General features: G+C 42.3%; 3 protein-coding genes and 1 long non-coding RNA gene across 5 annotated transcripts; 2 read left to right on the plus strand and 2 right to left on the minus strand.

Moving 5' to 3' along the window:
* Positions 1-23,245: 23,245 nt before the first annotated feature.
* On the minus strand, positions 23,246-194,355 carry BRF1 (BRF1 general transcription factor IIIB subunit). Its single transcript, XM_021554502.3, has 18 exons — positions 194,086-194,355; positions 180,674-180,754; positions 151,734-151,907; positions 126,241-126,272; positions 117,441-117,513; positions 108,288-108,437; positions 106,626-106,719; positions 96,951-97,077; positions 95,958-95,997; positions 95,775-95,867; positions 94,810-95,088; positions 70,969-71,030; positions 68,752-68,833; positions 68,598-68,653; positions 66,521-66,777; positions 32,243-32,294; positions 29,050-29,218; positions 23,246-26,915 (listed from the first exon to the last, which is right to left on the minus strand). The coding sequence occupies exons 1-18, from the start codon at positions 194,270-194,272 to the stop codon at positions 26,878-26,880; spliced, it is 2,046 nt and encodes a 681-aa protein (XP_021410177.1). The 5' UTR covers positions 194,273-194,355; the 3' UTR covers positions 23,246-26,877.
* BTBD6 (BTB domain containing 6) lies at positions 112,153-115,582 on the plus strand. 2 transcript variants are annotated; one of them, XM_021554504.4, is made up of 5 exons: positions 112,156-112,726; positions 112,976-113,273; positions 113,471-113,561; positions 113,838-113,956; positions 114,192-115,582. In XM_021554504.4, the coding sequence occupies exons 2-5, from the start codon at positions 113,065-113,067 to the stop codon at positions 115,222-115,224; spliced, it is 1,452 nt and encodes a 483-aa protein (XP_021410179.1). In that variant the 5' UTR covers positions 112,156-112,726; positions 112,976-113,064; the 3' UTR covers positions 115,225-115,582. The 2 variants fall into 2 exon arrangements, with proteins under 2 accessions (XP_021410178.1, XP_021410179.1); XM_021554503.4 differs by having other exon boundaries at positions 112,153-113,273.
* A 15,859-nt stretch (positions 194,356-210,214) lies between the features above and the next one.
* Positions 210,215-211,437, plus strand: LOC146767422 (uncharacterized). Its single transcript, XR_014955795.1, has 3 exons — positions 210,215-210,326; positions 210,454-210,515; positions 210,689-211,437. It is a non-coding gene; the product is annotated as an uncharacterized LOC146767422 (long non-coding RNA).
* A 28,078-nt stretch (positions 211,438-239,515) lies between these two features.
* On the minus strand, positions 239,516-241,936 carry HSPA2 (heat shock protein family A (Hsp70) member 2). Its single transcript, XM_021554461.4, has one exon. The coding sequence runs from the start codon at positions 241,801-241,803 to the stop codon at positions 239,899-239,901; it is 1,905 nt and encodes a 634-aa protein (XP_021410136.1). The 5' UTR covers positions 241,804-241,936; the 3' UTR covers positions 239,516-239,898.
* Positions 241,937-243,949: the final 2,013 nt, after the last annotated feature.

Raw genomic sequence — 243,949 nt, forward strand, 5'->3', positions numbered from 1 at the left:
ACTGGCTCCATCTCCAGCTGCACACTCAAAGGAAAAACAGCATCGAGTGCTTAGACAGTGGTTTTCACTTTCCACCACTTTCTAATCAGCGACTAATTAATTCTCAATGCCCCAGTGAGGTAAATATATCTGTTTCATGCATTAATACATATATATATTATGTTTGATCTTTCCTTAACAAGTCCCAGTAGCCCTGGAAATCCACACTGAAAACGGAGAGAGGGGGGTAAAAACAGCACCAGCTTTGAAATCCAAAAGATCTTCATTTGTATGTGAGATTGAAAGTAAAAAGAAAATAGTTATTTGGCAGGTCTGTTTCCACTGAGGGATTGGTTTGCCTCAATTTGTATTTAATAAGTGTACCACCAAAAAGTATTTAATGCATAATGTATAATATAATACAACTAGCACTACACTAAATAATATCCTCTGACTTTAAACATTAATGACTGTGTGCGACTATTTCTTTTGAATTTCAAACTACACAGAAAATATTTGTCAGCAGTAAAAATAAGCTTGTGATAGATAAATAAAATATTGGCGCAATAAACCCGAGCCATGATGTGCCTATTTAAATGCATATATACCTCTATTTAATGCAGAACAGTGAATGCTGGTTTGGGATAACATTCTACTAATGTGTACACTACAATATAGTAATATTCAACATCTTTTTCCCTTCAGCTGCAGAAGAATTGCCAATTCAGTACAACACTTGCTGCTGAAGGATATGTTTATATCTTCTCATTTTTATAACTTCTTAGTTTTATGCAGAGATGAAAGAAATTGTTTCACCCACATACAGACAGGAGATTTCACACCAAAGAGTATTTAGATGACATAAATCCAGTCATTGCCATTTTATTTAACGGTGGTTTTTACATTTCTGGACTCTACACTAGGCTCATTCTCTTTACCCAGGGAGGCAGTAGCTTTCATGGGAACCTTTGGGACAGCAACAAACTGAGCTCTGGAAAACACATGAGCATTTTTAGGGCCATGCTTAGATCCAGTTTAAGTACATTCCTATGGCTGGGAACACATTTATGTGCTGTCCTAGCTTGGGCTGAGTTGATTCAACTTCACAACTGTTATCTGAGATGAGACTTGAGCTCTTCTATTTTTATTTTTATTTTTATTTTTATTTTTATTTTTTCCAATTGGATCTGATATGATACTTGGCTGGCAAAATAAGATGCAGTACTACAGCAACAGACAGGCTTGTCACTATGATGGTTATGTAGATCAGAGCCTAAAAGTTTGTCCCTCCCAACATTTTTTAGTCCTTCTGTTGTTCAGAAAATTCCTCATCTCTGGAAAGCTGCCCTGAGTTGTCACAGGAGACCATCCTGAAGGACCCGATGCTCTTCAAGCCACAGTCACACTTGACAACACAAATGTCATTTCACCCACAGCTTTCACATGGGGCCTGGTGCCAGAGGCAAGACTTGGGGGCATAAGATTGGGAGCTCCACACAGGAAAACCAGCCAGAAATATTAAGGTGCAAAAATATATATTTTTCTTTTAAATGAAGTTCTCAAGATGGCCAGATTTTATTAGCATGGACTGAACTTCTTGGGTATGTTCCAAATTAAAAAAAAAAAAAGAGGGGAGTGGAATTCTTGGAAATTCAGGCATGAAATATATGGCTTTGTTTCAAGCTTCATAATGAAAAAATAACAAAGTCAAGTACCAGAACAGTCAGACTTTATGTTCTCAGTAAAACAAAATATTTTGCTTAATATTTCACCTTGCAAAAATACTTTTAAAAATCTACTTTGAACTGATCTAACCTGGGCTTCACATTTTGGCCAAAAAATGAAAAATAGAAATCCAGCAGTTGCACAGTTCCCTTGTGTTCATGTGTGCATCCTATTTTGTTCTGACCCAAAAAAGTTCTTTCAGTCCTATGGTACTTGGTGAAAGGGAGCACCTGTGCCTCCCACCTTGCTCTGCTCAGGATATGGAAGCTGAGCACAGGCAAGTCTCAAATGCCTTTAAAAGCCACTAGAAATTCTGTTTCCAAAGAAAAGTTAAAAGTGTGGAACAACACAGGTGACGCAGAAATATTTCCTTGAGTGTGCTGAGAGCCTGGAACAAAGATCTGTGGGGTGCCTCTCTCAGGTGATGGAGAGATGGTTCTTTCTCCAGCTCTTCAAGGCAGCATAGGAAAAAATAACTAAAAGTATAATCTGGCAATCTCCGTAAATAGCAATAGGTCAAGGACGTGCTCATTTTGGTACAAGGAGGTCTTTACAAGGCACTCAAATGATGAATGCTGTGAAAGTGCTGAGTTAACCTATCTGCTGGTAAGTGCAATTTTAAGCCAGGGTGCAGGCATTCTTGTGGCACACAGTTGTCAGGGTGGGGTCAGAGTCAGGAAAAGATGGTTTCTGAGGCATTCAGGTCTCTGCCACTGCTTTATTACATGAGAACCAGTGATAGCTCTGAAGTATGGGCCACATGCTGCTCTCTGTTATACTGGATTAAATCTGCAACCCATAGGGTGCTAAATCTGGGTTTACACTTGCTTTGAAAATGCAGAGTCTGGTCTCTGCCCCTGCAGAGCATCAGGAGGTGCAAACACTCGAGGCAGTCGCTGCAGCATCCCCGGACTGCGCTGAATGCAGCATCCTCTGCAACCCAATCCTCACTCATGAGCACCCAGCCAGTTTTCCAACCAGCCTAGCAGAGAAAAATGGCCACAGAAGAGCAGAAGTATTCCCAAACCATGAACCACTCCATGTTTTCATATGCTGCTCGGTTGATTTTAATGAGGTTTCTTCAAAGAGCTGCAGTGGACACTCCGTGCTTTCGCAAAGAGCCGTGCAACCTCCGTCACCTGAACTTCAATTATCCAATTTCCCTGGTACCTGGAAAGGCAGTGCATGGTAATTACACTGAAAGTTATTTTAGTAACTCAATCAAATTTCGCCAAGCTTCTCATAAATCCAGCGAAGCCAAGGTTATGCTATAGACATGGGCGTATTCACATGTCAGCTTTAGGTATCTAAAAAATTAAAGACTTGGCAGCAATTTAGAAAATGGGTTGCTGGGTTTTTTCAAACACCAAGGAGATCAAAGGACCGATGCAATTTGGGGAGATGCTGTAATCGTTAACTATTTCAGAAGGGATCTCCCAGCCAAGTGTTCAGCTTGAGGAATTGTTTGGAAATGTACAGGATAGCTCTGCATCTCCCAGCCTCAGAACCAGCCCAGAAATATGCATGGGATTTACTGTGGCGGGGAAAAAACCCTCCTCATTTGGAATTGGGCTAATCTCAGAGCAGGACAGCTGAGGCAGGAAAAGCCATTTAAGTAATGTCATGTTTAAAAGGCCTGGTCTGACCTTCATCTCTGCTTTCTTGCAGGGCTGGCTCTGAAGTGCTGTACAGCACAAATAGCATCTGCCCTGGGATTTTAGCCTGAGCTTAGCAGAAATGGCTCTGGTGGCTGTGATGCACCCTCTCACAGTGATTAGTCACTGAAGTTTTCCAGTTCTTCTGCCATTTGGGGCATATGTTACACTTCTATTTATCCAGACATGATTGGGGAGGCTGCTGATTAGTAGTGACTGAGGGCACTCTTACTCAGCAAACCTGTGTGCCAGATAAAAATAGCAGAGAGCACATAAAAGGGGAGGCTGAGAACTGGCCCAGCAGAGAAGGCAGCTTTAGGACACAAAGTTTTCCTTCAGCCTCCAAGTCTATTGGAATTAAATTTGTCTCCAGAGTCCTGTGATCAGAGTGGCAGGGACTGCAAGGACTTTCTTGCCCTCTCTGTAGGGCAGCTTCCTGGGGTGAGTTACACAAGAAATTGCTGTTGCAGGGACTTCAGCATTGCTGATTTGCTCAACCTCCTCTGCCCCTTTTCTGATGCATTTACACTTCTTAAAAAAAAAAAAAAAAAAAGTCTTGGGTCATACAGGGTGTCAAGAAGTTTCTGTAACCTATGGCAGGGTTTTATATGGCTGCTCAAGGTGACTGCTGGGTTCAGGATGAGGTCAGAAGTGGGATCCCTACAAACTTTTGTGCACAGCTCAGCCTGCAGCTGCTGCAGTTTTAATAATGCTTCTCCTCAGCTCACCGCCTCCCGTCTGATCACGCTGGCAGCATCGTCCGTTCTCAGGTCTCTGAATGATGTGGTCACTGACTGGAGCTGGGAACAGCAGGGATGATGCTCACTCTTCCCTTGCACTGCACAGAATGTCCTGCAGCCAGGAAGGCAGGGGGGACCGTGGTGGAGAGAGGGAGGGAGGCAGGGAGGGATGCACAGCCCCCCACGGGATGCCCACATGGAGGACGGGGCTTGGTGCAGACACAGGAGCAGGGACCAGTCTGCAGGAGCACAAAGGGAGGCTGATAAAACATCAAACCCTAACTGAAAGCAGAGCATAAAACAAACCTAGTGCCAGGCACATGGATGTCCTTATTGGCTTTAACAATGTTATTCATTCATTTAAAAGCAAGCACACACACACTTTCCAGCCAAGGACCTCGGAGGGGCTGGCAGGCAGCTACAGAGACTTCTTGGACAGGGCCTGAAACCAGAAGAGCCGATCTAATTCCAGCAAAGATTTTGGGACAAGTATTTCACGACATTTCCAAGCTTTGTCTGACCTTCTGGGAACCTCACAAAGTTTTTCAGAGCACTGGCAAGGACAGACTATATATTAAAGGCCTCTTAAAAGCCCAGAAATTCATCCAGCAAGCTGCCAGAACCTGATGGAGCAGAATCAACAGTCCTGACTGGACAGTGAAATCACTCAGAAACATTCAGCCTCAGGCACTCACTTGTAACAGCAATCTGGGCACTGAATGATTCGAGCATCTCTTCTCACCACATCTCACATGTTGTACAGGAAAAAAAAAAACAAACCACCAAACCATGAGACATCTTAGTGCAAATCTAACCTGCCAGGCTCCTAACCCAGAGCTCTGGATAGCCAAGGACATCATTTCTCCATAGGGTTATCTAATACACCAGGGGGTGGGGTGATCCCACATGTATCCTCTGGGAAATCTTGGGATCCCCATTAGCTATTTGTAAATTCCTGCTTGAGGTTTCTCTTATAGTTCCTGCCTGGACACAGCAGTGCTTCTAAATGCTCCACACAAGTCCACAGGCCCCTCCTATGATACCTCACCCAGTCCCCTGGGTTTACAGTCTCCATCACCCAGACAATGAAGGAGGGGTGAGGAAAATTGCAGAAGTGAAGACTGAGTGAAGATCAAGAAGCCCCCAGTTCTGAAATCCAGTTTCCAAAGTTCCTGCTTCCATTGGACCCCGCAGCTCCAGTTGCAAACAGGGCCACTGAAGTGACCCCAGGTCTGATCTGGTTTTAACCTAGGGTTAAAAGAACATGTATCCAAAAAGGATATCTTTAACCTGGCTCAGGTCAGAGACTCAGTGCTCATTGTCAGGGCAGAGCAGGGCATTGTGATCTGACCCTGACATGTCCCTGTTTCTGTCACATCCAGACCTGGCTAGCTGAGCCCCTGGAGACCCTGGAGAAACCACTGGTCCCACAAATGCACCTGGTGAGCAGAAGGAGTTTGCAGAGCTAGCAGAGATGCTGAGGAGCATGCAAGCATTTTGAGTTTCCCTAAAAAGCAAAAAAAAACTGCTCTGGTGAGAACAGAGGTTTGGTTGCTTCCTTCTGCCAAGATGGAAGTTCACATCCCTCTCTAGAAAGACCTGGAGCAACGTGTGCTTCATCCAAAGTCAACTGGCATGGATGGGAGCTGGGTATTAACAACTTCCAAGGCCAAAACTTCCAGTCCTTAAACAAACAGAATATGAAATACAGACAGAAAGCGCTCACCATTTCCAGCATTTTTTCAAGGAGCAGCGTTCACTCCCTGAGATTGAGGAGAAATCTCACTAAGACAACAGGAAGAAGTTAATAAAGTTTTTCCATGTGATGTTTATTTGGTGTCAAATATCAGCCAGTTTGCCCATCTGGGATATTAATAATGCAAATAGTGCTAAAGGTTGCTTTGCTCAGAAAAAGCCACAGGAACTTATAGAGTTCATTAGACTCACATATTTCCTCTCCTCCCTTTTAAATAAAGAGACGGGACGCCATGCCGTTTCCTTTCACACAAAAGTGTTGGGCTTTGGCAAGGTTTTTACATTATTTAATTAGCCCACTCAAATTTCACTGAATTGGGAATATTCTAGTGACAATAATGTCCCTCTCCTGCTGAGTGTCAGAAGGTGGAAAATGAAAAGCTCTGTCATGCAAATGCAGCCTCAGCAAAGTGCCTAAGGTGGTTGGAAAATATCGTTTAGTCCAATTATTCTTCCTGCGATTCTTGTGAATTTGGGGAAATGAAAATGAGCCAGAGATGTTCCCCTCTGAGAAACCTGCTGCTGCCTCACCCCATGAAAAAGCCACTCCACAGCTCAGCCTTGCCCACTGTTGGTGCAGTGCAAACACACCTGGCAGTCACCAAAAAGAAAATCAACCAACACAACACGACCCAAAATGTGATTAGCAGACAAAAGCCTGATCCAGAGCCTAATGTAAAATATCCTCCTGCCGTTCATGGGAGTTAGCAAGCAGACAGATGACTCACTGATTGATATATTATCCTGCCCTGCCAACACATCTGGGTACATGGCAAAGTGGAAAACAGTGCATTAATCTCTGTCAGAGGGAAATCAATGGGAATCAGGCACCTAATTCCCTTAGCTGCTTTGGGAAGTCCCGCCCTTTCTCCACTTACCATAAATCAAATTTAAAAGAAAATCTTTCTCTGCCTGTGAACATACTGCATCTGCCCAGCCATGATCTCTTCCCTCTGAAATTCATCCCTCAGCATCTGCTTCTGGGGCCTGAGGACCAGGTGCCTCCATGGCTCTTTCCAAGGCCCATGGATGATGCTGCATGGTTGTGGTTTTGTTCCCTGAGTGAGAGTCACCTCCTCTGTACCCAGTTATCCCCGAGCTGGTAGGTACAGGGGAAAGCAAAATGAAGGTGACACCTTAAATAAATATAGAACTGAGAATCAATCATTAATTTTGCAGTCATGCACCTGCTGGCTGAGCTATTCTTCTCCTCAAAGCACTGGAGCTTCTGCCTGCGGTAGGAGCATCAGTCAAAATCACTTTTGTTATTGGGTTGGTATCAGTTCAGTAATTTAGATACATATCTATGAGCAATCACTTCCTCATTCCTGGCTTGCCATGTTCTGGGCAGGATTTTCCTAGAAAAAGCTGATTAATCACAGGAATTTGAGGGTAACAGAAGGGCTGAGCAAAATGAACACCAGGTGGATTTGTCTTCTGCACAATATGGAGCTGGGTCCACAGAGTGGCAAAACGCATTCCCTGCTGCCAGGCTGCTGAAGTTCACTCCCAAATCTGTGTGTGGTGAGCTGAGCACATGCCCCTGCATTTCCCACAGAGGGAAGAGTTACACTGGAGGAGTTTTCCTGAAGAAGAGGTGGTGCTGCCTTCAGACAAAGAGGAAAGAGACAACCACCTGTCCACCCCCCTTTTCCACACCTCTAGAAATCATCTCAAACCAAACTATGAAACTACAGGGCAGCCAGTCTGGGGCCAAGTGGGCCTTACACCTGGCTCAGCCATGCCTACATACAGAACCCCTCCAGCCCTGCTGCTGCTCAGACCCCTCCACCAGAGAAGATGTGGGGGTCACTTCCAGCCTGGGCAGAGAAAACATCAGTCTCCAGTATCCACTGCTGAGCAGCAGTACTACCACCGTGCTAAAAGCAAACACTTTTTTTTTTTTTTTTTTTTGGTCCTCAGGTGGTGTGTTTTGTTGTGGTGGATTTTTTTTTCATCTTCAAAAGACATTGATTCATGTTAAATTGTATAGAAATAATTCTCCTTTCACAGCACCGCCTAAGTCCCTTTCTGTCACAAAGTCCCACCTCCATAAAGCTGTTGGCTCCCTGCCTATTAATTTTCTCCTTCAGAAATCAGGAGATTTCTGAATCAGGAGGACAGGCAGAAGTTATCCCTGCAGAGATGTGAGCTCAGCCAGGAGCAGGGAGCTCTGTAAGGCCCCAGCTGCACCCCAAAAACACAAGTGCTTCAATACAGAACAGTGATTTTTTAAATTTTACACTCTGATATTGCTGCTGCACCAAAGGAGTGATGCAAAAACTTCCCAGACAAGAAAAGGCAGGAGAGGAGCAGGGGCATCTGGCTGGGGGCAGAGGATGCAGAGCAGCTTTCTCCAATACAGGAAGGAAATGCTTTGTTCAGAGCTTATGCAATTGAAAATGCAGATTCAGATGGACCCAAAGAGTTCACAGATGCATGTCAGGCGGTTAAAGCAAAAGAGAACTGGAAGGGTTGGCTGACAAACGGAAGTTTGACTACAGTATTAACAAAATTTTTTAATTAACTTTTCTTTGTGAAGCAGTGTTTCAAAAGTTTACATATTATCCCTTACTATAAATACTAGAGCAAGTGTGTACTAAATGTAACTTACATTTCAGGTGTGTGTGTGTGTGTGTAGTAAATATTTAAAAATACACAGTTTCTCTGAAGTGAAATCAGATATCTGGACTGAGATCAAACGAAATGTTTAGAACAGCTTTTTTTTTTTTCCCCTTCAGTGTTTTAGCTCAGCTGGCAAATGTGAACATCCATCACTGCCCTGCTTATTCTTCCATCCTGTCTGATAATGCATCTCCACATGGGCATCAGAAGCTGTGACTTCCCATAAAGCCCATCTTCCAAAAGCACAAGTGAATCAGCCTCAACAAGCCCCACAAGAGCTGCCAAGGAGCAGAAAAAACACACACATGAAAATGAACTAGATCAAATCAGGAGCTGTGCATTCGTCTGACAGGTTGTGTCCTCTGTAGTTAAAATAAACCTACTGTACCAGGGATGTTTTCACTGTAGTGCACAAACATCAAGTGCTAAGAGCATTTCAGTTTATTGCAAAGAATCTGTTTCCCAGCAGCTGCTCCAAATCCAATTGCATTTTTCTCTGATCTTGCTATTTTTGCATCTATCAGAGACTTTAGTCTCCTGCCACTTCTACAGGATCTTAAACCCAATTCTGACAGGCTTCAGAAAGCAGGACAGCCCTGAGAAACCCCTGGCAGAGCAGGCTCTCCTCTCGCAAGCTGCTTTAGTTTGTTCCTGCTGTTGCTGCGTTAATGAGGGTTTGCAGGCACATAAAAAAAGGGCATCATAGAACCAGAGAATCACAGATTGCTTTGTGTTGGAAGGGAACTTAAAAAATTCTTCTTGTGCCAACCCCCCTGCTGTGTGCATGGACATCTTCCACCAGACCAGGTTGCTCAGGGTCACTTCCAGCCTGGCCCTGAACACTGCCAGGGATGCAGCATCCACAGCTCTTCTGGGCAACCTGTTCCACAGTCTCACCACCCTCACAGTAGAGAATTTCTCCCTGCTATCCAATCTAAACTTATCCTCTCTCAGTTTGAAGCCATTCCCCCTTGTTCTGTCACTCCATGCCCTTGTAAAAAGTCCCCCTGCAGCTCTCCTTATTTAGGTACTGGGAGGTGCTATAGGAGCTCTCCAAAGCCTTCTCTCCTCCAGGCTGAACGATCCCAACCCTCTCAGCCTTTCCTCACGGGAATGGTGCTCACAAAGCAGTGTCCTGAGGGGCTCCCAGCTCATCCACACCTCATCCTCATGGCAGAGCTGATAGCCCCCCCATCTCCACAGCCTTCCCTGAGTGTGCAGTTAATAAATACAGGGGAAAACATGAAATCTACCCCTGTTTTGTTTCCTCGAGCCTCTGTGCTGGCCCAGCCCCAGGCCAGTCCTGTCCCATTGCTGGCAGCACAGCATCATAGCAAAAGAAGGATAAAATGCTTCCCCCCAGCCAGCTGAGCCTTCTCTGGCTGCTTTCCTGGGGGTAAAGGGATGAGCTCCATCGGAATAACAGTGCTGCCTGCATATCCTACAGCAGGAGTAAACATTCAGGCTGAGCTGCTTTGCAGGCACAAACTGAGCTGGCACAGCAGGAAGATGCTACCCCAGTGCACCAAGACTGTGGGTGGCAAGGCTTATCCCCAACAACCTGAGCTCCTACAAAAGGAAGATAACCTCATTTAGGGTGGAGGATCTTAATGCAAGTTGGGAAACTCCTGTTTCATTCATTCCAGCAAAGCCCCTTTGCCCTCATCCCTTGCAGTGCCCAGGGAGGGAGAGAGCTGGCTGGGATATCACTGCTGGCAGGGTTTGAGCCAAAGCTGGGGACACAGCTGCAAAATCAGATGGTGGCTTGGCAAACAGAATTAGCTGAGTGTTATCACCTTCCTGGCCTCAGAGTAGCTTCCACAGCACATTAGGATTTCTGAGTTTTATCCTTGCCCATCCACAGCACCTTACCTTGCCTTTTTTTGCCAGCTCTGCTGCCATGGCACCCTGGCACACCCCTGGAAATGTCATCATAACTGAGGAAGCAAGGCAAAGTTTTTGCTTGAAAAGGAAATAAATGCAAAATAGGTCAAGTTCTTTTTAGGGAGACTTTTGCCCAGGCCCCACCAGTGGGTTCTTTCACCGAGTAATCAGTGTGACGCCGCAATATGATGTGTGCTAGGAAGTGGTAGGTGGGAAAAGAGCTGGCAGGGAAAAAGCCAAGAGCTATAAAGGTGCAGGGGAAAAAAAAGAGGTGAGATTTCAGCTGTTAACACACAGATTCATGTGTGCAAGCAGCACTTGGCACCCGCGGCGTGAGGGGCGGGAGTCGTGCTCATTGCTTTCACAGGTCACCCCGCCAGCCCTGCCCCTCCACTGGGCCCACAAACAAGGCAAAGCTCATGTGCAACCCATGCATTGGGTGCTGCAGGGGATCTGCATGCCAGAGACCTCCATCTCCCAGGGGCTGGGGCCACCTGGGGTCCCACTCACTGGTGTATGGGCCCAGCAGGGACTGCATGCTGCTCCACAGAAGGCTGAGAAACCTGTACCCACCACAGACCAAAAACAGTATTTGAGCTAATTAATGCCAAGAGTGATCATGAAAATCAGGGCAATCGCATCCCTCTTCTCATGACATTGCTGCATCCACTTTAATTGGCTTTTCTGTTGGCCCAGCATCTCTTGGTTTCTAAACAGGAGAGGTTTTGCATCAGCAGTGCTTGACCCTATTGAAGACGCTTCCAGGAGTCAGCCCCAGGCAGCCCTGGAGGTGGGATGAAGGATGGTGATGCCTATCAGGGGTGCAGGGCAGGGCTCAGGATCATTCATAAGCACATTCATTTTATGTTGCTGCCAGAAGCAATCAGCAGCAGGACAGTCAGAGATGTTGGCATGAACATGTTGGTCATTACATTCCAGACTCATCCTCTGGGATTCAGAGACAGCAGCCTTTATATCCTTCTCCTGAATAAACAGAACATAAAACCAGGAGAAACTCCCCAGAATACCAACAAACCTTCCAGTTTTCAGCCTGGATTACTTCATGGTTAATTTATTCTTATTTATTCTTATGCAACCTTGGGGTTTTTTTGCTTTCTATTTTCCCTGGTGCCTACCCCTTTGAAGTATTTTTAGATTGAACTCAGATCCCCTCTTTGCCTTTGCTGGGTAAGACAAGGCACACTCTTCTGAGTCTCTCCTAAGATAAATGGTCTGTTTTCCTACCAATCTGCACCCATTTACAGCCACATCACAGGAGTGACCAGGACATGAGATCTGGTAGTCCAGGGTCAGGCTCACACAACCAACTCCTTCTCTTTGGGGCTGCACTTCATGGTGACTCTCCCTTGCTCAGCATCCCATGGGCCAGACATCCCTTCTGCAAATGGCTCCCAGGCACTGGAGTGAGAATAAGGACACAATTCCTGTTGTGCAAGGTGGTCTTGTCACAGAATCATAGCATGGTTTGGACTGGGACAATAAAGATCATTTAGTTCCAAACCCCCTGCCATAGACAGGGACACCTTCCACCTGTCCAGGTTGCTCCAAGCCCTGCCCAACCTGGCCAAGAACACTTGCAGGGATGGGGCCACAGCTTCTGTGGTCACCCTGTGCCAGGGCCTCATCACCCCCACAGTAAAGAATTTCTTCCCAATATTTGGTCTAAATCTGTCCTCTCTCACTTTAAATCCATTCCCTCTCATGCTATCAAGATGCCTTTATAAAAGGTCCCTCTCCAGTTCTCCTGTAGCCCCTTTAGGGTGCTGTAGGGTCAGCTCAGTGCCTTCTCTTCTGCAGGCTGAACAGTCCCACTTCTCCCAGCCTGTCTCCATCAGCAGAGATGCCTCAGCCCTCTGAGCATCTTTGTGCCCTCCTCTGGACTTGCTCCAGCAGCTCCATGTCCTCCTTGTGCTGGGGCACTCCAGAGCTGGACACGGTGCTGCAGGTGGGATCTCACCAGAGCAGAGCAGAGGGGCAGAACCACCCCCCTCACCCTGCTGCCCACACTGCTCCTGATCCAGCCCGGTTTGTGCTTGTTCTTCTGGGCTGGGAACACACATTGCTGGGTCACAGTGAGCTTTGTGTCAACCATGACCCTTCTCCTCAGGGCTGTTCCCTATCCATTCTCTGCCCACACTGAATTTGTCCCTGTGTGGGAATCCAGGGCTTCCCTCTGGCTGCCATGGAAGGTCTGGGACCCTGGCAGGGGTCAGGAACCCCCCTGGACAGAGCCCCCAGAGACACTGTCTGTGATCTCTGGCCATGGAAAAGAGTTTTCAATCTTACAGGATGAATTACAAGCTCTGAGTGTTAGATATGAGTAATAATTGTGTGGCACAGGTGCAAAAGTAAAATTTTAGGATTCTAGATTAGGGGTCCAAATGGGACAAGATGGAAGAAATTGGGTGTGCCTTGTCCTTTTTCTCCTTCTTCACACCCTCCATGTTTCACTGTGGTGTTGGCATTTTTCTGTTGGTTCAGGCTGGGGACACACTGTCCAACGTAGGTGACAGATATTGGCACGTTATTGTAAATCCAGCCCAGGGAGTTTCTGGTATTTAATGTTTGTAACATCCCACTGAGGGCAGAGCCCCACACGCTGCCCTGCAGGACAGAGCTGGGCAGGGCAGCAGAACATGTGAGAGATAAACAGAATAAACAACCTGGAAACCAGCACAGACCAATTATGGCTTCTGCTTTGGCAGCGGGGCAGAAAGACAGAGACTTTCTACAATCTCAGAATCATCAATGCCACGGATTCCGACATCCCTGGGATTGTCCTGACCCATGTGCAGAACCTTGCACTTGGCCTTGCTGAACTGTCCCCACAGCCCAGCAGGTGACTGGGAGCTCCTAAACCAACACCAAAAGTGAGGAAAAGATGCACAAGATCCAGGGATGCAAACAGGAACACCCAGCCCTCCTTTCTGCCAGCTGCTGTGCCTCCATCCACGCTGTGAGAATCAGTGGTGGATGTCACCAAATGCCCTCTTGCTGCCACTCAGGCTCCTGTCCCTCCCAGCAGGATGCCCCAGGGCTTGCAAAAAGCTCCTGACCTGGGACTTTTTAGTGGCTGCCCTGCTCACACCCCAGCTGCTCTCAGCTCTGTGGTCCTGCCCCCGCACATCTCAACTTCTCCTCTCTGTCAGGAGCATTTTTGGCGATTTCATAGAGAGGCAGCTCCACGGTGCTCAACAGTGTTTTCCTGGGAAACAGCAAGCAGCAGAAGTGGTCTAAATACTTTCAGGCTTCTGGCAGTTCACAGAGCAATACCCCAGGCAAAGAAAAAGATATCTTGATTAGAATAATTATAATTGTCTTTTCCTTCGTTCTTTCTACAGAAATTCCAGTCTAAATTATCATCTAATTTCAGAGAGCTCCATGACCAAGATTATCTATGAGTCATTTGTAATTATGTGCCAGATTGTATTAAAGCATGAAAATACAAAGGTTTCTCATCAAACACTAAGGGGGTTGGGGGAAGAGAATCAAATTACATTGGAGCAAGATAACTGTTCCAGCCACTTTCTGATTCATGGCATCCAGCAAATGCAAAGGAAAAAAAATGGAGAAATTTCTCGTTTAATAATTGTATAATTGTGAAAACCGACAAATTACAGGAAATCTCCGTTTAAGGCTGACATACCATCCCCTTCCAGTGCTGCTCTAGAAAGCACTGTAAGGAGCTCTAAGACTCTCCCATTCTGACTCTGCACTGGTTCCCATGGGAATTTCTACAGCAGCTTTGCCCTGGGCCTGAGTTTAGTGTTAAAAAGTGGATAAAAACTGCCCGTTTAGAAATGTAGTCTGTATCTACCCAAACAGCTTTAGCTGGGGGCAGCAAACACAGCAGCTGTCTGTCTGCACAAAAGAGAACACTCCAGCAGCAGAAAACATCCTGGGACTTCTGCATCTCTCTCTGGCAGCTTCCCCAGCCCGACTCTCCCAGGACAGGAGCTGCACTGGAAAACTGGGACTCCTCTCCCACGGCAGCACATCCATGGCCCAGCTCTGCAGCATCCGTGAGGAGCCCCAGGGTCAACCCAGGCATGCTGGATGCTGCATTTGAAACAGCCAGAAGGAAGCGAAGGAGAAAATGTTCTCCATGTGGAAGTGTAGGGAGGAAAGGAAGGAGGAGAGGGGATATTGGAATGAGGGTCATTGGCTGCAGGGGCAAAGCTGGGGGCTGCGTGCCAAGGGAGACCCAGATGACAGCCTTGACAAGGCTCTAATGTGTTCACTTCATAAACAAATGCACACATGAATTATAAAAGAAATACTAACCTAATGCAGAACTTGGATGGGACCAATTGTCCTTCCTGAGAGAACTGAGTCCTGTTTTCCCCATATAACTGAGCAGTCCTAAACAGCAGGGAAAAGTCTCTAACCCCAACGGCCATGTAAAAACAAAGCACAAGATGATGAGTAATACAAAGATGTGGGATGAATCTCCCCAGAGATTTTCACACATTTGGTTACCTTGGATGCTGCCCATCCAGCCAGAGCCAGGGCTCCTGCACCTCCCTGCCACTTTCCAGGGCAGCTCACACCTTCCTCTGCTCTCCACAGTCACAGGCACAGTTCTTCCAGAGTTGTTTTGGGAGGCAATTAACTTATTTTGTTTTCCTTGACTTTGCCGATGGCCTCTCACAAACCTGCAGGCAGAGCTCTGCCACAACCCACAGGAATTCCCCATTACCCTGGGAAGGTGTTGCACTGGGTTTGTCCAGCTCCAGGGAGAGATCAGCTATAGGGTTACACAGGTGCCTTCAACCATCCTTGGCTCACACAAGCCAGGTGAAGCAAAATGCCAATAACAGGACTTAGGTACTCAAGCAGCGCCATCATAAATCTGTTTAGAAAATCCAGGGAGCAATTAAATAAAAAAAATATTGAAATATAGCATTCCTAGCTTGCCACGGGAACCATCTCCCTCATTCCTGGGAGTTACCCTTAAGCCACCACTGCCAGCTGACCCCATGACACACCTCACTGTGGAAAGGAGAACCCTTCACATGTGCCCATAGCACAGCTTTGAAACCTTCCAGGGGACATGAAAACTTCTCTTTGACTCAGAAACTCAGTCCCTTCCTGCTGCCAGGAGATATCCCGTTGTTTTACCCCACTGAAGTGAGGACAGTTTGTTCTCCATGGGATGCAAGTGTTTCCTGGAGCCTCGTGCATCTGCCCTGCCCTTAGTGACCCCCTGCCCCAGGGAAGGACAATAACTCCCCTTTTCCTTCCCCATCACACTGGTGTGCCTGGAATCAATGAGATCCTTCAGGTGAAGCATTATTTAAAAGAGTTCCCGAGGCAGATGGAGCAGTCACTCTGGAGGGATCAGAGCATCCTGAGAATCTCCCTGGAGGGTTTCTGAGGAGTCCAAGCCGCAGCACAGGGACAAGGACAGCACAGCAGTGAGCCAAGGGACAGGAGGAGACCCACAGCATTCAGGATGTGGCTTAACTTGGCACACATGAACTTCAGATTTCACTGATGGAGCCCACATTAAACAAGCACAGGCTCCAGGATGTGACACAACTTAAGTAATAAAAGCTTCAGTGTGGGAACTGCCAGAGAAAGAAGCTAGCAGCAGCATCAATAAATGTGCAGGGCAAACAGGCCAGCTGCAATTTATTCTGCATGTGCTTCAGACATTTCACATTGTCTTCATTCCTCACAAAGTTTTTGTGATGCCTGTCGCATGAGCATGTTCTGAACGCCAAATTTAGCTGCAACGAGCATTGCTTAGCAGCCTCACAAATGCTCCCTCTGCCTATTGTGGAGGGGAAAATAAACAAATTATTAATCTGAGATATTTATGGTGCAACATTTTACGATGACTAGTCAGCCTGACTATACATTAAAAGCTCTTTTGTTTTGTTTTGTGGCATGCTATGGCTGGTTAATAGTAGAAGGGAGGTACTCCAACCTTTCCTCTCCTCTGAAGAATTAGGACTATAAAGGAAAGGTGAGACAGGTGGGAATGGGATTTCCTCACCTCATTCCTGGTGCCTACAAGATTGACACTCTGTCGCAACAACTCACCAGCAGTTCCTTTGCATTCAGTGGAGAGCAAGAGGCAGCCCAGAGAGTCACCAAGCTAAGGCTTTAAATGAAGGAAAATGTTCCTAGAGAGTAGACTGCCATATGTATATCTGTGGGTGTGGCTGGCACTGCCGCACCTGAGAGCACAGAATGGTGAATTTGGAAGCCAGTGAGATAGATAGGCCACATCAAAGGTGCACAGTCAAAACAAAGCAAGAACGTGAGTCCCTGTATGATTTTTTGTGACCACGGAGACACAGGTCTGCTTCTTCCCAGAACACGCTGGCATGGAAACCTTCCCAAGTGCAAAGGTGTTTCTTCACCCCCTGAAATGCAGGGCTCCTTCCTGCCCCTTTGTCCCCTCGGCCACCACACAAGCCAGCACTGCAATTTGAGAGTTGGAAACTGCAACCTCTGCAGTGCCAAGCCTGGCAGAGCTGTCAGGAGTGGGTTGACTGGAATTCTGCAGGAATGACAGAGCTGTGGGTGGCAATTTGCTGCTCATCAGCCCTGTGGCCACTTGAAGGCTGTATGCCAAGGCTCATCACGTAGGCCATCTACTGCAGGGAGCAGAGATGCTGCTTGTCTGTCCCTGGCAAAGGGTGGGATTGTGTTTCTCTTGGCAAGTGACCCTTCTTTCAGGACAGGGCTCCACAGAAATACCCACTGCTGGACAGAGGAAGCAGCAGAACATGACAAGGGTCTGTGTTACCAAAGAGCTGCTCAGGAGCTAATGGGGATGACTGCAGGGATGGTGACAAAATGACAGAGGATGCTCCCTATTTGATATTAATATCACAAAGCAGGGGAGAAGATGAAGAGCTGGTGCTTCCCTCAATACATCCCTTCACTACTGGGATCCTGAAGGGCAGCTCACCCTGATCTCCTCTTCCCAAGCTCCTCCTGAGCAGCTGGCAGGGAATTGCTGCTTTTTGAGGAAAGAAACTTCACGACAAGTCTTTGAAGCTCACAGGGCTTTTTCCAACTGTGATTTCCTCAGGGCTCATAAGTAGAGAAATTCTACTCTGCTGAGTGTTAATATCCCAGCAAACTGTCCCATTTCCCCTTCTACATATTGGTCAGGGCATCTCTAACAAGTCTATCACTAGAGCTCCCACACACATTAGTTATTTCTTGCTGGTGTGTAGCTGGTGCTACACACTCTATCTGGAGAGAAAGGGGAAGGATTTCCTTGAGGACCTGTGCTTAGCTGTGAGGCTCTTCCAAATCTGAAAAAAAAGCTTTTGAGATTGGATCAGCCGGATCTAAAAAAAACCTGAAGGACAAAGGCCCCCAGCAGTGCAAAAAGCTGACACTGAAGCTTGGCCAGGCGTAACATGGTCAGCAGTCCAGAGGAGGAACAAAGAGTTGGACAGCCTAAGGAGGTAGCCAGGCAATTACTCATTTAGGAGGCATTTTTTTATTGCTTTTGTGAAGGATGATTCATCTCTCAGTATGGGCATGGAGAGCCGATCCTCTGGCTGTGCAAATGAATCAGCACACGCTCCCCTCTCCCTGCTCCCATGAGGCTGAGACCCTGCACAGCCAGAACCAACCCTTGGAGGAAGCTGGTCTGAGAGTTCAGCAGCTGCTCACAACACCACAAACAAGAATTCACATGTTTAAAGGGATATAAACAACTCTTGTCAAGGACTGGGAGTTGTGGATGTGAACATATTCCTGTAAGGCAGCTCGCACCTCCTAAGAACGTGCACTGGTTACTCCAGAGAGAAATATGGAACTGGAAGAACCGTCAAGGCCTGGAAAGGGTTTTTTTGTCCACCATGTTCCTGCCTGCTTCCAGCACAAGCACCTTATGTCTCAGGAAATTTAGTAAGAGTTGGGTAAGGACAGGTTTTCACATGGACAGGGTGTCAGTGCTCTCCAGCCTCGTTTATCTCATCCCCACGTGCTGCTGATGCTGACATCCAGAGATGTCCAGAAGGAGCTGGCACACTGCTGCACTGCCTGTCAGGGGGCTGCCTCTAAGCTTCCTAAAAAATGCCTTGACTGCAGCAAGGGAATGAGGTGAATACACAAGAATTGTACCATTTCTCCTGAATTGCATCAAGTTAATGATATTTTCCTCCCCCCTTGCACCTCTGTAAATCAGCACGTGACTGTGGGGCTCAACAACGTTACACTGATGTAGAACCACACTTGGGAGGGAACTGGTTTGTGCAAATCATCCCTTTCTATTTCCTAGTACATAATCTAGTGCCAAGTTCTGTCAAAAACATGGAGAAAACATTCACTAGATTTTTCCAATGGCAATAGTCTGTCTAAACACAACTTCAAATGTCTGCCATTAAGGTTTTCTTCATCTCATTAAAGCAACTTGCAAAACCATCTGCTAGCTAATGAAGAGTTTTTAAAGATTTAATATTTTATTTTATAGTGAAATATACAAGGGGGAAAACAGGACAGGTATTTAAAAAGACAATGGCAACAATCTGCTGTTCTTCCACAGAAAGCTAATGATGTTCACTCCCATGGCTAATTAAAGTGACTGAACGCTTCAGCCCCCTTGAATATTCCTTGTACAAATATTACAATTCCTATTCTCAGGATATTTGCCTAACACACAGCAACTGAAAGCAACACTTCCAGGAACTATTTCTCAGCATCCTTGTCTTCCAAAAATACCAGTGACTGGTACATTACAGAGAAGGGCAGACAACATTCCTGTTAAGGGTCTACGTGCACTTGCCAAAATCCCTTGGTGGTTCTAGATTCCCTCAGCCTTCACATTCACTTCCTTGAGTTACTCAGAAATTAAACAAGAGACGAGAAATCATGGTGAGATCATCAAGGACAGTGATCAGCCAGACTCGGAGCAAAGGCTTGGGCAAAACCCCAAGTGACAGCACTGCTCTTTCCAGGAAAAGGAGCCGTTGCCATTACATCCCAATCCCTTTTCCTGTGGAGTCAGAGCTGGGCAGGGTCTGGCTGTGATCTGGCTGTGATCAGCAGCAGGAGGAGAACAAACTGGGTTCATGCCCCTGTGAGCAATTAGTGGCAAAGGGTAAGGGATGTCATGGGGAGCCATCTGAGATGGTTCCACCACCCCTCTCAGCAGTTATGAGGGAACAGAGCCCATCTCAGAGCTGAGATGAAGAGGAATTTCAGGTCACAGCTTACCACCAGACCAGGTCTGCTCCACTTGCTGCTCGCTTCTTCACCTCTGATGTGGGACATCCCTGGTTCTGATACCTGGACCAACTGATACTTTCCCACTCCATGTTTCACCATCATTCTCCTTGCTGCTATCCCTTGCTTTTTGTCTCATTTAACATCTCTGCTCCTCAGTAGTGATTGCTTACTCCTGCTGAGTACCGAGGAGTCTGCTCAGAAGGGAAGCTGCAATCCTGAGCACAGTCCTTGCAAGATATGGCAATAGAGAGAGTAACTTAAAAAACCACACACATCCCAGCCCAAAACCCCCCAGAGCACTTTCTTGGATAGCAAGCCACCCTATGGCCCTATTAACCTAAGATATAACCAAGAATTTAATGACAGCTAAGCCTGACTGTGAAAGTAGGCTTGACATTAACTGGCAGAGCTACAGCTGCCTTTCAAAGCTCTGCTAAGTCCTGTAATGGCTGTGTCTTCATCCTGCCTACTGCTGATCTTCACTTGAGGTGTCACAGATGGCCTTAATTGCTTATCTCCTTCTGAGCTTCATACCTGCTGTGGCAGTTTAACAGATGGGACTGATCAATGGGCTGAACGCAGCCCCTGGGACCCCTAAACCACCTCTCTGCAGTGTGATGAGTGCAATGGCTCTCCCCACTCACATAAAATTTGTAATCTTCTAACTGATGTACTGTCACATCTCACCTTTGGTGCAGCCCCCCGCGCTCTGTGCTACATCCACAGGCAGTGCCAGTACCTGGGGTGTGTGCTGGGCAGCTTTACAGGGCTGGCACCACCTCTGCTGCCAGAGACCTTCTGCCCACCAAGAGGCCAGGGGAGATCACAAAGTCCACGCTTGCACGTGTGCCAAGAGCACTGGCCAAAAGTGTTTCCGATGGCATCTTGTTCATGCAGTGCAGCCAGCAACTCTGAAGCAACATAAATTATACTGGGAAGATGAACAAGATGAAAGATCCTTCATCTTACCACAGGCAGAAAATACACTCAGACTCTGTCTCGTGGTGCCTGATGGCCCAGAAGGAAAACACAATGATTCACACCGTGCTGATTTGCTGTTGGAGACCTCAGAGCTTATGCTAGGTCCTACTGATTTAATACACCATGCAGCAGTAACTAACAATTTCTCAGTAGCCTTGCGTAAGAGTTTGCTTGAAAGCAGTGAGTAGAGTTTTGAAAACATTTGCTTTAGCTGTATTTTATGCCGTGTCAACCCATGAATCTTACCTGAATGGTGCTGGTGTGTGTTGGACTCTCCTCTGTTGAGCTCCCAGAGCATGGGCAGGAATCTCAGCTGATACAAGGATTAATCTGTGTCCCAGACACAATGCTGTGTTGAAGAACTGTTATTCAATTACAAACACATCCACCTCAGAGAAAGGCTGTGACCACCTAGAAAGTCCTGACAACTTCAGCCATCCACATTTGTACTAAAAGCAGCAGAATAGGTAACTCTAGATAACTCCTCTTTGCTGTTTAATTAGACATTGCTTGACAGAATAAGAAGGGGACTCAGCACAGTATCTGGTTTTACACCAGGACTGGTTTTACACCAGGACTGGTTTTACCCACAGCACTCTGTTTTACCCCAGAGCACTTCTATCCCTTCCTTCACTACTGCTACCACCTCTAGAGACTGTTGGTAAGAGCACAGACCCTTGAGTGATGTAAACCAGCAAAGCTCTTCCTGCCTCATGCTCACTGCTTTTTGCACAGTCCAGTGCACATCATTACAAGGAATATTCCTTCATCTTTCTGGTTTTAATGCAGCTTTGCTCCTTAATATCAAACTACAACCCTTAAACTTACTCTAAATAATTAATTTTTTTTTCACTTGAGAAACAATGATAGCTCACCATCTCTTCTTCCTCATCTGGCTTGGTGTCCTACCTCTTTCAATACCCTCCAGTGGACTGCTCAGGCTATAAATGATGAATATAATGCAGGATATACCAAGAAACAGAAGAGTCTGTAACTCGTGTGGAAAATGAACAACACTGCCTCACCTCTGCTGCTGCCAAGATGCAGCTTTTGCCCCTTTTAGTCTCTGTATACAAATCCCTTTTACTTTTCCCACAGAAGAAAAATCACCTGGAAATCAGACTGCTGGTACTGTTTCTTTTCATTGCTCTGTTCAAATTCCTTTCATTTGCTGTATTTTTCTGCTTTTGAAGAATTGAGGAACTTTACTAGGAGCACTGAGAAAGCATTCTTGCTGCAATTTGGCAATGGAAACGGGTAACACAGTGATTGCCATCCCCATGCCCAGTACTGTGTGACTTGCTGCCCTCCCACACAATAACAAATGTACAGTTCAGGCTACAAGTTGTTAAATCCTGTGCTCCTGGAGTCCCATGGCAAGAAGGGAATTTTATTTTGCATTTTTATGAGTTGTATGTGCCTCCCTAATTTCCATGAGAATGCACAACAGGTCCTGTAAGAAAAAAATAATTACAATAAAGCAACTCATGAAGTAAATTTGTTATGCCCTAAGTCCTGAATTCTCACTGAGCTTCCTTTCTCATGTATTTAATTCCTTTTGTTAAACAACCACCACTCACCAAGATCACTGCGAGGTATCAGGGTGGGCAAAAAAAAACCTGAATAATGTGCTGTAACTCTTCTTATAGAAGAGACAGGTATAGAAAACTGCAACAGCCTCTTCTGCATTACAAAACACAAACATAAGAACAAACCTGCCATGACCTACTGGTGACAAATGAAGGTAATATAAAGCCTTGTAAAATTTCAGCTTTATTAGCATTATTTAACTTCTGAGACCATTAAAGGAGGCATATTTGATGAATGCAGCTGTGGAGACAGAATGGTTTTTGTTATGAAAGTCTGGTGTGGCACAGAAGAGAAAAATTAGAGGACAAAGCCAAGAGCTGTACAGCTTGGGAAGAGCAGAAAAGATGAGGCCAAGGCAGTCAGTACTTTTTAACAGCTCAGATGTTAGCAGGGAGAGGGCATCTGTGATGGACATCCTGGAGAAGTTCCCAACTCCCAGGGGAAATGGCTGGAACAGCTGAAGAGAAATTCAGATAAAAACATCCCAATGTCAACGAGAGCAGAAGTGTGCCTTGATCACACTATGGGAACACAATGAAATGCTGGAATGACACATACTGCCTTATCAAATCTACTGTTCATCATCCTTTTATAGGCTAAAACTTTGCAGGAGACACTCCTGAGGATCCAGTAGTGCCTTGTTTTCCAGCAGAAACTGAAAGGAGCAAACACCCATCTGTACAAAGGGCAGATGTGGATTTTTGTCTCCAAACTGTGGCAGCCAGATGTTGATAAAATAACATGATTTTTAACTCAGCACACACCTTATTTATCAAGACACAACTTTCAGAAACAAGCACTGGAACAGTTCCACTAAATACACACGCCATATATTGTTCCCACAGTCAGTTAATTATACAGCTTAGTGGAAAAGCCTCATTAATGTTATGCACTTTACAGAAAGTATCTACATATATTAGTGGAACAGTATCTTGTAAAAAACACTTTCCTGATTGCTGTGTCTTCTCTTTTAGAGACAAAAAATGACAAATTTTGGCCACGACCAACCAATCATGCAGCAATCAAAACGGAACAGTTTTAAGAACTAAGAAAAATCAAAAATCATCAGGAGAGCATCATAGTAACATATGGGCTATGTAAAGGTTTTATTTTTTATTTACAGCAAATATATTACAGTAAAAAAGGTTAACATGACTCGTGGTTGTGGGAGGATGGTACATATGCATACATCAAGAAGGTTTCATTTCCTTGGCACTAACTGAACCAAATACAAAGATTCAACACAAAAATAAGAAACAGAACATTTATTAGGCAAACTCTATCTGTACACATCTGCAACTGGGATTTCAATGCAATCCAAAGAACACAAACAAGTCATCAGGATGGCAAGGACTTTTTCGATGAACATGTTTAACTCTCAAGACAAGGCTGTCTGGCACCATTTAAAAGTTGCTGTACTGAACACACTGATTTTAAAGAAATGTCACAGATTATTAAGACACTGAAAATGCACTCAGCACAGTGAAGAAGCCCATTATTTTCTTTATTTCTTTTTTTACTCCCACAATACCAGAGTGTTAAAAGGCTGCATGGCAGACAAGCTGGATGCAACAGCTGGAGAATTTTGCCTGTCAAGCAAAGTGACTTGCAGCAAGAGATGTGCTTTGTGCAACAAACCCAATGATACACAGCTTGTGTGGCTTCAAGGAAGATGATCTAAGAATAACAAATGTTGAAGCCTTATAAGCTCTTTACATCATAATCAGAATCCTGAGAAAAGCAGGATCCAAATTACTCCAAGTGAATTCAGGCTTACTTATACCCAACAAAATTGTCCAGATATACCAACAGTAGTAAACAGAGTTAATGCAGTGTTAATCCTTTTACATTTTAATGACTATCTATAAAAACAGAAACTAGCATATTCAAATCTGTTTACATTTCCTGAGCTTAGTTAAAAGAAGAAGGAATGAACGTTACAAAAATCCCAGTAAGTCACCAATAAATTAAAAATGTACATAACCACTATAGCTTAAGAAGCTCAGAGTGAAGTCTGCCTATCAAATATCCTTTCTTTAGGAACCCTGTACAGAAACCATGCCATTAACTTCACCAGCAATACTGAGATGCTATGGAATTGTAGGTCTTTTTTTTTTTTTCCCTGCTCTTCCAGCAGATTGCCTGATGGCCTTTCCTAATCAAATCATATGAGAGCATTCAAAAACTGCAACCCTCTACTTGCAGCGCACAAAACAATGTTCTCAGCAACACAATGTACTACTGAAATTCAAATTTCCTAGCTGTAGTTTTTTGTGTGGGCTCTCAGCTCTCACACACAATACCACCACCCTGGCAGCAGGTTTGGTATTTTGTGGGGGAACAAACCAGGAGACTGTACCCCCTCAGCAATATCCATCTTAGCCCATCTCAGAGGTTTCTTTAAGAGCCAACATCTTGCATTTGAGAAAAGCACTCGACCTACATGAGTCATACACATGTTTATTTATGCATGTTTATTTCCTGCATAGAGAATACTGTGTACCTTGGAATAAAACCCAAGCCTTGAGAATATACTGAGAGTATATTTGTAGCAGTGCTACGGAAGATTAATTCAAACCCAAACAATCAAACTCAACAGTCTCAAAGACTTGCAGAGCACAAACTTTGATAAAACAAACTACTTTTTAGCAAACTGTCTGCTTATAGCATACTTCTATTTTATGGTGCACATAAAAGAGAGGTAGAAAGGTTTATCTCCTCAATATCAGTTTCTGTGCAGTATTTATAAAATGTCAGAAAAAAAATCTATAGCTTTTTGGTGAAAATGCCAGCTTTTCTCCTAAGAATTATAAGGAATCTCTTCTTTCCACTTAAGTGCTGTAAACTAAGTAACTGGAATCTGGTTCAGAAGAGCTATCTTTCCAGTAGCCTTACCACACCAATTTTGTTACCAAGTTCTGCTTCTAGTAAGTCATTACAGAAATACTCCTATACAGGGCTCAAAAATTCCTCACAGATACAACCCACCAAACCATATTTACCAGCCAAACAGTACCAAGTCTGCCCTTAAAAAAAACACTCACTCTTGCTCGACATGCATGATCCATCTTATGCAAGCTACCAAGAGGGATAGGGAAGAATGGAAGTGTGGAAGGCCCTGTGGGTCCTTCTTCTCTTTGGTGATGACCTCAGATGTCAGCACCATCATCACCCTGTCTGGCAGAGCATCCTGAAGCAGCTTCTCTTCCTGCCACGATCCAATCTCTGCAGCAGGAGGATGGATGGTGCTTTAGTAATAAGCACTCCTCAAAAAAGGTAGGAAGAAAGACCCGACCAGGAGACACAGCTGAACAGAAACATGCTGGTAAGATAATATCCATCTTTCCCTGGTGTTAAGAGAAGCCTGCAGCAGTACAGTTTTCATGATTGTCACCAGATAAGGGAGAGAGATGGAAAGGTCAGCTGCAGCCATCAGGAGTGTGATCCCGAGTGCAGTGCTTTTCCCACGGAGCTGAGAGCCTCGGGCCAGGGGAAGGCAGGTCAGTGGCACCAGGGTGGGATCTGCCCACAGGGGCTCCACTCCTGACCCCTGATCTCATGGCACTGCCAGAACTGATCCATCTGTGACAGAGGACCTGCCTGCTGACATTTCGGGGCACACAGGGCCGGAGCTCCAGCTTTATTCACATAGCAACGACTGTTCAAGGGTGGGATTTGAGCCATGAAAGTCAGGCTGCTGCATGGTGACCTTTAATTTACCCAGTGAATGCTAAGCAAATTACATTAAATTAAATTCAGTCAAAGCAGATGCTAGCTTATTTATTAAAAAGCTCAGCTTTCTCTTTCTTTCAACTGGTTTTAGAGACCAGCAGCTCTTGGGAGCAGACCTTCCCTCTAACTTAGTCAGGCAAGAGCAGCTCCACAGAGATAGCCAGAGTGACTCTCCTGCAGCAACAACAGCCTAAAGAAGACCTGGCTTTCCCTAAGGATGCCCAGCAACAGCTCATGAGCACAGCATCTTTGCCTCCTTGCTCCCTGCACTTCCTACCCAACCCAGGTGCTCTCCCTCCTTCCACAAAAACCACACCAGACTCAGAGTGGAAGGCAGTTCTTCATTGCCTTCTACTGTCAGATATTTTGAGAAATCTATGAATTTACTAATATAAAGAAGGATTTACTCTGTTTCAGAAAACCAGTGCTGCTCTGCAAATATAGAACTTGTCATTAACTTTACAGGGGTGGGTAAGGGAACTCGTATACAGTAACATGGTCACATTCACAATCCAGGCTGGAAACCTTTCTTTCTGTCAGTTGTAGTATGATGAGACTGAATAATGCTCCTGTGCTCAAATAATCAACAGGCCCTGTCCTTTGGCATGCTCCCTTTCAGCAGTATGCCCAAAAGCAGTCACATAAATAAGAGATGTGCTGCCTTCAGCAACACAGGCTTCATAGACAGTCTGTTTTGCCTTTTTTCTTCTGTTCTCTGAAAACATTACTCTCATTAATTTAATTCTCCAACTATGATCCACCAAAATAAAAATAAATTCAAGTAGGAAATCCAAACTGGTTATTGCTGGGTTATGGGTCAATATAAACTGACCAGACCCAATGCCAACCTTGAATTCACTTTACAAAAGTAAGGATTGTTCGATTACATTTGCTGACCATAGACAGCGTCTTTCACTATTCATACAGTTTGAAGACCAAAGATTTGCTGAGAACAAGACACAGTCCATGTCCCCTGGAAGTAAATGGAGCTAATAGCCATCATCTTCATCCATATCACAGCCATAATCTGAAACACACAAAGACAAGGGCATATAAAAATGCAAATATTCTGGCTTAGAAGTATTGCTTCTTTAAGGTTGTTTTCTTGCTATATAACTACAAGATAAGTTTTGCCTTAGGCAAGCATTTTAAAAATCATATATCTTCTCAGGCCTAAATAAGTACTTCCCTCAATGAAATAAAATTATTTTTAAGCATGTATGTGTAAATATCTCTTCTCACTTGTCATTATACCCTCGTTTAGGAATACTTGGCACATGTATAAGTGAAATACTTGATTTAATTTAGAAGTTAAGGTGATCAAGCCTGATTGTCACAAGTGACTTGGCACACAGTGGCTGATAAGCAACAGCATTACATTTACAAGGAGGCACATTTTTCACCAGATATAGGCACCAAGGAAAAAGCTGGTTTGTTTATATTATTCATGGATTTATGAGCTGAAATTGCAAGGGTTCAGAGATAGCTCAGAGTTCCCATCAGCATCAAAAGAGTCCTGGAATGAATCCTGACCAATGCATCTGACTCAGATCTCCCCTATCTTCTTACTTCTAGACTTAAAATCTTTGCCCAGATTTTATAATCTCGTTTTGTTTTCTTAAACAATACTGAGTGCAAAGACTGCTGTGTGTCAGAAGGCAAGTCTGTATGTTTCTAATGCACCAGTTTCTGTTCTGTGTGCTTCTGAATGCACTGACACAGATATTTTCTGCTGTGCAGATGAACCTATGGATAATTATTACATATGAGGAAAGTTAAACTTTATATTCTAAATCCAATACAGGGCAACATCTCACGCAAAGAGACAAGCAAATGCTCAGAAGCAGAATTAAATGTAATCTATAATGATTTGTGTAGAATGGGTGAAGTTCACCATCTGTAATTCATGTAGTTATTTCAAGCAGACAGGTCTAAAATCCACAGAGAAAGCAGCTAGGAAAGAGTTATTTGCTGTTCTGAGCAGCTCTGTACACCTGCATTCGAATTCTGGGAATACTCCTTTTCTTTTCCTCTTTATTTTTTAACTCAAATTTTTCAGCTGTTGTCCAGACCAGACAGGGAGTAGTGGAATGTTCTCAGAATGGTTCAAAATTAGTAACATTTACAAAGAAAAAAAAAAACTCAGTGACCTTTATTCTATTTTTGTGGGGGGTTTATTAATAAACATAGACCCACCCTCCCCCATATGGATGCCTTTTCTTGGGAACGTTATTCTAATAATAAATGCAGGCAACAAACTGTTTTTCCTACAGTTCAGCAATTATTTTCCAGCAGAGATATCAATTTAAAAGCAACAGACACTTTTGTGAAATGTATACATATTGTCCATGAAAGCTAAATGAATAGTGATGGGAAGATTTTTGCAGTAAATAACATTTCAGTGGGAAACTTATTCCCATCTTGAGCCTTCACAACCCATAATTAGCAGCTCCCATTTTAAAAATAATTTTGTGTTATTTTCAAAGCTTAACTTCTAAAGGGAAGTTTTTAATAAAGGATAAATATGGATGTGTCCAGCTAGGAAAAACCACAGTGGAGAGGAAACTGCCTTTTCCTGCCAGCTAAGAAATCTAATTAAACCAGTGGCTTTGCTGGGTAACCCAAAGAAATTAGCACAAATCTGTGTACCATACATGCACCACCAATGCCATTACTGCACTTGGGGAAAATGCTTCCTCTTAGCACCTTCCCCAGAAGCAGAGTGTAATGTTTTGTTCTGTTTTGAGCTGGACAGACACGTCCCCAGGGCCCATGGACAACCTGGACATCCCTGCAGCCTCCACTGAGGAGGCACAAGGAGCAGGGAGGGGAGGCTCAGGGGGCTCCAGGCACAGCCAGTGGAGGGGTTACTGACCCCCTAACTCCTCAGATCCACCTCAATAAAACTAATTCTGGAAAACACTTCACACTTCAGTTTGTTCTTGAGAAGTCCTCTTAGCCTAAAGCTCGAGATGCAGTTTTCTCAGGAGGAGTCTCTAAGGTCAGCTTTCAGACAAGGGCGATTCCAGGCTTCCCACAGGAATGGGCAATGCTGAAAAGGCAGCAGGAGCTCCAGGACAGGGACAAGCAGGAGAATCCTGTGTGTCCCCACCCCTGCAAGGACAAAGCCCACAGCACCAGAGATGGTAGCCCCAGCTCACCATTTCCTCCCATTAACTGCAAGGCGCTCATGCAGTGATCTTCATCTTCTTCTACCTCTTCCTCTTCCACCTCTTCATCAGGGTTGTAAGCTACTGGGCCACTCTCCACAAGCACAGCTGCTGGTTTTTCTACATCAGAGGCTTCAGCTTGTGCATTTGGAAAGGTAACCTGCATAAAAGAAGAGAGAACAGTAGAGCAGCTCTTCCTTTGGTCCAATATTTGCACAGAACTTTAACAGCTTCCAAACAATAGGGAGAGATGGAAGCTCATGTCCAGTGCTACAGGTTCAGCTGTTCTAATGGAAGACTGAATGAAAGTCAGGCAAAACCACCCAGTTTTCACTTAGTCCAGAACCAGGCAACTGAAATATCCTGTAATGGTAACAGCAGAACAAGGATTCTCTGGCAAGCACAAGGGGAGGAAAAATTTGGGAGCTAAGGCGCCTCTGTAGAGCTCTGTGGGAAAACTTACAAACCTCTCCCACAGTGTGCTCAACTCACATCAGGCCTATTACAAAATAACAACGTTATTGACAATTTAATGATAGCAAAAACGTACCCTTCAAATCAGAAAAAGCCCAACATGTATTAGTTTTGACAGCTCTGGTTGGATTTATTTGGCGGCGCAATGAGCTGTGGAACAAATAGCACTCTGTAGACAGCACTTAATGTGATGGCAGAACACTCAGCTGATAATACACACTGGCACCTGTACCATTACCTATGGAATTCAGCAGAATAATGATCTCCAAACACTAACTTGGGAATCAATCATTGACAGGACCTGTTCTGTACATGGTCCTCCCCAGCTGCTCCAAGGTTAGGCAGGACACAGCACGGAGGGAGAGAAAGGGCAACCCCACAAGGGAATAGAGGTGAATTTGGAGTAGGTAATGCTGTCTTTGGTTCACTAAGGAGACATCTGGGAACAGGGCAGGAAGCAGCAACAAAGCCTGTGCTAGCATAGCCCAGGCTCAGGTCTTTCTGCTCTTTCTGCTCTTTCTGCTCATTTCCATGGTGTGCTCAGTCCGGAGCCTCCACCTCCTGCTCTCATCCAGGGAAGAAACATCACAGGAGCTTTACCTCCATCAGCTCTGTAATAGGGTATTTTCCACACCCATCCTGTAGTTGGACTGTTTGGGGTTTGTACACTAAAGTCCATGGCACACAAAACCAGATAATTAGTAGCAATTTGAAGAACCTTAATGATTAACCATGAAAGCTGTGTTGTCATGTAAAGAATTTTGGGAAGGGAATATTGACCTGTCACCAGTCAGCTGTTACCAGCACCAAGTCATCTTCCCTAGTAAGATGGAAAATACTGGGACCTCTTCTTTGGAAGGACCAGTGGTGAAGTGTTTCTAAAATGAATGGTCCAGAGGAGACAAAAAAACCCCAATTCCTCTGGTCCATACCATGAGAAAAGTGCCACAGTACTCTAGTTTTTAAATTGCAGTACACAGCTATGTACTGCTGCATATTCTCCAATTCCATTGGCAGCAAGCTCTGATAAAATGCTGCAGTTTATTTTTATTTATTTATTTATAAATGTATTTACTTGGGATGCAGTAGCTCCCAGAATCCCTGTAACTCCAGGCACTTCAGAGATACACTGTAAGAGAAAATCCCTGTACCAGAAAGTTGATAGTCTAATTATTCAAACATCAAAGCTGTTCCTGAACTTGTCATATACCATGACAGTCAACCTAAAGAATTTGCCTGAGTTTTTCAAAGTCACCTCAGGGTTTGCTCCAATAGCTCATTAACAGGGCAAAGACATCCATTAATTTTAATAGAAAATCAAGTATTTAGATATTTGGATCAGTCAAAGACAGGTTTTCATTATTTTTTAATACTCAAATTAATCATATTATTTAGAGGAACTTCCCTCCAGTTTATATTTCCTACCACTGCTTTTGCCTCTAGAGTGATCAAATTGAGTCCATCTTGGTATAAGCAGAAATAGACACAAGAGTTTGAAACAAATCAGCATCATAATATACATCAATTTATCTGTTTAAAAGTACCCATCTGCTCTGAAAAAGTGGGTGAATATAAAGGAGCTACGATTGAGTCATTATTTTTTAAAATTGCTCCATGCTAATTAAAATGTGACCTTCTTCTAATTATCATGTCCACTTCCAGACTGCTGTACTTCTAAAAATGTGCAGAGTTTTCTAATGAGCACAGAATAAGAAGTGAAAATGTATTTCCCTAGGCAGGATATCAAACTGTTTCTGAAAATCAATGACTTTTAGTCATGTTAAAAAATAAGGCAGTCAAACAACACCTTTAAATAGAACTTCCTGAATTCACTTCCAGACATCCTGGACTGGAGTTTGGCACTTAGCTTTATTTATGGACGGGCAATTGTCAAAGGTGTTAAACTACCCAAGGGAAATGGCTCACTTTCAGAAGGGAGTTAGTGTCATGCATTCATGGGCAAGAGGGACAAATACCTTTGGTACACTGAATTTTTAGATATGCAGTTGACAGTTTGTTGTACACAAAATGCCTGTGAATATTCTGTACAGTGTGAAAATAATAGTGAAAGAAAGTAGCTATCATTGTTACCTGGTTTCACTGTCTGAAAATAATCCTGATCCCTCTGGGAGGTGCACAAAGCCACCCAAGGAGGGCTTCTGGAGTGGCCACTTACCAGCACTAACTTTTCTGTGGCACTGCTCCATTTTCAAACTAGACAAACAAAGCAGAGTAAGCCAGGCTGTACAGAGTTAGCTCTGTCCACACTGGTCTGTGACACAAACCCAGCCCATCCCTGGGGTCAGCTCTGGCTGCACAAAAGTGGAGTTTGCAAAGTCCTTCTTCTCTGTGAGGACAGTGCAAGTGCTGAGAAACAGGCACGAGCTCTGCCCTCTCCTACTCCTCCTGACCATTTATTTACAAGGAGCTTTTTAGATGCTTGCAGGGAGTTTCCTCTTTTTTGCTGTCCAATGAAGCATCATGAGGCTGTGCTGATGTTCCTGATGGATGAGTAAGGCAAGTCTGGGTTAGACAACAGCCAAGCTCAGCTTTGCAGTGCTCACAGTAACCAATTCCTGGCCTGATCAGACAAACAAGACTCATTTCTTTTACCCTTATCTACCACATGACCACAGCCAGGCTGAAAATAGCTTGTGGGAATTTCCAAACTCAACCTGTTGCACCAGGAGAAGTGCTGGACTTTTCATACCTCTTCAGTGGCAGCCTTCTTAGCAAACTGGGTTGAAATCAAGGGTCTTAATCTGCAAAGAAAGAAAGAAAAAATGCTGAACATCAGAAAAGTTGCACAAGAGTTTGCCACAGAGTATTCATTCTCCAAACAGTGAAAGCACTTTGCTAGTGTGATGTTGTGCAATTACTTTTTTAATGATTTAAGATAAAGAGCAGAGAGCCACAAATGCCACAATAATTAACACACACATTCCCTTGGAAGTATCTGTCCCAAATCAAGGTAATAATAAAAGATGCCAGCAGAGTAGCAAAACCTCATCTCAAACTGCAGCCCCAGCTTCTCCCCAAGGTCTTTGAAATAGCTGCATTCATATTTTACAAAAATCAAAACAAAACTGATTTTTGGAAGAATGCAGACATGGCAAGACTGGGCCACACTCTGATTACCTAGCACTGGTCTGCAACTGCTTCTCTGCATCTGATGATACACAGAGGATAGCAGTAAGATTATGCATGCAGGATACCATCATCATCACAGGCAAGAATTTAACATCCAGCTACAGAAATCATCAAAAAAAACCCACCAGGGACCCTGAACACTTTGAATGAGAAATGACAGAGGTTGAACATAAACATTTTTCGAAACTCTGCATCAAATGTGAAAGAGACCTGCATATTTGGGGGAGAAGAGCTGGATCAGTATAATTTTACAGCTAAGTGTTAAATATTATTACTTCTGAAAAACATTTCATAGTCTGTTGTTTCCTTACTGCCAAGAAGGCTGTTCTCAATCCATCATTTAGTGTTACTTTCTGGTCTCTCCTGCTCATCTAGATGTCTCTAGTCACGAAGAGGATGACTTGCTTTCTACAGAAACACTGCTCAGACAGCTCCTCAAGCACGTCTTTTAACGAAGTCTAGGCAAACAACTTAATGAATACCAATTTATGCCTCCAGAGATACAGTCTTTTATGATAAGCAGTATTTTACTCTCATTTTTCTCTTAGTCATTCCTCCTTGTTAACACACAGAAACTCCTTGTTTTCCTACTTATTTATTTATTTCAAATAATCAGCAGGAGGAAATAAAACCCCAGAGAATGCGCAGGGGAGACTCAGATCATTATCTCTGATGGTGGAGACAATATTAAAATACAAGATATTAGCAAGCTCCAGAAAGGTTCAAAAACTGGCCATCTCTGAAATGCTTTGCAGGACCCAAAAGGCATTTCAGCAACTCCAGTAATCAAAGGTGCCTCCCCCCAGCAGGTGAAAACAAAAAAAAGCTAAGGGAATGTTTCAGGAGCAGTGCCACTGAAGAATCCAGAACACATTATTCTGCTACAAATACTTCTTTTCATACGATATAATTACAAAAAATTTCAAGAAAGTGATTCACTTGACCTACATAAATATCTATTACTTACAAATCCTGGTCGACTTCTGGGCTCAGAGAGATTATATTTGAAGTCATGACACACTCCTCCCTATGTGCTCAACCTTCCCTTTCCATTATCTAACCCCAATTGTAGAGTTTTCACCTTTAAATGTTGTCAAGTCCAACCTGCTGCAAGGAGCAGGGGTATCTTCAACCTGACCAGCTTGCTCAGAGTCCTGTCCAACCTGACCCTGAATGTTTCCAGGGGCAGAGAATCCCCCACCTCTCTGGGCCTGTGCCATTGCCTCACCAGCCTCATAACAAAAAAAAATTCTTCCTTAATTCCCCAGATTTGAGAGTACCTATCTACTTTCAATCACTGTTTTCAAAAAAAATCACCCTGTTTAGATGCTTATAAACATATGGATGCAGCAAAGCCAAAAGGTTGCATAGCTGAAGGATTCTAATTACTAAACAGGTTGTGTTTCATTGATGCGACTGAAAAACACCCAACACTGCTAAGAAATAAAGGACTTTTATTTTAAATTCATAGTCATGATTAGTGCAATTAACATTGTACCAAAGATAGCACCTTTTCCCTCCTGCTACCCAAAAACATCAGACCTCCCTGGAGCACCCTGAAAATATTTCCTCCCCCCAATTAAAATCAAGCTGTTGAGTAAGACTCACAAGGTAATCAGAAACTGCTGACATTTCTTTTAGAGCAAATTATACATGTGCTCACACAGTGAAGAAAACAATCACAGCTACAGGAAGCAGAGTAAACATTCCAGTTTCATTTTAATTAAAATGGTCCCCTAATGAAAATAAAAAGATTCACGTTTATGAAAAGCCTATTTGCAAAAACTTTAGTGCTACATCCAAGAGCCCTTCTATACCATTTCTCAGCAGCAAGGGACTCTCACACCCAAACTGAAATTAAAGCTGTATTTCTGTTCCACAAGAGCCACTCACAATATGCATATCTTCACTTCCTTATTACAAATACAGCACTGCCATCTGATCTGGGCAATACAGTTTCTCCCTCAGCATAGTATAAAATGCATCCAAAAGCAGTGGGGTGGGTCCTGCTCCTGCCATGGATGGTCAGCACCTGCTGCAGGCCAGATCCAAGGTTGGTCTCATCACCTGGGTGGAATGGCCTGGCCCCTCCATACTATCTGCTTCCTAAAACACTACCCATGACACTGGAAAAAGGTAAAACCATCACAAAAACTTATTTCCCCGCTGCTTTGATTCAAACTACAGCTATAAAAACTGTAAATATATAACCCCCTTGGCTCTCCTTATGCCTAGGGAGAACCCTACTATTACTGTACAAAACCATTTAAGAAGGTTTTATTTGGGATGTTGTTTTGTTCCTTGAATGCCCCAATGTCCCGACCTCCTTAGACCAGAGCAGCTGCTGCCACACCAGCCATATGGAGCCATAAATTGCTGGCTGCCATGGCTACAGATACAGGCTCCTTCTGCTGTCTGGCTGCACCTCAGAGGGTGGAAAAATTTGTCCTCATGGAAAAGCATGACCACTTTTGAGGCTGGGACAGGTCTGAGCATCAATGATCAAAAAAGCACCTTGAAAAAATCCATAATTGAAGTATCTTATCCAGCTTTCACTGGGCATGACTCAACCTTATCTGTAGAAGGTTACCAAGGGACACACATGCACATATCCACTACAGAAGAAAGATCCTGATCATCAAAGTCCAGACTGAATTAGAGGTTCAGAAGCTCAATAAATAATATCAGCCTACATTAAGGTACAATTCCATACATACTGAAGTGACAACAGGATCCATTTAAAATGTAATGTTGTGACTGGGAAATAACAGGGCTCCTGGTCTTCCAAAGTGTGTCAGCTGTTGTTCACTATTTATGATGACTTCTAGTTTGGGACATTTTCCTTTTGAACTTTGCAAATTAACACAATACCTTGTGGGAGGGAAAAACAGAAACAGGCAACTTTCTGAACAGCAATGTAATCCGTAAAAGGGGATAAAAAAGATTTCACACAGCCCCAAGTGTGTTACATCCACACTTCAAACTACTTCAAAAATTATGCAGATCTACTAATGCTCATGTCAGCCAACACACATAACACTGGAAGCAGATTATCTTGACATGTTTGTGACAAAAAATGGCATGGTACAAGGCATCAGAGGCTGCTCCCTGCCGAATCTGCTCCGCTCTCAGCTGAGATGTGCACGATAACATCTGGGTTTGTCCTCCAGCTTAACAATTTAAAAGAAGATTCAATATAATAGCTCCTGACAGGGCTGAAGATCACACAGACTGAACTTTCAAAGTGTTTTTCTCTGCAAAACAAGCTGGCTGTGACAAACAACGGTTTTTATTTTGCTTATTATTTAATAACAAAACATTACACAGCATAGTACATAAAAAAGAAAGAGCACTGAAAGGTAATAAACCCACCTCACTTCCACCAGACTGTTCATCCACCACAAAGTTTGACAATACCATAAAAATCTCCTCAGTGCAATCCTACAAGTAATTTGGAAACTCACCCAAAGCTCTTTCCTTACTGAATTTTAATTTAATACACCCATGTAGGGAACATCTTATTGCTGCTTACCGCCCATACTAATTTTATACACGGATGGTCCCAGAATATGCAATGGGAAGCAGAGATTGAGCAGAGCCCACAGCCACAAGCCTACAGTGTAATTATGCAGGTCATCCAAGACAACTGCCCATGAAACCTATATATCCATGCACAGGCCTTTCATGTGCAGGGACAGAAAAAACTATTGAGAAATGACTCAACAAGAGACAGGTCAGGTTGCTCACACTGGCCGAGATCCCCCTCCCACCTGAGGCCAGATGGTTTTGCCTCAGGCGGTCAGTTTACTAGACATCTGTGTGAGAAGGAAATTAATATAAATGTTTATACAGGATAGGAGTGCCCTTTAATTAGGTACTGCCAATGTTATCCTTACCAGAAAGCTGCTCTGCAAGGATTGAAATCTCTTCTTGGAAACACATCAGCATCAGGAGATCCTGCCTGCTGTCCTGCCATTGGGTCAGGACAAAGGGGTCCCCCTCCCGGACTTGGATGACTGCTGCTTTCCAGAGGGCAAAACAAAGGCTGCAATGACAACCATAACCCTGGAGCACTTCGGGGTTTGCACATCCAGCTGTGGATCCCACCATCTTCCACATCTGCTTCTGCCTGAGAGCCAGATGTTCACGGGAGCCGCTCCCTCCGCTCCAGAGGAAGTGGAGGCAAACAGCCAAGGCCAGGGCTGGCCATGACACCCATGAACAGCAGCATGATGCCCTGAAGACAGGCTAGGAGTCAGGGTGTTACTGCACCACCTCAAAAGCCCAGATACAACCACAGACACCATCATGCTCTGCAGAATGACAAAGCACCTGTGATGCTCGCACCTTGAAACCGCGTGTGCCTGAACGTGAGGTAGGCAGGTGGTTTTGGCTGTCTCAAACAAACTCTTCACCCTGTCCAGCTCACCATCACTTTGAAAGCTCCGAGGAGTTTCCTTGAATCGCTCCCCCATGTGCCAGGGCTGCAGAGACCCCAGCTAAGGCAGAAAGACTCCAAGTACGAGCATGTCCAAACTGCAATGAGCTCAGCTCCCACACAGGGAGGTTAGGAGGTGGCTCAGCGCTGCCAGCCGTACAGATGTGACAGCAGGCAGGATATGAACCCTCCTGGATACTAACACACAGCTGTGCCAGTTCCTGCCAACTCTGCTCCAACATCCCTGTGTGAACTCCACCAGCAGTCAGTGCTTTCGTCCTGTTTCCGAGCAAGCAACACTACGGAAAGAACCATTTCAAGCAGGAAAAAAGCAAACTGAAGTTGACAACAAAAACTAAAGCAAAATGAGGAATTTTTCCCACTTCTGATTTCCACTCAGCCCTCTTTCATGCTGGATCAGAGGAGCTTGGCTTTCATCAGTGCAGCACCAGACAAGGCACTGAGAACATCTTCAGTGCTAATGAGAGCAGCCTCTCCCGGCAAGTGCCTGGAGCTGAGCACTGACGGACCAAAACTCACAGGAGGAAACTGGAAGGAAGTAAGAACCTCTATCATTCACTAAGGAATAGATTTACCACTGAGGAACTAAGCATCTACATCACTCACCAACAGGTTTTTGAAAAGCAGGAGCTTTGCTAGTGTGTCGTGAGTTGAACACCTATTCCAGGCTTTTCAGAGAGGGGCAGGGGCTGTAACATCTGTCTTCAATAACCCAGCTCAGAGTGGGCAATATTTTTCTGCATAGCTGCAACACTTTTTCCTCAATTAGATGCTGGAAAATAGCAACTTGCTGTTCTTCCCACTGACTAAACCAACAGATTTTCAACAGCAAAAATGAAAAGAATGACATCTAAGGCCAACTCATTGGGACCAAATGAAATTATACTCCTGCAGCAGATCCCAAACAATATCTCCACATGTCTGCTTCTGAAGGAAATTGCTGCAGACCATGGGAAATTACAATTGCTTTAGGACAAGACAGGCTGACTGATCTAATATTTCTGGTTGACACACCTTCTTCCTGAGTTTGTCAATAAAGACACTGATGAGCTCATCTCTCCACAGGTCAGGAAAGTATTAGTTGAAAATATGTTATTCCTTTCACCATGGAAATTTTTCCAGATGAAATGATGGCAGCAAGGCAAATCTGCACCTTGCTGAGAAAAGCTACTTAAAATAAGGAAGCTATGAAGCATTTTAATGAAGGTAAATGAGTAATCATAATGGTCTCAGTTAAGCAAGTCTAATGGCAGTGTCACTTTTAAAACACGGGTGTGAGACAACTCATGTGGTGACAATCCATATGCCTTAACTATCATGTAGGGCCATCTTTCAAATGGTAACAGCACAGAATGCAACTACCATGGCAGAAAAAGCCATTATTAGCAGATAAGGCAAATAAAAATAAATGTAAAATGGTGTTTGAAACTATAGTAACAAGAAGTGAAATTTTAAAAGTTAAATGAACACATTATCATCTCAACAGAAGGATTATGCTATTGAAAAATTCTCAGCAGTAGTACTGTCGTCTGTTTCTGGTGCAAATGTATTTTTCTAGACTCAAGCAAGGAGGATTACAGATATTTGCTTTTGGACAAGTGTTTTGATCAATCTTAACCTCATGAAAGCTTCAAATGAAGCAAAAGATAAAAAGAAAACACCTTAGTAACCTGCAGTCTCTGGGAACAATTAATTGAAGTTGTTATACCCAAAGGTGATGCCAGATCGATCGCTGGATCTTCCCTGTTGACATTACAAGGACAAAAATCATGCCAGACAAAAGAGGAACTCACTTCTTCCACACCTCTAGCAGCCTATACTACTGGGCAAATTCAGTTTCTCTCATCCAATTATGCAGGCAAAACTAATATTTCAGAATTCAGGCAACTATAGATTCATACAAGTAATCCATCAAGGAATAAAGATGGATGACTGATTTTTTTTTTTTTCCTTGTGTCTGGTCTATTATCCATTAAAGAACAATTTCACTGGCAGCCATCTGGAAATCAATGTATTCCAAGCTTTATTTTATGATTACCAACATTCCCCTTCGTAACTCATTTCTAATTATAAGTAATAAATCATTCCTTCTTGCTTGTAATTTATAACAGCCAATTATGGCAAACCTCTTATTTAAATAGCAAATCTCACTGTAAAACATCACATATTTTGAGGTATGCACAGAACATCTAATCAGGCAGCTGAATGGTAGAACGACGATTTAATGTGAGTTTTGCAGTCACCAAGAAGACACAAGTGGAAGAATCCACCCTCCCCTGTGGCCTGTACAAACCAGAACTTTTCAAAACTGAAAGCACAGTCTCATCTGCCTGACTTGATGTAGAGGAGAATGACATGCAGCAATAAGAGAGCCAGGACACTACTCGGGGAAGGCTGGTGTCAAGAATTCCCTTTACTGTGTCAGGAAATGAATAAAGAAGCTGTGGCAGAAGAAGCTGTAGGTTGGTTAACTAAGAACTTCTGGGTAATGTCTAGTTTCATTTTAGGAACTAACAGGGAAAGAACACAGATCTAAATTTACTATTAAAAAAAAACCTGACTCAAGTAGCTTTTCCCATGTCTGGATTTGTGTTTGAAGTGGGCTGCCCTCCTCCCCCCAAGCCAAAGGACTCCCCCATGCACTGCCCAGGTGCTCAACATCACACCTGCTCCCTGTTACACAGGTTTTGTAGGTGTTAGCATAGAGTATGAGCAAGACACTCACTCAAATCACTTCTCCCCATCCCTCCCAGCCAGGAGAGGATCAGGCAGAACAAAGCAATGAAACAGTCAGCAGAGAAAAAGTGTCACCAAATAAATCCAAATTCTTCCTTTGCGGAGAAGCCTTCAATGGTGGTTTGCTATGGCAACCCTTACCAACAGCACACCAGCAAAGAAATGTAGTGGAGGATGTCAGATAAGACCAAACAGAGTCAGCCCAAAAGCACAGGCAAGGACACAGAAAAAATTTGAGTTATATTTGTTCTTCAGTGTAGGTCTGAGTAACAGGCATGTGAGTGCAAACACAAGAGAGAGGCTTCTTATAAATAGCTCTTCTGGGATTTGTCCGTTAGGAAAAAAACCTCACTCTTGTCAGAAAAGTATTTGATACAATTCTGGATACAGAATTTATTACATGAGAAACTGATCTCAGGAACGTGGAAGTGGTTCCCACTGAGATTTTATTCGGTCATCACACAGCTCGAGTCTGTTCCAGCTTCACATTGTGTCATCTGGTAAGCGTTTACAGTAGGAATCTAGGGAACTGGATTTGGAAAAAATCCATCACAACTGACCTAAATCTAATCTGACCTGAATAATCAAACTCAATATCAAATTAAAAAATGGCTAGACAAGAGAGAGGAGCGGGAATTCTTCAGCTGCAGGAGATATCTCATGCTCTCCTCAGCCATACATTGAGTTAGGCACCACTCTCTTCTTTTCCCAAACAGCCGTGGTGATGGAGGCTATGGGAATATCCCCTTGTTCCAAAGGTGTCAAAGACCAATGCACAAGTGCTGCAGGCTCCACTGTGCTCCCTTTCCTTTTGAGATACCATTCACTCATCAGAGAAGGTGGTAGTGCATTCCTCCCTGCCAGGCTGCACTATGATCTAAGCAAAGCACCTGGAAATGGGGAATGGAAGAGAGCAAGTGAGTAAGAAAATCCAAAGAGAATGCTTTGGAAGGGCACTGGTGACCATGTCAGTACCATCTGGCTGTGTCTTTGCCACAGAGTCACCCCAGAGAGTGGCCTTGGCTGCAACAACTACTGTGAAATGTTTTGCTAGAGCCACGGGCACACCAGCCCACCCTACAGCCACATGTCAAAGTCACAACCTGCCCTGTCACCAAGCCATGCCCATACTGCTGCTCCAGGGGGTTACACTGCCAGCACTGCTTTATTGCTAGACACTGAGCTGAAGATGTACAGGTGCAGCACCACCCAAGCAACACACAGCAACTCTCCATAGGTGCATCATTATTTACAGAGATCTTGTAGTGATGTATTCAACAAAAAGTTTCACTGCTTTCAAGATTCCTTATCTTCTTTTTATGAGAGATCTAAGTATTATTTATTAGTCTTCTCCACACACAAAGCTCAAAGGCATTTTAACATCTGGTTTACTCTCTCAGCAGTGAGAACAAAAACACTCTGAAGAAAACTAAAAAATCACTGGCTTGACGTTGGTGAAACTTGGGTAGTATTTCTGGCAAAAACTTTGAACAAGGATGCAAAAAACAGCCTGTAGAAAACTAAAGGGAGGGAGAAACAGACACCAAAGCCTATAAATTTCATTTTGAAAATAAGGCGTCATTCTTATTATGCCTGTGGATGTGTATCTTCCCCATAAAAAGTTTGAAAAGCTTTATATAAACTACACTTCTAAGCAAGCTTGTAATTAGCTAGGGGCAGGCTTGGCTTTAATTACAGCTTGAAGAGGCACATTATGGAAATACTTAGCTAATAACCACAGTGATGCTTTGTTGATGGCTGAGGTCAGGCCAGCATGTGATTGCCATGCAACCACCTGAGTACTTTCTGTCCTGTGTAAACTGGGCTCCCTAATGAAGGAGCAGGACGGGTCTGTCAGGTCTTCCTCCCTGCTCTGGCAGACAGGCTAAGCCAGGCTTTGCCTGTATGGCAGTGCTGAGATCTCCCAAGTGCCTGCATCTGGCCTCCCTGCTCCTTACAAGAATGCTGCAGGATATTTGTTCTCACCTCACCTGGAGATGCTGTGCAAAAGGAACCTGACAGAGAGAGATGAAACTGCACCATTTCAGCATCAGGCAAGAACAGCCTGCACTCAGTGCATGAAGTGGTCAGATATCAGCATACACTGTGAATATATACACCTTAACCTGTACAGCTTTTTTCCAAGTTAATATGAGGTTGATCCCACATCCCATCCCAAAAAACCCAACAGGATAGTCAACAGCAAGAATACACCCCCAATAAAAAATTCCTGCAGCTTCACACAGCTCTCTCACAATTTTGGATCCAACCATTACTGGCATGAGAAAGGACCAGAAAGTAAACTGTTCTTTATTCCAACCTGAGAAACTGCTTGCCTGGCACTCTCTACTTGGGTATAAATATGCATGGTTAATGAAGTGCAAAACCAGTACAAATCACTGGGAAAATGGCTATTTACCATTGAATATGACACAAGCTTAAAATATGCATTGCTACACACTGTGGGTGCTTGCTCATACACCCTGTTATGAACCAATGAATTGCTGAACTGGGTCACAGAAGTCCTTCATGATCTAGAAGTCCTGCCTCCTTCACAATGCATTTGGTACAGATAAAGAGATGAGTATAAAAATGCAGTCACATTTTTTTAAAGAAAGAAAATTCCAAATGGAAATGTTATGAAGGAAAACAATACTAACTGCTGTTATAAAATCTGTGTGCAATACGTGCAACTGCTTCTGAGGGATGAGAATGCTGCTGATGTGGGGAGCAGACAGCACCATCTTCTCTGGCGTAAGGTTGCACATCTGTGGTGAAGTCAGGTGAGCTTTGCAGTGGATCCTATGGGTAAAACAGACTTACTTGATAGTGTTTTGCTTTAATACAGCTTAATACTAGCATTAACAGATATAATTATCCAATAGAAAGCTCACTCTAACTGCAGAGGAGATGCCTCTCACAGCCGCTCACACTGGTTTAACTGGATCAACTGGAAAACCTGTCCAGATGAAGACAGCAATGCCCACAGTCAGCTGCATGTGGCTGGTGAACAGGGGGCACCTCTGGGCCACCAGTCCCTAATCTGGCTCAGTCAAAACAAGCCAGGTCAGCCTGAGGAGACCTCTGCTAACTATAACCTTTGAGATTGCTGGAGTTTTCACAATCAGTTGAAGAGCACTTGCATAAGCAGGTCAGGCAGCAGATCTGAGCACAGAGAAGCTGAGTTCAGCTGGGAAGATGTTTTCCTGACCTTGGCTTACACCCAAGGCTCCCAACACCTCCTTCCACCTGGAGAGGTGGAAGGCTGACCCCAATTTCCAACACTCAGATGGCCAAAATTTCTGTAACTGGAAATCAGCCACTCCCCATCAAAGCAAAACATGACAAAACCCATGTGACAAGATCTGTTTAAAACCTCAGTTTTTCACTCAACCCTTCCAAGAAACTGTGGCCCCTGCTGCGTAGTTCTTCCGCCAACAAAAATCTAGCTTCTGAGAAGTGCCAATGTAAAAGCCAGGCAAGCAATTCCTCCTGCTGAACATCCTCTCCTCCACCTCACTGTAGCAATGGAAGATGCATTAAAAATGTAAAATTACTGCAGCTACAAGGCTCCATTCAAAAACTGCTCATGCATATCCTCAGCTCTGTGTACACAGCAATACTGAAGGGCTGGAGTTGTCCTTCAGCATTGTGCTGCTCCATCTGAGAGGGAGTCACATAAATGCAGTGTAAGCTACACTCCTACCACAATTACTAAGATATGGGCTGTGAACAGTAAAAGAAGTTCAACTGACCATGAAATGTGCAAATAATACAATAAATAGATATTTAGACACTGTCTTATTTATACAGATTTCATCCTTTCCATCCAATCACACATATTTTGTCACCGTATTGTGTCTAGTTTTTCAGACAATTTTGGACATAAAACAGATTTTAGTACAACTCTAGTGACAATGTGTAAAATCTTAAACAAATGCTATCCATCTCAAGTAAATCCCTGCTTTTTCCTTTGTACTTAGCAGTGCTTGCTCTCCAACCCTGTCATGAAATAATTGTATTGAACAGAGAAGCCAGCAAATTTCCACTGTAGTTCAAATCCCTCTAAATACTATCCTATATTTGAAGACCGATTAAAAAAAAAAAAATGTACTTTCAGGTTAACCTTCTGCCTTTTTTTTTTCTTTTTTTTTTAAATATTTCGAACTTCAACTCCTCCCAATAAAAATTCCCAGCAAAGAAACTGATTTTCCTGCAAGACCTGAGCTGCTTGAAGTGAAGTGCTCAGCAGCATTGTGGGGCTGGGTGTGCACAGCCCCTTTCCAGGCTTTGTGCCGCACGCACCCTCTCCAAAGGCAAGGGCTCCCCGCTGCACACAAAGACCAGGCTGTTCGGCCCCAAGTCACAGCTTCAAAGACCAGCAGCACAGAATTTGCCAACTCGCTTGGCCATTCAAGCAAATGTCAACTGAAACAAAAGCACACCCAGGAAAAGTTGTTACCGAACGCCACGCTGGGAAAATAATGCAAATTTGTATCAATGATCAACGTAGCTTTAACTGAGCCTAATGAGCAAGCTGCTTATGTTCTTTTTTTTTTTAACATCACCACACTAATTTTGCTCTCTGAAGGCATTTCTGAAGCATCAGTTTTGGAAAAAAATTGATAAAAAAACCCAAAAAAACAGTGACACCCTCCCCTGCTTTTTAAAGAAACTTCAATGCATAAAGTTTAAATCTCCTACATTCTGTACTTGGTCAAAATATGCAGCAAATGCTGAAGAAGTGCTTGGCCCCAGGGAGACAAAAGTCTGCACAGGCTCACTGGTAACACTCGCCCGCCTTTCAGCTGTTTAATCTCCATACACTGTATTTCCTTTATCAGCACCACAGCATCGCTACATTTTGCCTTATTTTTTTGTGTCTACAAAGTATCGTGAGAACATCAATACTTGGCAAGCTAACACTTGGGCTTTTACCATGACATCACAGATCTCTGGGTTACTTTGCTCCCTTGGTTAGTAAAATGTTACAGCAAATAAATAGTCGTATAAAAGAGGGCTTTTTGTTGTGTGGGGTTTTTTTAAATGCAGTTTAAGTGCTATATTGCAACATAAACACTTTTTACTGTGCATGTTTTTATAGAAAAAGTTTTACAGAGTAAACTGCGTTAAAGAAACTGAATCAAATTTAACACACACAATAGACTTACATTAGAAATTAATTTGGTAGCAATTTATGATCCTTTGGTGTGAATTTTCACAGTCATTCTTAGAGCAAGAATGTATAAGTTCAGAAGTGTTATGTTTTGCCTGGCCTCAATGGGGAAATTACAGTTCTAAGGTTCTTGTTACCTCTGGGCTTCTGAGTATTAATAATTTATTTGAAAATCTTAATACAAGAGAACAAGAAAGCAGTCTAATCTCTTAAACAAAATACATGTTTCTACCATAAACACACTTCACACAAAGGTGCTAAAAACCAATTGCCAACACTGGCAAAAGTTGATCAATCCAATACTGAATTAATTTACTGCCTCTACGTCTTCCCACTGAATTCTGATGCCCATGCAAGCAGTCCTAACCTTCAAATCCCCCATCCATCTCACAGGATAAATATGAAAAAATACACTTCAGAGACGGCATATGAGTGATGTGGTGCTTGCACCAAATGGCAGCACCACGCAGGGAGCCCGGGAGCAGACTTCTCTCATCTCTCAACAAAAGCAGTCTGGGGAGGTGCTGTCGCTGCAGTCGTGCCCTGGGCTCCTGGCCCAGCTGGCAGCACGAGGAGGGTGTTTGGCAAAGCCACACTGGAGCGGCTCCCCTCGCCCGCCGTGTGCCGATCCCTGCGGTCCCCGCGGCCCCCAGGAATGGCTGCTGGTGTTCAGGGCACTTCAGTTCAAAAATTCCAGCTCCCAAGAGGCTCAGGGCACAGGCTTGGGAGCCTGGGATCACCAATTGCTCTCCTTTAAACATCACCTGAACAAATCCTCCAGGATGATGCAGGAGAGGCCAGGCTGGTGCTGATGCTGATGCTGATGCTGACCCACCAAACCCATCTCTGCCCTCCTCCCATTTCCCAGTTTTCAGAAGGGGACTCCATCAGATTCACCCCAGCATCAGCAACAGCATCTCAGACCCAACCAAACCCCACTGCTCCCAAATGCTGGTATCCACCTTGGCCAGCAAGCAAGTCCAGCTGTGTGTCCTCGTACACAACCAGCATTTTTGCAGCCTGGCTTTTGCTTTCCTTTCCCTCACACATTTCAACATCACGGTTCAGATAAGAAGATGTGAAAGCCCCTTACAGTTTTTTAAAGATAACAACACCCCGAGTAGGTATCTTTAGCAGCAAGAGCTAAAAAGTGAAGACTCTGCATGTCAAACTGCAACTCAGAGTTGGCTTTAGTTCTGACGTGAACAGCGTGCCAGCTTCATATTTATTAAAAACAGATGAAACAAGTCCCAATTCTTTTTGAATAGCAAAACTACTGACGAGGCCTGGTGGAGTTTAGCACAGTGGGAGGTTTAGTTGTCTATCACCATACGTTTAAACACTTGAGGTCTCTGCAATAAATGTTGAATTGAATTCACCATCAAAAGACAAAATCCATGTTCTATCTGCCAAAATCTTTAGCAGCCTAAACAGAAAATGTCACAATTGATTTTCAGCAAGGGTATAGAAATAAAAACCAACTAGTTTTCTAGTCTTTAGGGGACAGATAGACAGATAAACAGCATGACAGACAGATGAATTTATTACTACAGGTAATTTTTTATTCCTCCTAAGCAAAAATTAGACTTTAAATGGATTGTTACAGCTAAACAGATTAAGAAAAAAAACGCAACTAATGAGTAATTTTATAGTCAAATTTACTGGTCTGTCACAACCATCAGCCTAGAGGTATAAAGCAAGCAGATTTTCTAAAACACTACTGTTTTATTTGCATGAAGGTTAAAAAGCTTCCACTCTCCTTGACTGGTGTCAGATATAATAAAATACAAACATTTGAAAGGAGAAAAAAAAAACAAAAAAAAACCAACAAAACAGCCTGGAGAGATTAAAAGTGCTGCTTTGGAAGCTCTTTTCCTCCCTCTGCACTTCTCTGACAAATTCATGAACTACCTTTGGGCTCACTTCACACCACAGAGCTGCTGCTGGGGTTTGTCTGCAGAGCCCTCCAAAATCCCATCCACCTCACCCCCCTGGCCAGCTCCAGCTCTCACTGGCAGGAGATGCATTGCTGGCCATGCAATTCCAGCACTTGGAATTCCCTCTTCTCTCTAAATTTAGCAGGGGTTTAAAACTCCTGATTTAAAGAGTGCAGTGAAATACAGAGAAAGGAAAGGCAAGCCAGTGTCTGTGAACTCTCAAGGCTGACTCCCAGCATTTACTGAGCACACGATGCTGCAGTGGCTGCTGAGCTGATAAGCTCTCTGCTCTGCTCACAGCCAGGCTCCCACGTCTGAGAGGACTGTGAAATAAGCAACTTCATACACTGCTGTAAGGGAATTAATGCCAATATTAGAAAAACTCATTTGAATAATCAGACTCTGCAAAATGCAGGCCTACTAAGCAGCAAGCTGGACCACTTTCAAAGCTACCACGTAACCTGTTTTCATACAACCCTTTCAACATGAAAAACTGACCTGCACCCAGCATCAGATTTTAGTTTGCCCCTTCTGTTTGCTACACTAAAAAACCCAAAGAAACAAACAAAAAAAAAGCAGCTGCTCCTACTTGAAATGGTAAAACATCTGTGAGAAAGGTCAGCAGAGTGGGGAAATAATTAGCTGATGATTTGTTTCTCCAGGACTAAACCCACTTTAACAGGGTCAACAGGAGCAATGGTGGAGAGAGGTCAAGACAGCTCCACTTCACACCAGCACAGGCTGCAGGCAGGAGCTTTGGCTGCCCCCATTCCAAGGAGCATCTGACAGCCCCACTCATGCAGGAGAAACAAACCAGCCCTGGTGATTTACAAACTCCTTTTAAGATATTTTCAAACCCTTTTGCACTTCTACTTGTGTGAGTAGCCAGAAAAAAGAAACTTCTCAGGTGCTGACTTGAATGAAGGGAGATGAAACCAGCCCAGCCTGGCATCCTCATCCTGCCCCCTCACCCTTTAGTGACTGGGACATGCAGCATCCTCTGCACACAGTGATGGTTCACCTCCAGCTACAAAGGATCCTTGGAAGTGACCAAATGCTTCACCATCACCATTTATCTTTCTTCCAGTTCATGAGTGCACTAAGGAATAAATTTGGACTTCATCTAATCAGATACAGCTCCAAAAGGAGACAAGGATCTTAATTCCCTTCAGTATTTGGCCTCCAACCTGTATTTTGACTATGCTGTTTTCCAACACAGCATCCAACCATACCACCACTGAGACTCTTGCTGTCCCAGCCTTTTCCTCAGCTGTATCCCAGCTCTATCATGCCATGTGCTGCTGTTTCCATCATCTACACCCCAAAAGCTTTCACACTTCCTTGTTTGTGGGCTCCTCACTCCACACTCTGAATGGGACTTCAGCATTTTCTCCAGATCAACACTATTTTTTCTCCTGCTGAAACTACACTAATGTCTCCAATTCTCTAATTTGCAGAGGCAAATGGTTCTCCAAGACAGACCTAATGCCTCCCTAATCTGTCACATGCTGTTCCTCCAATGAGTGGCCCAAATTGGTCTTTTTGTAGAGCTTCATATCTAATTTGCAGTCCACTATCTCTTTATCTTTTTCAGCCTTATGGCTTTTACAGCTTCGGCTCCCATGTTCCTCTGCATTTCAGATTGTATTTCTTTGGATGCATTAGCCTGGATGTTTTCCAAGATGCTCTTTTTTTATTTCCTACTCTTGGTAATATTTTTTTTTTTCTTAGCAGCACTACTTCGCACAGCCATTTTCAGTCGACTTTGCTGTATGACTCACTTTATTGTCTCCTGCAGATTTCATTAGTGCAGTTCTCCAAGTCATTATGGGGTAGGACTGAATTTCATGCATTGTTCAAGCTTTCCACAAAACATCTTCTTGCAAGTTAGCACCCTCCTTGCTGTTCACTTTGGCAGCTGTGGAACTGCTTCTCAAAAGGAAAGATCTTGGGGTAAGAGAATCTGCCTAAACAGAGCAAGTTTCCTAAAGTGCTGGGAGGAAAATGCTAACAGAGAACCCGGGTGTGTTATCATCAGCAGCTCCTGGAAGACTTTGGTTTTTCCCATGACCTGTTTTGTTAGGTATTTGAAGGTAACTCCTTGCCAGGAACAGATGGTGTTCAAGCAGACAACTGGCAAAGGATCCAGAAGAGTGCACTGAGATGGTGGTGTGTGAAAGCCTGGCCCGTTATCCAAAACAACGGTATGAATACAACAGGAGCTGCCAAAAGGCATTGTTTTGGAAAGAAAATGCAGTAAGTAGGACAAAAAAAACCTGTAGGTGATGAAATTTAAGAAACTTTCTGATACAAGGATGGTGCCTTGGCTATTAGCTCAATTTTTGAATTTGTATCAAATAGTCTACAGATGGTTGGAAGTGAGTAATGCTTTGACACGTGCCCGCATAAAAGAATATGATAATGATCTTCCACAGATGTGATGGCACAATTAAAATAGCGGACAAGAGAAGCACTTTTTGAGAAACACTTAAAACCAAACAAATCTTAATGCTCCACCAAATGCCTTCAAGTGGTTGAATAAATTTCCTCACCATTTTTACTCCAATATTACCTTACTTCAGACCAAAAAAAGAGTAACACAGGAGACCTTCAAAAGAATTACACTATACATTATGTATGGGTTTCAGATAATCCCTGCTAACTCAAAAACATTTCATTTTCAGAAATTGCATACTCCCCCAGCATAAACATTTCTAATAATGCAAAATAGAATCAGAAGGGATCCATCCCCTTTCTAATGCTAAATATTGCACAAATAACTACCATCTTTGTAATCTTAATGCTGCATCAACACAATATCCAAAATAGAATACAAAATTGAGAATAAATTGTTAGGAGATTACTCTTCAAGAAAACTATTGCCAGTAAGCTCCTAATAAGACCTGTCACTTTGACCTTCATGCATATTTTTTAACACCTTCACTTGCTGCAATGTTTGTGTGACTCTAAGTGCAATGAAGAGCCCATTTAGGGAGCAGTCCCTTGGGCATTATGCCTCAGCAAGCCACAACCTTGAAATACCCATGGAACCATTTAAAATATTTACAGCCCCCAAGGTCAAGCTCTGGAGTGCCTGGACAGAAATCTATCACACTCTGAGAAATGGAAACATTTCTGCCAAACCTCACTCCCTGAAAAAAGTATGGTTAACAATAATGTCAAAGAATTGTTTTAAGCAAAGCCAGCAGATACAAGGAAACTCACATTTTTTTCCTCATAACCCACCTCTCTTCAAAACACAGATAACATTAGTCTTTAGAATGCCCCCTATAAAATTAGGAGGGAAGCCTGACCACGGATTTCATGCCTTTATTTTGAATGACTGTATTTCTGGGGAGCAGGGGATGCTCCAGGTGGGAAGCCAGAGCCAGCATTGCAACTCCAAGTGACAACCACAGCAGCAGCAAAGCCCCATAAAGCTGTTTACCAAAGACTGCCCTGCCACTCTATTACTCATCAGGGGCAGTGGGGCCAGAGCAGCTGCTGCATTTCAGGTTGTGATGTAACCCACTGTTTTGCTGCAGAGCCTCCCTGAATGCCCTGAGGTGTCATCACCCGTTCATGCCAGCCCCATATTTCTCTCATATCAGTGCATGTATCTACCATGTAATGGACATACAGGCAACTCCACAGCTTTGCAACATCACAATCCATTTAGAATTCACTTTTTGCCCCTTAAAGCATCCCTCCCTGCACATCATCTGTAAATTCTTTTGATTAGGGCATCTGAAGTACAGTCAAATGATTTTGATTATGATATGATGTTCTCATAATTGAGCAATTCAGGGAAAGTTCTAGTTTTATTTTGAAAGAAGTTGTTCTCTCTGTTCCTCCCACTTAAACAGCAAGTTGATCTTTCTCATCCTAACCAACAACTGAAGGCTACTGAAGAGCTACAAAGCCCACAAAATGATACTTGCATAACCATTAACTGAATGTTTGCTGCAATCAAGACAATAATTAAAAGCCATTAAAAACAAGCCACAGGCTGACCCAGCATCAGTCTCAACCCTTTCAGGCAATGAGAACTGTCACTAGAAGTGACAACTTTCTGGCTCATCAGGACACTGGCAAAAAAAAAGGCCCCAAGAAATCTTGTAATTTTTTTAACAAGATCCTAGTCTATCTCACAAGTGAGGTTTTCCACTGCCAGATGGTCGATAGGAATGCTAATGGAAAGAGTTGAAGCTGAAATAAATCTGCCACTTTTAATCAATCACAGACAACCATGTCATCAATAAGGGACTCGTGTTATGACAAACTCCCTTTGGTTCTCTACAAGTGAAGTTGATAAAATGCATCACATCTATGTATTCATTACCAATACTGGGCAACTCGAACACAGATGTTTTTGAGGGTTAAAGGTAATTTTTGAGGTGATTCCTCCCCTAGCAGTGTGGTGATTTTGGATTCATCTTGATAAAAACAACAGTTACTAAATGTTAGAAGATATTTAGATAAGAAATCAACTGGGAAAAAAAAAAAAAACAAAAAAACTACCAAAACCAAACCCCACACCACTATAAGCTCAGAAAGCCCCATTAATTTATAGGATCATAAAACAATTTGGGTTGGAAGTGACCTTTAAAGGCCACCTAGTCCAAACCCCCCAACCTAAAATAAATTCACTCCTGATTTCCAAGTTTTTGCCTACACAAACAGGGTGCATTCTCCACTTTTCAGAAAAGATAATTATGAAAAGATAACTTTGCAATACCCTGACACTCCATTTGTGTATCTTACACTCCACTCTAACCCCTCCAAACATCTGATGACCACAAGAAATTATAAAGGCAGAAGTCACCAAGATAAACAAGCTCCTTTGTGAAAACTGGAAGTACAAAGTGGAGATTCAACAGAATTACCCCATCAAAGGGGAAGGAATCAACCACATGCCACACAGGCATCAGCTGTAGAACTGGGGATCATGCTTCAGGAATGGAAGGGAATGACCAAAGTAAACAGATGGCAACCAGTAAAAAATTAGACTTTGCTACTTCCATTGCTTACTGTTTGTTTTCCAAACATATTTCTAAGAGAGACTTCCAAATTCAGCCTCAGTACTGATCATATCTTTTTGCTTTCACTGACAATTGTCCATCACTGTTCCAAAATGTAATTGCAAAACCAAGACTCCAGTATTAGGTGAAGGAAATCTAATATTTTCCCAGGTTAGAGGCAATATGGGATTCAGTTGCTTGAAAGAAAAAATAATAAATTATCAAAGTTACTATAGCACAAGAGCAAACAAGTCATTTCAAATCCATTTACAGAGACACAGGAAATTATAATTAGCCCAAACTTCATAACTTGCCTATCAGTACAGCAATAAATACATCACTAAAGATGCTTCTGCCTCCTCAACCAATTACAAACTCACAGTATCTAACAAACAAAGACCGTAAGTCAACAGAAAAAAAATTTCAAGGAGGATTAGCAGCTCTCACTGGGAAAAATCAGGCTGCCACAGACACTCCTTTGCCTTCCCTTCATCAGCCAACTGAGAGATGACATCTTTGCAATGATGAGCAGCAGAAACGAAGCAGTCACAGTTTGCTTGGGTTTCTTGGGTTTTTTTACATCCCCATCCAAGAGTAACTGGGCTGGACAGGATCACTGGAACAGCATGATCATCCTTCAGTATAATTTTGAAGGAATATCGAACTGTGTCTGCACACAGAGAACACTGTGGATCCATTTTATGAAATAATGAATGCCAGGATGAGTATCCTGATATCTCCGAAATTTAAACCCAACAATTTTTATTCCAGTAATAATACTCTGAAAGATAATATGTTGGACTTATTATAGACTCCTGCAGCATTATAGATTAGTTTCACAGTATTGATTCTCAGGAGACCAAAATGGCAGATACGTGAATGTTCCCTACAGTTAAATCAGTGAGCCCCTTTCAGCCTTTCTGAATTATTTTTCTCTATTTTTCTATTTAATTTTTTTATGCCTTTGAAGTCCTAAGGGAAAGAAAAATACAGCTATTTTCTCCTCTTCATGCAAAATGAAAGGTTCTTTTTCTAGATTTTGAGAGAACTGCAGTCAAAAAAACATGTTAGGAGCCTGTTAGACAGAAAAATAATAAATCACATTGAGATATACTTGGTAAGAGCTGAATAAAGATCATTAAAAACAAGGATAATGCCCATCCAAAAACGTCCCCCAAAATAAGAAAGGAAAATATTAGCATCAATAGAATAGACAGCATCTACAGTAACTTAATTATCTGAGAAAGCTGCAGCATAAATTGGCAAAAATTCAGATGTTTTAAAGTACATTGTTTCACCATTTTGTCCCAAAAGCATGCACAATGCCTGAGTACATCCATTTAGTCAAAGGGCTGCCTTGTAAAGCATTTTCTGTGGTGCCTGTATACATACCAAAAAATCCAATATACATACCAAAATACACATTGCTCAGGTGTGAGAGCATGAACCAAAGTCCACCAAGGTCAGTGAGACAAACTGCAGGCCCAGGTAAGTACAGAAAATCTTCAGGTGATCCATTAACAGAAGATTTGGGAGATTGGCATCACGAATCACTTACCTAAAACATTCCTTATCTCATCTTATGACATTTTAAAAGCAGCTACATCTAAATAATCTAAATACCTCCTCAAAAATTCTCTTGCATATCAGTGCTTCTGCAGCTCCTGGTTTAGACCCCTTGGTTATGTGGTAAATTGAGAGTGTTTAAATCATTTCAAATTCACCCTATTAAGTGAATTTAAACTGGAAGCTGGCCAGAAATCTCTGGAGCAGTGATGTGGAGCAGAGTGCACAGGCGAGAGGAGCTCTGCTGCTCAGAGTGCTTTAGGAAAAGATAAGTCTTCCAATAAAAGCCTGAAAATCTTCATCAACTTTGAAAATTACTTGGAAGTAGAGCCTGAAGTGGGTCACCTCTGCTCCACTATGTCTCCCACAGAATATGCCAACACCCTGCCCAGCACAGGCAACCACAGCACAAACATCAACTCCTAACACTGTGGTCTGTGGAGAGGTAGGGTATTAAAGGTCTTGATTACAGTGCTAGAAAAACCCTTAACTATTTCATTTGGCTTAAAATGGGTTTTAAAATGAAATCAGCAGATACTGAAATTGAAAAGAGAAGGAAAGTAATTTAGACAAAAATGCATCTGTTCCTGTGGTTGGCCTCTTACAAACACCCTGCAAAAGCCATCTGAAGTCTGGACTTCCCTCAGTTGCAAATCCTATCAGCAAATGCTGAACCATAAACTTGAGTTTTCCAGTGTCTGGACTTCACCAGAAAGTTAATATAATGCTGTGCTTAATACCTGTGAGCTACTGAAGTAGCAACAAAATAATGAATATATCCTATACTGCAAACTCACTCAGTGCCTTGGATCTCAGGATTTCCTACTGCTTCATAATTTAAGACTTCCTTAAGCTTTAAGGAGTAATTTTAAATTGTGACCCAAAGCTAACAGAAAACTACAGCCTAGTAATCATCGGATCTCAGAAATTTTGTCAATTCTCCCCACGAGATGGAAATAAATGCATGAAACCTGCATTTTTCCTCCAACAACTATCTTAAGAAATTTTTCTGTAAAACTTGTGTGTGTAGATATATATATAACTGCATGTGTAAGTATATATATATATCTATAATTTCTTTAAAAATCCAGACTCTGGGGATTACTGTGTTGAAAGGCAAACTCTCAATGTGATGCAATTACGCCGCTGAACATCAGAGTTATTTATCCACTCCTGGATAAAACACAGGAAGCACCTGAAAAACGTTGGCTCAACAAACCCAGCCAATCTTCCAAACAAGTTTGGGCAAATGAATGCCGGAGTCGGGTTTCCCATCCATCATGTCAAGAGCCGTGGGTTGTTTTTCCAAGGGTGGCCAGGCTGACCTGCAGCCAGGGCTGCATTGTTGGTGCCAGCGGGGGAAGGCTCCGGAGCAGGGGCTGGCTGCTGCTTCCTGAGAAATCCCTCCTGAGCACAATGGGGCTCCGCGACACAATAGTGTCTCCAGCTCCTTTTGATGGTTTTGGAGTTCCAATCTCTTCAGGTTAGATTAAGAGAGAGGCAGCCAGGGTCGGCAAAGGTCAGCGAGATGAGGTTTATTTTTATTCCCTTCCATCCAAGATCTCTCGAGCTACTCAGTCATTTGCTATGAAGCTATTTTGCATTATACAGAATTCATGATTCCTTACAGCTTACACCCACCACATCTTGCATTCGACTCACTTCACTGGTTGCAAAAATGTCCAAACCTCAGTGGCTTTAAATCCTTAATTAGCCCTTTTTCTTTGTCTTTCTGCCCTTCATGGCTTCCCCGCCTCCTTATTTTTTTTTAACAGAACAGAAGCAACTATTGTTATCTCATGCTTTTAGATTTGCTGAATTGATATGACATTAGGTTTATTTTCATGACATGCATGACAAGGTCTATCTGAGCCATGCAAGATCAATGTATGAAATCCAGTTAAACCAAATTATTTTATTACCCTAATGCTTTGCTCTTGAAAAGGAACAAGAATATTCAAGAAATAACAGGAAAATGAAAATAACAATTGTAGAAAGTATCTCTATTCCTACAAGGATTTATGGAAATTTAAGGTATATATATACTCTGGACTTTTCTCATTATGAGACTAAACTTTCTCAGCAAGCTTCTCTGTTGTACTTTTGGAGTATTTCTGCTCTGACTTGAAGAATAAATTACATGTAATCTGATGGTAAGGTCCAATAATGTTTTATATTCCAGATTTCCCAGGGGTCAAAATCACATGTGGACCAGACCAGGTTGTAGGCAAAGCAAGCTCTCAACTCACCAATGCATTTAGTTGGTTTTAGAGGAGGGGGAACAAATGAACATGTTGGCAAACAGCAATTTTTTTGCACTGTCACATCACTGAGAGCCACTGATGATCCTGATCTCCTGGACACTGTCCAGAGGTGGAGGAGAAAGCTCAGAAGGTACAGCCTGACTTGAGAACACCCAGACAAAGCCCAGTAGGCACCATTAGTGATGTGAGCAACCCAAGCTGCCCTCCCAGACATCTTGTTCCACAAACAATCCACACAAAGGACTTCACTGTTCTGCTGCTCTGTTGCCATCATATTTCTCTGTAATATTTCAACAGGTACGAATAAAGTGCAAACATGTCTAAGATCTGCTGTATTTGCATATCAAATTTTAAGCCAGTATTGCTTGCACACGGTTTATCTTGCAGGAAAAAGAACAAGCTTCCAAACCACCTCCAGTTAAGGAGCACCTTCAGGCACAGAATTAACCCTTCCATTGACTTACTAAGGCCAGACTGGACAGTCCCACCTCTGCCTCCAGGAACAAGGCAGCAAGTGACACTGCCTTGTAATAACCTGTTTTAAACTTCCCTGATTTCTGTCTTGCTTCTCTTCATCTAATAGTTTGATTCATTGTTGACTTTCATCTCTGTTCTTAATTCTTCAGGTGACTGATTGATTCAACTACAGCTTTAATCTGATTATTATCTCACTCAACTTCAGCAACAGCTTTAGTCAGGATTCCAAATTATTTTGTTTCTTTACTGCTCCATGATAAAATCCATGCAGAAGTGTGCAAAGCCATTTTTCTCTTAAAACTACTATGTTACCCCTCTAGACAGGCAAAGATAACCTTACAAGATAAATATGCCAGCCACTTCATTCCATTTCCAAATCTGTATGCGTGTCCTTCATACTTCAGATTAAATATCTCAAACCACTCAGATTAAATATGTTGATAACTTTTTAAAAGAACACTATGCTGTAACAGCATGTATTTCTTTCACATAAATACCACGTCTAAAACCATTTCAGAATAAAGAGGTGACAGACTACTGAATACACGTCTGAATACTTCTGTTCTGGATGTGGCCTCTCAATGTCTAACATCTTTCAGTGCTCCAATTTAGCAGGAAGGTTACACTCAACTCTGAGTATAAATAAAGATTTAAAATCTATGGCACCATGTCATGCTGTGGGCTGTTACAGCCTCACTGTATCCTTTAAATTGTCTGGGTTTTGACAGCTGCTGAGCCAAGCAATGCCTGGGAAGAGCTCTCAGGGCCAGAGGTTCTCCACAGCAAGTCCCAAGGTCCACATATTCTGTGCTCTACTCTGTGTCTTCCCATCTGACCTCTGTGACAGCACAAGTGTTCTGTTCATGAGCAAAACTTTGGGGGAGAGCAAAAGACCTACAAAAAGTTGGTGGTTTCCCTCCATCATACTTTGTAGGTCACAAAGAAGGGCCCTGTATGAGAAAGAAGGAGATGAGCTGCTCTAGAGCAGGCCAGGAAGTGTCCTTGGTTCTGCATATCCTGAACACAGCAATGGGTTTGCTCAATCCATGGTCTTGCAGCACTGGAGGAAAGGGAAAATGCTGGGCAGAGATTTCAGACTCACAATAAATTGGAAATCCAACAACAGAAGAAAAAGTTAAATTTGCTGCATGTATCTTCCAAGACCACATGTAGAAGTTATCTCAGAATGTTTCAACCTATATTTAGCAACAACTGCAGCCAAGGTAAAATTGAACTCAGCGAGTGCACCAGCAGTATCACTGGGTAATGGAACAGCACTTACATAAATGACTAAGTTACAGCACACTAGCTGATTTAAAACAAATTATGTGGATGCTGTTGAATATTACGTGAGCAAATAGTACTTCAAGTTTTTAACAAACTGCTGCAACTTTCCAAGCCTTTACCCTGCCATGGTGAAAGAGCTGCACTCCTAACCACAGAATGGCTGCCAGCCATCCCATCTGGAAATGCCTGCACACAGCAAGGAACACAAAGCTTCATGTGACTGCTTCCCTAACTTGGGTATTGGCCTTGGTAAAATAATGTATGCCATACTGCAGTGAGGGCAAGTTAATATTTTGTTTGGTTGGCTCCTTTCCCTTCAAGATTTTACAAATACTCACTGAAGACTCAACTTCACTGACACATCTAAAACACATCAGACACACACTTCCTGTGGTTTAAATGGGAAAAATGAGCAGACACACACTGTAAAGATCAACAAGCAGACCCTGCTGGAAAAGGGGTCAAAGAAAAATCAATTCAGAAACGAATCATTTTCCACCCATGAAAAAACTATAGGAAAAAGAAATCAGAAAAATCTACAGACTGAGAACAAGCATTTCACAGTGCTGAAGCCCTCTCAGCCACAGGACATGCATCTCCAGGGTTTGATAACAAGACACATAACACTTCCAATTTTTTGTTCCTTCCCACTCTCCTCATCCCTGCACGACATATAACCATATAACTATTTTTGCTAATACGCTATAAAGTTCAAGACACTGCACATACATATTTATATTGTCTCCCATTAAACCCACTGAGTGTAATTTGGAAGAAAAAACTCGTAGAGTCTTTTCTTATAACCAACCTGAAAATGAGAACATAGACAAACAAGGCACTCGCAATCCAACTGTCACACAAAATTATCTTCTGGGCTGAAATTGCTCCTATTTGGTTTTAAAATGCAAGAAGAAATTATTTCAGACAGTCACCAAAAACCCCTCTGCATTTTTGTACTGCCCAACCACCCCCCTCCAAAATCCAACAGAGGGATGACTTTCTTGAGTGGGAGGCAGAAAAGAAATATCCAATTTATATTAAACAAACAAAAAGGCTGCTGTAAAAATAAGGAGACTTGACCTGGGTCTGGGCCACAAGGTCAAGCTGGATCAATGCCTTTTTAGTTTTAAATTGAAGGCATTCTAATAATTTGGGATAAATGGAATAGAGCACTGGATTTGGCAGATTCTTCTTATTCCTGAACCACTCACACAAGTCTAGATGTGTCCTCACCCAATCTTGAAGGCTTTATATATGTATATTTCTCAAAAGTTCTCATAACTGCCAGTAAATGACAGCTCAGGAATACTCCTCTGCAGCCCCAGCAGACAATGCTCCCTTATCCTTACACTAAACCACATTCTGACAGCATTAAAGGTCTGTACTATGGAATTTGAAAGCTCTTAATGAATGATGTACAACTAGGGATGGATGATTTGCAGCATCACTGAACTTAAATAAATTGGTACAGGTCACATCAAGGAGGCTTATTTACATTATTTCCCCTATCACTAAGCTATTTTTTCTCCAACTGTATTTTACTGAGTGAGGATACAGGAGAGTTAATTGCCATACTGAAATTCTGGCATTTTATTCCAGAATTCAGAAACTAATGAACCCCAAACTGGGATTTTTAACAATACCCATTTTACTAATATAACAGGCTAGAAAATATTTTAAGTTGGTTTCTCTTGACTCACTGACAGAACAGGCATGAAAGGGGAAATGATTCACCTCCTACAGAAGGAAGGAAAGAACTAAAGGATGAAGGAATGAGATTTTTGCTAACCTCACCCTAAGAAATGTGACAAGAAGTTCAGAGATGCTGGAATGAGCAGGGAATGACTGCCAGCAGCAGCTCCTGCATCAGGCTGGGCACACAAGCCATGCCAGGCAATGGCAGGGTGGGAGCTCCCTTCCCAGGGGTGCAGAGCACAACCAGTGTAACACTCCCCATACATGCTTCAGAGCTTAATGCAGCTTTATTTGGAGAGGTATTGAGCCTGACAGATGTGAAATAAAAATGCTATTGTATCAGGGGGATTGATCTTCACAACAGTCTGAATAATAAGCATCAATTCCTGACAAACACCTGACAGCTTCTGTAAGGACAGGTTTGGGAGAGTTGTGGGGTTGGGGGAGGGTTTGGGGGATTGCTTTGTTGAGGTATTTTTGTTTTGTTTTGGGGATTTTTTAAAAGAAAAAATTATTCTTTCCTTATCTTTCTGTTCTAGCTCAGTGTCAAGAAAAGTGAATTTCAGGGTAAAGTAATAACCTGCAGCATAGTTGCCTGGACCCCAAGCTGGCTCCTGCCTCCCAGTCTCTCAGTGGCATTTCCTCAACTCTGCATCCTCTCAGAGAGTGGTGTTACATGCAGAAGATGATGCCTTTTTCCTCCTGTGTCCTCACTGACTGAAGAAGGAAAGACTGCTGGTCATCACATTTCAGCACTCTCCTTTAAAACAAGTTGGGTCAGATCCATTTCTCTCCCTTTCTTGCCTCTGCTTCATCTCTTTATTACAAAAGGCTGCTTAGCTCACAGGAGCAGCAGTAACCTGCAGCATTAGCCAGGTCACAACACTACAGGCTTGAGCAGATCCACTCCTCAAATCAACTGTGAACAAGCAAACTCCAGTGTCAGCTCCTTTCAAGGTCATTCAGGAGGCTCTCCCCCAAAGAGCTAACTTTAATAAGGAGATGCATGACTTAAAAGGCAAAACCCTGGAAGACTTGAATTCATTTTATTCCTTGGCTTAGCTTTTTGTAAATAAAATACTAAACATAATTGGTATAAGCTTGTCCCTCTAAAAGTTACAAGATTGGAAAATACTGGTAGGATTTATTTAAAGTGGAGGTACTTATCAAATGTCACCGTTTTCCTGTTCAAAATGAGTAATCATTTTGATTAACCTTTGATTTAAATGATTATATACCACAGCAAAGCAGAAACACACATGAAAATACACTCTAAAGAAACTCTCAAAGCGCAGATCACATAAGAAAACAGTTATGTCCAAGTGGTTAGAGAATTTATTCACCATGTACACAATATTCAAATGAAAAACTGACTCCACACACTCCCACCACGTGTACCCAGGAATCACAGTGCAGCCTGAACCCTGCAGCCAACATGAGACTGCTCCCATACAAAACACTAAATAATACCTAATAACAACTAAACTATAGAAAAAACTCCTAACACCATCTCAGCAAGGAATCACAGTATCTCCTGTAAGAAATTTTATTCTAGGTGGGAAATCAGTGTTACCCCTTTAGTCACATATAAAAAGAAGGCCTAAAGTAGCACAAGAAAAGAAATAAAATTTAATATCTCACTTTGAGTAAATACACATGAATTCCAAACCCTGTAACAGAATTCAAAGCAGACAGAGAAAAACAGGATATAAAAGTAAATTATACAAAGAGTCTGAATCTGAAAAATAAAAATATATGGTAGAAAATTAAAGCATAGTAAGATCTCATCTGAAAGAGCCCATTTGTAGAGAGAATGATCACCAAAGCCAGCATGGAAAAGACTTTCAAAAGCTTCATATCCACCAAACATAGGGATCTATCCCTCTTCAGGAGCTTTGCTTCATCACCAATTGCCAACCTGTAGGCACTGGTTGCAGACACCCACCAGACTCCACTGCACCACTTGCAGACAAAGAACCTTTAAGATACCCATTCTCAAACTTTTAAACTATTACTGTAATGTCATTTTTCTTAACAAAAAAGGTTCTGAACCAACAACTCTCTTCTTGACTCAGTGAATCAAAAGTGCTCTAGCTTTTATAATCACCTAATAACTAATACAAAGGTTAACTAATACAAAGGTTTTAAGATGCTCAGGAATCCCTTAGATTATTCAAACTGAGCCTTGTTTCATGCTGGTTTGGATTGGCCTCGGTCATTTGGGAAACATGAGCTGATGCTCCTCCCCTCCACAAATACCAGTCTCATAACGTAGAACTAAAAATATTGTACATGGAAAAACACATTTCCTTTGGGTTTATGAAAATCAGTGACAAGCCATGGCCAGTGTAGAATAAGCATTCATAGAATCATGGCATCATAGAGTAGTTTGGCTTGGAAAGCCAAATAGCTTTCAAAGGTCACCCAGTCCAGCCCAAGGGACAGCTTTCACTAGACCAGGCTGTTCAAAGCCCCATCCAACCTGGCCTTGAAGACTTCCAGGGATGGGGCATCCACAGCTGCTCTGGGCAAGATCCAGACCTGCAGCTGAGTTTGGAGCCTTGCAGAGCAATAACCCCATCCTGGGTACCAAACAGGGACAGCCACAAGCAAGGGTGGGGGCTGAGGGAGGCAGCTGAGGGCCTCTCATTGTTTCCCCAGGCTCCCTTGGCAGTGTGGCATTGCAGGCCCCTCCAAAGCATCAAAATTAGGCTTCTGCCCATATTTACTCTCCAGGGAAAAATGTTTCCAATTAGAGACAAGAAAGCATCCAGCAATTTATCAGGGTAAACAAGATGTCGCATGCTAGGCTGCAGAAAAGCATCACATACATTCTCCCTAATCAAGAAGATTTTTCTGGAGTTGTGACACCAATTGAAAGCCTAACAAAAATTTAGCTGGAGCAGATGCTAACGGGAGCAGGAATTTGAGCAGCAGAACAAGTCCCTGGTACTCGGGCACAATTCTCAATACCAAAATTCCAAAGCACAGGTGGAGCCATGCACCAAGCTGTACTGGCAATATGGATAGTCAGCAAACACAAGGGAGACCGTGGAGAGAATTTGGAGGTGGATTTTCAAATCTAATCAGATCTGAGATCACTAGCAAGGGTTTTTGTCATACTCATAGCAGGCATGATTTGGTTTGCTATTATATATTCATATGGTCTCATTCAGAACAACCTTGTTTCATTACAACAGATTCCACTGTGCTTCACAGTCCTGCTTCATTTCTTCCAAGGCAAATTCTTCAGGAGATTAACCTGACACATTTACTCCCCTGATAATGGATCCTGTCTTTTCTGATATCATTACCAACTTCAGGCACATAGCAAGAAATAGGCATAAAATTTTTTAAAAGTAGTGACTTGAAAGCTTTCTTGTTTCCACATTTTCTTGGTACAACACATTTCACTTTACAAGTAATGTTGTAAAATTCAGCTCAAGTAAATATAAAATAAATTATTAAGCCTCTAACCAAATACTTCCAGTCCTAAAAACCCTCTTTATTGAACTTGAAGTGCTCCAGTGCATGGTACAGCTCTAACTACAGTTCAAATTTTAAGAAGCTTGAAGTAGCAATTGTTCTTTTCTTGGAGTTCAACATATTATTCTTATGTTTCATATGCAAAGAAGACATTAGTGAAGATAAACTGTGCAACTGGTAATTGAAATTAGAGTTGCAACATCTATTATGGTAGCATCCACTGTGCCACATCTTCAACATACTGGGAATGAAAAGGTTTTTGCATATGAAGCCCCAGTCTTGATACTCACTGGAACAAAAATGCAATAAGAAATGGAATGAAATACATTTATATGACATAAAGCTTCCTAAAATTACTTACATTGTCATTACTAGTCTTCTACCATCTTGACAGATAAATTAAGTAAACCCCCAGTACAATTCTGGGAGATGTGTCTGAGGAAAGTCAGGCTTTTTCTAAAGCCAGTTTCCTTCTGAAAATGCAGATGTATATAATATCTGCCCACCTAACAAGGAGAAACCTGCGTGATCTTTAGAAGAACTCTTTGAATTACCTTCCTATCAAAATTGTAGAATTTACCAAACATTTCTGAGATTCCAAAATTAGGATTTTTGATAAAATAAATCATAGATAAAATTATATTGTCTTTGAAATCCAGGTAACCTTTAAGTGATTATAGTATCAAGAAAGCTCTAATAAAAGGGCCACCAACTGAAAGACTATCCACTTCAAACATATTCCTGGGACCTGCTTAGCATTTCAGCTCTTTAAGAATTTCTCCCAAATCAACAACTTTTTACAAGACTGTAAAATTTGCCTATCATTAACACATCAGGAAACAAAAGCTTTTCTGTATTTTAACTGATTAACACAGTAACTGCTACCTTATGTGATATTAAAAAAAAGAAAAAATATCCAGACATTGCACCCTCTCTGGTTGGGGTACCCATTCTTTAGGGATAACCTAAAGCTCTCTGTGTGGAAATAACAGCACAGACTATTTTAGAGCAAGAAGCAATTAGAAAGATGGAAATTAATATCAACTTCCTATTTCCTATTTCAGACTGTATATGAAGATGATTTCTAAGACATATGACAAACTTGGCTACATCATCTGTCCAAATCTGATGTGGTAAGTAACATGACTTAAAAGGAAAGCAAGAAACATATTTATCTATATATATTAAAAAAATTTCCATTTTTATACTGTTACAGGACCACTGCTTTAATCACCAAGAATGACTACTGTAACTTGGCACCTGTAACTTGGTACTCCCTGTACTGGCATCTTTTAATTGGGATCAGGACTAAAGAAATAACTCTTTAAAATCTTACTAGAACTCCAGTGAACTAAAGGACTGGATGAAAGCCTGGTTATCCATGGTGATAATGCAGTCAGATGCAGCTTAATAAATATTTAAAATACATAAGATAAATATGCAGACCTGTAAATCACTACAAACCAAAACAATAGATGATCTTTAAGGTCCTTTCCAACCCAAACCACATGATCCCATTTCTTCAAATGCCTCCTGGAAAAAGACAGATTATCTGCTTCATTCATTTTCTAATGAACAATGTTCAGGAGTTTTATTATTATTAATTGCATATAAATTATCATGATTTTTGTATCCCTGGGAAAGTATTTAGCCATTCACCTCTCAAAGGAACAGTGCTGAACAAAAGGCAATGAATGCAAGGCATATAAGAACAATGCAGAACACAGAAATTTATGCATGCCATTTAAAAGGCATGGCATTTAAAAAAAATCAAAAGTATGTTATAAATCTTTAATTATAAGGAAAAAAAAAAAAAGCCCAACTAATGTTTGTCAAGTTCTTGATAATATTTAAGCAAGAGCACTGCCTACTTCAGGAGTGCAAAATCTTCTCAGCTCACTTATCTGCATGTATCCTCAACCTCCTCTGAAGTGTTCTGCTGCAAAATTCATTGTATCTGAGATCTGCTAATCATCATCAGGAAACTCTGTTATGCATCCTAAGGATGCACTTTAGGCTCTCAAGAGGAAAAATAAATACATTTTATTAGCTGCTTTTGGAAAATACTGATTTGTATTTATTTAGAAACCTTTTCAAGTTGCACCACTGTTAAATTAAATATTTATGGCATGATTTTCCAAAGAGTTTAACACCTGTTCAGAGTTTTACACGCCGACTTCAACAGCAGTTCCAAGGGCCCAGCATTTCTGCAAACCTCAGCAGTGACAAGGCTGGGATGTGGCGAAGGAGCTTGAGCTTGGATGTCACTGCTTGAGCTCTGAAATGCAACCAGGATCCTGCCCAGCCCCTACTTCCCACCCAGCAATGCATTTCAGACAACTGAATTGGTCCTACTTTACTGGAAATACCAGAAATATGACTCATTAACACCTCTTAACTGCAAATAAAGCATAAGCTAAATGCTGTTAAATTAATCCTCAATGCATCTTCCCAGTCCTTTGGGAAAGTTATGTGAACTTACAGGGGAGCCTGAAATCCCCAGTGAGTCAACAGCTGGAAAGCAAAGCTTTTGATACTGAGAATGAAAGGTTGAATGAGGATGAAGCAAAAATATAGAATAAAGAAGAAAATATGTCTGATACACTGTAAAAATCAGTATCTGGTGACAATGACTTTGGCATTTGGCTTCTCAGCTCAAACTGTAGCCTGTGCCTCTGGCCTCACTGTCAAATGAAGTTAAAATAAGGGATTAGGTTTTGCTATCCTTATTCTCCTCAGCTTCTGAGGGATTTGCACTTCCTATCCTTCCCAGCATCATGTTTTCAGGTACCCCATGTATCCTGCTCTTTCACAAACAGATGTTTTTTCACATTGTGTAGGTGGCTGCCCTCCTGCCCTCCCAGGTCCCTTACACAGTTTCAACACATGCCTAAATCTGAGCAACTGTGCAAATATAACATTCTATATTTCAAAATTAAATACCGATATTTCCTTGTTACACTTGGCCTATAATTCTGGCAGTAAATAAATAGGCAATAAATAAATAAATAACATCTAAATAAGAAATCACTATATGTCAAATATTCAAATTATGATCCAACATGACTTCATAAACCACAGACAGATAAAACAGTTGAATACTGCAGATTGGACACATCAATCTCCTTATACATTTTACTGCACACTACAAATCTGCCCAGCAAGTTGAGAATTTCTCTCATTAAAATAGGAGCTTTCATCACACTATAAAACATTCTCAAATGCAGACCAGAAAACCGACAAGCATATTTACTGTAAAGCTTTGTATTTGTGTCATCAATTAACAACAAAAGTTTGGAACAAAACTAAAATAAAAGCTAATCAAAGCAGCTAGCTGTCAAAACAGATGGGAACTATAGTTTTCGAATCAAGCAAAAAGGAAAAGCTTTCAAACATTTAGTGTCACGTCAGCCCATAAACACAACTTAAAGGAAGGACAGCAAATGTCAGGATTTTATGAAGAAAACGTGTCCCTGACTGATAGATTCACATTTATGAATTTCCACTGATTTTGTGGGCTTTTTGGCTTCAGGACAATTAACTCACACCAAAGCAGACCTATGAAATGTGAACTGTAAATAAGGTGTCGCCACAACAGTGCAGGCAAAATAAATAAAAACAGAGCCTCAACATTATTTTAGCCTGAAACAAATGCTTCAGTCCCTACATTGTCTGGCTCAGAAAGATACATAGACAGTCTCACAGACAGAGATATAAATGAACAATTGCAGTACCTTTTTCCCACACTGTTTACAGGGTTGGCTATATTCCTACTGGCAATAGATTTTCTTCTTGACAGCTTCTTGGTGTTGGTGCTGTCATCAGTGCTGTCATCCTCTTTCTTTGGTGTGTTACTTCCTTTGCTGTTCAGGTCCCTTAGCACATTATAATTAATTTTACTTGAGATTTTCTTCTGTTCTAACATCTTTTCAATTGCCTCTCCTGCTGTGCTGGCTTGAATTGGCTCCCGCTTCTTTGCAGATTTCTTTGGCTTAATTAAAATATAAAATTAGTGATATAGATACAAGCAAAGTTTCCATGAAGCAAAAGGGCAAGCTGCAGTGCAGCAGTCCTGGCCCAGGTGCTCCTGATGTGGGGGATGCAGGTGATTGTGCCCAGGCTCAGCCAGTGCTCCATCTCCTGCCACTCAATGGGATCAAAGGGTCTCTTTTCTCCAAGAGATGAATGTTTGCTTTTCTGCCAAATGCCCAGAGAGTTTATTAGAAATTCTTTACTTATTAAAGAGAGAGAAGAAGGATGGGCTATTTTTCACATATAAAAAAAAAAAGGGGGGGGAGTGAACTCCTGTTACAGGAATAGGGCCCTCACAGCATCACCCAGCACGGAAATAAAGAATCTCCCCTGCTAAAACTGCCTTTAAAGCCAGAGTGAAGCTGGGCCACACTCCCCGGAGCACTGACAACAACACGGAACTGCAGCCGCGTTTCTGATCAGATCTGAAGGCAGCGTGGGAAAGGCTCTGCCCAGCTCCTCCTCCAGGCTGAAAAGGGCCCAGAGCAGAGCAGCAGCAGCTCCCCAAGCCTGGGCTGGCATGGGACAGGCAGCAGGAGCTGCAGGCACGGGAGCTCTGTCACCTGCAGCTGCCTTCCCCTGGCACGGGCTGCGAGCTCAGCTGATGCTGTGCAGAGCCAGGCAAGCAGGAATGACACCACAGAACATTTCCAGCCGTGGCCCGTGCCTGGGTAGGTACGGAAAAGAAAAGGAAACAACTCAGAACCTCTGTTTCTCATTTGGCATTTTCCTATTCAAAGGAAGGTTTTAACACCAAGCTCTGCAGGAGATTTATTTTTTAATGGATAATAGCCCCTCTGTTTACCTACATGGGTCAAGTGCTACCTTGAAATTGGAAAGCACCATATTAATCAAGTTCTACTCGAGCTGTCAGAAACAATAAAAGGTTAGAGAAAAACTCCTGCGCTGTCCGAACAAAAAAGTGGGTGTTTGGGCTACTTGGCAGTGCCAATGAGTTATACAATTTTGCAAATTGCTGGTAGACTGCCACGTCTGCATAAACGCAGGATGAATGAGAAACTCTGAAGTATAAAACAGTGTTTCATTGTCTGGTTTTGTTTTTATTGTTGAAATACCTAGGGGAAGCAGGAAACTCTGCCTTTCGCATTAGTTGGAAAAAAAGATAGAGGATATACACTGTAAAAACTAACATGGTTTTAGCTGCATGTGGAAGATTTGAGTTGTCACTTGCTCAATTACACAAAATACTAATGCAGTAAATCGTGAATATATGGCCAATTAGGCTGCTTTAAACTGCTAAACATGGAGACAGGACATGCCATTTGTTAACATAACCGTTGCATTCTTTATGAAAGGTAGAACAAAATACCCCTTCAAGTGACTATAACAAGGATCTGTTCAGTTCTTCATAAAGAAATCATTATTGTAAGAGCAAAGAAAGCTACTGAAGTTATAGCAAGTACAAACAAATCCCCATGCACACGTTAAAAAAAAAATCAGACATCTTAAAACCTGTATTTTAATAAGCAAGCAATTAGAACAGCAATCATAAATGCAAAAAGCTAGCTCTGACTTTGACATGCACAGAATTTGCTCATAATAGCAATTTAAAACAAAAGTTTGGGCAAGGAAGTGTTTTACTCACCACCTAAAAAAATATAGCCTTGCAATTCAGTAACAGCTAGATGTACTGCAGCTTTTGCTCCTTTAGTGGTGACCTGTGCCATTATACCCATACATCTACATGGAGCTGATCAGCAGATATAATGAATTTCCAGGACATTTTCAAACAGACACAATTAAGACTTAATTTAATACCTTGTGCTCCTTATAAATGCCAAGTTCTTTCTCTTTTGCTATTCTTGCTTCCTTTTCTGAAAGATGACAAAAGGGTAACCAGCATGAAAATTACACAAGACTGCATATTTTGGCAACACCAGCCAAAAGGCAAATTTCAGTCCTACATATTTACCTTTTTGTTCCTTCAAATAATCTGCATTTTCTTTCATCCACAGCTCTGCTTTTATCTGAGCTTCAGCTTCATTAAGTATATACTAAAAGAGAAAACAAATTTATCTACTTTCAGAAATCAAATTGAAAACCACAGAGCAAAACTGAACTCAAAACTAATGACAAGGTCATTCCATATCTCATTTTTAAATATACATTAAAAGAAAACATGAGTGACATAAGATAATCAGAGGGTATTCCTAGCAACATCTGAAGCTGACAGAAGCAATAACCTGTTTTCAAAAAAGAGTGCTTGGTTTCCAAACTATGATGAAGTGACCAAAAACCACCCAGGACTCATTATACACGGTCTGTTAATTAAACAAAAATGATCCTGGGTTTATGATCTTTTTCAGATGATACAAGAGGTTATCATGACAACGTGGTTGTCTGAAAGTAATTCTGTGTGTTGATGGTGGTCTGTAATTCAAAACAGGACGGGAACCATTGCCCTGTGCAACCAAAACAAAAACATATGTCTTCTGGGTAGGTTTCTGTGAAGCTTTACACAAAATTGCTGAGATTATTAGTTCAATGGCCACATCTGTGTGAAGGAAACCAGCTCAGATTGCTGGAGCTTTAGCTCTCTAGATTTCAGAGAGCTGGGCTCAGTAACCACATGTAGATGTTTTGCAGTTAACTACACCTAGTCTCTGTAACCTCTTTAGTGGGACTGGAGCTGTAAAATCTATCTAGGACTATTCAGATGAATCACAGAAATAAATAGAGAGATAGGTAGCAATTACTTAATTGTAGATGACCTAAATGTAAAAATTAACCCAGTGTTTAGCACAATTGCCAATGAAACAAAAGTTCTCTACAGATGATGCTGTTTGGGAGTGAGAAACAGCAGAATGTAGAAGACAAATGAGGCCATCCATCATGAACAAGACACTTCAGTTTTAAGCAGTGCACCTGAGACTTGCAAAATTATGTTTAAGTGCAAGAAAAGCAATCTGAGGTTTCTCCATCTTTTGGGTCTGAGCATTCAAGATTTTCTCCAAAGTAAGATGTACATCTAGGATTTCATAAGAAAAATAATTCCAGTCAAGTGAAACTAATGCAGGGAGGAGTCCTTTCTCCAAGGGCTAAGCAGGAGAGCAAATGGTTGTGCAAGTCCTGGTTGATCAGACCAATATTTTCACTCTTTCATCTGCTTCTATTAAAAGTGGGCCATAACAGTAAAATCTACTTTTCCCTATCTCAGTTATTCATCTCTCTTAGGCTTCTAGAGATTTCATAATCTTGGACTTACAATATTACAGTCTATTGCCACAGAAATGAACATGAAGTCATAAAAGCAGAGTTATGACCTCATCACAGAGCCTAGGAAGAGCAGAAAATGTGTTCTTCCCCTGTGGTTGTTTTAATTATGGACTGGCTGTGGTGAAAAACCTCAGCCTTCCTGCTCCCTCCATTCAATGTCTGCTCAGATCATGAGACCCTAATGCCCAGCCTAGCAAATCCCACCTCAGAGCTATGTTTTGGAGATCACTAATTCCTGCGCAACCTCATCAGTCTCAGTGATTTTGTACCCCAAAATGAGTTTTTAGCACTGGCATTATCTGCTCAAATGACACTGCAAAGCAGCGTGACAGCTGGAGAGGGCATCAGGCTCAGAGGGCTGGAGTGTGGCGTGTCCAAGTGCTGACCAGCTGTGTGGTCTCCAACGAGCCCTTTTCCACAGCCATGGGTCTGTCCCACTCAGTCTATATGTTAAATGGGATTTTTTGCTGTCACACAAATAAAAATAAATCCAGAAAACATCACAGAAATCTTTGGAAATACATAAGAGCTACACATACTGGTTTTACAGTTTGGTTTCCATGGCAGCCTCCTATGTTGAATCTATCTTAATTAAATAATGAATGTAGAACTCCACCAAACTTTTTAAAGTTCTCCTTTGGAATAAAAGACATTCTAAAACATAATTATTCCAGCATGTTAAAAGCAAGCAGCAGTAGCAGCCTCATAAATATATATGTAACTTGGGCAAGGAACACCAAATTCACGTTTGCATGAACATTAGATTTCAGATCACTGAAATTGCTCAAACCTCTCCATAGATCAGAGAGAAGAGGCAGTTGCAGAGAGGATGAAGCAGGTAAAAACCATTTTGCTGTTCTCAGATATCCAGACAACCAGGATAAGAGACACCAGGGACAACAAGGCACCTTACCCGATCTATTTCACTGTCGTCGATTCCACTCAGATCTAATTCTCCATCCCCTGTATTCTCACCTAGAGGAAAGAACACATTTTACTCAGCCCATATGTTTGTCCAATACCTATTGCAACTTAAGTTCTACAGTAATGTAACACTTCAGGACTGTCCTTCAGAGATTTGCATCCTTCTGCCTTCATCTGGGTGGTTTAATGTGTTGCTGAGTATTTTCAATACAGAACTTCACACACAGAAATTCACCACATTGGATTAATTTACAATTCAGGAGCCATTAATTTAAAATTCAGTCTTCATCAGTACTAAAAATCTGCCAGAGACTTCCAGTCGCCTTTTGTTCCACCCATTTTAATTCACAGCCACAAATGTTCAGCAGGAAGCTGGGGAAATTATTTCAAAAAGATGACCACTTTTCTTTCATCATAACAAAAATTTCTCTGTTAGAGCATATAGGTCAGTAATTTATCTGTAAATTATGACTTAGAAAATATTTTCTATTTTCAGGGAAGCAGCACAGACCACTGCTGACAGCTACACCACGGCTTTCTTCTTGACTTTCTGTAATTACAATTTCACTTCAATTTTTCTAGTTTTGATAGTTATTAAGACTTCTGAAAACAAACTTTCAAATATTCCATCCATAAAAAAGCATAACAGCACAGAACTGAGGCTTAATTTGGGACTGGAACAGCGTACAGCTGCAAAACCTGATTTTCCACATCACATTAAAGAACTATAGTAATACACTATTAATGTAGTCCAGGTAGAGAAGAAAACAATTATTTAACAAAGACTTATGCTGGGGAATGAAGCAATCATCTTGGTCATCTCCATTACATCTAATAAAGATCAAACAAGAGATGACCTCACTAGTTCACTTGCAGAAAAATATAAACAAATTAAGTTTCAACAATCAACAATAACAAATTAAAACCAAAGTGGTGCAGAACAGCTTGGCATGTTCACAGCTCCCACTCCCCAGTACTGGGGATGTGCCTCCCCACAAACCAAGATATTTGAATGGATTGACTCCCCAGCCTGGTGCTCCTGCACAGTGGTGGACCAGCAGAGGGTGATGCCAGGATCCAATGGCAGATCATGGCAACCAAACAGTAAAGTCAAGCAAAGCTTGGAATTAAGAGCATTCCCAGAAGATAAAACAACGATCTGCTTGGCAAAAGTCAGGGGTTTAAACCAGTTGCCTGAAGTATGTGAGATCACAGGGCTGGGAAGCCAACCCAAAAACCTGGTTATGAATAAAGTCTGAACTTCCTAAGGGGGTGCAAAGGGTTATGGCTGCTCAACTCAACAGACATTCCCTGGGATCAGCCACTGAGCACTCACAAATGTCTTTTCCAAATCCACCTTAAACATCCAGATTTATATTTTCCACCCCAAGCCACAAGCAAAATGAGTTTTAACCCCCCAAAAATGTCCCGTCACAAAGAACAGCATGGAACCACAGAATGGTTTGAGTTGGAAGGGACTCTAAAGATCATCCTGTTCCAACTCACAGCCATGGGCAGGGACACCTTCCACCAGACCAGGTTGCTCAAAGCCCCATCCAACCTGGCCTTGAACACTTCCAGGGATGGGGCATCCACAGTTTCTCCAGGCAACATATTCCAGTGTCTCACCATCCTCACAGTAAACAATTTCTTTTTAGTATCCAGTCTAAACCTTCTATCAGTTTGAAGCCATTCCCCACTGTCCAGTCACTCCATGCCCTTGTAACAGGTCTCTCTCCAGCTCTTTTGTAGCTCTTTAAGGTACTGAAAGGCTGGAGATGGGCCACCCTGAAGCCTTCTCCAGGCTCAACAATTTCAGTTTTCTCAGCTCCTCCTCATAGCAGAGGTTCTCCAGTCCTCCATAACACTATGATTTGATTTTTTTTCCCTGAGATTGTCTTATAAAAGTAGTAATCAGGTTTACCATTTCAGATAACGCGGTGCTAATTTGACCAAAAAGGCTTTAAAGAACATTTTTCACTGTCACTACATTTATAAAGTAATTGCATTAGTCTCAGGCACCAGATTTACTTTACAACCCTTTTTCCTCAAAATACTTTAGAAGTGCAGAAGATTTTATAATAACTACATAATTGATCAGTACATATGTTTTTCTTCTGGTCTGATCTCTGCAGAGTGCAGTAAGAGCAGAACTTTCTGCACCAGTGCCAGCAGCTCCTCATGCAGGAACACCCTGCTACCAGCCAGGACATGGCCAAGCACTCCCTGGCTTCAGGATGGGGAGGAAAAGCAAGGTGACTAAATACATAATGCAACTGACTGGCATTTTTTTAGCAAAGCAAAATCATTCAAAGCATGGAGAGGAATCACCCAAGGGAGTGCAGGTTGTTCTTCAAGACAGTACTGTACATCTCTCCTGCTGAAACTGAGACAGAAACTTCCAGTGAGCAAAATGGCTGAATTTTCACCAAGGAAAGGAGCAAATACTGAAGATGTCTGAGACACCTTCCCAGGAGCTGGTCTACCTGGGTCCAAGAATGTTCCATCACATAAAATAAAACAGCTCAACAGCAGAGTGCAAGGGGAGCCCAGACCAGGATAACCTGGCTCCTAGGCTGGAAGGAGTTCATACAGAACTGGAACTTGAACTGGGTCTCCCATATTCTGGGTAGCACTTTAACCACCAAGCTGTAGGACAGAAGGGGAGATGGCCTCCTAAATGCATTATCTACCCCTTGTTTCCTCAAGGGGAGGATAGTTTTTTTGGGAGAAAATCCCCGATTTTTCACTATGGTTTACCTGCAATGAAAAAATGATTTATTTTTCTTCACTATTCATTGTACCACATAAACTAAATTGGCCACTGTCGACACAGACTTGGAATTATCAACAGAGAAAGATGGAGCCAACCTTGAAATCACTAGTAAGTTCTGAAAATCATAGGTTAGAAAACCAAAACTTGGAAGTGGTGATGGACATACTCACACTGTTTAATTTTACATAAAATTGATCCCAGTATTAATTGTAGTAAAAATCGCCAAAGCATCCTAAAAAAAATAAAACTATCCCACTGAAATCAAGCTGTCACTGCTTTTCATCATTATACACCTTGCTCTTCCTATACCCCAATATATTTTTGGATCAGAGGTTTAAAATTTAATATGTCACAGTACAGTAGGTGCCTGTTTTCTTATACAGCCCTAACATGCCAGACTGAAAACGATGCAATTTCAGGCACCATGAACAATTTCACTTGTCATTTTAAATATAACTTGTTACTGAATTAGGTGCCAGTTTTTCTCATTGGATCAATTAGCAACAGGGACAGAAAACTCATTCTCCAACTGTTAAATTGCAGAGAAGAATCCAGAAGCAAGTTACATGTAATAAGCATTGCTTAGACCCCCATAACAGCAGCAGAGGGAGTAATTGCAGGATATCCCTCTGCCTGCAAATCTTCCTTTTTCCTGCCATGGAAATAGGCATTCATTAAATGAGTTTTTCAGAAGCAAAGGTGCCTTCAAATCCATAGTTTAATGCTTTCACTGAGAAAAAAAAAGTACACATTTCATTATAGAATGCCACTTCAAAATAAAACACATCCATTTTGGTATGAAAATTTCCATGGCTATAGTTTCCAACAGGAGTAGACCCTACCAGCCACAAATATTTGTCTGCCTGATGCTACACGGCTCACTGCAGGGCATGGAAACCAACCCATTGCTTTTTTATATACCAGAAAGATCTTCCTAGCTGCTAAACTTTTCAAAGTGATTTCTAAATTATCATTTTCTCTTTTAATAAAAGGGTTGAAATGAAACATTCGACAAAATAAAAACACAGATGTGGCCAACATCTGGTCCAGCCTCTTAAGAGCTTATTTAAAAGCAGTAGCATCACGTGGCACAGCTCTGAGACATCATGGATTTCTTCTGGTAAGAAAAACAGCCACTGTACTGCAGGGCACAGGCAAAAAATAAGTTGGGCATTAAGAACAACAACACTCCTCCCCTTCCCTCCAAATCCAGCTGTTAAATGAAAGGATCACCAGGAAGAGTTTAAAGCAAGGACCAGCCTACTCCATCTTCACCCAACACCTCTGTAGCAAGTGGAGGAGGATGGGCACTTCAACAGCTTTCCATCAAGGGACTGAATCAGCTACATTCATATTACCTAAAACCATCAATCATCCAGCAAGCTCCCCAAAAATTTAAAAATAAACTGCCCCCCAAAGCCCTCCCTTTACAGCCTTCTAACATCTTTTCAACCAATTCCAGTAGACATGAGGGCTACAATCAGACACTGGGGATTAGGTTTGTAAACCTGTAGGATTATTTACTGTTCTTGTCATTACTAAATACACACTAAATCATCTTCTAACACACCCTCTGCCCCTCTTCCTACCTCTGTGCAGCCAGTTAAATGTATACATAGTGCACTATTATGGGGATTTATTACAGAAGAATCATTCCACCCAATATATTTTAAACCCTACATTTTTAAAAATTGCCACGTGAAGAATATGTTTTTCTGTTTCTATTACAGGAGGCAGCACTATTTATTGCTCTGCCCAGATAAGAGGATTTCCTTACAGACAGAAATGGAGGCTGAACACTTCCCAGGAAATCCTCTAGAGCAGATATAATAGAAAGGCACTCGGTGCTCTGGTCCTATGCAGCAAATACATCCTTCACCATACCATTTTACAGCAAAGAGTTTAAACAAAGAACCTTTCCACCTATTTGGCACAACACCAGACACTAAGCACCTCCAGTATTCGAGAAATACTTTGGGGGTAGAGCACAACAAAATCTGAAAAGAGTTGGGAGATACATTTTCAGCTACAAAAATCCTTATGCAACAAACCAAACAACCTGAGCCCGGGGCAGCAGGAACACTGGGATTGATTGCTGCTCTCCAGGGAGGGATTAAATCCAATGGGAACCACAAAAAGCTCCCGCAGACCATCAGAGGGACCCAATGGGCAGAAATGCTTCAACATCTCAAATTGATGAGCGATGCCAGTGCCACTTAGGAGAGTGAGAAGGGAAGGCAGTGGCTTAGAGACAAAAAAGGTACTGCACAACCACACCAGGATATAATTGATTAGCTGATCAGAACCCATCTGGAGGGGGAGATAACTGATTTACCAGAGGGATGAAGGGAACAGGCATTAAGGGTGGGTAACCGGGAGAGGAGCAGAGCCAGGCAGACAAAGTGCCGTGGAGATGGTGCTGCAGGGACCAGGCAGGGAAGAGAAATGGATGTGAAAATGCTGCAGCAGCACAGGATGAAGTACAAGGATCAATGGGTGTGCAAACAACCACACCACACATCAAGGCACAGAGCAGAGTCTGTGGGGCCATGTGAGCAGAGTATACTGAGTTTCACTAATGCAGGGCAGGAGTTTCCCTCCAGAGCAGACTGGGAGGTAATCCTGGCTGTTTTAAGCTGTTGCCAGCCCCACTGCTCCAGGTAAAGTGCCTCTTTCTGCAATCCCAGCCTGCAAAACAAAACGTAAGGAGAGAGCAAAATTAATTGCACTTGCTGACGAAATAAGGTCAAAAAACACAATGTGCATGCTCATATTTAGGAGAAAATGTTTTTTTACTTTATTGTACCCGGAGCCACCTTGAAAATTACAGCCTACTCCTTCACAGTGCCAAATCAACACCAGGATTTAGGTCTGGCGGTGTACGGAGCACACGAGGCCACGCACACAGCATAAAGACAAATGAAGTCTGTCACTTTATTATTTCCTTCTGCCAAGGCGAGGTTAAGGGGTCCTCCCCAGCCAAAGCCAAGTTTCCAGCCTGCTCGTTCCTCAGAGAAAGCAAACACATCACAGCACACGGAGCGAGGCCCCATCTTCCCAGAAACATCCGTTCCTGCCAACGACGGGAAGCGCTGCCGGCTGGCACCGGCTGCCCGGCAGTGCCAGGGCACACAGCCCTGCCCCTGCAAGGTGCCCACTGGCCAGCTCCTCACACTGGGAGCCTAAGAACAGAGACCAAAATGGTGCAAATGAAGGGCAAAGAGGGGTAAGGCACAATTTAATTTAAAAAAAAAAGGAATTCCACATACTCTGCTATTGCAGCTGTGCAAGGTCAGCCTGTACAAAAGCTGGGATGTACAAGCTCATCAGCTATTTTCTCACTCCTGTCTACTGAAAATAGGACTTTCTCACAAAGCAAAACAGAGTAACAGGGGCAGCCCGGTCTGGTTTGCAGGAACTGCATTGGGCTCATCTGCTGTAGGCAGATTTTCCTACAACATTGAGCCTTAATGCAGCACAGAACTAGAAACCCATCTTTATTAAGTGCCTGCTTCCATTTCCCCACATTGAGACTCAAGGTGCAGATGCTCTGTCTGTCCTGCACAGCTGAGTGACACCCGACAGCCTTCCCCCATCAGCCCCCTTCCTACAGCGGTCTCAGAACCATTACCCCATCACAGGAACGGAATTTCAGATTCCTGTGCTGAATGATATATGGGAATAAATTATGAGAAAAGCTTTTGCCTGCAGTCAATCACTCTCACAGAACTTCTATTAGATAGTGAACATATTTTTTATAAATTAAATTTCAATTTTGAAAAAAAAGCACCTAATCAGCAACCCTGCTGCTTTCCTGAGAGCACATCCATACTGAAACAAATGCTATTGTTTCACCTCCATGGAGAACTAATGAAACCACATCCTCCTCATATTTTATATCCAGTTAGAGGTTATACCACTCATCTAACAGACATGGGAACTTGTTGACTTAAACTTAATGCTTCAGAGAAACAGTTAATCTCTCAATTCTATCCAGAAATCCTCCCTGCAATATATATTTTTTCAAAGCAAGTAGTACAAAACCAGTCCAGCAATACACAAAACCCTTCTGATTCTGAAGAATTTTCTTTGAAAAGGTAAGCTCATGTTCATTGAACTACATAGCAACATAAAAAGCCCTTAAGAAAAAAATCCTTTCAACCTCCCAAAATAAATACAGCTTAAAATTAGGCTTTTGAACAGAAGAACATCTTGACACTGTACTCAAAACCAGCAGCAGATGTTGTTCTTCTGGAATAACGTTCATGCTCCCCCAACACCTTTGGAAAACAATGAAAAAGAGCATGGCTTATACAACCTACTTGTTGCAACCTGTCGTTCTCTTCTGAGCTCACAACCCCGCTGCCATGACTGAGTGCTCAGAGAACGGCTGCTCTGAATGGTATCAAAAGAGTTATCTTTTGCTGATGGAACCAATAACCAATAATCAAACTGACCAATACTCACCCAGAAACATACTACCTAGCTACCACAAATGACATTTTTCAGTGCCAAACTTTGGAAACTGTAAGAGCTCCCATGCACAGACACAAGTCTTCTCCAGCCTGTAATTTCTGCACCCAGCAGAGCCAAGACTGACCAGGGCACTAGTGCCAAAAGTGCCACACTCACACCTCAGCCTACATTCATACATCCAACTCCTCCTGCCTGAAAAATTATGGATTTAAAACTTTTTAAAATTAAAACTGTAGAGACAGATTTCCCCTGCTTATTGTGCTTTTCCAGCCGATCACCAATTCCCTGCTGTATTTTCCTCCTTTGCCTCTTATGCTGTTCTTGGCATCTTTTCTCCCCTTTCCCTTCCCCCAGCCTCTGTTTTGGTTTTTTTTTTTTTTTGTGCCTTCTGGCCTGTATTTTCTGCATTTTTTAAAAATCTGTGCAGGGGGATCCAAGAGTAACAGTTTATACAAAGGGAGAGACCAAGGAGAAGAAGTGATCAGCATCTGAACCAGGTCCCCTCTCCAAACCCCACAAGGGCAGAGCGCTGCTGTTATCTCTGGCGGAGGGTGAGGGCAGTCCAACACCCTGGAGAGCCGACAGCAGAAGCAGCCAGGCTCAGATCCCACTCCAGCTCACTCTCCCCATCCTGACAGACCACTCTGTAAAACAGCAAGAGCACTTTACACCCGAGCCAGCCACGAAGGGAACAGCTGGCTTCATGTTTAAGTGCTGAAGCATCATTTCTGTAACTCACCAGGTCTTGCTGTGGGCACTAAATGCTCTGCTGTCCGTCCCTGCAAGTCCAGGATCCTTGTCTGGCCAGCACTCAACCACCCCAGCACATGTTTTATTGAGAAATAAATCTCCTCCTGTAACCCCCCAACATCAAGTAAAACACAATGGTGAGCTCTGCACTACAGAGAACATAAATGCAAATCCTAGATTTTTGTTTGGACTATTCTAGTTGTGTTTTTTTTTTTTAAATTGTGAATCAAATTCTGTTCCACCAGGAAAAAAAAATAAATGTATACAGCCATATAAGTATACAACATACACAACCTAATCTAGTGGGTGGCATCCCAGCCCATGGCAGGAAGTTGAACTAGATGATCTTTAAGGTCCCTTCCAACACAAACTGCACCAAAGAATTGCTCTGGGTCAAAAACAGCCTACAAAAATAACTTACCCTGATGAGCAAACAAGTGAAATGAGTAGAACTTAACACTTTTAACTTGTATCTAGTACCTGTTACCATCTCTTAGCAAAGGTGGGCTTATTTCTACCCCCTCCTTTGAGGTTCAGAGCTCATCTATAGTAGATCTTGCTGGTAGACCAGCCACTAGAAGCCACCCAGACCACAGAAATGCTTCAGCAGAAAATTATTAGCATTAAGACAACATCAAAACACAGAATATGAAATTATATACCCAAGTCTTTATTTAGAGGAAAAAAATCAGTTTCTGTCCAGGCCATTTACCACACTGTCCAGGCGGGCTGAATGGTGAGAAGCTGTTAACTGAAAGAAAATTATTAGGTAAGAAATTTCTCATTTTGTTACCCAGCTTCTTCCTTCCTTCATTGCTATGAGAAATAGCAAACAGGGAATTACAGAGATGGGGAGAAGAAAGAGAAGATAAAAAATTATTCTTATTATTAAATAGAACAACAGACAAGAGCAGAAGCCCTATCAAAAGCAAGGTGGGAACCTGGCCCACAGGAAATCCTCTGAGGTGGATGGGGGCTGGACTCAGAGCAGGTACCAGGCAGAGCTCCATGCTGCCAGGACCATCAGAGACATGGAGCAGAGAGAAAGGACACAAGATCTTGACTGGTTTGGTGATCAGGATCACCAGTTGGGGTTTACAAACATGGAGGTAGGAGATACTTGGTTTGAGTTCTTAAAAGTTGGCAGCTACAGAAATGCAGATCTGTGGTGACAGCATCGGCCATTATGCAGCAGAGACCTGCAGCCAGCACAGATCATGTTTTAAAATAAAAATTACAGCAGTTGCACTGTTTCTTGTTAGAAGAAGTGCTATCTTTTTGTCTCTGACTATGCCTAATGGCTGAGAAACACGTAGGTGATAAAGTACTTCTCTGCAGGAACTCCTGAGGAGGATGGGCTCCATCTCTCACCTCCTCCTCCTCTCCCCTGCAATGAACCTCTTTCCCAGTGCAGAGTAGACAGAGGAGAAGGATTTTAACATTTTGCCTGCAGCAGCTCTGAGGCCTTGGCATTTGGACAGACTGATCCATAAGCACAGCACAATTAGCATGTGTACTCCATATGCTTGAGATCCATCCATTACAGCGCTGCAATGCCCTCTGACACTGCAACTCTCCAAAAGGAGAAAGTTGTGGAGAAGTTCCTGGAGAATAATTTGTCTTATCCTCCAGGAACAGTGGGAAAAGGCACTTTTGTGCACTGAAGGTTGTGGTGGAGCTGGAGAAATAACCTTTTCCCACCAAAGCCCAGCAGCGTGATTCACCTCTAAAGCACGGAGCTGGTTTCAAAGCCAGCCTTTCAAGCTAATGGCTATCAGAAAGGCCAGCCATCTGCTTGTGCAACCTGTCCTTATGATTAATCTCAACATCTGACTTGTATATAAAGTTTATATACTAACAGGACTATGCTTCATATGTCATTTTAGCTATGTTCTGCATTGCTGATTACAGTTTCTCCTCAATCTGGCTATCCTCTCCAGGTTACAGGCACACAAAGGACCCTGCTTAAATGTTGATCAGATGCAAAGCAAAGCAAAGACTTTGGAAATATTTTACTAAGTCTTAAAAACCCAGTAAGCATTTCAAAGAGCTTACTGGAAAAGATAGGTCCCACATCCACATGTAATTAATTTTTTATTTAAATATATTAACTTGGTGTTGCAGAAAGTAACAAATTATGTCTCAGTCTGGAAGGGCTCATGGCTCTTTCTGCCATGCAGCCATTTTATTGTACAGCATATGGCATAGTATCAGAGTTGTTCTTTAATTAACTGAATAATGATACTTTCTGTGGAGGTCAATCCAGGTCCTCCAAAATACACAGTACTATAGCACCCATTTTCAGGAATGTGAGCACATGTCCACAGCCCACTGGGAAAGAGTGATGTTCTTTTCTTGTATGAGTTCATTTAAACACATTCAGTACCACAGGTAATTCTCATCTCTCTGAAATCAAGAAAGTTTATTTTGAATTAACAAAACCAGAGTTGTCTTTTGAAAATAAGTTCTGGATGACACTTTACTATTTCATTACAAAATCCTGACAGATAATGATTTCAAATTCAGATCTTCTATTCTTCTATGGAATAGACATTTATTTATGTATTATTTCTTTTATTTCTTTAAGTAAGAATAGATGGATTGTTCCTTATGCTAGTTTTAACTAGGCAAATTCTTTCCATTGCAACCTTTAGCATCATGAACTGTGTAGTGAAATGAGCCCAGGATAATGAGCTGACAGAAGGGACCAGTGAGGGAAGAGCTTGCAAGATGCACAGACAAAAACCCTGTCTCCTGAAGGAGTAAAATTTTAAATCTTGCTAGCAAGATAAAGCAGAGAATACTAAGTCCAGACAAAACACTCCCACGCAATTCCCTTCACGCCATCAAAACCAACATAAAAATCATTAAATGCTAAAATAAAGCCAAGCAAAGGAACATTTCTGTCAGCAACTGCCAACTGAAATGAATGACCTGGGTTGAAAGCGTTTGCTGACGTAGCTACAAGTTGCCACAAAGGCTTGAGAGCCGTGGCAGCAAACTGGTCTGTGGAGCAGCTCAAACCAAGACCGAGGGGATGAAGCTGGAGCTTTGACACTCCAGGATTTTTTGGGAGCAGGACCACCTGCATCCCTCCCTCCAAACCGTGAGCAACAGAGCCAACATCAGGCCAAGTCACTGCTTCAGGCAGCAATGGAAAATTGCCCAGGAGTTCTGGCCTTTGTCCAGAGGAGGTTTGCAGGTCGATGACAGCACCTTCTAGCTCTGGCAGCACTGACAGGCACCAGTGGGGCTGTGCCAGGATCTCGGTACCCCGGCATCACCCGGAAATCCAGCAAAGGAGCACCCAGAGGCTGTGCCAGGGGCTGCAGAGGCACGGATCCCAGCATCTACATCCACGAAAGTTTAATTCTCAAGGTGTTTCTCAGCTGCTACCAAGAGATAATTTCATCACCACAGTGACACTGCAATCAACCAGCTTGGCTGACCGAAATGAATATGTTATTCTGCATTTTGCCCAAAAGGAGAGGACAGATTTGAACAATACAAGTCATCTAATCATCTAAATCACAGCCTTAATTGTGCTGGCACTTTGAAAAAAAAAAAAAAAAAGGAAACAAGAACAACAATTTCAGGCTTTTGTGTTAATTTTAGATGCTACATTTTCCTTTACTGTAGTAAAATCAACATTAGAAATCTTTGGATGCAGCAAAGAAAGTGAGGAAACTTGCCAATTTTTGAAGAATCAACAATTAATATTATAGCAATTAATTCAGAAGCGCAACTACATGATATTGTAGGGTTCCCTGTGTGTTCTCTCCAAGTGCTTAAAAATTTTTTCCAGCAACAAAATGAAGTAAAAAATGTTCTGTTTATTTTTTTTTCTAAATTACTAGTATTTCAAACTCATGCTGGTATTTGAAAGTCAGTCTGGGCTCTTCTAGTTATACATCCTTATTATCATAAAGATTCTACAATTGGAAATTACTTTTCGTGACACTTAAGCCAAAAAGAAAATAGCTGTATTGCATCTGCAGAACCAAAAGTAGTAAATTGCAATAAACATTCATCTTTGTCAGTGGCTCTGCAAACCAATCTGTTCAGCACGAAGGTGCCATTTTTACACAGTTGCTTTATTACTACATAATTATTGATGGATCAGCCAAGTGCTCTCTCAAGGAAGACCAATCTTAAAAACGAGCTTGTTAAAAATTTAAGTGTAAACCTTGGGATAGAAACTAGCAGTTAGGTCTCATCTGATATAAACTTTTAAAGAGGAAAAAAAAAAATTGGAGGGACAATTTTGAAAAATGCTATGTTTGAGGCAGGCATGAAATTGAAGCAGACAAGAAACTTTAATGTGATAGAAAGAAAGAATTGGGGACATCTGTACTGAGAATAAGTTGTAAGAAGCAAGAGGAATTATCAATCTAGTGATGTGCCAGCTCTCTGCATTTCAATTGCTTCACAGGCCATACCATAAAAATTGTTTGCAATGAAAGAAGCATGAAGCATCCCTAGATTTTATTGCTCCCAGTGATATTTCCCCCCATTTATGTGTGTACACCAGTTGTAGCCTTTCAAGTACAACACTGTTTCGTATTAGTACCTGTTTAAATTACCTGCCCACAAACATCGTTCGGTGTTCAAAATGCCTCACTATTAAATTTTCTGTTTCAGTCAAAGTACTTCAAGAGTTTCTATCAAGCTTTCAAAGGCAAGGAAGTTTCATGCAGGTTTTCTGAAAGTCAAGATAAAGCAATAAACTTTGAATTTAAAAGGAGGCTTTTTCAGGAGAGAATTTGGCATACCTTTTTGAATTCCCTCCCCACCTTGTTAAACCAAACTTCTTCATTGCTCCCAGATTTCTAACTGTTGCATTTCAGGAGTTGAACTTCCCAGCATCAACCTTACTCTCTAAAAAGACCCTGCATGTAAAATGACCTTGGGCAAGAGCGTACCTGAAATTGCCAATTCCAAGTCACTGATAGATTGTATAATTTTTCCAGCACTGGAACCTCAGCACAAGCACAAAATGCCACTCTCAGCCTCCAAAATACACATTCTTTGCTGCTGCAAAGATAAGCTCTGAAATGCTTCTCTAGCCCCAACTGACTCAGCCCTGTTCCCCTTCCTTCCACTGCACCTGCCAAGGTGTCACTCCCTAACACACCTCCATCAAAATAACCCTGCCATTAAAAAATCCTGCACAAGCCTGTGACATTTTTGACAGACTTGGGTGATGGAGGCAACCACACATGCACTGATGCCAGCAGATAGGAGGGGGAAGAGCCAGCAGGGCAAGGAACTTCTTAACCTCAACCAACAGCACCCACAACATCCCAACAGATCTGCTGTTTTAGACTGGAGGCCAAATCCAAACAGTGCAGTATAAAAAAGGGAAAGAACCTGGGACAGGAGCTTTGAGGTAGTCTTGCAGCAGCTTACCAAGCCATGAGACAAAAAAGCAGTGCTCCCACTAAATGCAAAAAAGTCTGGGTTGAAGTGAGAAGAGAGACTTCATGGAAAAGCAACTTCTCACTGAAGTATGTTTTATTTAATGGAAGGCACTGCCAGAATATAATACTGCCACCAGTGACATCATTTCACATTCATAAGATGCTGCTGCATTTCAATACAGGACTTCAATAGTAGTGTGGATTTGCATTTTTCAATTTTAGCTGGAAATTAATAAGAACCATTAAGCATAACTCCCCCAAATCAGCCATTTGTCCTGATCCCATGCTATTGTTAAGGATTTGGTCACAGAGCACTCTTACTTCCTTCCTGTTTCTGAGCACACAGTGGCTTCCACACCATAACTAAATCAAACCTGGCATGTAAGTAGCAAATTTGCTGAAAAATGGTAACCCTCTGCCCCTGCACAGCTGTTTACTTCTAGCTTCTGTGCTTGTACCTGTCTCAAGAGCCTTGTTCCTTGCTCCAAATTTCTTTCCAGGTACTACTTAACAGCATTATTTACTCACTCTTATTTTATATTCATTCCTTATTCCTGCTACACAGCTGTAGATATGCAGGTCTTCCATAACAGAAAACAACTCCTACATTCTTATGCCCACATATGTGTTTCAATATGAGAGCTGAGCCTTACCTTAAAACTGCTAACTTCAAAAATAAAGTATCTTCTGCTTCCTTTCAGCAAAACTTGGCTGCAGCAACTCCCTAGAGGCAATTGTTTGCAATTTTCCCTTAATTTGCAGCTACCCCTCCCTTGGCAGCCTGCCAGGATCTCCTCCTCTGACCGCTGGGGACATTGGCCCAACACAGTCCACCCAAACCGAGATAACAGATCACAATTCTTGCTATTAATAACCAACCCAAAGTTGTTCTTATCTGCCCACTTCTTCGGCTCTGCACCACTGCCATTAATGAACACAGAAAACTCTACCCGTAATTTTTTCAGCCCTGCTGAATGCATTCTGGTGAGCGCCCATGAAATAAAATTAAATTGAAAAGCTGAAGAGTACAGTAGCCTCATGTTGACAGGTCACTCTGATTCCAGGTCAAAGCAGACTCTATATTGGGCTGCTTTGATTATAATTGCTTGCAGGATAAAAAATAAATAGCAATTATCTCATTGTCACACAAGGAAAAAAGACCTAATAAATGAACCAATCCTAAAGTAACATTGAAAAACAAATTATTTGAAAAGCAATCAGGAGAAGCAAAATTCAGTTTCCACGATTGTTTTTAATTGCCAACAGTGTCAACATTAATATTCTTCCTATTTGATAATAAATCCCTTTCAGTTATGAAAGCATTTAGCAAACTAAAAATGTCAAACTGCAATTATACAAGGCTAAATTCAGGGCTGTTTTCATCCTGAGTCCACAGTGCCACAGTTGAAATCCTGAATTACAGGGGTCATCTACACAAGTCACAGTCCAGTCCATGCATCTTGCCTGCTGTGACAGTCCCACAGATTTAAGACCAACAAACAAAACAAATGAAGTGTTTAGGGGTGTGATGAAATTAATCCTTAAGAGGATATAGGAATTAGTTTTTCAAACTAAATTCAAAGCTACTGAACAAAAGCAAGACAGCACAACTGCTGCACGAAACCATTAAAACTTGCAGAAGCAGCACTCCATTTAAAGGGTTTACTTCAGTGGATTTTCAGTTTCCAGGTACCACCTTTACCAGCTGAACCTGTACCACGAGAAAATAAAGTACTAAATGGAAGATTATTTTAGCTTTCTCAGACAAACCCAAGTGGCTGGGATCCACCACAGCACTGCACACAGATTTATCACCCACCGTGTTAAACCCAAAGGAACTAAGCCTTGCAAATCTCCCGGCGCTGTATTTCCCTCTTCCAAGGCCACGTTTTGTGGCTCCTTGACCTGGGTTAATAAGTCTTTATCCTCAATAACAACTGGGACCATGGAGACTCCCTGAACTGAACCCAGGCCTCCACTCCTGACATTTCAGATACTGTGATGAATTGCTGGGATAACATCCCCCTCAGCAGTCAGCTTTCCCTGCAAACTTAGTGTCCTTTCTGTAGCCACAACACATTTCACTTTCCACAGCTCTCTAAAGAAAAATTTTGGTTATCACTTGAGTTTTTTGACGAGTTTTCTTCCTTTTTGGCAGAAGGGCAGGGCAGAAGTCTGTTTCTTCTGCAAAGGGGGCACTCATCAAAATAACTGTGAGCATTACTGGGCTTCAGTTCTGGCAGGTGCAGAAAAGGATCAAGTAATTCTTATACCAGCAGGGAGTTCTTTTAGCCAGGTTTTCTGAGTGTCTGTGGGTATCTGAATCATCACCACCAAACATCACCTCCCCAGTCATGTTTCAGTCTGCAGTCTATGGGGCTGAGGGTGGTAAAACACTGGAACAGGTTGCCCTGGAAAGGGTGGTGGATGTCCCATACCTGGAAACATCCAAGGTCAGGTTGGATGGGACTCTGAGCAACCTGATCTTGTTGAAGATGTCCCTGCTCACTGCAGGGGGCTTGGACATTAGATGACCTTTAAAGGTTCCTCTCCAACCCAACCATTCTGTAACTCCATGATTCTATTTTAGCCACCATTCTGTAACTCTATTATTCTATTTTAACCAAAGTTTAAGAGCAGGATAGCAATTCTTTAGGTGGCTACACTTCCACACATTCCTTGAGAACTGAACCCCAGAAAGACAGGATAAATTATAAATGCCCCTGAAAGTATCTCCCATGCAGAGAACATGTAGAAAGCATCTTTTCAGATGCTTGGGAGTGCAGAGAGGAGAGAACCTTGAAAAAAAGCCCCAACAGAAATGCTGAGGCATGTAAGTCAGCCACAAAACACAACCCTCCTTTAGTATTTGGGGAACAACTCTTTATACAATTCTGTTATTTAGGTACAGAAAAAAAGTCCATTTCTAAAGGCCCAGCTGAGCTTCTCCTCCCTGCTTGCCCAGCTCTGGGCTCCTTAATCCTAAACCTAGAGCAGGTAACAGCAGACCTGGACTTACCATCAACACAATGGATAAAAAAAACCCGCTGGGGCTGGCTGCTTCTCCTTGCTCCACTAAAAAGCAGGATCAATGCCACAGCACACACACGTCAATTATCTCACATGGAACAACACCACAGAGCCCCTTTTCCACATGTCCAACCTCCCCAAGCCAGAGGCACAGCCCTGCTGCCACCTCCTTCCCCAAAGAGCCCGTGGCCAGCAGCCAGCCAAAGCAGCCAGAGGAAAGAGCAGCTTTTTGCCCTTTTTTCCTTTAAGCAAGGGAGGATGAGGCCTTGAGAGGCTGGTTAGGCTCATCAAAGAGCAATGTAAGGCTTTTATGCTACTCAAACTGAAAATAAAGCTCATTTTCCACCATGCTTTTATTAGAGAAATTCAAGACAGAAAAGACACTGCAGTCACAACACAGCAGGCAAAAAAAAAAAAAAAAAAAAAAAATCCAAGCCAATGTTAAAATCTTTCAGGATTTTAACATTCTCCATTCCAGACCAGAAAACAAACCAAAAAACAGGAAGGCAGGAAGGCAAGAAAGAAGGCAAAAAAGAAAGAGAAAGAGAGAGAGAAATAGAGAAAAAGGAAATAGAGAGAAAGGGAGAAAGAGAGAGGAAAGAAAGAAAGAAAGAAAGGGAGAAAGAAAGGGAGAAAGAAAGGGAGAAAGAGAGAGAAAGAGAGAGAAAGAGAGAGAGAAAGAGAGAGAGAAAGAGAGAGAGAAAGAGAGAGAGAGGGAAAGAGGGAAAGAGGGAAAGAGGGAAAGAGGGAAAGAGGGAAAGAGGGAAAGAGGGAAAGAGGGAAGGAAAGAAAGAAGGAAAGAAGGAAAGAAAGAAGGAAAGAAGGAAAGAAGGAAGGAAAGAAGGAAGGAAAGAAGGAAGGAAAGAAGGAAGGAAAGAAAGAAGGAAAGAAGGAAAGAAGGAAAGAAAGAAGGAAAGAAGGAAAGAAGGAAAGAAAGAAAGAAAGAAAGAAAGAAAGAAAGAAAGAAAGAAAGAAAGAAAGAAAGAAAGAAAGAAAGAAAGAAAGAAAGAAAGAAAGAAAGAAAGAAAGAAAGAAAGAAAGAAAGAAAGAAAGAAAGAAAGAAAGAAAGAAAGAAAGAAAGAAAGAAAGAGAGAGATCCTCTCCTGTAAAACAGTTGGGGTAGGAGGGGGATAACAGGACAGCCAGGCTGGTCAGCCAGGTGCTAAGGGCCTTTATCCACAGGCAACATAGCCAAGTAAGGTTTAACAGATGGGTCTTCTTCACTTGGCTCAAGAATCTGAATCCAAATTTCCAGTATTTTCCTGACCCCAGCACCCATTTACTCTGGGGCACTTCTTTTTGACCAAGACTTCTGACAAAAATGACACAAATTTTCCTATAGGGAGTGTCTGTATTGACAACCCAATCCTTTGGAAAATTCCTAAAACAGCCACAAATGCTATAAAAATGTATTCACATGATTCAGCTTATGCTTTCACTCAAATTTATCCCCTTGATGGCTCTAACAAACTGCAGGTCTCTCTCCAAAACCTCTCTCTAAATTTGTTTTAAAATCCTTCAGCCAAACTCTATGATTAGTTTTCATCCCTTAACCTTTCTAGCTACTCAAGGCATGAATATGGAATAAATTTATGGCATTCCTATCCCTTAATGAAATGCAAAGATCCTGCATGAAAAAGCACGCACATAGATTCTGGAGTGAGACATGCACACACAGTACTTGTGTGTGAGTGACATACATAGCCAAGTAAGAAAATCCTGTCATCTGTAATTCACACCCAAAACTTCAGGTATCAGAAAACTGCACTCAAAGCAGCTGGTGGTCTTGTATTACCGTGCTGGCTGCAGCAAGTTCTTCACATCTCATTAACGATGTAATGAAGGCTCAATCAGGGATAGAGCCTATCAAGACTGCCAAGCACAGGCACACAGAGGCCAGAAGAGAAAGATCAGCCTGTACCAGAGTTTTTATTGTTTGGATCTTGGAATTGGGGAAGAGCAAGTTCTGCCACAGAAAATATTTTCCAGTGAGCAAATGGTACACAGAGACCAAGATCAAACCCTCAAAGTGCTTGGAAGGCTGTGCACAAGGAAGGTGGCACCAAGCAGGCCATGCACAGGGCTCATTTCCACAGGTGGGGCATAAAACCACTGAAGCAATGCGGGTGCTGAAGCCAGAGATCAAAAGAGCAATCAGGACAGGGACACAGACCCTTGCACTGATGACCAAGTGTTCCTTTTAACACAATTAGCACTGAACTCAGCAGCTTTATTTCTCATGTATGCAGCAATTATTTGTAGTAGGGCTTCCTAATGTTCTCTCTACTCATTATATCATAGAATCAAAGAATAACAGGTTGGAAGATACGTAAAGGATCATCTGGGCCAACCTTTCATAATCTACACAAGATGGCCCAGCACTCTGTCCAGGCAAATCTTATCAGTGTCCTATTTTGTGGTATCCATCACTTCCCTGGAGAGATTAATCCAAAGGATGATCTCACCATGAAAAACTTTTCTGTCCAATCAAAATCTCACCCTTTACCCCTTGTCTTTCCCATTTGACTCCTTGCACAAAATGAATCGCCATCCTCTCTGTAATCACTCTTTAAATACTGGAACACGGTGATAAGCCTCTCCTAACACATCTGTTCTCAAGATTAAACAAAGACAGATCTTTTTGTATGTAACATATACATTTATATATTTCCAAACAGTTGGCACTGATGTGTTCAGACAAAATCCGAGGAAGAAAGGATCCTGGAAGAAGAAGTCAGTACAAAGAGGGATCCAACACTGATGGAGCAACAACAGCACCAGCAGTCAGCCTGCTGCTCGCCATCCTGCAGTCCATGCTGGGATCCCAGGTCAAAAACTCTCTTTGGCACATGCCTGCAAGACCCTCAAGCATCCTTCCATGGCAGCTCAGACCCTGCCAGAAATGCCACATTTCTGCAATCTCCCCTGCCCACAGCGCTTCTGGCACTGGTCATCTGCTGCTGTCAACAAAAGGAGGAGGGTAGAACACACATGTGTTCTTCCTTGCTGGGGAAGGGAGCTGAATCTGCTCACAGAAGGACTGTGAAACCCCAAGGCCAGGACAAAGTATGAGGTGGGAGCTGGCAGCTTCAGGAGATGAAATGCAGAAGACGAGTAAGACCAGGAGGATGAGCCCATTCCCACCTCAGACCAGATCACCTTTAGCCATTTTTCACATCCTCCTTGAATAAGAAGCTGAGCAGTGCTGGGACACAGGGACAAGGAGCAGGATCAATGAGCACTGCCTGCACGGGGTCTTTAACACCACAGGAATCAATGGCAATATCTCCCAGCCTCAGCCCCTGCCAGATCAAGCTTGCAGCAGTAATGGAGGCGGAAATACGAGTGGCAATAAAGGAGCAAACTGCTAATTGTGAAGCTTTCCCATGGATTCCCTGGGAAGCAGGAGTGAGTGCTGGGTGCCTGAGCAGCACAAGATGGTGCTTGCACAGCGATTGCTCACTGCTGAAGCCGCCTGCTTTCATGGGGACGTGCAGCAGCACGCTCCCACCCACCGCACACACAGCACTTGAAATTACTGCCCTTGATCACAGCAGGTGAATTTTGACTCAAAACAAAACCTAAATTGGGTCTCAAACCTTACCTGGATTATGAAGGGGAAGTTATAGAAAGTAATTAGGTAATTTACACCCTATATTTTACCTTTATCTCTGCTATTATCAGACCTTCCCCACTTTTTCTTCGTGTGGCAAGAGATGAACTGGCAGAGTACAGCCCAGTGTGGGAAGGACAAGGGACAGCCAGCAAACAGCAAAATGACAGAAACACCAAGAAAGATTATAAAATATCTGAAATGGTATAAAATAAAAAACAAATTGCAGAGAGAAATTTCACACCAAAGGATGTTATCTCTTGAGAACAAACTCCATAATATTTGAATGAGATAGTCTCCTAAAAGAAATGGTGCACTTTTTGTGGAGGAATTGAGAATCAGAAAGAGCATGTAGAATGTGGAGAGGATGCTGGGATGCTGCATGGCCAGGAAAATGGACAGACTGATGTACCCAGTCTCCATCTCTGAGATCTCACCATAAAGCACTTTTATCATGAAGAATAGGAGACAAATAGTTTGCAAAAACAGTTTTTTTCTCAAAGTCTCTGCAAATTAATACACTTTGTAGGAAAAACCAGTCAAATACAGTGTTTATTCTAGGCACTTTACTGCCTCAGACTCATTAACCTGGTACCTTACATGCTGTCTTTGTAATGCAAATTTGTTAAAATACTGTACTTTTCATAAAACATTCATACAGACAAGCTCAGACTGCACACATACCAATTGTAAGTGGAGCAAAAATACACTTATTTTTCCTAATATTTCAGGTCTGCACCTAAGTCTTATCTGCATAAGCAGTTTGTGAGAAACCTGCCGCTGCTGCTGCTGCTGCTACTGTAGCACAAAGGTGGAAGATTTCCCAAAGCAGCTGATGTAGACAATTATAAACTGAATTACCACATGCCAAAGCCAAATGAAAGGACTTTGTAGAAGGTACCTGCAGCAGAGGTTTTTTGAGGAAGACAGATCATTACAGAGGAGAGGAAAGACACCCTTCACTTAAGGCCAAACATTGCACATACTGCACCTGTTTACTGAGCTCCTATTTAGGAGCCACCTGCCCTGTCTGCAGCTCATCAGCACAGGAGTTTGCTGGGCATCCTCACCATGCAGCACCAGGCATGCTGCTTCCAGCTGCTGAACTGGCTGGACATGATTCACCCACCAACAACACGAGGAGCCCAGCAGGAGATACAAAATCACCTCCATAAGGTCTCCAGCCCAGCTTAACCCACACAATGAAAGATGACAGGGCTGGAGAGGGCTACAGGAAGGAAAGATTCCTGATTTAAACCTTACACAGCTGTAGAGAAGGACCAAAACATCACCTTCAGGGCTCAGTGTTACGACAGCACTCTCCCTCCTCCAGTGGACTTAGATCTTGGAACGTGGACTACCACAGCAAAGCCATGGCCAGCTGCAATTCACAATATAAACTTCACTAAACCAAATTCAAATACACAGGATAAACACAGGAAATTTTGTGAGATTTTCCTCCTCCCTCCACGCTTACCAACTACTTTTGTTTCAAGACAATCTACAACTGTGCTATCTCAATTTAAACTCTGAGCAACTGCTCTCATCCTGTATTTAGTCTTGGAAACTGTCATATTTTTTTTTCAGGCCAAAAAAAAGGGCCCACAAACCTGGAAAATATCTAAGTTTTATAACTATACCAGTTGGTTAGACAGAAGAAAATACTACCTTCCCAGACTTCCCAGACCTATGAGGCAGAACTCAACTACATTGCCTGAGGTGCCAGAATCATCTACTCTGGTTTTCATCAGGTTCAGAGCTACAACACAAAGGTAACCAACGTGAGGCATCTTAACAAGAGGTTTTCTTTACTCTGCATAATAACATGCCAACTGCAAGCCAGGTGTACTTCCCAACCTGTCGGCTAGACCTGGTTCCCACTCATGAGCACAGGTGACTTCCCAAAGGGAACCAGGTCCTCAGGGGGATGATGCACACACCACTGGGATGCACCCACACCACACAGGCAACACATGGCAAGGGCCTGGAGACTGGGAACTGCACCCAGATTCACTACCCTGCAGTACAGGCATAACCAAAGTGAATGGAACTTAACACAGAACTTCTAAATTGTTAAAACAAATTTACAGAGTCACAAAAACAAAGCAACAAAGAAATCCACACAAAACTCCCTCAAACACCCGCCTCACCACCCAAAGAAAGCCTTCAAATCCAACCAAGACTGGGGCAAGATCTATAATCAAAATAAAACCAAAACAGTAATTTTGCATATGTGCTTCATAACATGTTAAGAAAATAAGTACTTGTTCAAACACCTGCAATGATTTCTCAGATGCAGGAGAAGAGAGTGAACATACTGAAACCTGCTTGGTTTCGAAATTCAGTTCATTTGGCACATCCTCCACTTTTGCAAGAAAACAAACAGCAAATGCAGACAAGCCATGGCATGAGCAGCCCTGCACTCTCCTTCCTGAAGCCCAACTCAGAGGAACCTCCCTGGCTACACCAGCTTAGCTTCATCTTCACACTCAGTCCTCAGCCTGCCCATTAAAATGGTCAATAGCAATGCCAGCTGAGAAATGTCCATCACTGAGAACTCTTTTTACAGGTCACTGGCCAACCAGAAAACAACAGCTTCTAGCCATGACTGACCTCTCTGCGGCACAAACTGCTGATTTCCAGGAGAAAGACAAGCCATGAGCCATCCTTTTTCTTCATCGTAATTAAAACAAAACCAAAGCCACTCGACTGTTTCTATATGTATTTGTTTGTACAAAATAAAAACGTGCACTCATCCTGCTATGTTTCTGGACACTGAACACTAATGTAATAAGACTCTGAATGCATTCAGTTCATCTACTGTTGAACAGAAATCAGCATCACAACAGTTTGGATAAAAAAATGTTCTGCTGCACAGACCTCCAAGTAAGCTGTCAAAACAGATTCAGATGGGTGTGTCTTATGATGGAAAAATTAACTGTGATAAAGAGTAAAATGCCCCTTAGATATGTTGCTTTCAGAGTCATTAAGATGCAAAAGGAATTTTAAAAAAATGCCGTCTCCATAAAGTCCAAGCACATGTATAAAAAAGCAAACAAACCTGCCTGGATGACTGACTGTTTGCAATACTGGCTCTGGCAAAACTGGCTTCTTTAGTTGATCAGTCTTTCTCCCACTGTGCTATACAGAGCAGTATGATGCAAATAGATCTGTGGGTTTTAAGAAAAATGGAGCAAAACCAGCACGATACACACTGAAGTTCATATCAAAGAAAAAAGCATAACACCAGTTATTTCCTCTTGCAAACATTTTAAGTGTTTGCCATTTGCAGACATTCTCAATCAGAGACAGACTGCATCATGTCTGACTCCAGCAGAATGTCTCTTGAGAAAGCCTGCCTTGATCTAAGATTCTCATGGTTGGGTTTTAATTTTCAGTCATATTTACAGGAATCTGCTTCCTCCAATTTCCTAACTTGAGAGTGCATAGCTTGAAATATGCCCATCAGCTATCATATGACCGCAAATCAACTATCAACTTACCCAAGAGATACACATTCTCACGTTTCAGAAAATAATTAGGCACCCCAGATTCTCCTGCAGCTTCCAGAAGAGCAGATGTCAACAACCACATCAACAACCAAGACCACTGGTCCCATCCAGCCTCGCAGCTCCTCTACCCCGACATCTCAGTGATTCACGGAATTGCTACCACAATAACCAACAAGATACATGGAAATGACACAACAAACCCACAGCTGGCTGCCTGTGTCCAGCTTCTGCTCTGAGCTGAACTCCTACTCACCAGGCTCTTGGTCCTTCGTGGATATGCACTCTCTGATGGACTCTGTTATGCCAAGACTAGCAGCAGTGGGCAATGGGCCAAGCAAGGATTCCAGTGCAGGGGGTCTTACAAGAGTTTCATTTCCATTTCTGCATTCCCCATCTTCATTTCTTTTAACTCTATCGTTCTCATTAAGTTCATCATAAAAGTCCTTGTTTAAGTGATTAGCAGCTGCTTCTAGTTCCTCATCTTCTGCCTCCTCGTCTCCAAGAATGCTAGAGGCATTATCTTCTATAGAATCTGTAAGGGGAAAAAACCCAACAGATCATTGCATACCATCTGTTACAGAAACTAAATAAATACAGAGGCGCTCACTTAAAGAATAAAAATCTTTAGAGGAAATCTGTAAAAGAAATACACAATATTTTCGTTCAGTGTATGAATACATGGAATTTCCAGGTGCTCTTCAACTTCAGTACCTTGACTATTAAAATGTAGTTTTGTGACTACAGTCACCATTTAAAATAGAAGCATCATCTTATCATAATAGGTAAAAGGGCTTTGTGAGAGAAGGCAGCTATTTCCTGATAGAATTACATATTAAAATTAGCCAGTTGAACTGGACAAAGCCCTTCCAAATGGGAAATCAACTGGGGAATTTGGCAACAGAAGGGTCTAAATACTGGTCCACTACACTTTCAGTGATAAAAAGAAAGATTCTCAGGTGCCAGGGCCAAGCTTATACTGCACCAGGAAAGAAAAACAACTGAAATCATTAATGAACTATCCCTGCAATGAACAATGTGGTTGTTTTGAAGACTGATTTATGAACCACCTATTTGGCAGAGAGAACCCCAACACAAGAGATCTTGTACTATGCAAGCATATATATATGATCACATTTATCACCATAACGTTCATACACTCCAGACTGCCAGATCTGAGCTCAATACTATTTAAGGAGTCATAAGACTTTATAGACTTACCATCTTTAGTGAAATTTGCAAATACGCCTTTTGCTTTTGGTCTACTGTTTTCTAATTCACTCTCTATTTCATCTTGGTAGCTCGATATTTCTCCTGTGGTGTTGAAATAAAAATAAAAACTTAGCAATCATCAATGCAATATTGAAGAAATGAGTGATATGTTACAGTAAGCACAACTCATACCTTCAAAATCCTCCAGCTTTTTTGATAATGCCTTTTCAAGCTGAAATGACAATAGACAAAATAAACATGAAATTACCAAAAAAATATGCACAATCTTAAACTGTTTGTGAGCTGTACATAGAGAATGGCAGGGTATTTCAAAAGCATAAACAGGTTTTGAATCACCACTTAAATTACTTTGTAGCGTCAGACAGGCATGACAGACAGGTCTCAAAACTGACCGATTTCAAAATGTTATCTCCCCCACCTTTACACTTCAAAAAGAGCCTCCAGTCTGGCAAGCTGTAAATAAAAGGCCTCATTCTCCAGCAGTCAGACCCTGTGACTGTGCCTGTAGATGTGAGACGTGCAAAGACAGTGCTGAAACTGGGGTGCCCACACCAGACAGCACAAACTGGTGATGGCAGAGAGAAGCTCTGTCCTGCAGCACCTGGCTGGCTCTTGAGAACATCACTAACATCTCTACAGACCTTTAAATGATAGCACAGTTAGCAAAAACCCTAACAAGCCAATAATATAAGAATTGTTTATGGCAGCAGTAAAATCTTCTCCTCTGATGCCAGCTTTAGTTCATGATTTGTAAAGAAATTAAGCCACATGAGAACTAATCTCTGTGGAAGTGGGTGTTGTACCACACAAAACCACCAGCAGACTCATTAAAGTAAATGGGTTATTGTTTTCATATCTATTTTTAAAAAGTTCTCTGTAATGGCAATTTTCCTAACCACAGGTACCACCTTAAAAACAGTGCATGGTTTCTAATCCCATGACATTTTTAATTGGGAATAACTATCCCTTTGCCAATAAAGCAAAAAGTATCTTCAGTTAATGGGCACCATATGCACTAATGCTCATCTCTCTCTCAAGAACCTCAAAATAAATGTACTAAATCTTACCAAGGGCTAGTCAGTTAGGATTTAGCATTAGCTAAATTCAAAAGGGATTGCACGGAGAGAGGAATGAACCACAGAGAGCATCTGATTCAGATTTTACCTGCTGTATCTTCAATTTTTTTTGACCAGCTGTAAAAGAAGGCGGATCACATTCTTCCTCCAAGTCAATCTTCATAAACTCATCTATGGTTAGCTGACTGGTTGGTGTATCTTGAAACTCTGTCAACCTATTAACAACAAGCAGCATCTATAAAAACTCCTTTGAAAGTAACAAAATTTGCAAACTGCCAATCTATGGAACAAACATGTCACCCTTAGCAACTCCGGCTCAAACACAGACTACATTAAAACTGAAGTGCTACTAATTGTTTCATCCACTGCAAAGAAAGTATCTTTTCACATCCCAAATTAGCTTTTGATTTATTAGAGTATGTAACATACTTTTTTTTTGATGAACAAAGACTGAACAGAAATACTGCAGCCCCTACAGTCAATTAAAACTAAGACAAGAAACACAGTTCATTCCTCCCCTCTCATTGCTTTTGTTATCAACAGCAACAACAAAACAGATTCACCAAATAAAAGATCTGTCATCCTGGTTTAGAAGTTTGCTCAAAAATCTTGCTGATATGTCATCATGATTAATTTACACAAAGCAAACGTTAAAGTAACATCTCTTCAGCAGGTTGGAAGAAGGACAAGAAATAATCTTCCCAGAGCACACAGAAGCAGTAGTAAGAGAAAATGATCATTTGCACATCACACAGATTAAATAGATGGATGAATATAATTTGACAATAATAAACTTTGGATTTGTTTAATGTTTGCATTTTAGAAGTTCCTACCTATGAGAGATTGGACTGGCTCCATGGGGAACTGCCATGAAAGCAGATGAGTCTTTCACAGGAATTCAATCTTAAGTAAGACCATGTGGTCATAACTTAATTCACAAATACCAGCTTTTTATACAGGTGGCTGAGAATAAGCACATCCATTTTACAGATGGAGAAAATGAGACAAAAGGTTAAGTACAAAGCCAGGTCAGGAAACGTCTGGCAGAATGCTTCTCTGACAGAAAGTGCCCTTTTAATAATATCAACATTTTCCATGGGAAAACAGCAATGATGGGTCTGCAGCTGCTTCACTGGAATATTCCCATCTTTCAGAGGAAGCAGAGCTGACAACAGCTTCCATCTGCAAAGCTAGGAACTAAAAATGGTGATCCAGTGCTCTCAGCACAGGACCTTTCTGCATTTCTCTCCCCCTAAAAACAGTTGTGGTTTTCTCCTCAGTTCTCTCCTCTACCTCTTGTTGCAACAGAACTCTTACTGAAGAAGGAATTTTCTCTAGGACAGAAATTCAGTTTCTTGCCAATACCAGGGTCAAAGCCAAGAGCACAGGGCCACACTCTCCTACCATATCCTCATCAGTCTCTGTGTTTCTTTCTTTATAAATTCAGGAGCAAGACAAGACAGCCCATATGGAGGGGTGCAGGCAGGCTGCAACTGCAGGACACTTTGCCTGGAGAATCCCACTCCTGGAACAGGGGCCACAGGCAGCATCTCCTGTCATGAAATGCACAGAGAGAGCCAGGCACCTCTGTGTGACTCCAACAGCAAGCAGCACACTGAGCCCATGCATGGCTATGACAGCCAGAATAAGTGCTGCTGAGGAGAAGAAAGCCTCTGAAAATTAGACTTGCTTTTGGAATTCAAGCATCTCCACAAAGCCCCAAATTAGCCATGTACTTAAGAGTGACTGACAGCCCAAACCCTTCCCTCAGAGTACCAGGGACCAGCTCCCTCCTCCTCTCTTTCAGATCAAATTGGAAAGGAGAGGAGGATGCTGTTGGCAGCAGCAGCACCCAGCTTTTAATTAAAAGACTAGAAATCTTTCTTGGCATTAACGGGCTTCCAGCATGCTTTACCCACCTTCACAGAGGGAGCCACATCTATCAGGTTAGAAGGAAAACCTGGCTAGGGCACTATTATTATTGTTATTATTATTAAAATTCAGGATTCACTTAATGCCAAACCCATACATCATTTGAGGAGCATGGATCTTCCCAGTCACAATCATTAAAGAAGAGCCATCCATCTCTCCACGAATTAATCAGATACTCACAGGCAGCCCCACTTCAGCAAGATTCTTCCTCCCAACCAGCCTCACCTTATTAAAATATTGCTCTCCTCCCAGTGTTAAAAGCCAAGGTGCACTTTGGCAAAGACACCCAGTTTGTTTATCCAACACTTGCTCTGAGGCTGAGATGAGCTGCCAGAGCCCCACCAAAGCAGCAACACCTCTGTTCGTGCTGAGCAGCCAGGAAAGCACCAGGAGCACAATACATGAAGCCAGGCTGGGAACAAGATGACCATGGCTGGGTGTCAGCCCTGCAGACACCTCGGGCTCTGCCTGTCCCAGTCCTGCCCACGGTGTCCCCTGACTCATGTCACGTACCCTGCACCATCAGAGGTCAGCCCTGCCGGCAGCCAACACGCCGGAGCTGCCACGAGCTCCGGCCCAAGCCCAGCTTCCACCCCAAGGCAGGATGGGCTCTCCCAGCACCTTCAGTGTGGCTGCACGAGGACAGGGCAGAGCTACATCGTGTTTACTGCCAAGGAGCTCAAACCCACAGCACAGTTCAGCCATCTGACCAGCACCCAGCCCCACGGCCCTGTCCTCCTTTCCTCAGTCCTGACCCAAGCCAAGCTGACCACCCCAGGGGCAGGGCTGCCAGCATCACGGTTTAAGCACAGGCTGGTGGTGAGGCAAATTTACAGCAGCACGTTGTTTTTTCACTTCTCTCAAATCCTGCCCCTATGGCTCTAACCCTTCTACCCAAATGAGGAACCATTCCTGGTGGTCAGGATCCCAGCTTGAGCATCATCTCTGTGGGAGAGCAAGCTGAACACTCAACAATTTCTCCTTTAACTTGATAAAAATAGATACCTGTGTTTGCCAACCACTCGCCTGCCTCAACATTTTACATTGGCTGATATCCTGTCTACATATGTTTAAACATTTCTTTAATTTTATCCACTGTTTGGACACATGCCACCAAGGCAACAAACTGATGCTGCAGCAGTCTGCACCACATGAAATAAAGCAACATTAGTTTGGCAGTTAAGAAAAACTGACACAACCTTAATTATAAACACAATAACGTCAGGGGCAAGGGAGTGGCTTCATGAAAAAAAAATAGCTACAGGCTATTTTTTAAGTCCCACATAAAAATGCTATTCAAGTTAATCTTTTACTTTTGTTAACCTAAAAAAAAATCTAATAAGAGCTGCCACTTTAAGTTATGCACAGACAGAGGGAAAATAAACAGATATACAAATTAAAATATTATTTCCTTGGCACAAATTCAAAAAGACTCTAAAAATTGAAATTTGGCAGACAAGGATTTTTCTATTTATAGTCAAAGCAGAGGCAACCACTAAAGCTCAGGCTAAGATTCAACTTCCAGTATAAACCGTCCTCTTACAGTTTCTCATAGCAAACTCTTTCAAGACAATTCCTCTGGGAGAAAAGTTTTTCCAGAGCCTAGTGTCATCTGCCTCTAATCCCAACCCTTTTTTACAAAGAAAAATTTCCACAGTTGATGTTTCATCCATTTACAGACAAAACCACACCTCTGCTTCAGATAAAGCACTTTTGTGCACAAACCAGTAAACTGATTCCATTCACACTTAATTTAACTCCCAATAAGGGAAAATGGGTCAATCATTTTGAAGTTACACGCAATGTCCTTTTTACTTTGTTTTGTTCCAGGGATACCCTCCAGTGGAGACTCCTGAATCCAGTCTACAGTGATGGAAAAAACAGACTCGTGTGTGCAGCTGAGGGCTCGGGTTCAGTGTTTAATTCTGCAGCAGTGGGGTGCAATAAAGAACACAAAAGAACAAAGACTTCTGGACTCCAACTCACAAATCCTTCAGGAGCCCAAGTTCAAAGCCTAAGAGGGACTTCTAAGCAGAGCCCATTCAGGAACAGCCACGGTGTCCTACTATTCACAAACAGCATCGAGCTCTGGAAAGCAGGCAGCACGAGCAGAGGTATCTCCATACAGAAGGGCAAACAAATTACAGCTGCAGAGACAGTTGTTTTGTTAAAGAGGGAATGTGGGGTTTAGCCTGAGCCATCAGTCTTTAAGTTACCTGTTGTGAGAGGTCTTTTTAAAGTTCTTCAAGTATTTTATCAATGGATTAGAAAAATAATAAACTGAATGTGCCACACTGTTAGCAGAAATATATGAAAAAGAACCTTTATTGCAAGATAAACTGATGCTAGAAACTAAACTCCCCTGAGTTTTCCCAAATTAACAATATAATTGAAACTGTAAATAATAACTTACATGATATCTATATAATCTTAAGTATCAACAACAAATATTCTAGCAATAGATCAGCTGATTTGACACCTCAGACAGTTCCAGACTCTGGAAAAGGGATTTACTTTTATGTCTTAGTGAAGAACCAGAATATTGCAGAACATCCCCACTGTTTTAATTTAACCCTCATCAGTGCTTCCTGCCACTCCAAACCTGTGCACCCACAGCAGAGAAGCTCAGAATTCACACTGGTGTTCAAACCATCACTATTTCCATACTACAAATCTAACAATCTATTGCATCATCCTTCTCTCCTTATTTTTTTCTATGCCATACAATGTTTACACATGAACTATTTATGGAAGTATGTAAATACATACCCTAAAAGTGATACTTAATATAGAACATATATCTGAAATAGTTATTAAATGCTTCCTACATTATATAATAAAAAGTTTTCCAGCAGTCACCAGTAACTAAATAAATAGAAGAGTAATCTGATATGTAAACATTGTACATATATATAATTTTACATGTATTTGCAGTAATACAAAAGGTAGTTTTAAGCCTGTATGAATATCTCATTACTAAGGGTAAGGACAAAATCAGAGGTGATCCAGTTGATGTGGTTTTACAACTTACAATTTATCACTCAAACTGTGCTAAATTATTCTGTCCCCAGCCAAATACAACTATTAAAGAGAAATATTCTCCCTTTACACAACTTCCAACATTAATACACATCACCTCTTTTTGCAATGGACTAAGAGCATACACACAGTCATTTACTTCCAATTAATAGGTGACTGATAATTTATGGGGCTCATTTGCTGGCAACTCTCTGATGTTTCTCCAAGTATTAAGAACAGGTATCTCTAAAGATTGTACTAAATAAAGCACCCTTTAGAATTTGTTCCTGTTACTTGCTCACACCAACCCAGAGATTTAAAACTGTCACAAATTCATTAGCATAAATTTTAAAGCCCTCATTCTACAAATGCTTACACACAGAGTTAACTTGCATTAATACCTGTGACCCACTATCAGCCTCTGGATGATCCCACCAGCACCTCCCTGGCCATTCCAGAATTCTGTCAGTCTAAACCACCTGAAAATTATTCTTTTTTCCCCGTCTGATTCAAATGTTCACACCATGCTAATGAAACAAAATGTGTTAGCATTCCTTAAAATTCTGCTTCATTAGCATGGTTCCTGTACTGTGGTCTGTCAAAAGCACTCTATGATCTACTGGAAAAGAAAAATAGAGCTGTTTAATTTCTCAACAGCCACTCAGATGAGGAAAGTCAAACATAGGAAAACTATTTACAAGATCTAAGCCTGAATTAGTGCAAACAAGTTATTGATTGTTTCAAAAGTAAGAATCACCAAATAATTTTGAATTATTAAGTATGAGGTACTAAAATATATTGGGAATCTAATTAATATATTAACTTGCTAACTGTATAGAAACTAGACTTATAAAAAGGAACACTGCCTGTGAAATTGGATTCCTCGGAAATAAAACCTTTTTTTTAATTAAACCAGAGCATCCAACTTACAAAGGTATGAGTATCAGCCCACATGGATCAAGCTGTATTTTACTCACCATACTAGAAAGGTTTCTGAAATCATCTGTAAGCCACTTGAATTGATTTAACTGGAGACATGAGATATTTCTCAATTTAGCTTATGGCAGCCAGCAGAGGAGCTGCTCAGCTGCTGAGCTGAGATCAGAGCAGACACCACCACCAGGCCCTTCACATGAAATAAATTTCCTGGCGTTCTAAACGCTTCTCTCCACATCACACTTCAAGCAAGAGCCCTGACACGACTCTGACATCCTGAGCATCCTCAGCCCCTCCATGCTCCAACACCTCAGGTGGCCAGCTCTCCCTGATTCACTGGATACCCTCCACAGAATTTTAGCATGGCTGTACTTGGATCACAGACCAACACTGACTTCTACACGCCTTTCTCTTCAGTCCTGGCCTTGACAGGGATTTGGTGTTTTGAGCAACAACAACCTCACAGCCATCTCACACCATGTCCCTGTTACCTTCCCTTCTCATCCTGACTCCAGACTCCTGTACAGATTGGCTCCTCTCCTTGCCTGCTCTCTCAGTCATCTGTCCAGCTTGAGACAGACGCAAGGTTTATGCCAGCCACATATTACAGAAATTAAAAAAAAAAAAAAAAGCTGCAGGCAGTACATTCAGGACATTTATCTCTATGCATAAATCTTTAATTTTTCCAGAAAATTACCACCTCAGTCATTGAAAGAGCTGTAACAGGGTCTCCAGGATATAAGCAAAGGACCCCATTTATGAAAGTCCCTGCAGCATCTACAACTGGTAAATGAAGATCCTTCGTAACAAGTCTTGCCTTCCTTCCCAAAACATGATGAGGTTGTGAGAAAAAAAACATTCACCTCAAAAACAAGCTATTTAAACCCATTCCAGCCTTTTGCTCCAATTTCTTCCAAATAAAGCTTTACTGCTTCTGAAGTTCATAACAAACAAGTTTTTTAGCAGATAGTACTTTATGGAACTGAGAAGTATTTTTTAATGCAAAAAGCAGCTCAATTTAAAGATAAAGTGAACAAGTCAAAGCAGCAAAATGCAAATGTTAAGAAAGATAAGCTGATTTTTTTTTTTTTTAATTCTATGGAAGAAGTGCCTAAGATTTTTAAACAGGCATAAGGACTTCACAGCATTAGATAATGCACAATGGACAAGTATCACAAAAATTACTCTTACTGAAGATAACACAAAATGTAGAATGCAGAGAAAGCATGCAAGAGGTGAATGAAAAGATGAAGGGGCAGAGTATTTAAAGGTTAAAAAGACAGAGGCAAAGACAGGTGCATTGAACACAGGCACAAATGTGAGGACTGAACGAAATAAAAAGACTGAGTTTATTAAAAGTTAATTCCTGCTACCTCCATGGATGATTACATAGAAAATAACAATTTGACTAATTACCTAATATTTGTACAGTACTTTGAATATATAAGTGATATATAAGTTAATATAATTTCAATTAGACTGGAAATGAGATAGAATTATCAATGCATTTATTAATATTTAATAAGTTCACTTTCAACAACAGCAACAAGCTTTACATTTTAATTGTGTGCTTCAAAACATAAAGCTAGAAGGCCCTGCAAAGCGACTACAAAGTTTTCTCTACCAGTATTACCAAAAACCTATTCACATTAAAAATAAACAAGCACTGCTTTTTAACCAAACCCGTGCCAAATTAAGACCTTTTGGTTGGAAGATGAGTGACAGCACACGTGGGCCATGCTTTGTTGCTTTTTCCTTCCAAAATAGATTCCCCTGATGACCAGCTCACGAAATTTTAAGACCTGGAGATACTTAATATTTTTGTGAACCTCCTCCTAAGAGCTCAGAGCATAGAAAGACACAGCCCAGGCAGTGGGCTTGGTGCTCTCCAGCTGATGGACAGCAGGATGAACTAATCCAGTCCCACCAGCTGCTCTGCCAGGACCACAAATAGGGCTTTTCTCAGGGAAGGGCTGCCACCCCTTGCTGAGGGTCTTCCCCAAACACTCCCAGGCATTCCCAATCAGGATTTCTTAAAAAGCATCATTCCTGCATCCTCATCCACACATTGCTGTCCCCCCCAGGCACACCCACATCATGTGGGGCCTTCCCTTGCAGATTTCTGCCACAGGCACCAAAGCAAACCCAGCTCCCAATGGTCTGTGCTTCCCCAGGAAGCCAGCTGGGAGCTAAATCAAACCACACAGCAGATCCTGCAGGCTGGAAGTGTCAGCATTATCTGGACTCATGTTGGGTTTCACTTCTGGAGCTGTCAGGGCAAAGCCATCAGCAGTGAGCACAGCATCCAACACCTTCATAAAACACAGCAGCAGCTACTCTTTACCAGCCAGAGTAACTATAATTAAAAGGAAATAAAACTGCACATCAAACTGAGAAGCAAAAGAATTTTTAAGAATGTGAGTAAGTTCTTATTCATTTAGACAAATTCTATTTGATGGCATTTTGAAAGGATATCTTGAAAGAAGAGGAAAAACACCAGAGTGCAGAAAGAGTTATTCAAAGGTATTTTTTTTTATTTGCCTTCGTTAAATACTATATAACGTGCTCTTATTTGAAAAACATCAATCAAATTTATAGATTCGTGATAAATAGTTGTAATTATAGCTGCCTGAAAATAATTCAGCTGTCACGTTTACCCTGTCAAAGTAAATAAGGCTGTCATTTTAGTTGATGTGTGTGACTTGAGTAAACATTTCAAAGCATGAATTTTGAAGTAAGATTTTCTCGCTTGAAACAATTGCTCAAATTAATTTCCCTTCCAACTCTAATTTATTATGCTTATTTTCTTAGTAAGTACTTCAGCTATTTAACCAAAGCATCTTGGAGTAGATTTGGTGCATAACTCATTAATCATACAAAATGCACAACTGAAACACATGACCTTTTGGCCAGAGAAAAAAAGGTGGCATTGGTACTGCTCCATCCTTATAGTTGTAGTACCTTGAAGTATTTAAAACACTTTAAATTTATCCCTATACTACCCATGCATAGTTGGAAAATAACATCATTCCTGTTCCACCAATGAAGATCTGGGACAAAACCATTTTCCACAATTAATAAGTAAATATTTTTAACAAGTATTAGGCTCAGTTGGATGTCCTTAAGCTGATACCAGCAAGGTGAAGAGAGACACTAAGGAAGCTTTCTAAAGACAGACCTTGAGGGAACAAACATCAGAATATAATGGTGATAGAAGAATTTCTAGCTGTGGGCAACAGAAATCATGGTATGTCTGTTAGCTCATTTTTAACTCAACCTATGGGGAAAGAGTATGTTACAACTTTTCAAAAGTAAAATGACAGAAAGTGGGTATCTGTTTACATCATTAAACTATGGAAAATATTACTCGATCTTTAAAAAAATAAAAAGGTACTTGGAAAATTCCCAGGGGATCCTTCACTGAAATTATCATTAGGTTCACTGTGCTGTCTTCTATTTATTAGCAGTGCAACACTACCAAAAATGAACACTTCAGCAAAATATTTTGAAAAGTTCTGTTCAATAACAGCTTAAAGACAAGACTTTTCATCACTTGGCTTCTGAATTAATGAAAAAAAATCTCACAGTAGACTGTCAGCTTTGAGAATCAATAAATTATTTTTTCTGAGGACATGACAATACTGTTAACATTACTGACATAGCATAATTTTGCCTTCAAGTCCTCACCTGTTAAATAGGCACAGTGCTTCTTATCATCTTTGCTGAGCATTAGTACTTTAAAATGACCAGCTAAAAGATATACTTATTTGATTCATGGCACTTAAAAAAATAACCTGGTTTTCTCCAATATTTATTTTAGACTATATCACTGCTCAGTACTGTAAACCAAAGATAAAAGCAGTAAGACTGCACTGACCTTTTCCTTAATGTAGACTCACAAACCTTCACCACTCTGATGACCTCTTTAACAGTCCGTCGGAAATCATGCATTCTTGCTGCCACTAGCAGAGCTAGGGAACAAGCAGAGAAAGTTTATATCAAAAAGAGGGAAATTTCCTGAAGAAAAGCAGAAAGGCAGGTAACTATACCCTCTCTCTGTCCCTGTCTTCAGCTAAAGAGCTGTAAATGCCTATGCTCAGCTGTGTCCCTGAATACTGGTGATGGACCTGACTTTACAAAGTTTGCTTTCTACCCACTAAGCCAAGTGCAAGTTGCACCTTGAAAAATTCTGTACTTTAACATTTGGGAAATCATGGTTACCTACAGCACAAGAATATTTCAATGACCACTTATTTACCATCTTTTTAGCAGAACTCACTGAATTATGTCCAAAGTAAAAAGATCTCCAGAGAAACACTGAATGTGCCTAAGCTGGGCTCCTCATTGCTGCCACTACTATCCCTGTCTTGCTAGTGTCCAAGTGCTCTCCTGCAAGACCCTCTACACAGCCAGATAACCAGTTGCATTTACATGGTGTCTTGATTCAGAGCACTAGCTCTGTTTTGAAGCACCAACCCCACTCATCATACAGTAGCTCACTGCACAGAGCAGTTTTAAGGCATAAAAAAGTGCTTTTTTATAGAGGAAACAAAACCAGAGCTCAGTGGTGTGTGTTTAAAGTGCTCCTAACAGGAACATCAGGGCTGAACTAACAACTGGTCATTTGAGCTTTGTGTGGCTCAGACTTTTAAGCCAGGGAGCCAAACTAAACCCAGCTCACAGTCCAACATGTGAGCTGCATATTGCATGGATGGATGGAGGGGGCTCAGCACCACCTGCTTCCATCTATTGATCTGTGTCTGTTGAATTAAATTACTTGCTCGTGTGGATACAGCCCATGTAACACATCAAAGAGCAGACTGCTCTCCCATAGCCTATATTCAAATTTTTAGCAATGTGCAACAATCAAATACTATTAACAAAAAGGGGCTAGAAATGTCAAAAAAAATTTTGCATAGTCCTGGGTTCTCAAAGGTTTGAGCAATACTTCTCATTCATGGATAAACATGTAAGATGTTTCAAATAAAATAAACCACATACATGAACTCTGTGACTAACTACACTCTTCGTTACTCTGACCCCACTGGCTACTATCTTTTAACCTGGCCCTCCTAAACCCAGAGGTTTTATGCAAGCATCATGACAGTGATGGATCTTGGAAAAAGATGAAGAAAGAGAAAAAAATAGTTTCACAAAACAGGTCAAAGAGGGCACTTCTTGCATAAGACTCTGTGTAAAGACACAAATCAAAGTGCTTGTACTAATGGTGTCATTTTAGCTGACAAAAAAACCTTTTAGCAGCTAGAGCCTGCAGAGTGGGGGCAAGAAAAGCACCAGAAAAGAGCGTAAAAAAAATTCAAACTGTAAGCTACAAAGGGTCTGAGCAAGTACTGTAGGAGCAAGGGCAAAAATGAAATTGTAGTTTCAGAAACTATTTCGATGAAGACCTATATAATCTGTCTGACAGAACAAAACCCCGAAAAGGTGGGTATCACCAATGAGGAGGGAAGGCCTGGTTTGGTCCAGGCTCTCCCATCCTTGTGCTGCAGGGGAAGGGACACGGGCAGGCGCAGCGTACCTGCCCCGCAGAGCCCCGAGGGCCGGCGCCCGGTGTGCATCCAGTCCCGCTTCATCCTCTGCAGCAGCCGCAGAGCTGTCATGGACACCTCGTGGTTCTTGTCCCCGAATTCCAGCATGTGTGCAAAACGGGGAATGTACAAACACGGATCTGCAACGGAAAGTAACACAGTTATGCCTCACCCCAACATCGATGTAGGAAATGCAGTGCAGCGAGGCTGCTGGGCTCGTCCGGCTTCACCTCAGCAAGCACAGACTGTGCTGCTGGGTGGATCCTCTACCACTGAGCTTTAGAAGCACTTTTTTAGGTAACCTAAACCAAAATCATTTCTTGCTCTCTAGACAAGAGATCTTTAAAGCACTGCACAAACATTCCTACACGCTTTTCAACATCCAAGTCTGCACACGCTGTCTGTGACATGTAAGCAGTGATGCTGGTACCAGGGAAAACATGCCCAAAGTGGAGCATTTACAAAAGCTTTTGAAGAATGAGGACACCATTTAGGCCTAAAACTTCTAACATCTCTCCCAAAACGTCTAACATCTCTCTTCCAACATCTTTCAAAAAGTAACAAGGTAACTTGCATGTTTCATCTCAAACCTAACTACCAGCTAAACTTGAAAAAAAAATTAATTTGCTTAAAATCCTCCCTAACAAAAATCTAGTTACCTTCAAAGTTAATTCCAGCTGCTTCTCAGACTCATATTCCAAGAATACAGAACACTGTTTATTACAGACACTAAAGTAGACTTCCATCAGCAAAAAGTGCTGGAACACAATTAACATCATTAGCACTATGACAATTTACATTGGCCATAGATCTGCCTCCAGATGTATAAACTTATTTCAGGCGTTGGTGTTAACAGCTTCAAACTAACCAAAATATGTCAGTACAGACTGTGCTCTGCCTAAACCAATTTATAATTTATCAAACAATCTTGTAAAAGCTACACTTAACACATGTTTACTCTTAGTTGAGATATCAATTTCTCATTTCCTGCCAGCCTTTTATCACTTGACCGAAAATCCATGATGTACGGTAAATTGTTAACTATTAGTCTCAACTCAATTTCCTCTGCTGATCCCCTATGTGGGCACTTAAACTGATAAAGATGAACATTCAGCTCAAAATACTGTAAAAATCTTAGGGATTTACAGCTAATCAAAGCAGTTTCATTTAGCACCAAGTTCTAACAATGATGCCCTGTTGCTATCCATAATTACCAAGATCACACCATAGGTGATAATGCTTGTCAGCCCTGCAGAAGCATTTAAATGAAAGCCACTTATAAAACAAGAACTTCCAACCTCAAATTCCCTCAAAACTGAAGAAATTCCAGGTTGCAATTCTCTCCCAAACATGAGCCAAAAAACTAAAGGTTTAGAACTTTACCAATCTCCATCATTCTAGGGACAATTGTTCTGCACTTCCAAGTATGACTTTATGAAGCTCTACTCTAGAGAAATTGCATATTCCACATTCAACAAGAAAAAACCCAACCTTTCAGAAGCCATAGCCTGGGGTTCAACATATGTTTAAACTTTGCTCTTGGCACTCCAGGAACATGGAGTAATGCCTGGTTTGCTTTTCCATCTCTTCTTATCCAGAGAGTGCCCAGCTTCAGCTCCTGCAGCCACCAGAATGGAGCAGACAGTATGCGGGCCACATATTTTTTTAAACATACATCACTTATTTCCATCCCCCCACTAGAATGAGAATTACAAGAGTAAGAAATTCCAACATCAGTTCAAAGAGAGACAATAAATATCTCCTCTGGGTCTGGCCTTTATTCTTGCCCAAGACAGTGGCAAGAGACGTACCCACGACATCTTGGTTTCTATCACCAACTTCAAAAGGTGTTTCTTTATTTCTCCATTCATTCTTTCAACTCAGCCTGAGCTCTGGAGATGCCAGGGGATATGGACATTCCACTGTATTCCTAAAGCAGTCAAACCCTTGAAGGATCTTTCCTATAAAAGGAGTTCCCCTAGCTGAGTCTATTGCTTCCACAGTCCCATATCTTGGAATGATTTGTTCCAAAAATACTTTAATCAACTAATCCTGTAGTTGATGAAACAGTTGGAAATGCTTCTGGTCACCCTGTTAGCTGACATACTATTATCAGAAGATATTTCACCCTTGCCAATGGGGGTATTTTGGTAAAATCCACCTGGCATCTTTGGAAGGGACGTACAGCCCAAGACCTCCCTCCCCTGGCAATTTTCTTTGTAACCCTGTTATTGGTTTTAGCACAAATCAAGTAACCTTCAATAGCTTGCTTTGAAGAAGTACAACAATTACACTTACCATGGTTAGGGGTACCCTCTAGTAATTGTATTGAATTAATAATAGTAATACACAATGCAAACAAGTAGGCTCACCTTTAGAAAAAACCCCTTTTCAGTTATCTCGTCAATCAATCCATTATTTATGTGGAGTCAAACTTCACAGGACTGAAATTTGGCCAGTTTAATAATACTACCAACTGGAGCAGAATTACCACCATTCTATTCACCACATACCTCACCAGATTGCAAGGAGCAACTCTCAGCTCTCCCTTTGGAGCTGAGTTTCAGAGCTGAATTTCGGGAGCATTTACACATTCGCATTGTAGCCGTTCAGACATTTGTGCTGGCATTCATGCCCACAGGTCATTTGACAAAACATTGCACATCGTTAATTTGAATTCTGAAGCTACCAAACAGTCAGAAAATGAATACGTGGGTGGGTTTTAAATAGTAAGCCTTAAAGAAACCAAAAAAAGTAGCACAGTGAATATATAAATCAGAGGCTAAGCCCAGGTTAGCATATACATGTCCTGCATGGATGCAAACATTTGAAACTAAGTAAGTAAGAACTGTTAGCAGCTGCAAACCGCAAACACACTGCTTCGTTCCAGAGGCACCAACCCGGCAAGGGTGCACCGAGGGCGCCCTGCTCGCAGCAGGGTCCCTTTGACTTTGGGTGACCTCTGGGGCTGCAGCCCCTCCACACGCAAGTTACAGTCGGGCAAAACTCCGGTGGTTTTCCTCACAGGGGATGTTGGGGGCCATGAAGCAGAAATCACAAGAAAAGCGTTATTTCATGTTTTAAGAAAAGGAGCATGTGTTCTGCTGAAGACTTCCCCTTCTCTCCTGATCCCAACTCTAAGACTTGGAACTTGGAATTTTGGAAGAACTTTGATGCCACACAGTCACTAAGAGGGGATGCAAGAACAATTTCGAGTCGGGCTCCACAGACTGCTTCCTACTGACAGCGGCAGAGCCCGCAGCGAAGAGAGCCGATCCCCGCTGCGGGTCGCCCCCAGGGAACGGGCACAGAAAGAGGGACAGTCCCCGCAGAACGAGGCCGGAGGGCAAAGGGAGGGCAGGCGGCTGCGGGGAAAGAGGAGGAAGCCCAGCAGCGTCCCCCGTCCGAGCAGCCCCGCCGCGGCCGTGCCCCGCGCCCCGGGCGGGCCCCGCGGCTCCCCCGCCCGGCGCAGCGCAGCGCGGAGCGGCGGCGCCCCCGCCCGGGCCGCCCGGGAACGGCGCTGCGCGCTCGGGGCCGCCCCCTCCGCCCCGCCGCGCTTCCCCCCGCGTCCCTCCGCGCCTGTCCCGCTGCGGTCGGAGCGGGGACAGCGGGCGGTGCGGGGGCACCGGTGGCGGGGGACCGCGGGGCTGGCTCCCGGCGGGCGCTCGGCGCTGCGCACGTAGGCGCGGGGGGGCGGGTGACGGGCGGGCGGGGGGCGGCCCTTCCCCGCCGCGCCCCGGCGCTCGCCATTGGCGCGGGCGGCCGTGACGCGCGGCGCGGCCGCTGCCTCTTAGTGCGGGAGGCGGAGGCAGGGCCCGGCAGAGCCGCGCCGAGCCCGGCCGCGCAGCGCTGCATCCCACCGCCGAGGGAGCGCCCAGGGCTGCGCCGCATCCCTCCCGCCCGCCGCGGAGGAGCCGGGGCGCCCCGCGGGCAGCAGCGCCCCTGGCGCGGGCGGGAGGAGCGCGGAGGAGCGGCGGCGGCAGCAGCAACGGCGGCGGCCGCCGCGGGGACCGGAGCAAAGTTGGTGCAAGCGGCGGCGGGGCCGCCCGGGAGCGGGACTGCAGGGAGCCGCCGCCTCGGCTCGGCCCGGCCGCCGCGGATGTGCCCCCGCCGGGCCGGGAAGGACAGAGCGGAGCACTGGCAGCGGGGATCGGGCGGCTGGCTGCGCTTCACCCTCGCCGGGCTGCTGCACTCGGAGGATTTGTGGATTGACTCTCGCTCCTGACCCACCGCCTCTGCCGGATTCCTGGGGTTTTGTTGCTGGATTTTGGATTTTTTTTTTTTTTTTTGGTTTCTCCTTTTTTTTTTTTTTCTTTATTAATTTTTCTCTCCCCGTTCCTTGGGGAAGGAACTGTCTGCCGGCCCTGCTTGGGCTCCCCGCTGCAGTCGTGGCAGTGCCGTGGAGGCTGGGACCCCCCCACAAGCCAAGGTGAGCGCTGGCACTGATCCGACACAGCATCACCCCTTTCCCCCCGGAAAGGTGCGTCGGGCCGGTAACCAAAGAGCGGGCACACACTCCAAAAAACCCAAAGGCCACCCTGCATCTAGAAGCGTACAAAATATCCTGATAGTGGGACTCGCATTTGGGATCTGTTAGTTCTCTTGCTCATGCCACTGCCCCCTGGTTGCCTCAATGGCAGGATCATGAAGTGTTTGACTTTTTTTCTTCTGCTTCCAGAGACCTTAAAGAAGTCCAAAAAGAGTGTGAGGTCAAACGGCAAGGTGCCAGGATGCTATGAGATAGTGCCCCTGTCCCTGAAGAAGAAGATGGCTGCAGAACTTTACCCTGCCAGCACCAACACTAACATTGCAAACAGCAACGCCGCCGCCGCCGCCACCGCTGCCAACAGCAAGAAGAACGCCCTGCAGCTCCAGCAGAGCGCCCAGCCGCCCCCGCCGCCCCAGCTCCAAAACCTCAACAACAACAACTTGGAGAGCGCCAACTGGCAATCCTTCCATCCCACGCTGCGGGAGAGGTAAGGGCCAGGCCCGCCGGACCCTCCCCGGGCGGGCGGGACACAGAGAGGCGAGGCGCCCGCCCCGTGCACCTGCGGCCCGGCCGGGCGTGAGCGCGGGGCCGGGCTGGAGCCCCGGGGCCGCCGGCGGGAGGCTGGGGCACCGGGCGAGGGGCAGCCCGCGGCTAACCGGGCTTCTCCCCCGTCCCTGCTTGCAGGAACGCGCTGATGTTCAATAACGAACTCATGGCTGACGTTCACTTCATCGTGGGCCCGCCAGGGGCATCCAAGAAAGTTCCTGCCCATAAGGTTTGTGCAGATAATTTTTTGGCTTTTTAATGCTGCTGTGCAGGTCGCCTTCTCCCCCTTGCCTTTACAACTAGGTCCACTTTTTTTTTTTCTTAATTATAGTTCTTGTCAAATCCCAGAAGTAATGCACATACACTGCAATTAAAGGGAGCAGTCTAAGGCAGTGTTCTGCTTCTACTGTAGCTTGTAACTTTCGTTAAATGTAGCTTTTAGGAAAGCCTGCACGCTCAGCTGTTCCTGATCCATGTTACTGAAGCTTCTCTCTTTATTTTCCAGTATGTTTTGGCAGTTGGTAGCTCTGTCTTCTACGCTATGTTTTATGGCGATCTTGCAGAGGTCAAATCTGAAATCCATATACCAGATGTGGAACCTGCAGCCTTTCTAATCCTATTAAAGTAAGTGGCCACTACAAGTCTGCTAATTACATGGACAGAATCAAAGTAGCTTATAAAATATGCATCTCCTAATTGACATTGTGCAATATGCACTTAATGCTGTTTACTTAATGTGCTGACAAATATTGAATGTCAGATTCACTGACAGCAAAGACGAATATAGATTATTTTCATGGCCTACTTTTTTTCCTGAGAAACTAATTTTTGTTCACACCCCCCCCCCCCCCCCATCTAGATACATGTATAGTGATGAAATAGACCTGGAAGCTGACACAGTTCTGGCTACACTCTATGCTGCCAAGAAGTACATCGTGCCGGCCCTAGCAAAGGCTTGCGTCAATTTTTTGGAGACCAGCTTAGAAGCAAAGAACGCTTGTGTCCTGCTGTCTCAGAGCAGGCTCTTCGAGGAGCCAGAGCTGACGCAGCGCTGCTGGGAAGTGATTGATGCTCAGGCAGAAATGGCACTGAAGTCAGAGGGCTTCTGTGAGATAGATCAACAAACACTAGAGATCATTGTAACCCGGGAAGCACTCAACACCAAGGAAGTGGTAGTTTTCGAGGCTGTTCTCAACTGGGCAGAGGCTGAATGCAAAAGGCAAGGGCTGCCGGTGACGCCGCGCAACAAGAGGAATGTATTAGGGAAAGCTTTGTACTTGGTGCGGATTCCAACCATGACTTTGGAAGAGTTCGCCAATGGAGCTGCCCAGTCCGACATCCTCACCCTTGAGGAGACTCACAACATATTCCTATGGTACACAGCCGCAAATAAACCCAAATTAGAGTTCCCCCTGACGAAAAGAAAAGGACTGGTGCCTCAGCGCTGCCATCGGTTTCAGTCGTCTGCGTATCGCAGCAATCAGTGGAGGTACCGGGGGCGATGTGACAGTATTCAGTTTGCCGTAGACAAACGGATATTTATAGCAGGACTGGGATTGTATGGGTCAAGCTGTGGCAAAGCTGAATACAGCGTCAAAATCGAACTGAAGCGCTTAGGCGTTGTCCTTGCTCAAAATCTGACAAAGTTTACCTCCGACGGCTCCAGTAACACCTTCTCCGTGTGGTTTGAACACCCTGTGCAGGTTGAGCAAGACACGTTTTACAATGTAAGTGCTATTCTTGATGGCAACGAACTCAGTTACTTTGGACAAGAGGGAATGACTGAAGTGCAGTGCGGGAAAGTGACGTTCCAGTTCCAGTGCTCCTCGGACAGTACTAATGGAACCGGAGTACAAGGAGGACAAATACCTGAGCTCATTTTCTATGCATGATGCATTTCACCTTGATTGTATTCCAGTGCTGCAGTGATGCACATTAAGGGATTTTTCGGTTTTACTACGAACTCTGCAGCAGTATGGAATGTTATGCTACTTACCTATCTGCTACATCAGGCTATACAAATAAGTGAAGGAATGCTCTTGAATTTAATCTTATTTTATTTATTCATAAGCTATTTGACTTAATTATTAAGACTGCAACATGCAGAAAAATGTTAAATTTTGCACGTACTGTGCATTTATTTTGTATATAAATAACTAACTTGCAGACTGCAGCTGACTCAAACAGAATGTTCTAAACTAGAGCAGTTTACGAATCGGTGAAATATAAAACATTTTTACTTGCCCTAAATCCTGTGTACTTGATCTTTGCTGACCTTTTTGCTTGTGTGTGTTAATTTATGTACAGCTAACAGGGGTGATGACACTGTAGTCTGGTCCCTGTATGCATCCAACCCAGCAAATAGGAAGGTTCCCTCTCTTGGTAATTGAAACTATCCATCGTTATTTTCCCTTCCTGAGAAAAGGAGCTGATGTTTGAGGATTTTTTTGTGTGTTGCCCAAGCTGGAGATGGACAAACCATCAGTGTAATCAAAGCTGATCAAAATCATCCTGTTGTTATTTTTGAAAACTCCTAATGCCCCTTCACATGCAGCATCTTTGTTAACCTCCAGCCTGCCCACCAAACAGCAACACTGCCACTTGCACCTGTCAAACTACAGCCCCCCTTGACTGGTCAGTCAAGACACACAGATGAAGTTAATTAATTCAGTGACAGGGCTGCATCACAAATTTAGCCCAGGGCTGTAATACTGGCAGACACTATCTGAATTTACATCCCATCCTTATACAGAGCAGCAGGCATTAGAAAAATACTTGCAAGATGGTGTTTAGGTTCACTTAAGATTTCTAATTAGAAATAAGCCACCTCAGAAAAAAAAAAAAAAGGCTGTTGGATCTTTCCTGTGTTTTTGAAAACACAGTCTCAAGCATTATCAGCAATCATTCTATGCCAGTACTTTCCTCAGAAAGTGATAGAAGTTTTTTTTCTCAAAGGTCTCATCATCATAGCTGAGCCAATTGGAAATATTTACTGGATTTTGTAATTCTTAGGATGAGCTTGGAAGAGAGCACTCAAACAGCAGTCTAATCCAGTATTTTTTCTGTGTATAACAAGTACCTCTACATCTAACATGTTTGCCTTTTCCCAAGCTGCATTAATTCTCACCTTGAAACTAAGCTGCAATGCAAATCCTGCCTGTTTTCTCGCTCTTAAAAAAAAAAAAAAAAAAAAAAAAAGACCAAAAAAGTAATGAAAAATAAGAAGGGAAGTGAATCACTGAGACCAAGACCTCAGCAGCAGAGCTGGGGATGTGCTGCCTGCTGCTGCCCGCCCGGGCGCTGCTCCCCTTGCTGCAGAGGCAGCAGCCCTGGGCCAGCCCAGTACAGTGTGCCTGTGCTATCCTTCTGCAACACAGCCATCTGATTCTCTCCATACAGATAAAAGAGAGTGGGAGTGAGAGTGGGGAAAGATGCAGGCAGATAATTCCTACACAGAGGTGGATAACAGTCACAAGATCTCACTATAAATGCACTCTTTTAACTGGAATTGGCACAAATTCTCTTGGCTTAAACCCACAGCCTAGATAATGGCTCCTATACCCTTTCAACAGGTTAAAACCCCACCTTCCTATCACAGTTACCAACAATTTCAGTCGACTTATTAGAAGTTATTCACATGTTTGGAAAAAGTTGCTCCTCATTTTCCACCAAGCCACTTGTATTTCAAGCACTGAACAGCTCAGCTACAGGTGATGGACTGATAGTAAATTTGGCAAATGCTTATCAAATATTGCATCTGTGGAACTGAAGCGTGACAGGCATGTAGGAGCTTGCTGACACACATGAATTTGTTGCACGTCAGTCCATTGTCTTAGTATAGCCCAAATTATGCTTGGAAAAAGCAACAAAACTATTTGCAAAAGAAAACAGCATCTAGTTCCAAAAAAGCTCTTCCATAAAGGAGAACAGGCTCTTACAGTCAGTAATGCTTCTCTGCCTGGATTGATTCCAGCTTCACTATAAAGTTACTAGTTGAGTATTAACATACAGTACTGTATATGTATACATACATACATACATTTTTTTTTTCAAGTAACCATAGGGAAAAAAGACTCAATAGTCAAAAGTCAAATCATTAAAAAAATACCTATTGCTGGAGCATTTATGCAGAGTTCTCTGGCCAACACAAGGAAAGTTTTTCCCAGCACATAGACATTCACCTATTAAAAGACAAAAAAAGCATTATGTAGATCATAAACCACAAATGTTTTTAATAGAACATTTATATGGAAAAAAGAAAACCCCAATTTTTGAAATCTTAACCTGCTTTAAAAAATTCAAGTTATACTAGCAATATTAATATGTACAGGATAATACTCAGTGCCTGTCAAAATTTGCACAAATTAGCAATGTAAATCAAAGTGTAAGTTTATATTGAAAAAATTATAAAAAGTTGTTCATCATGCTCTTCAGTGGGCTCAGTGCTGCTCTGTAATACAGTTTTTCAGTTGTCACATTACATCATAAGGCATTAAGTAGACTTAAGTGTAATACCAGTATATATAAAGTGTAATTTATCTTGTACCATTACAAAACCTGAACAAATACAAGTCAGTGCAAATTTCGGTTCTGCATGATCATTTGTAGTGGCATAATTAAGTATTGCACAAGCACACCACCAAACTTTTCACCAAATCAAGGAGTGGTGCTACATGCCCCAAGGGTTACATGTCATATCTTGCTGTTTGGACATTGCCTAAGATTACATTAAAAACATTAAGGACAAAACAAAAAACAACACCAAAAAAAAAAATCAGAAAAGCTCTAAACCACACCAAACTTGCTCAGGCACCAGGGATAGAGCTCTACTCCCATCCCCTCTGTCTGCTGAACACAGGAGGATGTAAATTGAGGGTAGGAGTTACTCTTCATACTCTGATTTGCAATTTATAGCATAGACTACCATGTTTGTATTTTACAAGTCTGAGAAAGCTTTTTTTTTCTATCTTAAGATGTGTTTTTGTGGTCAGCAAGAAAGGCAGGATATACTCCAGTTCCCAATCAGTCTCAAACATTCCCACGGAGCTCCATGAACACCTTGCTTCCCCCAAGGCATATGTAAAGGTCAAGGTTAGTATAAAAAACTCCATCCTCCTACACTGCAAGCAAGTAGGTTTTTGGTTTGTTTTGAACAATAGTACATACCTCTTGCTTTTATGGAACAAAACTGCCCCTCTCTTTCCTATGCCTGGATAGTGAAGGTGTTTACTTAGCAGTCAATTACACAACTGAGTGATGATTATGGCACAAGCCTATGGAATTTAAAAAAAAAAATCTTTAAAAAAAAAAATCTTTCCATTGCATCCAAGAGCTTTGCCAACATTAGGTTAAAAGCAAGCTTTCCTCCCAAGTGAATAGATGGTTCTAACAGCCCAGCTAAAATAGATGTATGTCAACAACCAAACCCCCAAACAACTGACATATTTTCACCTAGCCCTTCAAAACGTTTACGTGAAAATGTTCTTAATGTGTATTTTTCTCAAATATATTTTAAAAATCAGAAATTAGAACTTCAAAGATATCCTCAGAATTATCACATATCCTGAAAATGACTGTGCAATCAATTATATGTAATATGATGGTAATCCATTCCATATTTAATGAGAAATGAGCGTATTCCATTCTGTGTCTGACCAATGGCTGGACTGGCCTAGAAGATGCAAAAATGTAGCCTTAAATTTTACTGTCCTTTTTCTTCCTGAAACAGCAGACAACATAGAAGCACTATTCTAGGGGAAGGAAAAGAACAAAATATACCCTCTGAATGAGAAGTCTATTTTCTAGGAAATAAGTTACCAAATTTTATACAGAAAAAAATACACACCTACTGACTCTGGCAATTCATACAGGAGCCTGAGAGTGTGTGACTTTCCATGAGCCACTGAGATAGAACAGATATCACTAAAGCAAAATGTCTGCAGCATTTCAGTTGGTTTTAGATTCACTGCAAGCTCAAAAAGGGTTGTTTTGACCTTTTGTCTAAAAAATATTAACATAAAGAATGAGTGTTTGGCTGTAATTTCAGCCTTCTAAGCTGGCTGACCAAGTTTCTATAAATCTTGAACCTCATCACTTAGATCTTGTTCTGCAAGGACAATTTCACTGCACAAATCAATAAAGTTACTTCAGTGGAGCCAAGTGCATATGACGTTTCCATTAGAGGCTTCACAAACTCATCTAGTTCTCTCATATTAGTCTAGGAGAAAAAAAACAACATAAAACTCTAATCCAAACAAGTATTTTTTCGTTCTAGCCTTTTTCCTTGTCACGACATCCAAACACTCAATGTTTGTCACCATCAAACCACGTCACTCTCTAAGAAACTCCTCCCAAGCAAACTTTCCATAAACGCAATAATAAAGAGCAAATAAATATGAAGAGGCATAAAGAAACAGGTATTTTTTTTCCTAGTGAAGTTCGAACAATCAAAGTGATTGCCAAATTAAATCTAAAGCAAAGACAAATGAATAATAAATGTGCTCAATTAGTATTTATCTTTCTTTCCTTGGACTAACTATCCTGATCTATGGTTTATTTGAGAAGTAATGCACTTAAATCTAACCTGCTTTTCCACTTCACCCACATCATCAGTGTTTTATGACTGACTTCAAGGTGTAGGCAGTGTATTTGCACAAAATAATAAATTAAAATAGAAATGGTAAATGAGGGAATTTCTTTCTTTTGCTCACAAACCCATTTCTTTGTAGTTTCTGCTGACTACCAATTTAGAAAGAAAGCAAAATATACAGTACAGTCCATGTTCTCTATTTTTTTCCTCATGAAGCTCACACATTTTTAATGCCAGGGTCACAAAAAGCATCAGGAATATTTAATTGCTTCCAGTTTTTCTGGCAATTCAGTAGGAAAAAAGACTTCAGGCCCTCTCAAACAATATGCTTCCCAACTGTAAAAGTTAACAGATACTCACAGGTTCTGGGGCACTTCTCATAAATGAAAAATTAAAGATGGCATAAAGTTCACTCAGAAATCTGTAATGCCACTGAACTCCTGAAACATGATATTTTTGATCTCCTGGGTTTAGTGAAAGGTGGCCCTTTCACTAAAATTTTATTCTGCTATCACTGATTTCAACTATTACTCCATATGCACACACAGATCCTGTGATAGAAGAGATATGATATAAAATAGGCATTTAGAGAGGTCTTTCTTTACTTTCATCATTTGGTTTTTCTGCACTCCATTAAGCTTAGAAAATTAGGAGAATTAATTTAAAGGCCTACTTTAATTTCTAGTTCTTTCTTCATTAAGAACTTCTTATAAAAATTCATATACTCCAATCCATCAAAAGCTTAACATTCCAAATTTAGAATCATATGACATTTGCATTTATAAAACCTAATTTTATATGAGTTCTTAGAATGGTGAATAAACAAAAATGCCCTTCTAAAAGGATGTCTCTGGCTTAAGCTTGAATTGGTGCAGCTTTAAAGCTTACCACATCAACTTCAGCTCTTTTCCCCTTAATTTAAAAGGATCATACTGAAAAACAGTATTTCTTCAAACTCTCCCCAATCAAAACTGCTGAAGCAAGACAATTGCTTTATATACTTTCATAAGACTTGCGCTCTTTTTTTGAAGATTTTCACCATATATTAAAAATTCCTAAACTTGATGCAATCACTAGGTTTAAGCATCAACACCTAATGCAAAAGAGGGGTGTCGACCTCTGTTAGAGGGGAGATTTAAAATATCTGCATACCTGATAGTTTTTACCATATTCTCTTACATTCAATTCATATTTAAAAGAGTAAGTTTATGAGCATGTGGACCCATCACAGATTTTTTTATTTTTAAAAAAGGCAAAAAAACAAGTAGCTTCTTTAGCAGGAAGATGTTTTTCAGACAAAGAACTATGTGCTCACCAAGGCACTGCAAAAACCTCTTTTTACAGGAGAACTTAAGATTCTCTAAGATGTTGTCCTTTACCAATAGTTAATTTCTGTTCTCATTATCAAACACATTATGTTAATTAAAAGGTGCATTTAGTGAAGGAATGGCTTCCAATTATTCAGTTACATCTTCACAACAAGATCCTTCTACTTGTTATGCTCTTTGCCCTTCACACTATTTTTTGGAGACAGTCTTTTCATTTCACATCTGTCAGTCATCAGACACTGATTTCAAAGGGACACTTCCAGAGAGACTCTTATCCTTTCATAATTTCCTCTTGCTTTCACATCATGCCTGATCTGTTCACAAATACCAATATACTTCCACCTTCAGAAATAACAACAAACACCTCATTTCCAGTAACACAGGAATTCATCAGTCTAACACCTCCCAGAATTTTAAACTCTCTTGGGGAAACAGAGAATCTCCCATTCATACAGTTACCAGGTTACCAGGTCATGTTAACTTCTGGAGAGTAGAAAAAAAACCAAAATTGAATGGAAGTTTCTGTTTGACTGCAAGTTATAAAACAATAACCCTTATACAAGCAATTTCCCAAAAGGCTTTTCAAGACCACAGTGTGGCATTCTGGCAAGGTACTACAAATGGTGACAGTGGTTAAGATATTCCTCTAGAAAGACAAAGACCGGGCAGTTGGAACACAATGAGAATTCACACTGTGAAACATCCATGGCTGCTTGCCTAAATAATTAAGCAAGCATGAAAAGCAAATGAGTTTTTAAGGAGAGTGTCTGTTGCTGGGGAAAGAGGCACCTGTGGTTATTTGATTCATTATTAACATTTCTAGTGTAGTAATGCCTGAAGGTCCCAAACAGGTTGTTTAAATAAACTCAATCAACAGCAATTTGCATAAGGGCAATAAAGGCAAATACAGTCAACATGTTAATAACTTTAAATGAACAAAGGGTATAAAAAACTGAAGCAAACCTGTACAGTCTTCAAAAGAATATTCCATTTTACCTATCTCCATGCAATAAACCAAAACATCCTATTTTTTTTTAATCCATACTACATTTAGAGCAGTCAAAAGGTAACAGGCAAAAATACAAACAAGCACCAAACGCAGCTTGTCAGGCTGTCGATCAAAAGAGACACAAATCAAAATTAAGCAGCTTCCCTCTCATACTGGGCTTTAAAGCACTGCCTTCAGTCATGGGACTCCAAAGGAGACTCTCCTGCTAATCACATCCATGGCAGTCCTGCAGTTCTTCCTCCAATACCACAGCAGTACAATAAGCCATTATCAAACCACCTATGCAAGAAATCAAAGAGTAATAATTTGGAATAATCACAGAGGAGTCAGGGAGCCCAATGCTGCCTTTATATTAAATAAATGAAAACAAGTGTTCAAAAGTAATTCAGAATAAAAATCCTTCTAGACAAGCAAGTACTAGACAAACTGCAGATGGAGAAATAGGGGTGTGAGTTGTGTTTTGAAGTGGAAGAGAGATCAAGCAAGTACTAGTTACTGATTTTCACTTCTTCATCTTCCCTTATCCAGAACCACAGTGTAGTTCAGGTGGGAGTGGATCTCATCAGGTCTCCAGCCCAACCTCCTGCTACAAGCAGGCTCAGCCACAGAACAGACCAGGTTGCTCTGGATCTTGAGAGCCTTGATGGATAAAAACTTCAGAACTGCTCTAAACTACCTGTTTCCACACTTGGTTGTCTTCATAGTGAAAAACCTTTTCTTGATATCAAGCAGAGAAATCCCACTTTAATTAATTACATCCATTGCTGGTCATTTTCCTGCTGCACACTCCTATAAAGAGCCTGACTCTTCAGAAGTCTAAGATCTCTTCAGTTAACACCAGCCTGGTTTAAGAGCAGGACACACCACAAGGCATGCTAAAAATTATATTTTACTAGGCTGAAACTGGGGATCAGAGCATTGCCAACCCCTTCCCCAAAGTCTTTTATGACCTCATTGCAAAGACCATGACACTGGAGATGACAAGAGACTAAAAAACCCCACTGATTTCTGAGGATGTGAAAGGCAGCCTTTCACCACACTGAGGTGTGAAACTTCAGCCAAATAATTCTCCAGGTGCACGGAACGGGATGCTTGGTGAGATGGGAGACAACCTAAACTGTTCAAAACTTGGCCAAGGCTAGACAGGCTCTGCAGCTCTCCTAAACAAGCCAGGCCTGTCGCTTAGATTGGACTAACAAAAAAGCAAACAAAAGGCCTGATTGCAGACCTCTCGAAGGACTATATTTGCAAGTAAAATGCAGGATCTGAAAATATAAGCAAGTACTTTCCCTGTCCTTCCAACTCAATCAACAAGCAGCACGACTGCTCGGCACAAGGAAGGCGCCTGATTTGTAGCAGTGCCCTGGACATTCTCAGTTCATTTCAGATCATGCTTTGAGGTCCAAATGTATCAGAGGCATTCTGGATCCAACAACACTTTCACCAGGAGATTTCCAAGATGTAAGATATATTTTATAGGAAGATAAAACATCAAGAAAATTGCCTTTCCAATTAAAAAAAAAAAAAAAAAAAAAAAAGACTTTTTGTCTTTTCTCAAGATGGCAACAATTTTGAAGCTCCAAAAATAATTATGAAAATGCAGCAGTTCCCCAGAGGAACAAGACAAACTCCCACATCTCAGTCACCAGCACAAGAGGAAAACTGATACAACTTTTTAAACAGACTGCCATTAACAGTAAAAATTAGTCTCCTCTATTGATAAGTTTTAGCAGCATAATACTATCCTAAAAGCACATTACACTGTGGGGGACAACTTTTTTATTTTTTAAAATATTTTTAAGTCCCAAAACAATTCAAGAAAGGCAGGAAGAGCAGTTGTACAACAAGTAAAAACCATAGCCTAGGAGGGCATTCTTAGGATTTCCTCTACCGCTTTTTTCCTAAACAGAGCAGCAAGAGAGAAAGAATATAAGTTATGCCATTAAATAAATACTGAGTTGCAGGTAACAGCATATTCAGGATTTGGTTAAATGGTGGACATGGTGGTGGTAGATGGCTGGATTTTGTGATCTTGGAGGTCTTTTCCACCCTTAATGATTCTATGATATTTTAAACTGAAAAAAATGCACTCAAACCTATTTCAGGGTGGTCAGTAATTCAGCCAGTGGCCTCCATGAAGAGACTCTACAATGGTGTTTCATGTGGTGACTTTCTTAAAAAATTCCTGACAAAGAGCCCTGCAGGTCCCTCACTTCCCACTGCAACTGAGCTGCATCAGGAACATTCTGAAGAAAAATCTCAACATTCACCATTAGTTTCTAAGCAAGAGTTGGTCAGGTCAGTAGTAGCTCATTTTTTAGACTTCAGATGTGAATTTTTGGTGATATAAAATCAATACCTTTCTTATCTCACCTAGAAAAACAGTTACCTGGACCACTATGGCAAATTTTGTACAGATGAGTATGAACAATTTAAATAATTTGGAAATATAATACCACAGCCACCACTACTACTACTACTACTGCTCTCACCTCTTCTTCCTTAAGAATATTTATATCCCAACTTCAGGATGGGAGAGTAGTCCTTGAAAAAAAGAGGCACTTCAAAGTAAAATAGTATCATCTAATGAACTATTTTTAGCAAACTAATTATATTTTAGGGTTTGTGGGCAAAGACTTTTCTAAAGCAGAATGTACTGAAATTTACTGCCTGGGCCACAAATGTTTTGCTTGGGTGGGTTTTTTTGGTGGTTTTTTTTTTTTTTTTGGCTCGGTTTGTAGTTGTGGTTTTCTGTTTGGTTTGTGGTTTTGTTTGTGGGGGTTAGTTTGATTTTTTTTTTAACAGACCTGGGGAGGAAAAAAACATCAAGCTGGAACCTGAAAAACTTATTTATGTATTCTCAAACAGGACCTTCTGGATAGGCAGAGTTAACAATAACATTCAACATTCCTGTTTGCTCAGATTCACCTTAAAGAAGCCATAAAGTAGAGCTCATCAGAAGACATAGTTAAATGCAAATCAAGATACTGAAATCTTGGGTTTTCCTCTTTCAGGGGGGTTGATTACTTCCCTACTACTCATCTATTTCTGTCTCTCCCATCTCCTCAGTTACCCCTCTTTAACCTTTTGGTCCTCCTAAGTCCCATATCAGAATCTTTTCTGGCTGGAATGCACAGAGGGGAAAAGATAAATCATTCAATCTTTCTGTTTCTGCTGACAATACATCTTTTCCTTTTCTTCTTACAGATATAATACCTCTTCTTCTAGTTCACATTGTGACTGTTCTTCATATTACTGTGATCATTCTCTTTCAAAACCATCACCATGAAAAATTACCTGTGTTTAGAAGGAAACAAACCTTCCATTCTACACATGTACTGTTTGGTCGTGAGCAATCAAAATAATTCAATCGGAGTTTAGAAGAGAAGAAAGTTACTAAATTTCAGAATTAAAGATGCATTTGATTATTGCAATTCCAGCAGATTGCTTCAAGCAATAAATAGTCTTCAGAGGGATGCCATTTACCAAGACAGCTGGGAGGACAAAAATAGATGCAAGTAACCTACTCGCATTGTATGTAAAACAGTTGTAACAGAGAGAATGAGGGTAAGACAACATATGTCAGTAGAGCTTTCTATTTCCACAGACAGAGCAAATTCATATTTCTCTCAAAATACATTTTATAAAACACAGTTCTGAAGTGCACAAATACATTTACACAGCATTACCCACCAAAAAGGTTATTTCTGTCGTCAACAACTGCTGTTTTAAAAATATGCAACATCTGACCCTGTGCCACTGCAGTGACTCTGAATCCTGATGAAAGAATCATACTAACTCTTGCTACATTGTTTGCAGCATTAAAAGCAAAAAAAAAAACAATTGACATTTAATTTTACTGAAAAATTACTCAGATTTCCAAACCCAGTGATTTTCCACTCAGAATTTTTAGAGAAAAACAAAACCATCTTAAACTTTAACAATTAAAAAAAAAAAGTGAAATTAAAAAAGGGTACAATACCTGAAGAAGGTCACTGAGGTCAAGTAACATGTCTGTGAAAGAAGTTAAGGAATATACATGCTTCTTGAATGTGATAGTAATTCTTAATTTCATTTCACTAGCAAGCCAAAGAAAGGGAAGAAATAAACCCAGGTTAACTGCCAAAGAAACCAAATATGGGTTAGGTCAACTCACACTTATGCTAACAGCCAACATCCAGTTAATTGTTCAGCTGCCCATGACACCCTGCCAGAACCTGCTGAATTTACTGCTCTAGTTAAGTGATGATCTCAAAGAACAAGCCAACAACTTGTGTGACTACAACACTCACCACATCCTGCAGCCTAATACCCAGTTGTAAGGGGGTCCTCTGCTCTGCTCAGCCCCATCTCCAGCGCTGGGATCCCAGCACAGGAAGGACACTGAACTGCTGGAGAGAGTTCAGGGGAGGCCACCAAGATGATCAGAGGGATGGAGCAGCTCTGCTATGAGGAAAGGCTGAAATAATTTGGATTATTCAACCTGGAAGAAAGAAGGCTTTGGGATGACCTTCTGGTATCTGAAGGGAGCCTACAAGAAAGATGGAGAAGAGCTGACAGGACAAGGGGGAATGGCTTCAAACTGAGAGTAGGGTTAGATTGGATATTGGGAAGGAATTTGTTAGTGCGAGGGTGCTGAGGCCCTGGCACAGGCTGCCCAGAGAAGCTGTGGATGCTCCATCCCTAGATGTGTTCAAGGCCAGGCTGGATGGGGCTTGGAGCAACCTGGACTAGTGGAAGGTGTCCCTGCATGAGGCAGGGGGTGGAACCTTAAAGGTCCCTTCCAACTCAGGCCATTCTATTATTCTGTGATAACTAAAAACAGTAATAACATCAAGATAGAACACCCTTATTACACTTTATATTCTAAAGCACCTCAGTCTCCTATGCCAGCCTAGGAGCCCAGAAACACAGATGTAAGAGCAAACTAAGAAAAATGAAATAAGTTTATTTTGTTTTCTTCTATGAGGACATGTCAAAGAGCTGGGAAGGGAAAGCTGCTTTGGCTGCTCCCTTCTCCAGCCCAGCAAATCAGTTGTTACCTTTCAGTTTATGCTCCCTTCATGATATCCTGTGCTGCTGCAAAACATTAGGTCACCATCTAGTCATTACAGGCACACTTGAAAAACATAATAGTTAAAAACAAGCCAAACCACTACAAGTTTCCATTAGATTTAACTGAAAGCAAGCACACTTATAGTGCATTGTCTAAACAGTATCCAAAATAGAGAAGGAAAAAATAAAAGAAAGCACCATAAAGCCCACGGTGCAAAGGTAGCCCTTTTGCTGCTGTTAATGAGCACATGCAGGATGTGATGTCCTATCAGCTACTCAGGTGTGGCTCACATGTTGTAAAAGGGTTTTATTATTAAAAGGAGTGTCAAGGTGAAATGTGAGAGAAGGGGAGAGAGTGAAGCATGCAAAGAAAACATGTATGCAGGGCTGTGTATGAGTTTTTGTATGTAGCAACGTGCTAAGAAATCCAGCATTAAATACAATGCAGGGACACCAATGTACTTGGGTGCATGCTGTGGTAACATAAGAATTAGTGAATGTTCTTCAAGTAAGCCAGAGTAATACAGTGCACATTTCACCTAAACATTATCAGCTGTGCAAGGAGAGTAATTCAGATAACGTAATCAGTTTATACATAAGCATTTTCCTTGCTAAGAACTTTTAACCTTGAGTATTTCTACCTTCAGTTTGCATTCAAAATTGTATGAATGTACTCCAAATTTGTTACAAAATTTAATATTTTATGTTAATATTATTTGGTGAAAATTAATTTCCACATTAAAAACCACAGCATATCTGGGTAGTTAATCAGCTGAAAATTCAATATGGCTCTGAAAAACAAAATCAGAAATCCATTATAGGTAGTATTATGCAAGACATGACAGTAATCTGAAATTTTAACACAGTAAGGAAACTGCTAACAAAAACCATCTGTAAAATACACAGCTTAGAAATCTACACAGAGCAATACTGAATTCAGTGCAAATTTCTTGTAAAAGTGAAAAAAGAGAAAATGGAAAGACGTTAGCAATGCAATTGCCAAGGAACCATAGTAATTGTCAGCTCATCAAACAGATCTAGGAAGAAATCACTATGCCAATTTTCTGCTCAAGAAATATTCTAAGTCTGAAAATGTTCCCAGTTCATTATTGACTCGAAGTGCCTGATTATTCTATGCCCACCCTGAGATACTGTCCTTAGTGAGACAAAGCAAAATTATCACTCGTATCTGATAGATCTCACCACAATTTAGGAGGGAAAAAACCCCTGAAACACCAAAAGAAACATCTCATAGGTTATTGAGGCACCACAGGGAATAACTGAGTGGTCCTAGAGCCTGGCTGATACCACTGGAGACAGAAAAGGAGTCGGGAGGAAAAATCAGTGCCAAATGCTAATGCAGATTTTAGGTGAGCCAGAAAGGTGCTTTCCTAACCCAGGCATTTCAGTTATAGTTTTTTCATGAAATCTGCATACCCAGAGTATGCTTCAACCTCCTCAAACTGTTGAACACAGTTTGGTGGAAAATCTAAACTTACTAACACAATACAAACACTTAGGCTTTATTACTGCAATGAAAACAACCCCACCTTTTTATGCATTTATAATGACACAAGGTCAGAGCTAAGGATTGGGAAATTCACAACAGGATTCAGGTAACTCTGATTCAATTCAGAGCTACGCTATAGATGCTTTAACATATAGTTCCCTTGCTCCTTAGAGAAGGTGGTGCAAATGTCCAGAGAAATTGTAAGCAAAGGTCACAGTAAAAACGTGGTGCTTCTGGATTTCATTTAAGGCAGCCTCCAGCAATCCCTCTCCCTGATTAGATGTGTAGCTACTACAGCAAAGCAAAAAGGGAAACTTGAGTCATGCAGTAGCACTGGGTTGGCCTTTACTATGAACATTGTGGGCACGATTATCAGCAGGAAGTGGTTGTAAAAACAAGCTGTTGTTTCCAAACTCCTTTTCAGAGCTGGAACAGTCCAGGAGAACATGCAACAACAGCTGAAAACAGCAGATAATACTTAATATGTATTCAAAAATTATACAATCATAAGAGAAATGTTTTCTTTGAGGCTGGAAGAAAACAATGATCGCTTTACATATGGAGACTGCTAGCCACATGGAAAAGCTCCTGAAGGGATGGAAAGCTACTGGTACTGTAGATAGACCCATGCAAATAACACAGTACAAGGGGACTTAGGTTATAAATGAGCCCAAGTTAAAAAAAAATAAATGGCAAAAAAAAGCCATTTATTTTTTTTAAAATTAGCATTTTAAACTGCTTTTCCTTTGCTATTAATTGTTTAACTAAGTTTCACCAAACTGTTTCATTGTCTGTCTGTCCATCACTAGAAATGCCTAAATGTCTAAGATATGTCTAGATAAGTCTAAAGGCATTATTTCAAAAAATTAAATTCAAGGGAATCCTTTGGCCAACATGATGCAAAAGGTCAGATCGAGTGGCCAAAATGTTCCTTTTCTGCCTTTATAATGTGGATAATATGAGAACTTCATGATTCACAGCAGTAATGATCTCATTCTCAGCACCAGAGGAAACAAAAGTTCATGAAGAAATGAATAGAACTGGAAAACTAAAACCCAAAATACCAAAACAAGCATGCATTTGTACTTCAGAGAGACCGACATTTTACATATTCCAGCAATCCTAAAGTACTTGTGCAGCAAAATCCCCCTGATTTTTAATAATAACAACTAGCAGGACGCAAATCTGCCATTTGCAAGATTAAATTGTGCTAGACACTGTTAAAATAAGAGCTATAATTTACAATGCAGTTGTTACCTCTCCTAAAGAATTCTTATAAAAATTAAAATCTTTAGTGTCTGACAATCTACAATAATAAGGAAATCTTCAGATTATTTCATGTTTCAAAATTCTTCCACTGGGTAGCATGTCGTATTTGGGAGACACAGGCCTGTATTAAGAATCACGGAGAAAACAAAGGGTCTAGCATTTATTTTAGTTATTTACTTAGTTTTTAAAGTTACCCTCGGACTATTTTTTACTTATTTTTACAAGCTTACTACAAAAGCAGCCATACCATAGAAGGAGGACTGGTGTCAAGGAACTGTGGCTGCAAGCCACTCAGGAAAAATCTGACATCCATAAAAGTCCTGCTGACTGTAATGAAGTGTCACCTTTATTCAGTTTAAGCTAAAATGCTTTCTGTTTCTCACAAAAACTAAAACCAGATCCATTAAACATATAAAATATTTAAACATAATATTGAGCTATACATCACTTTCTGTACTCAACAGTAGCAATTCAGCTGGTTGCAAATAAAAAAGCAAAGCCTAATAGAAAATGTGTCTGAAAAGAAAAAAAAAAATTAGAACAAATTTTCTCAAGTCCTTAATGAAAATAATTATTCGCAATGTCAGGGTTCTGAATAAACTATATAACAAATGGGAATTTCTTTAATAAACACGTGGAAAAAAGACTAAAGGGAGGCTGAACACGGAAGTGGGGTGATACCAGGGTGAAAAACGAGTGACAGCATTTGTCTGGCCCAGAACCCAGTTTCCAGACTTTCAGATCAACACCCAATTCACAACCTTCCCCTTCCATAATTTCATATACCATATGATTTCTGATTGTAACTTATCATGACTATACCTCTGCTGCTTTTCAAACTTTCACCATTTTAATTAGCTATTAATTGAGAATGACTGACAATGCTAATTGTTTAAAGTAAACATTTCTCTTTCCAATGATACTCAACTAAAACAATTAGAAAGTAATACCCAAACTCAATTCTTTTGTAGAAAACTCATTTCTGACAACTCTAATGAAAGTTTTGCCTCAAGGCTGAGTTCCCACAGAGCCAGCTTCCAAAATTTCTTCAGTCTCCAATTTTGCCTCTGCAAAGAAGTCCACATAGCACAGACTGCACTCGAATACACAAATAAAAACAGCACTTAACAAATGAAACTGCTAAGCACAAATGCCATTTTTATAAAAAGCAATCTTTATTTATGTGTAGATTAATGCATGATAAAAAAAGAACTGCATTTTGGTCTGCGGGTTTTTTTCTCTTCTTTGCACACAGCTGTACGACTGTGCTTCATAAAAGTGTATTGCTCTAAATTCCAAAATCCCCAAATTGAAAACAAAAAGCAGTGCCACACTCCTTCCCCACGTCTATCAGGATGCTTCTGCAGCAGTTCTCTTCCAGCACGTGCAGCCTCACTGCCTTCCCAGCCAAGGCAAAGTCAGCAGCAGTAATTCAGCAAATCCAGCACGGTGCCAGCACCAGGCAAAGAGCAGACAGGCATTTGGGGCTGCATTCAGCCTGCCTGACCCCGTGGCTTTAACTGGGAGGGTCACAAGTGGGGCTTTCTGGCTCACCTAAGTCCTGAGCAGCCTTTGACACCAGCTCTCCCCACCTGCCTCTCCAGCAGCTGCTGCAGACAGGAGGATCCAAGGCCTGGGAGCTACATCAGCCTTCAGACTCCCCCACACACACAGTTCACTCTTTCCTAAACTAATGCTGCAGCTTTTCTCAAAAATTGTCTTCAGAGTCATTGCCATTTAGAGGAACATTTTCCAAAGCACCCAGGCTGGCTCAATATGCAGGGAGCATTCAGCACTTCTGAAAATGCTGCCCTTGGAGAACGTGGCCTTCAAAGGACATTGGGGCTAAGTTGTGCTCCCAGTGTTACTGACTTTCAAGTAAAAAACCTGCTTTGTGGGGTAGTGCCAAGTATTTACACAGTCACGTGTAAATTTTTAATAGCCACATATAAATTTATAGCACAGTGCAACACAACAGAAAAAAAAAGTAAAAAATACATTTCTTGTCACAGAATGCTTATACAGTCAACTTGCAATTATAAGGGTATCAAAGGGCTAAAATATGCAAAGGATATCCATACTAAGCCCCTGAAAGATAATCTAGTTAGTATATTTGCTTAGGGAAAAGAAAATTCAGGCATAGAATGAAAATGTAAATATTAATTTAAAAGTTCTGAGAGACATGAGGTTAATCTTCAACTTGAATGATGTGGCCGTGTATAAATAACAGTTGGCTGAATTCAAACAACAAAAAGTCTCCAAACAAGAAAGAGAGACCCCATCCCCTGAACAGTAAATTGAACAAGCACTGGTGAGGGAAAACAAGAGAGGTTGCTAGGAGAAGCAAGGTTTAAGGAAGAACTTGAAGAGCAGGGCTGGCAGATGAGAATGGGAGAGAGGCAGCAGGAAAGGAGCAAAGCTCAAGCTGCAAGGGGAAGAAGAAAGCAGAATAAACTGTAAAATCATTGCAGAAAACACAAGCAGGTATGAAAGTGCACGTTCCAAAAATCTACACAGAGTGACAATTTGATAATAAAGTGGACTTTTACAAAGAAGCTGGGAAGAAGGACATTGATAGTAAAGATTTAATAAATGTAAAGGAGTTCAGTTCTCTCTCTTTTTTGTGTGTACAAAGTCTATAAAGGTTATGACTCTTGTACCAACAGTGAAAGAAAAGTTCTAAAGAAGTCAGAGGTGCAGACTTAGAAGAACTATTCTGAGATGTCTCTCAAGTATTCAGCACAGCAACAATGCACACGTTTGGAAACGTGAAGCAGCTGGCCAAAAGAAGCAGCAGAGGAAACTCACTGCCTGCTCAGAGGTGGCAGAGGAAAACCAGCAGAGTCGTGAGCCTGACACTCTGCTTTTTCAGAAAACTCCAAATGCAAGAGTTTGGAAATATGTAAAAATATGGGAAAAAAAAATCTGCCATAACTAGCTTGATTGCAGTTCACTACCACCCCCTCCCCATGGCTACTATTTGTGCAGCAACATGGCAAACCAGCCAAAGGAACTGTCGGAAATTAAGTCTTGTCTTTTTGCCTCTTTTCAGCTGGATTAACTCTCCAGTTCACATGCAACTGCATAAACACCTGGCTGATAGAAGGCAGGGGATGGAGTGAGGGAGGACTGAGAAAGCAAGGCCAAAGCAAGATAACTTCTTTCTGAGGCTGTGCCAGCTCACAGTGGCTTAACACATTCTCTAAAACTAGAGCCTGAGACAATCTCTCCATCACCCATCCTGCCTTCTCGAATTTCTCTTTAAAGTTTGCACAGTTTTTCCTAGCTTGTTCCAAAATACAAAGACCTACCTTATCTGAAAGAGAAGCCTTAAAACAAGTAAGGAGAAAAAACAAGTAAAAAAGCAGTAACTGCTTTATAGCAACCCAAAATGTTATAAAACTGATAACACCTCCCTTGTTTTAAGTACAAACACAGTTCCTCTGTGAGAGTTGTCACAGTACCACTCTGGTTTTATCCCCAGTAAGCACTCACCTTCTTAAAAATAGTAGCATTACAGTGCTCAATTAAATCAGAGTAAAACCAAATCCTATGGACACAGAATGTTTTACATTTCCCATGCCAGAAGCCAAGTGTTACATCTTAGCTTTCATACCCACACTGAGGCAAATGCACTGGTATTAAGTGCTCCTGGGTGAATTATCTCAGCAGACTTTTGCTGGGATGGGAGCATGGCAGCTGTTGTCCCTACACTGGGACATGCACACAAACTCAGATGCTGCTTTTCTGCCAGGATCAGTGGACTTGATTTATCCAGGCATAGGCATGATCTAATATCATACACATAAAATACTGCCACTCATTTAGCAGAAAAAAATTCTGATACTAGAGGCATAGTTTTAAGAGAAAATACAGCTTCAAAAGGAATAAATTGCATCCTTACCCTCCCAAGGCTGGTGGCTCCTTAATGGCCTTTGGTGGGAAGTACAACAATGGGATGTGTTAAATTTCCCACTCTCAAAGGCCTTTAGAGAACCATCTCTGCATGTATCACATAACACAATGACAAACCCTTCTTTATCAGATGCCCACAGGCACACACCTGCAGAAACCTTTCATTACCTGAACTGCACCAAAGGGAGCCCTTGTGCTCTGCAAGTGGGCACTACAGAAATACCTTTTCTCCCTAATGGTGTATTCCTGCTGATCAGGAAACCTCACCTGGGCAGGTGGAAGAGCTCTGTGTTCTCACCCTCCCTCACACCCACAGCACTCCACTGGGAAATGTCAGGTGTCATGGCTCCATGGATGGCTGGCTCTCTCTTGGGGCACAGGTGGAGCAATGCTTCCACAGATGCTGCCAAACTGTTAATTACTATTCTTGCAGTAATCAAAAAGTTTGATTAAAGGCATTACAGTAACTCCTAGCAACCTCCCCAATCACCTGTCAGTATGGAGCTGAAAACTGGGCTCTCAGGACAAGCTCATCAGCAGTCTTGGAAGTCAGGAGAACAGCCCACGTTTACAGTGGCTGAACTCCTCAAAGCAAAGTTCAAAACTCCTCCTGGTTTAGGCATTATCAATAAAATGAATACAAATACATGAAGCTGAACTGATGCACTGCATTGGTGGGTTGAAAATTCCTCAGCCCATGCTTTCAACTTAAGGAATGCCTACACTAAACCTAAAAAAAGATTCCTGCGTGCTCACTGTAGCAGAAAACGACGTAAGTCATAACAGCACTGAGGTATGCTGAATTTGGCTTTTATTACAGAGTTGCCTTATGGTTCATAAATAGCAGCATATCCCAAATGAGTTACTAATAAAGCATTTCACCCAATTATATAATAATGCATCTTGCTCTTTAGAGCACCACTGGAGGAGTGTTCAAGGGAGGTTTATTGGGCAATAGGAGAGGAGAAAACTCAAATTACCTCCTTGGACAGCTACCCAGGTATCTTGGGATATGATAACAGACAGAAGCACCGAATTAACACATCTGAAATTACCAACCTGTGGACAAGATGCAATATGCAAACACGTCTTCACTTCTACTTCCCAGCAATGCACAAGTGAGAGATTGCCTTTAACTGTCACTGGCAGGGTAAGAAGATACTTTCACTGACACTTTCTGTTCAGCCCAACTGAGCAGAGCTCAATAAGAACTAAAAAAACCCAAAAATAACTGCAACAGCTTTTCTAACTTTCAAAATACCAAATACCAATTTAAAATACCTTTCAGGGCTAGGGAAAAGTGATGCATCATACCTTGAAATGAATACAATTCTCAACATGACACATTCTCTTTAGGGACCTAATATACTGGATTTTAAAGTTAAAACAAATTTATGTCTCAAAAGGTTGTCTCTAGAACAAGATTAAATTTGGTCCTTGAACGAGCATAATAGAGCAGGTAGAGGGAGGAGTTTGCATATCTGAGATTTTAAAGGCAGCTAACTTTTCAGAGAATTAAATGACAAGAATAAATCTTTGAGGTGATCTATTAAGCAGGGAAAATGCAGTCACAGGCATTTGATACACTTTGTATTTTATCTACACAAAAGGATGGGAAACAAATGCTTCCCTTTGGGAATCTATCTTTCCCAAGGAATTGAAAGGCATAACCCAGAGGGACTCTTGGCTGTGCCTCAGGACTCTGGATTTCTGTTTCCATTTTTGCCACTGCGCGACAAAAACATTCCATCCTTTATAATGTTTTTGTAATGAAGATAACAGTTTCCCCTTCCCTGGTAAAATGCTCTGAAATATCCTGATTATCTTACAACTCTAATACACATTTTGACTCTGGGGTTCCCGAGTCTCCCCAGAAGGTCACAGAAATAGGCTTTCAAATGTATTTCAGCTATAATACCCCAGCAGGCGACTAACTTTATGGGCAACAATTCTTTTTCAGACCAGCTCCCTGCCTTTGAAAGACCCAAGCTACATCCTTTCTATGCAAATCAACAAAGAAAGCTGCCCCCCTGTGCAAAACATGCAAAAGGGTTTAACAGCTAAGAGATATCCTGAACTTCTTACAATAAAGAGATGCAAGAGGTATCACAGATTCAGTCCCTCCTTTCAAGCATGACAGGCCAGTTTTCATGCTTCTATTATCCAACACACATAGCTAAGCACCTCCTACAATAACTTCAAAATCCTTTTCTTAGTTTAATATTTAATTCAATTTTGTACCAATTTGCTCTAAAATCACTGTAAGCACGCATATCAATTTTCAGTGTTAAAAAAAAAGATAAAGCGAGTGTCAACTCATTTGTTATTGGTTAAACATCTTTATGAAGGGATCATTGAGGATAAAGGAAAACTCTTTATCGGGGCAAGATGAGTGGGGAGAACAGAGGGTAGGAAGGGGTCAGAATACCCACACTGATATCTTACTGAAAACTTGGGTATTCAGTAAGCAATCTGGTGCAATTCACTTGTCAAAGATACTGGAATTCTGTTGGCATTACTGTCAATATTTCCTTCACTTAGGCAGGAACCCTCAAAGCATCTCAAGACAATGTTGCACAGCATCATTTAGTGAACATACTGAAGTTAATTTACTTGCAAATGGTATTTCTGATATTCTTAAAAGTTAACAACATTCATTAAATATGTGTAATCAAGCTGGAAAATAAGGTGTTTTCCTGAAGTATCATTTTAAACTTTTATCCTTTTATTATCTTCTTTTGGATGCTGTAGCATGGCAAGAACTTATCTCACATCTCTCTTACAGCACAGAGACTGCTCTGTCATTATCAGTTTTTAAGAAGCTGTAAACTTATCTCAGCGGCTGGAATTCTTCATGAGAGAAAGCAAAAAAAAAAAAAAACAACCAGTAATGATGTACATATCATCTGCCTCTGGGAAAATAAAAACTGCCAGTGATATGCTGGGAAAGATCTCCTTAGACGCCTTTCACGGCGTCTTGCAGCAGTTTTATTGTAAGCCAGCAGTGTGATTTCAAATAACATTATCCAGCATGCTGATGGCAAGTTCCTAAAATACAGCTCTGCTCTGAACAACTGAGAATGCTATTGTGAGTCTCGTGTTTACAGCTGCTCACTGATTGTGTCATATTTGCAAAGCTTTCAAGAAAAATGATAACTTTTTTCTCACCAGTGAGATTTATAAATTCAGCCTAGAATTTTCTTAACAAGCTCAGTGCGATACCAGAGCTAGTGCAGAACTTGCTCCTCTTGGTAATTTTAGCTAAAAATTCCAATGAATTTAGCCAATATACTTGGAAAAGTATAGTCTAGCATCTTAGAATATTTAAATAGAAAGCAATATGTAAAACAGGGCTCCTACATTATGAGAGGCAGCAGTAAGAGGTATAGATACACAAAGGACACAAAAATATCTATATCTTGATGAACAAGTAATTTTGCTTCCCTTCTGTGCCTCTGTTTCTCCAATCAGAAGATGAGAATACTGACCTTCTCCATAAAACACTATAAATTCTACACCTCCACCAAGACGACCTTCAGCTGGCAGGAGGCAAACTGCAATTAAAGTACTACTGCCACAACTGTTTATGCATTAGGTCAAGAGAATAATATATAATAAATACATTTGTAAAAAAAGAAACACACAGGAGTAACCTTAGAGAAAGAAGCTGAACTAGGTATACCTAGTTCATCTACTAAAGATTGGCCATTCACCTACAAAAGATTCCATTTGTTTGCCTTTCTCCTGACCTCACAATTCCTGTGTTTCAGATTGCACAGCAGCAACAGCTTCAAAAGCAGAATGGGCAGTGTTTGGCCCTGACTCCTCTCTCAGCTTTTAACTCCCCTTACAGATGTGAATCTGGGGTTTGTGCAAGCCTGGAACAGGTTTTAGTCACCAGTACTTTAAAAAAAACCTGAAATTAAAATCAATGAGCACCTGCTGTGTTGACCATCAGAAGACAGATAGCTCCAGACTCTGAGCAAAGAGAAATTCTCCATGCAGAGCACCAGCCAAAAAACCTGCTCTGTGCAGAGACACAGCTCAGCTGCACCCCTGTGCACAGTGTCACCTACCCATCAGTTCTCCAAGGCCCCAGGAACACCAGCTCAGGGACACTGGCACTGCAATGGAAGCTGCTCACTGTGACTCCAGCAAAGCTGAACACCTGGTCTGCCATGTTCTTAAAGCCAAGCTGTTGAGACATCATGGCCTGGCTTGCTGGCCTAGGCAAGCATTAAACTGGCCGGACTGCCAGGTTTGGAGGGCTGTGGTTAATAGTACAAAGTGCAATTAGCAGCCAGCTGCTGCAAGCATCCCTCGGGGCCAATGGTGTCTCCACCAGCAGTGGGACAGGGAGGCAGAGCCACCCCGGGCAGATGGCACCGAGCTGAGAGCTGCCCTACAGCAGAGGGTGGGGCTGCACTCACAGGGACCTTAGGAGGATGGAGAACTGGGCTGACAGGAGCTGCATCTGTCTTCCAACTTCCTAAAAAGCTTCCCATGCAAAGACAGAGTAACCCTTTGCTACAGTACAGGCTGGGGTTGACCCAGGAAAAAACAGCTGGCACAAAGGAGCTGCATGTCCCCACAGAAAAGCTGAGCAGCAGCCAGCACTGGGCTCTTGCACTGAGAAAGGCCAAACAGGTACTGAGTTGTGTTAGCAAAAGTGCAGCCAGCAGTCCAGGGAAGTGGATATTCTCCTCTATTGACTATCAGTGAGGCTGCACCTGGAGAGCCTTGGCCAGATCTGGGTTCTCCAGTGCAACACCAGAGTGACACTGACATGGCTGAGGGCATGGAACATGATTTACAAGGAAAAGCTGAGAGAGCCTGGCTTGTCAGCCTGGCTTTAAGGGACACCTAACACTCTCTGCCTAATGAGAAGATACAGAGGAGCCAAATTCTTCTCAGAAGCAAACTGTGGCAAGAAAAAATCTGTTTACATATTTGGAAACAAACCCCTTTGGCATGACGGTAGGAAAGCACAGAGAGAACACGGCACGTCCATTGCTAAAAACAATCAACATTCAACCAGAGCAGGGCTTCAGGAATCTACTGAGCATGTAAGCAGGGAATTGAGAAATTACTTCCATAGGCCCCTTCTAATCTAAATGATTCCACAATCCTGCATAGGGCACAGGCTTTTCTACATATTTCATCACCTTTAGATACATTACCTATACAAACATTTCCCTGTATCACATCTCTGGGTGCTGGAGAAACAGTGGGAAATACACTGTATTGTCTTTTATCCTACCATGTCAGTAGGAAGGAGTGTTGTAATGAAACAATTCTGTCAAGCTACATTTTGAAGCTTCTTTATGTGATGCTGCCCTCATGTTGTGGTTACTACGTCTCAAAGTTCTCAGCTCCTGATGGTGCTCCCAAATTCTCCAGTGAAACAGAAGGAAAAGTGACCAGTTCACAGCTCTGCTGGGAGGGCTGCCAACATTATCAGCAGAAATCAAGGACTGAAGCATTCTCTTGTTTCACCATTGAATGACTGTGAGAAACAGCTGAGACACTGAAGCCACCCATTCAAAGTCTGAGGAATGAGAACAGCAGCAATCAATACCTGAGCTGCTTTCCTCTGCCACAGGGAGAGTTTAGAGTCAAGGTGAATGATAATAAATATTAAACTGGACATTGACAAAAAGCATTTTTCCACTGAAAAACTATAATCTGAATATGCACTGGAAATAATTACTGGCAATGTACTGGGTCCTCCAGATGTGACAAGAATGCAATGATCTGGGAGTCCCTCAGAGACAGAAGCACAGATGCAATCCAGCTGCTGCATCGTCTAGAAGATTGATCCTGTAAGGACCAGAAGTTTTAAAATGGAAAAGAAAATTCAGCTTAAATTCGACAGAAGTTAAAAGCACTCACATGGGAAAACCAAACTTTGAACTCTAGATAAATATAAATCGAATGTTCTCTGATCCCAGGTACCAAGTGAGAGGCAGCAGCTGCAACCTCCTGATGGCTCTTTAAAAGAAGACTTCCTCAGTAATGACTAAAAATTATTTTGCATTTCTTTCCTCATTTCCCCGGAGATCAAGGATGGTGCACTGGCGACTTCAATGGCAAATTTCAAAAGAATTAGTCTCAATTTAGACAGCCCAGCTCTTTTGTCCAAAAGTGAGAGTCAAAGAAAAGCATTTATAATCTTACAGCCTTCAGAGATGAATAAGCAGAACTGCATTACTCTGAACCCATGGGTTCATTATGGAAAGAAAAAAAGAGTATTTTTAATGCAAGTGAACTAGAATGGGGCAAAATCCTTGCAAAGTGAGGGCACAGAGGTGCTTTCTCAGAAACAAGCAGGTTCAGGTAACCTCTCAAATTTTCTGCAGTCTAATTTGAAACACCAGCTCCTTGTTTGCCCTAGAGTTGTGCCACACATTACAGCCCCTGAAATGACAAAACCAACTTTGTTTTCCCTTGGAAGCTGCAAGGCCACTACAGGCACAATAGAAAGATTAAAAGACCAGTTGCAGAAGGAAAAATACTGTAAAACAGATAAGCTGAGAATTTCTCCTGACAATAAGACAGAGGCAATGTTTGGAGTTCTGGTTTTTATGCAATAAGGACTTTTCTATTTCGGTTAATACATGTCATGTTGCTGAATATGCATTTACACCGCACAGTCTTCTCTCAATATTAAAAATATTATAGCCTTGTTGTCCACACTAAAAGGTTTCTTTTTTTCAGTCTGTATATCTCCCCTCTTTCAAAATTTGCTTTCCATTATGATATATCACAACAAAAAATACATTGTTCACTATTCCTCCTTGCATATCAACACAAAAGGAATGTGAAGAGCACTCGGATTTCTACTCCCTGCCTAGGCATAAGATAAGACTTTATTTTTGGGAGCCAAGCTGCTCCTTCATTGAAGAAACAGCAATATATCTCAATTTAAAAAATACTGATTAGCAAATCTCATAGCACTTTACTAACACATGCAGCCAAAACAACACTGAGACTACTGTGTTTCTCCCAAACTGGAAGGATGTTGAAAACTTAAATGATTCACTTACATCTGATCTAAAGATGAGAGCTCCGCAATTTATGTTTTATTGTCAAATGTTTAAAGGATTAAATCTAACTAAAATACACAATACACAAGCTTCAGAGCACACGTTATCTTTAACATCTTATTTCCAATTAGCAAGTCAAAATAAAGAAGACATGGGGAACATCTGGCTTCAAAAGAAAAGCTCTGGAAGAAATCAAGATTTTGGTTCTTTTGGGCCTCATTTAAGGCTGCTATTTTCCCAGACTCTTGAATCTGGGAGAGATGTAAAGATTATTCTCTTTCTCAAAGAGGGGAAAATAGCAGACATACCACCATGTGATTGAGTATTACATCATTCATACTTACAACAATACTGAGCCAGTCTGGCAGTTGAACTGAAAAGACATTTCCTTTTGCCTTCGAGGAAGGACATGGACCTGCCATAAAGGCAGATGAAACAGGGAAAAGTTAGAAAAGGCTCAGCTCTCCATTGCACTTGGCATGAATTACAAAATGCTAAAAATGTTTCATTGAGGAGCAATTCCAGTATGAGGTTTACATATGAAAATTACATCATGCAAACAAAATGCTAGTGACAAACATCTGAAGGAAAAAAGACAGCTTTTGAGAAAGACCTTTACCCATTTTTAAAAGGCTTATACTTTACTGGGATGTAAGAAATCATTATCAAGACCACTCTCAAGATATAAGGCCAGGTCAGGTGTGAGGATGAATCCTGTTTTTACAAAACAAATCTGACAGGTAATATTGTTTCTCTGATATACCTTCACTTTGTTCTTAAGACATCAAAAACTGCCAAGACAGAAAAAGCTGCATAAGTCTTAAGAATAGGATGAAAGTGGACACAATTTGAGAAAACCTCAAGCTAAAATATTTGCAGATTGCAAGCACAGAAGGGCTTATAGGTCTCAACACACTGACTTTTGTTCACTCTATTTTGCATTACTGATCTTAATTAATCTAATAAAATGCATTTGTGTTCTGAGGCAGCATTCTTACTGCATTAAAATTCAAATACACAATCTTGTATTTTAATGAAAGAAAGCATTTCATTTTCTAATTGACTTTTAAAGTATTAAAATGCATAAAATATTAGTGATGGCTACAAGCAGGAATATTTTTCAGTGACCAAATCAAAACTATCAACCATCATTGACCATGTTTGCTGTCAGCATTTCTTTAAACAAAGCATCAGGTAACGCTTTTTTTCTTTTTTTTTTTCCTTTTTTTTTTTCCCTTAAGAGGAGCATGGCCATGCAGGGAAGGAAGGGGAAGCATCTCCTCCTCATCCCACACCATATCCAGCATATCCTCTGACAAAAGCAAGAATGTACAGCTGCACAGTAACCAGCTGTACCCCACTGTTTTTATTCAGCTGGTGTTAGCAACATATTACCTCCCATCAGGTCAAAACACCACCCAGTTATAATTCTGGTTTTGCTGACACAAGCCCCAAAATTCAGATGCAGAGATAAACCATATTAAGCAGAGAGCCAACTTAATTATTTCCTCTTTTAAACAAGCTTTAAGAAGATTGTTAAATATTTATTTTCACAAGCATGCAAGGATTGCTGAAGGTCAGAGACATCAGAGGTGTGATCCCTTCCTTATCATCCCTCCTTTGTATTCATTTCCCTGGAAGGAGGCCTCCCTGCCATCACATTTCCCTCCCATCATCCATCACCCAGAACTCATCCTGACGTTGTTCCTGTGGTTATCCCCCATGCCCCTGCCACCACCTTTCAGTTCACTCCCTCCCAGTGCTGCCAGTGAGGGCTGTCCCTTGTATTTCTACCCCAGAATTACTGATGCCTTTGTATTTCTTCTGCTCCTGCTTTTTTCCTTGTTTCACCTTTACCATGAGAACGTCTCATCCATTCAGACACCCCAGACTGGAAGTTAATTACTAAGAGGACAGACCATGCAATTCATTTCATTAATTATTATTTTTATGCATGCAATAACAAACCAGTATTGCACATTAAAAATCTGGCTCAGATGCTTCTGCTGTATTTCTGGGTTACACAAGGCCTGACGTGGTGACAGAGCACAGGGTTGCCAAACACTTCTACCCATACAAAATGCAATTCAAGCCCACAGTGACTAAAGCTTCAGTGAACCTACTACAGATTCCTGCCCCTTCATTTCAAAAGGCAACAGTGATTTTTGTTTGTCCCAACACAGGAAGGTATGATGGGCAAGGGCAAAGGACCTCCAGAATTAAAACAATGTAGGTGCAGCAGCTCTACTGACTGTAGACCACAGGGGTTTCAGCAGTCATAGAATATCCTGAGTTCAAAAGAACCCACAAGAATCATCTAAGTCCAACTCCGGAGCCTGCACAGAACACCTGAAGAATCACACCACACGTCCAAGAGCATTGTCCAAATGTTTCTTGAGCTCTGTCAGGCTTTGTGCTGTGATCACTTCCCTGAGGAGCTGTTCCAAATCACTCTCTGGGTGAAGAACCTTTTCCTGATATCCAACCTAAAGCTCCCCTGACACAGCTTCAGGCCATTTCCTTGGGTCCTGTCACTGCCACCACAGAAAAGACAAAGTGTCTGCCCCTCCTCTTCCCCCATTTAGGCTGCAATGAGGTCTCCCCTCAGCCTCCTCTTTTCCAGGCTGAATGACCCCCAAGACCCCAAGACCTCAGCTGCCCCTCTGTGGCCTTCCCTCACAGCTGTTCACCATCCTCACGGCTCTCCTTTGGACACTCTAACAACTTCATGTCTTTTTTTACATTGTGGTGCCCAAAACTGCAGCCAGGACTGGAGGTGAGGCCACTCCAGTGCTGTGCTTTGAGAAAAAACTGCCCAGAGAGAGACTTGAAACACTCTGCTCCGCAAAGCAATAAAGCATTTCTGCAGATAGATTTCAAAAGAGTATTATTTGGACCTCTACTGTTCAAAATTTCCCCTAAATGAGGAAAACAAAGCTATCAACACCAGCCAAAACCTGTAATCTTGATAGGCCATCTTGTGACCCTGTCCCCCTCTCCATCTCTGCAGATGGTTTGTTCAATGCTGCATTATGGAAAAGCTGACAATTTGAGCCACCTGCTGTGTACCAACATCCTGAAAGGAAAAAAGTTGGTCACCTCTCTACACAAAAGCTGGTGAGAATTTCATCAGTGAATTTAATGGGGCATGATCAGGTCTCCCCTTGGCAGGACCAAAGGTCAAGCTCTATTTTATCCAGAGTTAGTAACAAGTGAACAGAAAAGCAAATTTTCAGAGTGTGCAGTTCTTAAACAAAACACTAGCCTGAGCACACACGTATGCGTGCAAAATTGCAATCCTCCTGCTTCTTTTGGCTGATATATTTAGAAATCCTATTAGCTGGAGAGATCAACATTCTTATCTGAATTTCCAGGATGCTGTAACATGCAAAATTAGAGCAGCTCTCTTAAGTGGGTCAATTATCACTACTGCACTTACAGCAGCTTTTCCACTCCCTCCCTGCAGCATCCGTAATGGGCATTTAGCACAAGGATTTCAGCAGTCAGATGTTGAGTTGACACAAACCACAATGTAAAGTTCCCTTCCCCTTTTATATTTTCAGAATCTTAAAGGAACAAAGGCAATCACCCAAGTACAGAATCTCCACATTAAAATTGCAGGCTCCCAGCAGAAAGCTTCGATGACTTCCAGAACAGGGCACCCCGCAGGATAATTCCAGGCAGCAATCACACTGCTCTCCTGCCACATCTGAGTCAGGCACAAATAAGGTTTATAGCTCTCCCCTCCAAGGGATGAGAGGAGAACCTGAGGGCCACTAATCATGTACCCAGCCCTGTCCCCCAGGGTGCAGGGCCACACAACCAGTTTGAAAGGCTTCAGGTTATTATCTCCTCAAGAAGGAATTCTCTTTAAAATTAAAAACACTGCAAAGTACCAGACATAAGTGGAGCAATTCAAGCACCCAGCACCACTTCAGATGCTACAAAGACATCCAGAGGAAACACAGGCTCTCCTGCAACACAGCTGGAGGCCAGGTGAGATATCTGAGAGGAATCTGCCTCACTGCCCCACTGCTGCCACCCATGAGCAGCCCTGGCAGTAAGGGGATGCAGCAGGGAAGAGGACAGAGCCACACAGGGGAATACATGATGTCAACGAGCACATGGAAAGGAAAATTTTACTTTCCCACCAACTGGAAACATGAAACACATCATTCTCTCAGCACCACACTTGCTTTATACATATCTCTTTATAGGGAAAAAAATGTGTGAGGCAGCACTGCAAGTGAAAGATTAAATGATTCTCCTTCATTCCATGGAAAAGCAGACTGGATCTGCAGGGTGCAGGTCATGAGCCCTGCTGCTGAAATTTCAACAGATCCAGTCCTGGCTGGAGGAGAGGGTGACAGAGAGAAATTAAGGTGCAGAAATTAAATTTCTATTGCTGTCCCTGGCTGCCCTCTTCTCTACATCTCCAGCATTTTCTCGTGTGGTACTAAATAGGAATGATCACAAAAGCCAAGCATTACCAAACACCTAGCTCTTTGGAAATCTATGCAAATTACATGGGGCAACAACAGTCACACTGTATTTAAGGCAGCAATTTTTCCTTAATAGATGAAACTCTTACAGCTAAAATCCATCCACTCAAAAACAGAGCAATTTTAAGTCTTCATTTTGAAATTATGTGAACAAGGCTTTTGCAAGCCTTCAAGTTCAAGCAAATGCTTCATTAGGAAACATTTCTTCACCAAGAATGTGGTCAAACACTGGAACAGAGTTCCTAGAGAGGTGGTCAAATCCCTCAGGTTGTCAGTGCTTAAGAAGCATTTGGAAAATGCCCTTAACAACATGGTATAACTTTTGGTCAGCCCTGAATTGGTCAGGCAGCTGGATTAGGTCAGTTCCAACTGAAAAAATTCTACTCAACTTACTATGAAGATCTTGGCATCTCATTACACACAGTGAAATGAAGTCATTTGCCTCAGTAAATATTATGTGTATTTTAACCGTGCAATTTAAAATCCATTTTTATTCTCATATGTCCTTGTCACACTCCACACTTGAACAAAACACATTTTCAATGCAACACCAGTTAATAAAAAAAAGTAAAAGGTCAGTTACTAAAAAGAAAGTCTTTAACCAGAGAGAAATAGAAACTGGTTTTATTAACCTCCCTAACCACAGCTTTAAATTTTTCTTGATTAAAGCCTAATTTCAAAAGTTAACTTTTTAATCAGAACACTAGGGCCTGCTGGCTCCAGGAAGTTTTAGTAGAGGTCAAAAGATTGCTGGAGATCTAATTTTTTATTTCTAATAAAAAAGGAAGTCTTGCCCTTTTCTTTGCAAAGACAGACCTTGAAGTGTTAGTACAGAAACAAAGATCGTATCCATCTAAGGTTCTCATGGTGAAGTTGTACAAAGCTTCCCAAGACCACATGGAGCCGACAGAGCTGCCAATGCTTGCAGGGAATTAGCTGAACTCTTCTTGCAAAGACCAATGTGGCAGAAAAGTCTAGGAGCTGCTGCCTAACCAAGGATTAGAGACCAGTTCCCCATTCCATCACAGATTTTCTGGGTAACTCTGAATATGTCACTTAGCCTCAGTTCTGCACCTGGAAATGAAGATAAATACTGGCAACTTCCCTTTCTGTGACATGAAAATAAACACATTAAAGCAGGAGACTTTCAAATAGCTTGGCAATAAAGTACAAGTACTGCAGACAGATAGGAAATAACAAAGTGCTGCCCCATTCATCTGCCCAGCTTTTTCCCAAACCCTCCTTGCCTGCTGGGATCCGGCAATGCCTTTGTGATCTTCCCTCAAACAAACGGGAGGTTCACAGGGCAGAGGAAGCCAGGGAGGAAAAGCTCCTTATGCTTTCCCACCCAGCTCAAGTTCACATCTGAAGGACTTGTAGGCACCAAACATTCTCCTGACAGCCTTCTGCTCCCCACGCCCAAACTGAAGAAGTTATTTTCCTTATACATTTCTCAGAAATGCTCTTTTGCAAACAACTCAGGAGAGAGACCTCACTTGGCTGCTTTGGTCTGACCCCAGGAGGTTCCCACCTCTGCTCTCTGACAAAAAAGAGCTACCAAAGACCCCCTGAATAATTCAACCTCAACCTCAGAGGCTGCGCAGCCCAGAGTCTCCCCTCATTGAGATCAGCTTTACAGGAGGGAGAAAATCCTGCCCTGAATTTACTTTCAGAGGCACACAGGGATATTTACACAGGATGGCTACTGAGACTAGGGCTAGGGACTCTTCTCATGTGGAAAAGGTCTTATTTACTATGCTCTGACAAGACAGGATTTGGTTTACAACTAAAGGTGTATTTTTCAGAGAGCTTCAAAGGAAAGGAATAAATAAATAGTATTAAAAATGCGCATGTGTGTGGGATAAAACACATTTACTATGTGCTATAATGTTGCTATAACAGACCCCAGGTGGTAGCACTGGAAAATATTACACCAAAGAGTGGACAGTTGTACAGCTTTTCTAACCGTTGTATTCAGTACCAGGATTACAAACAGAATGAAATGTTCCTTGATTAAAACAAACTGCTATCCCACCTGTTAAATCCTGGCCAGGCTGTCATTGTTCCTGAGTGAGCCTGGGGCAGCCACAGGTTACAGCTGAGGCCAGAAGTCACTCAGACACCCTGCCTGGCTCTTCCCAAGTTCCCTCTCAGGAACAGTGAGAGCAGCTAAAGCGCCCTTTGTTTCCATTCTAACGTGTGCAGGGGTGGAAAAGCTGTTCAAAACATTAGAGAGAAACAACTCAGGGCTGTTACTATTCCAAGAAACAAATTAAAAGGCAGAGTCTGAACTGCCCAGAGCGTTGGCAGTGCCAGACAAAGTCAGACGTCACTGGAACGCTCAGCATCACTCAGACCCTGGGAGAGGCACAACAGGTTCCATCACACCTGAGGGTTTAGAAACCCCTGTCTCATTCAGATGGATTTTCTGCATTATATCTTTACTTCTGACACTGATAATGCAGACACATCGATGCATTTTGTAAAGAGACTAATAAATTGAAGTTTTTATAGGCCACTCATCAGAAGGATGAAACACCTCCCAGATCCAGCTAATAGTTAGCAAGCTGTTTTCCCTGGAAAACATTAACACTGACAAGCAATAAAGGAAGGCAAATGAAAAGCTACGCCAAAGTGGCTGCACTGGGGGGGTTGGTTCACATAACCTAATAAAACCATAAACTGATGTTAAATCAATTCACATCTCAAATAATACATACAAAACTTTCCAAAGGATTACAAATAAAAGCTGCTCTTCAGATTAATATTTTTTTATTTTCTCCTTAAGTTGTGGAACTATTTTTTCAGATCAAAAAAATTTGAGTTACCAGAATATTTTGCATTTTTGCATTAATTAAATAACGCATAAGACCCAAGGAGAACATAATGTTTTCCTACTTCAGGCTGAGGTTTATTCAGGCATAATTCAGACTGCTCTAGTAGACTCAGTTAAAGTATTCTTCACATTTTCACAGAGGCTGGCTGGCGACATGTATATTATGAAAAAAAAGAAGAATAAGCAGATAACCATGTCAGATAAATGCATTCCACTCCCTCAAACTGAACTTGCAGACACAATTAAATTCTCTTTTCCCTCTCCAAATGCTTCCCACTCCTTTGGTTCTGCCACAAGAACACAACATTTCTTGTCACTTCAGTCCCTTACTACATCTCCCCAGGCATTTTTGCTCCTTCTACCACACAACTTTTTAAGCAACTACTTAGTGATGTCTTCTACTGCTAACACTATGCTGTTCCCAGGTAACATCTCCTGCCTCCAGAACTCCCAAGTCACTTGGATAACTCATTTGGGCCACCCAAAATTAGTGAGCTGCCCCTCAGTTCTGAGGATGCTGCTGCCCTTCACTACTTCTTCCACATCACCTCTTTCCTCTAAAATACTTTCATCAATCTTCAGCTTTTAATTTCCTTTTCCAAATTTCTCCCACAGTTCTTTGTTAGAATTCTAAAATGAACACAATGACAATGAACACTTGAAACTCAGGACCCTGGCTGTGCAGTGTATTTACATGTTGAAGTGTTAAAAATACTGCATGTCCTCTGTACAGAATTACTCTTTCCAAGCCCTCCTCTGCACCTTCTCCAGAAGACCAAAACCAATGGCAAGTTTATTACTCTGAATATGGATTTTAATTCTTGCTAAAGCATTTTGTCACGTGGCCATCCTCTCTACACCTGCTCTTGGCCCCTCTGCTCCACAGGCCCTGGGAACACCCCTGCCTCTGTGGCCCAGGTCTGTACTGCCAGATTTAAGCTGGGAACAAGTATAACATGCTGATAATGATCATCATAATTAATCTACAGAGCCCTGAACATATCTTAGTTTCAAAGGTCAGCAATTTGCACCCGTGGCCCTCAAGTTTCAATGAAAGGAAAAGATACCAGAAGAGGAATTTGTATTTCAGTGTTGAGAGTCCATAATTTATTTGGGCTTCGTTGTTTGAATTACATGGGATTTTAAATAGTAATAGAAAACAAAATAAAACAAAACAAGCAAACAAGCAAAACCATAGCAGAACACAGGCAGAAGCTGAATGAATGCCCTCTCCCAAAGTGACGAAGGTTAAATTCTTAATGTCAAGTACAAAATAAGGTTTAGCTAATGTATTAAAAAAAAAAAAAGCTATTAAAAGTTGAGCCTTATGGACATGCACTACAACCTTTTCATTCCCAGCAAATGAGGGTGGAGTATTATTGCTATAGAAATACAGAACTCTTTGCAGTTTTATTCATACTTTACTCCTAGTATTTTATGTGAAGTGTCACACAGGACATTATCTCCATTTAACAAAGAACACTGGGGAATTCATTTAGGGATTTATTAAGTGTCAACTGGACTAGTACATCTTGCACATAAGCGGGATACATGCTGAAATACTTTAAAGAAGGTTAAAAAGCAAGTGAATTATTTTTGCTTTATTTGTTTGCTACATGTTAGCACCACTTGCTGCACAGATGGCTGTACATTGCAGTGTACCTATCTGCCTCTTACAGCCCACATTTCTTCAAATCCTTTTTATCCCTATCAGTGGGGAAAAATGGATTTGCAAATTACAGCTGGGCTATCATTCAGAAGTATCAAATAACAACTGTAAAAAAATTACTTTAAACATGACATGAGCATAGATATAACACAGAATCATAAAAGGGATCTTAGAAATAATTTATTTTCAACATCCCTGCCGTGGGCAGAAACACCTTCCACCAGACCAGGTTGTTTAGAGCCCTATCCAGCCTGGCCTTGAACACTGCCAAGAATGGGGCAGCCACAGCTGCTCTGGCTGTGCCAGGGCCTCAGTTTCCTCACTGTAAATAATTTTTTAATAGCTAATCTAATCCCATCCTCTTTCAGGAAGTTACCTGGAAGATATATTATCAAAATATTGGTAACACCTTAAAATCAACACTGTCTTTATGGCAATGATAAAGTGTTCCTGTTCAAAGTTCACATGGAGACTTTACAGTAGGAAAAACCAGTGTAATAGGCAAGCCTGCCTTTTAATTCCATTATGACTGCAATACCCTATATTTTTAAACATGCAAACAATTACCACAACACTACTACAAGATCAGAAAGTACTACTTTTAGAATACTGAATATATTTTCTGAAACGACAAAAAATATCTCAGTCTTAAAAGGAAAGCTAAATTTTTCAACTGCAAAAATATAAAATGAGAGCAGCAATCTCGAAAAAGCATCAAATCAGAATGCTGAAGATGTGGACAAACTGTTTGAAAGTAGAAAGAAACTAAATACAGAATTGTAGAATGATAAAATGATAGAATGGTTTGGGAGTTGGAAGGGACCTTAAAATACATCCAGTTCCAACACCCCTGCCATAGGCAGGGACGGCTTTCACTAGACCAGGTTGCTCAGAGCCAGAGCAACAGAAATAATTGTTTGATATTAAACTCTGAATTCCAGCAACTAAAATACAACGTAAAATAAATAAAAATATATAAAACAAATTTATTTGGATGTCATCAGTATTTAAAGCTTATGTGGATTTTAATTAAGCTCCCCAAGACAAAAATAGAGATGGTAAAGCAGGGAGTACTCACTTGGAAATATGTCCTGTGTGCATCTCCAGCCACTGATTTCCTGTATGATTTTTGAACAAATTTCAGAATTTATAAAATATCTTTTTTTTCAAGAACTAAAACAGGAGTGATACTGTCCTTCCTGCAAATATCAGCAGAAGGAAATCCAAATATGTTGATGAAAAACCCACTGGAACACTAATCTATTCTCTGATGCTGACACTGCAGTAGGTTTGAGGTTAACTGTCATTTACTTTAAAAGAGAAAAACAAAATAAAAAAAAAATACTTCACAAATAATAAACCCTAGCAAAGCACAAGGGAAGTACAATTTCATACTCAAAGCAAATGTTGCGAATGAAGAAATTCAGAATTAGTGATGAGAGTCAGTGACATTTATAGCATTAAATACTAAGCATTGTGCATTTAGAAAGGGAACAAATTTACTTGAACCACAGGAAACACTCCTATTCACTTCCATGTATAAAACCAGCAATGACCAAGTTAGCCCTTAAACACCTACCTTTTCACACTTTGAAACAAGGTCTCAGTGGGATAGTTGACTTGCTAAAAGCAGGTCTTCTATTAATTTACATTTTATAACTGTGAAAGGATACGAGGAGTTCCTTCTGTCCTACACACCAGGTAGAGACAGGCAGCAATGACGTGGGTCCTCTTTCTGCCCCGGGTTAGATGTTTGCTCACAGCCATCTTGAAAAAATTAAAGGCAGTATCCAGACAATGTTGATTGAGTTGAAGCTGGTTTCCCAAGTGGTGAATCTGACGCTTCCCTAGGAAAATTAACAAGGAAAACAACAGCTTAACAACTATGTGGTTAACGTGCTTTTAGGCTGGGGTCTTTTAGTGTTGGGGCGGTTTTTTAAGACAAAATTAAGGAGGTGGATTTTGGATTTCATCTTTTCATGAAAAAAAAAGCTTTGTTTTGGACTGCTAAAATTGAAATATATGCAATCAATGAGCTCTGGAAAATTAAGCCACAAACATCAGTCCCACAGAGGATCCAAGCCATAAGCAAGACTTCTCAGACAAAAGATTATGCCCCCTCCCTTAACATCATTTGCCAATTAGCACTTGATTAGCTGTAGCCAAAAACCAGAGGTCATGATGTGTTTGACACTGATGTGCAAACAGAGATGCTTTTCTGCAGCTCTCCAAGAAGTGATGGAGTTTGCTGCTTCTCTGTCCACAAATGAAGTCCACAAGGACAGAGCTCAGCTCCTGGCTTGCCCGTGATCCCAACGATGGGAGGCACTTCCTTCCTCCAAAGACTTTTCACACCCCAGCCTTCATTTGAGGTTTGTATGCCAGACTACTTAGATTAGCTTGTGCCTTCAGGAAACAAATGTGCCTTCACCCTTAAAACAATAAAAAGAAAAAAATGTGTTTTGGATCATTCATGGCAGGAAGTGGTCCAGCTGCTGGGACAGATGCGGGAAGCGAGGTCCAATCCGTCCCCACAGCTCCAGCTTCAGAAGGATGTGCCGAAAAGACAGCTCAAGAAAAAGATGGGGGAAGTCATGAGGAAAACAGAGCACTCAAGTTCATCAGCATACGGGGTCAGACAGCACATCAAGAAAAATCCTTTAATTCAGTGTGCCGGGCAGATGTTTCCAGCACATGTATTTACAGGAAACTCATCTGTTCCCTTCAGAGATGTCAGGAGCAACTTGTGGAAGGGGCACAAAGGTGCCTGCCACGCCCACCACTCCTCACAGGAGGTGATGGCGACCACAAGATGCTTCCTAGAACACCACCAGCTCCTGCACAGATCACACATCTCAATGCAAACCCCTACACCATCATCACTAATACCATGGTGAAAAAGTTTCACCTCTGAACACCTTTTTGCCAAAGATGCTGGTTTTAACAAGGAGTGACTCCAGCCAGGCAGCTGGGCTCACTGGGACTCCAGCCAAACAGGAGCTGCCACAAAGCAGCAGCTTCTCCTTCCTGCACACGTGGAAATTATTGCACTCACCACCAAGATATCCTTTGAGGCACATAGGTCAACCAGGTGTAACGTGTTTGGACGGTGAAGTAAGAGCAGAGGAAGGATCCAACACCCTCCCTGGGAGGTGTGGGCACGATAAGCTACTCAAGGATAATCCAAAGCCCATTAGGTGAACAGTTTTTCCACTGCCATCAGCAGGCCCTGGACTGGCACTCACCAGCCTCAAATAGAAATACCACATCTTCCTAAAATTAAGGTACTAACTAGCACCTGGTATTTCCAGAATTTTATTTCACACTCCACAGTCTGTATGGTGCTTCTTCTGTCCCCAAGGAAGAATCAGTTTATACTTATTTTTGGTGGGGGGGAATGCAATTGAGTACTAAAAACTCATTTTGCAGCAGCAGCAAACCAGCTTCCCTTCAAAAACAAAGAACACATCAAAAAAGGAAAAAAAATAACATAGAGGAAGATACTTGAAATTAATTTCTTTCATAAGCTATTTTCACCACTGAGCTGCTCCCATCCCCAAGCTACCATTAATATTCTGAGCATTTAACCTTTTCCTAATTTCAAATGTTAAAATATAATTAATTCATCATAATCCATCCTAAGAAAACAGTACGCTTGTTTGAGTAATACATGCTTTCTTAGCTGAACTCTTCAACCACCATCAATATTTTAAAGTAGAATTACTTTAGGGGTAATTGTCTACTGAAAAAACACCAAAGAGATCTAAGAGAAAGGTACTTGTCTACTTAGGAAATGCTATTTTTCTGAATGCTTTACTCAGCCTTCTGCAGACCAGAGAAGGCTTTAGTTCTGTGTGCTAGAACTCCCCCAGGCTGCCCTGTGGTATTATATCAGTCACACAGTTTGTGGGAAAACAAGACAACTGTTACACTGCTGCTTATCTCCAAAATGAACAACTTAATTCAGGATAAGAATCATCTTAGAAATTATGTATATCTTGATGACTAACTTGGTTTTGTCCTTATTTGTGAGAAGAGAGAAAGAAATGTACTGCTTACAGCATCATCTAAGACAAACATTTACATTTTGCAACCAGTCTCCTATTTACTAAAGAAAGATCAAAAGCTTTGTTGTTTCCCCATCACCACCTCCGCCCCTTGAATTTAACGTGACAACAAAATTCTATTTTTCTGGTATCTTATGTAACACTATGAAAAAAATAGCTGGAAAAGTTAGCAAGTTTGCTTCTAGATTTCTCCACAGGAAACTTCAAGATACCCTTTACTCTTTCTGGTTCCTTCCCAGATTCAAGAATGCACTTCCCAGAGCCCAAGAAAAGGCAGATATCAGCTAGATGGCTGTCACCCCAGTAATGCAGTACACAACCAAGCCATTGTAGAGTGTCCTCACCCTAGTCAGATGACAACCAAATGCATGTCATTTAGTAACTTCCAACTTTTTCTGCCTAGCTGGCCAATCTGACATTTCCAGAGCTGAAAAATGTGCCTCCGTAACATTTTATTTAACTACAAATACAGTGATTTAATCTGTTCGTATCTGAAGAGCAGATGATCATACATAGATAAACTGGGCTTTAAGAAAACAGCTGATCAAAATAAACTCTCTATCCAATGCTCCAGTTACTGCTGACAAACAAGAAAAGAGGCCAAATACTCATTCATACTGCCGGTGCTCAACATGAGAAGTCTCCAAAACTGAGCAGCAGCAGCCACAAACCTTGCTAAGCATTGGGATGCTGCTCCCAGCAGCAGGGTCAGTGCAGGGAGGAGCTGCTGAGCAGCTGCAAGCTCCAGGGCTGGGAAGATCAGCAATTCCCTCCAGCAGACCTACAGCACTGCATTATGGCCATCAGCCCTTGAACATTCTCCCTCTCCCACTGCTCCTTGCTAGCTGGGTGGCATTTTATAACCTTGCATTTGCTGTTTCCCTCCTGCCTCCATCTCTGCTGACTGCCAGCGTGGCTCCAGTGCCACTCTCACTGTGAGCTCCCAGTGAGCTGCTCCAGCCAGCTGCAAGGATGCAGGCAGCCTGAGGACCTCAGCCAAAACCCTGGGAATATCCCACAGTACAATGCAGTTTATTAGCAATCTGCTAATAAACTCAGTGTCTACCCGATTCCATCACAGTGTTACAAACGCCAATGAACTGAGATTCTCTACTGGATGGAAAAGAACTGATACACCTTTAAACCCTATCATGATCTGGGTTATAGAACACTCACAACAACACCTTCCTGACTTTTTTATCCATTTTATCCTGCAGGACAGTTTTAAAAAAAGTTTCAATGTGACCCTGCTCTAAAATCCTGCAGCTACTGTCTCAGTACAGTAAAGAAATATCATCACGTGGAACAGTCAGAATTAAGTATTGAATTTTTCTTTTCCGAATTGCTACGTAGAAGCACAAGTTATAACACAAAATATGTAGGGGTAAAACACGTTTCTTAGTAGATGCATCTTTTATTAGTAACTTGCAATAAGCCTTGTCTTTTTTGGGCCCTACAGGTTTCTGAAAGATGCTGGGATTCTTTTTTTAAACCACAAGAAATAGCACCTTTGAGGTCAAAGCTTACACTTCATGCTTCCCTTGCAATTTAGTGATGGCAAGAAAATTGGTATCTAAGTACCTCTGGGAGAAGGGCAGGGAACAGTGACTTTTTAAAAAGGCAGGACAAGTCCAACAGCAAGGTTTAAAAAATCCTCCCACATCCCTCACCAGTAAAAAGTAAGAAATTTTCTTTTAAAGAGCAAAAGAACAAAAGTCTAGAAACTACAGAAATTTTGCAATGCACTACGCACACACCACGCAATTCCCATTTATTTCTCAAAGGCTCATCATACCATCGGGTGGAGGGGGAGGCAGGGGGAGAAGTGAGAGAAAGAGAGAAGTTTGCACTTTTGTGATCAACACACAAAATCAAGTTCCCAGGCTACCAAGTAGTAAAGTTTATCACGCTCCTGAATCTGCAGCAAGAAACAAAAGGCCCTTTTCAGCTTTTAGTTCCAAGCCTACTAAAAAAAAAAAAAAAAAAAAAAAAAAGTGTTTCTACCCATCTACTCCCAGCATGCTGAAAGAAACACCATCATCTTCTCATCCGATGCCAACCTCGACGCTTTGAACTGGCACAGCAGACCTGAAGTGACAAGTTCACATAGGACCACAGAACACTGCTATCCTTTTATTTCAGATAATTTCCATTCTTTTGACAGAGGAAACGGTAGTTATTACAAAACAAAATGTGTAGGCCAGAAATCACTGTCAAAAAAAAAATAGATTTGCAGAATATCTTGGTTCTATTAAATGCTTACACAAGAGGCAGTTGAAAGCAAAACTGCAGCTTAAGTTATAATAAAAGCAAAGTAGAAAAAGAGGGAAAATCAGACATATTCTTCACAAGCAATTTTCTTTCTTTTATGATCTCGTTACTACAGAAACATCTTGTTCTCTTCCCCAGTGGTAGAGGAATCATACCTTCTTTTGGACCCCATAAAAGTCAGTAATGTCAAGCAGCTATAGCTCTACATTGCTCTTATCTGGCTTCTGCTGGCTCATCTTCAGCCTTCCCTTCAGTCTGACAGAGGCTGTAACACTGCTATTTCATATACTTGTCAGGATGAATCATAAGTTTCTAGGGAAATAACAGGCAGTACAAAGCCAGAGCCTAAATGAATTGTTATTACGATACTAAACTGCATCATCAAAATCCAGGCATATGGATTTTTTTTCTCCCCTTTCTGCAATTTGCTCAAGGGGCCCTGAAAACTAGTGCTACCTGAAGCAGGGAACAGAGTCATGTTAACAGCACTAATCCTTCTTTTGCAAAAAGGATTGTTATGGTAACAAACACTACATTCTATTAAAAGAAATATTTTGGATGGTTTATCTTGGATATTTGTTTCCACCATTTGAATTGCTTTACCAACTGAATTTTATGTGCAGATTTTGTTCTGCACTTGGGTTTTCGTTCCTTTTCTTTCTTTGAAAAGGCTGCCCAAAAGAACTCCAAAAAAAGAGAAAAAAGAGCAGTTTTTATGTGTGAGCATCCCTGCATGCTTTGTCACATCTTTCAATTTCAGCAATTCCCAGCTCAAAGCCTGAATGAATTTCCTGCTCTTTGCTCTATGCCAGGCTTCTATGTTATTTGTACTACAAATCAGTAAAACAAACAAACAAAGGCACAAAAGGGGCAGACCAGTGGGGCTACACTCATGAAGGCTGGTCCCAGCAGCCTAATCAAGGGCAGAGTCCTGTGATCAAAGACAAGAAAACATTTAAAGGGAGGGAAGCGAGCCTGCAGCGCTCACACTGAGCATTTCCAGCACGCACGCAATACAGGGAGCAAGGAACAGCTTCATCCCTGTGAGCCTGTAAGGAAAAAGGCCAATGAGCAGTAAAAGTAGCAGCACAGCAGGACACTGCAGCAGTGCTGACCCAGCACAGTAACAAGTTTAATTTTATCAAGGTTAGCTAAGAGTTGTTCCCAGTAACACCTAATTGCCCGTGAGGAAAGTGATGACCACGCTGGCCTCGTGCCCACGCTCTGCCTCACTCGAGCTAGCTCCTATCTTGCCATCTGCTTGTGGGTGCACCCCATATCCCCAAACCCAGGCTCTGCCAGACAAGAACTCCCCAGTTCCCCTACGGGATGTGTCAGTCCCCAGGCTGAGCACCCTGGGAACACCTGGCCCCGCTCCGACTGATGCATCCTCCGTGCCCATGTCACCTGGCAGACCTGCTTCAGGGGCTGCCCAAGGGTACACTCTGTTCCTGTTATCTCAGCAGAATAAAACAGTTCCTGGCCCTTTCCCTGCGATATTTCACCAACTGTGCCAGCAAAACTGTTTGTGGCAATGCACAGAAAATCAAACCAGTAAACTGACCTGTGTTAAAAATAACCTTGTGGAATAAAGAAGACTTAATCCAGACCTGTTTACTGAAGGATTGATGCCTCCTCTTTATCTCTGTAGGGCCAGACCCAGACTAGTTGAGTGCAGAGACCTGTATTCAATTTCTCTGCCTGCTGACAACAATCCAACCCATCCATTTTGCCTCCCACGAGAGTGCACCATCTACCAGGTGCAAGTCCCTTCTGTCCTGGTAAAGCCCTTCCAGAGCACGTCAAAGGCTCATTCACTCATTCAGATAAAGAGAACAACCATGCAGCTTTAAGAATAATGTCTTAAAAATTCAGATGGTGGTCACTGCCGCAACCAGTTTTTAAAAATTTGATACCAAGCTACTTTTCTTTCACCCAGAAAATTTGCTGTTAACATCTCTTCTCAGCACTTACCTGTACTAAAGTATTCATTCCCTCAAAATTTGGCCTTGTATTACATTAATGCCAAAACAGGCCTGCAAAGCACCCACACAACTTCTCCCACCTGCCCTCCTCAAGCACATTTTTCATTCCCTGATCCTATGATACCACTCCCTCTTTGAATATACAGCAACTGTCTATTTCAATTAATTTGTTTTAACCATTCTGAAAAATCTGGCATCACAAGTGGTTCCTCTTTGATATGGTTCCTCTTTGGTATGATTTTCTGCATACAGTTCCTAGAATTCTGCTTCCCTCACAGGTGGCACTTCTGCTGCCATTTCATTCCCATTATCCATCTAACTGCTACCCACACTTCAACAACAGACTAGAAACCATACAGCTGATGCAGGGGCTGCACTTAACCTATTGCTAATCTTGCCCATCATCCTCAAGACAGCAGCTTACTCATTTCTTAACCCTGCTTAATTATTCTTTTCAGCACAGCCAGAAGTCCTTACTGAATTTCACTTATGGTGTCATGTTGGGAAACCACAGTCAATGCTGATATTAAAAGAAAACAAAAACAAGAAAACCCCAACAAAACCCTTATCTGTTGATTCACCAGCACTGAAGGAATTGGATCACAACTGTTATAAGTGAAGCTAAAGCCCAATCTGTTCCTGCAGACAGCGTTCCCACCTCCAGCATGACATTTACATGGCCACACACTGATACAGATGAGGGAATTTGCTGTGCTGAAAATCAACCCGAACAACAAAAGAAGCTAAATTTTAATTTGGACCAGTTCCCTCATGTAACTCAACAAGCAGTCTCCCAAGCCTTAACAGCAGCAGAATGTGGCAGGGGCGAGGAGAAATTCTGTCAGCAGCCACATACACGTGGATCAACTTAAAGAAATGTGAGACTGAAGCCTAAATGGGTCAAAGAGAAAAGTACACACTATCCCTACGCTTCCTCCTGCTTCCCTGCTACTGCTGCCAGCCCTCGCTGCTCCTCCTGTACAAGGCAGCTTACACCAAAGTCTGATTATCACAGTTTAAACAAATGCTATCGTGCTCATTAGTTATTTGTCTATTAGAATGATTCAGGTCATTTCAGATTCATTTTGGAAGAAAGTAAATATGGGCTTTTTTATATCCAAAAGTTTAGCTAACTGAATTTTTTTTACTCACAGAAGATTTGCAGCTGTTTCAAAGTTGAAACAGCTGGAAAGCTGCACTACTGGCAAGAACTGTAAGCACATGTATGATTAATGTAGCATAACCCTTACCTGTCTCACATTAAGGGAACTGGAAAGAAAAAATTATAACATCAAGAAATTTAATTTAGTGGTAGCTTTTGGACATGCAAGATTTCCTTCTGAAAGCACCATCAGTTAGGCCTTGCTTTAATCTTCCTCTGTATTGTTTAGACAGATTTTTTTGTTTTGTTTTGTTTTGTTTTGACTACATCTTAAAAGACAGTTATTCTTAGAGATTTTTCTATATCTGTATACATGTAAACCTTTTCCCTTACACTTATCAATTACCAGTTGTAACTCTTGTCACAACAAGAAATTGAACATTTCTGCTGTCACACAGCATTACTGCTGATCCAAGCACAACCTTCAATTACCCAAAATCATTTTTACATCACTGCAAGGAAAAAAAAAGAAAAATATTTGCTCATTACATAATCTGAAGTTTTTAAAAGATCACTTTTCAAGAGTTTTACAAACCTGTAATTCTAGCATTTTGAGAATGACGGAACCTATTTCATACTTTTACAACGTCAAAAGCATTTAACTAACAAGCAACTGTGATCAATCGACCCAGCGGGAAAAATTCATGAATACAGCACAATACAGGAGAAAAATTACACTAGTTATTGGTAAAAGTTATCAAAACCTTTAAAACAAAACAAAAATGAAGACTGAACACAAAGGGATCCATTGCTGCAGTGGGAAACTTTGCAGATGCGAGCAGCATATAAATCAGCGCAGTGTTATCTGCTCACTGCCAGCCAGCTCTCCTGCCTTCCCTGCAGATCGGGCTGTGGCAGGCACGGCAGAGTGAAAGCTGACAGGAGCCATTCCTCAGCCTTGCAAGCACCATGGAAGGCGACAGGAGCCCCAGGAGTCACAGCCTCATGGACGAGGAGGATGCAGGAGCTGATGGTGTCCCATGCCAGAGCTGCCACTGAGACCCAGGGACAGGGACAGGAGCAGAAGTAATTGAGTTACCACAGCTGAACAATTACCACTTCCCAGCTGCACTGCAGCAGCCATTAGATAAGGTCACACATACTAAGATTGTTTAATAAAAAACCAACAAAAACCAACCTTCCTGTTTAATCCATATTCCCTGCTATAAAAGCCAGGCCAGCCTTTCCCTTTTCCTGCCAAGAGGCCCCTGTATATCCCTGTGAACCTTCCCTACTTTCCTGGTCCACCTTTAACACTCACCTTTTATAACATGTCTGAGAATTTACTTGTCCTCAGACACATGCAGAACAATTTTCCTCTCCTAGAGTTAAGCCCTGTTCCTCTGCACATCAGTTGTTCTGTCAAAATACAACTGTCAGTGGTAAGTTATTTCCACTCCCCATCATCCAACTGTGCAGGCAGGAAGGACCATACAGACAGACACTAATACCCACTCTGCTCTCAAGCCTCTACTTAAGGTTGCTGCTGCCTCCTCAGGACTGAAAAAGGCCCATGAGCCCAAAGCTGCTTTTGGGCTCTGAATTTCATTGTGGGGTTTGTTTTTTGGGCTTTGAGGTTTTCTTTCCTTTCTCTTCCCCTATAATTCCACACACACATCTAACAAAAGGGCACTCTCTCCACATCCTGGCCCTACCCAACTGGCAGTCAAAGAAGATGACACAGTCATTTTCAAAGTAAAATATAAACTAACATAAAATATTAGTAAAATATAAACTAATTGGCAAATCTCTTAAATCATCAAAACATATGGAAATACAATGAGATGGCATCAAGGTAAAAGGATGCAGAGATAAGTAGTTGAGGGGGTGAAGAAAAAGAGGGAGTTATTAAAGATATCAAAGGGATAAGAGATAAAACATGATCTAAAAATGGAAGCAGAAACAGAGAACTGAAATCAAGCAGGGAAAGGCACAGAGCTGTTACAAAAGCAAGAAAGACTGTATTAGGTTAATACTTATATAAGGTATTTTTATATGAAGCTGACGAGTGGTCAAATACTTATTCCTTTATACAGAAGGGATAAGAAACATGACAGTTAAGTAAGACAGCATCAGTCTTTATCCAGGCTGCAGCTGAAGAATTAAATTCCACCCATAGCTTGTCCCTGGCAGCTGAGTCCATCAGCTACAGCACTCATGCAAGCAGTGTGACTGTGCAGGGGCTGCTCTCCTTTAGCACCACAAACAGCCTGTTTAGATCAAAGCTACAGCTGCCCTTGGTAACTGCACCTCTGTCTTGCCCAGAGATGACAGAAGACATTATGGACAGGGCTTCAGCCTCTATTTTGCATCTCCTTCCCTTTTAAACTAAGCATAACTGAAGGTTGCCACAGCTAAGCCATGTAGTGAATCAGTGATGCCATTTATCAAGTCAGTCTCTTGTGGTCTCTACTTCAGCCTGGAGTTGGAAAGAGATTTATGTTCAAAGACAGAATGCACATATTTCAGGAAAAGCCTTGTATTTCTTTAAACAATAACATTTGCGTACATAAGATGTACAGACTGTTTCAGTAAGGAATTAAAACTACAATGCCATCTACATATTTCTAGAGAGCTCACATGGCCCTCTTAGAAAGTATTTGGCATGTCTGAATAATATTTATCTGTATGTTTGTGATGTCTTCCATTTATATAAGGCTACAATTTATGCATAGGATGTCATACATCAACAACTGTTTGGGATGAGGAAATTCTCACCAGACTTTGTTCTTATCCTCTGGAGCCCTGATCACCATAGAATATAAGATTGCGAGCATGACTGGGAAATACCCAGAGATTGAACTTAGAACCTTCACCTAATTATCTGACATGATTTGTTAAGAGAAAAGCAGAAGATCATTAGATCACTGGAAGATGAGGGAAGTTTAAGCCATAAATAGATATAAGCATGAGTTCATGCTTAAGGGCTAATAACATGAAATTAATGTAAGCACTATGTTAACAGGACCTTACAACAAAACTCCCTGGACCTCATAACAGTTTCCCAAGGGAACTGGTGGAAACTCCCACTGCTTGGAACATGAATCCAGTAAGGGCAAAACACAAGAAAAATTCACTATATGGAATGATGCTATATAAGAGAAATGGGCTAAGATGATTTACTAAGTTAAAGGAAGTTCTTATGCTTTTGCAAAACTGTAACCTTTAGAGAGAGGCTGCTTTGCATGACAGAATCATTCTGTATTCTGAGTGATCAGAACAAGGAAAAAAAAATCCCTCCACCCTTTCCTCCCCAAGTAGCCACCACTGCTGACTTGTACAACAGCCTTGAGCCTGCTCAGTTTGACACAGAACAGCCTAACCTGGACAGCAAAGATCCACCTACTCAAGTTTCTGCCTCTTAAATTTTTTTTCCAGTCACCTCCATTCTAGTTTTCCTAAATTAAATATTTATTCAATATTAACGTGCATTAATTATTTATTAAATACTGTATTAACAGCACATTCCACCAAAAAAACCCCAACATCTCAACACTTGTTCATGCAACAAAATCTGAGAAATTTTTTCCATAACCAAATCTTCAGATACCAACTTCCTTTGCTCTTCTAGGTGATCCACTTACCTCCTGTGTGCCAGTCCTTAGTAGTTAAAAGAAAATTTTAGGTAAGCACAATTACATTTTTCTGTTCTTTATGTGCTGAACCTCAAAGATCAATTACAAAAGGGCTTTTTCTATGCAGCCTGGCTCCAAGATAGGATGTGAGATCATCCATTAAACATAGATATCCAAGACTAGATGCATTATTAATTCCTTTTCCTCTAGGTAATATGGTATGGTGAAAAATAGCTACCAGAGAACATACTGACTACTGAAGACTTAAAGAGAAATCAGTGGATTTATGTGATGATTGCTATGTAGCATCCTAACAGATCTCATTAAAGGAGACATGGATTCTTCTCCCCTGATACTGCCACTGCTCCTACAGGATGCTCAGCACAAGAAAGAGTATTGATTGCAACAAACCCCCAAAATAGTCCTGAGACCAGCTGAGAGAATGATCTATCTGAATTTAATATTGCTGGAGTCTGACTACAGACAAGTCTAAATTTCACAGCATTTTCTGATTGGTGACAATGTTTAGAATTTTTTTTTTTTTTTTAATAAGCTGACTATAAAACACAACCTGCCTCAGAGTTTCAATCAGGCAGGTGCTGTGAAAACCAAAATGAGCTTTAACTTTGTAGGGCTGTAATCAAGGAAGCTGCCCTAAGGTAGCACTTAACATCAGCATCATCTTGTACCTAACTAACATATTGCTTCAATACAGTCCACAGAGTAAATTCTATTTACTGACCTATTTCAAGATCCACAAAAATAAACAAACACTTCAATCAACTGCCTGCCTCAGACCTGTTTATGCTACAAGCAGCTCCTCACTGAAGGCCTCAGAAGTTCTATTGCTACATTAATCAGCCTCAAGGACCATGTTTTCCCTCTGCAAAACAATTATCATCTGGCCCTTCCTACCTTTTGTATTTTACTTGAGTGTTATGAAAATCAAACAGGCTGATGAAATTCTGCATAGCTTTGTGCAAGATGACCTTACATCCATGTATCCATGTCCCTGGCAGCTGCAACAGCAACGGGACACACCAAAACTCACATTTCCCTATGGTCAAATGCCATTCTACTGCACTGTCATACATCAAGAGGCATAGGTTCTGCTTTGTTTAATCCAGCTTTTATTATCTTAAGCACTCAACTCCTACTGTAAGCCATGCTCCTATGCATGGGAAGCTAAACTTGGCACAACCAAACATTTCTGAGGGCCTCAAATCAACTGTGGTCTTACCCTGTAGTAACAGTGCCTGTTATCATTTTGAAATCAGAGCACTCAAACTTTAACAACATCTTAATGCAAGTGGCTGTTGTTATGTCATCTCCCTTTTATGCTTTCTACAGACTGAATCAGGAATGGATATGTGACACAAGGATCCTTCTTAGCTTAAGAGGCAGCGAGTGCTCCTGGAGGCGATAGAAAACCACACATGATCCCCTAAGCTGAGCCATGGGGGCAGGGGACAGCCCTTAACTTCTGATGCAAAATGCAGAGGTGACAATTCATTAAAAATGTACTTTTTTAAGAACTTGATTTTCGTTTTCCATGTGACTGCTTACACCCTTCTTCTTCTGCTGAAGTTTTCTTAGGATATTGAATTTGAATGCAATATTCAGTGTCACTGTAACCCCACAACTTGACTTTGCTGGCATGACAAATCAGTGTTTCTCAGAAATCCCAAACAACCTCAAAGCTTTTTTTCCCTCTATGTCGAAGACCTTGATCAACATCAAGTTTCCTCTTCCTCTTAAAGCTGGAATCAAACACTGCAATGATCTCAGAATGAAATTTGTCGTACATGTCAGATCAAAAAGCAAAGAGCAATGCTGGGGGTAACAAACTACCCACACATGCAGTAGGAAAACTGTGTACCTGATGGCAGAAGGAGCACCTGAGCACCGCTGTAATCCTGCAAAATGAACATTTTTGCTATTCCCAGTTCCCCCAGATCTACAACAGGGTGCAAACTACCCTTGAGGAGACCATCTGCCATCACTGCATGGTGGACTCACCATGGACAGAGAACACAAAGAGACAGAAGTATGTTTATGATCCACAGGATGTCTAACAACTTTATTTTGACCAAAGCTACAGATACCCATTTTCTCTCAAGAAAGAAGCTGGCAGCAAGCAAGAGTTAACTTTTAGTATAAGCCAGCTGGAATAACACAGACCACTCAGACAACAAACGTCACCTCACAAGCACCCTGGATTTGTTCCAAAAATCACTTGAAAAGTGGTATTCTTTCTTGACACACTCAAGGACTGATTCAGCTTGCACCAGAAGCAGTATTTTTTTTTCCTAGTGCTTGTCAGGAACCATAGTTTCTAAATCTACTTTGAGATGCCTCTGAATAGTCTCAAGATACATGTTTTCCCACAGTATCACTAAGCAACCTTGTAAATTATTTTCCTTGTATTTAAGTTTAGAAACAAGATTTCATGTAGCTAAATATGTCAGATTATTTCCCCACCTCTTACCTTCTAAAAAGAAGAAACCTTTAGATATAGAAATCTTTTTTAAGGTGGAAAGGGACTGTATTTGCAAAGCTATTCACTCACATTAGTACTGCTGTGAAATCACTTACAGGATTTCTGCTGACATTCAATAATTTTATTTCTAGCTATTTTCCCTGAGCTTTCCCAATGAGGGAGCAAGCAAACATAACACTGCTTGAATTTGGCAAGTTGCATGGGGCTCAGGATAATAAGGCAACCCCTCTAAAGTATCCTAATTTATAGATGCTGATTTGTTGACAATAGGAAGACAGCTTCATCCTCACCTTTGAAAATGAGGATGAATTTGGATTAGCAAATTGTGAGGATTCATGTCACATTTAAAATGGAGGCTGGTAATTAGAGAGGAGTGAATGATAAATTAAGAGCTATTAGTCATTTACTGCACTTTCATATCAAGTCTGTTTTTCTCTCTTTACTGCACAGCAAATGTAGAGTAAAAAGCAGGAGAGGACACACAAAAACCTCAGCCTGAACTCTAGATTCAACTGGACCGGCTAGGCCTGTACTTTTTGTCATTTTACTTTTTCTAAGAGTACTTTCCCTATCCTTGGATTAGAAGAAATCTGCTTTTTTCTTTCATAATAAATCAGGTAAAACAGCAGAGGATGAAGTTGCCAGGGACAGTTGAAAGGGGAAATCCAACATTCCCCCGCACAACATCCCACCACCACCCCTTGCACCAGCTCCCAGTGCTCTGAAGATTTTGTGCTGAGACACAACCCAAGGAAAAAAGACAAAAAGTCTATTTTCTACAGGATCAGCCAGAGCAAGAAAGAGAAATGAGACAAGCCTTGGCAAGAAGTGCAGCCACAAGCCTTGAGTGAGGCTCATCAGTAACACACAACTTCTATGCTTTGTCTAAGGTTATAAAACATCATAGGATCACAGAATGGTTTTGGCTGGAAGGGACCTAAAGATAATCCAGCTCCAATCCCCCCTGCCATGGGCTGGGACACCAGGCCAGGTTGCTCCAAGCACCATCCAACCTGGCCTTGAACACTTCCAGGGGTGGGGCAGCCACAGCTTCTCCAAGCAGCATCAGCCACTGTCTCATCAGCCTTAAAGGGAACTTCTTCCTAATATCTAATCCAAACCAAACCTCCTTCAGCTTAAAGCCATTCCCCCTTGTCCTGTCACTACATGCCATGAGCAAAGACATCCATCTCCTAATTTACAAATTCTCTTTTCCCCTGTAGACATATTTCTATACATCTGAGCTTGCACATATATGCACACGTGCACAGTGGAACCAGAAATGCATCACCTGGCTCTGCCAAACTCTGGAAATAAGTACCAGGGTGACTTTTAAGGATGATCACCCATGCTTCAGCACCTGTGCAAACCTGTGAGAGCATGGCTGGAAACCACAATATTTATATCTCCCTTTTAGACAAGATAATGTGATGCTTTCTAAAAAGGAAGGACATTGAAGGTGGCTTTGTCTTATACATCAATTTTGTAAGGACAGGAAACAAGAAACCTCAGGTTCCTTAGTTCTGTATTGTTACCAAAAAACCCTCAAGCCTCAGACCAGACCTAATGACCAGCGTCAGCAGAGTAACCCATTCTCAGAAATTCATCCTAAGTGGATGGAATACAAAGCAAAGTAGCAAATTCATGATTCCTACTGTAAAAATGGACAGAGTGCTTTCCCTGACTACTGATTTATAAGAGCAATCAAATAGCATATCTAAGGTACAATGGAAACATTAATCGATATTTGCTCTCTAAGGAATGACAGCCATACAGAAGAAGGTGTGGGTGTAATTCCTGTACATCCTAAGTGACTGCACAAACCCAGTTCCGTGTGAACCTCAGAAACTGGAGCAGTGATCCTAATCTACTTTCTTAATATTATGCATTTCATAATATACTACCCAAAAGTACAAATAATCAACTGAGTGACATTAGGGCACATAAAGGAAGAGTATACAGCTTTCTTCTAAAAATCCCATTTCTAATTGATTATATTAAAAATCCATTTATAAGCTCATTCGCATAATATAACTTCTTAGGGAGTCACACATTTGGATATAATTAGCCACTTGTTTTGTGGCTTTCAGTGCTAATGACCTTTCTTTGAAGAAAGATCCATGTTTGATTTTTCTATTGTTGAGACTTAAGAGAAGCCTCTTTGGGTTGAAAACACAGGAATCCTCTGAACTGACTTTAAACACCTAAGCAATCAATGGCCTTTTCAATTAATTTTCGCTGTGTTTATTTGGGACAGCTTTGTTGTAACAGCATGAAGGCTTTAAATCTTGGTGATTAAAGCCATCCTCTAGCTACATAGTTGGTGTCCCAAACAGTAATGCCAAGCAAATGCAGCTCCTGCTGACAGCCAGGGCAGGTTTACACAGCATGGATCAAAACCAGGCTTAAGTATGCTAAACCCAGCTTGCCACACTGGAGCCTGGGTTTAAGGAGACCACACTGTACTTCTCTCTCTGCTTTTAAGTGTCATTTGCTTATAATGTCTATTAGAAAACAAAGTTAAAAGAAAAAATTCTGTGTAGGAAATAATAATGTTCATTTTTCAAGTGTTACATTCTTAATGTAAGAACTTACATCTAAAATTACAGCAATAACAATGTCTTCTCAGGAGGGGTATGCATTTGAGAAGTCTCCCCCCACTCCTGAAATTACTTAAACTTCTTTCATTTCTAGCTACATGTTTAGCACTACTTAGGCTTAGTCTAAGCAGCCTAGTACTTAGTTGTTTTTATTGTACAAAATGATTCAATTATTTGAGTACAAAGAGGGGAAAAACATCTTCACTAAAGGATTAATTTGCAACTTTAAAGTCATGATTTCCCATTCCACATTTAACCATAAACAACCAGTTCTGCAAAGCCCTAGGAAAAAAGCAACTTTCTTTACAACCCTAATTAAGTTTCAACTGCTGAGGGGAAAAAATTACATTTTATATGTATGTTGCAAAGTTTTCTTTCTAAATAAGAGAAAAAGTATCACATTTATTGAAGATATTGAAAAGAAATTGTGAGCATTAGGAGCCTGGATTTCTTTTTTAAAAGAAAGTTCTTTCCAGAGGAGACTGGAGTTCTTGCCCGTCCAAAGTCACCAAGTTAAACAACATCTCATTCATGAAACAGGTTATGTCCAGCTCATGAAGAGACATCACTCTTCATCTTTTCACCTTTGCTAAAACATTCAATATTTGCATTATTACACTCCTTCATTCCTTACTGCAAGCCTTCATAATCTCAGCACCCAAGAAGGAATCACACTGGCCACAGCCCAGACATGGTCCCACACAGCCAGCATCCAACCTCCTAAATTATCCCATATAACATTTTTACATCAATGATGGTCATAAACCATGTGAGAGAAAATTCCACTCTGAGCAGCTCTCACAAGAGCAAACCCAAAATTTTCAGGAAAGGCTCTACTTTAAAGACACAGCTGAAGAAAGAAATTCTCTTTCTCACTACTCCTCCCATGAAATTACACTCGAATAAGTACGGCAATGGCAGAATTGAAACTTATTTTCCAGGCATGTTTTGAGCAATGTGTAACAGCACCACCTGGTGATTGAGGCTGTACAGGATTTTGAGAACATCCACCAAGTAAAGGCATAGTCGTCAGCACAGAAGAATAGCTTTTAAGTCTGGTTGTGTATAATTTGGCTTTTTTTTTTCATTAAAAATACATGCAATTTTTAGCAGCAAATGGTAAAATTTTGTGATTCTGTTGAAAAATTAATCAAACTCCTCAGACCTAACATCAGCTGACTTCTGACGGTAAGTAAGGAAAACTCTTGACATAGGAACACCCAGTTTAGTAAAATACAGTAATTGGTTCAAATGTTTTAAAATATTACGTTAATCAATGATTGTTTAAAGGTTTGCTTTGTAGATCAGACAGATAGAAAAGCTACCTCAGAACCAGAAACAGTCAAGCCTGAGTTACAAATATACTTGAAAAATATCAGACTGGATGTCATGTATGCTGTATTTTCTAAACTGATTAATATATAAACAAAATTAGAATCTTGGTCCTAAAATGCATTACAAATTTTACTGCTGCTCCATCGAAGCATCACAGAACATCTCATACACACTGCTGGAAAAAATCCTTAGGGATCCTGAAATGAAAATGTACTCCACAAAGATGTCATGAGTGACAAGAATTCTATTAGAGCTGAGCATTTCTTCTTCATCACTCCTTTTTAAGTTGTGACTAAATTAGCACAGCCTGCACACTCCGGGGTGAGTGCTGGGAGGAGGGAGGGGGAGAAAACGGAAGATATCAAGGCCTGAGGCACTTCAAGCGGAGAGCATCCATCTGCCAGCAGCAGTCAATGAACAGAACATTGCTAGAAGTCTTCCCACTCATATTAAGTCAAGCCAAAAGAACAGAAAACACCTTCCTTCACTCTGACTGTGCAGGACTGAACGTAACAGGACAGTGGGTTATAAATAAATGTTTAAAAAACATTAAGAGAAAAAAGGAAAAGAGAGAGAAGCTCACTACGCAGCTCTGCGTTCAGCCTCTCCTGCTGCAGAACGGGTTTAAGAGGCTCCTGCTCGTCTCTGCGTCACCCACTGCCTCCTCCAATCTATGGTGCCAGTAGAGGAGTGAAATGATAAAAGGAAAACAAGGGTTGGTTCTTTTTATGGTTTTATTTAGCTTGTGAAACCCAGATCTTTTCACTGTCCCAGTAAAGAGCTGCACTGCCCAAGCTACGGATGAAGGGGGTGGCAAGGGGCAGTTGAGGGATGGGAAAGGCTGGGATTGAACTGGATTTGCTGTTCCAAGGTGGAACTGGACTCCAGAGCTGCAGGATTTTGATGGCAATACCACCCAGAGGAGCTCCCAATCCTTTACACAACAGCCCCTTCCCACACACCACACCAAATCAGCCCTCTGGGGCTAAACCTGTTAGCACAACCTGCAGGGAGGGCAGCAAACCCCAGGCCTGCAATCACCCAGGTGAAAGAGAATCTGTTTGTGTGCACAGAGCTGTTGGTCAGGCTGGGACCAGAGTTTGGTTTTAAGGATTTTGGTGGTTTCTTTTTTTGAGCAGGGGGCTGACATAGGTCAGCCTGCTAAGAAATTTGCTGGTTTGGCTGTACTGGATACAGGAAGCCCCCACTGACACACATTTCACACCTGATAGAGAAACCCAGTAGTTTCTGATTTTTTTTTCTGTTGTATTACTACAGAGGTCCACAAGTTTAATGCTGTGGCTATCATTTCAGAAAAAACAATCTCCAAAAAAAATGCAATCTCTCCAAAAGCAAATCACGCTTGCAGACCCTTGGGCTTAGGGAATGCTTTCCTGTGCTGCCACATCACCAGCACTCCAATTTATTCCACAGAGCAAAACAAAAAGCACTTTCAATACATGACAAGAACTTAGTACTATCAGAGAACACAGCATTGAAAAGCAACAACCTTCCTCTCAAGTTTTGAGCCCCAGTGCCTATAAAATGACACAAACACTTCAAAACTCACGTTTCAGTGTTTAAGACAATCCAATGTCACAAAAGTGATGTACATTTTCTTTCATTACCAAAAAAGAAAGCAGAAGTTACATGGAACTTAAACCAAAGCTGTATTACCTGGAGTATTACCTTCTTGTCTAGCAACATTGCAAAGGCAAAATGGCTCAATTCAGATGCTTGTTAGAAAAGGAACATTACTAGCATTGAAATTTATAGACATTGCTAGAGGGGGAGGAAGGAGAGAGGTAGTCACCTATTTTCTACCACACTGTACAAGAAGGAAGATAAACCTATTAATATCCAAGTTAATTTCCTCATGAATAGTACTATAAAAAGCAAATATTTTTTAAAAAATTAGCCTACTAGGTAAACTATCTTTAAGTACAGAATTGCTCTCAAGAGAAATGACAGGTTTCAATTACCTACACAAGGCTGCAGGGAGATAAATCTCCATCAGTGAATTCCACAAATGTATCAGGCTACTCTGTCAGAGAGAAACTGTCAAATTTAACAGAGACAAATTTGGAGATAAAAAAGGCCAAAACTTTAATATCCAAAGAAGAAATTTCGCAAGTGTGAATAACTTTAGAGGGCATTTCTTCTCTTGTTTGATAAAATGAAGGAGAAATTTGTGCTTCCCTGCCACAAGAGTTCTCTTGCCCACAGCCAGCTAATAAACCAAGAGACAGAGCAGAGACCAGAGAGGAGACAGAGCAAAGGAATCATGAAAGATGCTTTTAACTCCAGAGTCACAAACAGGCCAGTTCAAAGCAGCTGAACATGCAAATATTTCTAGTTATTAGTTAAGTCAACACAAGTCATGTTAACTCATTTGATTAAGACTGCAATTTTTTTTTTCAACTTCAAAGACAACCTTCAAAATTAAAAGAAAAGGTAACAATAGAGACTACCCTCAGTCAGAGGACAATCTCTGTTTACTCAGTCACATACAGACTGAACCAACACCTCCAAGGAATTTTAGAAATGCCTTTTCTAACTTTTCCCTTTTCTGGCTAAGCAAACACAGGAACAAAGTTAGGAAGACCAGCAAAGCTTGACTCACATATTTCAACCTAGTGGACTGCTGTGCTTAAAGTTATAAGTTGTCAATCAGCCTCTGAGCAAAATCTGGGCATTATCTCCAGCAGATCCTATACTTTTAAAGGATCCCAGATCTTCTTCTTAGAAACTTAACAGATCTCATTAAAGGACACATGGACTCTTCTCCATTAAACTGTCCCTGTAAGGACAAAAAGCACATCAAAGCCATCTCCATGACAGGTACTTTATTCATCATTCCCCAGCAAAACACAAAAATGGCCAAGATTTAAAACAGTAAAAATGTTCAAATTTCAACTCAAGTAGAAACTAAGTAATCAATGTATAACCAAAAGGCTGTCCCTGATCAGCTGATGGACTCTAGTGGTCTTTTAACAAAGGTAACTGGAGATGATGAAAGACTGGGTCTCATTAGCAAAATGAAATTGAAGAGATTCTCCGTGTGCCTAAGGAGAAGCCAGAGTACCAACCAGAAGGATCCCAGCTCCCTCAGAGGCCTCTGAATCAAACTTTAGAGTAACACAGAAACAGGCAGGGAAATACCATTTTCTGCTTTTATCCAAATTTTTGCATTAACTCATGCTGGCTAAAGAGTAGGTTTTTGTTTGTTTTCCTTAAGTAAGTGTGTTTTCCATCTCTTCAAGTCTTTGCTGATTAGTACAGTTACCCTGGAACATGAAGCTCTGAGAAAAGTGTGCAAGATACTGAGATACCCTGAGGATTCAGCCACCAGGGAGTCGAGCATCAGGCTGTGGAACTTACTAGAGCCTGCACTGAAGCAGAGGACCAGAAAAGCCCACAGTTACTGACATCCAAGCAAGCCTCAGAAGCACAGAGGTCCAGCAAGCTGGAAGTCAAACACAACAGCACAGTAACACCAGGGAAGTTCCCTGTTGAATTGTTAAGTGATCAGTAACAGCAATCACAAATGTGAAAGGGCAAACAAGCGGGGAAAACAACATTCCTTTAAAAATTGTTTGATGAAGAAGTTAAGGACCAAAGAATTAGCATTCCAGGTCACAACTTTTCTGCATTCCTGGCTCTGGAGCATGTTCTGATGAGAGAGAAAGAGTAAGAAAGTCAAGAAACACTTATTCAAGAATCAAATATGTGAGTGTTATGGCTAGGACACATCCATAGTTTAGCAGATGCTGGAGAGGGTGGATCTACAAGACAGGAGGAAAGAAAGCTGTGAGTGGCCTCAGTGGGAAGAAGTTTGAACTTGTTAACATACAAAAGGCCAGAACAGTTGGATGCAATTCTAGTTCAGTTTTGGCCATGTTAACTCTGTGTCAACAAGGAGATACACAAATACAGACAGATTCAGCAGACACCAAAGCCTACAATTCATCACCCTTATCTTCAGAGATGAGTGACTGGGCTTAGTCAATATAGACTTCCTTTCAGTGAGTGAAGAGAAACAGACGATTCAGAGAATGAGTCATTGACTTCCTTTCGGATTTAATTAATCACACCCTAAATCTGTCTGCCTCTATGCAGAGCCTCTGAAAGGAGATGAGAAACAGGAGCTCACACAGACATCTAAATTTTGCCACCTATGTCCAGCCATGACATAGGACTAGGTGGAAGAGGTATGTTGGGGTTGAAGAAGTTTACCAAGGGAAAAGGTTGGACTTGAAACATCAACCCCCAAACAAAAGAAACAACAAAAAATCCACCACCCAACCAAATACATTCACACACGAAAAACATGTAATATCATCCCAAATGAAAAGGAGAAGATGCCCCCTTATCCTCTTTCAAAGAGAGATGGGGGAAGTTAACATATGAAATGTGAAGAAGAAGGAAATGGAGGAGAGAGAAATTGCTAATGAATGATAACAGAGGACTCATAAGGGACAAGACAGTAGGCAGATCAAAGGGTAAAACTGAAGCAATGGTCTGGCTAGAAGAGGAAGTCTTTCAAAGCCTTAGTGAGTAAAGAAATTTAGGAAGATATGAAGCAAAACCAGAAAAGGAGAACTTTAAGCAATGATTACTTTAAAAGACACCAAGAGAAAACTCAATGTGGTGCTAGTAAACACAGAGATGAGAGGATTAGGATTATCTTCTATCACAACAGAAATGAAGGCAAGAAGGACAAGATAATGGCAGAGAGCCTAGACTAGAAGTTTCATTTTTGAAATCAAAGCCTGGGACAGGAATTGATAGAGGAGGAAGAGTCAAAGAAAAGATTGCATCTAACGAAGAAAAGAGTCTGGAAGACTTCAAAGCCTATGCACAGCTGCAAAACTACAAATTCACTGGGGAGCTACAGACCCACTGTAGAACAGCTCCCGTGCCTGGAGTAATGAGATGATGGTAACAGGCTGCACAAGGACAGGGATGGTGACAGGGATTCATTCTACACAAAGAAACAGCTTGAAAGTGTGAAGCTCTGCTAAAAAATGATTGACAGGCCAATAAAGAGTAAACAGGTCTGCATCAGAGGCAGGACCAAGGGAAATAGTCACAAGCATCCACACAGACCATCTAATCCTGAAGATGAAACCTTCTTTAGAAAGCAGGAAGACCTCCAGGTTCTCATGGTGAACTGCATCCACCCCAGCAGCTGATGTAGAAGAACCACAGTGGAATTCCAGAGCATATCAGGAACAGGTCAAGCAGAAGGTGTGATACACCTACCACTCTTTGGAAAGGAAGAAGTGGTGGAGGATGCAAAGCCTGATGGCAGGCTTGGTTACAGCAACCCAAGATAAACAAGATCTTGAGGGGTGTGAAGAAGATGGGTAGCATAATTACAACACTTGATTGCAGAGGGCTTCAGTTGGTTCAGAGAAGAGGTAGGCAACTATCCATGGCAAACAAAGACTGAGCAAGGGCTCCCTTAAGCACAATCTACACACTCAAGTTAATTGGACTTGACAGGATACATCTGAAAATGCAAAGGGAGACGTAAAAAGAGTAATCTCTGCCATCTTCAAAAAGTTGTAGAAATTTGAAGAAGTTCTCTCTGACTAGAAGGCAGCAAGCATCAGGCTTCTCTTCCAGAGGGAGAAGAAGGACTCCAAAGGTGGGTCAGGTTCCTCAGCCTCCTGGAAGGCTACAAATCTACCTGGAAACCATTTCCAGACATACAAAACCTGAGTAGGTTACCAGGAATTGCCAGCACTGATTCAGTGAGGGTAGGTCATGCCCAGCTGCAACAGCTAGAATGTAGTCAAGATAAATTCTAACTACAGCTCTTCCCTCATCCCATTTCATCATTCTCCCTGGTAGCCAAATTGCAGAGATCTGGACTAGGCCAGTGAATTGCAACTTGGCTGAAAGGCTGGCCTAGTTCAAAGAGTAGTGCTCAGCACTTTCACCATCAGACTTACACTGGGATCAATACTGTTTAATGCCTTCATTAACATGAACAATAGGCCAGGAGGTTTCCTTTGCCAGCTACAGATGACATCCCATTGGAACAGTGGCCAATAAGCTGATGGGCAGAGCCACTATTCAGAGGAATCTTAAAATGCTGCAGAAATGAGCAGAAGAAGCCTCATGAACCACATGCAATTTTTCTGCACCTGGGACAGAAAAACTGCAGGGCAAAAACACAGGCTGGGGACTGTTTGACTTTTTTGCAGAAAAGGGTCTAGGTTCCTCATGGACAAAAAGCTGAACATGGCTCAGCAGCACCCAATCACAGCACTGAAGGTGAATTTCATCCCAGAGCCACATTACTAAAACTGCAGCCAGCAGATCCAGAGAAGTGATTATCATCCCTTGTAGAGCACTTGTCAGACTATATTTAGAGTACTTTGTCCAGTTCAGGACTCCTCTGCAGAAGAGGCACTGGCATATTGGAGCAAGTCCAGCAGAGAGACCCTATGATGCTTTGGAGACTGCAGGACATGGATGAGGCTGACAAATGAATTTGCTGAGTCTCAAGAAAGCTGAGGGAGAAAAGCTCTGCAGTAGGAGGTTATAAAGATGGAGCCAGAGCTGCATCACCAGAGATGCACAGCAAAAGGACAAGAAGCAAGAATCGCATTTCATCAAAATAAGTTCTGACTCGACACAAGGAAAGAATTCCTCACAGTGAGGGTAGCCAGCCATTGGAGAACAGGTTGTCCAGGGAAACTGTGCTATCCTTCCTTGGTAGAAACTGGAGCTCAGCTGCCCTAGGCCCTCAGCAGCTTAATGCAACTTCAAAGCCACTGTTTTGTCAGCCTCCAGAGGTCTCTTCCAATTTCAGTTATTCTAGGATTCCACTATTTTCCCTTCCCTTGCTGCTCTAGTTTTGTTAAACAGTGCTCTCTGTTCCTCCCCTTTGGATACTTCTGTTCTTCACATGTGTAATATATTGTCCTGTTCTAATTCACAATGTATAGTTCTGGGAGGAAGCAGAACCCTTCATAATCACTTGTAACAAACCAGCTATAAAAGGAGTGATGACAATAAATGTTAAAGAATTAAGCAAATAGTTTAAATGTAAACAGTAAAAATTGCATTACAGACCATCTTCAGAAACACTTTCCTATTTAGCATTAAAATATTGTTAGCTATGTTTGGTACTTAAGAGGACTGGGGGAAAACACACATTCATTTAAAGAAATAAAAACACAGCATAACAGTTCAGAAATTGGATTACACTAGATGCAGCTGCAATCTTCAAACTTAGTTTAAACCAAATTTGAATATCTGCAGCTGAAACTTTCAGTAATGATATATATATATAATCATGCCATTGACCCTCCTCCCCCTCTCCCTTTTCTTTTTGGTCACTAAAGACTATTGAAAGTATCAGAGCTTCAAGTCAAGAACAACTCCCTTGTAACAACGACTCTGACACTGATACAGCGAGAGCAGATTGCCTGCAAGGAAACAAGAATAAACTGGCTATTTAGAGAGATTATGTAATGCAGCACAGAACTGTAAAATGGAATTTAAAGAGACATCACTTTTCATTTCAGCTCTGGAAGTAAGTGTTGATCAATACTGTAGAAATTTGAAGAAGCTCAGGAATAGAGGAAGATGTCAAAGAGTCCCCTCTCTGAGCTGGTATTTTATTCATAATTCTTTTTTTTTCAGAAAATCAGTACTATTTAGTTTTTTGCCATATCCCTTAAAACAAAGTTGAAACTGAAACACTACTTCATCTCACAAGTGTGCAGGGTTTTACTACAAAAATAAGGTCTATGTGCACAGATACAAAGCATTTTGCGGGCCTGAGTTTGTTGAACTTGTGGAGCTTCATACACTCAATTAGCACAGTACTGCACTCTGAAAATCAAAGTGATTATGAACAAATTCAACAGTATTAAATCTTCTCTGCATAAATATTTTAGCAAGTGTAAACAAGACTCCAGTTTCTGTAAGCAGCCAATTCCCAAACAAACAGACACAAACATAAGCTGATTCATAAAATCAAGGGAGAAACTGAACAGCCATGTCCTGCTGCATTATAAATAGAGAGGAAAGGTACAGCAAAGGCATGTCTGGTAAGGGAGACTAGTTCTGTGTAATGGACATTCTTACACAAACATGAAAACTACAAAATGTTCAGGTTTTGCCCATGGCTTTGTTTAGAGCATAAATACACATATTTATAAAAACACCAATGCACACCATAATTTTGTAGAAGAGCCCAGAACTGATAAGCAGTTGCTGAGAGATTTTACTTTTGCATTTCTTCACTTTAGAATGCATGGAAGAAAAAAAGTTATTGCCTTAAGCATTCCAATGCAAAACTGTTCTTCATCTAATTCTAAACATCCTTTCATTAAAAGCCTCAAAAAACAGCAGCATCATACACTCAGCCAAGCCCAGCTGCTCTGCTGGTAATTAAGTAAGAGACAGTGAGTCCAGATCACCTCCCTTCCACCTCCCCTGGAAAGCCAGACTTTACAGTACGGAAGAATTTGGCCCAAACCACATGGGGAAGGAGTGGGGGGATGGAGGGATAGCAGGGGGAGGTGGTTGTTTTTTAAAACCCAGCAAGTCCCTGCTCCATGGCTGGACTTTTCCCTGCAGGTTGCTGGCAAGCAGAGCAGGCACAGAGCGAGACCTGCCAGCGCTCTCGGACCACACACGGGCTCTCAGCTGCTCTGCAGCACTCTGGGGACTTCATCCACCGCCCATCCCTGCTTCCCTGGCTCTTCCCTCCAGCAGGAGGGAATAACATGGAGCAGTGATAGCACAGGAGGGAATCGTGTGCTCCCAGCACTGAAGGCAGCAGCAGCCTTGATGTAAGAGCCACCAGCGGCCACCCTCGCAGGATGTCCTGTGCCAGCATCCCCACGGGAGTGAGTTCAGCACCTCACCTGCAGCACAGCTCGCTTTGGAAATGCCAACAGAGTGGCACCAGCAAATAAATAAGTAGCTCAGCGTTTTTTATAACTGTTCGTTTTTCATACATTCAATGAACAACTCCATACCTCTCCTTTAAAATACGTCCAATAATTTCATATACCTTGCTACACTTTCAAGTCTAACCGTGATGGATATTTCACATAATTTCACCCCAAAAAAAATCCATGATCGTTGGCCCACAGTGACAGGGTGAGATTTTGTAAGCTCGTTGATCTAGCTCAATTTGCAATTAAAAACTATGTAAAGCCAGAAGTGTGATTAAAAGCAGCAGACAACTGGCTCATTATACAGCGACAGAAAAGCCTTTCAAACACCAATTGCTCTCTACCTGAAATATCAGCTGCTGTTGTCATGCCTGGGACTGAGCAAGAACATCACTTAGCTCACTGAACTTTCCCAGAGATAGACTGGCAGCATGACAAATGAAGGTTGGCTACAGAAACCAAAGACCAAATACTTGCTCCTTATATAAAGGATAGACACAGGAAAAAAAATAGAAGAAAACCTGCAAAAAGCTTCAGAGAGGTGTAACTAAAAAAACAAAATATTTTCCTGTTTCAAGACTGGGAGATAAGTACATGTAAAGCAATTAAATTTTTTTGCATATGATGCTGATATACTTTAGCCAAGTCACAATCATTGTTTTTGATCAGGGAGGCCCCCCCCACAAAAGCTGTGGGGAAGGAAAATGCTCAGACATATTCCCCAGCAAACACTTATCCAAGAAAAAAGCTGTGTTTAGATTCTAGAAAAACGCCTACACTGTCTTTACTTGTGATTACCTTTTGGCATAACCAAAAGGGCTTTTGAAGGATTCAAACACTCCACGAAGCAACAAGACAGATTTCCTTCCATCAGCATTTTACTTTTCTACAATTACAGACAACTGTGAAATTCTTATGCACAAAAAGCCAATTTATTTTTAAAATGCCTGTTCAAAATTACAGTTTTGATTAAAGTGCCTTAATCCAAAACCAGACTTCATTAAATTTAGTGGCTTTATCCCACTGCTTATATAGGTTACATGTTAGACAGGAAATTTAAAATTCCTAAGATAGTAACTTCAGACCTGACACTGACACTAGCTCACCTAAAGTGCAGGCTTTATTTTGCCAAACAAACAGGGCTCAATACTTTTAAGTAAAAACAGCTGAAAAAAACATCCTGTATATAAAACAACCTGTATGTATATCAGCTGAATAATGCTGAGTAATCTGACTATACTTGAATGACACAGATCAATCTTAGCCTTTTTATACCTGTGAAGATATAATATCAGATCAATCTTACTTGTCATACACCTACAGAGGTATAATATAGGTAAGACTTTTCTGTATTGAATTGCAAATGTAAGATTAATTTAGGAAAATACCCTTCTCTAAAATATCTCCCCCAAATGAGTACCTTATCAGTAAAACCCATTTACATCCATGGTAAATTGCATGTCAGCTTCTGAGACTTTGCTATGACAGTCCATCAGCTGTCATCTCCAAGAGTCATGAGACAGGAGTATTAATTAACCAAAAATTGACAACTCCTGTCCCTTGATATGAGCAACAGCAAACTGGAAGACCACTCTGCTCCTGGAATAAAAGCTGGTTTTATTCACCCTCCTTAACAAGTGTAGAATATGGAGATCTCAATTAAAATGTAAAGCGTGTAATGAGAATATTTATTTTAATGTCATCTGTGCACTAAAACATTTTTTCCATTTTTCCTCTCTCTATTCAATGATCCCATATTAAGCACATGATTACATATATGTATTATCTTACACTCGCATTGCTTAAGACCAAAAATATTTGAAGAATTATACTTATAAATAAACATTAATAAATTATTTCAAGAAGTCTGAAAATGAACTCAACAAAAAGTCACAATAAGTTTAACAGATAATAAAAAGGTGCAATGGGCATGTCAACCTTGAAAAAGACCTTTTAAACCACAGTAATACTGTCAGGTGCCATTACCATTTGTCAGTCAGCTACATGAACTCATAAATCAGGTGTAGCAGCCAAATGAGAGCACAATGAAAATTCAGCACTAGGCAGACTTGTCCACTGAATAATGAGGGGCCTGCCAAGGTTTTGAGGTCACATTCAAAACTAAAAATTAATTGTATCAACCATATTAATAAAAATCATTCATGTCAGCAAGACTAAAATTTGCTAGTACCATTCTGTAGAGTTTTTGCTCGTGACTCCTTTCCCAGATTGGCGTGGAATCCTCCTCCTAAAGTCGGTGTTTTCCCTGCACCTATTAGGGGAAAAAACAAACACCAGACATGTCAAAGAGAATCACATAATTTAAATATTAAAATAAAGCTTATTGTGCCAATATAATCAGTATCTGTGTAATCTGCAATATGTCAAACTACATTAAGAAGGTCTTAAAATACTTAAGACATCAAGTAAAAATACTGTGCTAATTATTTCTTTCTTGGGATACCATAAGAATTACATAGCTTCATAAACCATCCCAATCTCAGTTCCAAAGAAGCTACCAAAATCTCCCAATGTCTGTTTTAAGCAGAACATGAAAATCAGCACTGTAAAACATTTCTCAGAATAAAGCAGGAAAAAATTGCTTAGTTAGTATTTTTGTCTGAAGAATATTCAATGAAGAATTTACAGTATTTTAATAGGTAATTATTGGCATTACAGAACATAAAACATGTTTAGCATTCAATAATGACTGTGTTGGCTACTACAGACATAACACTTATTTTAAAGTAACTTCAGCTTGTCATTAGGTAAACACAGCAACACTGAGGCTACAAAAACTGCAAGTCTGGAACTGCTACTTTTACACCCTGAATGGTTGGAGACTTAAAAGAAGTCTGAGTTATAAATCAGCATAAACTAGAAGCTGGTTTGGGCATCCATGCCAATGCTGAGCAGCCTGAATGCAGAGATTGCTGGGAGTGAGGGGAACTACTCATGCAAACCAATCTTGCAGAACAGGGAATTAAACTACCAAGGACAAAAATAGTCTCCCACTGAAGCAGGAAGGTTTTTAAAAACAATCAGGGTTCCTCAAGCAGGATATCCAAATCTATCAGCTTAGCAGCAAGACCAAAAAGCTAAAATTGCACAGGATTGAAAACACACAGTTTGTTAGTAATGGACTTCTGTTGTCTATGATGCCTACAGCTTTTCCTCAAGTTCTTGTGGCTGTTTCCTCCTCCTAGAGTAGCTCTTCAGAACCAACTAGAAAGGCTTTGGGATAGACACACAGAGGGGAATGAAGCTGTCCTTTAAAGCAGTTCAGGGCGTTTCTTGTACACACCTGAAAAAGATACTTCCATAGCAGGTAAAACTGATGAGAAACTGTGACCTAAACTGTTCACTCTTACCAGACTTTTTTAGCTCTTTTTCAGTTCCTCTCAGTTGCACTTAATATATATCTATACTGAGAAAAAAAAAAAAACAAAAACAAAAACCAAAACCAAACAAAACCAAAACCCAGAAAAACTAGTAAGCTAATTCCTGCAGAGTTGCTATTAGCCTTCAAAGCTTATTTTTCCATATAACCTTTAAATTAGGTTTCCAGTGCTATCCACAACAGAAGCCGACTTCACTTCATTAAGAGATCCTTTAACAAGAATCAGTTCTTGTGGCACTGCTGTCACAGTGCAGCTGGTCTGTAGCTGGACATGGTAAATCTAGCCATAACACAAACCCAATTTGGCTAGCCTGGATCTTTCCAGAAAAACTGATAAACAAGTTAGGCTGGATTCAAACCTATAGAGGGAACAGCCAACCCTGTCCAAGCCTAGGTGCAGAAACAGCACTGGCCAGAGATCTGGGCGGAGAGAGATCCCAGCTCTGAGCCTGGGAAATTCAAATGCCCCATAAAAAGAAGTTTTGAACAATAAAACACATTGTTTGTCCAAGACACTGGGTGAGCTCGTGTCGTCCCTTGTCTCTGACCTCATGTGACAAGATCTCACAATAATAATAAATGCCCCACAGATTAAATATTTCATCCTAATAAGAAGTGAAAAACATTCAATAGTGATCTCCTCACTGGGTACAGAGGTAACTCTCCCAGCTCTGTGTTTGACTATCAGAGACAGCAACATCTCCTTGCCATTCTTACAGGTACAGCCTTGTATTTCCAAAAACACTTGAAAACAAACTAATGCAGCAAACCAGGGAGAGGTTATCAAGCTACAAAAGAAGGCAAAACATTTTTGGTGTACATTTAGTATGAATGGTTTACCTGGCAGAAAACATATCAACGATGGCAATAGTTTTACATTCCTTTTCTTCAGTAGCAATCTAAACAGAAATTCTGCCTTCCATTTTCCTTTTTTTTGTTGTTGTTTTAAGGTTTGCTTTACTACAAGCTTCTTCACTAGTCTGATTTGCATCAGGAGAGCCCACACCTGAGCACCAGTACATGGGAGTAGGACACCAACCACAAGCTTGCACAAAACAATCTCACAGTGGTGATAAACAATACTAATAACTAAATAATTTAACTTACTCAGGAGTTAAAATCCAAAATAATATTTAAAAAATGAAATTAACTTGAGATTTCAATGATTTTAAGACCCTTTTTCATTAGCCATCAAGCTATAACATCATACATAAAGTAATTTCTTTCCAAGCTATAGAGACTGCAGCAGACACCAGCAGAGCAATCTGAAAGACAGATTCTGCTATCAGAATTGATATACCCATTTTTCAGCAAGTTAACTGGAAAGGCTGAACATCTCTACTTAGCATTTGTCTTTGAACACTGACAGAAAACTAGTCTGTTGAGCACTTACACTCTCAGAACTGCAAACTAATGTTGCCATTGACTATGTAGTCCGACCATCAGCTTTAATCTTACAAGCAAAATGCAAACGAACTCATTAACGTAACTGTTAGGCTGGGTAATAAAAAGATAAACTCTTAAAAAAAGAAAACTGAAATCATCAAATTCATTTAAAGACAAAAATCCCTACAAAGCTAGCAATTTAAAAAGTACAAAGGAAAGGAACAGCAATTTCTAGGCACAGCCAAATTAACATCCCAGCATAACTGCAATTTTTACATTTCTTGACCTTTTCCATTCTTCCCCCACAACTTCAAAAGTGAATTAAGCAGGCTTTTGGTTTTTCACATTCAGCTTCCAAGACATACAAAAATATATCTGAGAAGTATTTGGTGCCTTCAAGTACTGCCTGCCAAATCTTCAACATTAACACTACATTTCCCTAAGGGAATTCAAATCCACTCCTACATGAGGTGGTGCCTCCCAAGGTCCACTGTCATCCTCTCATCCCACCTGCTGAGGAGGGCCAGCCGTGTCCTGGGGACATCAGGCACAGCATCTCCAGCTGGGTGAGGGAGGGGACTGTCCCACTCTGCTCTGCACTGGCACAGCCTCGCCTCCCATCCTGGGGGAAAGATTGGGTGCCACAATATTCAAAACACAAAGCCATGAGAGTGTCCAAAGGAGGGCCATGAAGACAGTGAAGGGCCCAGAAGTGAAGCAGCAGCTGAGGGCACTTGGTCTGTTCAGCCTGGAGGAGATTGAAGGGACACCTCACTGCAGGTCCAACTTCTTCCTGGGGGGAGGAGGAGGGGCACACACCGAGCTGTTCCTCCTGGTGACCTGTCCCAGGACCTGAGGGAATGGCATAAAGGCATGCCTTTATGGTTGGCTTTTAGGAAAAAGTTTTTCACCCAGAGGATGGTTGAGAACTGGAACAGGCTCCCTAGGAAGTGCTCACAGCACCAAGTCTGGCAGAATTCAAGAGGCATTCGGACGCCCCTCTCAGACATTTGCTGTGATTCTTAGAGTGTCCTGTGCAGGGCCAGGAGTGGGATGTTCATGATCCTTGTGGGTCCCCTTCCAACACAGGATATTCCATGACTCTATGATTACTTTTAGAAACTCACTCAGATTTGCAGCTACACATAACTGAAGCTTTCTTCTCTCTTCAAGTTTGCTTTGGACACTTACATGAAATTTTGGACAGCAGAAGGTGTGGAGAGATGTGTTAGGCAGCTCAGAAACACAGCTACTGCAGTTTTTGTGTGGTAGTCTCAGTGGGTTACACTGCCTTAACACAACAGAACTGAAGATGCAGGAGATCATGTCAGGAAACTTGATGATATTCAGTCTAAGCTCACACAGGTCCAGACCCAGACCATAACCCCGCATCATTCAAGTGCTAAACTACTTTGTCAGAGCTGGGTTAACATGAGGACTCTACAATCTTAAAGATCTTTTCTAACTAAACAATTACATGGTTCTAAAGTGACTATCCCTCCATTAGCCTAAAGCAGCCATTCCCACTCTGCTGCTCACAGCACAAGCACCTCTGCAGTTTCTGTTTTGCTCCACCAACTCCCTAACAAAGTCACATCACTCTGCTTTTCCATAAAACTGCTCCTCAATCTGTAAAAGGTGAAAGCAAAGCTTGCAGTCTGGGGTAATCTTAAACAGCAACAAAAAAAAACACAGGCAACAGGAACAGCACTTATCAAACCACTCCACAATGTGGAGGCAAAGAGCAGCCACTTAAAAGGAACTTTTCTGTCAGGTAGTGACATAAGTTTCAGATTCAACACCTGGAGGAGAAACAGATTCACTCCCAGCTTTTTCAGATTTTGCCTCCTCTACATAAATGAGCAAGTGAAGACAGTCCATGAAGCTGCTTGTAACCTGAACTGCAGTGCAACTGCCATCTGAGAGGACAAATCCTACCAAAACCCTCCCCTGTAAAATTAAACCAAAAGCCACCAGTTCTTTCTTTAGGACAAGGTAAGGGCAAACTTTCTATTTCAAATATATGTATTTACATATCCATCATAAAATCTGGTAAAGAATGCAAACTGCATCACACTAATGGCTTCATAATTGGGCAAGACAAGGTAATCTAATATAAAAAAATGAAGTTTCCTACTGAAGTTAGACCATAAAAGTAAAAAAAAGGGTGAGAAAACCTCCTGCTACAAATCATACCTATAAAAGCAAAATTACATTATTCAAGTTCTGAAGATTGTAACTGAAACAATTCTTCTCTCACTCAATTTTCCAGGAAAATGAACAGGTCTGCAGGCACCAGAGCCTGCTGAAGCACTGCTGCCACATAAACTTACATAAACAAACTTTAAATCTATTTCATCATAGCTTATTTTCCTAACTACCAAATGTAGAGATAAATATAGTTGCATCCACCACAACCCAACTTAGGACTGCCCAAATCTATGAAATCAGTCTGCATCCAAGTGATGTGCACTATTCTGCACTGCCAGTTGACAGCAGCACCCTCTGTTGTTGCCATCCCAGGGACAGTCTGGAAAAGACTCAATGCCAGAAAAAGCTTCATATTAACTCTGGTGCACGATTGCCACCTGGAGGATTTGGGGAGAGAAGCAAAATTGATTTGATTCCCTTCACTAAAACATATAGCAGATTATTATTTTAGATTGAAGTTCCCCCTTTTCCTTGCCAACACAGCATGATTATGAATTAGTTTTGTAAAGAGAAAATCTGGCACAGAGTAGAACAGGTAAATATTCTTCAGGATTTCCATCAAAGGGTCATACTTCCTTTCTCTGTATTGCAATGGACATAATCAACACTCTGCATAACTTCAAATTAACCAACCACAAATATAAGGAAACTTGTTGGTATTAATATTATTTTAAGTTTTCAATACCAAGTGTTTTCATTTCAAGTTTAGCACGTGCATTATTGGCAGAACCCAGTTCAGGACTATTTGAGGCTTCACTGGAAGAAATTTAATGTCAGAACTTGGTCTATCAATATCTTATATGGAAACCAGTTAACAACTACCAATTAAAAACCAAAACCCTTACTCTTTTCACTTTTTTAATATTTAAAAATACACAAGAATCCTTTATTGTACATAGGAACAAATTAGACAAAAGCAAAGAATCCTACACAAATACAGAGCTCATACCCTTTCCCAACTGTCTCTCTAGCAATCACTGTGACAGTAATTGATCATCTTAAAAAATTCTACAGGACAAAAAAATAGAGAAGATGTAAGCTCAGCTTAAATTTTACATAAGTTTTTTTTCTCTGTGTAGTCAGTCCCTCTCTTCTTTCCAGTTTGCTGACCATAACTTTTCATGTCCACAATCCCCAAAAGACAAGTATTTCCATCAAGGCAAACTCTTGTTAAGTTCTGCATGCAAGGTCAATGTCAGTCACATGCCTCAATGTAAAATCATAAAGATTTTAAGGATAAAATAGTAAAGAAAATACTTCAGTAAGCTTCCACAGGTATGCCTAAAACATTGAGCATACCACAGCTTTAGTAAAGAGCTAAGGGTACATTAAATCTGTCATGGAACTCTGAAGAGTGAGAGTACACATTCAGGATTTCTGGCAGTGCTAATGGGTCTCTGTAGTAACTTCATTATAATTCACTTGCCAAAAAAAAACTGGAATAGCAGAAATAAACTCTTCTTTGATATTCCAAAATTTGAACCAGGCTACTTAAAAATGTTGTGGAACCTCCTACACCAAAAATAAACACTTGTTGGTGTGTTATGGATTACCAGTTCACAACCTCCCTTTCCACTTATGAGCAAAAGCAAGAACATAACCTCCCACCAGACTCAAATTAGTGCACTGCAAACTCATGTACATTTGGAGATGCAGTGTCTTAATGCATGTTTGCTGTAGCAGAGCCAGAGAGTCTGACTCAGTGCTGAAGAACTGATGCTGTCAGTGCCCACTGCAGAATCCTGTTTCTGTGACTGTGCCTCTGTATTTGTCACTGCCCTAAAACCTCAGGCTTACTCAGTAAGTAAGTTAAAAGATTTATTAATAATTCTCATTAAAATTTGTACTAGAGATGTGACTCTGAATTCTATAGGGCAGGGACAAGCAGAGCTGAGGGCATCAGGCACCTCCATGGGTGCAGGGATGGGCTGAGGCCTGGCAGGACATCAGACTGCACAGGGGAGTCAGGGTCAGGCCCAGCAAGGGGAACAAGGTCAGACAAAGCTCCAGAATGTCCAACCAGAGGCACAAGGATGGGCAGAGGCCAGGCAGCACATGGGCCTGGCTCTACAGGATCCGTGGGTAGGCAAGGCAAGGCAGTGGGGAGCTGGAGACTGGCCCTGCTGTGCAGTCCGTGGGGCAGGGGCTGACATCCCTGAGGACTGGGATGGGGTCCTGGGCCTAAGAAGCCTTGGGGGAACCCCAGAGGGAAGCCAGTCAGTGACAGCAAGAACCAGCAGTACCTGGTTTGTGACCAAGATTCTTATCAGATCTGTTTTTCTCAACTTACTACCAAGCATTTCAAGGGAATTTCTGGAACAAAAGAAGCTGAGCTTCCCCAGACAGTGTGCTTGAGAATCACAAGCTCAGTACACCTTGCAGCATCATTTCTTTGTGCTGTATTTCTCAGTTACATCTTCCAGCTTGCTGCTATCTGCCTGCACATCAACCTTCCCAGGTGGGACTTTTCTTCTCCTTTGATTAGTGTCAGGAGTCCCAGCCTTCACCTTTCTCAGCTTCTTTAAACAAAAACCTGAAGAGAGATCTGGGCTGTCAGGTTTGCTCCATGCTCAGCTTTCTCTCACTCTCTTCAGCTTCAGTTTTTCTCCTGTCAGCTTAAAAAAAAAACAACTTGTGAAAACAATTCCTTCCAACAATTGCCATAAGACAGGAGATTCCCACCCAGACACAGCGAGAGAGCAGTCAGAGAACTCCAGACCTTCAGACATGGCACACAACTCTTAACTTGCCTTTCTACAAAAGCAGCAGCCATCAAACCAATGCAAACTGGCAAAGGGCTCAGTGTAACTCCATCCTCCAGGATGCAATTATAGCATAATGGAGAGGGAGAAATGTACCTTGCTCTTAGACCCTGTGTTGCTGTACTTCCTGCTGAGATGTGTTTAAATGTAGCAACTGGTAGGCTGTTTTAAGAACTTGGGTATGAAGAAAAATAAAAAGCAAAACACATTAATTGCAACTAGCATGACTCCAAAGCTCTCCAAATTTAAGTTAAGAAGTCAGAGTGAACAATCTCTTTGGTTAGTCTGAACTGGCTATCAATTATAAAGTGAATAGTTAAAATGTTCAAAACTAGACTCAGCTAGGAAAAGTACATACCTCAAACACTTTCTGTGCAATCAACAGAGCTCCTTGAAGCTAAAATAGGCATGATAACCCTTCTCCACTAATTCCTGACCTATCCACAGTTAAATCAGTCAGGTTCAGACACCAAATTTCAAGGCAGGGCCTTCACAAGCTTCAAGACAGTAACACAGCTAGGGTGGAACGTTGAGGCTGGATTCTTTCCTGACTGTGACCACTCACAACAGAATTAAGAATTACAACTAACTAAACCAGTATGGGGCATATCAAAGCTTTCAGAGGACCTTCCTCTCAAAAGATAAACAAAACAAAACATAACAGCTCCTTCTAGAAGGGGTTATTCCCTTGCTAGTGAAATAACTTAGCAGCTCACAACCCAGGAAGTGACAGGTACCTTGCAAGGAGAGCTGACTTGTCAGTCTTTCAGACAGACAGCATTGAAAGGAATGGTGGGATTAGCTCTGTAAAGCTCAAAGAACACGATCTTCTTCCTGTGAAGTCTCAAAAGAACAGCAGTGCCAAATCACACTGAAAGACTAGTCCAGTATCCTACCTCTGAATGAGAAAGCCTATTAATATACATGCCTACAGGGTAACATAAAACACAGGAGGAAAGCTTGTAATAGTTCTCTCATATAATCTCCCAGTTTCTAGAGATCTGTGGCTCAAGGATTTCCTGAACCAGAAATAATATATTTTATTAATGGCCACAATACATTTTTATTCTGTCTGCCCAATCATTTTAAGTACATGTAAACTTTTAACATTCACAACTTCAGATTCACACGGTGGGGGGGGAGGGGGGTGTTTCTGCAAAAACCAAAACCAACCAAACAAAACCTCCTAATCCTTCTGAACCTCCTACCCACTATCTTTGCAATCAGCTAGCTGCTAGATTTCTTAGCACTCCCTAGCTTTTGCATTATGTGACCCTGAGCAGCTGCTCATCCTTGCTGTTATTTTATTGCATGTACAAATCTCTACTATGGCCCCATTCAATCATCTCTTTTCCAGTCTGAAGAGGTTCAGTCTATTCAGTCAGTCTAACTGAGAAGCTCTTCAGGAAGCTCTCCTCTTAATCACTCCATCTTCCTCTCTGTATCTTTTCTAGCTCTATTAGAGGTTTTCCTGAGGAGGGGGAAGAAAAGAGAAAACCACCAGAACTGCACACAGCACTTCAGCTGGAGGTAACACTGTGGATATGTAACAGTGTACAGACATGCTGTATGTGCTCTTTTAACTTCTAACATTCCCCTCCCCACCCAGGTTCTTTTGTACCATGAATGAACAAACATTGAACAATTTGTTTTTATAAAGCTATCCACTATGACCTAAGGATTTCCTTCCAATGTTGCCCCAGCCAGTCTGGATGCAGAAGAAGAAACCATCCCACATGTGGAAGAAAGGAAAAATGCTAACTCTCACAGCAACTCTTGACCCCATCTGCCATCCTACCATCCATCCACTAAAAGCAACAGGTCCTTCTACAGTCTTTACTACCCCAAATAATTTAGCATTGCCCACAAACCTCATTAACTCACAAGTCACCTGTTTTCCATGTCATCAGTCCAGATTCTATGGAATTTCACTGGCACCTCCTTCTGTACTCTCCAGAGTATATTTGTTATCATTTGAAGAGCTACTCTGATCTGCAAAGACTTTTCCTTATCAATGACAGCTCAGATTCTATAAAAGCTTCTGGTGAAGGATCCTGCTGACCTTCCTTTGAAAATGCAACCATCTGCTTTGTCCACTTACCAAAAAGACTTCTGGTGAAAAATCTTGCTGACCTTCCTTTGAAAATCCAACGATCAGCTTTGCCCACTTACCAACTTCCTAGGAAAGCTCCAAAGGATCTTCAAGGCAAGCCACTTTGCCAAAAAGCGTTGTTATCCTATATTTACCTGTGCAGAACACATATTTTGTCCTTCACTACTTCTACCTACTTGGCTCATCCTGTGCATGTAGATGTGGCATTCAGGAAAATGGTTCACTCATGGACTTTGGCGGTGCTGGATTAACAGCTCAACTTCATAATCTTGAAGTTCTCCTACAACCTAAATAATTCTGTGATTCTACCCTTTTGTCCAACACACTTAACTAGCCTGCATTTTCCAAGACTTCATGGAGAGCAAAGCAAACCCCCTCATTCACAGCCAAGCACAAGCCCATGCTTTCTCAGCACACCAAAAGCTCAGCTGCTAAAACATAAAAAAAATTGAAAGGAACTTTCCAAAGGACTCCCACATCTGCACTGGAAAACACTGGCTACACCGAACTTCTCTGTAAACAGCATCGGTGCTGAGGCTTCCTACACCAAGCACATAATTAGCTCAATGTAAATACTGCCAGAGAAAACCTAACTGTGATCTCACACCTTCCTCCAACCCTCAGAGGATAAAAGAAAGGATTTCCAATGTTTTCTAAGGATTCTGCATAACTTATTAGCAAGGACTTGGCCACTTTGTGTTAATACAGAGAAGTGCAGGACTCACACCTTCAGTAAAAAGATGCAAGATTCTGACATCTTAATATGTAGTTTGGCAAAATAAAAGGTTTTGCTACATGTAAAAAAGAAAAATCAGTGTCTCAGTACTTTCCACTCTCTTTTGCTTTTTCATTATGAAGGTGAAAATAAATTATTAATAAATGCATCTGTATTCAACATGTTATAACACACAAAGAGAAGCTGCTGTGGATCTTGAAAGGATTTGAGGAATATTGTTACACAACCAGTAGCTCTGAACTCCACAAATACCAAAAAGCCTTGTTCAATTCCCAGCCCTGCAATAAAGAACCTGATATCCCTCATCCTTTGCAAACCTTAGACAATGCTCTCTGAGACACCCAACCCTACTAACCATGAGCAAGGGGCTCAAAAACAGCACCCCAGGCACCTCTAACACTGCAAATGCTCCACACAGTAAGACTCTGAGATCATCACAGTCCAAGGAGCCTCAGACAAATTTCATTCAATTTTGGTGGAAATTTACTAATTTAATTAAAAGTCACTGAAAGGTGTAATTTACCAGAAAATGTTCCTTTCAGAAAGTATGCAGTTTCTGACTTAAAAGAAATATACATTCCTTTGTAAATTCTTTACCCTCTGGAGAGATACGAAGTCCTGCTTACACAGTAAATGACATTTCTCCCCACTCCAGAGGATTTTAATCAGTCATAAACACAATAATAGACAAGCATACATGATGAAGACAATGTTATTGCAGTACAAATACATATTTTCAGATTAGCTTGCATCACTCGGTTTATGTTGAGGAAAAAAAATTATTCACAACAGAAGCATCTGTTTTGGAATGTAAAGAACTGTACCTGCATAAGTCACCCATATCCTAATTTCCTTAAAATATTTCTGGTGTGAAACAGGGCCTGCACTCACAAAATCACAAACTCAAGACTTACAATCACATCTCAAGCTTACACAAAAAAGGCTTTACCTTAAAGAAATTTTATAAATGACTGTGCAATTCATCCATAAGAGTAAAAAAAAAACTTAGTATGGTGCATTTCTCTCTTCTCCTTTAGATTTTTTTTAAGGATAAAGGCATCCCAAAATGCGCTCTAGCTTGCTTGCCATCTGTCCTGCATAATTTTGGGTGGGAGGGAAAAAGCAGAACAAGCCCTTAAAAATGTAGTCTCCACATCACAACAGGAGAAAGTGAAGGATACAAAAGCTGCTTATAATCTGTAAAAAAAGTAATGCCAGCACCCTGAGTTGGAAGACAGGAATGGCATCAGACAACTCTTAGCCTACAGTAAACTCCCAAACTCCAATTTGCAGTGCTGCATTCTCCACCACAGAAAGAATTCTTCTTCCCCACAGCTATACAATCCATCAAAGCCACTTGTTTCACTGCTAAGCTCTTTCCCATGCTTTTGCTTATGTTTCTTTCTCCTTATACACATTCCCCATACAGATTTTCCATCTCTCCCTTTTCAAACACTACATCCCCCCACCCATTTTCCTTCTCTCCCCTTCTCTGCCTTGTCTTCTGATGTGACCTTTTTCCATGTTTTATCCTCCACAGCATTCACACAATCACCCCAACCCAACTACTGACAGGATACTCTTGACCCTTTATGTGCAGTTTGTTATTCCTCCTTGTGCCCCTACACGTTCCCGCTATCCATTAAACACCCAACCCAACCTTTCCTGTCCTCTATCCCAAATAATTTAATCTACCTCCCTATTTCCTGTGCACGCAGCCCTTCTACAGAGCCCCAGACTTTCTCACAAATCTGCCCTAGTCCCTCACACATGTAGTCCATCACACTCAGACCATCTCTCTAATCCTGCACAGCTCCTTTCTCACATTCATTCTAGCCTCCCCCACCCCATTTCTGTCTCACCCTGCACAACACGCTCTCCTTCTCCCCATGCATTGCCTCTCCCATTTCCACTCTGTGCAGCACTAGCTCCCACATGCACCATCCATACTCCCTTCTTTGCAAAACATGGTTTTCCACAGTCTGTCCCTCACACCTTTTGCACAGCACCCTTTCCTCTATACACTGTCCTTATCTCCCAGCACAGTGTCTTTATCTCCTGTATACATTGTCCTCACTCCCCCATGCAGCATCCCCATAACCCCACCCTCTGGCAGAGCATCTCCCCATCCCTTTCCCCACACCGCTCCGTGTTCCCTCACCCCCATCCCGTGTCCCTGAACCCACAGAATCACACAATCAATTAGGATGGTAAAGACCTCTAAGATCCCTGACCTATGAGTGAGTGAACACCACCTTGTCAACCAGACCATGGCACTGAGTGCCACAGCCAGCATTTCCTTACACACCTCCAGGGACAGCGATTCCATCACTGCCCTGGACAGTCCATTCCAATGTCTAATCATCCTTTCCATGAGGATATTCTTTCTAATGTCCAACTTAAACCTCCCCTGGCACAGCAGAATGCCCCCTCGTCCTATCACTCGTTCCCTGGGAGCAGAGCCTGACCCCCCTGGTTCCACCCTCCTGTCAAGGAGTTGTAGAGGGGCAATGTGCCCCAAGCCTCTTCTTCTCCAGGCTAAACAACCACAGACTTGAGCTCCAGACCCTTCCCCAGCTCCACTGCCCTTCTCTGGATGTGCTCCAGCCCCTCAATGCCCTTCCCAAACTGAGGGGCTCAGAACTGAGCTCAACACTCAAAGTGTGTCTCACCAGAGCCCAGCACACGGGCACCATCACCTCCCTGCTCCTGCTGGCCACACTATTCCTGACAGAGGCCAGGATGCCATTGGCCTTCTTACCCACCTGGGCACGTAGATCAGCACCCCCAGGTCCTTTTCCAATGGGTCGCTCTGTATCCCTGTGCTCGGTATCCCTGTGCTCGTCCCTGACCGCACACCGCTCGCAGCCCCTTCGCCCTGTGCACGCCTCTCCCAGCGCTCTTTCCCTCCTGCCATGTGCCCCATGCCCGCAGCACCCTCCCTCCATCCACCGCCCGCTGTCCCCCCGCCCCGCCCTGCCCCGGCCGCACTCACCGTCCAGCGACACGAACTGCCCCACGGCGGAGGAGCCGCCGCCGCTGTTCTCCACGAACTGCACCTCGGACACGATGATGTTGTCCTCCAGCACGGAGCCGCAGCCCGTGCACACCGCGTCCCCCCGCGCCGCGTCCACCTCGATCTCCGCGCACCCGCAGGCGCCGCACACCCGCCCGCCCGGCATCCCGCCCGCTGCACCGGGACGGGCCCGGCCGCCGCCCCCGCCGCTCGGTAAGCGCGGCACAGCCCGGCACAGCCCGGCCCGGGCCCGCGCAGGCCTCGCTCGCCGGCACCGGCACGGGGAGGAGCGCGGCGGCCGCCGCCGCCCCGCCCGCTCTCGCGAGGCTTCGCCCGCCGCTCCGCCCCGCCGGGCGCTCCTCCCTCACGGCCCGCGCGGCTCCGCGCCCCGCGGGGATCGGCTGCGCCGCCGCTCCTCCTCGCCCCCAGCTCCTGCTTCCAGCCTCTGCCGCGGGCAGGGATGCTTTCCACCGGACCGGGTTGCTCAGAGCCCCATCCAGCCTGGCCCTGAACACTGACAGGGATGCGGCGTCCGCAGCTTCCCTGGGCAGCCTGTGCCAGGGCCTCAGCACCCTCTGGGCATCAGTCAAATTCGTCAATAAAATTCATCAGACAAATCTATTCAGTCGTTCTGTAATGCTAAGATGAAAGTTTTTGAATTTATTTTATTACAGCGCTTCAAGCCCTGTCCTTACAAAGGCAGCATAAAGTTAAAGTCTGGTGCTTTGGAACTGTTTATTATTGTAGAATTACAGAATGGTTTGGGTTGGAAGGGACCTTAGAGATCATCTAGTTCTAATCCCTCTGTTTGGACAAGGACACTTGCCACTCTCCCAGCTTGCTCAGAGCCCCATCCAGCCTGGCCTTGAATACTCCCGGGGATGGGGCAGCCACAGCTGCTCTGGGCAACTCAGCATGGCCACAGTAAGGAATTTTTTGCGAGTATTTAATCTAAACCTTCTGTGTCTCACTTAGAATCCATTGCCCCTTGTCCTGTCACTACATGCCCTTGTAACTAGACTCTCTCCATCTTTCTTTTAGGTTCTTACTGTAAGGCCACAATTAGGTCACCCCAAAGCCTTCTCTTTTCCAGGCTGAACAATCCCCGTTCTCCCAGGCTTTCCACACAAGACAGGTACTCCATCCTTCTCATCGTGTTGGTGGCCTTCTCTGGACTTGCTCCAAGGGGTTGATGTCCTCAATGATTCATAGAATCACTGAATCAAAGAACTCAGTTTTCATCCAAGTTATTGCTCACTTTAGCACTCAACCCACATGTAGCAAATCAGCACCATAATACAGATAGGAAGGAAGCTGGGCAGAATAGCTGTGGTAGCTGGATGTTTGTATAGGCTTCCATCTGCCGGCTTTTGAAATGCACCATTAATGCAGAGGCAGGAATTTTCACCTTATAGAACTCAATCCTGTCAGTATCTGCCTTCCACCAAATGACTCAGATGCAGCCAGGGACCTCCAGGAACTGACTGGTACAAATGTACCACTTGTACACGGTACAAAATGACTTGTTCATTTAGAGGCACCCCGGGCACACACTAAAGCAGTATCTTTCCATCCAGAAAGCGGAGCGTCTCAAATTAGGTCATTTGCCTGCCTAAAATTCTTAAGGTTCTGTGCTTTGGAAAAGAAAATGGAAATATCATAATGGAGATTTTACTACTATGTACAAAGTTGGTCTTTCTTTTTATTCTATTCACAGAGGTGTATTTTTTTGAAATAAGGACTTTGGGTCTCTCCAGATTCCTTCTGCTTCTGGAGGTAATTTCCTTCCTGAAGTTCCTCCTGCTGATGATGAGGTAATGTGTGCCACAGTAGCCAAGCATGATCTCACAAAATTATACACTGTGTAGATAATATCAGGGGAAAATTATATTCCTGATAAAAAATCCCTGATAGGCTCTGACAAAGGCCATCATGAACACAAGAAATCCTGCAGTGAGCAGTTTTGAAGTATCTTTCCATTAAAAAGTTTCTTTTTACCTCACTTAAGTAGAGACTAATGTAGTCCTGTCCCATGAGGACTTAGGTTTCACATCCCTTTGAAAATTGCTGGTGCTTTAATTAAGCACTGCAAGAAGTTTCTGTGAGTCCCAAACAAGTTCAGAGTGTTTTACTTTTAATGTGAGCAGCAGAGGGCCCTTGTGAAAGCCTAAGATACAGCTGCTGTCAAAGAAAGATTCTCATTTAATTCCATCCTGAAGAAGGATGTCTGTTCTAATATTTATCTTGTTATAAGGTGAGGTTAGTGATGTTGAAATAAAATGGGTTCCCAGTCCAGAAGACTTCAGTCTTTGCCTCTCACTCAGGAAAGCTTTCATATACAATACCCCTTAAATATTTCAAACATTTCCATAGGACTCTTTTCTACCAGCCAAAATAGAAGTAATTTTTCACCTCTTTAAGTTCTTTGCCTGGTCTGTTTGCTAGAGGATTAACTAAACTGCTTTTGACTTATAGCATTGAGCCTGCTGAATTAATAACCCCTAGGTCAGTTTATTTAGACTAAAAAAAATAACATTTTAGTAAATTGTCCTAAGCCTGAGAGTAAGAGCTGGTTGTTTAAAAATTTGTATTGACAAAGTTCCTTTCCCTGCATCCTTATAGTTAAGAAGAGGAAAGGACCTGTTTTCCATTTCACCTACTCATGTTTAATATCTCTTATTTTGACCCCTAAGTGTGCCAAAAAGTGTTGATCAGGATGTCTGTTAGCCCAGACCGAGCAATTTCCTTCCTGCTGTGCCTCCAAAAACATCAAACACAATCCACCTGTGCGTGTTGAGGTTGTTGAGGTTTCAAAGAGATGAACTGTTCTTATTTGCTTGAAAATTATATTTTTTTTCCCTACTGCTTTTACAGCATCAGGAAGAATGAAAATGGGCTGTACAAATCCAGCCTGGAGTGTGGGGGAATCCTACTCTGTTGCTGCAAATGCTGTGCAGCACAACAGGAAATATGCCAGGGCAATGTGATGACACATTACTGAACTTCCACAAGAGACAGATCCTCCTCTATGAACATTAAGATTGGGAGCAGCTACTTCAGTGCCAAATGACAGAAAACCCAGAGCCTTTCTGGCTTTTTGGTTGTAACTCTACTTTCTGGGCACTGAGTTTCCCAACATACCAGCCTACATGGGAAATATTTTCACATTTGAGGTGAATAAAACTTAATCCCTTAACCTGATCAGCTTCTGTGAGCATCCTCAGCTTTCTGGCATTTCAGCTAGAATTGTTCCTCTTAAAATCAAGCCTAAGAGCATTGATGAAGTCACTCAAGAAGTTTGAAAATGCACAAAACTTGAGGCAAAAGACAATCAGAGCAAGCCTGCTTTGGTTTTGGACAGTCCAAGATAAGGCATAAACTATGCACTCAACCTGAAAGTTTACACTTTGGAGATTAAGTCATAGGGTTACTAGACAGAGGGGTGGGAAAAAGGATTTCCAAATTAATTAACTTTATAAGGTGATAGCAACTGCATACTTGGGGGTTTTTTGTCTGTCAGTTCAAACTGTAATATTCGGCTACACTGGTGATGGACACGAGGGGGCAGCCAAGGAAATGAAATCGTCGAGGAACTGCAGTGCTCCCAAAGTTCAGGCTGATTTTCCATCTATTGTTATTTCCATTCTGTTTTCCTTTTTTTTTTTTTTTTTTTTCGGTCTGCGTATTTTGGAATTATTTCCCCGCATGGTTTTCATGACGCTCATCAATGAATGATAATTGAAAAAGCTTTGGGGGGAACATTCTGATAAGAAAATATTCTTCTTTCCCAGTTACTTTCCCAGGATCTGTGCCTGGTACAATTCATAGTACATGAGGGCAACAGAAAGCACAAATTCTGTCGCTTAGAAAATATGCCAAGAAATTAGCAGAGGAAAAAGTCCAGAGGTATTGAGCACAAAGATCCAGAAGCTACCACCCCTTGAGGAAGTCTCTCATAAGCTGGAAGCTGTGAGCAGCTATTTTGCTCTGAACATCTGCCCCTGCCAGCACACCACTTGAAGATGCATGACTAGTCAGTGGGTGCTTTTAAGAAGGATGTAAGCAAAGTAAAAATAGATGAGTCCTCCTGGTTTCTAGCAATCTGCAACCTAAGGATTCACCAGCTGGGGGCTCACACACACTAGCAGACTTTTTATCTCTTTAATCAATTTTTTGTCTGTGTATGCTTTGAAGAAAGACAACATCTGGTGCTTTGAGGTGTATCAATATAGCTCGGTAGCAAGTGAAAAAGTTTAAAAATGGCCCAAACATTTCACTTGGCTGTTCTTATGCTATAGTCAGTGGTGAAGAGTTGCTCCCATCACACTTCTTTCATGTCACTTGGGATTTTTTCACTCCTGCTTTATAATTTCCCTCAATCATGATCACTTCACAAGAGCATCTCTTTCTCCAAATAAATAATATGATGCTGATCAGATAGTTCTAACACAAAATCATCTGTTCAGGGAGTCATTTAACAGGAGATTATTTTTAGTGAAACATTGGTTATGTTCTGCACTGAATAACTGCAAGCCTCCATCACTTGGGGATATAAGCAAAGGCAAATATTTTTATAAAAATGCAATTCTGATTGTTTACATATCTTGTATTCTGAAATTTATTTATTATAACATTAACGGATTCATTACTCACCATCAGAGAACCGTTCCAGTCAGCCAAGTGCCTGTTTAAGCAACTGTCTGCATAAGGAAATTGAACTGAAATGAGGAAATTCCAGGTTACAGGTCTCATTTTTGTGTGCACACTTGATACTTTGATGCAAATATGTCTTCTGTATGAGGCCTTCACTAAATATTGATACTTATGTGCAAGGGTAAAAAAACAGGGTCTGAATGGTTCTGCATACTCAAACTCAGAAGCAAACCACAGATCTCAGAGTGTTCCTATTGTTTTCCCAAATTTGGAACAGAAAGCCAGAAATTCAGACTAAATGAGCTGGAAGCATCAAAAAGTAAATATGAGCCTCCTTTAGTTCTGAAGAATAAGTTGAAAAAATAGCTGTGCAGTGGTTCATTTTCTGCTTTAGCACTGAGGTAAATTCACTGCAGTAAATTCAGTGCAGTTAAAAAGCATATATACTATAAACTCTATAAAGTACCTAAGATACTGCTGACCATTTATAAATTAAACCTGGCAAGTTACAGATAGGATTAAGAGAAAAGACAGCCACTTAAACAGGAGTTCACGAGCGTTGTGTCAGGACATTAAAAACCCTGCTGTCACCAGGCAGTATTAATAAACTCTCTTTATTGGCATTTCTTAGGCAGAAGTCTGCTATGACCAGAATGAGTGTGCTGGCATCGAAGGAGAGTATGCCAGGCAAGTGTTATGGAAAACCATGAAATACCTCTGTGTCAACATAGACTCAAAAGTGTGTATTTTTTAATGTCACGAGCCCTTTGGCCATCAGGTGTCAGAATCTGAGGTATTGATGATTCTGAGATTGCAGAAAGTCTCTGTCTTTCTGCCCCGCTGCCAAAGCAGAAACCATAATTGGTCTGTGCTGGTTTCCAGGTTGTTTATTCTGTTTATCTCTAACATGTTTTGCTGCCCTGCCCAGCTCTGTCCTGCAGGGCAGCGTGTGGGGCTCTGCCCTCAGTGGGATGTGACAAACATTAAATACCAGAAACTCCCTGGGCTGGATTTACAGTAATGTGCCAATATCTGTCACCTACGTTGGACAGTGTGTCCCCAGCCTGAACCAACAGAAAAATGCCAACACCACAGCGAAACATGGAGGGCATGAAGAAGGAGAAAAAGGACAAGGCACACCCAATTTCCTCCATCTTGTCCCCTTTGGACCCCTCATCTAGAATTCTAAAATTTTATTTTTGTACCCGTGCCACACTTAATTATTACTTATATCAAACACTCAGAGCTGGTAATTCATCCTCTAAGATTGAAAACTCTTTTCCATGGACAGAGATCACAGACAGTGTCTCTGGGGGCTCTGTCCAGGGGGGTTCCTGACCCCTGCCAGGGTCCCAGACATTCCAGGACAGCCAGAGGGATGCCCTGGATTCCCACAATCAGGGACTCCCTTCAGACTGAAAGCTGCAGCATTGAGAGGACATCGCTGCAGCCACACTCAAGCCTCTGCTCTTGGCAGCATGGAAGAAAGGCTGGAAGCAGGGTCAGGAGCAGTGTCCTCCTTCACACAGCCCCTTAGTACTGGGGAAGTCATGATGGAGCAAGGAGCTTGGGTAAGTACAGGCTGGCCTGTGGGTGAGGCCAGTTCTGGCCTGTTTGGGTCATAGAGGACATCAAAGAATTGTCCTTTCAATGAGCTGTGTGTCATTGCCAGCTTTTCTGACAGGAGAGTCCCAGTGCCTCAAATATGCCAAAGTTATCCAAGTGCCAAAGAAACCATCAGTCAAAACTGCAAGTGCTGTCTACTGTCTAAAGCTATGAGCAGGCTAAATAAAAACACCATTTTACTTAGAGAAGTCACAGTATAATAACTTCCTGTCACTGGAGAATTTTCAAGAATTTGGCAGATTTCCTAGTTTGAATTAGTTGCATAAATTAGACAAGTAACATTTTTCAGAGGGCAGACATAAAAATGTCTTGAGTAAATCAAGTTGTTTCATACCAGTACATTGAGTCAGCTTAAATTACAAAAAAAAAAAGAAGAAAAGAAAAATTACTTGTATTTTCTTTAAGTGTGGAGTTATCACAGGGGAAAATCTGCCACAATTTTCAAAATGAGACATTTACCATCAATTTACGTCTCCATGAATGTATTTTTTTTTTTTACTTATAAAATAGTTTAAGATAAAAACTTCAGTACTGTGCAAGCACATCTTTCCTTCCCCAGTCTTACCCCAGGGTAGCAAGTTTCTTAAATAGGATCCATCCCCAAAGAGGCAATCTTGACATTTCTTCAGAAAAATTACCATATCAGTAGCACAAAGGGAGAATGCTGTCACCACAGCTGTGCCAATCTCTGTTTTACTCAGAAAGAGCTGGGATCATCTCTGTCCTCTCTATTTTACAGTTCACTGTACTTAGTTGGGAATCGGAAGCCACAGAACTGATGGTGTGAGTAAGGAACAGGTCTGGAAATTAACACTTCCCTGGGAGGATCTATTGGTTCACATCTCTTGACTCTCTGTTTCCAGGTGCTGCAGAGTCAGACTGCCACCTGTCCCCATTAAAATCACAGTTTTGTGTTTTTCTTCCCCATCTCATGAGTTAAAAATGTTTTTTTTTTTCTGTAAATTAAATTGGGAATCTGATATAACAATATGCCAGTAAGATCTGGAGCCTTTGGCTTGCCCTTCCATTGTCTGTGCTTCAATCAGTCAGCTCACACCAAGATTATAAAAAACCTGACCCAGGAGTTTACAGTCTGAAGCCCAAATTGAACAGAGCAGTCAGCAGATTATGTATTCGACCAAACAATGAGGTCTTCAGTCCCTTTTTGAACCAGTTTTCATTGCAGGGGTTATGTTTGTATCATATTGCTGAGAATTACACAAAACCATTATTTTTTAAATGAGTACAGTAGACAACCATGTTGTCAATAATGGAGGTTGTTAGTAAAGTGTGTATATTTATGGCAGCATGAGAAGTATTTCAGAGAGTTCTTAGCATGTTCAATTCCACATCCACATCCACACAACATCTCAGAAAATGTAATGCTTAACTACTATATGCTTTCCTTTGCAAGGGAAAGCTAGAAAAGGATATTCCCATACATTTTCTACCTATGATATTTTTCATATAGAAAGCCCCTATTGAAAGGGCCTTTATATATGAAGTCAGTAGAAAGGATGTCCAAAAAAAGAATAAAATTATACTGCTGGCATTTCTAACAAATAAACTATCTTCCCCTCCTAGTTTATCCCATTTTAAACAGTAACTGTGGAACTTTCTTCCTAATAAAGCTTTAGAGCTACAGCCATGACTTCTCACCCATGTTACAGAAATACTATCCAGATGACCAAAGATTTTGTAATGCAGCAAGCTGCAACAAATATCCAGCTGAAACAGCAATTTAGTGGACTCAGAGCAAAACCAAATTATTTTTATGGCATATAAAATTATGAGGAGCCTTTCCCAATATATACCATGACTAATGATCATGAGCCTGTACAACAATGACACTTTAGCCACTCCCTCTGTGGTCACCTTTCATTTGCAATCATCAAGTCTACTAAAAACAGGAGGAGAAATTGCAATTTAAAAGTGAGATTTTATCAGCTTTCCCAGACAGAACCAGACTGGGAAAAAAGAGAAAAAGAAAACTTCCTCTCATAGCTTAAGGAGTAAATGACCAACTAATAAACATTCTAATTTAATAAGTGCACATATCCTGCTAACAAATTTTCTTTTGAATATCATAACTGAAACATCAATGTGGTGGTTTGGGTTGGTTTGATTTTTTCCAAAGAGTAGGAGTAAATACCATAATTAAATTATAGCAATAATGGAAAAAAAAAAAAGAGCAACGTGCACATAAAGTTTAAGCTGGGAAATCACAAGGCCAATTTCATTTTCCAGTTTGGAAATAAAATCCTAACCTGCTGATTTATGTTCCCTCCACACCATTTTTCACTCAGTGAAAACAGCACTAGCCTGCATTGACGATTCTTTTGAAAAGCCCATGAACCTTGAGCAGCATTGCTGAAATCCTGCATTTCTGCCATAACAAGCCTGGCAGCCTGGACAGAGCTGATGTAACTGGCTCCAGACACGTATTCTCCACACCAACAGAGCTTTGCTTTGCTGTACTGACATGGGGGATGCTGACATGCAGCACCCACGAGGACACAGCTTGCCCTGGGTTCCCTGCGTGTCTTCATCGCCCCAATCCAATCCAATCCAATCCAATCCAATCCAATCCAATCCAATCCAGCAACTTCTGGGAGTGAAGGTGAGACTTTTTCAGCCAAATTCCTCTGCAGACGAGCTCATAGCACACATTTTGTGCTAACATGCCATGGCATCTTTCCTTCTGTACCTCTGCCCTCCTGCACCACGACCCATGGACAGCTACCTCTGCGCTATAGTGTTTTGGAGGGAAAGCCAGGGTGTCACCTAACTCCATGCAATTCCACTGGGTAGCTCATACATGGTTTTCAACCTCTAATTTGCCACAGGATCATGAGCCATCAGTTTTCCACCATCCACAACACTGCCACTTCAGCCTGTCACTGCCACATAATCCCCCTTAGGTGACATCTCCTGGGTGTAAGAGGTTTTCTGCTAGAAAAGGTCCTGAGAGACTGAAATTACAAAAATTAACCTGAGGAGGTCTGGGAGAGCAGCAAAGTGCTGATCAGGACGTTCACCAATATAACACTGTCAAGTCTTCTGGGAAAACTTCATCAGAATGGGAATCTTAAGGTAAACAAATGACTACTTATGGATTCTTTCAGCCCAGCAGGCCAGAACAGGTAAATATCTACTATCTCAGCATTCCAGCAACTATTAGAAATGCACAGATAGGTTTCAATCATGCTTAATAATTACCAGTAAGGAAGGGTGTTTCAAGAATTGTGTTAATCAAGGGGTGCTAAAGGAATATGATTTTTGGAGGCAAAATTTGGCATGACAGTCAAATTTTTCCATACTAGAAAGCACAGAGATACAACAAGCAAGACCACTTTTTTGCTTCAAGTCTCAATATTTGAACAAATGAGTCACTGATACATGCTTCAGATATTCCTACACTAAAACTAGATGGTAAGTCATATGTATGAAATCCACCCTTGTGCTATAAGCTGCCTGTGACAGCTTTTTCCAAATACTGACCTAGAGAATGTCTGGTATGCTCAGACTGATCTAAGAAGTCTGGATTTTATATTCATGGTCCCAATTTATAAGTGAATGTCACATAAATGGACTTGTCTCAGCACTGATTTCAAGAACTAAGGAAAATGCAGCAACAGAAAAAACTTTGCTGATCCATTGGCTGAAGAAGCCAAATTTCATTAGATGATTCCATTGCTTTTGTAAAGGGAAGACATGGATTTTTCTGGCAGCATCCGAGTGCAAAATAAAGAGTTAATGACTGAAACTGTTAAATATGCACTTTTCATTAGTACATGCAGGAAGAAGTGTAGAAAAGAGCTGTTATAGGTGCTCTAATGACTAAGATAAGGGTCTAAGATTCAGAAAAGCTGGATATAATTGCAGGCTCTGACACAGACTTTCTTTATGACCTTGGGCTACTCACCAGATATTGCCAACCCCAAGTTATCCAGCTATACAATGAAGATATGCTTAATTCAAGCCCCCCAATCCATTTTGGTTGGTTCTCCTATATTGTTACATAGAGACATGGACAAGAGGGGGATTTCTTTGACTATGAGGGAAGGGAGGGATGAGGTGTAAGAATCCTTTCAGAGATGAATGTGATTTGATCCAAGAAACAAACAAAGCACAGCTCTGGCAAGCCTGGGGGCTAGAGGAAAGGTTTCATCCATGCAGCTGGCATGGAGGTGGAGCTGGAGGACACAAATTGTGTTGAGAGCATTAGCACTGTAGAGATGACAGACCCACCAGGAAGGAGGGTGTAGGTTTTACTATCAAAGCCAAACTCATCTCATTTGACTTAAATCAGAGCTACAATAATTTGCACCAGAAAAACAGCTGGTTCTGAAACCAAAATAGCTCCTTAGTCAAGGGCATATTCCAGGGCTTGAATCATCTTTAGCAAAGGAGAGGGGCTCAGTGTCACAGAGCTTGACAGGGAACATGGGAAAAGTTAACTGACCTTTAAGGAGAATGTTAGCACAGGGAACCAAGGCTTAATCCTCAAAAAGCCCTGAGGTATCACTCTCATTTGTGCCAGGAAATTTGTGCCACTCTAAACAGGCAGGCATGTTTACCAGCAGAGCATACAGATCCACATGCTGTGTGTGCCTTGATTATTGCATAATATTATCAAATAGGATTTTTTTAAACCTTTAAAATGCCCTGCTCAAAGAAATCCAGCTTCATTTTTCAGAGGTCAGTAAAAAGACCAGTTCATTTCTTTGATGTAAATATTAACTGAGCCTGTTGAATCTGCTTTCTCACAAAATCAATTCTTTCCCAAAGAGAGTAAAATTATAGGTTGTCAGACACAATGAATTTCCCTTTTACCAACCTGGAATACCATCACTAGAGCACTGAGTGAATTGATCTGGGATAGCTCAGGAAGTACCTTTAAAAAGTGCAGTATCAACAGCTTTGCCTTATAAGGATGAGGAGCCCTTGACATACACAGATCTCCAAATTTCCTATACACTTACCTGATGCCTTGTAAAACATTTTAATTCACTTGGCAAAACCACCAAGCCTTTATGGGTATGCCTTGGTGACTTGCCTTTTTGAGCTCAATTTCCCTCTTTCTGTTTCTTTTCCAAGTAAGAGGAAGTCAAGAATTACAGAGTTCTCTGGTTTGCTGCTGTCATCCCTGGAGCCTGACAGGGATCAGCTCCTGCATTTTGCTCACTGCTCCAAGAGCCATTGCATTGAGAATTATTGACAGTGCTACCGAGGGGGCTATAGCTGTGTGAGTATAAATAAACACATTGCTAGGAAAAGGCACTCAAGGATAAATAGCAAAGGTAGTGCATTGTGTGAGACCAAAATAACTCTGTGCTGTTCATTGACAGAACCTTCTGCTGGCTGTTTTCAGACAGGGCTTTTGTCTTCTCCTGAAAGGCAAAAAGCATGTGTGGCTTCAGAAGCCATGGGGCCCCTCTCTGTCCTTCCAAGATGGTGACACTGAGAGGCTGGACCCACTTTTGAGTACACTGCAAGTAGCAGTGCTGGATATCCAACATCTGCCAACATTCTCAGAGCTGTGAAGATCCCAGGTAAATTACCAGCACCTGTATGGACTCTTCTCTATCTCCCTCCCTTGCAGTCACAGGGTCTCTTCAGCAGACCCCTCTGGAAGGGTCCAGTTTTGGGGTTTCACCCATGCTCTGTACCCCCAGAGGAGGCTTATGTATGGCACAAGGGAGCTAAAACACACGAATTATCTCATTGAGAGGCAGAAGCATGACAGAAAGATTTCAGCTAAGCCAATTGGTGTAGGTTCCCTCAATGTGTCTCACCAATCTGGGTGAGGTCTGTGGATGTTTGGGGCTGTGAGGAGAAAGAAGGATGCAGCAGGTTCATAATGTCCATGTTTTGATGCAGTGGGGGGCTTGAGTGAGAGCCAGGGGTCTGTTCTGGGCCAGCTTGATCCTACACTAATGGGTGCTGAAAGAGCCACACTCCTGCCATGTGACTCCATTGATATTAATGCATCAAGGATGAGCTTGGTTTGGATGATACCTCAGATGAGAACCACAGAGAAGTATATTGTCAAAATACAATACGTGGACAAGTTTCTGATCTTCAATGGAGCTGACAAAGATTCACATTTAGAACTCATTGGAAAGCTAAAACTATGTTTTGGCATTTATAATGGTGTTTCTAAATGTCTTCTTAGCACTTGAATTATGTTATTTTACTCTACAAAGTTACTATTCCACTGATTCATTTTTTCTTTGTTTGTTCTATTTTAAAGTAGAACATTCTGGAGAAATCCAGAACTCAAAGCCAATTCATCTGTTTTGCTCACCCTGGTACGGCGATGTTTATTTTGAAATGAATTTTTTCATTATCTGTTCCAAATACAAAATAATGAAAGACAGTTCTTATCCTGCATTAGTTATTGTATTACATGTAAGCTCTTATAAGCAGTAAATTCCTCATTATATTAAAGCTAGATTCCTGGACTTTTACCTGACTTCCCTGCTTTGCTACCAACCTTCTGCTCAGTGTAGTACATCAGTTTTCCCTTTGAAGAGAATGTCTCCTCTCTAGTGGTATTCTAGTCACAGCAGCCAGGTATTTCAAACTGTAAAAAGAAGGTCAAAATTTAAAAATAATATAGTTCTGCTCATGCCAAGGGGATAGTAACAGCAATCAATCCCTGTTCGGAAATGAAATTAGAATAGCACAGAAAGCAATTATTTCAATGCAGATCTGCTCTCAGCTAAGTTCCTCACTTTTCTGTAGTCACACAACTTCTGCTGAAAAATTATACCTGGGACATTTGGACTGTCATTAACCAATAGTTCAGACTCAACATTACTAAGAAGTACTGCTCTTCAAGAAGATTATCTAAATTGTCCGTTTCATTTCTTATAGGTACATGCAATTTTGTCCAGCTTAAAGTTACATCCTCACTACACCACTAAGCTCAGTTCTTAATGGGTTTTGCTCAACCAGACTTCATCATCCACAGAGATGGTTCAGAAATACTGTGAGTTTTGCTCCAGGACATTCATGGTTCCATGTACTCAGCAGGGGATGCAGTGTCTTGCTTGTCCAGATACACATCTGCTGCTTCAGGCCTGGAAAATCTGTTCATGCTTCCAGCCAGAAGTCTCCAGAGGATTAAGTAGCCTCCAGCAAAATTCTTCTGCAATAGTGTTGAAATAAAAAATGTTAACATATCCAAAACACTGATTAAACCCAAATTAATCCTGAAGCAGTTAGGGCAGCCCTTCTGTGCACATGGACCTGCTGAACCAGCAACTGTGCAACATCTGAAGCAGCAGCCATTCAGGGACAAAGTAAAAGCATAACAAGAAATCCAAGGTCTGCTTGGGGTGTGTTTCAGAGAGTTTGCTGCTAACTCCTAAGTGGCAAGTCCCTCACTGCAATCTGCTGCCATTGTAACCTCTGCCAGCTCAGTGAGACAAGAACAGATCCACTATCAGCTGCCTCACTTGATCATGTTGATGTAAATTCCATAGAGGTCTCAGCCCACTTGGGACTCTTATTAGTCTGTTAGGGACTCATGAAGTCCTTCACCAACACCTTGAGTGAGCCCTGGGAGGTTCAGGCCAGGAAGTCCTGCAGTACCTACAGCACATCTGAAGGGTGGCAGATTAGAGTGGAACAGCAGGGAATGCTGCCTAAACCCTGTAATCCTCACAACCACAGGTTAGAGTCCTTCCTGACAGCTCTGGTCCCTCACCACTACTACTACTACCACCCTCTCATTTAGATTCCTGTGTCACGTGGGTGATTTGGGGGCTCTGTGGCATTTAGGACATGCTACATTCAACATTCCATAATTTAAGGCACATTTCCAGGGAATTCAGCAGTGGAATTTTCTTGGTTCTCCTTTCACTACTAATGTACCTGTAGAAGTCCTTCCTGTTGCCCTTCCCATCATCACCAGCTATCAGCTCAAGCCGAGTTTTGGCTTTCTTAATCCCATCCTGTGTAGTTCTGCACTGCTCCTTGATTGCCTGTCCCTGCTTCCCCCTATTATGTGTTTTCTAGTCAGTAGTTTTCTGCATGCTCTGCCTTCTTAACCTCCTGCATGACAGTAGGGATCATGCCTGGCCTTTGAGGAGATGGCCTTGAAGACCATCCACTCTGAACATCCCTTTACTCTTCCCAGCAATATCCCATGACAAGCTGCTTGCTTGTTTTGTGAACAAGCCAAAGTCTGGTGTTCTGAGCCCAGGGTCATTTTTCTGCTATTCACCTATCTCTGCTTTCTCATGGTCGTAAATTCTACCACTTCTTGGTCTTTCCAAGACTGCCATTGACCATCACAACCCCAACCATTACTTCCCTGTTTGTGAGTAGCAAATCAATCAGAACATCCCCTACTCAGCATGGCCAGCACCTGTATCAGGAAGTCATCCCTGATACACTCCAGAAATTTGGATTTCTTGCCCTATTGTGTTTCCTGCTCAGCAGATTTTAGATCAGGCAGTAAATCTTACAAAAACTAGAGCTTGAGACAGTGACACTTCTTCCACTAGTAAGAGAAGGCTTCATCTGTTTTGTCTTCTCGGCCAGGTGATCTGTAGCAGATGCTTACCACAATGTTCACTGTGTTGGCTTCCCTCTGCTCCTGGCCATCACACAGTCCACAGCAGAATTCCATGCATCTGGGCTGGTCCTCTCTGTGCAGAGCATAACTGCCTTTCACATCTCAACCTCCTCCTTCTAAAATGCAGATATTCACCCATCACAGCTTCAGCTGCTAGAGCTCTTACAGTGTCTGAGTACAAAGGAGCCAAGGGTGGGTCATACCTTGCCTATCCAGGTCTGCAATACTGGGAACATTTGTCTCCTAATCCAGTCAATATGGAGATCCAGGCACCGTCTCAAGATGACTTGCTGAAGCACCTAAATTAGATGGTGCACCTTCATCTCTTGATTATTACTCTGAAAAATGATAATAATAGCCATGGGGCAAGGCTTTAATCCACAATCCCCACATATCCCATTATAGTTACAAACACGTCATGCATACTCAGGTTCAGTAGAAAGAATAAGTATTCTTTTCCAATGTAGTAAAGACAGATGAACAATGGAAGCCCTCTCAAAGATCTAGTTTCCATTTCTTCACAAAGTCAAGGACTTCCCTGCTTGCCCAGATACAGTCATGGTGGATGTGCTTTTGTTTGCTTCAGGTAGGAGAGAAAAAAAGGAAGGAGCCAACAGAAGGGAACCCATTTGAGATCAGACCTCATCAGGACCAGCAAACTTGGGAATTTGTGTCCAGAAGTTACTTGTTTGTGTTTGTTTCTACTGTATTCAAGGTAAGGGGGAAAGCATGTTTATTCTTCTGTAAATAACAAGATCACAGGGAGAAATACACTACATTTACACAAGCATTGTCTCTTCCAAACAGAAAGGCTGTGACAGGTGACAGCATACTTACAATCTGTTTATTGAACCTTAGTATGATCTCTTTCACATGGAAGAATAATTAGGGAAAGAATATCTTTAAATTCTTCAAATTGCAGTTTGGTTTCTTTCCTTCCAGCTGTACAAATCTCCTTGCAGATATTTACAATTCAGTTTGAGCCACAGGAGCTGTAACTAGTTTATGTTTTGTCCTTCCAGTGCAGATTCTTTAAAGGATGAAGGTCTTAGTCCCAGCCAACACAGGAGCACATATCACCAACATTTGGAAGCAGGAAAATCCAGAAAGGAAATCCAGATTTTAAGGAAATCCAGATTGACAGCCTCTCTTCCTGCAGCCTGATCCAGTTTCCAGGTTAATTGCTGCTCTTTCCCACCTGCAGGTAAAAAAAGCAATACAAGCAACACTCCCATTCCCAGGTGAGGAGCAAGTGAGGTGATTGTGCAGCTCTGCCTGTACAAAGGAGCTGCTAATGGTCCTCCTTGAGTGAAGAAGGTTGGTTGGTTGGTGTAGTTCTGGCTTTGAGAGGGTAAGGGAGACAAACCACAGAATAAACAGGAGCAGTAAGAAGTATCTCTAGAGCTCTGTCAAAGAGAGCTTTGTCTATCTCTGAGGGGAACTGAATGGATGAGCTAAAAAATATTTTTCCCCCCCAGGCAGAGAGGAAACGCTGGTGGGATCAGGAAACACAATGGAATCTTAACTGCTGCAGCACCCAGTGAGTCCCCATTTTTAGGGACAAAAACCATATTCCTTAACACATATAGAAGTGTTAGTTCACTGGTCTCACTAGAACTTAGCACTACTAAAATATCTCTATGATTACAAGCAAAAATAGACAAATACTGTTATTTTGCTGATGAAATGCTGTTTTGTTTTTTTTTTTTTCAGAAAACTGTGCTGTTCAGACTGTCTTGGTATTCCATCTATATCAGGACAAGAAGAGTCTGAACCAGACAGACTGGAGACAGGGAATCTGCAGGACCTCCAGCTCCTGCCATGCTGGCTCGCAGAGAACCTGCTGAGCACAATGGGTGCTGCTGCCTTCACAGGCTGCTGCTCCAAACCCTCTTGCAATACAAGTAAAATGGACTTGAGCTCACTTCACTTCTTTCCAGACCTCAAGACACCCAGCTACACGTGATGGTCACCCCAAATCCAGCTGCCTTCCCTTGCTACACTGCCCCCTTTCTCACAGCTGCAAAGTCTGAAACTCCCAAAGACAGAGTTTCCTTAATTAATCAGCAGGCAACTTTTTTTTTCTTTTCTCTGTCTCTTTTTCCATTTCTGAGTTGTGACTTTTCCTGCCAACATTCTGCTTGGAATGAATTTCTACAACAGAGCCATATAACTTCTGAAAATAGATACTTACACTGGAAAGCCTGACACACCCTATATGGAGCCCATGAGTGGCAGAACCATAATCAAAAGACAGTCAAGACACTGGCCATGCTAGCAGCATTCAATTAGGCTCTGAGCAAAGCAGCCCTAAGAGAAGAAAGTAAATGGGAACTCTGTAAACGCCCCCAGGCTCTTTTCAGCACTCAGAGGCATTTGAGTTTGTTCTCTTCAGGGTGACCCTAGCTCAGGAGAGTTATTCCAATACAGCTGGTATGTTCAGAACTCCTTGAAAAATAAAAGTTCTCAGAAATAGCCAACTGTCGTGATTTCCTGATATGAAACTGCGTGTAAAACCTATGGGGGAAAGAAGCCAGTAGTCATATGATATGTCTGAGCTCTGCCTATCATTAGCAGGGGTGGGTTTTTCAGAATAAAATTCTCCTGGGCCAAATAACAGGAGAGTGATAAATAAAGCTTGTCAACTGCCCTTTCTGACTCACTCTCTCCTGCTCAAGGGTGACTCACTGTCATGTGTGAAAGGCTGCCAGGTCCTCCTTACATGCTGAAACAAGCATGGGTTCTGTGTTAAACACATTACCTCAGAAAAAACAGACACTTGCTGCTGAGAAGGCAGCCCTGGAAAGGACTCTGCTGACTAAAGGACCTGAACTTCAAGGTATTTCTTAATCCTTTCTGAAAAGTTCAAGGTTGTTGTTAGATTACCACAGAAAACTGAGATGCAAAGCCCTGGCTGAGGACTTGGCTGGTAAGTGCAGTGTTTTAAACCATGGCTTACTAGGACCATGAAGCTTTATAAGGTAACTCCTATGGAGTGAGCCAGCCAGCATGTTCTAGGTGCAGACAGAAGTAACCAAGACCCTGCCTGGTCTAGAGCTGCCTTTTGTCCAAGGAAAATGTCATGAAAAAAAGCAGTCCCTTGTTGCTCACTATTTCATGGGGCTGCTCCCTCAAGGAGCCTGTGAGGAGCCTGCAGAGGGGCGAACAAAGCACGTTGAACATCATCTCTGAGTGTGAGTAGCTCGCTGAGTGTTCCTGAGCAGCACCAGCAGCTCTGCGCCTCTCTGCACTGACAAGGACCTTGCAGGTAAGCGGCTGTGCACAAAAAGCTGGTTTGCACCCAGGAGCTTTGTTGTCTACGTGAGTGTGTGCTCCACCCTTTGGTCTCCTCCTGTCATCCCGGGCCCACCACCAGCCAAATGCACAACTCTGTGAAATCTCTGCCCCAGGCACTAATAACAAATCCCAGTTATTAGCACATACCACAGTCTGCATTGCCCTGCAGACAGGTGCCAGAGGACACCTTGCCCTTGTGCTCTTTCAGAGGTTCCTGCACTGGCTGCTGCTGTGCTGTGACAAAGCAAAGTGCTTTTGCAAGGACAACCATGCTGGGATGCCAGCTCCCAGGTCCCAGAGGGCCCTGTGCTGCAGCTGGAGGGATACAGCTGCACCTATGGCACACAGAGCACTCCTGATGCAGGAGCTGACAGGTTTCTCCCAGCACTAAGAGGAGATGATGTTCCATAGCCTTCCTAGCTCCAGGTATTGGCCAACATCTTCCTGCATCATGTAGGGAAACTGTGCTGCCACAGGGCAGTGATAGCACAGCTGCCTCCTGCATGTTCTGCCAGGTGTGCAGCATCCAGGAGTCACCCCTGCAGCTGGGAAAGACACGCACATGTGCTTTGACCCAGAAAAACTGCAGCTAAAGCCCCATCTTAAGGTCTCACTGTTGAGTCCTGGATTTTTAAATTTCCTTTTTTAAACTTAAAAATCCTGAGATTTTTTAAACTTTCTGTGATGAAGGGCACCGACCTGCCAGAAAATACTATATTTGACCTGAGGCCGTGGAGAAGGCTTCCAAAATTCATTGATAGCACTGGGATTATGGGTGTGTAGTTGATGAGAAGTGTGTAATATCAATGGGTGGAAGACTTAGAGTTTAAGGTTTTGGAATATAGCAATATATATGGGGCAAGATGGAGGTTTTAGGACAATAGCTGGTTGTTCTTCTTTACCTTCTTCTTCTTTCTTCATCATGGTTGTTATTTTGTAATTGGACAGAAAATCCACATTGTAGACTTTGATTAGTTATTGGGTTGAAAGTGAAAATAATTTACATGTCATTTCTTAATTGGATAGTTTAGCCTTAAAAGACCTTGTAGCCATTTTGTAGCTTGTTAGAAGAATGCTGTAAAACTCACCACTTGTAATATAGATAAGAAATAATACACACCTAAGCCTGAATGCGAAATATCATCTTGAAGGCTTCAATCCCGACCTTGACAGAGGAAGAAAAAGAGAAGCCAAAAACTGACATCTCACCACCATTTTTCAGATCATATGATCGCTAACCTGTCTGCCCAGAATGAAGGTATAACCCAGAAATGTTAATTTTTAATAAAATCACAGAATGGTTTGGGTTGGAAGGGACCTTAAAGATCATCTAGTTCCAACTTCCCTGCCAAGGGCAGGGACACCTTGCACTAGACCATGTGCTCAGAGAATAAAGAGTGTACCGACATTTATATGTGGAAGATATAGAAGCCACAGAGAGTTCTAAATATATCTTTTATATTTATTCTTCTCTGGGAGAAGGTTTCTATCCCCTAAAATTTCTAAGAGGTCATATTTAAATATTTGCTGTGTACCAGAACAGATGTCTAATGAAAAGCTTAAAGAGAAGCTGCAGGCCACAGCAGCCTCATCCAATGGTAAAAGGACTCACCTAACCCATGGAAAACAAGCCTAGGCCACAATGCTACTTAGGCATTTAATATCACATGTGCCAGTCTAAGTGAGAAGATTAAATATTAGCTGTGAACCTGCACTCCAAGTGTCTGTCTCAATCAGGCAGAGCAGGGCCATCCCACAGAAGTGATCCAGTCCCTGGGCTATTGGTTACTCCAGAAGAAGTACATTTCTCATCATAATTGTACTGAGAATTTTCATCCTTTTAAAAACAGAACCACATATTGCAAGGGTAAAATAATTTTATTCTCCTTGTCCTGCATTCATATATTTTACTGAAAAACTTCCAAACTGGCACAAATGTGTCCAATTTCTCTTCTTAGCCATGATGAAATATTACACCTGTGGTCTCCTTCCACTGTTTAATTATCCATTATTTTTCCATTGATTTTGATCAGCTATTACCAAGTCAGGATTTCATCCTAAATTTTCCTTGCTAAAATTTCCATGCTAACATTTTAATATTTGGCAGGTACAGATAGTTTTATAGGTAAAATAGTCATAACTAAGGTTAATTCTATCCAAGAAAAAAAATTAACGATACAAAAGGAAATTAAAAAAAAATAAGTGAACACAATGTATTAGAGATTCTGGAATAGTTTCCTTCAGAAGCAAAATTTCACCAATTTTTTGGCTCTACTAAGTCATGTCTCCTGATTGTTTTGCTAACTGTTTAGAAAAACAGGGTTGACATTGAAATCAATAATCATATTCATATGCAGGTGTCAAAGCTGTTTTCAAAATCAGCCAGGAAAATAATCTTCTCAAAAATGGCCTGAAGAAGGCATTAAGATGAAGGACCAGGAAGTACAGCCTAGATCTCCAGTCACCCAGCCCAGTCTCTCGTGTGTCAAACTCCCCCAGCTCTGACAAATGAGTTGGGCATCTTAAGCTGCAATTTCAAAGTGATTTCCTGAGCCAAGTGAAACCATGCTGCCCCACAGACACCACAGCTGCTCTGACTGCAGTCACCTTCTGCTCCCTGCAGCACAGTGCTGCCACTGCTCAGCCTTCCTCTGAGGCTTCTCAGGGTGGCAAACTGAAGTCATCTCTTAGGATAGTGGAACCTGTTGTTCTTTCTCTTCTTCCTCTTCTCCTCCACTGTCCCATGGGGTGTGCACATCCAGGATTTTAACTCACTACAGTGAATTCCAGTGATGCCCGTCCTGTTAGAAAACATCATGTTAATCTGCTTGACACAATGAAGAAAAAAACAGGAGAGAGAGGGACGTGTTTGTAATGTTTCCTAGGCAAACCAGCAAAGAACCTTGCTTCCTTTAGCAGAGAATGACTGCTGTGCCCCAGGGGAAAACAAATAAACTATGCTTGTACCCTCAGCACCTTGAAAACCCCTTGTGTTCATGTCTGGAGTGAGCATGCACACAGCATGGATTGCAGACATGCCAGTGAAACTCCCTGAGAGTTTGGTTCCTTTGCATACCAATTACATGACTCTGTCTGTAATGCATAAAGCCAAGATGCTCAGGGTGCACCCAGTGATCCCAGAGCATGCACAGAACAATTACAGGAGCATGTGCAGCAAATTTCACACTCTCAAGAAATACCAGACTCACTGGTCATGTGCTGGAGACATGTCCAAAGGTTTTGCATGTGCTGTGCTGTAGCATTCATGAAGGCAATTCTTAATTTCTCATTTCCAGGCAAAAGAAGATTTAAGTCTTAATGAGAGTTTTCCATACACTTCAACAGAGCAAGACTTAATTACTGATAACTCAGTAGGCCTGAATTATTGCAGTTAAAAGTACTGCAGTGATGCTGCTGTTAACCACTGCTGGATGGGAAATGGAATTCCTCTCTTATGGCATACCCAGGCTTAAAAGATTTTGTGTTTATTATTAATCAGGAGAAAAGGTTCTGTTTCTACTACCATCAAAAGTGTATGTTTAAAGTACAATGTAGTAACAAAATTATTTTCTGGAATAAAGTATATCAGTAATTTCTGATCAGAACATTATTAAAAGCTAAAAGTCAAGAAGACTGAAGAAGTTGTAAAGAATCATGAGCAAGAAAACAAACTCCATTGTGATTTTCAAAAGTTTTGATTATTTTCTGCTGAAATTGATATTAAGGCATATTTCCATTCCACAGAAAATTTACAATTTTTAAACAAGCTCTATGATTTGTGATAGGTGCTTTGCCATCAGATAACCAAGAGAACTGTCTTTGCAAGCTTCAGGCTCTCTCAGGTCTCTCAGAACTCTCCTGTTCCTCCTGTGCAGACCAAATCCTCAGTCCAGTGACCCCTCTCCCAGTGAGAAATATTTAGGTTTTATCCTTCCTTATGGCACTACAAAATCCAAGCATGGACCAGTGCAGATTTGAAAGCACTGGTTTTTTAAAGGTATGCAGACAGATGAAGCTAGAAACAGAGTAAGCTCAGATGGATTCCATCTTGCTCAACTCTGACCAGTTTGGCATAGTCTTGGCTAGTCTAACCTGAGATCACCACCCAGTTTCCCTCAATAATCAATGGAAAGAGTGATGGGATGAGTCACTCTGTGGGGGTTCCTATCACACACATCTATCTCAAGAGGCAACAATTCACTCTTTGGCTGAGCTTCTTCTTTATTCCACAGTGTCTGTTCAGGCAGCTGAAGGCATGGTCTGACTGGACAGAGTGTTTAGGCAGCTGCAGGCAGACAAGATGATCCCCACCCAGAATGACAGCATTATTATCAGAGAAAATATCACTACCAAATACCAGCTCATTGTATCTCACCTCCAAGTGTCTGCTTGCTGATTAAAAAAAAAAACAAATTCTGGCTTTTCACTCCTATGTAACATTTGTCATCCCTGGCATAAACTGCTTCAAATCCCTATAAATCTGATCTCTACCAAGCTTGTTCTTGAAAACATGGCATCACTGGGACTGCTGGGTATCCTTGGAACTAAATCCACAGTTCCACTCTTTCAAGGAAAAGCTTATGAAGTTTATGAAGTACAAAGTATAATCTGGGCCCAGATATTCTGTATTGATTCTGCTGAAGCCCTGCTACATGGCAAGCCTCACAAATGGCTGCTGGAGCTGTATGTGGCAGGCCGGAGGAGCTGACTGGCATCTAGAAATGTCACCAAAGGCAATGGAAATGAAAGACTGGACAATTTCTTACCTACAGAGATGAAACAATGAGGCCAATGATGAGAAGAAATCTGCAGAGCAGACTTCCCAGAGGGACCTCAGGCTGTGGTGGGAACTGTCTGGAGTCCAAGAGTCACCAAGGGACTGAAACTCCCCAGCTTAGGGCTCCAAGGGGAAAAGGTTTGGGCTGAAGGGCAAAGAGATGGTATTTTACAGGGACACCTAGGCCCTGGAGGTAAAATTTTATTTTATACACTCTGCCCTACAAATAAACTACTGGGGGAACCAAAAACAGAAAGGAGCATTTGGGTGTATGTGCAAGGGAGGGACACACTCTGGGCTGACACTGTCACACTCTCTGTTTATCTTTGTGACTTTTTTACCTCAAAGAAGCTCTGATCTTTGTGCAATGATGTTTTTCTCCTAAGGCAGCAAACAAGAGCACAAAATTAATAGCAGCAGTCGTCCTTTCAGTCCCGTGAACAGAGCATTGAATATGACTCACAGGGCTATGCCAAGCTGGCATTCCACCAGGGCAATAAAGCTGTTGCTGGTAGATCCTCATTAACAGCATGCGGAGACCCACTGTCCAAGAGAAGGATGGGACTTCTGCGTCACCTCAGAAGAAGAAAATGTAAAACGTTGTATGGCTGAGTTCATTAAATCTGACAGAGAACAGAGCTGGTCTCCTGCTTTGCTATCTCGACTGAGCTCTCTGCACGGGCCCCTCAAAAGTGGTCAGCACTGATCTAACCCAGTTCCCACTGACTCCAATTAAAAAACTCTTCCTGACATCACTGGAAGAGCAGTAAGCAGAGTTTTTGGGGGCAAAAAGCCAGGCCAACGCTGAGACAATAAACTTGAAAACCAGGAAGGAGGTGCCTGATGTATCTCCAAGAAGAAATGTAAAACATGCCCAAGAAAAAACAAAGGGCCTTTGTTAAAGAAGCAGCAATTTGCCCAGTGGAAGCCAAAGAGATGCTGTCGCCACCCACTTGAGCCCAAGATGGTCACACCAAGCCAAATGACCGTCCATGATGGAAGTGCCCATTAAGCAGAGGGTGATGCACACATCCCAGCAGCCACTCTGTTCTCCTGGAGATGGCACAACTCACCCTCATGGGAAACCAACACATTTTCCCTGCTAACCTACAGCTCCCCACAGGTCCTGCCAGCTGCACAGGAAAGCCTGTCTCCACATAGCTCACCAGCTCCTGATGTGTCCCTTAACTTCCTGATAACATCAAGTGGTCCAGACCTTGACTCCCAGCTGCCATCACCCCAAAAACATCAATGCAGAGCAGTCCATGAAGATAGTAACTTTCAGCCTTTTTTTTCAGCTCTATTTACCATCTCTGGACTTCTATTTACTGATTTTTTTGATCAAGAAAACCACGTATCTCCATACCTGGTTCCCACCAGCTGCAATCCTGCTGATGCTTCACATATATACAAGGGAAAAGAGGCTTGACTCTGCATGCACAGCATGGCACTTTGCCAAAGAAAACTCCCAAAACAACTCCAATGATTTGGGTTCCTTATGGATTCTGGTAAAGAACAGCATTCTGCCTTCAGAGTACCAGAGAAGAGAAACTTAAAAATATTACAGGTACTGAAACCTAAATATGAAACACAGATTCTCCTTTTAACAGCTCGTGTGGTGTCTGGGAACTGAGATCCTCGTTTAGCAGAGAAACCTATGCAGAAGCCAGGAAGAGAAAATAACGTGAATAATTAGAGACAAAGAAGGCCAGGGGTCTTCACCCTTCTTTCTCCCAGTGCTTTCTTCCCTGAGGTGAGGCACTAAGCCAAAAGACCTGAGTGAAGCAAAGTTTCCTAAAATAAGTATTGAACCAGAAGGCACCTCCCATGTCTAGGACACAGTTGCTAATTAAGAAAATACAAAAAAAGGGTCAGGAAAACATCCTGGAGCAACAAGCTTCAGGACAGGACTTGCAAGAAATTTAAAAGAGTGAGCAAAAAGCATCATGGCTTCTAGTAACATAACAATATTTATTCTAGAATTGACATAGCAATATTGATTTCTCAGAGCTATGAAAGGGATTGTAGAAAATACAACGGGGTGGAGTGAGTTCATGCATAAAAGAAAGAGGAGGCCAGCACAGCCCTGCTTGCCCCATTGATGCAGCTTTGGGAACACTCTGTATTGTTCCCATCGTGACAAGTGCCCATAAGGAAACTGGCACCACAGAAAGGTTGCACAATCCTCATAACTTAAAAGGAGAAAGCCAGACACACCTATTCCTTCCTTAGCATTGGAGGCACAAAGGGACTAATCCTAGCATACACAAATAACAGGAACTCTCAAATTCCAGTCTGGACTAGTGTCAAGATAGTATTTTAATGCTGCATTTTACAAATCATGTAAGTGTAAGCTGAAGATGATCTCCACCTAAGCATCCCTTTTTACAATTTCAGGGAAAACACTTCTGTGAAACATCAACAATTTCATGTGAACATACAGACATTTGGCAGATCTGGCAGAAAAAACACTTTACCAACATAGTATAATATTTCATTAAAATGTTGCTATGGTGAATTGGAATGAAAAGCAACAGCTTCAGCACCATCATGAACCCACAGCTGGGTTATAAGGAAATACAGCAAAACTGGGGCTGATACACCATCAAGAGTGTCCCAGCTTTTTATCTAAACATTTTTCATGTTAAAAAAATAACTCATCAAAAGTAAACTTCCCCACAGTTTCCATTTTATCCAAACCCATTTGTGCTCAAAAAAGTCCTAACCATCTTATAATTAAGAGTGTTAACCAGTTCTGTCCTTTAGCTCTTGTACTTGGCTGTTCATATAATGGTCTGGGAGGATCCAGATAACATTTAAGGCTGGAATGAGTCAGGCTGGAAAAGATTATGTTTATATAATTGCAGCATGGTATGGGAAGTGCCCTATATTATAACAGGCTCAGCATTAGCCTAACTCTGAAGGCAGCTGTAGTCAGCCACCCTGCTATGAGTAACTCAGTGAGCCCTCTCCTCATACAGCACCTGCCCTACATCATGAGGGCTTTAAAACACAGCTCTTTTCCAGCCTGTGTCTTTCCACAGCCTGGACACCAACATCCCAACCCAGCATCCAACCCCCACTGTGATGGAAATACCCAAAACACAGTTTCATTCTCATGCTGGTGGTTTTTCACCACTAGATCTCTTGCTTGTCTCAATCACTCCCTTTCACCAGGCAATAGGAGTGGCTGAGGAGGCAGCAGAGCTGCCTGATTTAAACTGTTTTAAAACTGTTTTAAACCTGCCTGTTTTACCCAGCTGCATCTAGCTCTTAAATCCAAGTTATTGCAATAAGTTCCTCCAACTGATTCTGGTAAGCACAGACATTAGGACCACACAGTAAGTAATGAAATGCTGTCATGACCCTCCCTGTCCAACCAGAGAAAAGGCTGACTCTGCTCATCAGGATTTGGGAGCAAAAATTTGGCAGAGAAGGCTGCTCCCACAGTGCCTGGTGAAGAGCTGATGTGTCAGGATCCAGGGGAAGCACATCCTTATTCTGTGTCCAGCACCTTTTGGTACGGGACACACTATAATGGGAGCCCTGCTGGGACAGCAATTCCACCCCTTTGACTCCATCCTTTTTTGGGTTACCTTCTCCTCTTGATTACAAAGAAACCCAGGTTCTCCCACCCAGCCAGGAGCAAGCCTGCCTGGAGCACTGGTGCAAGAAGGGAGGTGCATGTTTGTGACTCCTCTGGGGACTGGCAGCAGTTTCACACCGACTGAAAGTTGTCATCAAACTGCTCTGAGAGGATCCCAAGGGACTGGAGTGCTGTGTGGGGAGTGCTCCTTTGTATTGCCAGGAAAAGGAAACATTGTGTGAGGACATGCATGGCTGAGGAAAGAGTCCCTAACACTAGTACAGTGTATAAGCTCTCTGTCATTTAGTACACCAGTTATAGTACATTCTTGTTGTAAATGCAGGCAAACCCAATGGGAAGAAATTATGACGTCTGACCCAATTCAGAAGGCTGAATGATTTCTTTATTATAACTATGTTAAAATACATTAATATACTATATAAAGGAAGATACTAAAACTACATACTACTTTTTCTAACTCTATATCTCTAACACAACTAGTGACCCTCTCTTGAGAGTCTAGACACAGGTGGGTTGGATTGGCCATCAGGCTCAAACAATCCTCACCAGAATCTAATCAAGCACTCACTCGAGGTAAACAATTCTTTAAACACATTCCACATGAGAAAAACAAGGACCAGAAATATAAATTGTTTTTTCTTTCATTTCTCTCTGTGAAAAATCCTGAGAGAGGGAGAAATGTGCTGCCACACATTACACAATAGTACAGTGTATAATCTCTCTTAAATTTTCCTTCCATTAACTATTTTTTGTGGTGTTTAGTTGCTGGCCAGGGTTAAACCACACCATCTTCATCACCTATTTAAAATCCCCTTTTTCTTGTCCTCATCATTCCCTTAGTTTCTCTCCCTTTTCAAACACCTTCTCATTCTCTCCTGCCTTCTGGTTCTTTCTCAGATCTCACTATCGGTCTGTCTCCCATTTCAGCCCACAGCTGGGACCATCACTGCTGAACCTGGTTAGTCTCCACAACTCTGAAATTGCCATGCACCACCTTCCCCACTCAGAGGGAGGATTCTACACTTCTAATGCCCAAGCACAGCCCCTTCTTACCTCTACTCCCTGCACATGCTGCCCTTCAGGTACATTGTCTCCCTCCCTTGCTAGACTTGCCTTTATGCTATCTCAGACTTGGCAGAAGAGAAGATTTATGCAGGCATAAATGGCAACCAGCAGGCACCCAATGATTTGCTTTCAAGATTAAGTGGAAGAGGCAGGGGTAAGATACAGGGATGCACTGATTTTTGCCCTGCTGACTTTCATGTTGAGCCCATTAAAGTTTCTGCTCCGTGTATTCAGCAACACTTCTGCATAGCAGGGCTACAGCCCTCCAGTCTGGTATCCAGAGCTCTGCTGCAATTCATTGTGGCCAAATCAGTTGTCAGCAGCTCACCAGAAACACTTTTGGAATTGGTTATGAGATGAGACAGAGCTGCAGGAAGATCAGGACACTTCTCTGTCTCATGATCCCATAGGTCTCTGTGACTCCTTGGCTGACAAGACATTAATTGTCTGGGCATTCACTTTTGTTGTGCAACAGAGACCTTGACCCTGGGCTACTGAGGCCCTTGACAGAGTCAAGGCTTGCTTTGCACTGGGCTTGTGGTGCTGCTGTGCCATTCCTTGAAGATGAGGATACAGCATACTTTGGCAAGGTAGGCCCTGGGCACCCCTAGCTTCACCAACACATCTTCTCTAAAATATCTCAGTCCTTTTTAAAACAGAAAGGCAACAATGCTTTCAGGGAAGGAGCTCTGGACAATAGGGACACAGTTCCTGAGAAGCTAGTGTGGATTTTAGGCACCGAAACCAGCATGCTGGCTGACACCACCATGAAGGGACCCCTCTGGAGCTGGTTCAGAAGCTTCCAGAGCAGCTGGGCAGTGCTGGTGGGGCCACAGGGGCTGGGGCTTCAGCCCAGACAGGTTTTCTTGCCCCACACAACGCGTAAGCTGCATGCCCAGAGCCCGTCAGGCTGTCAGGCTGCTGTCTTTGATCCTGCATGGCTCATGAGAGCTCCTGCAGGCAGCATGGCAGCCCTGGGGCAGGATCCCCCGGGCTGGCTTTGGCAAGGCGGCCTGGAGCTGTGGGGCTGGCTTTGGCAGGACAGCCCGGAGCTGTGGGTCCAGCTTTGGCAGGGCAGCCTGGAGCTGTGGGTCCAGCTTTGGCAGGGCAGCCTGGAGCTGTGGGTCCGGCTTTGGCAGGGCAGCCTGGAGCTGTGGGTCTGCCTTTGGCAGGGCAGCCCGGAGCTGTGGGGCTGGCTTTGGCAGGGCAGCCTGGAGCTGTGGGGCCGGCTTTGGCAGGGCAGCCTGGAGCTGTGGGGCCGGCTTTGGCAAGGCGGCCTGGAGCTGTGGGTCTGCCTTTGGCAGGTCAGCCTGGAGCTGTGGGGCTGGCTTTGGCAGGACAGCCTGGAGCTGTGGGTCCAGCTTTGGCAGGACAGCCTGGAGCTGTGGGGCCGGCTTTGGCAGAGCAGCCTGGAGCTGTGGGGCTGGCTTTGGCAGGGCAGCCCGGAGCTGGGGGTCCAGCTTTGGCAGGACAGCCTGGAGCTGTGGGGCCGGCTTTGGCAGAGCAGCCTGGAGCTGTGGGGCTGGCTTTGGCAGGGCAGCCCGGAGCTGGGGGTCCAGCTTTGGCAAGACAGCCTGGAGCTGGGGGTCTGCCTTTGGCAGGGCAGCCTGGAGCTGTGGGGCTGGCTTTGTCAGGACAGCCTGGAGCTGTGGGGCTGGCTTTGGCAGGGCAGCCTGGAGCTGTGGGTCTGCCTTTGGCAGGACAGCCCGGAGCTGTGGGGCTGGCTTTGTCAGGACAGCCTGGAGCTGTGGGGCTGGCTTTGGCAGGGCGGCCTGGAGCTGTGGGTCCAGCTTTGGCAGGACAGCCCGGAGCTGTGGGGCTGCCTCTCCCGGAGTCACCACTTACTGCTCTTCAAAAAGGCTCACGAAGCGCTTCGGGACCGCCTCTAAACAGGACCGGCTGACACTGCAAGCCTGTATTTTAAACCAATTCAGATCAAACACTAAGGAAATTCCAAGCCAAAGAGCTTTCTATTTCCTCTGCTTCCCCTGTAATCCACCCGACTGTCTGCCGGTTCCTGGGAGTGCTGCTGGCCTAAAAGCTTCCAGCCTCTTCTCACACACAGAAGAGTTGGTTTTATCTGCCCTTCCTTGATGGGCTCCAGCTCTAAAGCTTCCTTCCCAACCCTTCCTTAATAAATTGAAACAATTACTCTGGGCTTCTCAAGGATAATTGCTAATAAAATTCAGCAGATTTCCCCCAAAAGACATGAAAGGGTTGGAAGCAGAACCAGAAACTAAAGGAGAAAGAAAATGTGGGACAGAAATAATAGCCCTTATTCCATTCATGTCTCACCCACTGCTGGTGAGTTTTTGTTCTTAGAGTCACATATTTCAGAGATGAATCCTCCCAAGCTGTCTCCAGTGGGGAAATGCCTCATGCTCACTGCTTTGGAAAATGGGTTTAGTTGTTTTTAACGTTATTTAACAAGATCTTCCTGAATCTAGAAAAGAATCGTGAAAGCCTCAGGCTTGGATTTCCAAAGCATCAGCAGGGCATCAACAAAGGACAAAGTCACGAGAAACAAAAGATGTCCAGATTCATCCTGACTTTCTCTGACAGGACCCCCTTCCAATGCTTTATTTTCCAAAGACAGTTTAATGCACAGAAGCAATGAATTCTGAAGCCTAGATGATCTTAGGTGTTCCCTTGAGGGGATTCTGATACTTCTACAAGTATCAGTGGTTTAGGTTCAAGACAGCTGAGGAGCTATTCAGACCATCAGGTCTAGGTCATTATGGTCAAAATTAGACCCAACAGATGAGTTAAGCCTCTCAGATAGGCAGCCCAAATGGCAGGAACCCCCAAACACACCAATGAGGAGCAGGAATGGCCAGCTTTGTTTTCTGTCTTGTTAGGTTATCTCACTGGGCCTGCAAGAAGAGCTGCTGGAGGACTGCACAGCATTGAGTGTGCCTGGCATATGTGAGCATGAGGCTGATAAAGGACTAGGTGGGTCACCAAGCCCTGTCTCCAACTAATCTGTCTGTTGGTTTAACTGGGAGCAAATTACAGGCATCACTAAGGAGCAACTGGAAGTGGCACTGGCATGTCTTGCCTCCAGTCTGTCTCTCCTTGTGGCACATTGCCAGCACTACGCAGGGAATCAAAAGAGCCTCTGAAATTAAATTATATCTTGGAGGAAGGGGGAGGAGTCTTCTCCCTGAGCAGGCCACTAGCAACAGCCCTGAGCATGGGATTTATGTGGGATAGATACGGGAAAACAAATGACTACGCAATCTTCTTTCACATTTACCCAAATACATCAGCATATCACAAACCCAAGGATTCTTATCACAAGTGTAATTTTATGTCATTCCAATTTTGTTCTGTAGTTACGAAATCCCTTTCACAAGCTCTCAGAACTCCACCTTCAGAAACACAGTAGTTTTCTTGCTTGCCCCCACTACTTTCTAGTGGACGATCATTCTAGAATTTTACTCCACAGGAGGGGAAAGACAGACCCTGATACATTTGATTTGAAATATAGCACATGTGAATTTGTAATTAGACTGTGTGGACAGCAAGAAATGGGAGGTCTTGAACAGGGAAAGAAGATTTAATACCAGAAAGCTCTTCACAGCATGACTAACATCCCCCTGCTTCTCCAATTCAGCTAACATACTAAAATAATTAAGGTTGAACTTCAGCATTAAATAGGACCTAAAATTGCCTTTTGTAATTTTATTTTCCTTACTGCTATTTATACTTCATTAGATCAATATCCTGAATTCCTGCTTCTGCATGGTAAGTGCCTGTTCTTTAATCTTCTCTTAACTCTCCATTCAGATAATCCTGACAAGCAAGCACTTCCCTTCAGGGATGATAATGAGTCTAAATAAAGCCCTATTGTAGAAAAGGACAGAACTCAGTATATGTTTCCCACCAACAGGCAGGACTCACTTTGAGGGCCTTGCATGGCATAATGCACTGAAAAGTCTCATCTGGCAGGGTTTATCCAGTAGCTTCTAGCTGATCCCTACTAACCAAAGGTCCCTTGATCCAGGAAACACAACCCTATATTGAAATAGGTCTGAACTCCCCTTTGTTTCAGTCTATTGCTGCATTTGCCACACCAGTCAATGACAGAGTGAGGTGTCCTGACCCATGGCGTGGCCTCCTTGTCCTTTACCAGCCAAGAGCAAGGCAATCTTTTTGTGAACTGCAGCCCAGAGCACCTCAGCTGAATCTATGTCCTTTGTGTACTGAACTGTGCTGATGGTTTTCTTTATTTATAAATTGCTCCTTGAGCAATGAAAGAAGCATCTGTAAATCTATGGATGTAAAACAAATCAATTCCTTAGGGACACCAATCCCCAAGACTTTATTCTTCAATCCAGATAAATCTGCCTGTCTTTATATCAAGGCTTCATGAACTGTGAAGCAAGTAATCATTAAGTGATTTAGGAGAATGGTGAACTAATTCCAGAAACTATTAGACTCCAGAAAATCACAGAAGTTTGTTACAATCATAGCTTGTAATTCTGCAGTGCTTTCTCCCAAGGCACATAACCCTCTAACACAGCAGCTCCTGATCTGTTCCCCTGGCATCCCCATTTCCACTCTGCAAGGCAGCAAATGTGGTCACACACCCTAACTTGGGAACTGCTTTCCTAGCACTTATTCCTCATGCTGTAACATGTTTCTAGCACCTAAGAGTCATCAGAACCTGCTTTGCAAAGTATTTAGAAATGAAGTCTTAAAGCAATGTCACCCACAGCACAAATTAAGTCTCGGCAGACTCAGTTGTGACTATTTGCTGTTTTCCAGGCAGAAATGGCTGGATGCTAATGTTAGTCCTAGGAAAGGGCATTAAGGGGTGGTCATTTGGTCCAGGGGACTCACACAGATTTAACATCAGTGGTAGTAGAAATTATTTATTCAAATCATCTTGTGGACCCAGATTATTTGATGGCCCCATTGCAGCAGGACTGGACCCTGCCACCACCCTGAACAGGAGACTGTGGTGATGCTGTGGCACGTGCACAACAGAACTCGAACCTGTGTCTGGATAGCACAGAGAACAGGGAGATGGGAGCCAGAAAATGTGAGACTAAGGGGTTTTTGTAGTATCCCATATATCCCAATGTAGCCAGCAGTTTGTGCTCATAAGCAGAATCCCACTGATTCCCACTGATTCTTACCCAAAAGACTGATCTATGATTCCAGATTTGCTGAGGCAAGCTCTTGTATCCCTAATGTATTCACAAAATCAAGGATCTGCATTCCTTTTGCAGGTAATTCCAGGGCAATTTTTCCCAGGTGAAAAGGTAGGTAGAAGAACAGGGCCATGAGGAAATCCTTTCGTTTCTCATTCCTAAGTAGAAGGTGGAATGGTCACTGTGAAGTTTCCAGATCTGCAGATAGAGACATCACCAGACCATTAGGAGAAAGAACAAAGTCTCTGCTCAAGGGCTACATTATACCAAATATTAGCAAAATGGCTGGAATCTATTTGTATCAAGCACTCCATCAAGCACTGAATGTTTTCAGAGAACTACTGACAGTCCAATAAACATACTGAAGAGTGGATTGAACTGGGTATTACCAGAGCTATTTCCAAGAAATGTATTTTCTGCACTTCACCTTCCTTTAGGTAACAGGATAGAAAGCTTCCAAACAGGTGATAAAATTATTTCTTTGCATGTGTTCAACACAACATGAATTCAGTATTGTTTCCCACTGAACCACACAGCTGAGAGATTTTAAACCTCTAATATTTCCCATTCTGCTTCTCAATCAGAAGAGCAGTCCCTCCACATCCAGCTACACACCAAAGTCTCAAAACAAACTCTACATGACATACCTCATACAGCTACAAAAGGTAATGTGATGTGAGTCATTCACTTCTTTCAAAAGCAGAGCAGCATCTGAAAGCATACAGAGGAGAAAAACAGTATTTCCTCAAAAAATTGCTAGTGTCAGCCAAAACAGCTTTCTAAATGGTGGAGGCAATGCCTTGCTGATGTGAAATACCAGCAATTACTCACATTTTACATCATCCAACATCATGTATTCATGTTGTACCCACATGGGCAGCCTATGCAATTTTCCTCCTTTGTTAGCCAGCCTTCTCTGAGGGAGCATGGCACTGCAATCCTCTTGGAAGATGCTGGTGGTTGACCAATATATAACATTCAAGGACACAGTGCTCATTCTAGTCTGACAATACTGTCTGCCTGTTCTCTTCATTGCACTCAGTTTCAAAGGGACAAGCAGTGAAATGTGCTTGGCAGGTATCCTGAACTAACTTTCAACTGTTAGAACTACAAATCAGGCTGGGATGTTGAGAGAAACTGGACATTTCACCTCTAAGGTTGCATCTGAAGTTGCTCCTTTAGTTGTTAATATAATAAATTGCAACTGTATTATATAGATCAAAGAGGTTTGAAGTAATGGATGAAAGTTAGCTATACCATGTTGTGAATTTATAAAATTAGTAATAATAATAATAATAATAATTTAATCTTTGAAGTGTCTTACACAGATGAATTCATTACCTCACAATACTCTTTGGAGTAGATGAGTATTACCTCATTGTGAACGATCTGGAAACAGCAACAAAGATGTTGAATGACTTTACCAAAGTCAGACCAGGCTGAGCCTGAGCTAGCATTCAACACCAGGCATGTCTGGCTCTGTTTTTGTGTTCAGACCACTCATCCACCCTGTTGAAATGACAGCTGGCTTCCTGCTTCATGTGCTTTGTTCAGACTTGATCCTCAGACAATGGGTGAAAATATTCCCACCCAGATGATCTTGTTACTTTTTGAGCTAGGCTGGTCAAATTGAAATAACTCTTTAATGTCTTAACATGCATTTCCTGAAAGAGAGCATTTTTTCCTTCCTTGAGGTTTTCCTTAGCTGCTGGATTTGGAGCTGAAATACAGAGTATGAACATGCAGCAGTATTATTTTAAATTACTAGCAGCAGTACAAAGAGGTCAACATCCCAGAACATGAAGATACATCTATTTTGACCTCTAGCTGACACTAAGAAAATATTTGGGTTGTGGTGAGGCCACTGTGAGATGTTGCTTTCAGGAATACAGAAAAAAGAGGCTTCTGGGGGTCCTCTTGCTCTGCCCCCTGCCCCATATGCCCTGTGATATGTAAACCCTTCCAGCAGTGTCCCAAATGACTTCAGGAAGATTTCAGATGCAAACTATCCTGTTCCAGAGCTCTTCTTTGGGATCACTGAGGGAAGATCAGGCAGAGGTCACCACAGAGCCCACACCTCTCCCTGCAGAGCTGTTGGGCAGAGTCAGCAGCATTCCCAAACCCAGTGGAGGAGGTGCTGAAGCTGCTGAGACACAAGCCATGAAAGGTGTCTGCTGTAGCTGTGTGACCAGGACAGAGGTGAGCAGCCAGGCTCCAGCCAGACAAAAGCCTGGAAAATGCCCAGCAGGGCAGGAGGCAGCAGCAGGCAGCGTGGGTGACCCACTACTGCCACATTCTACTGGCTCCCTGCCCCTGAGAAAAGAGCAGAAGGGCATAATTTGGGTGGTTTTAGGTTTTGGGTTTTTTTCCCCCCTAATGGTCTAAAAGGCCTGATAATGCCCTAATCTACACCTGCTACAGACATTCAAAGCAGAGTTAGGTGCATGTTTTCCCCTGCAGTGTTGTGGTTCCCCCCAAAGGTCTGCAGTCCTCCACTGCCCACCACTGCAGAGCCACACACACCACAGGGAACATCACTCCCTGGACCTCCACCTCTGGACACCTGGGGTGGCATTTGCCCCTTGCATCCAGCACAGCTGCCCCAGGGTGTGGGGCACATTTCTGACACAGGACACACAATTTTCGCTGTCCCTCTGTAGTTCAGCTTGAGAGAAGTATGGAGTAAATGTGAATTTCTCCTTTACTCCATTACATGATGAAAGAATTTATCCTGCAGTTGATGCTTGGGTAAAAAAAAATACTTGACTGAATTTACTCGGAACTGCAGTATTTCTCAAGGCCTAAAGCTACATAATTTGAAACCAAACATCATTATTTTACTTTCCAGATTCAAGGGTGTTAGTATCAGCTTTCCAGTACCACACACCTCAAGTGAGTTTTATCCTCTGCAAGGAAGCAGTGTATACAGTGCATGTCATAAATCTATGTTCAAGTTCTCAGACCAACAAAGTATTTATAATGCAAATTCTGTGTATATTGAGCACCTTCCTTCAGTCTTAAGCCTGCTTTTCCCCAAGATATTGTTTGTGTGTGAGTTATTTCAACAGAAGTTCTCAAAGGTTGCCAGTGTAAGAAAGAAAAAATGTGTATTTGTTCTTTTTTTGCCTTTCAGGTTATATAATGGGAATAATAATAATGGGAAATTTGCTAAAAGAACCAGTTCTTTGATTGCCAGTGAATCTGAAAAGACTGTGAAATCAAATGAAACCAGGCATTAAACAACATATTGCTTTTTGGGTTTTTAAATGGTATTTATGTAATTGTATAATCTAAGTATCAGGAGAAAAGAAATTTTTGCTAAGAGATGGAATATATTATATATATTCCTGATATTCTGAGAACTTTAAATAAACACCAGATAGACTATTCATGGGACACTGGACAAAACTACTAGTAACAGCATTTTACAGCATCTATGTATTTTTAAGAATTCCAAATAAAAATATCCCCTGGAAATAAATGAGGTCTATTACTCCTTTCTTAATTAACAAGAGAGACTTGCAAACCCTTAACTATTATTTGTAGGTCACCTTTAAAGCAAAATTACTCTTATTGCTGAAATCCCTCTGCCTACAAATTTAAACCAAGTGAAACTTTAGGCTTTCCTGTGACTTTTTGCCAGGTACTATTCAGCCAGGCTCTCACAGATTCTTACTCAATCTAATTTGGTAGTAGAGGCTGGATATGGGACAACAGAATAATTTCAAGTCAGCAGCCCACAGCCCATGTGGTGGTTAGACCGCAGAGATGAATATGAGGAAATCATGGTTCTAATCCTTTGACAAAAAGTGGTTATTTCAGCTTGCCTCTTCTAGTCTTCAGCTCCAGCTTTCTAATAGTGTTTTGCCACTCTCGGATGAAAAGGCCCACACAAATGCTGTACTTTTATGTTACACACAAGAGATTATGAGCCATGAAAGAAAATTAGGGAAGGTGGTAATCCAGCATAGCAAGACCTACCAGCACACCACAGGAAGGAGAAAATTCCACCCTTGTGTCTTCAAAATGCATCCCAGCAGCTTCTCACTAATGTAAATGGCTGAATGACTGTCCCAGCCACTGTGCTGGGGCAGCAGGACAGGTCCCTGCCCACCCATGGGTCCTCCTGTGGCCCCTGGGATCTGCTGCAGAGGCAAACATGAACAGCAGCAACAGGATGGAGCTGGGAAGGGTGGGGAGGCTCACAGATGGCACAGTGCTGCCAGGACACTGTCAGGAGTGAAGGGGTGACACTGCTTACAGCAGTGACCATCTGCTGTCCCCTAAGAACTGCAGATCCCAGCACGTCCCCTCCCCTGCAGCCTGCTCTGGCACCAGGACTCATGACCAATGTGCTCTGCTCCTCCCAGCTCTGCTAAGCAGCTTCCCTGTGTAACATTTCAGCCCAAACAGGGAAATGAGTTTTTTTCCATTTGATAACATCTCCACAGCCACTTACTTATGCTCACTGGGCATTGATGGTCAGGAGCTGCAGAGATTTTCCTGGTTTTCCCAGGACTGGCAGCAGTGGGGGCAGCTGGTCCTGGTCCTTCTGTTATGGACAGTGACAGCACTCTGAATGTTAGACACACTTCAGCTTTGGGCTTTACAAGATTTCTAACTATATCAGGTCACAAATATGTGACACAACCTTATGTGAGCAGTCAGCTCAAGATTTGAAAGCTGCACCTGGAAATAATTCCCATATACTAAGGTAGGTCACTTTAGGGCATGATTTTGAGGTTTAGAATCTTTGGGATATTGTGAAACATTTAGTTTTTCAAGCAGAGAATCTCTCACACATCATTCACAGCAGGTCAGTGTTGTGTATAACTGGTATTGCTTAGTTCACACCCAAAATTGGTACAAATTACAAAACCACTTTTTGCCAGTAAAAGTCAAGTCTCCACCAAGGGTGAGGTTTCACATTACAGCTAAACCAGCCTAAGAGCCAGTTGTTAATGGAAGAAGCATTCTTGATACCGTCAAAATTTTCCCATCATTTACCTGTGTGATGATTCTTCATCTTTGACCCCACAGCAAGGCGGCTCCGTAAACTGTCAAAAGTATTCATCCAGCAAAAATAAATGAGAAGCTTTCTGTTTAGTTAGCATTTTTTATCAGTTCATGGTGGAGTCAGACAAGGGCCAGATAAATATAAGGGGACAAGGGAAGGACCACACCTTGCAAGAGAGCAGGTCAGCTACAACCCAAGAAAATTTTGCTGCACTACTGTATACTTTGAAAGGATGAAAATACTTAATTTAAAACTTTTAGACACATCAAGTCAGTAAGACAGGAGGAACATTTCCTGTGCTTCCACCTCTTAAAAATTGTATCAATAATTTTTGCAGTAGTTTCTAACTAGGGAAGATAGTCCTGAAAGTATCACAGGTATTCATGACCACATGGAAGAACAAATGGACAACACAATGTGGGGAAAGAAAATTTCCATAAAGCAACCTGTCCCTTATTTCCAAAGCCTTCCAAACACTGCATCTTTTCTCTTGTGGGTACTATTTAGAGGCATATTCATGCCCACAGAATCAGTCTATGGATAGGCAAGCAAGGATCTCAAAACAGCCTGAAAATCCCTCTCTGGCTCTGCTCTCTGCAGCCATCCCTTTCCAATTTTTTATACAACTGCATTGTGTATGTTGTGTTTCCAGTTGCTATTGCCAGCTGCCAAGTGCATATCTATGACTTGGCAGCCAAGTTACATATTTAAGGGGATGAGAGAAGCAGGTTTGGGAACAACCTCAGATCTCACCCGTGGCAGCCAGGCAGCACTGTAGAAATAGGCTCAGGGGAGAAGAGAATGTATGGAACTGATGGCTCATTGGCTCATTTTTAGAGAGCAGGGCTGTCAGCAGCCTCAGGAGACCACTGGCCCATCTTGACTCCAGTAAAAGTTGTGCTAAAAGAATTGGCAAAAGTAAGGGATGTGTTGCAGAGACCCAGGGCTACCTGTGTTACTGTTTGAAGTGCAGAAAGCAGGGGAGAGAAACCTTCCTCTGTAATGGAAATCTGCTTAGAACAGTCCAAGAAAAGCATAACACTAAATTCTCAGAAAAAAAAAAAGCTCCTTGGCGTTTCCAGCGGAAGATGCCATAATAGACACATGGCATTTAGCTTTTGCTGATTTATCACCTTCTTTCTTATGGGGATTACACACATTTGAAGGGTAAAAAACTAAATAGATAATGTGAAGCAATCAAGATATGATGTTGATGAGCATCCTAAGCAACAATTCTTCTTCAGAGCTGGGGCTGAACAACACACAGTAAACAAGGTGTATGTTCAATCAGAAACTACTACCTTCTTAGAGCTTACACTGCCCATTGTGTGCACTGACTGAGGCAGGTGCCCTGCAGAAAAAAAAAAAATTAAAATCTGTTAGTGCATAATTAAAAACATGAGGCATAAGCACAAAGAAAGCAAGCAACAGGCTTGCTCCAACTGTCTTAATTCTGAACAACTAACCTTGAACCTTTAATAGGCTTCTTTTTGTGTTGTTTCTTGTGGTGTTTATGTGTCCATGGGCATCCCAGTAGCTGAGAACACTCAACAATATGTATATGTACCCATTCTTTAGGTATATCTAATGTTTAATTTGGATATCACACCCAGAAAGTAAACAAATGCATAAACTCAACAAAAATATCACTGACTCACCATCCAATCATCCACCTCTTCTATGCCTCTTTATTCTTGCTGTGTCAAGCCTCTGTCTCCCATACCTACTGTATTAATTTCCTCCTCTTTTCCCATGGGCTGTTAAATGTCAGCTCTGGTTTCTCTGGGAGTATTAGACTCCATGTGTGCATTACTGTTTGTATTGGACACATAAGCACAGACTTCAATGTCACAGTAGCTAATACTGTCCATGACTAGACCATTTACCTGCCAAGTGCTCTGCCTGTTCATTAAAAACAGGATCATGCTGTGTGAATGGGATAAATACTGTCCCTTGGGCAAAATACCACAAACATTGGTGCAGGTTTTCAGTTTTGTGCAACATGGAAGCTCCTAATTCCCTGTTTTCAGCAATCTGAGCAGTGCATTCCTTGGATGATCCAAAGCAAAGGGCAGTTTGGTAGCTGCAGTGTAACTTCTAGAGAGGTACCGTGTCCACCCCACATCCAGCACCAGCTGTGCCCCAAAACCAGAGCCCTGTGGCCTTACAGCCACATCCACAGCTCCAGCCTGGCTGAAGGTGCTGACAGGCAAAGGCAGAATCAGGTCCCGAGTCCACACCAAAACTCTAAGGGAGCTCAGGAGGCAGCAACTGCCTGGCACCACTTACAGGCATGCAGTCTGATTTTTGAAAGCCAGAAAAACCAGCTGCACATTCTTATAGTGAACTCCTCGTGCCATTACTCCCCCTGTGTGTTTTTATCGGATGAGATTATTGAACATGAGCAGTTGTCAGCCCTTTTCACACAGCCTTGCACCCCCAACAATCAACCTTTTGTTATTTAAGTGCCTCTGACAGGAAGGAAGAAGTATTAAAAAGTACCTCATACTCAAAAGGTATTTTCAAAATTTTGATTCTTTATTCTGAGGCACTCAGAAATCTACAAACCTTACCAAAAAGTGTCATATTTTAATTTTTAGTTCATCTCAGGATATAATAACCATCTCCCTGCTACAGAAATAGAGGGAGAAGAAAGGTGAAAACTTAATATAGAAATGCTACAGACAAGATCTTCTCTATTCAATTCTGTGAGCTTTGAAGGAAACTAGAAGGAAATTATGGCAGAGAACCTGGCTTTTAGTTTTTCATGCATCACAGAGACTTTTTACATTTATCAGAATGTTTAAATTAGTTATCTCCCACCTGTAGTGCTGGACGTAGGACTAAGGACTAGCTACCATCAAATATCTTTAACCAGGCTGTGTTGGAACATTTGCAAACACAAATGCAAATGAATGAGGTCTTCAGCAGGGAAATAAGGAGTCTTCCAAATGTAGTTTTGAAAGAAATATGTGTACATTTTTAGATACAACCTGGCAAAAAGAAATTCTGCTTTTATCTATGACATGATTGCTAGACTGTCAGTGCAACTGTGCAGCAGCTCTTACAAAGATTGACAGAATTTATTTCATGATGCTTGGCAGTGAATATAGAAAGGCAACCAAGACCTCCTAAACCCATAGAAGTTTCTATAGAGTGCTGTCAAAGTATATAGCATTGCCACTTCTGGAAGTGGTTTTGTGTCCTTAATCCTAGTCAAGATAGATTTTTAACTGCTGACCTGCAAATGATTTGGAGCAGTGACATTTTTAACTGCTCCAGCAGGTAAGGTACAGGTGCTGCCAACTGCTACCTAAGTATGGGCAAGAACAACCTCACACTGCTTGGTCCAGGATGGAACAGAAATCTGTCAACATTTGCACAAAAAATAGTTTCTGAATGGTGGGAGAGAGTATCTTCAGCAGTGGAAAAGGGGAAAAAAATCTCCTGTATTCTTAATTTTCTTTAAGACTACAAAAAAAGTGTTGGCTCTTAGAGGGAAATTTCTTCCCTCTCTGAAATTCCTGGCTGGTGCTGTTATTGGGATGACAAGGGGAACCAGCTTGTCTGTCTCCACCCTCTTGATGCAGGAGAGAGTAAAGGCAAATAGGTCATGCAAGGGTGGATCAGGGGGTTTTAATACTGCTGTTTCATATGTGGAAGTGAAATATGTTGTTGCATCTGGAAATGCTGGCCTGCCCAACTCTATAATCACCACGCTGCTGCAAGCAAGAGCTGCTCTAGAGGCAGGTCTGCACTATAGGCTTCTGCCTGCATAAATATGTGGAAGAGAGAGATGTGATACCTGACCCACATAGGTGTGCTAAAGAAGCTTTACTAGCATAACTTGTTTCGCTGTGGGGTAGGGAGGGGTGATAACTTTCCTGTGATGAACAACTACAGAACGTAATTTTGCTGCTGTAAGAGCATCCACATGCTTTGCTGCTTTAACATCCCAGGACTCCCAAGTGCCAAGGTGCAGCGTACCTGACGGAGCAAAGATTAGACCACCGTGTGCTTTCTGAAGGGACAAAGTAAGGGAAACTCATGCCAGGCACAGGGCCAAGGAGGAGAAACAAGGAACACCTTTGAGAGAAGTCGAGTTCAAAATGCTGTTACCCTGCACTGCACTGACAAGACTGAAAAAAAGGAACTTTAAGTATGCGTGCTGGGTGTAAGCCCGTGGTTTTTAATGTGATACCTTGCATTTAATGTGAGTGCCAAGACTGGAAATGTGAATTTCCTGAATATTTTTTCTCCTTCTTCCTGCTCCTCATATGTATCTGCAGGAGTGGTTCACAATGGGGAAGACAAAATTTATGGTGCAGTCCTGCAATCCCTCATCTCCTACCTCAGCTGCACCCCACAGAGCCCCAAACCTTCAAGGAGAACCTAAATGACAGGCAGCACCCAGAAGAAACGCTACCCAGCCTGCAGGGCTCCACGCAGTGCCTCCCAAGAGATAAAAGGCAGGCTGCTGGGATGTATTCATTCCTGCCTTTAAGATGGTATCACAAGGGATGAGCAGGGCTGCAGCACAACTTCAAACGGGCGCTCCGGGGCCGGGCGGACTCACCCGGCCGGCTGGGTGGACACCGCCTGTCCGAGCACATCCAGCTCCTCTCAGACATCTCCCTTGTCCTCAGCTCCCTCCGAGGGCTCTCACACTGAAAGCATTCAGTAATGCTTTCAGCTTTGTCTTTTTTTTTTGGCTCTTTCCCCTGCCAAGCCACAGTGGGGAATTGCAGGGCAACCTGCGCCGCACGCGGGAGGCACGGCTTGGCTTTAGGGGTTTAATTTGGGTGATTAAATTCTCCAGTATTAATGCCACGGGCGTTCTTCTATTTGAAATAACACCATCCAAGCTCAATCAGAAAATATATGGAGCCATCAAAAGTTAATACAGGAGTTGCACAAGTGTTGGGAAGTTACAAGCACTTTACGTTCTCCCTTACGGGCTTTGTCTTTCTTGCACAGCCTCCTTGGAGCATGGCAAAGTTCAGAAATCCAGGCCCAGGATTTTGACAGGAGCAGCTGGCTTTGCTGTGAGTCAGGACAGGATGAGACGCTGAATGCAAAAGCAATGAAACTGCAGATTTTAGACAAGATTACTTTCCTGGCTTTGCCAAATTCATTTGAAATGTGCAACTGCTCCCCAGAAGGACATGGACACACCAAATGCAGCTATTTGCAAATGAGGAGCAGCATTTGGGAAAATGACTTTATTTCTTTAAGAAACTGGGAGGGGAGGAATAGAGATCCACTGGAGTCAGTGGGAAGTTTCCACTAACAGGATCAGAGTTCACTCTGCAGTTAGTACAATATACTGAAAATCAAAGTGAAGTTTTTCTCTCTTTTATAAACTGAGTGAATGCAAGGAATCTAGCTCTGAGATCTTCAAGTTTCCTGCTTCTTGAGTTCTGGGGGCTTGTTCACATATTGGAAAGGCTACTTTGTGCCTCCAGACTACAAATCTTTTCACAACCATGTAAGTCAGCACAAGTTTCCAATCCTTTACAAACCCCACACACAGCCTTAGCCTGGGGTATGTAAAAGGTGTGGGGTGGAAAAAACACCTCTTTCTTAGGAAAAAAAAATTACAACTGTGTTAACCTGTTGTTGTCCTCAGCTACTTTCACCATCTAAATGGGGACCCCACATCCCTGGTCTCTTCTCCCTGACTGCCCCATAGTTGGAATAGGCAAAGAGCAGCAGTGGCTGAGGGGAGGGGAAGGACAGAAAACAGCACAGGCATGAGACAAACTGTCTGCTGTGTGCATTTAGCTACATTTACTCTGCAAGACACTTAAATAACAAAAAAATGTGTTTAATAACTGGGAAGCGACGCTGAGGAATGCAAACCAAGGGCTGAAAAGTAAAGGAAACTATGTGGCAAGGGCAATTACCAGTTGGTTAATAGAAAAAAAAAATAGTTCAACCTGCATTTACAATGAAAATGGGTGCTACCTATTCCTTATTGTCACCCCATAGTAGTGGGATTTTGGTTAGGAAGAGTTTATCTGACAAAATATTGCTGTTTACAGCAACACCTTTTCATTTACAGATTATCTAGTGCCATTCATAAACATATTACCTATTCATTCCTAGGGGAAAAATAAAATTAAAAGTCACAGTACCTTCTCATTTCCCAGGGGCCCTCTATGTTACAGCCTGGAAATCAAGAAGCAGTGTATCTGGAAACAGGCAGGAAAGTGCTGTGTACCTGAACACCAAGAGCTTGATTGCTGCCTTTGGAGACCTCACCGAAGCCCTCGGCAGGTGCTGAAGTTGCTGCTATCGACTTCTCCAATCTCACTGTGATGGCACTGACATTTACCTGCGAACTGCTCCATAAACTGAAGCGGTTTTGAGTCATTTGCAACAACAGCTATCAAATAAGCTTTTTACAAGCCTCACATTCCCCCTTGTGATGACTGCAACCCTTTTCTGCAGCCAGCGAAGAAACAGCCACAGACAGCAAGTGCCTTGGAAAGCTGTCTGAGAGAAATCCATGTAGTAAACCAGAGTGCTACATCTCTGCTGGTTATTAAATACTGAACAGCTTTATTGTTGCCTCCCTTCTTGACATATAAAAACTTTTTCTAGTTTTTTTCTTTAATTTACATCACCTACAAGCTTAAGGAATCAATCCTAAAGTTGTTTTCAGTGGGGAGAGCTGGCAGGGCAGCACCCACCATGGTTCCCAGGACACCAATGCTGCCGACATCCAAACAAGCAACAAACCAAAACACGGCAGCCGAATCCCTTCAGCTGCCCACTGCTCTGCAGTTTTTTCCCTTAAAGGACAAGCCAGTCCAAAATGTGCGTGCCATCAGGAGAGCTCATTAACTCGCAGCGCCTTGGACTCCCAACGCTGCCTGCCAGGTTTTTTTGCTTTCTTATACAAATGAAGAGCTCTGCAGACAGTTTGCAGCAAAACCAGACGAGTTTAACTACTACAGATTTTGCCTATTCTATTAAGTTCAGCATACCAGCTCCTTACTCAGCACTCCCAGCTCTACTTTTGATTGTCTAAAGAAGAGAAAAACACACAGTAAAGTATTGAAAGCTCAGCGTGCACACAAGCAGCCCAAGAATAACTCAGCACTTTACAGCTGCCCACAAACCAGTCTCTATTTTATCGAGCCCCGCCACCTGCCAAGCAGGACTATTTCTGTTGTCCTCATTTCCCCACTGTTCTCTCCCAGCCACACGCACACGACGCATTCCCAAGCTGGGAACTGCAGCCCCAGACACCAGTTGCGGGTTCAAGCAGGTCCTGCCCCAAAACAGCACCAACACACAACTTGGGAATTTTTCCCTGATGTGAAAATCCCAAGAGCCACAATCCCTCTGCCCCTGCCACAAGGCTGGGGGGTCTGCAATACCAGGATCCCCCCTCCCCAGCACCCATTCCAAGCTGGGGTCCCCTCAGGGAGCCCCCATGCTCTCTCCCATTGCCACTTTAGGGGCATCAGCCACCCCTGCGGAGCCCAACACCCCCCTGCTCCACTGCTGGCACCACCCAGAGACACAGACAGCACCAGATAGGTATTCCTCACCCCCTCCCCCCCCACCCCAACTATTGCCCCTTCACAGAGAGGAGAAAGAGGATAGATTTATGCTTTTAAAACATTTTATTTATTACCAAAATTTCCAGAAGCCAAATTTGGCAAATTTTTTTTATCTTCTGTAAAGTTTTTCATGCATAACTTGAAACTTGTCAACTGCAACAGTCAAGTGGTTACTTTAGAAGAGACAGAGACAAACATCCAGAATACAAACAGCTGTATCTGAATTAACAACATTTGTCTATTACTAACCTTATAAAGCAGGACGTGCCTTCCCTCTTATCAAAACCAAGCTGACAGATCTGCCTTTATACACACCCAACAGAATAAACTCTGTTATCGGCAAGGACGTTTTCCTTAAACGTTAGAAAAAAAAACAAAGCAAAGAATGGAGTGACTGTCCATAAACCAGTCTATACTTCAGTCCTCTTTAATCTACTTCTTCGATGGTGGGGCCGCCGGAGCCACCTGCCCCAGCCCCTCCATCTCCCCGGTACAATTTTGTGACGATCGGGTTGCAGAGTTTCTCCAGCTCTTTCTGCTTGTGCTCATACTCTTCCTTCTCAGCCATCTGGTTGCGGTCGAGCCAAGACACCACCTCCTTGCACTTGTCGAGCACTTTCTGCTTGTCCTGGTCACTGATCTTTCCCTTCAGTTTATCATCCTCCACTGTCTGCTTCATGTTGTAAGTGTAGGACTCGAGGGAGTTCTTAGCTGCCACCCGATCCCGGTTAGCTTCATCCTCTGCTTTGTACTTCTCTGCTTCTTGCACCATACGGTCAATGTCGTCCTTGCTGAGGCGACCCTTGTCGTTGGTGATGGTGATCTTGTTCTCCTTGCCCGTGCTCTTGTCCACGGCACTGACGTTCAGGATACCATTGGCATCTATGTCAAAAGTGACCTCAATCTGGGGGACTCCCCTGGGTGCTGGGGGGATGCCTGTTAGGTCAAACTTGCCCAGCAAGTTGTTATCCCTTGTCATAGCCCTCTCACCTTCGTACACCTGGACCAGGACACTATTCTGGTTGTCTGAGTAGGTGGTGAAGGTCTGAGTTTGTTTGGTGGGGATGGTGGTGTTGCGCTTGATGAGAGCAGTCATCACTCCTCCAGCTGTCTCGATGCCCAGGGACAGAGGAGTTACATCCAACAGCAGGAGATCCTGCACGTTCTCAGACTTGTCTCCCATGAGGATAGCTGCTTGTACAGCAGCACCATAAGCCACAGCCTCATCAGGGTTGATGCTCTTGTTGAGCTCTTTGCCATTGAAGAAATCCTGCAGCAGCTTCTGGATCTTGGGAATCCGGGTAGAGCCACCCACCAGCACAATCTCCTGGATCTGGCCCTTGTCGAGCTTGGCATCACGCAGAGCCTTCTCCACCGGCTCCAGGGTGCCACGGAAAAGGTCAGCATTGAGCTCCTCAAAACGGGCACGAGTAATGGAGGTGTAGAAGTCAATGCCCTCAAACAGAGAGTCAATCTCAATGCTGGCCTGTGTGGAGGAGCTGAGGGTGCGCTTTGCCCTCTCACAAGCTGTGCGCAGCCGCCTCACGGCTCGCTTGTTACCAGCAATGTCACGCTTGTGCTTGCGCTTGAATTCTTCCACAAAGTGGTTCACCATGCGGTTGTCAAAGTCCTCCCCACCCAAATGGGTATCGCCAGCAGTGGACTTTACCTCAAAAATCCCATCCTCGATGGTAAGGATGGAGACATCGAAAGTGCCCCCTCCCAGGTCAAAGATGAGCACGTTCTTCTCTCCAGCCCGGGTTCCCTTCTTGTCCAGGCCGTAAGCGATAGCGGCTGCAGTGGGCTCATTGATGATACGCATCACATTGAGTCCTGTGATGGTGCCGGCGTCCTTGGTGGCCTGGCGCTGGGAGTCATTGAAGTATGCCGGCACCGTGATGACAGCATTCTGCACCTTGCACCCCAGATAGGCCTCAGCAATCTCCTTCATCTTGGTGAGCACCATGGAGCTGATCTCCTCTGGGAAGAAGGTCTTCATCTCCCCCTTGTACTCCACCTGCACCTTGGGCTTGCCTCCCTCATTCACCACACGGAAAGGCCAATGCTTCATGTCCGACTGCACCGTGGGGTCGTCGTACTTGCGGCCAATGAGGCGCTTGGCATCAAAGATGGTGTTGGTGGGGTTCATTGCCACCTGGTTCTTGGCAGCATCCCCGATGAGCCGCTCCGTATCGGTGAACGCCACATAGCTGGGTGTGGTGCGGTTACCCTGATCGTTGGCGATGATCTCCACCTTGCCGTGCTGGAAGACACCCACGCAGGAGTACGTGGTGCCCAGGTCGATGCCGATCGCCGGCCCCTTGGCAGACATGGTGTCGGCTGTTTGCGCTGCTGTTCGCCCGTGTCCACCCCGCCCGCTCCAGCTGCCGCCGCGGCGCGATATGCCCAGCTCGCGCCGCCGCCGCCCCTTTTATACCCGCCGCGGCCGCTTCTGGAACCTGCCAGAACCCTGACGGCCAATCCGGACGCTCCTGGAACAGCCGTTTGGCCAATCCGCCCCCGCGAGCCGCCGGGGAGTGCCCGCCCTCAACGCGCTGGCCAATCAGAACAGCCAGCGCCTACCCGCCAGCCCGTCCCTCGGGGGAGGCCGCGATTCTTCCGGGTTTTTCTCGTGCGCCATCGCGCTCAGCCAATCCGCGCCCGTGCTGTCCACTCGCCCCGCCCCCGGCGCGGACCTCAGCCAGAAAGTTCCAGCTGACATGACGTTATGCCGGAGATTGACAGCAGCGCCGTCCAATGGCGGGCGGCGGGCGGGCCGGCGGGGCGGCCGCTGCGGGACGGCCGCGCGGACCCGCGGGGTGTGGGTGGTTGCGGGTTCGCGGCCGCTCGCGCCGTGTGGTGTCCGTAACTCCTGAGCGCTCAGCCCGGCACTGCGGAATTTGCCCTTATTTGGTCGCGGGGCGGCAGAAATCTCCCCCTCCCTCCGTGACACGGACACACGCCTCCCTTCAGCCGTTCAACTGTCAGGGGGGAACGGCCGCCACCCCGCCCCCGCCGCGGCGACCCCCGAGCTGTCATGGCGGAACGCCTCCCCTCACGCACTCCGCGCCCTCCCGCTGAGGGAAAGTGCCTGAGGGAAAGTCCCGCCGAGCCCGTGTTTAGCCTTATTTCGCCCGAACTTGGCGGGCTCACAACACCCCCGCCCCGTGCCTGTCCTGGTACCCAAACCCGGGGAGTGGCAGCGGGTTGTGTCCATCAGAACTGAGGGAATGGCCCCGGGCTGTCCCCTCCTGCCCCGGTACCCAAACCCGGGGAGTGGCAGCGGGTTGTGTCCATCAGAACTGAGGGAACGGCCCCGGGCTGTCCCCTCCTGCCCCGGTACCCGACACGGGGAATGGCACCGGGTTGTGTCCATCAGAACTGAGGGAATGGCCCCGGGCTGTCCCCTCCTGTGTCCCCTCCTGCCCCGGCACCCGACACAGGGAATGGCACCGGGTTGTGTCCATCAGAACTGAGGGAATGGCCCCGGGCTGTCCCCTCCTGCCCCGGTACCCGACACGGGGAATGGCACCGGGTTGTGTCCATCAGAACTGAGGGAATGGCCCCGGGCTGTCCCCTCCTGCCCCGGCACCCGACACAGGGAATGGCACCGGGTTGTGTCCATCAGAATTGAGGGAATGGCACCGGGCTGTCCCCTCCTGCCCCGGTACCCGACACGGGGAATGGCACCGGGTTGTGTCCATCAGAACTGAGGGAATGGCCCCGGGCTGTCCCCTCCTGTGTCCCCTCCTGCCCCGGCACCCGACACGGGGAATGGCACCGGGTTGTGTCCATCAGAACTGAGGGAATGGCCCCGGGCTGTCCCCTCCTGTGTCCCCTCCTGCCCCGGCACCCGACACAGGGAATGGCACCCGTGGGGGCTCTGCTGCTGCGTGTTCCTGCGTGACCATTCTTGAACCGCCTCCAAATTCTTGTCTGTTGTGCTAATGTGGGATGTCGTCACGCCTACGTTTAGCAAAAGCTATGGAGCTATTAACTCGGAGGTAGGAAAAGTGCTTTGATGAAAATATATTAAACATGAAAATCCACTGTGGTTTCTCCAAATTATGCCTCCGTACTCTGAGACAAACACTTGAAAATATTCCAATTCTAGTAAGGAGGGCAAAACACCATCCTGAGATTTTTTTTTTTTTTTTTTTTTTACTGACACAACACTGACAACTATATATATTTTTTAATACAAGGAGTTTTAGTGAGTAGCTCCTTTTCAGCTCCTTTAAAAGTGTTGCTAAAAGTTTGCTATCCATGGACTTCAGGGGTTGTGTGAGAGAAGGATTAATGTCACTGTATACTTAAATTCTCTTTCATCGGTTTTGTCCCCAGCCTTCAGCAGTTTGCTGTACCTGCCCTCATAGAAAACGTGTTACAGCTTTTCCCAGAGTGATTTGTATTCACACAATTATTATAGGCACTGTAACTCCTGTTCAAAAACATCCTTGTTTCCATTAGTATATTTT

The sequence above is a fragment of the Lonchura striata genome, chromosome 5 (assembly GCF_050655825.1).
Source record: "Lonchura striata isolate lonStrDom1 chromosome 5, ASM5065582v1, whole genome shotgun sequence".
Classification (NCBI taxonomy): domain Eukaryota; kingdom Metazoa; phylum Chordata; class Aves; order Passeriformes; family Estrildidae; genus Lonchura; species Lonchura striata.

Excerpts from the sequence above, each read along its gene's own strand:
- BTBD6 (XM_021554503.4), top strand. The coding sequence starts at position 112,906 with ATGCCACTGCCCCCTGGTTGCCTCAATGGCAGGATCATGAAGTGTTTG. Across the intron at positions 113,274-113,470 it reads CATCCCACGCTGCGGGAGAG|GAACGCGCTGATGTTCAATA; the intron begins GTAAGGGCCAGG and ends CCCTGCTTGCAG. Across the intron at positions 113,957-114,191 it reads GCCTTTCTAATCCTATTAAA|ATACATGTATAGTGATGAAA; the intron begins GTAAGTGGCCAC and ends CCCCCCATCTAG.
- BRF1 (XM_021554502.3), bottom strand. The coding sequence starts at position 194,272 with ATGCCGGGCGGGCGGGTGTGCGGCGCCTGCGGGTGCGCGGAGATCGAG. Across the intron at positions 108,438-117,440 it reads CATAAATGCTCCAGCAATAG|ATCCGTGTTTGTACATTCCC; the intron begins GTATTTTTTTAA and ends TTTCCGTTGCAG. Across the intron at positions 29,219-32,242 it reads AGAAGGCTGCCACTGAAGAG|GTTACCTTTCCAAATGCACA; the intron begins GTATGAAAAGTC and ends TCTTTTATGCAG.
- HSPA2 (XM_021554461.4), bottom strand. The coding sequence starts at position 241,803 with ATGTCTGCCAAGGGGCCGGCGATCGGCATCGACCTGGGCACCACGTAC.